The sequence below is a fragment of the Nomascus leucogenys genome, chromosome 9, assembly GCF_006542625.1.
Source record: "Nomascus leucogenys isolate Asia chromosome 9, Asia_NLE_v1, whole genome shotgun sequence".
NCBI lineage: Eukaryota > Metazoa > Chordata > Mammalia > Primates > Hylobatidae > Nomascus > Nomascus leucogenys.
This window is the reverse complement of record NC_044389.1, coordinates 7,784,458-8,072,815: the sequence shown is the minus strand read 5'-3', so window position 1 is coordinate 8,072,815 and position 288,358 is coordinate 7,784,458. Positions and strand designations below refer to the sequence as shown.

Sequence of the window (288,358 nt, the reverse complement as noted above, 5' to 3'; positions counted from 1 at the left end):
ATATGAAAATTTCTCCACACTTCCAGAAAAGAACAGTCCTGGTCCTTCTTGAAGGTCAAACCAAAACACAGTGATCTTTGCATATGGGATTGGTTAGGAGGTCACCATCTTATGTGGAAAACCATCTGAGTAACTCTTCTGAAGTCATTCTCAGGAAAGAGGGAAGCTAAGAGAGAAAGGCAATTGTACAAGCAAAGCCAGATGAGTAGAGAACATATTCTTTCTGCTGACTTTCCAACATTTTAACCTCATTCTTCCTTATACTGGGGATGGTTACTTCTTCTCTCACCTCAAAGAGAAAGAATGAGAGGGAAAGAGAAAGATCATGAAATTTCAGCCAGGCTGAAATCCAGGAAATCTGTGCGTTCACTGGGAGACTAAGGCATTTTATCTAGGAAAATATAACAACATTTGTTGGGTACCTCTTCTATGTCAGTCATTTTCCAGAGTGCTTTTTAATATTTTATCTTATTTAGTGCTCATATTGATTCTGTGAGATAGGTACTATTATACTCGTTTTCATGAATGGGGAAACTGAGGCTGGAGAATTAAATGGCAATGGTTGTAACAGCTGCCATTTGTTGAGCATCTTTGTGCCTGACACTTTACGTTCGTGAAATCCATTCAGGAAGGTCATGTAGTACTAGTCACATAGTGTCTTGATTAATCCCTTTTAAGACCCTATAAAGTAGGAACTTTCCATACCACAGGTAAAGAAAACTGAGGTTTAGGGAGGTGAAATGCTCCCCCAGGCCCCGCCCAGGTAAGTGGGGAAGCCGGCTGTATGCCCATATCTCTGTGCCTCTGCAGCCCCTCCCCTGGAATGAGTGTGGGCAAAGAGAAGGAAGCTTGTGTTTGCTGCGTCCTCCCCTCTTTCACCTCTCCCACCTTGCCCCCTAAGTTCAATATTCCCATGAGCCTGATAACCTGAGAGCAAGGTAATGCTTAGCTCAAATCACTAGTGTTATTTTCTGGGAATCAGGGAGGATACTGGGCCGAAGAGCAAGGCAGGAGCCACATCTCCATACAGGTGACCCTCCATCCTGCCTCTAAGAGCGTTCAGCCCCCTAAGGACAATCACAAAGGACAACATCAAGGGCATGGGCTTTGGAGGCAAAGAGCTGGGGTTGAATCCCAACCTCTCCATTAGTAGCTGTGTTTGTGGGCACATTATGGTTCTTTCTAAACAGCAGTCTCTCCCCCTTTAAAATCGGAGGATAATGCCCACCTAGGATTGTGATACTGCAATGTGGTAAAGTCTAGAAGGTGCCCAGTTCAGTGCCCAGAACATACAAAGCGTTCATGTATGGACAATTTTGGCTGTGGTCATCATCCACTTGAGGGCGAGGCCTGAGTTCGCTGTGTTTGTTTTGGATCCCCAAGTGCACAGCCCAGTGCTAAGCTCATAGTTAGATGGAAATAAATATTGTTGAATGATTAACATCGTGAGTTCTGATAGTGAGCCTTGGGAGCACAACTCCAGCACCAGCCCCATGATTTATATAATTTTTGCCTTAGTCTATTCAGGTTGCTATAATAAAATACCATAAACAATTGGCTTACAAAAATTTACTTCTTAGTTCTGGACATTGGAAGTCCAAGATCAGGGTGCCAGCATGTTTGGGTTCCAGTAAGGGCTCTTGTCTGAGGTGCAAACTGCTGGTTTCTCCTTGTGTCCTCACATAGCAGAAAGAAAGCAAGAGAACCCTCTTGGGCCCCTTTTATAAGGTCACTAATGCCATTCATAAGGCCTCTACCCTCATGACCCAATCACCTCCCCAAGGCCCCACCTCTTAATACCGTCGTATTGGTGGGTTAAGATTTCAACATATGAATTTCGGGGACATAAACATTCATTCCCTAACAAACCCTTATTTATATAAGACATCCATTTCTCCCTCAGCCTGGGCAACATCCCCCTGAACCCCCAGGCTCAAGGAGGGTAAGATAAAGAGAGCTCTTTGCCAAGGCATCCAGCATCCAAGTAGCAACATTCTTTGTAGCTCTTGGAGGTTTGAGTCCAAGTAGGTTTGTAGGATTTTCACTCGACAGCAAATATTTCAGTTCTATGTACTAAGCACAATGAGAGGGTTGGGGTAAGTAGCAAAAAGACAGATGTTGCCCATGTGTTGATGGCACTTTAAGTCCAGCAGAGGAGTGGAAGACCAGGGAGGTAGGACGGGGTTTAAAAGCGATTCCTGGCTTAGTGTATGGTGGCGATCCGGGTTTGATATTTACCACTCCCTGCAGCGCCCTTCTCTGCCCCTGCCTGTTCCATCTTTCAAGCCTCCAGATCAAATGCTGCTTCCCCCGAGGCGCCTCTCTGACCCTCTGCCTTCCACACACAGCAAATTTCCGCCTCCTGTGCATGCCCATGGCATTTTGCTCCTTCCTCTGGAGTAGTTCTTGGGAGATTGGTTCTGATCTCTGCTTCTCCCTCTTCCTCTGCTCTCAGCACCATGCTTAGTCCCTACACGTAGTTAACAGACTTCCATAAAAAATAAGCCAATGAAGAATGGGCATCTTTATGGCCTTGAGCAAATCTGTTAACTTGTGTATGACTCCGTTTCCTCATCCAGCAATAGGAATAATAATCCATCACTATGTGGGCAAGAGTCTGAGGGACCTGGAAAAGGCACCATTAAGGTTAAACGGCGTTGCCCCAGTCCAGGGGTTCCTGGAAAAGCATCCTCTTGGGAAAGGCCTGCAGACTCCCAGGATAAGCCCCTGAAAGTCCACCTGCTTAGTTCTTCAGATACCTCAGCCTCTCCCCACAGACTATACCAAGTTCCCATTCCCTGTCTCTCTCTCAAAGTCCTATGGGTCCTGGGGCAACATCCAAGTCCCCTAATCAACTACGGAAGGCGATTAGCCTTCCTCTTTGACGTTACCCATCGACCAGAGAGGCCAGTGCTGCTGGGGGCACCTACCTGAGAGAGAGCTGAGAGAGAGAGCTGTGAGTGAGAGAGGAAGAGCTGTGGGTGGGTGTGAGAGAGCTGTGAGTGTGAGCTGTGAGTGTGAGAGCTGTGAGTGTGAGAGAGCTGTGAGTGTGAGCTGTGAGGGTGAGAGAGGTGTGAGTGTGAGACCTGTGAGAGTGAGGGTGAGAGAGCTGTGAGAGTGAGAACTGTGAGTGTGAAAGAGCTGAGTGTGAGAGAGAGCTGTGAGTGTGAGAGCTGTGAGTGTATGAGAGCTGAGTGTGAGAGAGCTGTGAGTGTGTGAGCTGTGTGAGAGAGCTGTGAGTGTGAGAGAGCTGAGAGCTGTGTGAGCTGTGAGTGTGAGAGCTGTGAGTGTGAGAGCTGTGTGAGAGTTGTGAGTGTATGAGAGCTGAGTGTGAGAGAGCTGTGAGTGTGAGGGAGCTGTGAGTGTGAGAGAGCTGAGAGTGTGAGAGAGCTGTGAGAGAGCCGTAAGTGTGACAGCTGTGAGTGTGAGAGTAGTGAGCTGCATGGGGCACCACCAAAGCTCTCTCCCTCCCCCTGCCCTGAGTGAAGCGAGTCCTGCTTGGCCTTCCTGAAGCCCTGGACAGAGAAGCTGGCATTAGCTACTGCTCCCCAATGGCCAGTGGGCCAGGAGGTGAGCCTGGAGCCTGCACTGGGCTGTGCTCTTTTCTGAGACACAGGAGACTCTGAGCCTCCGCCCCGCACCTGGATCGCCCCTGCTGTTTCCCGGGGCGTATTCCTTGTGTAGAGCCCAGGCTGACTGGCATCTCCAGCCTGCTCCGCCTCCACCTCCATCCAGGGAAGCAGTCCCTTGGAGAGCAAGGACCCGACACCCACGTCCTCCCTGCACGCTCTGAGGGCTGATGGGGCCCCAGGCCCTCTGAGGCCAAATGGACCAAGGACATCACTTAGTCAGGGTCCCTAAACACCACGCACAGCCTTTAAGGGAAAGTGGCCACCGCAGCCCAGGCAACCCGACAGAGGAGCCAAGAGAGTCGGGCAAGGAACTCCCAGGGCAGAGCTGGCCGGGCCTGGGAGATCAGCTTCCGAGCTGGCTCATTTTATAGAGCTGGAAATTGGGCCCCTGGGAGCGAGAACAGGCTTCTGAGTCCAGACTGCTGGTAACGGGCTGGCTGGCACTAAGGAAGCAACGTGAGCCAGGCTGCAGTAAAATGTCACAAGTGGGCCAAGGCCCAGCTCCAAAGCTCTAGGATTTTAAATGAAGCCGCTGGCGATGTTCTGGTTGCCGGAGGCTAGGAGCTGGGTGTCCCGGGGTAGCTGGTTGCTTGAGCTCTCCTTGCCCGCGAGGGAGGCCAGCCCACGGGGCCCTGCCTCACGGCCCAGCCGGGCACCCGGTGCCCTTGGATGCCTCTCTTCTCCACCCTCCTCTCTGAGGCATCCATCGCTTCTGCTTTACCTGGGTGGGAGCACAAAGCACCTCCTCCCCAAAGAGGAGGAGGCTTCTGAGATCTTTTAGGGAGCTTCCAAGAGGAAATGCTTTGCACAGGCCCCCCACACACAAAGGCTTGCTATGTGAACACCCACACATGAACCACAGGCGAGAATTGTGACTGATAGGCCAAATAGAATCCCCAGCAAATTCCTTTATTACGCAAGTCCCACAGTGTGTTTAAAATAAATGCACACACACATACATCAAACTGAAAAACATTAATTGCCGTCAGAGCCCAAATCTTCTGCACTTTCCTCTGTAGCCAAAGCTGGCCTGAGTAGAGGCTACACGAGTCATTTACATAAAAACCCACAAAAAGGAAGAGCCCCCTTCCCTGATATACACTGATAATTCTAGCTGATGAAAACATATATAAAAGAAAAGGAAGAAGAGGTGTTTGCCCCAGGAGTCATGAGGCTGCAGTGGCCTCTCCGCGCAGGCTCAGAGACCAGCCCCTGGTGGACTCAGGGAACCTAGCAAAGCGCAAAAGCCACGGCCCTTTTCCTACAGCTTCCCTCTCGCTCAGGTTCTCTCACCTTCTGGAGGCTATTCTATGGAGTGGGCCTCATTGCAAACTTCGTTCCCGTAAGCTGGGGAGTCAATTGGAAATCACTTCCCAGAGACAGGTTCAGTGTTTCATTTTGGTTTGGTTTTTGACAGTAGACTGACTGTGTAACCCAGCACCTCTGCCAGGCGCCGAGCCCTAGGCTTCATTTATCTTCACTGTGTTTCTCACTGGTGGATTGACACAGGCACAACTAGTTCTTACCGTTGATTGAATACAGCATTTCACTAGCCATTACCCGGTTGGAAAGCTTTGTCTGTAACGGGCCCTGTGTGTGTCTCAGTCCGGAAGGAAGGCGTCAGTCAGCAGCATCTCGGTGACAGCAGGAGATGCGCTTTCCTACCGGGCTAACCAGCAAGGCTTTGCGCATGTCTACGACATCCAGGAGTATGGTCTGCAGGTACAAGAGCTCCAGCCTCCCAAGAGTAGACAATGAACTTCATGTTAAACTCTATTGATGAGCACAGCTTCAATTTTAGTGTAATATTCTGGTTGGTCAAATTAAATTGTACCAGCAAGGAGGGATTCTTTTAAAATCTTTAAAAGCAGATTTAGAGGAAAATATTTTAATGAAAATATTCAATGTTGGCAAGGATGCAGGAAAAAAAGGCACTCACACACTCTTGAGTAGAGGAGGAATTGCTGTGTGTTATCTAAAGGGCAAGTTGACCATATGTATCTAAAGCTTTGAATGGCGATTCTACTTCTAGGGAATTGGCTGCAAGAAATAATAAGAAATGTGCCAAGAGATTTAGTTATGTGGTTGTGCATTGGCACATAGTTCATAAGAGAGAGAGAAAAATGGACAATACAGCTGTCAAACATAAGGGAAATGGATTAGATACAAGATGGTATAATACACTGGAGTATAATGTAGTCATTAAATAATGATGCTATATATGGAAATGTATTTGCAGGAAAAATATTCATGATGAATTGTTAAGTGAAAAAGGATCAGATCACAAAATGGTATTGCAGTATGATTCTATCTTTGTTAAAACAGAAGTAAACACAAGATCAAAAGTCTGAAAAAAATATACACCCGAGTTTTAGATACGTTATGTTTTTGTAGATGAGGTTATGGGGATTTTTAATTTTCTTTTTGGAAATATGTCTTTTCTAATTTTTCTGTGTACTTATTGCTTTGGCAGTAACAAAAATATGTTTAAAAATTTAAAAACTCTTTTATACAATTATAAAAGTTCTCATGTTTAGAAAAAACTCAAACAGTACAGAAGAATGAAAAATGAAAAACAGTAGTTGTTTTTCTGACCTCCCCTAAGACTTAACCTCCCATATCTGCTTCCTGGTAAGACGGTTAATGAATTTAAATTTCCTTCCAGAAGGTTTGCATGCATATGTATCTATATACATGTGTATACAGGGACACATACACACACACACACACACACACACAACACAATACCTAATTTTCAGAACTCGGTTTTTTCTTTGTATCTCTTGAACAACCTTGCAAATAATCATATTTAAAATAATCATTTTTAAATGGCTATGTAATATTCCACTAAATACATTTCTTGAAAGCCAGTTTAGAGGTAAACATTCACATACTTCTCTTTATTTACCTGTTTCTGTTCCACCACAGGAGAACTTTAAATGCTACCATGAGAGAAATCAGAATTCGGAAGTAAGAATGGTGAGGTTTGTGTTTGTTTTTATTCCAAGAACTGAAGAGTAGCTTTCACTTGGCTATTTTTAAAATGATTTTTGATTACTTGGAAACTTCTGCATGCTTACCAACCTATAAGCGCTGAAAAAAAAACATAATATGTCCACTGTGCACAGGTCTCATTTCATAGGTCTTTGGACCTGGCATAAGGTCTTAACACATGGCAGGTGCTCAATGAACACTTACTAAATTAACAAGCAATAATTTGCCACACGAGTACCTCTCTCCCTGCTAGATGCACATCCTGATCTGACCCCGTCCTGCAGGAACGGTTACACAGCAGCTAGCATCATGGTGCGTTAACTCTCCCATCATATTTAGGTATGTTCTTTCTTTTAATTTAGATGTGACATTCTGAAGGGCACATGTCAGCGTGGTGACATCATGAGTACCATTCGTTTCAAGTTCAAGAATTTGTAAAAGATTTAAAATCATTTCCCCAATTTTGATCAAATCAATCAGTCATCTCAGAAGCCCTCTGAATTAGTCAAAAGAGGAGAGCAACATTTCAATTCTGCTGTTGATGAAAACAAGACACAGATTGCATGCATAGAACTAAAGGAAGAGATTGGAAGCCTTCTTTTTTTAAGAAAAAAAGTGAACGTTGTTTTCCTTGAATTGACTTGGTGCTGTAGTGTAAGTTTATAAGCTTAGTAAGTTTCAGATTTTTCTTCACTGGTGTTGAAAGGAGTCAGTGCCAAGGGTGAGATCTGAATTCTGCTTAGTTCTTTTCAACCTCTTGATCTTCCTGCCAGATCCATCATCCACAAGGTGGTTTCTAAAAGATCTCATTTGATGTCTGAGGCTGGAGTTGGGGAATTTGGAGGGAGCATGGTGTGGTAGGAAGTGGGAAAAGAAAGGTATCAAGAAGCATTTGGGAGATAAACCTGGCATCTGTATCCCAACCTTAGTTAAAGGAGCGCTGACATATTGATCTGATGTCCCTTTAATGAGGTAGCAGCCTCGGAGAATTTATCCTCCCCTTTTATCTCATTAGTTTGGAGCTGATAGAAGAAACGTTTCTGCTGTCATCCTCCCTTGACTGCACTCTGTGCCTGTGGAGGAGGGATGGGGCATGCACCTGTCCCTCCTCCTAGGAGACATCCACCTGACCTCCTCCTAGTCTCAGTCCTGGGCCAAAGATGTAGCCTCCATTGATTTATGAATTCTCTGAGGTAAAATGAATTAGTCTGCTCAGGTTGCCATAACAAAATACCACAAACTGAGTGGCTTAAGGGACAGACAGACATTTTCTCTTAGCTCTGGAGGCTGGAAGTCTGAGATGAGGGTCCCAGCATGGTTAGGCTCTGGTGAGGGCTCTCTTCCTGGCTTGCAGACGGCTGCCTTTCGGCTGTGCCCTCCCATGGTGGAGAGCCAGTGAGCTCTCTCACAACTCTTTTATTTAGGATGCTAATCCTGTAGGATCGGGGCCCCACCCTCATGATCTCATCTAACCATAATTGCCTCCCCCATGTCCGTATCTCCAAATACTGTCACACTGGAGATTGGGGCTTCAACATATGAATTGGGGGCAGGGGAACGGGAAACACGATTCAGTCAATTGCATAAAGTTACCTTACTTTCACAAAATTTAGCAAAATCAAAGATATTTGTACTTACAGAAGTCAGCTTAACCAAAGGCAGTAACTTTGGTAAGAAGCTGGGTTATCATGAGAGTCATCTCTTGGTAGGAACAGTTCAGGACAAGGGCGTTCGAGGGAAGAGGCCTGGTGTGTGTGGGATGTAGAGACCAGCTTAGCCTGACTTGCTGCCCAGAGGGACTCTGTCCTTGTTCCAGTAGGGTTGTCTTGTCCCCTAGCTTATATTCCTTAAAGCAGGTGCTAGGACTATTTTTAATTTATCCTGCAAGTTCTTAGTATGTTTCTGAGTAGCATATGCACTCCTGTGATGTGTTTTGTAGGTGACATTCTAGGCCTCAGTGTCCAAGGCCAATTGCCCTGGAATTGTTTCTTATGGAAATACAGAGGCAGCACTTAATTTGATTAAGATGACCTAACAAGGATTAAAAAGACCTAGCAGTCTTAGCAATAAGCTTTGCTCTGATCGTACGCATAGAATTTATTCACTTATCTCTATTGTTCCAGGGGCCTTTGGGCAGAGCAGTCCCTGGGATATTTTCACTCCTGCCTCCTGGAGCCACCTGAGAGTCCCCTGTGAAGTTCTGACAGATCCCCGGAGCAGGCCTGCTCACCCTGGAAGAGAGATGTTTCTGCTGGGCACAGGGGAAAGGAAGAGCAGGAGAATGTGATAGAGGAAAAAGCTCGTGCTGAGGTTGGTGCCAGCACATCCGTCACACCTGTGTTTACTTTGTAGCTTGCAGGCAGATCAGCACAGAATACAAAGCGCAGCTTGAAAGGCTCAAGACATGATCTGGAGAAGCAAGTTAATACAGGAATGTAAGTACGTTCCTTCCATCCCAAGATTCATGCTACTGACTAGGACCAGGAGGACTTGTTGGCCCACCTGTGGGAGGGTTGGAGTTGACCTTCCAGCTTTGTCCTCCTTTTGACCAACAACACAAGGAGACACAGCACCATACACAACCCACTGTCACATCTGAGAAAGCCAGACTGGAAACATTCAATTGCAGCATACATCTCACTGTTATGAGATGCATTTAAAAGCAGGGCTTTCTAACCAGTGAAAGGCAGAAACGATCAGTTTAATGACCAATTCTATGAAAGTCAGTCGAAGCAAGAGACTTTGAGAGGGCCCTGGTCAATGCAGTCTTGATTTAGAATTCTGTGAAATATATGGATTTCCAAGAAATGCCTTCCCTTTAATAAATTGAAAAGAAGGTCATTTCATGAGCTATTGCTCACCAGCTATGTCACAACTCAAGGCAGAACACATGCTCTGCCAGCAAAATCATGTGTCGTAGGTTTTTCCTCGGGAGCCTCCTGGAATACTGATTACGTGGTATAGCCTAGTCACTGACTCCTTAGAGCTCCAAACGTGTTCAAAATAAGAAACAAAGAGACAGGCCAAGCATAGACCAGGAAAAGCTTCTGTCTTTGTCAAAAGCCGAATCTCTACGATGTTGTTCCCAGACGTGTTCCCAAGGTTATCAAGGGGTGCTCTGGTTGCTCCCAGAAGACTCTGAATGTGTTGGCGTCACACATGGGGCGATTTAGAAATACAGTAATTTCAGTATGCATTTGATATGGAGAAAACAATTTTGATAGACCCACAACTTAGAAAACAAAAGTACAGGGAGAGGTGGGAAGAGGGGAAAGAAAAGAACAAAAGGGCGTGGTGGGGGTGCTGATGTGGACAAAAACCCTGGTAGTTTGACTGTGAGCTACAGCAGATATAAGAAGAAACCTGCCTGCAAGTTCAAAGTTCAGGATTAGGGAGGAAAGGAGGTAAGCTGGGAGGAAGAGGAGGGAAAGAAGGGCGGAGGGGCAGAGGGAGAGGGAGGACGGATGGAGGAGGAATTGGGGAGAAAGGATACCCAGTTCAAGAAATAGTTACAGTTCAGAATAGTTACATGATGCTTGCTCCCCAAGCATGCGAGAGGGCGAGCAAAGGCTTCGCACGTGACTTTGATCTTGTGTAAGAAAACCATAGGGTGATTTTGTTTATGATTCTGTCCAGTTGGACTATGGATACCTGAGGAACTGTCTGTAAATTATTTCCAAGAAAAATACACAGAAAAAAAAGAACCTAAGCCCTTCTATAGTGTATCTGGGCCAGTCAATGGGGATCCAAATTGTAAAGTTACAGAATAAAATGTTTGTAGCACTCTTCATGAGTTAGGGTTTCCTGGGTTCCACTTTCAAGTTCACCCAAATTAGCTTGTGCCCTCCTCTAGCAGTCATGTCCACTGAGTTAGCTATCGAATGAGGAGTGGGATTAGATGATCTCTACGTTTCTTTCCAGCCCAAAAATGTCAGATTTCTCTGAATGTCTATTTTGAAAAAGCAATGCATTGATTGGATTCTGGATCTCAGTAGCTATTCTTTCGGGGTGCCAGAGATCAAACATGACCACAATAAAAATAAGTTGACTGGATGCAGAAAATCATTCACCTGGAAGATATTACATACGAGTTGGTAGTTTGAAAATCAAGTCAAAGCTCAAGGGAAAAGGCTCTTGTTATCTAATGGATTCAGTCAGCCTGCATCTTGTTCCAACGCAGAAAATTTGTGTAACTGACAGGTGGCCCTTGTTCCCCATTACCAATGTGATTGTGGGTTCCTGCTCCCATATCTGTTCCTTCTTCCAGCCTGAAAAGACTGATGACATTCTCTCTCCAGAAGATTCCATCCTTGAAGCTGAGATGAAAGAAGGCATAAACAGAATGCATTTTGCAATAGCGGTTAGTCTGAAAGAATCACCCAGGTCAAAGAGGGGGCCCTCCTGAAATAATGCAGCCTTTCTTGGCAGAGGCGTCCCAGGCCACCCTGTCATCTGCAAGAGTCACTGTCCCTTAGCCAACCCCACCACCCCATCCTGTTAGTATAACTGAGGTCACAACGCAAATCCCACATGTCAAATGTCCTTCTGCAGGATTCAGGGCACTCTAGGACTCCCCCAGTTTCACCATCAAGGCCCCCTTCAGTTCTTCACCCCAAGCACAAAGGCTGATGTTCCTTCCCCCAGTGCCACTTAAGGTACGATTGCCTCACTCTTCCTCTTTAGGACCCCTGTGCAGCCACTCTGGCCTCCTGAGAGCATGAGGTGGAGGGGGGCCCTGAGGCTCCCAAAGCTATGGAATCCTGGGATACCACAGAGACTGTGTGCACCTGCCCGTTCTCCCTGTGCTGTGATGTGGTGGGTTTTACAGGGAGGCAGGGCAAATTAGTGCCTCTCTCTAGCTCTGTGGGTTATTTTGTTCCCTGGGTCCCACACTTCTTGGGTCACAAACCCTATGACGTTTGCATAACGATAAAACCCCCTAACAACGCATTTCTCAGAATGGAGACGCATGACTGTATATCTTTTAAGTCAAGGAAACATTACAACATGATGCATACATCCCGTAAACATTTTATTTCAATTTGCAACTTTAAGATGTACATTCATTCACCAATCTTCTGATGTAGAGCCAAGGCTGTTTCTTCAGCTGAGAGATGAGTTCAGCATGGTCTTCCATAATGCATTATATATGATTTTCAATTTCCACTTTGTAAAAGTAGAGTAAGAATTTAATGATATTTGCAAAGCAATATGAGTGCAATATCCTTGCAGATTTTTATAAATTCTCCCACACTTTAACAGTGGTTTCACGTATCCTCAATTCAGTATCACCCTTCAGCTAGTCTTTTCAAAGTCTTCATCTTAGCTTTCACAAAGTTTTTTTATGAATTTCATGAATTTTCATTTTATTTAAATAAATTTATCAGCACAATGAAGTGCACAATGGGCACAAACAGGTTTGAGAACAAACCTGGTTATAAACACACAACTCAATCCCTCCCCTGCTGGAGCAGAAGTGTACCGGCCACTTTCACCATCTTCCAGGCATTAGTGTTCAGAGGGCTGTGGGCATTTGGCAGGGTGTTGACAGAGAGCCAGCTAATCCATCAACTCACCTAAGACAGTGTCTGCTGAAGTGATCCTTTGAGCAATGGATTCCCTAGAAATAAAATCAGCACTTTCCCTGGGCAGCTTGGCTGCGGGACCAAGGACAGGGAGAGAGAACCCAAGAGGGAGGAAGGTGATGGCCCTGCGGTCAGCCCACTCATGTTAGTTCTACAAGATACCTCACGTACATTGTCTTAGTGGGGCCCAATTTCTTAAATAGCACACACCTTATTCAATATCAAAAACATGTTGGAGATCTTCCACCCAGGGATATCTCACCCATTTAGGTAGGAAATCCCTAAATTCCGTTGTTAGTTCTCACAACGTCCTTGGAGATGTTCTGTTTGTTATCTCCACTTTACAGATGAAGAAACTGAGGCTTAGGGAGGACTTGTAATTTGCCCAAACTTAAACCACCAATATGTGGCAAGGCAGGAATAGGATCCCACTCCTCTTTCTGCTACCCCACAGTGATAAGGCCTTGGAGAAGGGCTTCTATAGGAGCATACAAAGGAAGGGGTATTGCTTAAAAATGCTTTGAACACTTTGAAGATACGAACAATCGGCACATTGCTGTGGAATCAAGTATGTCCTTGCAAACTGCAAGCCAAATGATGGGGCTGGTGTTAACGAGCAGAGACTCACAGAGGCTGGGTCAGCTTACACAGAAAGAAGGAGAGAGATGGCCGGAATGAGGTGCTTCCCAGGCTGTGCAGGATGAAGTGAGGCATGGAGAGGTGACTGGAAATCATCTCCAGAGAGGTGGGGCCAGGATGACCCAAGGGGATGTGTGTGGAGCAAAGTGGGTGCAGACACCTCGAGTGCTCAAAGAGAAGGAGGGATGGATTGAGCAGAGATTGTAGGTCAGGCGAGAGGAACCAGAGAACAGGCAGACAACAGTGCCACAGAGACCAACTATGCTCCAGGAAAGGGTGGTTGACACCTGGTACCCCGGGTAGATCAACAGCATTCAGATCTGGTCTCAAGGTTTTTGTTGAAAATTGTTCATGAATATTTCCAAGGAAAGGTTGTTCAACATTTCCCTCTGTGATATTTGGTGGCCACCACTCAGTGCCAGGCGCTGTGCAGTGATGCAACCATGGATGGAAAGGAGTCTGTGTCCTGAAGGAGCTCACACATCCCTGGCTGTCCCCCGACACGATCAGAATGCAAAGCCTGGTGGGGGTGCTCACTTGGGAGGTCAGCAGGATGCCTTCCCAGAGGGAGAGAACTTATGCTGAGACCTGAAAGATGAGTAGGATGTGGCCATCTGAAAGGAAGCCTTAAGAGAAGGAAGAGCTGCTACCATGCGGGTGAACCTTGAAGGACCTTATGCTAATGAAATGAACCAGTCACAGAAAGACAGATACTGATTCCACTCGCAGGAGGCACCTGGCATATTCCAATTCATAGAGACAGAAAGTAGAATAGTGGTTGCCAGGGGCCGGGGAGAGGGAAACGGGGAATTGTTGTTTCATGGGTATAGAGTTTTAATTTTGCAAAATGAAAAGCACTCTGGAGATGGATGGTGGGTGGAGGTTGCACAACAATGTGAATGTACTTAATGCTGTGGAGCTGTGCACTTAAAGGGGTTAAGACGGTAAATTTATGTTGTGTGTGTTTCGCTGTTTTTTTTTTTTTTTTTTTTTGAGAAGGAGTCTCGCACTATCACCTGGGCTGGAGCGCAGTAGTGTGATCTTGGCTCACTGCAACCTCCACCTCCCGGGTTCAAGCAATTCTCCTGCCTCAGCCTCCCGAGTAGCTGGGATTACAGGCACCTGCCACCATGCCCAGCTAATTTTTTGTATTTTTAGTAGGGACAGGGTTTCACCACGTTGGCCAGGCTGGTCTGGAACTCCTGACCTTGTGATTTGCCCGCCTTGGCCTCCCAAAGTGCTGGGATTACAGGCATGAACCACCATGCCCAGCCATTTTTCCACAGTTAAAGGGAGATAGAGAAGAGCCTGAGGCAAGGCCACTAGGCAAGAGAGAGGGGATGTTCCGGATCTGGACATTTCTAGTAGTTCAGTGTGGTTGGCACAGAGTTGGGGGTGGCAGAGGCAAGGACAAGATGATGAAGGGAAAGGGTTTGAGGAGTGGAAGCAGATGGCTTTCCGAGGGGTTTAGACACATCCAGGAGGAAGGAAAGAGCGGGCGACATAGGATCAAGTAGAAGGGATTGACGTAAATATGTTTTTGCTGATGGAAAATGTGCAATGACCATGCTGTACCTGAGGTCTTTGCTTTAAGCAGGGGAAGCAGGGGGCCCTCAGGGGCCCAAGGAATCTGCACCCTGTACTTACCTGGTTATTTCCCACCAGGCTGCTGCTGGGGCAGAGCAAGCCTTCCTGGAGAGCTCCTGTGCCAGGGGTGGCCCAGCATTTACCAGACCTTCCAGGGCCACGAGGTTGCCTGCATGTCAGGTCTCAGGGAGAAGGCAGATTTGTCTGTTACTGGCTCAGACTTGTTTAATTTAAATTTTCTTACACAGGAAGAAGAAGGAAGTGGAGCTGCCCAGAAGGAGCCCTGATCATAAAGCAATTTCCTTTTGTGAGTTCTAAAGAGACCCAGCTGCTATTTTCTTTTCTTGGCAAATTTTTCCCTGTGCAATCAAAAGGTCTGCCTGAGATTAAGTTTTGCCAGACAGGAGCAAAGAAGAGCAAAACAAGGAATGATTTCAGCCACCGTGGGCTTCTTCCCAAAACAATTAGAGCTTGAATTTAAGTGAACAAATTGGATTTGAGGTTTTTCTTCCTTGGAGGCCATTTCATTGAGCAAAGAGCAAGTGGCTGATGAGCTGAGCCGATGGCTCCCCAAGCAGCTCTGCCACGGATCCAAATGCCACCTACAGCATCTGCCTATAGGTGGACTGAGGACAGTGGGAGAGAACCGTGAGACTGTTGGTGAAAAACACTGGCAGATTTAAACATCAACTTTGTGCCAGGCAGGCCTTGTTTAAGAGCTTAGATGTATTTGCATTTATTCCTAATAACATCTTTGGGAATAGATACTGTTATCATCTCATCTTACCAACCAGGAAACTGAGGCTCCCAGAATTTAAGTGACTCACCAATGGTTAACAATTAAATGACCCAGGAGAATCTAGAGCCCGCGCTCTTAACTCCCAGACTCCAGAGCGGAGGGAAATCGGCTCTGGGAATAAAATTAGGAGGCCAGTTACCCTCTTCTTTCCAAGGATGGCCCCAGAGCAGCCACTTTAAAGCTGTAAGCGAGCAACCTCAGAAAGAATAATAGTGCGGCTGCCAGTTCCCAAGCACGTACTGTGCTGATCTCTTTACCACCATCGTGGAATCCTCACTGCAGCCTCGAAAGGGAACATCCACTTTCACAGATGAGAAAGCTGGTCCTCAGAGAGATGAAGGTTTTGCCCAAAGTCACACAAACAAAAAAATTCACAATTCAAACCTCTGTTCCCAAACACTGAGCTGTCAACCTCCACCTATAATTCAAAGCCATCACTTTGCAAATGGAGACCACAAGGGGCAGAGCCCCTAACTGCAAAGCTAGGCAGTCTCTTGGCCCCTCCTCCAGTCCAACACTTGCCAGTACCTGCTCCCCACTCTCTGGTCCGCCCATGACCAGTACCCCTCCTGGAGCAGGGCAAGGGGACCCCTGCCCTGGCCATGCCCCTACCTAACCACACCTCCTTCTCCAGGTCGTGGAACTGGGAAATCCCATGCCCAGATGGCCCCAAGTCCATGTTCAGAGCCTGCACGGCCTCCTCCCATATCCATCAGTCCCAAGAAGGGCCACACAATCCCAGGCCCAGAGAAGAGGTTAAGGGGCCAGGGTTTGTTGGGGTGCAGACCTGTATTGGACATGTTAGCTGGGGTGGGGGTATTCATGCATATGCACATTAAAGCCCCCACAGTGCAGAAAGAAGCTGGGGTGGAGGGAGAAGGAGGAAAGTGAGAGGCTGAGAACCAGGGCCTGGCTCTCCATGCATTGCTACAACTGCCATGGAACTATGAGGACCCCGAGAATTCGGCATCCACACTGGCCATCTGGGGCCTCAGGGAGCTGACAGGGTGGGAGGACAGAACCTTCAGCATCTGCTAAATGTTGACCTAAGAGTTTGTCAACTTTCTAATGCATTTTTAAATACTGTGCCTCTATTTGTGCTAGGCCTTGCTGTGGGCCTCGAACATCTGAAGGGTGAGCCTGTCTCTGCCTTCTCTTTCACTGCTCAGCTTCCTCTAATCTCACACTTCGAGGCCCCTGTGACCTCCTCCCTGTTGACAGACCACCCCTTGCAAAGAATGCTGCATTCTCACCGGCCATTCCAGCACGTGTCTGTGTTTCCAGCAGTTAGTGGGGAGACGTTGCCCCTTCCTGGGGAAGTTGACTGATTGTATCCCAGCATTTTTCCAACTCCACCAGCCAGGAGACGAGTGGTTGGCACATCCAGCTGGATGCTTGTGGAGAACCTGCTCTTCAGTGAGGACTCGCAGTTGCCCCTGAGGGAGCCCCAGGCTACACAAACTTAGGCAAAATGAGAAATATATTGGCTCCTGAGACCATGGGAAAAACCATCACCAGGGACGTGAAAACCTCATCAGGACAGTCTTTCCATCTCGTGCCCCTGTGTGGCGCTCTCTCATGCACCCTCTCTCTCTGCAGACCAGGTCTCCCCACACTGCAGGAAGCATGGCCACAGCAGCTGCTTGGTTTCACTGGCAACTTTTGCTCCACAGAGAAACTGATTTTTGACTTCTCCTGGGTTCCAAGTCCCAAATTGAAGCTTGCTGGCATATCTCTGGTCAGTGCTCACTTTGACCCAGCCAACTGAGGGCTGTGGGCTGGTCCCTTAAAAAATGGTTGCCCGATGGAGCCCCAGGGATGAGGAGGTCCAGCCATTACTGGGAGAGGAGGAGGATTCTGGGGCACAGACAATATGTGCATGTCTCTTGCGTCTCCTGAGGCTAGACAGTTGGTTTCCATTGCCACGAGACTATCGGAATATGCCTGTCTGCCTTCCTGCCTGACTTCTTTTTTCTCTCTCTCTTTTCCTCTCCCTACTTTTCTTCCTTCCTTCCCTCCTTTCCTTCCTTCCTTACTTCCTTCCCTCCTCCCGTCTTTTCTTCCTCCTTCTCTTCTTTCCTCCTTTGCCTTCTCCCTTCTCTCCTCCCTTCCTTTCTCCTTCCTAACCTGGATTTGAATTCTGAGTTTTCTCTTTCCCAAGCTCTAGAGGCGTAGAGGAGACCAGGTCCCAGCTCTGCCATGCTTGCTGATGGGTCTGGGCATCTTTCTTTCTCCCCTGAGTCTTTATTTCCTCAGCTGTTAGTGGGGGGCATTTCACCTCCCCCCACAGTTCTCCCCCCTCTGTTGCTGAGCCTTTGAGCCTCCTAAACAATCAGTCTCACTAGTCCAGACCCCTTTTTCCATGCTGCTTTTTATAAACCTTTCAATGGTGGATTTCTCTCTCTACTCAATGAAGTGTTCCTTTTTCATCCTTGATTTTGGACCACAGCATTTCGAGTTCAGTCTCGGGGTCATGGCCTGTCTACTCAGTACTATTTTAAGTTGAGAGATCTGCGTTGATGCTGTTTCTCTGAGAGCCGTGTTCCCTCCATTAACTAATCCCTCGAGGAAATAATGCCATTATATGAAGCCAGCAGTGTTCAAAACAAAACCCACCTCTATAAATCATGCCAAGCAGGGTTCCAGATACCTCCAGGTGCAGCTTCCAATTGGTCTAACCTGGATGGAAGAAAATGGAACCAAGTAGTGACACATCTGACTTTTTCCTGACCCAGCTCCTCTTTCTGCCCCCTTCTCACTCCCTCCTGCCTCTGCAGCCAGCATCCTGCTTTCCCATCTCCCTCGCATCCATCACAGCAGGGGCAGGGACAAATGTAACCATTACCCTCGGTTCCCTGCATTAAAATGGGGGCATGTCAGGCAGGGGAGTGGTTCCCTGAAGAAATGAATTTGGGAAATGCTGGATTAAAGACAGTTCAATGGGCCTGTTGACCTCAGTACTTTTCTGAGCTCTTAATGTTTTCAAGTGCCTGGTAAATCCCCAGGAAAGGAACAGTTTCCCAAACTTACAAGGAGGCCCTTATTCAAGCTGCATTTTGTGGGATGAGTGTTCCAAGCAATATCCTTTGAGAAATGCTGTCTGAACTACAACTCATCTGCATTAAGGCATTCCTCCATTCAGCCTCTTATATGTTGTTTTCTATCTAATCGTCAACTTATTTTGCTTTGACATTGCTGAAGAGCTTCCACATCTCATCTTTCAATTCTCCCTCCCAACAATCCTGTGAGACAAATGCTGTTCCTCAGAATTTGCAGATGAGAAACTGGAGCTCAAAGGAGTCTCCTTTACCCAGCTCTCACCTCCAGGAAGCCCAGAACCTGGCTGGGCAAACGTGATGACTCCTGGTGAACATATAAGGAAACTGAGGCACAGAGAGGTAACCTGTTTCAGTTTGCGAACAAGCCTGGGACTGATGTTTCTGGCTTCCTGGATCTGTCATCTTTCACTTTCCATAAAGAAAAGCATAAAGCTTGTCAGCCAGCAGGCAGGGAGGATGGGACTGGGATGTCGTCGGAAGAGGGGACCAGATGGGATTCAGCATGCTGATGGCCGGCATTGGAGCAGGGGTCCCAGGAGAGTCTGAATCTGCCCTGCCGTTAACCCCTTCTCCTGGTGAGATCCCAGAGGAAGACAGGCAACGAGGAACAACGGAAAATGGAACCAAGGCACCATTTTATTGTGAGCTGGGACACCGGGTAGTCCCCTAAAGCTGGAGGTTATCTTGGGCTCAGAGCCTGGGCAGGGTCTTTCCCTCCTCCTTACCCAAATCTACAAGAGGCTGAAGACCCCAGTATGAGTGACCCCACCCACCGGTAAATGAAGTCTAGTCAGGATCCTGGTCTCTAATCAGTTGTCCTCGAGGAATGGAGCTGCCTTCTCTCCTCCTGTCTAGGACAACTCAAAGTAGCACCACTTGGCCAACCCTCAGACAAATGTTTGCTGGCTTTTCTAGGATGCTTTGGTAGAAAGTTGGGGACCATCAAGGAGGGACCATGCTTCTCACCCCCTACTAACAGCTGAGGAAATAAAGGGGAGAAAGAAAGATGCCCAGACCCATCAGCAAGCATGGCAGAGCTGGGACCTCGTCTCCTCTACCCCTCTGGAGCTTCGGAAAGAGAAAACTCAGAATTCAAATCCAGGCAGGAGGGAGTGGGGAAGGGGGCAGAAAGAGGAGCTGGGTCGGGAAAAAGTCAGATGTGTCACTACTTGGCTCCAGTGCTCAGAGGAGTCTGGCTACAGCTCCTAGAAGCTTGGTCAGGTCCTTCTGTTATCAGGACAGGGGCTAGGATCATTCTTCTCAACCCTGGAGGACACTCTGTCTCATCTTAACCATGACTACTCCCGCTCACTCAGACCCTCTTCCACCTCCTCTTCCTCATCCCACCCCCTTCTTTTAGGAGCTAAGGTTAAGCCTGGGCCTGCTTTCCCCTTTGCCATCAGTCCCAAGATTCCAAAGACTCTATTTCGTGGCTTACATGCTAGTCTGAAATAACTTGGCCTGTTTGACATATTGTAACTTCCCCTGCCTCTCGTTCTGAAGCACACCCTCGTGTCTCCCTTTTCACTTCTGCTCTTGGTGGAGATTCTCATGAAAAGGTGTCATTTTTGTGCACCTTTATTATCAACAGAGGTATGATTGAAGGCTTACAGATTTAACCGCTGGTTGGATGTTCCTGGAAAATGACAAAGCAAGTATATCTTGTCCAGGAGATTCCTCTCTGGTGAAACACGGGAAAACTTTGCAAGAAAGATTTAGGCAATATTTCTTCTCATCCACTTGGGATAGTGTGCTGAGTAATGGCCACCCAAAGATCCAAGATCTGGTCCCTGGAACCCATGAACGTGACCTCATTTGGAAAGGGGTTTTGCAGCTGTGATTAAGTTTAGGATCTTGGGATGGGGAGATTACCCTGGATTTCCTGGGCAGGCTCTAAATGTCATAAGTGTCCTTCACAAGAGAGAGGCAAAAGGAGGTAACAGAAATACATGTGGAAAAGTAATGGAAAGAAGAAATAAAGAGATGTGACCACAAGCCAAGCAATGCAGGGCAGCACCAGAAGCCAGAAGAGGCAAGGACGGATTCTCCTCTAGAGCCCTCGAGGGAGCACGGCCCTGCTGACACCTTGGCTTCAGACTTCTGGCCTCCAGAATTGAGAGAGAATAACTGTGGGTTGTTTCAAGCCACTCAGTCTGTGGTCATTAGTTATGGCAGCCATAGAAAGCTGATACAGACACGAAGGCTTCTGGAATGGGGCACAGTTTTCTCAGGAATATGGAATCTGGCCAGTGCTTATCCATCAGTTATTTCATTTGCTCATTTAGTTCACATTTCACTTATGTGTCAGGCTCTGTGCGAAGCTCTGGGGACACGAATAGGACTAAGAACCTATTCTTGTCTCAAGGAACACACAGTCTAGTAGCAGAGAGAGTTACAAACAGATTATAAAGTAATGCTTTAAATACAGTAGGAGAGACACAAAGAGATCTCCATGGAGGGGCTGGGGACCAACTGGAACATTGTCAGGAGGTCTGGCCAGGGATTCCTAGGGAGGGAGAGACCTGAGCAGCAGGAAGATAGACAGGTGAAGGCTGGGGGAGGGTGGGGTTGGGTGGTATGTGTGGTGCAGTGTGCCTGTGTGTGTGTGTGTGTGTGTGTGTGTGCATGCATATGCATGGGGTGTGTGTGATGCAGTGCATATGTGTTAGAGAGAGAGCGTATGCACATGTATGTACACCTGAGAGTGGGAGGTTGGGTGAGTTTGAGCAGGGTTGCCATGGCCAGGGATATAGGATTTGGGGGTACACGGTGTCCCTTGGGAGTAACTCCTTCCTCCTTGAAGCCATGGTCCTGCCCCAATATCTCTATCACCTCTGAGGAAGGGCTAATCACCATTTTTAGGGACCCTTTTCAACCAGTGCAGGACCTCCCCAACAACCACAGAGGATAGTTTCAGACTGAGGACTGCTCTTCCTTGATTGCCAAAACTAGCTGTGATGCCCCCACCTCTCTTCCTAAAAGCAAGAGATTTATGAGCTTATGTAGGAAAGATGCACTATGTTAGAAATCTGAGCTCTTCCCGTGTCACTCCTGGGTAGGTCTCAATGACCTTGGAGCCCCTGGCCTGCAGACCTGCTTTCATGGGCCAGGGGGAGCCCCCAGACCAGTGTGTGCCCTCCAGTCCCCACCGCCATGAAACAAAGAGTCTGCTATGGATGGCAGTCTACATTGGGCCAATGTAGACTCCTATTTCCAAGCCTATTATCTCAAAAAGTCTTTGTGTCCGGCAATTCTTTAGCTTCTGTGAGGAATGGTTTTATAGCTCATTATTGGCTAAAACTCTGAGGAGCATGGGAAGGGGGAGAGACTGAGTGAGTGGCTGCAGTTGATATCTCCAAGAGGTTCCTGATATGGTTTGGCTGTGTCCCCACCCAAATCTCATCTTGAATTGTAGCTCCCATAATTCCCACATGTCATGGGAGGGACCCAGTGGGAGATAATTGAATCATGGGGCCAGATCTTTCCCATGCTGTTCTCGTGATAGTGAATATGTCTCATGAAATCTGATGGTTTTATAAATGGGAGTTCCCCTGCACAAGCTCTTTCTTGCCTTCCACTCTGTAAGACATGCTTCTGCTCCTCCTTTGCCTTCCACCATGATTGTGAGGGCTCCCCAGCCATGTGGAACTGTGAGTCCATTACACCTCTTTTTATTTATAAATTACCTAGTCTTGGGTATGTCTTTATTGGCCTAAGAACATAAGAGCATAAGAACAGACCAATCCAGGTCCCAAGTAGGAAATGGGCAGAGGGGAATGGGCTAGCACTGGGTGAGGCCAGATGGACAGAAGGGAGAATCCAGGACACCCTGTGGGTTCTTTCCATTTCGATGGTGGCTGAAACAGGTGCCTCTGACTTCCAGACCCTGTTGATTCAGTGGGACCAAAGACAAGCATATGAAGACCATGATAAGTTAAACAAGGAGAGAACCATCTTCCTCTGACCTCAGGGCATTCACCACCCAAACTCCACCCCAGACTCTTGTGGAATGCATTTATTGTTCCAGTTTCCCACTCAATTTTCTAATTTTACACATGGGAGAGCATTCTCCAAATGCAATGTCCTTTGCTTCCTCACACTCATTCAGCTGCAACTGCTCTCAGAAATCGCCAGTGAACTCTGTGCTTCAGTCTAGTGCACATTCTGGTCTTCATCTCCTTTGGCCACTTTGTAGAACTTGTCCCTCTCCATCCCTACCTCCTTTTTCTCCCTTGGCTTCTATGACCTCTACCACCTGTTTCCTTCCAGCTCTCCCACCACTGTTTCCTCAGATGCCCTTCTTCTGCCCTGATTCTTAACATAGGCCTCCTGAGGTTTTCTGTTTTGAACATCAGTTCTTTGACAAATCCTGACTGAGCATCTACTAAATGCAAACCCTGTGCTAGGCACTGGGCTATTAAAAAATGAATAGAACTGAGCCTCTTCCCTCTCACATGTGTAGATGAGGCTGAAAGCTCAGCAGAGGAGGGTGTGTGTGACTCAGGTGCATGGGGGGCACACACAGGACAAAAGCCCTTCACTTGGGCTGTGTGCACAGCTGGCTTGTGTGTCTGCACAGAGAGCCCGGCTGTCCACTCCAACTGCAGTCTGTATTTCAGCTCTGCTCTCTACCGAGTTCCACACCCGGGAGCCTCTGCTCTCTGGCTGGCTGTTGGCTCTGCAGACACCTCAAATTCAACATGTGTCAAGGTAAACCTGGCTCTCCCTCACCTTCTTCCCTGGCTCTCTGTCTGCGTGTTCTCCTTCAAGGAAGGGCACCATTTTTCACCTTGAAAAGAGAGAGACCAAAGTCAGAGAGACCTGGGAGTCAGCCACGACTCCCCACTCCCTCTCCCTGATTCGGAGCCACACAATAGCAGGGCAGGAGGTGCCATGCACGACACAGATGAGGACATCAGGGCCTGGGGGTTGGAGGATGAGCTTTCTGGGCAAACTGTGAGGGCCAAAGAGCCCTGCTCAGAGCAATGGCTTGGTGAATTGCTCAGGCTACTAGGCATGATTCCCAGTGATGGGAAAGGAGGAATGAGTCCTTGCTTCCTTCCTTGGGAGCTGGGAGGTTCTCAGCATCTTGGGCCACCCTCGCTTTGTGCAACCTCAGGGTCTGCTGCTTACACATGAGGTCCTAATGCCTAGGGACTCAGCACTGAAGAACCACTTCCTGGCCAGTCTCCTCTGTGCCATGTTGGGAGAATGCACATGCCCTGGGATGCAGGGGAGAACAAGAAAAACTAGGTTACATGCCGGGCAGATGTGTAGCTGGGTCTGCCCAGCATCCTCCATTCTCCTGGAAGCAGCATCCCACTTGCTTTAGCGATAAATGTTCTTCCCTCTACCTACTCATGGTTAGAATGGCAGCAGTCGTGTTCTTGCAGAGCTCACTCTGGGCACAGTTTCGTCCCTGGGAGGGATGGAAGTTTCCCCCTGGGACTTCTTGCCCCTGGGAGGTGTGTTAGTGGTGTCTGCTGGGGACTGCTGTTGCGGCTGTGCTTCCAAACGTCCCCTAGTAGCAAGTTATCAGCAAGGATAATGGAGAGGATTCCCAGTGTTCCAAAAGTCCGGCTTCCCTGAGTTATGCACAGACTGGTTAGTCAATGCTTTCTTTCACTACCTGCCATCCTTCTGCTTATAAATCCCCTTTGAACCAAGGTACTTTTAGGTGGGTTTCTGACATTTTACAACTGAATGTCCTAACTGGTACAGTGAAGGCGATGCCCCTTCTCCGAGGACCAGGGCTAACACCTATAGGGAGGAATCCCAGATGGGCAGGCAGGCACTCATGGGGAGTGTGACCAGAACACACCAGCTGTGCGTGGAAAATACACCAACCCACCTGTGTGCAAGACACACAGTATATGTGCCATAAACACATGATAAGCCATAGCAACTGTAGAGTCAATATCTGCTATTCTAGATTTTATTCTTGTAGCTGTGAAGCAGTGGGAACTGTTTATTCCTGGACTTGTATCACCCAATCATGGAGGAGCAGTTATGACTCTGATCACTAGACCACTCCAGTAGTTTTTGTTAAGGTTAGGTCAACAAATACATTCAATATAATTTATGGCAACCTTTTGGTTGATGGGCCACATTTAATAATGCTTTTTGATATAAGTGGATACAAGTAATGCCTAAAAACAACTATTAAAGAAGCATTGTCTAATTCCTCTAACAAAGTAATCCTTTGGGTAACATGCTTATGTATAGTAGGTATAAAATCTCCAAAATTCTCAAACAAAATCTACATCATTTAAAAAATGTTGGGCTGATCATGGCTACCAAATGAAGTACATAATCTTTGTATCCTGTATCCAAAAGTACAGTTGTAAAGGACATTTTTGATGGACAATTGGACCTGGAAATACTATTGCGTCAATGAGATTTCTTGAGTTTGATGATGGCATATGGTTCAGGAGAAGGTCCCTGTCTCAAGACGGAACATGGTGAGAAGTGTCACAGTAACTGGTCACATGCTCACTGTGCTATTCTTTCAACTTTTCTAAATCAAAAGGTGGGAGCATTTTTTTTTTAATGCTAGTCTGGTATTTGTCATTGTTAGAAGGGAAAGGGGTATTATTAAAAGACTTGAGAGATTTTATTAGGAAACGAAACAGCTTACACACCCTGGCAATAGTTTACATCTCTGGGACTGGGAAAATATTGTCCTCTGCTTATGGACTGTAAAGTCACAGTTCTCCAGAGACACTTTTGGCACCCTTCGGCTTTTGAACGCTCCCAAACGCTCAGTCATGGGCAGTCAAGAGGAGACACAGGCACGTCAGCAATCATAAATAGACTCTCGAGTTTCTGCTAAACCCACAGCAGCCACTTGGTTCACCAAGCAGGAAGAAAGCCATGCTCTGACTGCCTGGCAATGTCTATTTAAAAAGCCACACTTTCACAGAAAACACGAAGGGGGGAAGTAAAACATCAGTGTGTTTGTGTGCAACGGTGGCAATGAGAAGTAAAAAGTGAACGCTGATATCGGAGAAGAAAGCTAACACTGAAGAGGTAGACAAGGGAGCACCTCCCCAGCCAACATAACTTGTAGAACTTCCTGGGTGTCCACCCTGTGCCAAGATCACTCAACAGATCATGTGCACAAATTCCTTTAATCTTCAACAACCACCTTGTGGAGGCAGAAACTGAGTTTACAGAGGAAACCAGCTGGAGAGGTTAATGCCAAGGCCATGTGGATTGTGAAAAGTGCAGCCAGAGTGTAAACCCAAGTTATGTTTGACTTAAAAGCCAAACAACCATTTATACTTTCCAGTGCTCCTTCCCTGCTCAGCTGGGCCAGTACTGAGTGCAAGAAGGGGTGGTTTCCCAATTCTCCATGCTTTTCTGTATTTTATTAGTAATAAAAGCCAGAAGCAACTAAAAGGAACACATTGATAGGAAACCCCTGGGATGGTGTATGTGTCCGTGTGGGGGATGGTGTATGTGTTCATGCTGGGGATGGTGTATGTGTCTGTGCAGAGGATGCTGGGGGGTGAAGGGTGGTGGTGATGCAGGGAAGCAGCCCCTGAAAGCACCAGTCCAACAGTGAACTACAGCGAGATACTCAACTGCCTTCATTCACTCGGCTACAGACAGGCTCATTCTCATTAGGACTCAAGGCTTCAGTGATTAATGCAGAAGCCAGTTAAACATGTACAAAAACCTATGGAAAGGTGCAGAAGCCATTTTGCATCAATCCCAAAATTCCTCCTGTGAGAAGCGGGATAGGTATAAGGAAGTTGGGTATATGTAAGTGATACTTGAACATCTATAGCCAATGTGAAAAGGCTAATTACAGAAAACTGTAAATGGATGAGTCTATCATCGTTTATCTACAGAATAGATCATCAGTGCTTAGAAAAGGAAACTTCAAATTCTTAGCACTGAGACATCAGTTATCAAACAGGACACCCCACATACAGTCAATAGCCCTGTGGTTGTCATTGGACTCACCTGGGAAGCTTTTAAAATCCTGATGCCCAGGTCCCATCCCAGACCAATTAAATCAATCTCTGAGGGTATGTGTCAGTATTTTGTACAATTAGCCCCTGAGAAATTCTAATATGCAACCAGGGTTAAGAGTCAGTTTCTAGTCCAATGCTCAATGAAAAGGTATTTTTTTTTTTTTTTTAAATGAACAATTGCAATTGTCTAAGACAGTATCTCTCAAACATTTTGGGACACAATCTTCAGTAAGCCTAGACCTAATTTATGCCTAACAGATAAAAGCATCAAGAAACAATCCTCGGCTGGGCGTGGTGGCTCATGCCTGTAATCCCAACACTTCGGGAGTCCAAGACGGGCGGATCACTTGAGGTCAGGAGTTTGAGACCAGCCTGGCCTCATACATCTTTTAGTAGAGACATGGTTAAACTCTGTCTCTACTAAAAATACATAAATTAACCAGACATGCTGGTGCGCACCACCTGTGATCCCAGCTACTCAGGAGGCTGGGGCAGAATCGCTTGAACCTGGGAGGTGGAGACTGCAGTGAGACGAGATCGTGCCATTGCACTCCAGCCCAGGCGACAAAAGCAAGACTCCATCTCAAAAACAAAAAACAAAAACACCAATCCTCACCTTAACTCCTTATGATGCATTGATATTTTGTTTCATTAAATTAAAAAAAAAATACTGGTCTCGATCGGCTTTACAAAACACTGGACTAAGAATTTGCATTTTGTGAAGAAAAGCTTCAGTGTTTCATATGAACATGAGTTTAGAAAACTGGATACAGCCTGGTGAAAAAAACAGCAAATCTTAACATGGTTGGATTTTATGGCTAATCTCAGAGAAGAGATTTTGAGTCCTCCCACAGAGTTTTCAATGACGATACAAGTGCATTTTCACAGTGCTGGTCAACTTTCATCCCTGGCTATGTGCATGCCGACTTTGATCACTCTGCCACCGGAAAGAACATGGGCCTTAGAGTTAGATCTAAGTTCTAATTAACATATATTTTAGCTTGGTCAGAGCGTCACCCCATTTTCCCACCTGTAAAATGGGGGAAACAACGCAACCATGCCTTTCTGAGAAGATCATTGTGAAGCCTGAGTGAAGACACCTGGCACAGTGCCGGATTGCTGAAAGATACTCAGAAAGGGCCATTTTACTTCCTTCTCTTTGAGTGTTATTTTGAAGTTCAAAGTCATTTTCCCTATAACTGAAGGACAAGGGACATTGTTGGTTGTCACAACTGGGGTAGAAAGGTGCTACTGGCATTTGATGGGTAGAAGCTAGGGATGATGTTAAACATTCTACAAGGCACAGGACAGCCCCCACAATCGATTAGCCAGCCCCAAATGTTAATGTGCCAAAGTTGAGGAACCCAGCACTAGAGGAATCCACCATGGCAGAGACTGGCCCGGTCAAGGTTATACAGATTTGGGTGAGGAAATGGGGATTCACAGAAATTGGGTTAATTACCTAAAAACCATAGCACTTACGGGGCCAGCATGAACTCTTGAACATGAAACAAAATCTTTTCCAAACCCAAAAGATCTTCTGTCCACTACACCATACTGCCTGCCACCTGCCCTGAAGCAGTCAGTATAAGAACTGTTAAGAGGCCCATGCTATGCAGTTCTAAGAAAACTAAACCACAAGTGACTGAAAAGCTGTTATCCTACAGCTTTCAAGTATGCCCCCCGTTCTTATGTTATTTCCAAATCACATGCTAATATGGACTAAAAGGTAACTAGTTTTGACTAGTTGTCTTTTAGGAAGTCTCTAAGGCTAACAAACTAGGCCACTACAAGAAAACCATAGCACACATGCCAGAGCAAATAGGGGAACACTTCTTATCATTCTGCCCACTTAGAAGAACTTAACCATACCAAAATTACTCAGTACTTGGAGAAAGTCAACCTCTCTCCAAATATTTGTAAAGACTCCATCTTCCCAGAAAAGCCGATGTCACTGTTTTGTGCTATGAAAACATACGATAGATGGCAAGAGATATTACTCCACAGCAATCAAACACCACAGGCAAAATAGAAGCCTGGATATAAATTGACAAGTTGGTAATGTAGAAAAAAAGTATCTTGAATGCCGCTTACAAAAGCAAGTCATTAATCACAGTAGCTAAAGATTTTAGCCCTTCAGAAACTAACTTCCAACAGGCTATTTTGTAGAGGCAGGTTACACTAGTCAAATTAATTGCACTATTCCTTTTGATGAATAATCAAATAATCAAGCAAACATTGGGGATTTTACCCAAGTAAGTTAATCATTGCTCAGACATAACCAATATTCATGACAAAGTAGACTCAAAATTCAACTGTTATTAAAAATGGACATTGTTTAGAAATATTGTCACAAAATGACAAAATGAGTTGTAAAATTTAATCCTTAAACAGCATTTATTCAAACTGGTGCATATCTTTGAGATCCTAGGTGATTACTAGGTACATATCACAACTGTTTGAGCCAATGATATTAATGTTATTATAAAGTAATCAACATGACAATACTTTTGCCCACATCCAAAAACACAGTTCACTGATTTAGGCCAGACTGACTGATGCTCCCTTCCCTGTCATCAGGTTCTATTTTAGGACAGGAGGAAAAATATGTTTTCCCATTCAGTTTTTAAAAATCTTTTTTAATGGACGTCCTAATTGTACACAGAACACAAACCTATCTTCACTTCTCAATGTGTAAATGTGTATCTACTAAGTATACATTAATGTGCATTAAAGACATTCAGAAAACATAAAAACCACAAAGAAACAGATTAACTGCATAAAAATTTAAAGTTGCTAAATGGTAAAGCAGCTAGAAATTATAAAGTAGGGAAATGTTGAATAGCTGACATAGTTAAGATTCTTAGAACATTTTACATTCCAATACTACAAATGAGTACAATATGCAATTCATGAAAAATAAGCCGATTCTGAGATGTTGAAGCACCTATCAGACGTACAAACGACGAGCTACCTGGTCTAGATGGAATGAAGTGTTAGCTTTAAAATTTGAGTTAGTAACTTACATCATCACCCAGGAAGCATCAGAGCTGAGGAAATAAACCTCAGCAGTCAACTGTTATTAAACCTCATAGTTTGAAGATATTACTCCATGTGATATGTGGAGCACAGAGTAGCTAAATAGTACTTATAATAAACTGGCTATAGTTTTAAGATTAATCCCTTGTGGAAGAGGGAAAGTTGGCCCTCAAGAGCATAAATGGCTGGGCATGGTGGCTCACCCCATGTAATCCCAGCACTTTGGGAGGCTGAGGCAGACAGATCGCTTGAACCCAGGAGTTCAACACTAACTTGGGCAACATAGCGAAACCCCAGCTCTACCAAAAAAAAAAAACTGTTGCACCCTAGTGAGCAGCTGGTTGTCATCTATCCTAAGTGCATGTGTCTTCTCCCCTACCTCCAACACTACTTCAATTTTGTGCTTACAAAATAACCAGATAGATTCATTGCAGCATTATTTAGAACCAGCAAAAATGAGAAACACCTAAACTCACCAATAGCAAGGTTGGTATTTTTAAGTATGTCTTTATAATGAACTCACTATTTATGCACTTACAACACCTGACTGTATTTACTCATTTCCCTGGCATAGAGTTTTTAAAAACAGCCTACAGCACTGTAACATAGACACTCACACAAATATACCCCCATCATTAGGGGGAAAAGGCTCCAAGGATGTATAACAAAGTGTTAACAATGTTTTCTTCTGGGTGGCAAGATTTTAAGTTTTATTCACTTTACAGTATTTTTAAAATGCTTTAATAAACATATGCTATTTTTCCATCAGGAGAAAAACATTTTCACTTAGAAAAGAGTTAACATAAGCAGTAAAAAAGAAAAACCGGACACTAACTTCATTTCTGCTAGAATAATTCATATTCTCCATCTCATTTTTTAAATTAGTAACAAAATCAACAGTTTAGAAATGACACCATAAGATGAACTTTATTTTAAAGCTCATAAAAGTGTTCACAATCAGTTACAACAGGATCGACATTTCTTCCATTCCACACTTTCACATGACAATCAATATACTGTATAGTGAGAGATAAAGTTTAAAGTTTTTGTTCTGCATGCTGCTAACACATTTGACTAGCTTTTGTTTTACTCATTGAATTTTTAATATCAAAGCAAAAAGTCATTTTCTCTTGGACAGAAATGGTTTTAGAAAGCCCTTATGAAGTCAGACTTAGTCTTGTTTATAAACATCCACACCCACACACATGCTGAATGGAGAGCAAAATGCAAGAAAACTACCTTGGCAGGAACAAATGCTTAAAGATTTTAATCACAGCCCTCTTGAACAAGCAGTACAGTTTTTTTCTCCAAAAGACAAAAGTCAGTTTCATCCTCAGTGATGCAAATGGTGAGACTGCACAGAAAGCTTAGTATGAATTCACAATTCCACAGGAATCTGAAAGTTACCAAGGCAATTTTCCCTTTTAGGATCATAAAGACTACAGACTTAAGCTTTTTTTCTTTTTCTATATAATACACAAAATTTCTAAACATCCTTAAAAAAGAAAATATAAATAGTTTCAGTATGTTATGTAGAGTCACATACTATGGCAAAAATATTTTATTAATTGAAGGAATAAGCCAATTTAATGTTGTCTAGTCCAAGTCCATATTAACAGAATTTTTCTCATTAGGGTAACATTCACCATTCTGATGTGGAGGTTCAGCACCAAAATTGTTTTTGTCTTCTAAATCTTCTTCCTTTTTATCAATATTTGGGCCATTTGGAGTTCTTTCCAGTTTGGGAGATTCAATTTTTGGTTTCGGTTGTGTTACAACGGGTTCACATGTGTTGTTCAATTCCTAAAGAAAAAAAAACTAGTTATCAGATTAACTCAGATCCATCCAGTTCATTTTCAGCTGCTTCTCCACATACCCGACCCACTATTTTTCTACCAACTCCAATTATACATCAAATAATTACATTTTCTCATTACACTTGCCCCAGACCACAGTTTACAGTCTGACCAAAAGAGAGTATTAATATTCTTCCATGATGTGTTAGGACTATGTACTTACATATATTCCTTCAATCCTCACAACAGTGTTAAAAGACAGAAATTATAATCCCCATTTCATGGAAGACAATGGTTCAAAGAGGTTAAGTAACTTCAAGATCAGGAAATCTAGTGAGTAAAGAGCTAGAATTCAAGTTTATAGCTTGAAACTGACAGTGCTTAAAAGGGTCACTTTTCCTTGACCTTCACTGTGTTTAAACATTACTCCAGAAGAACACTTTTCCCAGTTTCCTTCCAGCCTCACACACAACAAGACCTAGAATTTCCTAACCCCTTTTTCCTTACTTTGTTTCCCTATAGCACTTAACATCTCCGACAGATGACACAGGCTTATTTACTGTTGGTCTCCCTCCCATTACAAGATGAGTTCCATAGGGGCAGAGACTACACTTTGCACACTTGTTTAATCCTGAGAACAAGGACTGGCACATGACAGGGGCTCAACAAATACACTTGTTGAAATGAATGAATAAATGGAGAAGTAGAAATTTAACAAACTTACGAGGTCTTCTGTATTTTGTGACAGAATAATAGACTAAGAAAAGCTGGTCTCAGGATGAGGTAAAAGATTTATAGGAAAAATGGCTATGTTGAAGGTTTAAATGATTGCAACTTGAGTCCGTAAGTGAACCCAGCAGTAAACACGAGACACTAACACTCACCTTGATTTTTGTTTTAATTTCCTGAGCACGTACAACTGGATCCTGATCAAGACTCTTTTTAGCCTGAGCATTCATGACATTATTCATCCATTCCATCACTTCATTAACAGACTTCTCAACTTTTTTCATTTCAGACTCATCAATATGGTTGTATTTCTCATCCTGAACAGAAATAACATGGTCATTCTGTAGAATTTATAGAACAATAATATCTCATTTGACCCAACTTTCCAGGAAACTCAAGTTCAAATCTACCTCTAACCTCAAATACCAAAATTTCAAAGTTAAGACTATTCACGATGATTCCCAGCTTAAGTGTTAGCTTATTAAAATCTAGGTTAACTTCCTCCCTATGTACAAAAAGACTGACTCACCTTATTTCTGAAGTCAGCTGCTATCTTGGCATAGTGCTGCAGCCTCTGTCCCAGTTCCTCAAACATTTTTGGCCGTTCTTCAGCTTCCTGAAACCGAACTTTAACTGGAGTGCCAATTTTCTAAAATAAAATGTAATAAATTAATAGTTATCATAATTTTATTTTAAAGTCTATAGTTTGAAACACAAGTACCACCTTTTAGGGGGAGAAAACCACCTACCATTAATTCTTCCAACTTGTCAACATATGCTTGTTTGGCTTGGTCCTCTCCTTCTTCATACAGCCAGTCTTCAGTTTCTGTGAGGAGTCTCAAAAAATTTTGATGATCCTTAACACAAAATATGACAATATTAGTGGCACTCGTACTTCAGAATTTTTCACAACAAAACAAAGAGGCATTCTCACAGTAGGTAGCTAATCTTATCTAGGAAGGCACTCTGATTTGGCTTCTCTGCCTTGTTACATAGAGACCTTGAAAATGGCTCTCATTGACTTAAAATATTTTTAGAAGCCCAATCTGTACAATGAAATGTGGTTTCTAGAAGAGTATCTTCCCGCTCTCCAAAAAAAACAAACCGGGTCTTAGTAACTTTTTGTTGACTTACACAACTACCAAATGTTGAAGGGGAAACGATACAAGTTGACAATCACTAAACACATGAAAAAATCATTCCTAACCGGTTCATGTATGACATGACTTCTACTCTAGCCCTGGGAGGTCCTACCTGGTTTGGTCATCTCGACTTTAGAGACCCCACCATAAGAAACTCAGAGAATGTCAGGACAGAGCTAAGAACTGAAGTACATTACAAGGTAGCCCAGAGACCTTAGAACTATTAATAAAACAGACTCCAAATTTCACTTTAAATGACCCTTAACTAAATCCTAGATTTTTATCTAGTCAGTTTCTTTTTTCCAAGTCCTATCTTTCACAGTTGTGCTTCTGGGATTTACTCAGAGCCATACTAACTGGGAGTCAAGAAAAGGGATAAGGGGAATAACGGGGCTTAGTAAGCTCTGGAATGACTGGATGAACACATCTTATGAGATGAAACAATGACAGGAAAGCTACCAAGGCAGCAGCATCACTGCATTTGATGTCTTTAAAAGCGAAGATTTTTCTCCTATTTATCCTAGACCCTATGACAGTAATGCCATAGACTCTACATAAATATTTGATAGGTTCTCTCTTTTAGATGGTAAAAATGAAGAGTTTTTGGGGTAGGCTAGTACAAAATAAAACTGCTCATCACCAACGAGCCTCTTTCTCCATGACTTTGTTTTCTGTTCCTAAAAAGTTCAAGTTACATAATTGAGTAAAAGCTTAAGCCTCAACTGTCAATTTTGATATTAAACACCTTATATGAGACTATCTGAACAAAAACAGAGCTCTAGGACATACCTGCTCACATATAAATTTTTCATATGGTCCACACAGCTTGTCTCTGAACTCATACACATATTCCTCAACTGCATTTTTAGCATCATTCCTTTCTTTTTCCAATTTATCTTGCATTATCATCTTACCCTGTCAGGAAACAGGAAAGGTTAATTCCAGTCTTCTAGTTAAGTCAAGCTAAATTTTAAATATGTAGACTCTGGGGTTTAAAAAAATGATACAAAACAAATTTTAGTGTTAACACAGTTCCAATTTATACCTCGTCAAACTCTTCCCACAAACCAAACAGACACTTCCATTTTCTAAATACTCAGGCTGAAGTTTGATTTTTTTTAACATTGTAACAGATTACACAGACTTCATATTTAATGCTAAAAAAATCAAGCTACTGCTTAAATGTAATTTTGTTTTCTTGTATATAAATGGTTATCCATATTCAGATTAATAGTGGCCAATGTATAACAGTCACACCACTCTGCCACATTTTTATATCAAAGATAAATATATGGACTACAGTTTATTGTTAAATTCCTAAATACAATGTTCCCACCTCAGTATGGAAAAATCAAATCTCAATTATTTCACATATTATTCTAGAATTTCAGACTACTAAAAAAACACAATGTATTTTAATAGAAATATTTAGTGTGCTGTGAAATTCCAACTGTACTGTGCTCTGTTATGATTTACTGCCATCCAATTTTTTCACAAGAACTCAGCCAATCATGTTATATCAAGCAGAATGATCTATGACATAGCTCTAATATGAATACCAAAAAAGAAAAAATCAACAAAACTTGTTAAAAAAATTAAACTGCAAAATTCATTAGTTTTGGCTTCATCCTATCCCTAAAACTATATAAAACTTGGGATGAGAAAGAATTATGGCCATTTATCTACTAGAAATATAGGTATCAGGATCAAGAAACTAAACATATTTCAAAATAAAAATATTTAATTGAAGTACTTACCTCTGTCTCAATATACATATTAAGAAGGTCTTTCCCTAACTGCCAGACCAAGTTGGCTTCAATAGGCAGCTCAACATTCACCACCTTTATTTTGGGCTTTTTAGCTTCTGGAGGCTGGTCAACTTTTTTTTCATTTGCCTTGGGAAGGGGAATAAAAAAAAGGAAAAATTTTTAAACAACCCACTTGGAAAAACACAAAACAATCTCCTCATACTTACTGATGACTTGGGCAAAAATAAAATCTCTAAAAATCATAAAGTTGGAAGGGTCTACAGGATCACCTAATTCCCACTATTTTAAATCAGGGCTGCTATAAATATGCCATACCTTCCTTCAGGAATTCACCGGGATGTTTTTCTCTTCTATATTGAACAATCTCTCCTGCTAAAGCTTTTCTTCACAAGTCTTTACTTTCTAAGCCCTTTAAATATTCTTGTAAATCCCATGAGTCAAAAAGTGAAAATTACTAAATTATCTTATAGACTCTAGAACCTGTCACCTAAGGATAAGCTTCAACCAATACAAAACACGTTAGGATCATCTTAATTCCTGTAATATTAAAGGCCCTAAATGCTAGTATGCCTGCTTTAATTACAACTAGCACTACGCTGATGAGTGCCTTTTAAAATTTCCTTATTGAACTTGAAGTATATATATTTATATATATATATATACTCCATACACGTACACACACACACACACACACACACACACACAATTACTATCCACCTTTGAATTGTATCATTTCTCATAAGCAACTTTGTAAGGTAAAAAGAGGTAAGAGTCTTAAAGTAGCAAATGGACTGATATGACACATGCCAATCATTTATGTAGCTTTTTCAAAATATGTAAATACAGGGCTAAAGAAGTAAGTATCTCCTGTGGCCTTCGATTTTCCAAGCCTTTGCTATGCATTTCCATTTCTGCAGGTTCCTACTAATACAAATGACAAAGAACACAACTGAGCAGACTCAGTTGTATGACAGATCAGATGACAACCACAGTGTGTAACATGTATCCTGTAGGTAGGACGGTAAAATGGGAAGAGATTAGACCATGAGGCACAATAATCATAGCCACAGATAATTTTGAGGAGTTATAATGGATTAAATATCTTAGGCACTTTATCGAAGAAACTGGGTCTAGAAAGTTCAATGACTTGCCTAAAATTAAAGAGATGGAATTAGATCCCATGTTTCAGAGATTGATCTCAGTGTTCCTTAGAAATCACCTAACAAGTGCCATAAGCTGTACCACTATGGATGAGCTAGGCAGTCAGCCTACAGTCCTCCCCACATCATTTTCCTGCTAGTGCACACAACCCTTCAATACATTATGCATGCTCTGAGGGCATGAGCCACAGGAAAGAAAAATGAATCCAATCAAACATACACCTAGGAAGACACTAGAGAGCAACAGATGTTCGGAAACAAATGGATAACAGCACATGTATGGAAGTTAAATCAAGACAAGACAACCTGATAGTACCCAATTAAACCAACTACTGACAAAACCAGCATCACAAAATGGCATTTCAACATGGAATGGATGAGGAAACCTCTCCAAAGGGGTGAGTAATCATGCTCCAAAAGGCTTGAGACTAGTGGTCCTACCTACAACTAAGCAGCATGAGATCCTACCCAATGTCATGTTCTAGACGGGTACTAAGACTATCAGCAAGAGCTGATGTGCATGCTCATCCCAAGTGTGCTGTTGAAACTAAGCATCTATTTTTCCAAATAACCACCATCATCACACAACTTAACAGTAGAAAACAGAGAGCAGCTTTCAGAAATCAGAGTCAGGACCCATAGCTCACATTGGGAACCCCCAGGATCAATGAAGGGACAGAAAAATTTAAAACTGGAAACTTTTACATAGTATAAAAACCTATCCTGACCCAATGAAAGATTCTGTAATTTGCCTGAGGGTAAAAAACTCTACCCTCAGAATGTAAGAGAAATCAACCAACCAAGAGCAGGCTAATTATTTACAAAATTATTTACAGAAAATATTTACATAAATATTTACAGAAAATAAAGTTCTACAAAACATACGGTGATTCACAGTTAACAACAGAAATTTTTCAATATCCATCTGACCATGAATCTTAAAGGTCTGATTACAAGCTGTCATTTTCCAAGGGACACAACATCACTAAGTTAGCTTCCAATACCTACTGTGGAAGCAGGACAAAAAAATAATTACCTTGAAATGCATCTGGTTATTACCAGACCACCATAATTAATTTACTTAAATTTGACCAATGGCTTGAAAGGACAAAGTTTACTAGACTCCTATAGCCCATGTATTTATCATCTGATTAGTTCAAGTGAAAACTAATCATGTAGCCCTGGGTAATATCAAGTTCTGCTTTTGGTATTAGAAGATACCTCTGCTCTTTGAAAGACAACGAACAGTATACATTAGTCTCTTGTTACTTCGAGCAGCAGTTAATCAAGAGAAGCTTTTAAGTTTAAAGCAGGACATTCAATTCCCTTAATTGAGCTTGAATACCTCTAACTGGTTTTAGTTGAAAAATACATAGAAAATCAACAGAAAAAAATCCTACACAGAATGAAATCATTTGGTGCTTGCTCTTGAAACTGCAATTTAATGATATCATTAATGATTACATGTTGCAACATTGTCTAATGGAATGAACTAGAAGAGTCACTCACTTTGTCAGCATCTGGGATTTTGTTTTCTTCTGAGGTAAGTTCAGGTGAAGGGGGAGACTGTGAGGTTTGTTGAGCATCAGTTTGTACCTGGGGCTGTGTTCCAGCTTCACTGTTGTCTTGCTGGACATTTTTCTGAAATGAAAGCCCAGGCACAAAGGATGTAGAAAGCAGGTGTACTTGTATAAATTTTTAAAGTTAAAGGGCACCAAAGAAAGTACACTCAATTTCTGAAATCTTAACAGGTGGGGAGAAAAGGTACTGGATAAAAACAAAATGAACACAAAGTACTTGAAAACTTCTGTAGAAATTCTAAACCTGTAAAAAATTCTTTGAATGACAGCAGTTAATATCGTTAAATAACACAACTAAGCATTTAATTGATGTGATGACAATCAAGAATCAAGAACTCTCCCTTATGAAGCTCATCTAAGTTTGTACAGATATTAATTCTCTAAGGCACTGGAAATAGATTACTGCAGGCCTCTTTCCTAGAAACAAGCTTCCAAAACCTATTTTACCAGCAGCCATCATGGATCTCAACATATCTCCATTTCAATTTACTAAACAATTACATAAAATGACCAATTATCAGTTATTTCTGGATTCATCACTTCAGCTTATAGATACCCAAGACTCACTCTGTCCCCACTTTCTGTGATCCAGCTATTTATACCTTAAAAGATCTCAGAGTAAAGAATAAATGCTACATATTAACAATCCTAATTAAAAATTTGGTAAAGAAAAACAAGAATGAACCTTAGAGTTTCCTGATTTTCTTTTTTAGTAGCCCTCAATTCCTAATATATTAGTGCTTGCTTGATCTTTACCCATCTTTGGAAGAGGGCTGAAACACTCTAGGTTAACTACTTTCTGCCCACACTGAACTCTCTCATATTTTTCTTCTAAGGCTTCAAGATTCTAAGATAGACACCGAAGTATTTAGAAACAAGGCATTCCTGATACCCAAAAGGTACTAAAGAGATTGAGAAAGTATATGGCACTCATCATTTAACCCATTACTGTAAATTAGAATTTTTCTAGATGAGAATAAAACTAAGGTTCAGAATGCTTATGTTCCTTAGATGTTCTAGAAAGGTAACAGTGATCACTAGACAACGCACCTTCTCACATCTTAACTAAACCACCACACTGCCTCCCTCTTAAGCTATTTCTAGTTATTCCCTAGAAATAAACTGTAATTATTCTAATACTTTAGCTTCCTAAAATTGTTCTGTTGACCACACAGAACTAGCACTCATGCTAATGATGAATAACAACTCTTACTATACGCTACACAGACACTTCTCTTCCTTCCTCCCACAATACAGAAAACCATGTAAAAATAAAAACAAGCTCTAAAATATCAAAGCCAATTTTGCCATACAATTTAAAAAACTTTAATATTTGGTAGCTATTTCAAACAGTTTTTGTAGCAGTCTGTTTTTTAAGTTTCTTAAACGTCAGTCAACATTCGACTTCTCAGTGTGTGGTCTATGTCTTCAAAAAACCAAAAAACTCCCAACTCAATGAAACATCACCTACTCTGTCATATACTAGTTACTTCAAATTAAGTTACACAGAATTTAGTCACAATTCACCAAATTTCAAGCTGTATATTACCACTAACTGGCAAGTGCTATTATCATTACCTAAAATTCTGATCAAAATTATTTATGAAGGAAAACATTCATTTTAACCCTTCCCTACCCACTTCTCCTATAGCTTAGAACTAAGTCAACTCTATGCAAACACAAAGGTTTATCCACAAACTTACATCAGTGTCTGGGTTTTCTGGTGGTCTCTGATTCAGACACTCCATGTCAGCTTCAGAAGACATTTCATTCTCCTCAGTTGGGATTTTCTCCACCATAGATGCTGTAGAGATGGTGAAAATGCCATGGGTGTTGACTCGCACTTTGACTTTTACTCTAGATTTTTCTCCATCTTTCTGTGCAGAAACATTCTGAACTACAAAGCGGCCTAGAACAACAACAAAAATCACAAAATCACAATTTTAGAATTGAGTCTAAATCTCTGTAGAGGAGGCCAGGTAGGGTGGTTCATGCCTGTAATCCCAGCACTTTAGGAGGCCGTGGTGGGTAACTTGAGCCCAAGAGTTTGAGACCAGCCTGGGCAAGATAATGAGATCTGTCTCTACAAAAAAAATACAAATTAAAAAAATGAATAATAAATTAGCCGAGCACAGTGGCATGCGCCTGTAGTACCAGCTACTCAGGAGTCTGAGGCGGGAGGACTCCTTGAGCCCAAGAGTTCAAGGTGGCATTGAGCTATGATCACATCACTGCACTTCAGCCTGGTGACAAAGTGAGACCCTGTCTCTTAATAAATCAATAAAAATCTATCTGTGTAAAGGAGACAGATGAGAAAAATACAAAGGCTAAAAAAAAAACACTTGAGAACTGCTATTGTAAAATCTTCTACCTAGTCTTTACCAAATTGAAGTCCTCTAATATATACTATAACTATAACCTCTTAAAATATATACACTTGAAATTAATCTTAGCATGCCATAGAAACTTGTAAGGGCACTCTTATAACTATTTTATTTAACACTAGGCAAACACTGAGTGTAAGATACTGATAACAAGCAGTCCTTCTCTCCTCCTACCCTGCTTCTCCAGATGGGTGAGCACAAACTAGACATGAAAATCTGTTTGCAAGCATAAGGAAGATGATAGCAAGCACATGCTGAATTTTAATCCTATAACCTTTGGTTAAATAATCAAAACATTTAGCTGTTTTAAATAAGGGAGGTGAGCCAAAATCTGTATGAAAGCCTGAAATTATTATATACAATACAGTGGGGTTCCAGAACATTAGTAAAGGTTAAAAGTGTAGACTTTAATCCAGACTGTCCGGGCTTGAATCCTGGCTGTGTGACCTGTTACAAAAGTTATCTAACCTTTCTATACCTCTGAGGATTAAGTACAGTGAGCACTTACTACAGAACCAAGTGCTAGGTTTAAGTTACAGCCACAAATAAGTACTGTTACTCCAGAGACCACTGAATCAAAAATAAGTATTTTGAACTTATTATGTGCGAAGCTCTAAATGGAATTTAACTGCCTAGTATTTAAAGTGCTGTCTATATAAACACACAGAACTACAGATTTAATTACAATGTCACTGAAAGATGAAGGAATACACCTTGATTGTCAAATCAGTTGTTCAGGAAACATTTGCCAAAAGATCCATCTATCTAAAGAAACAGCATTTACTCTGGAAAGTGGGATATAAGATGGCTCAAGTATGTACGACGTTTTCAATTTCAATCAAACATGAAAAATTAGATGCCATGCCAAACAGCTGGGATTTTATCTTCCACACAATAACGAATTCACGCACAGATTCCAATTTATCAAAATCTTACAAGTCTACATGCGATGATTTCTTTTCCTAACAATAAATTCATGAAAACTGTTTTAAAAACAATACACCACAACTCTGGGTCAGAACATTTTAGCCTTTAAAGTAGTAAGAAAGAAAACACAACTGATCAGGTTGGACTCCTTCAAACAATTTATTTATGAAAAGGTGTGAGGCAAGGGTGTGTCCTGAAAAGACCTAGCAATATTGGCAAATTTCACCGATGGTCTGGGAAAGAGAGTTACTGTGGGTAAAAGTAGATGGATGGTGTCAAGTGTCCCCCCAAAATATGTACCAAAAAAAACTTATCTTTAGAAAAGATAACACAAAGGTACACTTGAGAAGTAGATTCACAATGGTCGCTGACTCAGGTTTTAAATTAGAAGTAACAGACTGCAAATAACACTTAACCTAGAGAAAAGGTTAGTATTAAAAGCAGGGATAATCCTTTATATACAGACTGTATCAGAACAGTGAAAATACTAAAGTGTTCATATATATATACATACACACACACACACACACACACACACACACATACTTTCAAGTAACAGCAGAACTCCAAGTAACAGAACTACCAAGTCATTCTATCTCTAGACCAGTTGACTTCCTCAATAAAATGAAGATATTTCTCCATCACCATTATTCTCAACGGAAAATGTATTCACACAGAATTATGTTCCCCTCAACATTGCTAAGAATAAGACAACTTTTAAAGTTTGTACAATGAATGAGGAGCTAAGTCTTTAACTAAAAGAGTAAAATATACACAATGAACTCCTTACCTATTTTTGCTTCTGGATATGGAACTCCTTGGGGATCAGAATAGAAAGCTTCTAGCTCAAAAGGCCCCCTTCTCAGGAAGGTGAGAACTTTGGAGAAAGGAGCAGCATGGTTTCGACTAAACACTTCATGAACACTAGAGAGAAAAGAAAAAGGCATTCAGCAGATGAAGAACTTAAATATGCTTACTGTGCTACACAAACAGAAAAGAGACTTTCTGAAGTCTTTATCAATTCTATCTCATCATTTACAATACCAAAATGAAAGAAATATTTTGGTAGATTTTGTTGTTGAAAGATTCCAGGTAAATTGACTCTACTAGAGAAATCATTTGTTAATTTTCCTTCTTTACATTAGAGTATAGTATCTAAATGTTATTTTCTGCTACATACCCTTCAGTATCTTCTGAATCATGGTTCCAGATCAGAGATATTGGAAAAGGAACTGCATCTGTGACGGAAAATTCTCTAACTTTAAATGCCGGGGAAAGTATTGCACACTTAAATAAAAAAAAAAATATCATGAGCACATGAACACTTCCCAGTCATCTTTTAATATAAAACTCAATTCCAATGGATGGACAGGGTTTACAAAAAAAAAAAAAAAACACATTCCAGAATTGTTTCCAGTATATTTCATCTAAACAAAGAATTTATTTTACCATCTAAATACTATACCAATTACTAGGTACAAAGACAAATAATATATCTTAGGATAACAACAATTAATCAATAACAGGTTTCACAAGGGATTAGGAAAAAAGCCTGGTCTTTCTAGAAATGCCTTGCTGATAGCAATTTCAAAGTGTATCACTTTTGAATATGTTGTAATACATACATACATGAACAGTTCTGTCTACACTGCTTTCCAAATGTCTGAGAAACCCCCAAAAGGGCCATAACGTTCATATTTTCAAGTAATTTTGTAAATGAAGCAAGCAATGGTAAATTCAAATTTGGGAAAGGCAACACCCAACAGATAGGTGGACAATTCCCTATTTAGACAGGACATATAAAAATAACTAAATAGATGATTAAGCTGAATAGACCAAAAAAGTCAATTCATCATTTACTATAGGATCCTTCAAAAGAGAGGCCAAAATTAGCTCTACTTCTGAAGAAAATATAAACTTCCAACATTTGAAGGAATCAGAGTTAATTAAGGAGCCATATTCCATTAGGAAGAAAAAAGTAAAAACAAAAACCCCATGGAACAGGATGGATAATGGATTATCATCGATAATTAGTATCTACATATTCTCCCTTGTATAAGTATACAAAGGCAGTCAGTCTAAACATCTTTGTTTACAGGATCCTGTTTTATATTTTAAAAACTGCTACTAGCTTAAAACTCAAATATGTTAACTTGAAACTTTATTTAAAATTATATTTAGATCTTGACTATAATATCCTAAATATAAACTAATATTTTCTTTTTTACTGAATAACTTCTAGATTTGGTGTTTTTCACCAAACTAACTTCATGCTTCTGGGCTGCCTTTTTATCTGACAAGCAGATTAAAAATCAATCTGGGGATAAGAGAAGGTTATCTATTTTCTAAAACCATTTGTTAATACTCCTAACACCCTGAAAACTTGCCCTAAACCAATTCCTTATTATATCAGATTACCATTCTAATTCCCTGTGTGCTTTGTAAGTAACAACTACCACTACCACACAGCTAATTAGTGTTTCAGCTGTGTTTTCTTTGATATCCTCAGAATCATGCCTGTTTTTGATTTCCAGCTTGAGAAACACCAGCTTGGTAGTTCTTTTAATTGAAATTTACTGGATCTTTTAGATTTGAGTAGCCTTATCTCCCTACAGCTTTACAAGTTTGTTTAAAATGTCCTTCTGCTACCTAGACACAGGTCTCTGTTTATTATCCCACCATGATGACACACAATGGAAACTGTTTAAGGACTGTACACCAAGCAAAAGCAGAGTTGAGAAAGTACCTGTAATGCACATCCTCTAGCTACTGCTTCATCTGCATTGAGTGTTGTGCTAATATCTTTTCCAAAGAATTTGGCGATTCTTTCCTTCACAGCTGGAATTCGTGTAGCACCTCCAACAATCTCAACTGCACTCACATCTTCTACTTTGAGATGAGTTTGTTCCATCAGTGAATAAAGGGGTACTTCTATCTTTTGCAGAAGTTCAGCACAGAGTTCTTCAAATTGTGACCTTGGCAAATATAAACTTGTTTTTAGAAAAGTTAAAACCAATATCCTGTCCTACTTTTGACAACCCAACGAATTTCATTATTTTCCCCCTCAGAGACCTTGGATCCCACATGGGCCAAGTTTAGCTGTATTGTAGTTTATAGCTCTTTTGTTTTTGATAAATATACCAAACAGGTGCAGAAAGATGAGGAAGACAATCACCTGGTATTACTCAAACAAATCATTTTACATGCTTACGACTGCCATTTTACCTTCTAAAATTTTCCCCCCGAGACAGTCTTGCTGAGTGCAGTGGCACAATCATAGCTCACTGGAGCCTCAAACTCTTGGGCTCAAGGGATCCTCCCACCTCTGCCTCCTGAAAAGTTGTGACCATAGGCATGTATCACCATGCCTAACCCTTCTAAATGTTTTGATCTGATTCTCATTACTTTCAATGGTTATTTCTAGTCCCTGCACAGTATCTCTGTGAAACGAGTATTCAATTACTGGCCCAGAAATACTAAAAAGTGAAAATACCAAGAAGACTTGAGGGTAGTACTTAGACCCATCAGAGTACTTAGCAAAGGTATTTTTAAAAGCCCTCTTCGCATAAGTGTCCCTAGAGCTAGCGGTGATAAACAACAGCATCTCCGGCCACAGGCATGTAACACACAATTCTGAAATGTAGGCCAAGACTCACAACACCCACTAGAACTGACACCTGGGCTATAGTTTCAAAAAAATTTCCATCTATTTAATCTGTAGAATTCAAGACACACCTGTTCATCTTTCCGGAAACATCTTTATCATTCATAAAGCATTCGATATTCAGTGGAAGGTCTGTGCTGTTAGAGCTCATTAGCTTTTTCAGTTTTTCACATTCCTGATAGAGACGAAGCAGTGCTCGTATTTTGGATTTTGCATCCAACTTGTACTTAGTTTTAAATTCTGCACAAAAATGTTCCACTAACTTTTCATCGAAGTTTTTTCCTCCTAAGAAAGGATCAAAAGCTGTTCCCAGTACCTAATTTGGTTGAAACAACAAATAGTCTGGTTATTTTCAATCACATTTGTAACTAGAATCTTAAATATTACTACTCAAACAATTAAAGACTAAGAGACTCAAGACTATATTTAAATTATAACATGAAATCCAAATCAGTCAGGAATAAATCTCTAAGATATTTTTGACTTTTAAATGACTACATAGAAAATAACTGTAAAAAGCCTTTTCTTTCCTAAACAAGAACACTTAAGAGTATGCTAAGACAATTACATCATCTTTATGGAGCTCAACCTTAGCAACCGTTTCTTGTTAACATCTTTACCTAAAATAAAACTCTTCATTACCAAGAAGAAAAAGCCTAGTAAAGAGGCTCAGTAGCTTAAAGTCACAACACTTAACGTGTTTTGGACACTGAGTACCAATGTATGACTTTACCTTCAATTTTCCCTTGTTAAAAGCACAAGCAGACACTTGAAAAGCTGAATGTCCCATATCAACAAAAACCACTATCCGAGGTTTCTCATCCAGGCTTGGGAGATCCTGCTTATAAATTCCGTAATTCAAAGCAACTACAAAAAATAAGTATGTTTCAATTCTTTGGTTCACATTTTCTTAGGAATCTCACTGTTACATAAAATTACACAGGCAGGAAGCTTGACTATTAACTTGAAACAATTAAAGGTGAACACATTACATTCCTTTTATATCTGACTTCACACTGATTTTCTTGGAATTAATTATTACTCTCTTTCTGATTTCAGAACAATGCTCTATCGCTTTTCAATATATGGAGATGTGTTAGACAAAACATATGGCGTGAATACAGTGAAACATAACCATGTATCACAGACAGTATCAGACTCATTATGCAATACTTACATTTTAACCACAACCTGCTAGGACACTGCTTATCCAAAAAAATTAAGAATTTAATATACAACTACAGCAACTGCAGTTCCTACCAATTTTCTTTTAGATCCGAGGTAAACAGCTGATCAACCTTAAAAAGTTTGTTTTTTTTCTGAACTTTAAACAACTGTATTTCTAAACATGTATACCTAAAAACATATTTTTACCAATATTTAACAGTTTTCCAAAAACCTAACAGAAATATGTGAGTAAAACTTTTCAGCATAGAAACTGATTTTTTGTTCATCTGTAATCATAATAAACTACTAAAAGCTCAAGAAAGAGATGCTGTAATCACCACTGTATATCCACAATACCTAACATAACACATTCAAATAGTACAGGCTTAAAGCAATATTTGATAAATGATCACCTATCTACAGTTCAGTAGATAAAAATGTTTTTTTACACTAAACCATTTACTTGTAAGCCAAGGTAGTTTCGAAGCCCAGAATTTTAAGATTGTGGGAAAACTTGCTTCCTAACTATAAATGCAACATAAGGAAACAAAGCTAAATCCAACCTACATTTTCAAAGGATTAAAAAACATCAAAGAATTCTAATGAAAGCAGATTCATAAGTTTGATAAAGTACCAATTTCTCATTAACCATTAAGCATTTTAAGAGGTAGACTTTTGTTTTCAAATCTGACTCGACTTTTTAACAGGTTGTGTTTCTGTATCTATATGAAAATAACAGCACTGAGAACATCTTTAGTTCTGATAGTATATTCACTTCTACACAAATGCTTTTTCCTTACCAGCTGTCATGTCATTCATAAGTCTTAAACAGTTTAGGCCAACAATCTGTGCAGCATCTAATACAGATCGCCTCTCAGCATCTGTAAAGAAGGAGGGGACCTACAAACAAACAAACAAAAAATTTTGAATTATCTAGAACACAAAATATACTTAGAAATTCCTCACAAACCACTTATAAATCCACAATAGTCCAGCTAAGTAGGTGCCTCGCCAAGTCACGAAACAGAAATAGGGCTTTAGTTTTCTGCAAGCTCCTTAACCATCAGAAACAGTAACTACTTTTGAAAAGGCTGTCCCAAAATTACAGGATCAAAATAGTCTTTCTTATAACCAAGTTCAAGCTGAAATAAAAATTAATCAGGAGTTTCATAAGACATATTCAAAGTTACACAAATCTAAGAGAAAACTTGAAATTAAAGCAGATCAAATCTGCTTCCAAACTAGTCGTAAGTTTCTACTGGCATTAGGAAATTATAATGCTAGGTCAACATTTAATGTTCAATATAATTAAACTATAGGTAAAAACTACAGGAACTTAAAGAGCTAATTCTAACATATGCCACCACTCTTTCAGTTCTGCTATTTACTGAGGTGCTCTTTAATTCAGTCGACCTGTTAAGATTACAAAATCACTTTTTGGCAAAGCCTGTCGATTTTCCTAAGAGTAAAAACAACTCAAGGGCTGAAGTTTCTTACAGCACTGACTTGAGCTATTCTAGTTGTAATTCTTTTTTGACTGCCTTCTAGTGCAGCACTTCAGGATACTATTCAGGAAAAAAAGTATCTAACACCACATTCGTAGAATCATTTAAGTGCAAAGTACCTAAGAGAAAGTTTAGTATGGTCATTTTTCAAAGTTGTCCAAAATATTTGTAGATGCTTGAGAGACATGAGCAAGAGCAAAGGTGGATCTCTGCTCACCTTTCAAATCAGAACACTTCGTCCGTCAGTTTCTCAGCTCACCAGGGGAAAAAAAAATGTGGCAAAAAAAAAAAAGGAAGGGAGAGAGTGGGGAGGGAGAAGCCACTGACTTATAACTTAATTCTTTAATTTTGCCAGAGATTAAACACTTCCCATCTTGCAAGGACAACAGGAGAAATGTTAGCCCTTCTGCCTCCTTCATTCATAAGGGCTTCTTGCTGACTGATCTCAGCTGGCCACATTGCTCATACTATAGCGCAAAGACCATGCTGTATTTAGTCCAAAAGCATACCCCACAACCTATCAAGAAGTGACCCAAGACACCTGGGTGAGCAGAATTTACTTTTTGGTGTCCAAATAAAAGATGACTTTTGTCCATTTCAAGTACCCTTTGATAGTCTAACTAGTAACTTTCCACTGAAGGTAACAGGCTTGCTAGTGTTAAAAATTTAGGTTTTGTCACTACTGGTAAGCTACGTTTTAAAACTCCGAATACACTGGTTTTTCAACGGAGGGTAGAATTCTTTCACCTGTGAAAAGCTCCTGTGTTAAATGTACAAGCCTGATAGTGCAGCAACTAACTGTATTAGAATACTCACAAATGGAACCAGTCAAAATCTGTGTTTTCAAAAAGCCTCACAAGAGATTTTGATTTCCAGTCAAGAACCTTTGCCCCTTCTGGCTAAAAATATCACTCAAATCTACTTTGTAATGCTCTGGAACACATGTTAATACAGTCCAGTAGAACATGATCTCTAGTAAAAGAACAGCTTTCCCACATTTGATACTTAAAAGTAATACAAAGAACGCAAAATGAAATAAAACACACTGCCTTGCTGAATTATACTTACTGAAATAACACAATCTGTTACTGGTTTCTTGAGGCTGTTTTCAGCAGTTTCCTTCAGCTTAGTCAACAACATGGCTGTTATCTGCTCCACACTAAATAGATGTTCTTCACCCATGTACATTACCTATATTGAAAGGAAAAAATGTTTTAAACATCGTAGTACTTTAAGCTACATGCCAATATTTAACTTCCAAAAATTAGCACACATTCCCTTCCACAAAATCTTTATTTTATTGTTGTAGTTGTTTTGGGAAGAAGGAAAAAGGGAAGGGGAAAGAGAGAATGGGGAGAGAAAGGAAAAGAGAAAAAAAGAAAAAGGAAGAAAGAACTTCTACCTAAAGATGAAGAGGAGCGGAAGAAAGCTAGGGCAGATATACCCCACTCAAAATCTAAGTCAAAACATTAAAGAAGGTAGTAAATTTCCACTCTAACTGAAGAGATCAATCACTAGGATAAATATTATTGTGTGTTGATCACAAAACAGGAATACCTCTGCAAGTTTAAAAAAAGATTCCTGGTGTTATTACACTATTGCTCTCCAAACAACTGCAACTGGGTTGTCTCAGAACAGACTTGTTTGATACATGACCACAATGTTGATTTTTTTTCCAACATCAAATAAACCTCAATTTTACAATTGCCAAAAAGTCTAAAGAAACACAAATTAAGTTATAGCATATATACTACCATTTGAATAATTTTCAAAGACAATTTAGCATCTATCTACTATACTTTAAAAGGAGCTGAATAAAAAAAGAACAAAAAGACCACCTGGTGTAATTAAGAAATTTAAGTAATAACTCAAATAAGTTCGTATTTTTAAGTATTAATAAGTTGGTATTTTTCTCTACAGATGGATGAAGGAGTCTCCTATCAAAGAATCTAAGGTTGCTCAATTATATTACCTTTATTCCAACTCCACCATTTTTCAATGGAACCAAATCGTAACTTAAGTTTTCCTTCTCCTTTTGAATGAAGGGGTCATTGAACGCTCGACCATGAAATCTTTTGAAGTTAGACACCGTATTGTTTGCATGAGTGATTTGCTGCAAAAAGAAGTTTGAGATTTTAATTTATTTATTTAATTTCACCACCTACCAGTAATTTTAGTAATTTTATTTATTCATTTTACAACTCAAACCAACCCTATGAGTGCACATAAGTTGCCCTGAGGCCCATCGATTTCACTGAATTTCCCATCTATAAACAGATTTTATTTATACTTTTCTCTTCTCCTACAGAAAATGCCAGAAGGTAAGCAGCAAGAGGGAACAACAGGCAAAATAATGTGACTACAGACTTTAAAGATTTCAAAATCTGCAAGATAAACTCAAAGACAGTGAAAACTACCACTAAAGCTCTGAACAAACACACTAGAATTTTATCACTTTGTTTCATTCCTTTTTTCCCTGCTAAAATTGTGAAGTTTTATACCCAATGAATGAACAGATCTAGTAGCACTATAGTCAAATTATAATTTTGTTTAAAAAAGTTAATTTTTGGCCAGGCGCGGTGGCTCACGTCTGTAATCCCAGCACTCTGGGAGGCCAAGGCGGGTGGATCACAAGGTCAGGAGATCGAGACCATCCTGGCTAACACGGTGAAACCCCGTCTCTACTAAAAGTACAAAAAATTAGCCGGGCGTGGTTGCAGGCGCCTGTAGTCCCAGGTACTCAGGAGGCTGAGGCAGGAGAATGGCATGAACCCGGGAAGCAGAGCTTGCAGTGAGCCAAGATCGCGTCACTGCCCTCCAGCCTGGGTGACAGAGCGAGACTCCATCTCAAAAAAAAAAAAAAAAAAACAGTTAATTTTTATAGCTGGGCATGGCAGCACATGCCTGTAATCCCAGCTAATTGAGAGGCTGAGGCAGGAGAATCGCTGGAACCTGGGAGGCGAAAGTTGCAGTGAGCCAAAATAGCGCCACTGCACTCTAGCTTGGGTAACAAGGGTGAAACTCATTCTCAAAAAAAAAAAAAAAAAATTAAAGTTATTTTTTATAGTCTAATAAATTGCTAAGTGGCCAGGATAAACACTCTGTGCCAGAAAATACATGGATCGCTACCTTTCCTAGCAATAGCATGAAATGCTAGTTATCTACACCAAAAAGTAGAAGACAGAAGAGTAATTCAAAAAGTTTCTAAGTGACCTAATGTTTTCAACTGCATGTGCATATTTTGAAGACTTGAGAGCCATGGTTTTTAAAAATAAGACATTGAACTGCTATCTTACACAACTGGTGCACGTTTGTTAAACTGTTGTATGAGATGGTGTTTTTTTAATCCACCGTTTTGGTCAAATATTTTGGGTAAACTCTAGATTGAAAAGCCCCACTTCAGAGCACATTTCACTCAAGGGTACCTCATTTGAAATAAGAAATAACTAAGATTGAAAACTTAGACTTCTAAAATTATTAGCTTAAAAATACCAAAACAGTCTACTATTTACTTTTTCTCTTACCTAGTTCTTTGAATAAAGGGAAGAATACAGTTAGCTTGGCAGTACTAGTTTTCAAACAATACAGAATTCAAGCAAGTTTAGGTCTTAAAATTTTTTATGTGTCTAAAACTGAGATGAAGTATGTCTAGTAGTCTATTGGCCAAATGTGAGTCTCAACAGATTCTTCTCACGTAACCACAAAGATACAACGGAATTTTAGATCTAGGCTATCAATATCCTCAATGGGTACATTTAAAGGATTGTTAGAACTAAAGTCCCACTATCCTTTTGAACATATTTTGAGTGTTCCTATTTCTCCTTTCCTTTTTCACCCCTTTTTGTTATATCTCTCTTCCAACGTAACAAGGACATAAAGTTAAATCCAACCTACATATTCAAAGGATTAGAAAACATGGAAGCATTTTCTAATGAAAGCAGATTCGTAAGTTCGATAAAGTGCCAATTTCTTATTAAACATAAGCATTTTAAGAGATAGAGATTTTTGTTTTCAAATCTGACCTGATTTTTTAATAGGTCAGTACTAAATACATTCCATAATATATAATACAGTACTCAATCTAGTCCAAAATTTTCTTTCTTAGCAATACTATTTTCTGTATTTAGAAAAATGTTTTCTATTTCAAAGAGCCTCTCAAAGAACATTTCATATATCTTTTACTGTTTTTCTCTCCACCTCCAAGGGGTCTGTCTAGATCAGTGCTGTTCAACCGAATTATATGTAAGCCATAAAGGAGAGCTACCTACATGAAGTTTTCTAGCAGCCACATTAAAAACTACTAAGAGATTAGATTAATTTCAATTAACTTAGGCCAATATATTTTAAGAACTATCACTTCAATAAGCAGTCAATAGAAAAAAATTGATGAGATACCATACTTTACTTTTCAATTTGATTAAAAAGTAAAAAATCTCATGTGTATTTTATACTTCACATTTTGATTCAGACAAGCCACATTTCAAATGCTCAATACGGTACATGGCTACCATATTTTTTAAACAGCACAGGTCTGGACAAAAATTTCTCCCAGTCCTACCTTAATTACTAAGTAACCTGAAAATGCTTTTAAACACATAACTTCTTAGAAGTTCCTTCTATAAAAGGAATCTCTTAAATGAGTAGCATGAGAAACTTCACAAGAACTTAAAATGTCTTGTTTATAATTTCTAAAAATTAGATAAATGAAAGGCAGCAAAAAGTTACCAAAAGTTAAGGTTGGCAGGCCAGGCGCAGGCTCACACCTGTAATCCCAGCACTTTGGGAGGCTGAGGCAGATGGATCACGAGCTCAGGAGTTCCAGATCAGTCTGACCAACATGGTGAAACCCCATCTCCACTAAAAATACAAAAACTAGCTGGGCGTGGTGACACCCGCCTGTAATCCCAACTACTCAGGAGGCTGAGGCAGGAGAATCACTTGAACCCAGGAGGCGGAAGTTGCAGTGAGCCGAGATCGTGCCACTGCACTCTAGCCTGGGCAACAGAGCGAGACTCCGTCTCAAAAAAAAAAAAAAAAAAAAAAGTTAAGGATGGCAGATTAGAAAGTTAAAGTCGATCTTAATAAAACAAGAGAAAGGGAACAGATGGGAAAGAGTATCATCATCTGAAGGTTCATAAAGAATACTTGAATTACATTTTTAAAACTCAAAAATACACAAACTTAGGCACACTTTACCCTCTTGTATGTCTCTTGAGATTTTCCTTTTAAAAACTCCTCCTTAAAAAGTGATCCGAATTCTTTTAAAGAACATACCTGATTTTTGGCTGCAACTCCGATTGTTCTATTTTTTGATCCAAATGATATGACTGACCTAGAAAAAAATATATTTCAAAAATATTAAAAAGCATAAATGTTGATATTTTAAACTGGTAAGAGAAAAATTCTAATATAAATGTCCTACCCATTAGGGGATAGGGAACAAGCATAGCACAATTTTAAGGTCTATAGCTTTCATCAGATACTCAAAGGGGGCTTCCACTTAATTGCTGATCTGAGATCCAACCTAAGTGGCAGTTCTACTACCCCAAAAACCTCTGCTCATGGCTCAGGAATTCTCCAGGTTCCCAGTTATTATGAACCGAACATTAACTTTGAAAATGTTTTAAATACGTTAACGGTATTATTAACTTGACCCTACACACGACTAACAAAAAATAGGATGTGATTCTACCTTTCAGTCACCAACTCTGTACAAATCTAAATGTCACTGTCATACCGAATTTTGTTCTGATATACCACCACCTTCCTTAGGAATCAAAAGTTTTTATGCAAACGCAAGCAAATGAACTCAAGTTACACCTCTGAAGTTTAAAGAGCACAAAGAGGTTCCCATCTGGGAGATTCTGCTGGAGAAAGAAAAAAATGATGCACAACAAGTACCACGGCAAAACAGAATATAAATGTCGAGGGAAAGGAGTGACTAATCAGTTACATCAAATCTGTTTTGAAGAGATGGAAAGTGACTTGTAACTGTGAGACAATCTTGTCAGCCACCATGGAAATGGAACCGCACAATAACAGAGCAGAGACAAGCTCAAAAAGTCTTGAGGAGAAGGTAAGTGAATTAGGTTTTGGATTAGAGGAGTTATCTAATTCTGGATTACTAATTCAAATATAATCTAATTTTGGGTGAGTTACTCCTACCTGCTTAGGTAGGAGTAATGGTAAATGAGATGAGCAAAACGGGAAAATACTGAGGGCATTAAGTACCACCCTGAAGTTTAAATTTGCTATAATAGAAACATCCTCGAACTACATTATCTGAGCAAGTGTTAAATAAAATAGCATCCTAAAAGCCAGAGAAGTGTCCAAGCAGAAGCTAGACAAGAAATCGTCAAAATCAGAGCATCTTTGTAAGCTCTGAGTAACTATACACTTGCAGAATGGATCTACTCATTTTCCTGGGGGAGAATCAAATTAATTGTACTAAATAGCAATTAGTAGCTGACACAATAGAATCAACCATAGTCATAGTTTAACAAACATATTAAGGGGAACTCCAATACTGCCCTCAGTTCACATTTTTTAGGGCCATACCTGTCGTCTTTGGTTTCACACAGTAGTCACTGTATAACACAATTTTTTTTCCCCACTCTTGTCTGAAAAGCTTTTCTTTGTTTTATTGGATGAACCAGAACAAAGTATAAACTGCACCTAGGCATGAAAGCCTGAAATACTGTTTTCTTTCTTAATAAACTCCAATTAAAAAAACCCTAACCAAAACACAAACTCAGATCTGCAGGGGTAGACGTACAGGTTGCTCACAACAGTCTTCCTAACGTTACTAACATTGCCAAATATTTCGCCTCAGATTTTCCACTCAACTTTCATAAACGTTCTCAGTACCCAAATAATTGTATTACCCCAGTCATTCTGCCTTTAGGTTCAATGTTTTCATTTTGCACTTTTCATCCTGAGCTTGGGACATTTGAAAAAAATTAATAGGTACAGAAATTTCCTTGAGATGGAAGCATTTGTTTTCATCAATGCACATGCAGATATGTTTGTATATATTCTCGTCCGAAAACATCCCTTCACGAAACTTTTTAAAAATGTTGCCCTTTGCCCACCCTATGCTCCCATAGAATAGTTTAGTGACGACATCCATCCTCTTGTGGCGTTCTAGCACAAAAGTATGCAATTTTTATTCTCTCTTAAATAAACTGTGCAAAATTAATTTTAAAAATACAGTTTACAATTTCTCATGAATGGCAAAGAGCAAAAAAAAGGACGTTTACATCTTTGGACAATGATCCCGGGCATTAAGGCCAACAATGTTAGCAACGAAGAGACTGGGTAAAAAGAGGTGGGCTAATCTTTCATAACACTGCTTCCGTGGTCGCTAACAACAATCCGCCTACTCACTGGACAAGCAGCGACACAAGCTCTGGAAGCTTCCAGTTCATTTCGAGATTCACAATGCGGAAGAAAAAGCCCGGCAGCACGGCTCCGCGGTGCGCAAAGATATGCGCGAAGGGAGGAGGACAAGCTGGGGGCGGCTCAGCCAGCTCAGAGAGGCCGGGTGGGGATATGGGGGCGGCCGCGGAAGGCGCAGGCTGCAGCCTGCCAAGAAAAGGGAGCGAAATTGCGGGCTCTGCCGCAGCCCGACCCCCAACAGGCTTTGAAAACCCCCAATAGGAAGCCCGCACAAAGTGACGACCCTTAGAGTCTCGACTCTGGGACTCCTCTCACCCCTGTGAATCCCTGAGACAATCCCTTCTCCAATTTGTGGTGGCAAGCCCCCATCCCTCCTCTGGCCAGGTCGCTGGTCCCTAGTTCCACGGAGGGGTGCGCCGCTGCCCAAACGCCTCCGTTTGCCGCGGTGATCCGTATAGCCAGCCCGCGATCTTGGGTCCCCACACTAAGGGCCCAGAACCTCCTCCCATCCACCTTCGCAGACTCCCACTTACGGGGTGCACCGGTCGCTGAACTCATTGGCGATGGTCTCGATGCCCCCGGCCCGGGCCACCGCGATGTAGCAGCTTTGCGAGCCCACGTCCAACCCCACCACCGACATGGCCGGCTTGCGGTCCGCCTCCGCCTCGGGTCTGGGTCTGCGTCTGCGTCCTCCGGCCGCCTGCCTGCTTCTCCTGCTGCCGCTTTCTGCCCCGGCCGCGTTCTGCTCCGGCCCGCGGGGTCTGGCAGCTCCTCTGACAATCAGAAGGACACACGGACAGCCGGCCTGTCAGGAGCCTCCTACTCCCCGGGGGACAGCGGCGGCTGGCTGACAAGAAACCCTGGGAGAAAGCGGTGCTCAGCCTCCGCGGGTCGATCCGCACCTCGGGTTGCCTGCCTCACTCTGGCGCGGCTCGCACACCGGCGCCGGCGCTGAACTACCGACCCAAAAGGGGAGGTCCCAGTTCCTCAGCCTTATGTATCGCACTGATCAGAACTTTCCAGAATCTGCGGCATTTACTCACCGGCGCCTCCACCGGCCCCTCCACGTGCCACTTCCGCTTCCTTCTTCTCGAGCCTTCTGGAAAGATTCTACCCAATGGGCAGCCGGTCCCCCGAGAACGGCCGCCGTTGCCATGGCAGCGACAGGGCCGCTCCCGTGCCATTGGCTCAAGCCTGCCTCCGCCCACTCCCGCCCTAGCCAGAGGCATTTTGCTGCCCTAATAAAACAGGCAACGAAGAATGACTCCAAAACTCGGAATAGTCACAATTTACTACTGGGAGGTGGTGTCCGACCCTTAACTCTAAAGGGAGTCTGGGCGGGCGGAGACAGACCGCATTTTTGCAGAGACCCCAGACACCAGGATGGTGGGGACGCCGGCCAGCTGTCCGGAGAGCATGTTGGGAATCGTAGTCCTGCCGGGAGAGGTGTGCGCCTTGCATGTTGGGATGTGTAGTCCTGGCCGCAGTGCTTGCTGGGACCCGGCTTTGTCTTCTGGGACTCCGGGGAGAGGCTGGGCTGGGTTCTGTCTGGCGCTTTTGCGCGGGTTCCCTGGCAATAAGCGTCATTTTGTTCGTTTGTTTTGTATTCACTTCTATTATTGTCTGGATTACCCCGACAACTGGTGCGTTACGACTTAGGAGAAGGAACACCAGTTTAAACCGCTTATAATAAAAGCAAAGGGGTTGTGTTAAGTGTTCTTGTATTCATCAGGCAGCAGGATGATCTTTTGTGGAGTAAAATGTCAGGTTTGTTTTTTTTTTTTAAGAAATCGATTTTTAGTTGTGACGTCATTTGGCAGGCTGTCGACGGTATCACTTTCTGCTTATTTTTAATAGGTCTGATTTAAGCCGACGCTGTTCTACCCTGCCACTCCTAGCCATAAATTGGTACTGTGTGTAAGTTTTGCTTCTTGTTTGATCTGAAGCAGCTTTTGTTTCTTTCCCTCAAAAGCGATGTCCCCGTTAAGTTTTGTTCAGTAAAGAGACAGTGTAAGAAAAGGTGGAACTGTGTTGTTGATAACTATCAGGTCTTTTATACCCTTTTGCATCTTTTTAAGTTTGCTTCTGGTCCCTGAGTTTACCTTATGTCAGGCACGTGGAAGTATAAGCACAGTTCTGATATGTTATTGGATAAGCGTGTAATTGAATAAGGATTTGTAACCTAAAGTTAGAAAAATCTAACTCATAAAGAGTATGGGAATTCCTCCTTGTCTATCAAAACAAGTTGGTTCAGTCAGAGGCAAGGCGAAAGGCCCAGGTTTACGTTACATGTAAATTGTATGTGCTTTTGCTAGTTTTCCTGCCACTTACGTGGCTTACTTAACATGCTTCAGTTAACTCACCTTTAAAATGGGAGCAATAATAGTTATCACGGGGTTGTTGTGTTCTGAAATTTGGACTTATAGTTAGCTGTAACTATAAGTTATTTTTGTTATGCATCCCAAAAACTTGGTTTCTGTCCCCACCCCCCGCCCACCAACTTTTTCTTACATATCAAAACCTTATAATAAAATCCATGGAGACATAGCAATTTTGAACAGAAGGAACCTTTGAGATTATTTGGTCTGCTTCTCACATTTTAACTGCTATACGAAGAGGAGACATAAACAGTTCTCAGTCTTTGGAGCCAGATTTGGGTCAGGTTCAAATCCTTGGCACTCTACTAAGAAGTTTTATATGAAGTACAGCTTGTAATGGCACCAGGCCTCCTGGAGTCAGACATCATGGGCTTCAATCCTAGCTATTCTTATTTGTGAGCTGTGTGATCTTGTGATAATTACTAAGCCTTTCTGTATTCCACCTCATAGTGTTTATGTAATGATGGAAACTGTATATAAAGCACTAAACATATATCATTAGTAATATTACCTATGTACTGTCTGTCATCTTTGTCAAATTCCTCTTTGCCCTCTGTTTCCTCGACTGTAAAATGGAAGTAATACCTATTTTTGCTAGGATTTTGGAAGGATTAGATATAAATAAAACATATGGTATGGTGGTATTTAATAAATTGTAATAGAAGTAATACCATTCAGTGAAAGTCAGTACAAACTTTAATCTCGTACTGCTGTGGATGTGTTGTGTAGTCATGTTGTAGCCCCCTTTTATTTAATCGATTCACCTTAATTATTCAGCACAACAGGTAAGTGATAAGAGGTTGTAAAATCTACCATATTTATTATCTAATTGAAATTCTTAGCTGGGCCAGGCATGTTGGCTCACATCTGTAATCCCAGCACTTTGGGAGGCCGAGGCAGGAGGATCACTTGAGCCCAGGAGTTTGAGGCAGCAGTGAACTACGATCACTCCACTGCACTGCAGCCTGGGCAAGAGAACAAGAGCCTGTCTCTAAAAATAAAAAAAAATAATAATTCCTAGCTAGGTGCAGTGGCTCATGCCTCTAGTACCAGCTACACGGGAGGCTGAGGCATGTGGGTTGCTTCAGCCCAGGAGTTAAAGTCCTGCCCAGGCAATATAGCAAGACTATTAAAAAAAATTCACTTTTATCACGTTACTATATTTTATTACTTAATATGTTTACTTTATATATTTTGATCATACATAGAATTTATCACACTTTCTGTCGTAATGTCAGAAATTTTAAAATGAGACTTGGACCAAATAATGACAATCCCTACAAATCCTTGTTATATAATTATGAATCCAATTATTAGGTTTCATGCCGTATTTGTTTTAGAGAATAACAAGAACCTCAAAATTGGAAGCAGAAACAGACCGCTTCCAAAGAACAATAAAACAAAAATACAAAATTAAGAAAAGCCCAAACAAAAATGCCATTCAAAGAGATAATACGCAGTAGATATAAAAAACTATGCCAGGCTTCCTTGAAAGGAGGAAGAGATGGGCAAAGGAGGGGATATGCAGATAGAGTAACATACATGAAAGTGCATATGACCTTGAATTTCTGGTATCAACCAGTATGCCAGTCTTCTCTATAACCAGCATAATGCCAGGAGCTAGAGGGTTACAGAAGTAGTATAAAACTTGTTCTAAATCAAGATGTGTTTTATCGCTTCTCTGCAATGCTGGGGCATCACGAATACTCAAATTATCTGAAATCTTGGCCATTTGAACCTTTTTCAATATTTGCTTACCAAAAGATTTTTGTTTTCTTCTTATATATTAACCTGAAAATGTATCCTTTAAACCTTAATTGATTCTGCTAAAACCTATTTTGTCCTTATTTTAAGTTATATTAGAATGATCATCTAAAAATAGGAATGCATGGGGAAATCACGCAGGGAGCAGAGACTTATAAAAAGGTACACCTAGAAATAAGTATGTTTTGTCTGGTAGGACATGGAAAAGATATGTAAAATCTTGTTTCTTTTAGCCTAAAAAGGATCATATTTTATAATAAATGTGGTAGACAAAAACTCAATGTGTAGGAAAATGTTCATGTCTGCCCCCTAAACTCACTGTGAGCCACTTTCCCATTGGAATACCGTGCTCAGGCACACTGGCCCCCTACCCTACATCAAGGTGTTCCTTTATTCCTCCGCCTAGAAAATTCTTCCTCAGGCTCCTGGCTAGGCCAGTTCCTTATCCTTCAAGGCTCTATTGAAATCTTCACCATTTGTAGAGAAGGTTTCTGAATGCCCACCTGGTAAGCACATTACCCTTCCCCAAAGTACACCCAGTTTTTGTCCAGTTAAGGAGAAGCTGGTGCCAGCCCGAGCGCGGAGGGTGGTCACTGTTTGGCTTAGGCCAATCAGCACATCTTATTCCCCTTGGTCACAGTCATTGGTTCAGGGATGGGCAGATGACCTAGGCAGCCCAATCAGCGTGACTCTCAGGGCAATGGTTTAGAATGCCTGGGTATGAGGGTATTTCTCTGCCCCTTTCCACCCCTTTCCTTCCACTCCTTCCATCTTCTTCTTCCTCCAGGTGCTGTTGTGTGAGGTGGTGAGGCCCAGAACCATTACGACAACCTTACTATCATCCTGAAAAGGAAATGACACATGGAAGTGGATAGAACTAAGAAAATTAAGTTGGAGCCTAGGGCTGAAGTCAGTCTTGAGACCCACCCTACCTCTAGATTTAAGTTATGCCAGCCATACATTTCCTCACCACTTAAGCCAACTTGAATTGGGGTTTCTGTTACTTGCTACCCAAAGCAAGTAACCTCCTCAGGAAGGTCTTTCATGACCATATTACCTAAAGCACCTACTGGTTCACTCTCTATTATTATCCACTGATTTCCTTCACAACATGTACCACACTCTATACTACAACATATAGCTGCAGTGATCTTGGGGTGTGTATATGTGTGTGTTACTTCCCTTCTTTGATTGTCTGACCCAGAGGGCAGTGACTGTTTTTCTTCTTTATAGTGCATTGCAGATGCTCAATCAATATTTGTTGAATAGTTGAATGAAAAAACAATCTTATTGGGAAATGCTTTTCTCTAATGCAGAGTTTCTCAGCCTTGGCACTGTTGACATTTTGGGCTGGAGAGTCGTCATGTGGGCTGTCCTGCGCCCTGAATAATTAACTGCATCCCTGGCCACATCCCACTAGATGCCAGCAGCAGTGTCCTGCTCTTCCTCCCGCGCCCCCCACACCACCACCACCTCACCCCTGGCCCAATTGCAACAACCGAAAATGTCTCCAGACACTGCCGAATGTCACCAATGGACAAAGTTGTCCCTGGTTAAGAGCAGTAGCTTTGATTTAAACCTAATACAAAAAGGGCAGAGTCTCAGAATGTGTTCGAAAGAAAATAGAGCACTGTTTGATTTCTGAGCCACAGAGGCCAAGAGATGGGAGAACAGTAACCCAGATCTGAATGAGTCAGAGAACTCCAACCTGTATTAGGTTACAAGAGGAGGGACACATCTCATTTGGCTACAAGACATGCCTGCTGTTGTACAAATGTGCACTGCCTGTTCCAAAAAGGTAATATTGAACTGTGGTTGAAAGTATTTTTGTGATTATCTATTATTTCCTTAAGAAAGGTACATATAATTCACTGTTTTCCTTTGCTTGGGTTCTTTTTTTTTCCGAGACAGAGGCTTGTTTTGTCACCCAGGCTGGAGTGCAGTGGTGCAATCTCAGTTCACTGCAAACTCCGCCTCCTGGGTTCAAGCGATTCTCCTGCCTCAGCCTCCTGAATAACTGGGATTACAGGCGCCTGCCACCACGCCAGGCTAATTTTTGTATTTTTACTAGAAACGGGGGTTTCACCATCTTGGCCAGGCTGGTCTCGAACTCCTGATCTTGTGATCCGCCTGCCACGGCCTCCCAAAGTGGTGGGATTACAGGTGTGAGCCACAGCACCCGGCCCCCTTGGCTTCTTTACTTATGAAATAATAATTAGAATACCCACATAGTGACTGAAAATTATTAATTCTTATATTCATAGTTACCTTAGCCATTCTATCGTAGTAGAAAGGAGGAAGAAAGTTAATATTTGGATAACCAGGATCATTGTTGCCCTACATAATCTGATTTTCCACCCTGAAAACTAAATTTACATACCAGAAATAGATTCCTCTTCTTTCCTTTGTTTCTTCAGGCACATGTGAAAAGAAGGAAAGGAAGGAAGAGTTAGTATCCTGTGTCTTTTCTATTCCAAATTACGATGAGGTCAATTCAAAGTCCTTGTACATAAAGATGAGTCATTTCAGTACAGACTCTTTAGGTTTGCTGTGTTGAGAAAAAAGCACCTTCATTTTGGTGGGAAAATAGCTACAAATTGTTGGTGTATTTTCTGTGGGTCAAAGAGATTCTGAAACCAGGATGTGTCTGAGCTCTTGAGACATATTATTACAGATGCCCTCATTGGGTAGGTCGTTAAACTGTTGGAACCAAGGGTGCATTCAGTTCCCCTAAACTAATTAATAATCCACTAGGGAGGGTGGGAGTGGTAGAATGAAAAACATTTTGGATACCTGTTTTTATTGAGCGCGTCAGACTATTCTTACGTCATTTGTGCCAAGTGAAATGAAATTCCTCCTTCCGGACACTTCGGAAGAACTGACTATCTGATTGCAAAGTTACATCTTGGCAAGAATGTATATAACCACTTGTCTAGTGGTGGATTACTAGAATAATGTGGAAAGGAGAGACACAACTCAAAGCCATACACATTACAGTTGCTTTATTTAATTCCTTGACATCAATGGGAAAACAGCAAAAAGGGAATTTCTTGCCTATTCTGAACGATGAGGCACTCAAATTATTCTACATGCCTTTCAGCTGCTTTCCACACCAGCAAACATGAGGTTAAAATATATTGAGAGGAAGGAGTAAAACATTGGAGAAGATAAGACTTCCTAGAAAAAAATTCAGTTACTCTTAGAAAGCTAATATTGCTGACGAACAACACTGAAATCAGCTTTTTAAATTCTGAAATGTAAGTTAGACCCAAAGATCTGTACTGAAATGACTCACCTTTATGTACAAGGACTTTGAATTGACCTCATCATAATTTGGAATAGAAAAGACACAGGATACTAACTCTTCCTTCCTTTCCTTCTTTTCACATGTGCCTGACGAAACAGTTACAATTCTGTTTTTCCCGAGGAAGTGTGTAATTTGTTACTTTCATTAAAGAAGCACACTCTCCATAAATATGTTAGTCCACCTTATTTCCTGCTTACTAAGGCTCTCTTAGCCTTTCACCATTGAACAACTCTTTTTATATTTTGACAATATAAATGTTTTCCCCTTTGTCTCTGAAAAGGGGGAATAGGGTCAGCCCAAGACAAAAAGGCAGGAGAGTGTCTTGAGCTCCTTGTCCCTGCCATGTCTCCAGCCTCTGTCTCTCCCACGCCCAGGCAGATACCCCGCTGGCTGGTGCCTCCCAACTCCCAAAGCTCCTTTCGCTGGGTTCTGCTGTGCCATCCATGCTTATGCATCTCTCTGTGCCCAGTGCCCTGCACTGAGCCAGGTGTGTAGCCAGCCCTCATGCTGTTAGCTGCTGTTAAATGCCAGCACCCCACCCAACTGTGTTGTGGCTCCTCCTACTGCCAGCACGGCTACCTCATCAAACAGGTGCTCCCAATCATTCCCAGTCATATGAAAAAACCAAGTCACATAGATTTAAGTTTCCACTCCCAGAATGGAGATATTAAATAAGTTCCACTTAAATAAAACCAGATTCCCTAGTTGGTTATATTAAAGGCTGCATAGGAAGATATCCAAGGGGCAGGCTAGGCACGGTGGCTCATGCCTGTAATCCCAGCACTTTGGGAGGCCGAGGCAAGCAGATCACGAGGTCAAGAGATCAAGACAATTCTGGCCAACACGGTGAAACCCCATCTCCACTAAAAATACAAAAATTAGCCGGGCTTGGTGGCGCACACCTGTAATCCCAGCTGCTCAGGAGGCTGAGGCAAGAGAATCGCTTGAACCCAAGAGGCAGAGGTTGCAATGAGCCGAGATTGTGCCACTGCACTCCAGCTTGGCAACAGAGCAAGACTCTGTCTCAAAAAACAAAAAAGGAAGATATCCAAGGAGCATATGGCCCTGTAGGACTCTCCCTTATATTACCATGGTCAGACTGGCTGGGTGCATAAGAATCTTTGTGGTTCCCTCCCAACAGCTCCCCACTGCCCCCTCCACCCCCCAACTCCATTTCTCTTGAGAAGAAAGGGGAGTACTGCTCCGCGCTCCCTGCTCTGCTCAGCTGCCTCTGATTTCTGTCTGAGTTGTTCAAACTTTAGGGCTTAAATATTGATTCCCCAAGGGGCTGTGAGCTCCTGAAGACTGTCCTTTCTCATTTATAGGCCTTTGTTGAATGAATCAAAAATTGCTCCTTTCCTTTTCCTTCGTTTCTTCCTGCCTTCCTCCCTTTCTTTCTTCATCATTTATTAATCATTCATTGTTGGTTGTGTCTCCTAAATGCCCCAGAATGAAAATCCCTGACCTACCTCTGCCAAGGTTCTTTTTTTTTTTTTTTTTTTTTTTTTCTGAGACGGAGTCTTGTTCTGTGGCCCAGTGGCACGATCTCGGCTCACTGCAACCTCCACCTCCCGGGTTCAAGCAATTCTCCTGCCTCAGCCTCCCGAGTAACTGGGACTACAGGCATGCGCTACCACGCCTGGCTAATTTTTTGTATTTTTAGTAGAGATGGGGTTTCACTATGTCAGTCAGGATGGTCTCGATCTCCTGCCCTTGTGATCCGCCCACCTTGGCCTCCCAGTGTGCTGGATTTACAGGCGTGAGCCACCACGCCCAGCCCCCTGCCAAGGTTCTTAAGCCATACATGCATGTTCTCTTCCTATCTGATTTCTTTTTGGCCTGCCATGGCTAAGAGGCCTAACCAACAGAGGGAGCCAGGCCTTCTTACATCATCAGCTTCAAGAAAGTGAAAGAAGTGTCCTTCCCTGTTTGCTAGAAAAAACCACAAACCAGTCCTCCTTTTCCCCACCAGGGACCTGCACTGGCCTTTCTGGGCTTGGGGGGACAACTCATTAGGAGGAGGAAATCCACTCTAGACTATCGCCTTTGGTGGCAGAGATGAATAAAAAAGGTTTTTCTTCTTGTCTGGAGTACTGGAAGCTCGACCCTTACTACTGTGACCTATGGCATGTCCTTGAAGATCACATTTGTCTTTGAATAGACCCAGAACTGTTCCCTGGGGGCAGAGTACCATTGTCTGTTGTTGTGTGTGAGGAGACATGAGGGTGCTTGGCAGGGATGGTGAGTGGGGACTATAACATTGAGGAACCTTGGGCTGTTCCTAAAGTGAGGCAGGAGAATAGAGTCTGGAGGCAGGGAACCTAAGGCCGGTTTAGGCTGATTTCCTAGAACTGAATCAGAAGGAAAACCCCAACTTTGCAAGCCCCTCCCTCCTTTTCCTGAATGGCAGACAAAAAATTGAAAGTACCCCTGATTGGTTGCTTTCCACAACCAATCAGATGTTTGCATAGGAATGCAACTTTGTAACTTTGCTTCAGCCTCTTGATTGCGGACCACTACTTCATTTGCATGGGGTGTAAACCAAGTGGCCAATGGGAAATCTCTAGAGTGTATTTAAGCTCCAGAAAATTCTGGAACTGGGGCTTTGAGCCCCTATGCTAAGACCCATTCCCACCATGTGGAGTGTACTTTTATTTTCAATAGATCTCTGTTTTGGTGCTTCATTCTTTCCTTGTTTTGTTTGTGCATTTTGTCCAGTTCTTTGTTCAAGATGTTAAAAACCTAGACACTCTCCACCAGTAACAAAAGGAGGAATCCAAGGACCTTAGTGGCTTTTTGGAATAGCAGTAGGTCTCCATGATATTAATTAGGATAAAATAAAACCAACATGGCCAAACCTTTATGGTTTTAAATGTCCTGATAGATTACATAATGAAAATACCTATTAGCCTTTGACTTGAAATGTTTTATTCTAGCAAGTCACCTTCGCACTTTCCTCATACAGAGTGATCTGGATGAACTCCTGCAATGTGGCAGCCGTTTGCTTTGTGCTGGAGATACCATGACGAACAGCCCACGTTCCTGCCTTCAGGAAACTGAAAGGGAACCAACTCTCACAACTGCAGCAGGGTTAAGGGCCTGGGCAGCTGTACTGTGCATTTGGTATTATAGTAATAGTCATAAGACAACCCTCTAGACTGTGTGTGGAGTCAGGCAGAGCTGGGTATAAATCCTGGCATCCTCTCTTGGGCAAACTGCCTAACTCCTCTAAAATCTTACCAGTAAGATGTGGGTAAGAAATTCTACCTTGGCCAGGTGCGGTGGCTCACGTCTGTAATCCCAGCACTTTGGGAGGCTGAGGCAGGTGGATCACCTGAGGTCAGGAGTTCAAGACCAGCCTGGCCAACATGGTGAAACCCTGTCTCTACTAAAAATACAAAAATTAGCTGGGGGTGGTGGCGGGCGCCTGTAATCCCAGCTACTGGGGAGGCTGAGGCAGGAGAATCGCTTGAACCCAGGAGGTGGAGGTTGCAGTGAGCCGAGATCACGCCACTGTACTCCAGCCCGGGCAACAAAGAGCAAGACTCCATCTCGAAAAAAGAAAAAAGAAAAAGAAATTCTACCTCATTGTGGTATTGTGGGGACCAATTAATAAAGTAATATCACCTAAGCCAGATGTCTTCCATTAAAAGGGCACACAATAGCTGACAGCTATGGTTGTTATTGCTTTGATAACTAATGCTTGGTTACCTAAGACACTTCCAAGTCACTTCATTCCCTCATAACCCTCTCCCAGGATTATGAGAGAGAACAGCAAAACTCTTTCCTTATCCTCATCTTTCATATTGTGCTGTTCATATTGCATGACTGCTTATATAATTGATAGTCCACAAATTTCAAAAAAACTACATATATCTGTGTGAATATCTTTGCAGATAATTCTAAATCAGAGAATCAGATTTTAGAGGGAAGGTCAAAATACCTCCATTCCATTGTGAAAAATTCATAAGAATATTCTGAATACCACAGATTTAAAATCTATCACTGTCCTAGAAAGGTTAACTTTCTTTTCTTTACCTTTATTTCTATGACATTGTTCTTTTTGGCCCTGTCTCCAGTGTTATTTGATAACACGTTATATTTCTGCTCAGTGGATTGCTATAGTGATGTTGGTGCATGTTCTAAAGGGATATATAGTATCATGCAGTAAATGGACTAGTCCATGCACCTTTGTTCAGCACTGGAAATTTCCCAAGTCTATTCATTCATCCATTCATGCAACAATTATTTGTGGAATTCCTCCCATGGAAAGCCATCATGTGAAAGTGTTACAGTTGATTCAAGGATCATTGTCAACAATGAAAAATGTTTGCCTGCCTGCTGGGGCAAGAGACCTAAAGATGTATAATGCAGAAGATGACAAGGAGCTGTAGGGGAAGCCAAGGGCATAGGGGCCAGAGAGGGCTGTGTTCAAATCTCACCTCTCTCACTTTACCTGTGTAACTCTGGGAAAAAGTTTAAGCTGTCTGAACTTCATCATTTTCATCTTCAAAATGTGGGTCTTCCATCATTCATTCAACAACCATGTCGACTTTGTGCTAGGTACATCTCCCTGTCATTTATTTATGCTCTCTTATTAAATTCTCACTACAGTTCTCTAAGGTATCTAGACAGTAGTTCCTCAACAGATGCTATTTTATCGACCCCGTACTTTTAATGAGCATATTAATTCAATGAACTTTGCATGCCTGCTATGGGCCATACCATGAGCCAGGAGACATATGGCCTTAAGAAAAAAAGAGTTAAAAACTGTGCCTCAAGCTTCTCAGTCTGGTTGAAGACACACCCATAAACATAATTATCCAATGGAATCATTATAATGACAGCTCTGTGAACAGAAAATTTTTGGACACAGAAGTGGGACACATAGCTCACCTGGGCCAAGGGTGTGGGAAGAGGGAATAAGGTGGGTGACACCTGAGCTGAAATGAGTAGGATGGAGGAAGAGGACTCCATTTCTCTGCCAGAGTATGCAAATACAGGAGATGAACAAATACATATGCGGATTAGGTTAGCTATTCTGAAGTGCAAGGGTCAAAATAAGGAATGAGCAACAATGATGTAATAGGTGAGCCCAGCTCAGAGAGGCACATACTAAAGATGTGTTTCCAGGTAGTCTCTGAGTACTAAAAGATTGGTAAGTGTTCCAGGGACCTTTTTGCAGTAGCAATGGCTCCCCAGGATATTCATCATGACAAAATAAAACCAATATGGCCACACCTTCATGTTCTTAAATAGGTTCTTACAAATTACATCATGAAAACACCTATCGACTTGTAATTTTTTTCTAACTAGTCAGTTCTTCCTCAGACAGAATAATCTGGATGAGCCTAATTCCTCTGGCTTGGACTTTTAAAATCATGTTGGCACTTGGGCTTGTTCCTGTAGCTGGTTGGCGCAACCTTCTAATAATACCAAGATGGTGTTTTGTGTCCCTGACTGTTCCTAGAAGAGGGTGACCCACTGCCCCCCAACTCGGGCCACTCACTGTACCACTGACTCAAACCCAATTCAATGGCCACCCCAAGCAGGACCAGGGATGAGATTTGACTGACTGCACACCGGGAACCACCACAGCTAGAAAAGCAGTATAACCATGAAAAAGAAATTTCTGCCAAAACATTTGTGAGCTAAGATTACACACAAGTACGTTTGAGACTAGAGGAGTTGAAACATAAATAAACTGTAGAAAGGAGCATGCTAATGCAGAGAGTGGGACTCCTAGAAATGTGAATTTATTCTCTTTGCCACCCAGGGGAGCCAGAGACTCATGAAAATCTTACACAAGCTGTCAAAGTTACGAACCAGGGCAGAGAAAAACAGTATATTAGTTTGGATTTTTGCAGTTGCAGGCAACAACAACAAAAAAAATCAGCCAACTAACAAAACAAAACAAAAATGGGAATTTACTGATCCACATAATTTGGAAGTTTTAGGGGGCATCTAGTTTAGGCTCAGCCATATCCAGGAGCTCAAGTGACATCCTCAGGACTTTCTCTCTGCCCATCTCTCAGCTAAACTCTGCTCTGTGTTGCTTCCCTTCTCAGATGGGCCTTCCTTATGTAGGGGCAAAGGCAGACCTTGCAGCTCCAGGGTAACATAGTTCTTGCTGTAAGAAAGTCACAAAGAGACCAGGCATGGTGGCTTATGCCTGTAATCCCAGCACTTTGGGAGGCCAAGGTGGCAGATCACTTGAGGTCAGGAGTTCAAGACCAGCCTGGCCAACATGGTGAAACCCCATCTCTGCTAAAAACACAAACATTAGCTGGGCATGGTGGTGCATGCCTGTAATCCAAGCTACTTGGGAGGCTGAGGCAGAAGAATCACTTGAACTCGGGTGGTGGAGGTTGCAGTGAGCCAAGATTGTGCCACTGCACTTCAGCCTGGGCTACAAAGGGAGACTATGTCTCAAAAAAAAAAAAAGAAGAAGAAGAAGAAGGGAAGAGAAGAGCCAGTGAGTGTGACCTGGTACCTGAAGTCACTGTGCAGAGTTATCTGCCCAAGCTACTGGTGAGGATGATGGAGAATCAAACCACCAGGCCCCCAGCATTTCTGCAGAATGGGCAGGGATGGTGCCTCACAGACATGCCAGGCAGACAGAAAAAATAACACCCATGACAGCTGGCGAGAAGCGATTTTCACTTACTGAGCACCTCGGCACAGTGCTGGGTGCCATGAATGTCTTACGTCACCTCCCAAGGTCCCTCTTAGATAGGTACCTTCTATTATCATCCTCATTCTGCAAATGAAAGTAAAGCTCAGTTGGATTAAATAACTTCCCTGAGGACAACCAGTAAATGGTAGAGCCAGGTATTAATGACCAAAACCCTTGCTTGATCAAACAGGCAGGAAAAGTGAAGGGGAAGGGGCACTGGCCTCAGCAGACTGGGAGCCACAGAGGTGGTGGGTGGGGACGCAGGCAATGTGAGAAAACAGAACAAAGTGCTTTAAATAATTTCTTCCCTTTCTTCAGCAGAGCCTAAGCCACAAAATCTCTGACAAGCAAGCCCTGGTGAGTGGGGCACAGTTTTTGTTCTATTAGGAGAGCAAGTTGGCTGGGCGTGATGGCTCACGCCTGTAATCCCAGCACTTTGGGAGGCCAAGGTGGGTGGATCACAAGATCAGGAGATCGAAACCATCCTGGCTAACACAGTGAAACTCCGTCTCTACTAAAAATACAAAAAAAAAAAAAAAATTAGCCAGGCATGGTGGTGGGCGCCTGTGGTCCCAGCTGCTTGGGAGGCTGAGGCAGGAGAATGGCGTGAACCGGGAGGTGGAGCTTGCACTGAGCTGAGATCATGCCACTGCACTCCAGCCTGGGCGACAGAGTGAGACTCCATCTCAAAAAAAAAAAAAAATTATGGGGATGGGATGTGGTGAGGCTTCAGGATTCTGGGTGGGACAGTCCTCACGTCTGAGCTCATACAGAGCAGATCACTAACCTGACTCTGGTAAAGTGGCCCTGGAGGGGTCTGAAAGCAGCCTTAGGTGGTGAGTCCAGCCCTAAGACGCTCTCCTATCCTGTGGGGCCTTCAGCCTTCAGTTGCTCAATCTCCCTAGTAATTGAGACCAAGCTGCTAAATATTGTCAGAGGGCTGCGCTGAGACCCGTAGAGGGTGAGCAGTCCACAGAGATGAATCTGCAGGCCAGTTGGGGCAGAGAAGGTGACTGACTGGATGAAATGAGGATTAACTGCATGTAGAGTGTGTTTGACTTTAAACTGTGAACTAGAGGTCTCTGGAAAGGGTTTGTAATAAGAAAAGTTGGCATTTCAGTTTCTCCTTGAATTGAGGACAGTGTTCAGGAGTACACTAGGCAGTGGAAAATGAGATAACATCCAGAGCCGATGTGACCTGGAGGCAGATGAAAGCTGAAGCCAGAGGAACCCAGGCCTCCCTCTTGGAAATGTAATCCTTCTGTGAGTTGACTCTAGTTACTCTAGGGGCATGGGCCAGGCCGTGCAGTAATTGGTTTTATGCTATTTGCATTTCTAAGCTTTCTTTTTATTCTACCTAAGACTTTTAAAAGACTATATTTTGTTTTAGTTGTGCTGCAAAGAGAAAAGGTGGGGGCAGGCTTTTTGTGAGCTGTGTTGGGGTTGATGGTATTTGGAAGGCGCCGAATGTCCCCAGGTCCTGTCTTGCCACAGCCACCTCCTTGAGTTTCTATAGGAAACAAGGTCAGGCAAAAAATCTCTACTTCTGGGAAGCTTTTGCCTTAAACTCCAATGTGGAAATCTGGTGTGGTGGCGGAGGGCTAGCTGCAGACCAGAGCGGCCTCCTGGGCTTTCTTTCCACTGGATCCACACACATTTACCACACTCTGATATTCATTTCTTCAACAAGCATTCATGAGTGTCTACTAAGTTCCAGGCGCTGTTCTAAGCCTTGAGTATTTGGCAGTAAGTAGCAGACAAAACCTCTGCTTTTATGAAGCTTACTGATTGATAGAGTTTGGGTATTTGTCTCCTCCAAATCTCATGTTGAAATTTGATCCCAGTGTTGGAGGTAGGGCCTGGTGGGAGGTGTTTGGGTCATGGGGTAATCCTTCATGAATGGCTCGGTGCCATCTCGGAGGTAATGAGTGAAGTCTCCTGAAAGAACTGATAGTTAAAAAGAATGTGGCACCCCTCCCTTCTCTTGCTTCTTTCCTCTCAACATATGATGCTGACTCCCCTTCCCCTTCTACCATGACTGGAAGCCTGCCTTACCAGAAACAGATGCTAGTGCCATGCTTCTTGCACAGCCTGCAGGTCCATAAACCAAATAAACCTCTTTTCTTTATAAACTAAAGAAAAGAGGTATTCCCAGCCTCAGGTATTCCCCTGTAACACCACAAATTGACTAAGACACTAATGTTCTGACAGAGGGAGATGGATAAAACAAAACAAAAAAAACAGCCTGTGGTAAGCACCACGAAGAACTAAAGCAGAGTGAGGGAGCAGGTGGTGGTAACCAATGAGCAGAAGCCTGAAAAGAGTGAGGGAGTGACCTGCAGATAACTTGGGGAAAGGGATTCTAAGCAGAAGGGAAACACATGCAGAAGGTGCAGAGAAGCCTGGCTGGCATGTTCTTTGAGTAGCAAGAGGCCTGTATGCCCTGAATGGAGAGGCAAAGGCAAGTGTGATAGGAGAGGGGGTCAGAGAGGGCAGTTGGGGTCATCTAAGACCACCTAAGGCCTTGTAAGACACAGTAAATCTTTTATTTGCCTCTGAGCAAAATGCAAAGCCATTGTAAAGTTTTGAGCAGAGGAACGACGTGGAGAGGTGAAGCTGGCTGGGCTTCTGGGTTGGGTGGGGACTTCGAGAACTGTTCTGTCTAGCTAAAGGATTCTAAATGCACCAATCAGCACTCTGTGTCTAGCTAAAGGCTTGTAAATGCACCAATCAGCACTCTGTAAAATCAGACCAATCAGCACTCTGTGAAATGGACCAATCAGCACACTATAAAATGGACCAATCAGCACTCTGTAAAATGGACCAATCAGCAGGATGTGGGTCGGGCCAAATAAGTGAATAAAAGCTGGCCACCCGAGTGAGCAGTGGCAACCTGCTTGGGTTTCCTTCAGTGCTGTGGGAGCTTTGTTCTTTTGCTGTTTGTGATAAATCTTGCTGTTGCTCACTCTTTGGGTCAGCACTATCTTTTTGAGCTGTAACACTCCCTGCGAAGGTCTGCAGCTTCACTCCTGAAGTCAGTGAGACCACCAACCCACCGGGAGGAAGGAAGAACTCTGGACGTGCTACGTGTAAGAGCTGTAACTAACACTGCGAAGGTCTGTGGCTTCACTCCAGAAGTCAGTGAGACCACAAACCCACTGCGAGGAACGAACAACTCCGGACTGGGCGCCACCTTTAAGAGCTGTAACACTCACTGGGAAGGCCTGCGGCTTCACCCCTGAAGTCGGCAAGACCACGGACCCACCAGAAGGAAGAAACTCTGGACACATCTGAAGGAACAAATCGGGGACACACCATCTTTAAGAACCTAACACTCACGGCGAGGGTCCCCGGCTTCATTCTTGAAGACAGCGAGACCAAAAACCCATCAGAAGGAACCAATTCTGGACCCAGTGATATTCATGATTCTCCAGTGCTCACTGTGGGTACTACATGAAGTCTAGAGCAGTGCTACCCAACAGAAATATAATGTAAGCCACAAATGCAAGTTGTATATGTCATTTTAAAGGTTCCTAGTAGCCCCATGCAAAAGTAAAAAGAAATGGATGAAAATAATTTTAATATACTTGACTGAACGTCATGTATCTATCTATATATATATATATATAGAAACAGGAGTGTTGCTCTGTCTCTCAGGCTGCAGTGCAGTGGTGCCATATAAGCTCACTGCAATCTCTACCTCCCGCATTTAAGCAATTGTCCTGTCTCAGCCTCCTGAGTAGCCGGGATTACAGCTGCCCACCACCATCCATCCCTGGTTAATTTTTTGTATTTTTAGTAGAGATGGGGTTTTACCATTTCGGCCAGGCTGGCCTCGAACCCCCGACCTCAGGTGATCCACCACCTTGACCAAAGTGCTGGGATTACAGGCGTGAGCAACCGCACTCAGGCTATATATTTTTTAGTACACAAAATCTTTGGAATCTGGTGTGCATATTACACTTACAGCTACATCTCTATCCAGACTCATCACATTTCAAGTGCTTAATTCCCAAACTCGGCTCGGTACCATATGGTACTATAGTACAGGTTCACACTATAGGGGGCCGGGTGAACACGGGGTCACCAGGAAAGATGCTCTTTGCTGGTCCAGACGACAGATAATGACGAGGCGAAGGGCAAAAGCACTCCAAGGATGAGCAATTCGTTAAAAAATAGCTTTCCTAAGGCCTAGGGTACACCTTGCTGACTTTCACCCCTGCTGCCTGCAGGGAGATGAAAGAACCCTATCCAGAACAGCTCCAAGCATACCTGTGACGGCATACTGGAAGAAAAGAATCTGAAAGAAGACCTAAGCTGGCTTAGAGTCTGCAATCCATCCTCATCACACTCCACACTTTGGAGGCACCGCCACCTCTTCATCCTCCCACCCCCCATTATCATGTAGAGCTTGACCAACCTTAGCAGCACTCTTTCACAAAGTGTCCTCTAAGGAGAGGGGAGGGGAGGAAGCCCTATTTTTCCCTGGAGGCTGCAATCTCCTCATTCTGTTCTTAGTTTTGTAAAACAACTAAATTTGAGAAGTCAACAACTAAATTTGTTCCATGAGAAGGCTTTATGTAACAAACTGCAATCTAGTTTAGTACTTAATCTAACTGAAAGCCTAATTTTTTTTTTTTTTTTTTTTGAGACGGAGTCTCGCTCTGTCGCCCAGGCTGGAGTGCAATGGCGCAATCTCGGCTCACTGCAAGCTCCGCCTCCCGGGTTCACGCCATTCTCCTGCCTCAGCCTCTCCGAGTAGCTGGGACTACAGGCGCTCGCCACCACGCCCGGCTAATTTTTTTTGTATTTTTAGTAGAGACGGGGTTTCACCGTGGTCTCGATCTCCTGACCTCGTGATCCGCCCGCCTCGGCCTCCCAAAGTGCTGGGATTACAAAAGCGAGCCACCGCGCCCGGCCCTGAAAGCCTAATTTAAGAGTATACTCTTGTAACAAATTGCTGCGTCTTAGCAAGTCACAGCAGCTGAACTTCAGCCAATCACAGGTGGTAAAGGACTCAAAGCGAAAGGTCAGCTGTAGCCAATTAAGCAGACTCTCTTCCTCACTTCCGTTTTGTGTCCATAAATGCTGCCCGACCACATTGTGGGCCGGAGTTCTTAGTACCTGTCTGGCTCTGAGGGCTATCCTATTGAGAACTGTTCTTTGCTCATGTAAACTCAGTTAAATTTAACTTGTCTAAGGTTTTTCCTTTTACAGCTTGTTAACCCCAATGCACTGGATGATCAAGCAGAGTCCCACCAACTTTCTGTTGCTCTCCAGAGGAAAGATTAGAGGAGAATTCCGGGTGCCCATTCTAGGGCAACATAATTTTCATGAACCCTTTCCTCCATTGGGAAAAAAAGACATATACGTATGTTTAGTATTGGGCTGGTAAATAGATGTCTACACTAATAGATTTGAAAATTTTCGGCTGGGTGCGGTGGCTCATGCCTGTAAACCCAGCACTTTGGGAGGCTGAGGCAGGTGGATCACCTGAGGTCAGGAGTTCCAGACCAGCCTGGCCAACATGGCAAAACCCTGTCTCAACTAAAAATATAAAAGGCTGGGCGCAGTCTTATGCCTGTAATCCTAGCACTTTAGGAGGCCGAGGCGGGTGGATCACCTGAGGTCAGGAGTTTGACACCAGCCTGGCCAACATGGTGAAACCCTGTCTCTACTAAAAATACAAAAATTAGCCCTCCGTAGTGGCGCATGCCTGTAGTCCCAGCTAGTCAGGAGGCTGAGGCAGGAGAATCGCTTGAACCCCAGAGGCGGAGGTTGCAGTGAGCCAAGATTGCGCCACTGCACTCCAGCCTGGGCATCAGAGCAAGACTCTGTCTTGAAAAATACTAATAATAAAAATTAAAAACAAAACAAAACAAAAATTAGCCAGGTGTGGTGGCAGGCACCTGTAGTCCCAGCTACCTGGGAGGCTAAGGCAGAATTGCTTGAATCCGGGAGGCGGAGGTTGCAGTGAGCCGAGATCGGGCCATTGCACTCCAGCTTGGGTGACAGAACGAGATTCTGTCTTTAAGAAAAAAAAAAATTTTCTTCAATATGAAACTTGTTTTTTTTTCTTTTCTTTTCTTTTTTTTTTTTGAGGCAGAGTTTCACTCTTGTTGCCCAGGCTGGCGTGCAGTGGCACGATCTCATCTCACTACAACCTCCACCTCCCATGTTCAAGCAATTCTCCTACCTCAGCCTCCCAAGTAGCTGGGATTACAGGCACGCGCCACCACGCCCAGCTAATTTTGTATTTTTAGTTAAGATGGGTTTTCTCTCTGTTGGTCAGGCTGGTCTCGAACTCCCAACCTCAGGTGATCCACCCACCTCGGCCTCCCAAAGTGCTGGGACTATAGGCGTGAGCCACCACGCCCAGCCTTTTTTCTGATTTTAAAAGAACATATTGTCAGGAGCCACTAAAAGAATTATGAACCCTAGGCACTGTGCCCGCCATGCCTAATAGAGAAGTTGGCCCTGGCCCTTTACAGAATTGCCCTCCCCATCCCTTCTATGCTGCTTCCACCCTCCCAAATCAGTAAAGTGGGCATTTGAGCCCCTCGAGGCCTTTATGAATGTCTCTTAGATGTGGCTCCAGCGGCCTCTAAGGTGGATCAAGACAAGGCGTTCATTGTTATACTCGGGGTCCCACTCTGCAACAGGCTGAGAGGTCGTCAATAAACCATTTCAATGCCCAACTATGTTTTCCTGGCAGGTTTATATATACAGCACTGGTATGAATCCAGTCCAAGTAATACAATGCTTTGTATGTGACTTTGTGTCACATGTGATACTTTAAGGTTATGGACTCTGATTTTTTCTCACAGAAAACATTAAAGTGGAAGAGACATACAAATGATGTACTTTTTCCATTTTCCCCTTTTCTAGGCAGTCTAGCCAGTCAGTCTCAGGTGCCTGGTAGTCTAGATTCTTGATTTAATGGCCCAGCCTGAGCTATTAGCCACTTCAATTAATGTAACTCCTTCAAGGCCGGGTGTGGTGGCTCATGCCTGTATTCCCAGCACTTTGTGAGGCTGAGGCTGGCGGATCACTCGAGCTCAGGAGTTCCAGACCAGCCTGGGCAACATGGCAAACCCCCCCGTCTCTACAATAAATAAATAAATAAATAAATAAATAAATAAATAAATAAAATATTTGGTGGCGCACGCCCGTAGTCCCAGTCATTTGGGGTGCTGAAGCAGGAGGTTTGCTTGAGCCTGGTAGTCCAGGCTGCGGTCACCACCTGCACTCCACACCACTGCACTCCAGCCTGGGTGACAGAGCCAGACCCTGTCTCAAAAAATATGTATATATAACTTCTTCAATTCACTTATACTTTCCTTCTCCTTTCAGGCACGCTGTGTGGTAGCACTTTCCATTTAATTTTGTGCATGGCTATGTGATGTCCCTTGGTCACTAGAAGGTGGATAGAAACGTCCTGTGTTACCTCTTGGTGAAAGTCTTTAAGGCAGTGTGCAATTATGTTCTGTCTACCTGCCTTGGCTTCACCATGTTGCAGATGGTGCAGGCGGAGGCCTGTGTCTCTGAGAAGCCGAGGTCCTGACTGCCTGAGATGAACATGTCCTGTCAGCAGAAAATAAGCCTCTTTTTCCAAGATTTATTCAACAATGAAGCATAACCTAGCCCAAAACACTTCCATGGTTGCATTTCTTCATTTCCAGGTCTCTTTTGTGTCTCACTTTCTGAAGTTCTTGGGATCAACATAGAAGGCAAGAATGCAACAGCACCTATTAGATTGTAATGCTGTTTATCCATATGCAGTGGCATGCTTGTGGTGACCTTTTCTGTGAATGGATGTAACACCCTCTTGCTATTGAACTCACATGTGGCCATACAACTTACTATGGCCAATGAAATGGAGCAAAAATGATATGTAATTTGCTGTGTTTTCCCCTTTCCCCATAGCAACTTTTAAAGTCTCAGGAAGAGGCTGCTATGTCATCCTGGGTCCTAGAGTCAAGGTGACATGAGCAGAACTGCACCTGGCCCTTGATGGTGATGTAGGGTAAAAGAGAAACACATCCTTACTATGTAAGCCTCTGAGAGTATGGGGGCCATTTATTACAACAACCTGATATGTAACACGACATCAAACCCACACAATTTAGGAAACCCAAGTAAATCGCAGAACTCAATATCCATGTGATGAGCGTTCTCACAGAAGTGTGGCCTGCTGGCCTGATTGGTTAGGTTTAAGACCTTCCTGGGCCTGTGCTCCACTACTTGTCCTAAAGATCAGGACTAACAGGTGACATTGTCCTGTTTGACTTCCGGCCTCCACAGGGCCTTGCTCCGAGGCAGTGCATCATTCCTGTTTATTTGACTGCCTGGATAGGTGGACTCGCTCTGCGTGTAGACCCAGCCATGTAAGATTTGGAAGGGAAGGAATAAAGAGCAGGAGACTTCACTCAAGCCTCCTGACCTGCACCATATTTATTCAGCTTAACTATTAATCTGGCAATGGGGTCTTCCTAGTTATTGATCAAGCAGTATTTGGCTACTGTTCCTTGGTTGTGTGACACTTAGGAATAAACCCCCAGGGGAAGATTGAATGAGTCATCTGATTACCCCAAACCCCAGTGCAAACCTGGACTCCTTTAACTATACACAGTCTACAACCAATGTCCTTATCAATCAGTTTCCCAAACAAAAGCTGCATTCCAAACAGACAGCATGTGTATTCACCCATATTATTGTTACCAAGTAGCCCCTAGTAGAAATTTAATGTTGTCTTGAGGGAGAAGTAAACAGGGAACAAAATAAAGAATAAGTGCTCAGTTAAGACGCTTTAGAGACCTATTTCAAATTACTCTTTTTTCAAATTAAAAAAAAGAAGAGGTTATGCTTTAAGGATTAATTGGAGGGATGCTGAGTAATGAAGCTATAGAGCACAGCGTAGAGCCAAGACACATCCACCCAGCCGCCTCCCCACCAGGCAGTCACATGGTGAGCAAGCGAATATGGCTGTCCTCATTGGACTCACAGGCCTAATTATTAACACATTAATACATTGTTGCCTACGTAGCTCTGCTATCAACAATGCAATTTAAACAACTGGGCAGAAAGTTGTGGAGGACCACAATATAACAGTGTTTTTAAATGATTCTATTTTCTACAAGTACTTCACAGTTAGATAATTCTCATAAGAAAAAGCACTGAGGCTTGAATGCCCAAACTGAATAGAATTTTCAGAAATGGGAATTGTGACTGTTTAAAGTATATTCCTATTGGTTTCTTTTTTTTTTCCCTCTCTCTCTCTCTCTTCTCTGATTCAAGACCTGCATGAATAACTGGGCTTTTTGCTTGTTTGGGGGAAGACTTTCACATTTGCAAATTAATGACCCAGTCCTAGCTGAGATGGTAATATCCAAATACTTCATTTAATAAACAAACCCATGTCTGGATTTTTTAAATAGCCCTAGACTATGGATTGGATTGTCATTCATTTGTGCTCTAAGGCATCAATCTGTGACTGACTGAAGAGGAAACCTAACGGAGCACACGTGTCAGGACTGTTTAAATGAAGGAAAGGAATCCACTTGACTTTTAAACTGCAGTTATTCAGGTAAGTCAGTCAAAACACCAACTTCTGCAATCTGTCATTACTAAGAAAATGATGGGAACTCAAAACTATCTATTTTAAAAAACTATTTCTAAGGGCCGGGTGAGGTGGCTCATGTCTGTAATCCCAGCACTTTGGGAGGCCGAGGTGGGTGGATCATCTGAGCTCAGGAGTTTGAGACCAGCCTGGCCAACATAGTGAAAACCGTTTCTACTAAAAATACAAAAATTAGCTGGGCATGGTGTTGCACATCTGTAATCCCAGCTACTCGGGAGGCTGATGCTGGAGAATCACTTGAATCCAGGAAGTGGAGGTTACAGTGAGCCGAGATTGCACTCCAGCCTGGGCAAGAGAGGGAGGTTCTGCCTCAAAAACAAACAAACAAACTACTTCTAATGTTATATAAGTTAATTCTTTCAGCACTATAAGTACCTGACCTTTGTGTCAGGTACTGTGCAGATGCAATGACAAACTGGACAGGGTATCACAATAGAATTGTAATAGAATGTGATTGATGCTACGAACGTGATAGAAATATGGAAGAAATGTGTGCACCCTGGGCTGGGGGTGGCGGTGGAGACAAGACAATCTATTGAGATATGGGAAGAAAAAAACATAAAAACTTGCCTTAACATTTTTTATCTCATCTTTTAATTTGTCCTATATTTGTGTGTTTTAATATACATGATTGGTACTATGTGTGGTAGCAGCACACATACAATTTATAACTAGATATAGGCAGATATGGTGCATAGCTGCTTGTGTAGGGAGCTCTGATAAAAGTGAACAGAAACAGGGACACTGTCATTTGATCCAAGGTGTGGAGGCCTCAGGATGACTTTCCTGAATAAGCGATATTCCACTTGAATCTTACAGGGGGCCCTGTGATTTCTCCAGGCAAAACAATTGTCAGGGGTGGGAATACTAGTTAGAAGGAAAGCATTGCGGCTGGGCGTGGTGGCTCACACCTTGGGAGCACTTTGGGAGGCCATGGAGGGCGGATCACAAGGTCAGGAGTTTGAGACCAGCCTGGCCAACGTGGTGAAACCCTGTCTCTACTAAAAAAATAGAAAAATTAGCTGGGCATGGTGGTGTGTGCTTGTAATCCCAGCTACTCAGGAGGCAGGCTGAGGCAGGAGAATTGCTTGAACCTGGGAGGCAGAGGTTGCAGTGAGTTGAGATGGTGCCACTGCACTCCAGCCTAGGAGACAGAGCAAGACTCCGTCTCAAAAACAAAAAAAAAAAAAAAAAAAAAAAAGAAGGAAAACATTGCAGTGTTTCTTTATATAGTTGGAAGAAGAAAAGACTTTTATAAAATGTGGTGTGAGCCCTGATGCACCTTGGGACAAGTGAGGGAAGAGAGAGGCAGAACCGATGGTAGAAAGGTTGACCCCAGAGTGTGAAGAGCTTAGGGTGCTAAGTTCAAGACTCAGGTTTACTCCATAAAGTGACGGAGAAGAGTGGGGGGAAAGAGAAGGATATGGTGGTTTTCTGGATAATCAGGTCTTTCCAAGGCCCCACTGGATAAATCTGTGGGATTTCTTCTTAGTTATAATGCTAAGAGTGGGCCTGCCTCTGTTGGAGGAAGAAAGAAGAAGAATCAAAAAACTCCTTAGCATACAAAATGTAGCCCTGAGAGTGAGAAGCCCTCATACTTTTAACAATTGGTCCATTAATGAGTCCTCCTGCAGTCTATAACCAAATCCACATTGTTGGTTAGCACAGTGTCGATCTCAGACATAGGGTCAGATAAGCGTTATCTTTGGATTCACTCTCCTTTCTACTCCTAGTGATATTTTATTCTTATTACTAGACACCTGCCTAAATTCTCAAATATCCAGATCATGCAACCAAATGCCTTCTTGGACAACCTGCAGTACTTGACATTGTTGACAGTCTTTCCATACTGTTTGTGGGTCTTGCTTGCAAGCAACAGAAATAACTGTGGCTGATTTAGGGAGAAAAAGAAGATAAGAATATTAGGTGGCTCAAATAATGTAGGGGAATGGGGTGGTCATGGTGGATGGGGAGGGAATCAGTCGAGGAAGCTAGGAAGCCAAGAATAAGTCCCAAAATCATGCCAGAGGTGGATCCAGGGAATCTGCTGCCAGCCTTGGATGCTGCTGCTTATGCTATGGGAGGCACCAATGCTACCTGCACCTGTCACTGCTGCTACTATTCACTGTCGTGTATCCTGCAGCATCCCTCGCTTCTTACGCAGAGCCTGAGGCACAGGTGCTGATGGGCAGAGTCCAGGTTGTACCCCTGCATCCTAGCTGCAAGGGAGGCTGGGAAAGTAATCAGGCTTTACCTAATAGATGATAAATTCCCCAAACATAGCAAAGGGGCTCAGATGCTGGAGAGTCAAAAAGAAAGCTAACTGTTCACTTTCTGTCCCTTTCTGAAACACGTCTGCATTGTTTCCATGACATTGCCTAATGTGGTTCACTCCTACCTCTCTGCTTTGCCACTAGCTTCTCTTCCTCAGGACAATGGCCCTTGTGATACCATAGAAAGATATTTGGTCTTTGTCCCTGGTTCCTAGCACAGAGCTGCTAAAACCCTTGAAACTTCAAGTGATAGAGGTGACAAGAGCTTCTTTTGTTCTAATGGTCTCAGTGGGCTCCTAGATAGCCTCAGGATGAGGGCTGGTTGCCAGAAAGACCACGCCTTGATTAGAAGCTTGGAAGTGTCAGAATTGAGTTGAACTGTTGGACACCCAGTTGGTGTCAGAGAGTTGGAGAAGTAGTGGTGGAAAAGACACGAAGTTTGGTGTCAAGAGGGAAAAAACTGAACAGCTCCCAAGCTGATGTCCCCAACTTGGTGTTATGCCAATCGCCACTCTCTATCCTGAATAACTCCCGTTTCTCTTCTCACTCTTTTGTGGGTCACTTCACATCTGTATTTTAGTTGGTAACTATTCTGTAAGCTCCAGTCATTGTGTCTACCTGATTACTGAACATTTCTTTGCAGATGGTTCACCCTCACTTCAAATGCAATTTGTCCAAGATGGAAAACCAGATCTTTTTCACTTAACAAGCTCTTCTCTCTGACTTCTCTAACCATGGTACTTAGCCATTCAGATTCCAAACTTCAGGATCATTTTTTTAGTTCAGTCTGGTTAATCCTAAGTCTTTTTGATATATCCTTCATGATAGCTCTTTCATCCACCTTATTTTGCTAATTCTGTAGCCACCACTCTAGTTCATTTCCTTATTAACTTATGTCTAGACTATTGCAAATGTCTTCAAGCAAGTCTCACTATCATCTGTCTAGACTCTTCCCAGTACATCCTGGACTCTGCCCTTAAGTCTTCTTAGTGGGCTACTTAGATGAGTGTCAGTCTCTCAACACACAATGGTTCCCACTGACTACAGAAGAAAGCACAGCTTTGTAAACTTGCCATTTAAGGCATCAAGATCTTGCCACAGCTTCCTTACTTGTTCTAACGTTGTATAGTCTAAAATTTACTTCAAGCATTTAAGCAAACTAAGGGTTGTTATCTAGTGGGATAATAGAAAGAATAATACATTGATTCCGATCAATCAAAGGTCCCTTAAATTCTACACCTGTAATGTTTCATCTTGCAGTATCTTTCCTGTTACCACTGCCCTACTTCAATTTCTCCCTATTGTCAATCGGTCCCCTAAGGTCCTTCAATGAATCATGGCAGCTTCCTTGAGTGCACACATCACATGCATCTCAAAATTTGGGGTTTCCTGCTTTCTTCTCTTTTATCTCATGTCTCTCACAAAGTAGGTGTCAATGTACACAGCAGGGAAATGGAAACAACACTTGCCTACTCTGTAGAGCCAAAGAACATGACAATTTAATTTAAACAAGATAATTCCAACATCCGTTTGACTTAATGCTAGCAAAATGCTATTTCTGAAAATTATATTTTCATTTGTGTGAAACAATTATGCCACAGCTATTTTATTGTTATTGCAGTTGGGAAATTATGAAGAAAGTACATTTTTTAGGGAAAAAAGACATAAAGCATGTTTTGGTTCTAGCTTCTTCAAGTAAAATAAATGATGTATGTATTTCTATGCCTAACATTCCTCCTGTAGCTGACTAGAAGTCCTCAGGGCCCTGTGGCCTCCTTTCCAGTGGATCTGGTCAGCCATACCCTCTCATCCTTGGCTGGGACTTGGGTCCTCCCCAAGGCCAGTGCCCCATTGCTGGGCTTGCTACTGGCCTCTCCAGACAGCTTTCCTGTCTTTTCACCCCATCTTTGTGTGCTAGCAATACTGTTCCTGACATGATGAACTGTGGCCACATTGGTCTACTTGCCATCCCGCAAATATCGCTTGCTTCGCTGACTTCATGTCTTCTTCATTTTCCCCCTTTTCTATTTCTACTAGTTTGGAGTCTTCCCTCATTTCATGACCTCTGTTGAAATCCCACCTTCTCCCTGAAACCATCCTCAATCATCCATGTCAGAGGTTTCCTTCACCAAGCACACTCCAAACTGTTCAATTCATCTGGACCTCTCTTATAACTGCCCCGTTCAGTAATTATTTGTGTAGTTACTTGGTAGGTGGTAAAGAGCTGTACTAAAGTAAGATGACATTATTCGTAGTTTTATCTTTTCAGAGATTTTGTGAGTTCCTGAAGGGCAGAAGCTGAATTCTCAGCCTTGTTTCATGCTCTAGCATCTAGCACAGCATCTTTTCAAAGCAGAAGATGAGGTGTTTTAGCTTGGAAGTGTAGAGCAAGGGGGGGATTATTGGCAGTGCAGTGCCACTGAGGCATGAGAATAGGGTCTGGAAGCAGGGAACCTAAGGCCGATTCATGCTAACTTCCTAGAACTATATCAAAAGGAAAACCCCAACTTTCCACACCTAAGTAATAAAAGGACCTGAGATGACTACTTTTGCAAACCCCCACCCCCTTTTCTGTGTGGCAGATGGAAAATTGAAAGTATCAATGATTGGTTGGTTTCCACAACCAATCAGTTTGCATTGGAGTGTAACTTTGTAACTTCGCTTCAGCCACTGATTGGTTGCTTTCCTCAACCAATCAGACTGATTGCCAGTCAAGTCTTTGTCTGCATAGAAGTGTAACTTTGTAGCTTCACTTCAGCCTCTGATTGGTTGCTTTCCACAACCAATCAGACGTTTGCATACGGTGTAACTTTTGTACCTTCACTTAACCCTCTGATTGCGGACCACTATTTCATGTGCATAGGGTGTATACTAAGTGACCAATGGGAACCTTTAGAGGGTATTTAAACCCCAGAAAATTCTGGAACTGGGCTCTTGAGCCCCTATGCTCAGACCACTCCCACTCTGTGGAGTGTGTACTTCTGTTTTCTATAAATCTCTGCTTTTGTTGCGCCATTCTTTCCTTGCTTTATTTGTGCATTTTGCCCAATTCTTTGTTCAAACCACCAAGAACCTGTACACCTTCAACCGGTAACCACCACCAATACCCAGCTCTCCTCTGTTCTGGGACAGTGCTGTCTCCCCCTTCAATGAAACATGAGCAAAAGTGACTTGTGACACTTTCACTGGGAGCACTGGATTGCTGGTGCTTGGCTCTCCAGCACACCCTTCCCCGGCAACAACGATTGTGGAGAACTTGAGTTGAGATGTGGCCAGCCTAGAGCACTAACAATGGGGAACAGCTGGCCTGGAGGGTCGCCCACACTGCAGCAGGCTTGGCATGACTTGGCATGACTAAGAAAGCCTTTGTTATGTTAAGCCACTGAAAATGTTGGGTTGTTTGTTACCATGGCATAACCTTGCCCATCTGATACTTATTATTTTAAATCTCTAATGATTGGGGGTAAAGGTGACTTTGAGCCCAAGTTGGCTTCTTAGAAATCTGGCACCTCAAATACAGCAGATCTAAAACTAAACAGGGAGTAACCAAGTGCAGTGGGTAAGAGAAAGGGTTTTGGAGTTAGGTTGATCAGGATTTTAGTACTGGCTTCCACAGTGTACAAATTATGTGTCCTAAGCTGGCAGTTTTCAAACTTTGTGGTCTCAGGACCCCTTTACATTCTGAAAAATTGAGGACTCCAAAGAGCATTCGTTTATGTGGGTTACATCTGTGAATATTTACTGTATTAGAATTAAAACAGAAATTTAAACATATGTATTAATTCATTTTAAATGAACAATAATAAGCCTATCATATGTTAATATGTTGTTTTTATGAAAAATACATTTTCCAAACAAAAAAATTCATGAGAAGTATATCATTGTTTACATTTTTGCAGATCCCTGTAATGTCTAGCTTAATAGAAGACAGGTAGATTCTCATAATTTGTTTCTTCATTTTATTTATTTTGGATGACGTAAAGGAAGAAAATGCAGCCTCACACAGATATGTAGTTGAAAAAGGGTCATTTGGAAAATACTGTTTCATCAAAGTATGCAGATCTTCCAAGGGTTGAGACTTTTCATTATACAATATTTTAAAATCACATTTGTGAACACCACCATTGATCTCATTAAAAAGTCTTTAAGGATGGGGAAGCTGTTAAACTCATGGCAGCACATACAAGTTTTCCAAAATTCTAATTTCACTTGGAAGGTTGATTTGTATTACTGTAAACAAATTACATCAGTTGTTTTCCTTAAAGTGACAGGCTCCTTTTATTTTTGAGAAAATACCCAGCCCCAAACCTGAATAACCTGAGTTTGTCAATTTTTCGGTCAATTAAACATGGCGTCACATGAAAAATGCAGCTAGTTCAGCTTGCAACTCAAGCAATCTCACAAGTGTTTTTTCTTGAGACATCATGCTTTAATACGTAGAAGTACTTTTATGCTTACCCCTCAACTCGTTACACAAAATATTACAAAGATGAATACTCAAGGGTGTAATTTAATAAACTCAGTAATTTTTACTGCTTCATCAAGGACCTTGTAAGTGAACTTGGCTTATTTTGTTTGTTTTCTCACTTTCTCAAGTTTGGTGCCACTACCTTGACTAGTGCTACAGCAGTAGATAGCACTTTTATCCATGATTGCTTTTGCACCATTGGTGGAAATACACACGCAGTAAAAGCAAGTAATGTGTTAGTATTGCTATAAAAGTAGTTTTGACCTTGCAAACCTGGATACCCTGAGTGTCAGGGACCCCTAAGAGAATCACTGTCCTTAGGCAAGCTACCTAATCTCCCTAAAGAATGATAGTCATAAAGCTGTCTGGAAAACTAAATATTATTCAACATGAAATAAAGTATGTATAGCGCTTAATATAGTGCATGGTATATAACAAGCATTTCAGTAAAGGTTAGCTATTACTATGCATCTATTGATAATGTGAGGGCATTGCTGTCACTTACACTAGCAGTAATCATAATCTTTCCTTTTTCTCCACAAACTCATTCCTCTGGCAGATCTCCGTTTTAGTTAATTGCCTCATTTGTCTCCTCTGTGGCCTCTCGCTTTGCTCCAGCCAGTATCGACTCACTCGCAAGTACAATTCATCTGACCTCTGTTGTGCCCTCACAGCAATCCCTTCCCTTCTATTCCCGTTGCTACTACCTCCGTTAACTAACAGGGTTTCCATTAAAGGCAGTTCTGGCTGTTGGTATTCGACCTGCCTGAGACTCAGTTTACTAATCTTGTAAAGTGGGAATAGTAGTCCTGTCATAGGTTTTTCTTTTTTTGGTGTGGGGTTAACTGAAATAATGTATTTGAAAGTAACTGGCAGAGTGCCTAGCTACTGCATGTGTTCAGTACATGTTAGTTTTCCTTTCCCCTTTCCTCATAATTTTTTCTAGCCAGTCTTTTTTCTTTCCTTCCCCTCTCTAATCCATCCACAACATTAACACTGAATTAAACTTCTCACAGCACTGACCAATCATGAAATCAGTACCCAACTCACGTGAACTGAGTGTTCATCATGTGAATTCATCACAATTGAAATATTCATTATTTTTCTGATAGGGGTTGTCGAGTTAGGACACCAGGTAGGCCTTACGAGCTACAGTCTTGTAGTGGAGGTTTTGGTCATCACCTGCTGAAACATCCTTCTATCTATCCACTGCTCATTGCCCCACTCAAGGGAAGGCCATTTTCCTAGCACGGTGCCCAAGCTGCTGCTCAGTGTGGTCCTAACCAGCCTCTCCTCCATGTTCCCTCTTGTGCTGGCCAAACTGAACAGCTCCTCAGTCTCTGAACTCGGTCTTCCATGGCATTTCTTGCCCGTCCCCTCTGCTTGGAATGCCTTCTCCCCTTTTCTCTTGGCAACTGCGCCATCTCGGTGAGGCCCCATGCAGCCCCACTAATGAATGTGCTTTCCTTCTCCTTGCCCTTGTTCGTACGCTTCTTAGGGGATTTCCATGTTCTGGGTGGGTTTATGGCTATTTCTGTATGTCCTGGTCCTCCTAACCAGACTGTGATCTCCCCCAGGAAAATGCATTTTCCTCCAAACTCAGCATGCCACATGAGGGCCTCATACATGCAGTTACTCCGTGATACATTTGTCACAAATACAATTTTTGTTGAGCTTATTAAGCAAGATCCTACATCTGAGAGCAGCTGTTGTAAAATGAACAACTACTTATTAGCAACAGCACCAAAAACACCAACACATTTCGTGTGGGCTGCTGAATAATCATGCCCCACGCCTTCTGTTCTTAGTAAAAGTCAAACGCAGACACTTCCTGTCATGCCTGCTATGAGTGATTCCTGATCTTTACTGAGAACAGAAGGATATGTGATTCTAGAAAGGAGAGCAAAACAGCCAAGTAGATCATCTATTTCTGATTAGAAGTTTCTAGGATAGTTCATTCTTGTAGACAGGCTTTATATCACTCTGTCTTCAAATGTCAATGGCTTCAGATTTCTGGGCTTTCCTGGGTGGTCTGCTGAGATGGTAACCTGTTATATGTCCTGGATTTTGGTTCAGGGTTGTTAGGCTGTGAGAATCCCTTTGTTAAGCCTCTTTGAATAAAAATCTTGGTTGAAAGTTTGGTTTGACAGAATGGGTTTTGCCTATATATATATATATATACACACACATATATATATATATATACACGTATATATATATATATACACACGTATATATATATATACACACGTATATATATATATATACACACGTATATATATATACACACGTATATATATATATACACACGTATATATATATATATATATATACACACATTTTTTTTTTTTTTTTTCCGGACAGAATCTCACTCTGTCGCCCAGGCTGGAGTGCAGTGGCGCGATCTCGACTCACTGAAACCTCTACCTCCCCAGTTCAAACGATTCTCCCGCCTCCGCCTCCTGATTAGCTGGGAGTACAGGCGTGTGCCACCATGCCCAGCTAATTTTTATATTTTTAGTAGAGATGAGCTTTCACTACATTGGCCAGGCTGATGTTGAACGCCCGATCTCAAATGATCCAGCCGCCTCAGCCTCCCAAAATGCTGGGATTACAGGTGTGAGCCACTGCACCTGGCCTTGGCTATAATTTTTGAATAGCTTTGGAAGCAATGTGAGACAAGCTCCCCGAGGGCATTAAAGAAACCACCGTATCTCATCAAAGGATTCTTCCTGAGTACGTGCAGTGGGGCTGTGGCTCTGGGTCCTCTCTGAGTGATGAAAGTTTTGCTCCCTCTCTTCCTGTTTCCCTCTTCTCCACGGGGAACATAGATTATCTTCCTTCCCAAAACGCTCAAGCATAAGGTACAAGTGATGAGTCTTTCTCCTGTAACCCCTCAGTGTGCACTGATTGTGGGGTGTGGGGATGGTTAGCAGATGATTACAGTACTGTAGCATAGGTCTGATATTATAATGATCTTAAATCCCGGAGACCCTGTTTTAGACATTCTATTTCACTATTAAATCTTAAGACCTGATTTTAGGTTTGGAAAATAATCCTCGAGACCACTCATAATTCATAAACCTGCTGTTTTATGCAGGAAGAGAATAGTCCTCCTGAAATGTGTTGACTGCTAATCCGCTTTAGGCCTGACACAGAGTGAAAGGGCACCGAGTGGGAAGAGTTGGAATATGCCCTTTGGGCTTTGCTAGTATACAAACGGGGTGACCGGGAGGCCCCTTCCAAGTCACAGGAGAGAGGCAGCAGGCTGGAGGGGGCACAGTGAGCAGCTGTTCCGCCTTGCAGCCCCTCTCCCCACCCGCCACACTGCTGTTGTCTGATTTGCACATTCGTGCTGTGCCTCAGCCTGGGGCGCCTGTCCTCTTTTCTCAGCTCAGGAACCTGCTATTTCTCCTTTAAGATCCTGCGCAACAGTCGCTTCTCTTCTTACAGATTCCAAAGGCCCTGAGAGATTTTGTTTTTCCCTGTGTGTTCCAAAGTGCTCTGATCTACGCATGTGAAAGCATTTATAACAAGGTAGCAAAGTTAGTTATGAACATTTTTTGTCTCCCTAACTGGACTGTGAGTTCTTGGGCCCAGGACCATGTTTTATGCTCTTTAATATCTGCCCCAGAGCTTAGCAAAGGGCACATCAGCTAGAAGTGGTCCCTATCATTTGAATGAATGAATGGAGTTCAGCCTTTTGGGCCTCAAGTATAACTGTCGTGAGATCAGAAACCACCTGTTTGGAATTTGTTCATTAGATTATTTGGCTCTCAATGGTTTTAGTATGTCTTTATGTTCTCCTTTAGTATTTAGAAAATTATCTTTAAAATTACCAGTCTGTTTTAACCAGGTTGCAACAGTGCCTTCCCCAACAAAAGATGTCTCCTTGCTTCTTCCCCTGCCCCTCAACAAAGAAAGTTTCAGGGGCCAGCATGGAGGTGACAGCTGGGATTATGTTGAGTGAATCCCAAGAAGATGGCTTTCTTGTTTTCATATCACAATCTTACAGTTTATAGGATTTATTTTTTTTCTACGTAGAGTTGTTCCTTTACAGTCAATGTTACAGGCAAGCAGTGCCTATCATGTATCTGTTAGTATCCTCATGAGTATGTTGCTCTAGGAAACTCTCCCGACATGTGATTGGGAGAGAGAACTCCCAGCAAGTCCATTTATCATATGACTAGAGTAAGTGAAAGGCAATTCTTTTTAAAATATGAGTTATGGAGCTTTGTAATGTGCCATTTATCTATGTCTACTGTGGAAAGGAAGGACACTAGGGCAAGTGTATTACTTAAACTGTGTTCTCTGTTGTCCTTAGGGCTTAATTTTCCACACCTTGTTCTGGAACGTAGTAATACTCTAACATGATGAATTTCCATGAAAATATTGATTAAGCACCAGGAGTTGCTTACCCACGTGGAGAGGCATTTGACCCTGCTTATTAGTCTTCTGTGTCTAATTAAACACAGTTTGGTTAAATGTTTACTACTCCACATATGCAAGGAATATTTTCTTGGAAAAAAGCAAAAACAGCTCTGGAAATTGGAAACAATCTAGAACTACTAGGCAGGTAAGCTTGAGAACTTCCCAAGGATAAAAGCAATGAATTCAGTCAACCATAGATTTGAAATGCTTCACTAAGAAACGAAATGGAAGGATCCCTACATTTCTTTTTCCTCCCATCAAAATGGTATTGACAAGAGCCCATAAACCTTGGGCGAATGGAACAAAAGGGAACTATTTGCATTCACACTAAATGGATCACACGTGAAATATTTAGTTCCCAGTTTTAAGAAGTCAATATAAACCACACAGAGAGAAAATTCTTTCTCTCCAGGCCTCCTTTTCAAAACAATTGCAGCAGGTATTGCACAATTGCAGACAATACTGTCCAAAGGCATTAGAGCCTAAGTCCCCTAAAGGCATTCAAGTTAAGAGGGCTCAAGCCTACAAACGTTTATTCAGCACCTGCTTCTCTGTCTCCAGGACATCCTACTTGTATTGCCAGGGCCTCCTCCTCCATAAATGTTTAGCAAGTAGGTGAATGTTGTATGTCCATGTGAAAGATACTGGCATTCCTAGGGTGCTTAGCAGAGTTGCAGTCACATAGTAGGTATCTAACAAATGAGTAAATATTAAGGAAAACACAGATACTGCCTTCAAGAGGTCATGGGCTAAACCAGGGCCGGGAAAAGCACTTGGTCCTGTGCACTTCCTTGGAAACAGAAGTGAGCCAAGGCTTGAGGGAGGCACGAAGGAGTTCAGAACCACTGAAGGGAGTCTCTAGCTCTTACTTGCAATGCTTTCCCCTTCAGTGCACCACACAACACAGCAGGGCCAGTCCCCTATCAGGGCCACCACTCTACCGGGCTGGGGAGGAAGGCCCTTGGCAGTCCTGCGGGAACAGGAGGCACTCCCACATCGCTCCACTTCTCTGTATTCCAGTTTAATTAATTTTTATATTTTGAATAAAATCACACCCACTCTCTTCCATTATGGTGAACACTTAAAATTACATTTATAGAAAATTACATTTACACAAACTTGTTTAAAAGCCAAATCCCAGGCCTAGGCTATTGGCCAAATTCCATTTAAAGGGGATATTAAGTAAATTAGTTGAGCTGATTAAAAACACCTTCATCAAAGTAGAGCATTGGTGCCAACAATATTAAGAGTTGAACTATTGATTACATTGTTTTTTTTTCCACAGCAGACAATACATTAGCAGGGAGGAAAAGTACTGCTCGCTTCCACTTCACAGGTAGAACTACTGATGGGGGCGGTAAGGTGGGAGGGCATGAAGGGAGCGGACGGGGCCTAGGTCAGGAGGGACGCAGAGGAGGAAGGGAGAGGAGGGGTGGAGGCTGGTGGCTGGAGGGGGCAGAGGTCAGACGCCTCGAAGGAGGGCGCCCTGCGGGCAGAGCCGCGGCCACCTGTACCGCAGCCCGTCGGGCCGGACACCAGCCGCAGCCGCGAGCCGGGCAGACGCTGGAAGCGCGCACAGGGGTGCTCCCGCTCCCGGCCGCCAGAGGGCGCGGCCGACGATGGCGCGGCGGAGACGGAGGAGGGAGGAGGGGAGCCGGCAGAGAAGGGTCAGCCGCGGCGGCAGGGCGGCGGCGGCGGCGGCGGCAGCGGCGCAGCTCCGCTCCCCGCGCGTCTCCCATCCCCGCGCCCAGGTAGGGCGCGCAGCCTCCGCCGCCGGGATGCGGCCGCCCGCCTGCTGGTGGCTGCTCGCGCCGCCGGCGCTGCTCGCGCTCCTCACCTGCTCCCTGGGTAAGTAGCGGGCGGCCAGGCGCGCAAGGGCGAGGCGTGGGGTTCGTGGGCACAGTCGCCCGTGCCCCGGTCGGCGCGGGGAGGGAGGCGCCGGGAGGCCCAGCCCTGCCCCGCCGGCGAGCGCGTCCCGCCGTCTGGTCCCCGCCGCGCCGCGCCGTCAGCAGCGCCCTCTCGCGGCGCCCAGGTGGGACTCGGCCCCGGGACCCGAGGCGTGCCCACTCGGCCCCTTTCGGTCCTGGGTCCCCGCTGCCGCCCCGGCCCCGGACTCGCGTCTCCCAGCCTCCTCCGCCCGGAGCCGGCGGGCGACGGGGCGGCGAGGGCGCAGCAGCCGCCCCCACAGGAAGCGCGCAGGAACTGTGCCACCGAAGAAACTTTGAAAGAGCGCGAGCGGCGGCGGCGGCGGCGGTCCCGCCCTCCTGCCTTCCGCCCGCGCGCCGCCGTCCTGCGCGCCCCGCGCCGGGCGGGAGGCTGGACGGGAGCCGGCGAGGCGGCCCCCGAGGCCCGGAGGCTCCTGCTCGACCCCCGGGGGCGAGGACGGCGGTCCTGGTGTCCGCGCGCCCCTCAGCAGGGCCTTCAGGACGTGCCCTGGCCTCTAAGGATAAGCGGCCGGCTTGGCGCCAGCCCTTCCCGGATTCCGACCCGGAGGAGGACAGGGGCGCCCGCTGGGCCTCCGCGGGAGCGGGCGCGGTGGGGAGGCCGCCGCGGGGAGGCTTGCTCCTGTCTCGAGTCTCCGCTGGGGACATCAGGGGACACGTCTGCGAGCAGTGCTTGCCCGGTCTCCTGCTGCTGTAATGACCATTCTTTTTTATTTCCTTTCTCCTCGCAAGGGCATTTCCCCCCTTTATCGTAAAACGATGTGATAAAAGTTAAAAAAAAAAAAAAGAAGCAGCCTTGTAATTGACTTTCATGATGAGATTTGTTCAAGTTTGAAAGCTTGAGCGAAAAATTATTTTCTTTTCAGACTGTTACAGAGTTTTTGTCCTCTAACCCAGACTTGCTTGTGTGAAAAGGCAATAATTTCAGATTTTTTAGTAATGGCAGAATGGTGCAGTTTAGGAAAAGACGTAGCGTTATTGCGCACTGCTCTTGTTAGCCCACCGGAACTTTGACAGCCTGTTTTTATTTGTATTTAAGCTCTCCGAATAAGGATTAATTTGCTGCATTTGTGTACTCTGGCATTTCTATAGGCGCTCAGTAAGTGTGGGAAAAGAGCAAGGTTAGTTGGTAATTGTTTACATGCATGATTAATTAGGCAGCAGTGTAATTAAAAATATTAGGGCACCTCGGGCAGAGAAGGCTGTAGTTGGTCTTGGGGAGCAACTGAATTTGGCTGGAATCGGCTTCAGTGGAAGAAAGGCATTGCTGGGTGGCAGCCCTGGGAGAAAGGGAGGTTGGAGGTTTGGGAAAGCGACTGGGTGACTCCTGGCTGCATCAGTTGGCTTGTTGCCTGGATGTTTTGCAACTAAGCAAATGGGTGGGTGGTAGCTGAAATTGGCATTCTATTTATAGCACTGCACTTTATAATGCTGTACTGGGGGTATAATATTTGTATATAATATATACAACGTATGGGCCGAAATGCACATTTGTATTGCTGTGTCTGTTTTTTACTACCCGCAGGGGAATATTTGCACTGTCTAATATTACACTGTCCAAATTTGATAATACACTGAAGGACATTCAGAATGCACTAAAATGTCAACACATTTTTAGAGATGTCTATTAGCCTTGTGAAGTTGTCAGATAAGCACAACAAGACATAAAATGCATTAAAAGGTGCCTGTGAGACATTTGGGCTTTGTGAACTGGCTTTCATGGGTTGGCACAGACAGGAGGCTGTATTCTTCGAGGTCCGAAGTGAATCATGAATACCTTTTATGGAGCTCTGCTTCGGTGTAGGGGAAGGGCACCGACGCGTATAAAGACGTCCCCACTTACGATGTTCTTGGAATCTTGCTGAAACAGAATGTGACAGGTGTTCTGTCACATGTGAACAATCTTGATAGTTTATAAATACCTTAAATATTCCCATATAAGATTGGCCTGACTATATAGTTTAGTTTCCCCACAAACTAGAGCATATTTGTTTATGTTTTTAGAGAAAAGTCAATATAGAAAATTTCTTTTAAACCCACATGCATATACAGACACAGTTTACTGCAACTTTGGTTCTAAAGTCTGGTACCAGTTTCAGAATGAGAAGATTGATTCAAGCCTCCAGGTTACCATTTGTTAGCTGTGTGGCTTTTGGTGGCTTTGAGCTTCAGTTTTCTCATATGAACAGGGCGAATGGACTGGGTAGAATACTAGGACTTTGCCACCTCTTACAGTTTTAACATCCTGATCCCCTTGTAGCAGAGACTGCCAGCTGCCTGCGAAGTAACCCTTTGGCCCTTGTTTTCCTAACAAAATTAATATAATCCGGGTTGGGGGGAAGGGTGGAGGAATGATGATGGGGTGGTGGCGGCAGCGGTGGCAGCAGCAATGTGAAACATTTCTCAGTGGCCTTTTCATATGGGGGCAGCTAGTGCTCTACAGAGATATCTTTAGAGATTATTGGCTGGGGCTCCTGGTAAAGCTCATTCAAGGTGGCCGACTCAGCTGGGATGCAGGCCTTTTTGCTCTGTGTTATCCTCCTTCCCATTGCCTATTAAGTGGATCTGATGGATGGAGCCATGGTGGCCATCTTGTGACCATGAGGTGACCTTGAAGATGGAAGCCAGTAGTAAGGATGGTAGAGGAGAAAGAAGAAGCCTGGATGCCAGATGGATGTGGAGCATCATGTCAGCTCTGCATTGCCTGTTTGCAGACTTGTATTGCATGAGATTATATGCAGCCAAACCTAATCCTATTGCCAAACTTAATCCTAATTGATAGAAGAAGCTTCTTTGAACCAATGATATTGATAAAATAATAGGTATTAGCTTTTATTTTTCACATCCCTGTCTGCCTCTTCCCTGTGTGAGCCAACTTTGTATTTCTTAGCACCTGCCAAAATTGGGGATGGTTTTTCATTCTGAGCCAGGTCTTGCCCGGATTCCTTTCGTTGCAATGAGTCAGAAATTTTAGGACACCAAGAGTCAGACCTAATTCCAGGTTGTTTTGTGTTTTTTGATTCTTAAAACCTTCTCTTTGTTTCTAAAGCAGTATGCAGAAATTACTGGCACAGATTGTAATCTTCTGAATGGATTCTTTGTCATCCAGGTAGTCCAGGACCCCCGAATTGGCATGGCCCCCCAGGTCATGGACTTGACCCAGGGGAGTTTGCCAGTAGCTGACAGCTAAGCTAGTGGGAGGGAGGGAGAGCATCTGTTTCAAATAGCAGTGTGAATTCGAAGGAGATGTTCTGACCCGTTTGGTAACTTCCTGGGGGACAAACATTGTGGGCTCGGTATTTGAGCACTTCCTTATAATTGGCTCTTTTGGAGCCAGGTTTTTGTATGTGTGTTTTACTAGACTCATTTTGAAGCAAGCAAGCAAGCATAATTTTTAGGCATAAAGGTACTACTTAGAGAAAATTTGCAAATGTTCTGTTTTTCCTCTTGTAGCATTATGTGTGATCCATCTTTGGCTTTGCACAGATTACTTCTTAAGAACAATATATGGGAGTCCCCATAGGTTAATCCCATCTTTTCCATGATAAAGGAAAAGTGAGTTTCAAGGGTTCATCAGACCTATTGAGGAAGTTCTTCCTTACTACTATGATTTCAAAGTTCTAGTCACTAAGCAACTCCCAAAGAAACCTGATTTAACGTAGGTGTTGACTTGAACTACTAGAAGAATGTCAATTTAAAAGTAGTACTAAAAGGAAAAACTGCCCAAAGCCTCTCATTTATTCAGGGTAATGTGGGTACCTACTGTGTGTCAGGCATCGTGATATTGCAGGAACAAGACAGATCTAGTCTGTCTCTACCCTTTGGGAGCTTGCAGCCCGAAAGGCAAGGTGATATTAAACAGTAATGACTACAGAACGAATTGTGTCTGTGCTAAATGCTGTGGAAGAGATGTTCAGGATGCTGTGAGAACATGCTGCAGGGAGATAGATGGCTTTTGCCTAGACTGGGGAGATGGATCTCAACAGGGAGCCATCTTGTACCCCAGGGAAGGTTTGTTGCTGTTTGGATACTTTTTGGTTATCCCAGGGGCTGGTTTGGCAGAGGGTGCTACTGACATCTAGAGTCAGGGGTGCTGCTGAACATCCTACAAAGGCACAGGACAGTTCCACCCCACCATCGAACAATTAATTATCGGATCCGAAATGCCAACAGTGCCAAGCTTGAGAAACTGTGGGGTAAGGGTCAAGGAAGGCTTCCTAGAGGATGTGACATTAGAGCTCAGACCCAAAGGGGAAGCAGAAATCAGGTAAGTGGGGGGCAGAGCTTGGTGGTGAAGGAGCCAAGTGGAGAAAGGACAGAGGACTGAAGGGCTGGCAAGATCATTAGGGGCCACGTTGGGCAGGGCTTTGCAGATCAGGGGACATATTTTGGGGTCGTCCTTAGAGCAGAGGGAAGTGTTTGAAGGGCTGTAATGGGGCAGTATGTGATATGGCTGCCATTTCCTGAAACTCACTCTGGCTGTCTGATGGAGCAGGAGTTGGAGGGGGCCGTTGTGGATATGGGGAACTGTGAGGAGGCTGCTGGACACAGGTTGTGAGAGATGATTAAGAATCTCTCAGACTCTGGGACTGATTGGGTTCAGTGTTCTGGGAGAAAGGGTGGGGGAAAGGATGAGTCATACATTTCTGTCACATCCACCATGGGTAGTAGTGCCGGTTACTAACTTGGGCACTGAAGGAGGAGGACCAGGTTTTTAAAAACAGTTTTATGTGCTTCAATGTACATAACATACGGTTTATTAAGTGTAATGAATTTTAAGTGTATAGTTCTATGGCATTAAGTACTTACACAATATTTTGAAATATACTTTGACTTTTAGTTTTAGGGGGAGATGAAGCTGAGTAAGTTCAGTTTTGGACAAGTTGAGTTCAGAATGCATGTGAGGTGGCCAGGTACCATGTCAGGTGAGCAGTTAGATATTTGAGTCTGTAGAGGACAGGTCTGGCTGGAAGGTTATTTTTGGGGGGTCATTATATTAGGTGGCAACTTGAGTAGGTTTTTTTTTTTTTTTTTTTTTTTTTTTAAAGAGTTGGGTGTCTGGCCGGGCATGGTGGCTCACACCTGTAATCTCAGCACTTTAGGAGGCTGAGGCAGGCAGATCATTTGAGGTCAGGAGTTCAGGACCAACCTGGCCAACAAGGTGAAACCCCGTCTCTACTAAAAATACAAAAAAATTACCCAGGCATGGTGGCGCGTGTTTGTAGTCCCAGCTACTTAGGAGGCTGAGGCAGGAGAATCGCTTGAACCCAGGAGGCCGAGGTTGTAGTGAGCAAAGTTTGCACCACTGCACTTCAGCCTGGGTGACAGAGCGAGACTCCTTCTAAAAGAAAAAAAAAAAGTTGGGGGGTCTGGCTATGTTGCCCAGGCTGGACCTGAACTCCTGGCCTCAAGAGATCTGTCTGCCTCAGCCACCAAGCAGCTGGGACTACAGGAATGTCCCACTGCACTTGGCTGTTTTATGTTTGTTTGTTTTTAAGGAAGAGAGTCTTGATTAACAGAATAAATTCATTTAAGCATTTACTCAAAATGTATATATACCAAAGATTTGGTAGAAGTTGGAGAGGAAAGCAGTCTTTATCTACATGTATCTGCATGTTGTAAAGCTGAGGGTTTAGACAAAACAAAAATAAAAACAAAAACAAGTATAAGTATCATCAAATAAGAGTTGAATGTATCTTAAGTATAGCAGTGCCATTTCCTCCTAGGGATATGACTTATTTTCACTCCTAAAAGAATATTTTATGTAGCTGAAAAGATGATACATTTTAGTTTACATCATTGCTTCCCATAAGAAACTCAAGGCTCTTTACACATCACTTTGAATTTATCTTCTCCAGGTCCTTGAGGGGGGATATGGAGGAGCTTGTTTTTTGTTTATGAGCTGAGTGAAATAAAGGAAGTTAAATGGCCTCAGCCCATTGTGAAAATAGCCCCATTCAGTTCCCTTGAGTTCCTGTCTAGTTGCCCTTCCCAATGTGTGTCAGACTTCAGCACACATGAGAATCACCTGAGTGTCTTAAAGAAGCCCCTGTTAAACTGCAGATTCCTGCGTTCCAGCTCCAGATTTTCTGATTCAGAAGATCTGAAATGAGACTTCCAGGTAAGTTTTCTGTGAAGCCAGGTGTGAGAACGCTGCCTGGGCCACCATAGGCTTGGATATAAACTAGGACTCTTACTGGGTGATTTCTGTGAATATCTTCGGAATATAAAGATGATCAAGCCCAGGCGCAGTGGCTCACGCCTGTAATCCCAGCACTTTGGGAGGCTGAGACGGGTGGATCATGAGGTCAGGGGTTCGAGACCAGCCTGGTCAACATAGTGAAACCCTGTCTCTATTAAAAATGAAAAAAAAAAAAAAATTAGCCAGGCATGGTGGCGGGTGGTTGTAATCCCAGCTACTCGGGAGGCTGAGGCAGGAGAATCAGAGGTTGCAGTGAGCCAAGATCATGCCATTACACTCCAGCCCGGGCGACAGTGCGAGACTCCATCTCAGAAAACAAAACAAAACAAAAGATGATCAATGGTTGTTTTGCCTTAAAGTAAGGAGTTGTTCTGGAGAGAGCAAAGTGTGGCATTGAGGCCTACTCCTCAGTCAGGTCTTTAGTGTACTTGGGAAAGGAATTGGAAACACCAGAACTAAAACTAAGAAGTCTGTCTCAGGCTCCAGGATCATTTGGCAAATTTTTAAATGCTGCTGAGGAGACCATAGTCCGTGGAGCATGAGTATCAAAAGTTAGAGCCATGAGTTGTTAAAGCAAAGGTTTTTGGGCAATATACAATAAGTTTCTAAAGGCTTAGAGCATCTCAGATTGTGTGTACCATGGATTGAGTGGTACTGAAAGAGGTACTTACTTTATCTGTATGTCTGTTTATCCATCCACCTACCCATCTGCACACTAAGGGGATACTTTTAAAGACCTACTTCTTGTAATTAATAAGATGCCTAAAAGTTAATCACAAATTATATTTGTATAAATTAAGCCTGACAGTTAACTGTTCAGTAGTACACTTGCAATTTAAAGGAATCGCATAAAGTGCTAATTTTTTGTTTGTTTGTTTGAATGTTCGCTGTGTTCCTCTTTGGTGTGTTCCGTAGTAGGCTGTGTGACCAGGGATTTTTCTGACCCTTCCTATGACTTAGGCTATGGAACATGCTAGTGAGGGTGGGGTTTTAAATCTCACCCCCAAAACTGTTTTGAGTTGCAATTTTCTGGTTTGCATATCCTGAGTGATGGTTTTTAAACAAGATGCAAATCAAAGTACCAAATGATCTTTTCCCTCTTGAATATATATAGTTATTTTCTATTTTTCTCTCTCTCTTTTTTTCACTATCTACTGTCCTTCCTGTAAATATATTTACCCTCTGGCCCATAGAATATGTTGGTCTCATCAAACTTTGTTGTCAAGTGAAGAAAAGCTAATATTCCGGTGTTTCCCATGACTTCTGTGATAAAACAGGAGAGGAGTTTCAGATGGAGCTAGCTCCTATCTGAGCCGATAGTAGGCTCAAAGGAGGAATATCGTGTTTGCACGCTTGCTGCCTCGCTGTGGTGGGAGGCTTGGCCTCCTGCCTCACTACTTCTCTCCACTAGCTGAATTGTCCTGGCATCTTCCCCAGCAGCAGATCTCTTTTCCTAAGAGTTTACTGTTTGGCACTTGAGCAAAAGGCTCAGTAGGTTTTACCATAGGCCAGGTACTTTTTTGAACCTGAGCATACATGAACTTACTTAATTCTTGTTCCATTTCTTCCCTCTACAGGGAGAGAAACAGAGGCTCAGAGAGGTTGCTTAACTATTAAGTGGCAGAGCTGGGATTTGAACCTACGAGGTTTGAGTATACTTTGTCTTTGTACTCTGTACAAAGTACCTGCACCCTGTACTCTGTACACAGTACAAAGTACTCTGTACTTTGACCTCATGCTGTATGACTTCTCAGGAGGGCCCCAGCCTGGGTCTCCTCTACTGCCACATCTTTCTGTTGTACAGTGCAGCTTTAAGGAGAGAGTTCTTTGAAAGGATTCATTAAACAGCTGCCTTCTCTCCTGCTTCTCCTCCCCATCTGGCCATTCCTTTTGTCTCCTTTGCAATTCTGTCCTTAAATGTTGCAGTTCCCCTGAGCCTTCTTTGGCCTCACGAGCCTTGGCTTCCGTTCTGGTGCGCTGTGGAGACTCTAGTGCTGCAGCGGCTATCACACACACACCGCTGTGCTGGGCTCACCCCTGCACCCGGCTGTCCTGCCTATCTGCACTGGCGTATCCTCAGAATGCTGGGGACCAAGTTGCCTTCCCTCACACGTGCTATCCTCCTTTATTCTAAGAAGCCCCAGGCCCTCCCTTCCCGTCTCACCACCCACCTGGGTGCTCTGTCTCAGAGCCTGCAGCTTCTGCTTCTTTAGTGGCCCTACCCCTCCCCTGCTCACTGCCACCTTAATTGAGGCCCTTAGAGCTCTTTGCTTGACTCCAGTGGCCTTCCCACTGGCATGTTTGTGTCCTTTCTTGTCCTCCTACAGCCATCCCACACACTGCCTCCAGAAAGCTGACTTGGGCACACATCTCAACAGGGCATTTGCTCCTTAAAACCTCAAACAGCTGTTCCTGGCTCAGGAAAAACTTGACTCCCCAGTACCACCCCCTCTCATGATATGGCCCCGGTACCTTCAGCCTCATTTCTAGCCCCAGCCACCCCTCCCCACAGGGGTTCCTGCCCAGGTCACCCCCTCCTCAGAGGGGTCCCTGCCCAGCCAGGTCACCCCCTCCCCTCAAGGGACCCTGCCTGGGTCACTCCCTCTTCTGAGGTATTTCTGCCACCAACTGTGTTGACCCTGCCATTGGCCTCCCTGTATACAACTCAAGAGGGAGAGAATAAAATCCGATGCCCCTTAAAAAAAAGTATGGAGTGACAGGGCCTTCCATCCCATGGTTGTAGGTGCTGTCCCATGGTAGATGGAGCTGCTACCCAGCTTGTCTGCTACTGTGGGGACAGGGGACAGTGGATTTGTCCCAGTAGGGTGGAGAAAAGGCAGACTTTACCTCTGTCGCTGGGCTGCAGGGGTGTTTGTTTCTGTCCCTCTGCTACCATGGATTATCTTCAAAGTGGGTACTTGGAAACAAGTAAGTTGGCTATGCGCCATGCATCCTGGAGCTTAAGGCCCCCTGGAGGACCTGGGATTAATCCTGGAAAGCTCCACGGAGAGGCAGCTGCTGGAGGCTGGAGCCGGCTGGGTGACATGCTTTGTAAGTAGGTCACAGGAAAGAAAGTGAAGCCCCAAAGGCTTCCTCCCCCAGCGTGTTAGAAAAGAAGTGGCAGCCTGCATAGCCTGGAAGGAGCGCCTGAGCCATGTGTGCTTCCAAGACGGCTCTCTGTGAGCTTTGGCCTGGGTGGCAGAGCCACAGGTACCGGGTTTTATGCTCTCCTGGCTTTTGTGCAGGGCAGGCAACCACCTAGACACTTCCCAGACTGCCAGTCATTATCATTGTGGTCACCAGCATGGCCACAGCTGTTGGCTGAGCTTTTTTATGTATTCTGAGCTGGTGCCAAAAGGTTTAGGCATATCTCATTGGTTCCTGCCAGCGCCCTCTGAGGTGGAGTTATTTGGCAGCTTGATGGTTTTCTCGTTTTTAGTGTTTCATTTGGTTTCTATGATAGATGTTCCTGGGAAAGTTTGGGAAAACAAATTAAGAGAATTGGAACAAAATCAAGTTAGGAAGTAGAAGGCACAATCATCTTTCCTGCATGGGAATGGGGGTCCCTCGCTCCCTCACAGGAACAGGGAGAGAGAGTTGATTAGTGCTGCTTAAATGCGTTGCAATTAATTACTCGCCAGTTTTCTTGCCCTCTGGGGCTTAAGCTGGCCTATAAATCTTAGCCCCAGGTTAGTTGTAAAATCTTGATTTAGCTCTCCGTCTAGATGTGCTAACACATTTGTTGGCTTGAATTATTTAAAGTTATCATGAAAAAGGTCCGATTTCTATTGCCTGCCCTGATTTGCACTTTAAATATAGTTCCCTGTTGCAGTTTACCAGAATTCATGTTGAAAATGGAAAAGGGGAAATTACTTTTAAACAGCAGTTTGGCATGTAAAAGCACGATTTACCCTGGAATATTTCTCCAACTGCACATTAAAGCACTAAGGCCAAATTTTCAACAATATTTTCCCTACTGAATCTGGAAATTAATATGAAGCAAACAGCAAACATTGAGCCTCAGGTAGCCACTCTTGTGTACCCCTTTGGTTGGGGCCGGGATGGAGGGATCTTTCACTCCTCCTTTTCTTTGTCAGTCACCAGCCCAGACTCAAATTGCAGTATGCACTCTTGTTAGCATTGTTGAAGGTGACAGGCAATTTCTTACCTCCCTTGCTAATTTTTCTCACTTTGCTCATCTCTTTGCACCATCTCTCTTTCATTTCCATGAAACCAGGATTTTTATGGGTAAGAATTCTATAAATGGTTAGTTATTTTAAGATTGGATTTATTAGTGGTATAGCATATTCGGTGCCTTCACAATATATTTGGTTCCTTTTTATTTTTATTTTTATTTTTTTAAGAGGCAGGGTCTCTGTCACCCAGGCTGGAGTGAAGTGGCATGATCATAGTTTACTGCCGCCTGGAACTTTTGGATACAAAGAGTCCTCCTATGTCAGCCTCCCAGGTAGCTGGGACTACAGGTGTGCACTTGCAAGCCTGGCTAAGCTTTAATTTTTTTCTTTTTTTTTTGGAGAGATGGGGTCCCACCATCTTGCCCTTTTGACCTCAAGCAATCCTCCTGCCTCAGCCTCCCGAAGTGCTAGAATTACAGGCATGTGCCACCATGTCCGGCCACGTTTGGTTCCTTGATGATTTCTTTTGATTTATTTAGATTACACAAATGTAAAGATAAAACCAAGTGGCAGCCGGGCATGGTGGTTCATGCCTGTAATCTCAGCACTTTGGGAGGCCGAGATGGGCGGATCACCTGAGGTCAGGAGTTTGAGACTAGCCTGGCCAACATGGCAAAACCCCATCTCTACTAAAAATACAAAAATTAGCTGGGCATGGTGGCGCGTGCCTGTAACCCCGGCTACTTGGAGGCTAAGGTAGGAGAGAATCACTTGAACCTGGGAGGTGGAGGTTGCATTGAGCTGAGATAGTGCCACTGCACTCCACTCTGGGCAACAGAGTGAGACCTGTCTCAAAACAAAACAAAACAAAAAACAGCTGGCATTTTTTCTAAGGATTATCTTGTTTTATGATTTGCTCCTACAACGGAAAGTAACTCTGATGCATTTTTATGTCATTGTTTTAAATATTATAATTTGTATCTATCATGGGAAAAAGGAATTTTAAATTTCACAGCAGAGTGATGAGAAATGACAGACTTTTTTGGTTTGGGTTTTTTTTTAAAGGGATATTTTAACTCTAGGTCTATATTTTTGGACAGAGCTAGAATCTAGTTTAACTTAGCTCAGTTAAGCTTTGTCTGGCTAAAGGAATTGTGTGTTGATTACGACAAGCAGAATTTGTGGAATTTATTTCACGTATTGGCAGTATCTTTCCTGTATGTAATTCCTACTTTAAACAGTTACATCATCAAATATTAGCTGCTTACTCACAAAAGGTGATACATTAGTAATTTGCAGAACCAGTACCAAATAAAGATACCTTCCCTGCACTATATTCTACATTCTAAGGGCTATGGACTTTTGTGTTCACATGCACTTTGTTGTCATATAGCTGTCTGGCCTCGCAAAAAAGTGAGGTAAAAGCAAACACTGTTATTAGATGATGCTACTGGACCTGTTACATTAAGAAAGTTATCTTATTTGATAAAAGAGGAAATTCTGACCCCAGAGATATTTGACTGTCCTGTTTGGAATTCGGAATTAACTGGGGAGGGGGAGATGGAAATTTTTTTTTTTTTTTTTTTTTTTTTGAGACAGTCTCGCTCTTGTCCAGGCTGGAGTGCGGTGGCACGATTATAGCTCACTGCAAACTTGGACTCCTGGGCTCAAAGGATCCTCCCACCTTGTCTTCCTAACTAGCTGGAGTGACAGGCATGCTCTAGCATAAATGGCTTTTTTTTTTTTTAGACGGAGTCTTGCTGTGTCGCCCAGGCTGGAGTGCAGTGGCATGATCTTGACTCACTGCAAGCCCTGTCTCCCGGGTTCAAGAGATTCTCCTGCCTCAGCCTCCCGAGTAGCTGGGACTACAGGCACCTGCCACCATGCCTGGCTAATTTTTGTATTTTTAGTAGAGATGGGGTTTCACTATTTTGGCCAAGCTTGTCTCAAACTCCTGACCTCATGATCCGCCCGCCTCAGCCTCCCAAAGTGCTGGGATTACAGGCGTGGGCCACTGCATCCGGCCGCATGTCTGGCTAATTTTTTTATTTTTTGTAGAGACAGGGCCTCCCTATGTTGCCCAGGCTGGTTTCAAGCTCCTGGCTTCAAGGGGTCCTCCTGCCTTGGCCTCCCAAAGTGCTGGGATTACACAGATGTGAGCCACCACGCTCAGTGGGAGATGGATTTTTGAATCAAAGTCATGAATTAGTTTGACCACAGTTTTTATATCTTGCAAGTTCTCAGAATATTCTGTTTTCTGGAATTCTGTGGTGCTAAGATATGTTAGCATGTTGCAACCTCGCTGTATGATATTCCTTAAGTAATTCTGTTTTTGATATCTTCTTCAGGGTTTTAAATGTGCATATTAGCTTAGAGGTAAATAAAATAAAGCCAAAAAATTAAGTACCCAGAAGCAGAATTTAAATGACTTTGCAGTTAAATCTCTCCTTTCTTCTTAGAACTTGAAGGAACGATTGGGCTTTTTTTGTGTGTATGTGTATGTGTGTGTAAAGTGAGAAAATGCATTAGATCCTGGTGAAAATAAAGGTGAGGGGCACTAAACGTCTTTGTTTTACTGGGTTGGCGCTGCCTAGTATAGAGAGCAGGCGGTCTTTATGTGATGTGACCCTAGGGTCCCCCATAGTGAAGACTTTCACTCATTCATTTATTAAGTAAATATTTATTGAGTTCCTTCTGTGTGCTAGCTGTGTTTTTGGTGTGGAGGCAAATGGTAGGCAAAACTGTATTCCTGGTGGGGTGGTGGCTCAGGCCTGTAATCCTAGCTCTTTGGGATGCCTAGGTGGGCGAATTGCCTGAGCCAAGGAATTTGAGGCCAGCCTGAGTAACATGTTGAAACCTTGTCTCCACAAAAAACACAAAAATTAGCTGGGCATGGTGGCACATGCCTGTAGTCCCAGCTACTCGGGAGGCTGAGGTGGGAGGATCACTTGAGCCCAGGAATGAAGGTTGCAGTGAGCTGAGATTGTGCCATTGCAGTCTAGCCTGGGCAACAGAGTGAGACCCTGTCTCAAAAAACAAAAATAAAACAACACCCCCACCCCCCCACCAAAACCCAGTATAACTGTATTCCTGCCCTTGTGGAGCTTATAATCAGCTGACATGTAAGATAAGTGATAAACAAATATATATGTCAGTTGGTGATAAGTGCTCTGAAGAAGAGTAAAGCAGAGTGAGGTGGATAAGGAGGGTGTGGAATTGGGGATTTATTATTTTACATGAGGTGGTCTCGGGGAGGCCTTGTATAATGTCTACTTTTATCTGAATTGTCCGCATAGAGGTTCATATGGCTTACATTTCAGTTTCACCCTGCCTTTTGAAATGTCATTCTGGAAATGGAAACGATGAAACCATGTTAGTCATTTGCTTCTTAGTGTGAAGATGTTTTAGATTTCTTTCTTCTGAGCAAATGTTAATGCAGGATTTGAGGCAATGGATGTCTAGGGGTGGGGATGGGGAGGGATTAGAAGGGATCCAAATGGATGAAGTTGTCTCCTGCTTCTGATTAGGGTCTCCTCTGCCACCCAGGGACCCCCTCTGCTGACACTCCTAGTACATTATTGTTCCATGGTGTCACTTCTCCCACCCTTTTAGTACATCACTGCCCTACGGCATTGCCTTTTACTCCTGGGAGTGCTAATTGGAGAAAGTGAACTCTGCAATGCTTTGCTCTTAGCTGTTGAGGAGAAATGTACTGTAAAATGAAGGGTACTATTTTTTGTTCTGTTAAGCTTCCTGTTTGGCTTGTCATTTTGCTTTATATTTTCAGAGTGTTACTGTCATGTTGTTGTTATTATTTTTAATGCAGGGCCTAAATGTGGCTCTAGGGATATCTTCATCTGTTATGGCTCTGACTCCAAACATTCATTCATTCTAAATGGGGAATGATTTTAATTCCCCTCACTCTCCCGGCCCCATTGCCTTAGTAGGGTTCTGTTAGGGCTTAGTAGGGTTCTGTGCTTGCTGGTAGCAGTATCTGCATCACACTTCTAACCTTGCAGCCCTTAGGAAAAAGCTTGCTCCAAATTTAGCTCTGTTGCCTGCCAGGCTCTGGCAGTGATTTTGAGGGTGAGAATTTGTATTTCTTCCTCCTGGATTCTCAGGAATTCCCCTTTGCTTAAGAAGGCACCAGACCTAAGGTTTCTAAGAAATAGTATTTTGTACACATCTATTTTATAGTTTATGTCTATAGACACAAATGGCATACACAGATTTGAATTTGTCTGATGTACTGTTTCTTTTGCTTGGTAGCCTAAGCGTGTTGGCTTCATGTTGATGAATAATTTTAGGTCTGAGATGAAGAAAGCCAGTAATACAAGTTTGCAGCAATGCAGCTGCTTAAAAATGAGCAAAATATGTCTTGTTAAAGTATCTTTTTTTATTATAAGCAAAACTGTTGGATGTGAGAATTAACCTGAATTGCTAATTCTAATGTAAAAATGTTTCTTTTTTTTTCCCCAGCTTTTGGTTTGGCTTCTGAAGATACAAAGAAAGAGGTCAAGCAGTCTCAGGTACTAATCCCAATGATCAAATCTTTTCCTCCCTTCTAAGATTCATTTGTATTTTCTCTAATGGGAACAGTAATCATTTCATTCTTCAATTGTTATTTTTATTGTTACATGAATTCATATAATGTGGTCAACGTGGATTTTGAATCCGTAACACAACCTATAGATGGACTTGCTTTTTAAAAATCCTTTAATATTTAAGGCTGATCCACTTGGTTTTAAAGTGATTTTGAGAAAAAAGGTGTTTCGACACAGAGTTGGACATTTTAATAGTCTTGCTTGGATACCATAGTTTTCCCCAGTCTTACCAAATACCTTTTTTTATTTCTTTTTTGCGACAGAGTTTCACTCTGTCACCCAGGCTGGAGTGCAATGGCACGATCTCAGATCACTGCAACCTCTGCCCCCTGGGTTCAAGCGATTCTCCTGTCTCAGCCTCCCTAGTAGCTGGGAATACAGGTGTGCGCCACCATGCCTGGCTAATTTTTGCATTTTTAGTAGAGACGGGGTTTCATCATGTTGCCCAGGCTGATCTCAAATTCCTGACCTCAAGTGATCCAGCCACCTCAGCCTCCCAAAGTGCTGGGATTACAGGCATGAGCCACCGCACCTGGCCCAGTCTTACCAAATATCTTAACCTTGGGTTTAATTTTCTCAGTCTGTGAAAGGATTTTACTATGTCACAGGTGTCACAGAAACCTGATTAGTCTCTCCTTGAAGGTGGCAATGTGTGAGAGGGCATGCTGGGGCCTGGGTGGGAGACCCAAAGGTGACTATGTACCAGAGAGTAAGAACCAGAAAGCTAGGCCAGGGGACTTGCAGAGAGCAGGCAATACTTATCCCAATCTCAGAGCTGCTGCTTTTAAATCACTGGTTGTAGTCAGGGAATGGCTCTAAATGTTTACGAGTTGGGCTTTGCACTAGATCAGTTTAGCATGTAAAACAGAGAAACAGTAGTTTAAAATATCAGTTGTTTTTGTCATATTAAAGCTCAGTTGACTATTTTTTGCCCCACAATTGGTGTAAAAGCATTTTTTTAATAGAATGTTTCTTTTATCAACAGAGTATTTATTATCTGTTTTAACTGTACTATGAGATTCTTACACAGGGGAAATGATAATACTAATTTCTTACAATTTTAAGACCTTTTATGATTAATAAAGCATTTCACACATTTAATTTAATCTTCTCAATGATCCTAAAGCAAATATTCTCATTTACAACAGAGAAAACTTAGCCTCAGGGAAGTTATGTGATTTGACCAAGGTCACATGATTTTTTTGTTTTCTTTTCAACTTTTATTTTAGGTCAAGGGGTACATGTGCAGGTTTGTTACATGGGTAGATTGCATGTCATAGGGGTTTGATGGATAGATTATTTTGTCACCTAGGTAAGAAGCATAGTACCCAATGGGTAGTTTTTCAATCCTTGCTCTCCTCCCACCCTCCACTCTCAAATAGACCCCAGTGTCTATTGTTCTCTTATTTGTGTCCATGTGTACACTGTGTTTAGCTCCCACTTATAAGTGAGAACTTGTGGGTTTTCATTTTCTGTTTCTGCATTAATTGGGTTAGGCTAATGGCCTCCAGCTCCATCCATGTTGCTGCAGAGGCCGTGTTCTCATTGTTTTATATGGCTGTGTAGTATTCCATGGTGTATCCGTACCACATTTTCTTTATCCAGTCTACTGCTGATGGGCATCTAGGTTGATTCCATGTCTTTGCTATTGTGAATAGTGCTGTGATGAACATATATGTGCATGTGTCTTTGTGGCAGAACAATTTATATTCCTTTGGGTGTATGCTCAGTAATGAAATTGCTGAGTTGAATGGTAGTTCTATTTTATGCTCTTTGAAAAATCTCTTTCCACAGTGGCTGATCTAATTTACATTCCCACCAGCCGTATGTAAGTGTTCCTTTTTCTCTGCAACCTTGCCAACATCTGTTATTTTTTGACTTTTTAATATTAATAGCCATTCTGACTAGTGTGAGATGGTATTTCATTGTGGTTTTGATTTACATTTCCTTAATGAGTAGTGATGTTGAGCATTTTTTCATATGCTTGTTGGCTGCATGTATGTCTTCTTTTGAAAAATGTCTCTTCATGTCCTTTACCCATTTTTTAAATGGGGTTGTTTTTTGCTTGTTGATTAGCTTACATTCCTTACAGACTCTGGATATTAGGCCTTTGTCAGATGCATAATTTGCAAATATTTTCGCCCATTCTGTAGGTTATCTGTTTACTCTGTTGATAATTTCTTTTGCTATGGAGAAGCTCTTTCATTTAATTAGGCCCACTGGTCAAATTTTGTTGTTTTGAAGTTGCTTTTGTAGTCTTCTTCATGAAGTCTTTGCACAGGCCAATGCCCAGATGGTATTTCCTATGTTTTCTTGTAGGGCTTTTATAGTTTTAGGTTTTACATTTAAGTCTTTAATTCATCTTGAGTTGATTTTTGTGTGTGATGTAAGGAAGGGGTCCAGTGTCAATCTTCAGTATATGGCTAGCCAATTATCCCAGCACTATTTATTGAATAGTGAGTCCTTTCCCCATTGCTTGTTTTTGTCAAAGATCAGATGGTTGTAGGTGTGTGGCTTTATTTCTGGGTTCTCTAACCTGTTCCATTGGTCTATGTGTCTGTTTCTGTAGCAGTACCATGCTGTTTGGTTACTGTAGCCTTGAAGTATAGTTTGAAGTCAGGTAATATGATGCCTCCAGCTTTGTTTCTTTGGCTTAGGATTGCTTTGGCTACTTGGGCTCTTTTTGTTTCCAAATGAATTTTAGAATTTTTTTTCTAATTCTGTGAAAAATGTCATTGGTAGTTTGATAGAAATAACATTGCATCTGCAAATTTCTTTGGGCAATGTGGCCATTTTAACAATATTTATTCTTCCTATTCATGAACAAGGAATGTTTTTCTATTTGTTTTGTTGTCTCTGATTTTTTTCAGCAGTGTTTTGTAATGCTCATAGAGATCTTTTACTTCCCTGGTTAGCTGTTTTCCTAGGTGTTTTATTCTTTTTGTGGCTACTTTTTTTTTTGAGATGGAGTCTCACTCTATCACCCAGGCTGGCATGCAGTGGCGTGATCTCAGCTCACTACAACCTCCGCCTCCTGGGTTCAAGCGATTTTCCTGCCTCAGCCTCCCGAGTAGCTGGGATTATAGGCGCCTGCCACCACATCTGACTAATTTTTGTATTTTTAGTAGAGACGGGGTTTCACCGTGTTGCCCAGGCTGGTCTCAAACTCCTGACCGCAAGTGATTCGCCTGCCTCAGCCTCCCAAAGTGCCGGGATTACAGATGTGAGCCACCACGCTGGGCCTTTTTGTGAATGGGATTGCTTTCTTAATTTGCTGTCAGCATGGATGTTATTCGTGTATGGAAATGCTACTGATCTTTGCACATTGATTTTGTATCCTGAAACTTTGCTGAAGATTATTAGATCTTTTCTAGGTATAGTATCTTACCGTCTGTGAAGAGAGACACTTTGACCTCCTCTCTTCCTGTTTGGATGCCTTTATTTCTTTATCTTGTCTGATTGCTCTGGCTAGATTTCCAATACTATATTGAATAGGAGTGGTGAGAGTGGGCATCCTTGTCTTGTTCCTATTTTCAAGGGGAAAGCTTCCAGCTTTTGCCCATTCCATATGATGTTAGCTATGGGTTTGTCACAGACGGGTTTTATTATTTTGAGGTGTGTACCTTCGATGCCTAATTTGTTGAAAGTTTTTAACGTGAAACGATGCTGAATTTTATCAGAAGTGCTTTTTTTTTTTTTTGCTTCTATTCAGATGACCATGTGGTTTTTTAAAAAGCCCTAGACAGATAGATTCATAGCCAAATTCTACCAGATGTGTAAAGCGCTGGTTCCAGTCCTACTGAAACTCTTCCAAAAAATTGAGGAAGAGGGACTGCTCCCTAACTCATTCTGTGAGGCCAGTATCATTCTGATACCAAAACCTGGCAGAGACACAACAAAAAAAGAAAACATCAGGCCAATATCCCTGATGAACATAGATGTAAAAATCTTCAACAAAAACGCTAGCAAACCAAATTCAGCAGCACATCAAAAGCTAATCCACCACAGTTAAGTAGGCTTTATTCTTAGGAGGCAAGGTTGATTCATCATAAGCAAATCAATAAATGTGATTCATCACCTAAACACATGATTATTAAAAAGTAAAGTTAGAATCCAAATTTTCTGAATCCTTGAATATTTCTCACTTTACTGTTTTATATTACACAGCCCTATGCATTATGATGTGTGTATTTGGCAATAATGAGGATCATTTGTGACACATTTAAAGTGCTACCTAATCCTGCGGTAGCACTCAAAGTCCTTGTGACTTTGAGCTCTGAATGACAGGCATAAGGTTAACACTGGTCACGAGAACCAAAGTGTTGAAGTTCATCTCTTCCCCACCACTAGCCAGTTGTGGGGCTTAGTGAACCTCGCTGTGCTCAGCCTCCTCATCTGTAAGATGGGGTAGTAGGACCTACCTCACAGGGCTGTTTTGAAGATTAAGTGTGCCTGTTTATAGCTTAGAACAATGCCAGGTCCTGTTTAAACGTTTACCTGATAAGACGACAAATCCTGTAAGCAGCCTTTTAAGAGGTTGCATAAGCCATCTTTCCTACCCGAAGAAATCAAAGTAAAGAGGAACTGCTTTTGTCTGTTAAATTTGTTTTATGGAGGTAGTTGACTTCATATGAAGTAGTTGATGATAATGATGAAAAAAGGGTAGGTGCCAATATTATTGAGCATTTGCTTTGTGCAGACCCTGTGCTCAGCATTTTACTATCTTGTTCAACCTACAACACAATCCTGTGAAGTGGGTCTTGTCATTATTATTCCTATTCCAGTTGAAACAGGCTTGAGCTAGTTGGTGGTGCACGCAGAATTAGAGCCCAGGGCCATCTGAGTGTAATCATGACCACATCTGATTATTTTATTCAGAATCTCTAGGGCAGTGGTGGGTAGTTGTGACTGGGTGGAAGATTCCATTTTACTTCTCTTCCCTTTAAAAGATTCCATATAAAATTCTTTTGAGGATGTCATATCTTCTTTTAATGAAGGACTTATAAACTAAGGATTACATGTATGGATTGCAAGTGTTCAAATATATTGTGACTTAAAAAATAAAACCTGTGTCAAAGGGTGACTTTAATATGCCTTTTCCTGGCTAGCATAGGAGCTGTCTGTGGGGTAGAGATTAATAGCAAATCTCTTTTGTATCTGAATAGCAATTCAGTTGACTTATAAAACCTTGACAGCGAGCACATTTTGATTGATATTGATAGCGTAAGAAACATGTGGCAGCAGCAATAATAAAACAAACCATGTGTTTCCTTCATCTTAGGAAGAACTAAGTCTTTTCACAAGGGAAGGTGGAGACAGAATTTTAATTGTTTCGTTAATTTAGTCTAATTTTCTTTCTCACAGGGGAAATTAGTCAAGACCATTTTGGTTCCATCTCAGTTCACCTAATTCAACTGTTTTTTGCATATTTTATTTTAACAGTTTACAAATTGAACCCCTTGAAATGGCTAATCATTTCCTAGCTATTGTGTCAGTCAACAGAGCTGCTGTGTTTAATAGCAAAGAGAAAGATGTATCATTTTCGTTGCTTTTCTTTGATTTCACAAAGATAGCTATCTGATGGAAAGTCCAGTTGGTTTTGCAGCTTCAGTTGCTTAGTCTAGAACTGTAGCATTCTGAATATTTTTCATCTTTTGACTTGTTGATGAAGGTGACTTTTGCTTTCTGTATTATTTTTTAGCTCACTCTCAAAATCTATTCACATCTAATGATGTGTATTTTTTAAAGCATGCCTCCTGAGGAAGGCTGGACAGGCGTTATCATGGCGGTGTGAGGAAGAGCACTGGGACCGAGTTAGGAGACCTGGTTTGTAATTCTGGTTCTGTGGCCAGAATGACTGCTGGACCTTGGGAAAATGATTTATCTTTTCTGAGCCTCTGTTATCTCATTTGCAAAAGGGGAGTGTTGGGTTGAATCATCTCCAGTGCTGTTTTTAGATCTAACAATTCTATTTTTCCAGGAGCCTCATCTGGCAGCCAAAGCTGTGGCATCCAGAAGGCAGCTTGGCCTGGGGCAGGTGGTGGGTTGCCAGTGGAGCCAAATGGCTCCTCTGGATCTGAGGCTGGCCCCTTCCTTGAGGGCAGGTTGTCTTCCTAGTCAAGAGTGGCATTTAGAGTAAGTCTGCACATGCTGACTTACGGTGATAACCTGGCTTTGATTCAGCGCATTCAGGGAACTGGATTGAACTTTCCAGACTTTTTTACTGATTTCTTCCAGATCTACATGTTTTATCAGGATTAAGTTAGGTGTCACTTGATCCATCCTGAGAGTTAACAAATCAGCATATAACTATTGGCTCTCCTCTACTCAGCATTTCTAGTCTCGAGACAAATATAATTTCAGAATATGCCACTAAAGGTAGTCGCTCCCCTGTGTTTAGCTCTCTCTTCCCTGAGTGTTGTCATGGTCCCTTTGATATTCTTAGAGGATGCATCTCTGTGGATACGTCTCTTGGCTTTTAAGCTGCTCCCAGTTTTGTTGGTAAGGGCTCATGACCACATTTCTTGTTGCAGTCTGTGAAGAAAATTGAAGGATATTTGCCACCGTCCCATTGCCATAATTATAGCATATGACTGTTGAAAGCAAGAAAGGGCAATTAGGGAGAAAATTCCTCTTAGTCTGCAGAGAAGACAATGAAAATGGCACATTTAGCTGCTGACACTTTGCACTTTGCCAGATAAATCTTTTGAAAGTTCTTCCCTTGATTTACACAGAGTCGAGGTCAGGTATTTCTGTGCCCACATCCAGATTTCTGTGTCTGGAGCTCTCCAGCTCTTAAGGTGCCCCCTTCTGTGCTCCTGATTTTTTTTTTTTTTTTTTTTTTTGAGATGGAGTCTTGCTCTGTCACCCAGGCTGGAGTACAGTGGCACGATCTCGGCTCACTGTAACCTCCGCCTCCTGGGTTCAAGCGATTCTCCTGCCTCAGCCTCCTGAGTAGCTGGGACTACAGGTGCCTGCCATCATGCCCAGCTAACTTTTGTATTTTTAGTAGGGATGGGGTTTTACTGTATTGGCCAGGCTGGTCTCGAACTCCTGACCTTGTGATCCACCTGCCTCGACCTCCCAAAGTGCTGGGGTTACAGGCATGAGCCACCGCACCCGGCCTCTGTGCTCCTGAATTCTACTGACTGCCATAGGCTGGCCTCCGAGGCCCTGTGCAGGCCCCTAGGACTACTCCTCAGGTTGGAGAGAACATTGTGGTGACATTCTTGAAGACGGTATGACTGCACCCAAAAGATGATAAAGTGCAATAATTAGTAGAACTCATCTTCATGAGGAGCATCCTCCCAGGTTCGAGACTATCCTCTGATATGTTCATGATGCTTTATGGTTTACAGGGCTTTAAAAATGAACCCTCCTGAGAATATCATGAACCACTTAAACGTTCACTGCATCTTACACAATAAGAAAGAGCTTCAGCTCAATCAACTGATTTGCCCAAGATCCCATGAGAAGGGCACAGCCCCACCTAAGAGGTCTGTCATGATACAGAAGTACATCATTGCTCCGTGGTCCCTTAGGTTTCGGTCTCATTTCTTTAGGGAAGCGTTTCCAAGCTCCCGTTTTCAAATCTTCCTCCCATGTGCTGATACATACCATGCACCATGCATGTTTACTCAGTGTACTGCTGGCTTTGTTATGTACTAAGATTCATCTTTTTCTCTTTCATTTAAAATACAGGATTTGGAGGAAAGTGGTATATCAAGGAAAAATGACATAGGTAAGTAATGATTTTTTTAACCTAAGAGTGTGTACTCAGGTGTATTTTGTATGAATTGTATTTCCACGAAGTGATTCTTTTCTGATTTTATTTATGGGGTAAATATTGTTGTTCAAATATTCTGTCTTTGGCCCAGCCTAACGTTTGCTCTCCTGAAGATGTGAGGCAAACACTTCTCAGATGGGCATGTTGGCATGTGGTGGATTTATGTTTACTCAGTGAGATATGTTGGATTTAATTCCCTCTGGCATCATTCATTGAGCTTCCAGTAAGGATAAAGCACCATGCCTGGTGGGCTGTCTGGGGGAATGCAGAGAGGAAGGAGACATGGTCCCTGTTATTAAGGACCCACGCGATGTGGGAGAAAAGGACAAGCTGTGACATTTGTGCAGGCCATCCGGGAGCAGGCTCTCCACTCGCTGACCTGCAGACACCTCCATGCCTTTCAGGAGTCAGCTCACCAGTCACGTCTGCCAAAATTGTCCTGAGCATCCTGGCCTGGAAGCTGTTACCCCTTCCTTTGTAAGGCATCATACTTCTGTCATTGCCCATTCCTTATTTTACTCCTTTTGAAACACCCACCCTGCCATAGATTGTAAGTATCTTCAGAAATGTGACACCAGGAGTTAGACTTTAAAAAAAAAATTTCATGGGAAGCATGCCCAGTGTGTAAGGCCACACCTCTGTGTGTAGGGGTGAGTCTGTCCCTGAAGGGTGTGAATTTTGTCAATGTCTTTCCTCCCAGGGTAGGAGGAATGACCCAAGTCTGGAACACAATCAGCCAGGACCTGGGCACCAGTAGCAGTGGAACCTCACGGGAGGCCTATGGTGTCAGGGGGTATGCGGTCCATGGGAGAAGTCTCCCTTCAGACACAGGTGGTTGGCTCACCTCCAGTTTCATGATGGATAAGCCTGGGTTCCAGGAAACAGGAAGGGGACAATATGTTCTTCTTACTTCCTCTCCACTGTTTTCCATGGAGCCCTGGAAGGCGAGCTCTAGATGAGAGGGAAAAGGATAAATGAAAGTGTTCCTTTCTAGGCCTTTCCTTCCTGGGCCTGGGTTCTGAGGGGTGCAGAAGTTCAGGAGAGCCCCCCCCGCCCCCGGGTAGAAGTGGGAGGATGACCTGTCGGGCACGCATATCTAGGGCCCACAGGGGAGTGTGTTGGGGTCTGCGGGGTCTGAGAACAGCTGTATTTAAGGAACCACGTCAATTTGTTGCGTTTTCTTCTCTGTATTATAACACCCTGTATGGTTTAGCCACACCTTTCCATGTGGAGATTTTCTTCCCTGCTACCAACTCTGTGGCTTTGAGCATTTATTTGTAGTTTATGGGAGCAGATGAGTCTCTGGTTATTAAATGAATTAATGATGCAAGTCTGGAACATGGGCTTGAAACTACGAAGGGGAAGTTACCTTGGACAAGTAAATTTATATTCTTGCAATTGCATATGGCAAGTCGAATGATACCTAACTTGGTATCAGTTCATCTGAAAAAGACCCAGGGGGCTTATTTGTCACAATCTTTGTGTGAGCCTACAAGACCAGGAGGCTACTAAAGATCCTGTGCGCTTGCAGTGACAACAGTAGATTCAGGGCACCGAGAGCATGGCTCACAGTCAGAGCTGGGAGATAGCCTCCATGCACGGGATGCTGTTTCTCCTTCAGCTTGCTGCCTAATTGATAGATTCACTAGTATATGATTATTCTCACCAAGTAAACATAATTGGAGTGGCCCGCTTTGTGCGTGTGTGTGTGTGGGTGTGTGTGTATGCATGCATATTTATCCCTCAGCTTTAAATCATAAGGCTGCTTGCTACTCAGCTTATATCAGAAGAACACCAGCATGATGAAACCCATTTTTCTACGTAATTTCTGACCAGGAAGATGAGCACTTTACAGTAGAGTTCTTGGCCCATGGTAGGTGCTCAGCAACTGAAGACACAGAGAGCATTTGGTTTCTTCTGCTTTCATAGGAGAATCATTGCTCTTCAGCATCTGTTTTCTAACTATCTCTCTGTCCTGCTGCCTTTCCTGAGCACTGTCTGCCACTCACCATTGGCTTTGGCATTGCATTGGCCCTTTAGGTATCCTTGACTAATTTCTTTATCTTCCCCTTCTAGCCTGTCACTCTGATTATTATTGTCAGGCACTTAGTGTGCGGCCCATTTATTGCCCATTCCTGGAGGAGAAACAATGACGATCCATCTTGAGTTGTGACAGTGTTTGCTGAAGGCAGATTGCAGTGAGTTTAAAGAAGTGCAACCAAGATGATAAGGAAATCGTGGAATTGTCTTATTTAGCTCTGTGGACTGGGCAGCAGGAGCTTAAGAGTCAGGTGGTTGGATGGCATACCCAGAGAAGACAGCTACCAAGATAAGCTCTGGGATCTGGACTCAGCCAGAATGTGATTCAGTGAAGGGACGGCTTAGGCTGTATGTCAGAAAATATTTCTTGGTACTGGTATAAAGAACAGCAGGAATTTAAACACATAAGCTATTTTCAGCATCAAACTGTACTGACTATACTAACCTGGTTCTTTTCTGGAATGGGTTGGGGCTGACTAGCATGTCAACGATCTTCCGGCATTCATTATGATCAGGGTTGCAGGAGCTCCCCTCCCCTTTAGCCTTGTCCTCGATAATACCCCCATGCGTCCTGTTCCTTGGCCGTACCTAACCGCTAGTATTTTCCGGCCCTAAATTTGATTCTGTCCCAAACTTTCACTGCTGCTCCCTCTGTGGGGAGGGTCTTCCCACCCCTTTTTTCCCCCATCTTCGGGACAGTGTCCTCCTTCCCTCCTTTGGGAAGGCCCCACTGCCTGGGACCCCACTTGGCTCCTGAGGCCCTTCCCCCACTTGAAAGTGACTAATCTAGAGCCCAAGCCTCTCAGCATGGTATATAAATCCCTCATGATTTGACTTAATGGATCTGCCACCCTTTCTAACTTTATCACCTACTGTACCCCGCCCTGCTCCTTTTCTCAGAAATGCCTGACAGACATGGTCGTTCACTCAGGGAGACTGCAGAGATACCACAGGCTGTGGGCTCTGTGGTGATCCCACTGATCTGCTACCCTCTGTGTGTGTGTGTCTGCTGCTTTTTAAAGGAAACTCAAGAAATACCTCCTCCTGGAAGCTGTCCTTGCACTCGCCCCCGATCATCTGGGCTCCAGTGCCCTGTGCTCAGTTAGCTCTGGCTTTCCACTTACTGCTTTGTGTTATAATGGCCTGCCTATGAACGAGGCTCAGACACTCCAGGGCTGCGACTGGGCTCACTCACTCTTGTATCGCGGAGCCCTACACTTAGTAGGTACTCAGAAGATGTTTGCTGAATGAATGAATGAAGCATGCATGATTGAAGTATAGGAAAAAGGGAGAGGCCAGCATGATTTCTTAGTAGCTATGTTAAAAAGAGGACAGATACAACTCACAGGACATGACCCAGGTATGGGAAGAATTTGCTTTTTAATCTTCTTGCAAATCCTCTTCCCTGTATGGAAATGCTGTTGTCTCCATGAGAAGATAGTGGGAGCTTTGCTGAGCTGGTAGGAGTGGCAGGAGTTGGTTACTGTGATGAGCAGTGAGTGCAGGATTAAGCTTTATTTTTATTTTTATTTTTTTTGGAGATGTAGTCTTGCTGTGTTGCTCAGGCTGACCTCAAACTCGTGGGCCCAAGCAATCCTTCCACTTCAGCTTCCCAAGTAGCTGAGACTTCAGATGCATGCCACCATGCCCAGCTAGGATTAACCTTTTGATAGAGAAATCTGCTCTTTAAAAAATGTGTTATGAAATAATTTGAACATATAAGAAGTTATAAAGAGAATAATATAATGAACATTCATGTATTATATGTTCATTGGATTAAGAAATAAAATATCACCTAGATTAAGAAATTAAATACCATTAACACAGCTGAAACCTTTTAACCATTATCCTGATTTGGTATTTATCATACTCATGTAATCTTTTATACCTTCACATGCTATGTGTGTATATGTTTGGTATATATACATTTTAATATATTTATGTGTATATTGTTGCAAACTATTGATTTATATAGTTATTCTTTTGCAACTTGCTTTTTTCAGCATTATAACTATGGGATTTATCCATCTGGATTGATACATGTAGTACTGGTTAATTTTTATTGCTGCATAGTATTCAAGTTAATATATCTTGTTAGTGGATATTTTTGTTGCTTCCCATTTTTTTCTTTTACACAGTGCCACTGTAAACACTTTTGTCATATATCCTTGTGCACACATCTGAGTTTCTCAAGGATGATTAGTAAGAGTGGAATTTCTGGGTCATTGGGAATGTGCATCTTCTTTATTAAATTTTAGAAAAATTATTCTCTGAGGCTTATTTACTCCATTCTTAACAAAAAGAAATCTTTATAACTCCTTTTTAGATGTGTCAGTTTATATTAATGTTTCAGGTGTAGTAGATCCAAGATAAGAATTCAGTTGAAACTGAAGACACCCATTTAAGTCTTACCCATGTGTCCAACATATAAAGCCGAGAAGCTCGTTTAAAATAGAGACAGGTATATGGAATGTTCCTATTTATATAAACTCCTAAAGAAAAGGAATTAGGTCATATTCAGTAGGCTGTTCAGCGTTTCCTTTTACATATTTTATTTAGTTTTAACCAAAGAGCATTTTAGGTTATTTTTAGGATCTAGATGGCTCACTGTGGAGCTATCTGTTGTGTGAATATTTGAGCAAGTGAATAAATGAATGGAGCTATAGAATAGAGCATAAGAACAATCAAATATAATGGATTAAAATTAAAATCAAATTAGGGTCTCTGAGCTGAGGTGTTAAAGAGAAAGATTCATGGCGGGGGAAAGGTCCCCACATGGCTTTGCTGACAATCTGGCTGAAGGCTACAATTTATGTGGCACCTTCCTCTGCCAACATTCCTGTCTGGTGGCAGGGTGCTGACACAATCACTGTTTTATCCATTTCTTTGTTATAGGCCCAGAACCTGGGGAGGCCTAACGTGTTTCTCTGGGGGACAGCCTTGCTACTGCCGTTGGCAAGCCCTCTGATGGTCTTTGTGGGCAGGACATACTCGGGTTTCCTTCCTGCTCACCGTTGTAAAAAGCTAGCTGCCTTCAGGTGCATCTCTAGCAGGCTGGCGAATACTGCCAGCATGGGGTGTTATAGATGGGCTTTATGCAGGACTTCGCGCTAAAGCCCTGTTGCTAAGGAATTGCTGTGGCCGGTTTCCTGGAGATAACACCTAATCCTGGCTAGGTGCCTTATGAGGCAGGGTAGGGATTATTGAGTTACTTATTTGCAAACCCTTGTGAACTCATGGGAGATGGGCAGTTACTGTTGAGTGTCACCTTAAAGGGCCATTCAGAACATTCTTGAAGTAATGTAGTAGTGAGCTAGGACTACATAACAAAGTACCACAAAACATGGCTTAGTACAAGCAACAGAAATGTATTGTCTCACAGTTCTGGAGGTTAGAAGTCTGACATCAAGATGTGGGCAGGGTTGGTTCCTTCTGAGAGCTGGGAAGGAAGGATCTGTTCCAGGCCTCTCTCTTTGGCTTGTAGATGGCCATCTTCTCTGTGTGTCTCCTCATATCATCTTTCTTCTGTGTGTGTCATTTATGGGTCCAAATTTCTCCTTTTTCTAAGGATACTGGTTGTATTGGATTAAGGTTCACCCTGATGACCTCGCTTTAACTTGATTCCCTCTGTAAAGACCCAATTCTAAATGAAGTCACATTCTGAGGTATTGGGGGTTAGGACTTAAAAAATATGAATTTTAGAGGACATGTTTCAACTCATAACAGGTAGCAGCATAGTGTAGGATTATGTGGGAATTGTTAAAAAGCTACTTGTGAACGTTAGATTTTCAGCTACTGGGAAGATTCGTGTTCTAGATATTTTCACACGTTTTCAGCCATTCTTTCTGACAGATGCAGGAGCACATTCTCAGTTTGGTGCCATAGACTGGGTCTGGTACAGTCAGCTTATTTACTTGCTAACTTCTAGGAAGGAAGTTTGGGAAACAGTTTAAAAAGAGAGAAAATTTTGTCTCTAGAATTACATACAAATTGATTTTTTCCCCTTTAGAGTTTATTGCCTGAAGGTTTGCTTTGTAGCTATTTTTCACTTGTTTTCAAGTTTATTTTAATAATTGTGTAAAAAGAAATACCTGAAAACTATTTTTTTTTGTTCTAGACTTAAAAGGAATTGTATTTGTCATCCAGAGTCAAAGTAATTCTTTTCATGCAAAGAGAGCAGAGCAGTTAAAAAAAAGCATCTTAAAGCAGGCTGCAGATCTTACACAGGTATGTAGCTATGGCTCGGGGGGCCTGCCAGTTATGTATTTCTTGATTACCTTGATGTTTTCCAAAACACTGGATCTGTGGAGAATCAGTTTTTATTTAGACGAGAATAACTCCTCTGACTCATTTTGCTTATTTAATATTGAGTATTTGTTTTTGAAAATGTTTTGGTCAGCTGGGCGTGGTGGCTCACGCCTGTAATCCCAGCACTGTGGGAGGCCAAGGTGGGCGGATCCCTTGACGTCAGGCGTTCGAGACCAGCCTACCAACATGGCGAAAACCCGTCTCTACTAAAAATACAAAAATTAGCAGGGCATAGTGATGCATGCCTGTAATCCCAGCTACTCAGGAGGCTGAGGCAGAAGAATCGCTTGAACCCAGGAGGCAGAGGTTGCAGTGAGCCAAGATCACACTACTGCACTCCAGCTTGGGTGACAGAGTGGGACTCTGTCTCAAAAAAAAAAAAAAAGAAAAAAAGTTTTGGTTAATTCCTAATGCACAAATTATCATATTCTGAATTTTGTGTGTGTGTGTGTGTATGTATGTGTGTGTGTATATATATATAAAAATATATATAAATTTAAGAGAGCTATATAATTGTGTGGGGCAACTGTGGATTTGTCACGAAGTATCATAAAAGCAAGTAGAAGAAATAACTTTTTAAAGGCAAGGCTTAAAATAGAGATAATTAATGTTCAAAATTTTGGTAACAAGTTCTAAGGCAATTTTCATGTTGGAATAACATTTTCATTAATCTTAGTGCAGTGCTTCTTCTATGAGTCTCTTAATCTGCTTTTTTAATTGGATGTCATTAATTTAACTTTTGAGTTGATTTATAATGTAATATTCCAGAAGGATTATGGAGAGAAAAATCTACGCATGTAGGTACATTTTAATAACATTTAAAATAGGCGTGAACAGAATATAAAGCTGCTCTGAATAATGCTGGAGGTTTGGAGTGAGGGAGGATCTACCTTGTGCTGCCCTATAGGTGCTTTCCTTCTTTAGCTAAGTAAGTCCATCAAGACCTCTGCACCATGTTGTGATGTCCTTCAAGACCGAAGTGCTTGCCTGTAGATAAATGCTATCCCTTTGTTCTCCCAGGAAAGAACTCTTTGACAAGAGACATGTGTGCGTGACAGATTGTTTTCTTTCTCTTCATGGGTATTGGAAAATAAAGGGTCAGAAATGTCAGTGGAAACATAAACAGCCTTAACAGTATTCAAGGCAAGGAACTGCTGGGAATAAGGTTTATTGTGCTTAATATTTAAATGCTTTATATATAAACTGTATCAAACTGTCTTGCATCCCTGCAAGGCCAGGTTCTCTGGGTTGCTCTGCTTGAAACATCGTACTTTCTCAAGGGAAAGGAAAGTAACACATGCTGTGGATTGTTTTTCAGTAGTCAAAGATAGGAGCAGCTTGATAAGTTAAAAATTTTTCTTTTTTGGCCTGGCACGGTGGCTCACACCTATAATCCCAGCACTTTGGGAGGCTGAGGCGGGTGGATCATGAGGTTGAGAGATCGAGACCATCCTGGCCAACGTGGTGAAACCCTGTCTCTACTAAAAATATAAAAATTAGCTGGGCATGGTGGTGCGTGCCTGTAGTCCCAGCTGCTCAGGAGACTGAGGCAGGAGAATCGCTTGAACCCAGGAGACAGAGGTTGCAGTGAGCTGAGATTGCACCACTCCCCTCCAGCCTGGTGACAGAACAAGATTCTGTCTCAAAGAAAAAAAATTTTTTTTTTTCTTTTTTTTTGGAAACCTAACTTTTGGAGGTTTTCTCCTACTAAATCTTCCTGGATTTTATTAGAGAGGCAGACAAGACAGGGATGCCCTCTCTCACCACTCCTATTCAACATAGTGTTGGAAGTTCTGGCCAGGGCAATCAGGCAGGAGAAGGAAATAAAGGGTATTCAATTAGGAAAAGAGGAAGTCAAATTGTCCCTGTTTGCAGATGACATGATTGTATATCTAGAAAACCCCATCGTCTCAGCCCAAAATCTCCTCAAGCTGATAAGCAACTTCAGCAAAGTCTCAGGATACAAAATCAATGTACAAAAATCACAAGCATTCTTATACACCAATAACCGACAGAGAGCCAAATCATGAGTGAACTCCCATTCAGAATTGCTTCAAAGAGAATAAAATACCTAGGAATCCAACTTACAAGGGATGTGAAGGACCTCTTCAAAGAGAACTACAAACCACTGCTCAATGAAATAAAAGAGGATACAAACAAATGGAAGAACATACCATGCCCATGGGTAGGAAGAATCAATATCGTGAAAATGGCCATACTGCCAAAGGTAATTTATAGATTCAATGCCATCCCCATCAAGCTACCAATGGCTTTCTTCACAGAATTGGAAAAAACTACTTTAAAGTTCATATGGAACCAAAAAAGAGCCTGCATCGCGAAGTTAATCCTAAGCCAAAAGAACAAAGCTGGAGGCATCACGCTACCTGACTTCAAGCTATACTACAAGGCTACAGTAACCAAAACAGCATGGTACTGGTACCAAAACAGAGATATAAACCAATGGAACAGAACAGAGCCCTCAGAAATAATGCCATATATCTACAACTATCTGATCTTTGACAAACCTGACAAAAACAAGAAATGGGGAAAGGATTCCCTATTTAATAAACGGTGCTGGGAAAACTGGCTAGCCATATGCAGAAAGCTGAAACTGGATCCCTTCCTTACACCTTATACAAAAATTAATTCAAGATGGATTAAAGACTTAAATGTTAGACCTAAAACCATAAAAACCCTAGAAGAAAACCTAGGCAATACCATTCAGGACATAGGCGTGGGCAAGGACTTCATGTCTAAAACACCAAAAGCAATGGCAACAACAGCCAAAATTGACAAATGGGATCTAATTAAACTAAAGAGCTTCGGCACAGCAAAAGAAACCACCATCAGAGTGAACAGGCAACCTACAGAATGGGAGAAAATTTTTGCAACCTACTCATCTGACAAAGGGCTAATATCCAGAATCTACAATGAACTCAAACAAATTTACAAGAAAACAACCAGCCCCATCAAAAAGTGGACGAAGGATATGAACAGATACTTCTCAAAGGAAGACATTTATGCAGCCAAAAAACACATGAAAAAATGGTCATCATCACTGGCCATCAGAGAAATGCAAATCAAAACCACAATGAGATACCATCTCACACCAGTTAGAATGGCAATCAGTAAAAAGTCAGGAAATGACAGGTGCTGGAGAGGATGTGGAGAAATAGGAACACTTTTACACTGTTGGTGGGACTGTAAACTAGTTCACCATTGTGGAAGTCAGTGTGGCGATTCCTCAGGGATCTAGAACTAGAAATACCATTTGACCCAGCCATCCCATTACTGGGTATATACCCAAAGGATTATAAATCATGCTGCTATAAAGACACATGCACATGTATGTTTATAGCAGCACTATTCACAATAGCAAAGACTTGGAACCAACCTAAATGTCCAACAATGATAGACTGGATTAAGAAAATGTGGCACATGTACACCATGGAATACTATGCAGCCATAAAAAATGATGAGATCATGTCCTTTGTAGGGACATGGATGAAACTGGAAACCATCATTCTCAGCAAACTATGGCAAGGACAAAAAACCAAACACCGCATGTTCTCACTCACAGGTGGTAATTGAACAATGAGAACACATGGACACAGGAAGGGGAACATCACATTCCGGGGACTGTTGTGGGGTGGGGGGAGAGGGGAGGGATAGCATTAGGAGATATACCTAATGCTAAATGACGAGTTAGTGGGTGCAGCACACCAACATGGCACATGTATACATATGTAACAAACCTGCACGTTGTGCACATTACCCTAAAACTTAAAGTATAATAATAATAAAAATTTTTTTAAAAGAATCATTCATAAAGATAAACAAACAAAAAAAAGAGAGGCGGACATGCAGCAACCTTGACTGGCTGGCTTCTTCCATCTGCTTTGCTGGAGGCGCTAGTGGGGTGGCCAAGTGCAGGCTGCTGCAGGGAGGAGGAGGAGCCAGGAGCCCAGATAATCCATCTCTCAGGTGGATCCAGGGAAGCTCTAACTGGATTTTGCTCAGTCAGACCTTGCCAGTGACCCCAAACTGTGTGATCAGTGATGACATCAGAACCACAGTTAGGCATCCCTTACTCATATGAATTAAGAGCACACTTTTCCCTATGTCACCTGCATGTGCCCCTGCTCCCAGCAATACCTTTCATTTTGCAGATACAGATTTGTGTTTTTTAGATTATGTATCTTCCCCATTTAATCTATACAGTAGTCCTTTCCATTGATATGGACAGTGACGCCCCTTGCCATCCAAGCCTAGTTGATTGCATATGCCCCTATACTTCCTCTACTGTTCATCTACTCTTATTTTATTGTTGGCCAATTTTATTTCTGTGCAAATAGATAATCACTCATTGCTGGCTCTCTACCTGCCTTTCCCCTTCTGTTCTTCTGGGAAGAGTAGTTTTCAGAGCACCTTTGAGCAGGGCAGTGTTCCTGGGACTTGGTTTGCAGCGGGGATAAGGCATGTGGGTACGTTTTGGTGGGAAGCAATAGAAATTATAAAGTATTCCTTCTTCTCCTCTTCCCCTTAGGAAAAATGAGAGTTGGCAGGGTGCTGCTGGTGGCTGGGTATGCCTGCTTCTTTGAGAGGCCCTGGGGCTCCACAAAGGATAGGGCCCAGGTACAAGAGCACTGGATGCTTAAAACTGACTCTAGGCTCTGGGGAGGATAGTTAGAGGTTCCCGTGTAAGCTGAACTTGGTAGTTGTATTTAGGAATGGAGAATGTGTTATAGCTTCTCTTTGGTGTCTGTCAGGATTGAGGCAAGATGGTAGGCAGCTGAGCAGGTGTGGATTCAGCAGAGCAGGAGGAACCTCCATTGCTTGTTACCTTGTGCCAACACAGTTGCACCAGAGCTTATTAACTGAAGTTCCTGTCTCTAGATCCCAGCTTCATCTTCTACCGCTCACCCCCTTGTGCTTTATTTGCCAGTAATTTCAAACTAGTATATGGTTCTAGGATCGCTTGCCATATTAGTCCATCTTTGCATCATTATACAGAAATACCTGAGACTGGGTCATTTATAAAGAAGTTTAATTGGCTCATGGTTCCATAGGCTGTACAGGAAGCATGACAGCTTCTGGGGAGGCCTCAGGAAACTTTCAATCATGGCAGAAGGTGAAGGGGAAGCAGGCACGTCTTATGTGGCTGGAGCAGGAGGGATAGAGAGAGAGGAGGTGCTACACACGTTTAAGCAACCACATCTCTCAATAACTCACTCTCCTCACAACAGTACCAAGGGGGATGATGTTAAACCATGAGAAACTGCCCCCATGATCCAGTCACCTCCCTCCAGGCCCTACTTCCAACACTGGGGATTACAATTCCACATGAGATTTGGGTGGGGACACAGATTCAGACCATATCACATGCTATGCCCCTGTGGCTTTGTATATTGTAGATCCCGTCTTCTTGTCAAGCTCATGTATCCCCATAAAGGTTTTCCGTGCACCATCTTGACCCGCCATGCTAAGCTACTTCCTTTTTGGTTCCACTTTTGTATCTTGGACAAACTTCTATTGTATACTTTTCAATTGTGTATTATTTGTTACCTGTTTCTTTTACAAATTTTGAGAGCAGAGAATAGACTATGTCTTATAAGTTGATTCTTCAGAACCAAGCATTGAATCTTTGAAATTCATGATCTTTTCTTTCCCAGAGTTACTTTCTTCTCTATTGTAATAGAAGTTTCCTTGTATTTCTCCTACATATAGTATAGACCTTCGGCTGTACGTATGCATGCATGCACACACATGCTGTATTAAATCACAAGTTCTTTGAAGGCAGACACTTCTTTTGATCCTTCCATAGCACCTTGAACATAGTAGGTATTCAGCATATGGCAACTGAATTGACTCTAAGAAATTTATCAAATGAAAATGAAAATTTAAGTAACTTACGTACTTTATTCCTGTTAACTCTTAAATGGATAATGGCCAACCTCTCTCTTATTAAATATAGTAGCTATTTACTTCTCTCAGTGAAACCACAGAGTTTAGGAAGAAGAGTAGAAAAAAAATTAGGTATGAGCTGGTGCTAGAAAAATATGATCTTATGAATAATTAAGTCTTTTGGAGATAATATGAAAAATAACCAGAAGATTCACTTGACTACTTTAACACAGACAACATAACAGTGACTTAAAGAAGATGGAAATCCTTCAGTATTGAAACAAAATAAAAAAAAAAAAGAAGATGGAAGATATGCTTCTCCCCACCCAACAGTCTAGTCGGTGGGGTCCTGGGGAGGCAGCTCTGCTCCAGGTTCCTCTGTCCTGTTACTTGGATGAAGTGTCTTGTCCTGCTTGGTTGAAGCTGACCTACATTCTGCATTCCAGTATGTGTAGGCCAAGCTGCTTCCTTTTAAGGATTTTGTACCTTGCAGTTGTATATGTTGTGTCCCTTTATATACCTATGTCCAGGATATATCATGTGGGTACACTTGGGCTGGGAAGTGTAATGTCTAGTTGGGTGGCCCTAGATTCAGCTAGAACTCAAGGGGTTCTAATCTTTAGAAGGGAAAGGGAGCTTGGATACAGAGGGACAAATCGATGTCTCTGCCAAAGTCAGGATTTTGTTTTCATATCAAGGACTCACTTAGTCTACAGAATTTATCTATGAACCTCTCATTCATTCTTTTGCTATTTGAAGACATACTGTGGGCAAAGTACTGGGGATACAAAGATCAACAAGACATAGTCTTGGTACTTGAAGAATGCACAGTCCCAGAGAGGAGAAGGGCCATCAGCAGGCAGTTTTTCTTTTTTTTTTTTCTTTTCTTTTCTTTTTTTTTTTGACACAGAGTCTCACTCTGTCGCCCAGGCTGGAGTGCAGTGGCGTGATCTCAGCTCACTGCAAGCCCCGCCTCCCAGGTTCATGCCATTCTCCTGCCTCAGCCTCCTGAGTAGCTGGGACTACAGGTGCCCGCCACCACGCCTGGCTATTTTTTTTTTTGTATTTTTAGTAGAGATGGGGTTTCACCGTGTTAGCTAGGATGGTCTTGATCTCCTGACCTCATGATCCTCCTGCCTCGGCCTCCCAAAGTGCTGGGATTACAGGCGTGAGCCACCGTGCCTGGCCAAGCAGGCAGTTTTCAAGCAAGGTGGAAGAGCAGTGATAGAAGGGTACTTGGGACACAAAGGAGGGCCCCTACCATGGTGAGGTGGGGCAGGGGAGCTGAGGAGGGGATGTGATGCTCAAGGAGGGATTTCTGAAAGTGCTGAGCCTGGAACTGAGCCTACCTATTAGGCACTAGCTAGGTTGAGGCTGAGGTGGGAGGGGAGGGCTTTCTGGGTAAGGACAGCAGGTAAGGTGGCCAGGTGAGAGGTGGAAGCAAAGGTGTGTGGGCTGTGATGCTGTCCTGCGGCCAGCAGATGGGGGGTGGTAGTGTGGGCCACAGGCCTGGGAAGTCAGGAGGGAATATGGTCACGCAGAATTGTATGTCCTCTGGGGAGCCAGGCTTCTCTGGGGGCTTCTCTGAGGGCCCTCCTGGTATTCTGAGGTGTACGTCTTTGGTATACAAGGTGTTTAGCATCTCTCGTCTCTGGCAATACATGTAGCAGTGACCCTGGTCACTATTACAATTAAAAGTGCCCCTTGGTTGAGGATTACTACCAGGGAGTGCCGTTAGGGAGTAGACCTGGTAGAGTTTGTGTTTTAAAACCATCCCCTGGTGGCCTTAGGGAGAATGGCATTAAGAGAGCCAGGACTGGGCGAGGAACCTCATTCTAAGGTCATGGGACTAGTCTTGGGCCATGCTGCACAGGGCAGGTTGCAGACTGCTGCGTGCCCTCCACCACAGCAGTTTGAGAAGCCCTAGGCTGGGGACAGGGCCATGGATCTGGCCGGGGGTGGTGTAGGGGTGCTGCAGGGCCAGCATGGTGGGAGATGGACCCAGGCTGGAGAGAATGGCAGGGACGATCCCAGCTGGGACTCAGATGATGTGGGGCTGCTGAGTGAGATTGAGGACAGGTTCTCAGGTTTAGAGGGTGATGATGACTTTGGGTGTCATATCTGAAGTGAGGGTATGAGCAGCTGGAGGCTGGATATTTGTTTTACGCTCAGGAGAGAGATTTGGCCAGAAGATGGTAGATTTGAGAGTCAGCAACATACATAGGTAGTGGCTGGAAGCTTGAAGGTGCTGCTTCCAGGGGAAGCCATGGGCCCTGGGGGAAGACCAGTGTGTAGGGGCTGGGCAGAGTCAGAGCAGACTGAAGGGCCATACGAAGGGATACAGAGAAGAGGGGCGGTGTGGGATGCTGGTTGCCTGAGGACTGGCCCGTCAAATTGCCATCAGTAATGCGACATTCTCTGGAGAGGCCTCAGAGAGGCTGGTCTCAGACTGCCTGACTAATTGGGACTGCGGCCTGCGCACTGACCTCAGGATGCATCCCACTCAGTGTGCTTTGTTGTTGCTGGCACCGCCGCTGTTATTATCTTTTAATTGTGATAAAAAACAAATGCACATCTTAAGTGTACAACTCAGCAGTGTCAAGTGGAATCATGTTGTGCAACGGATCTCCAGAACTTTTTTATCTTGTGAAACTAAAATCTGTACGCATTGAACAACTCCCCATTCCTCCCTCCCCAGCCCCCGGCTACCACCATTCTACTTGCTGTTTCTATGAATTTAATTTTTCTGGATCTCTCAAAGAGTATTTGTCCTTTTGCGACTGGCTTCTGTCACTTACTGATGCCTTCAGGATTTATGACAGACTCTGTTGTTGCAGGTAACCTCAGTCCACTGTGATGGACATTTTCATCTGTAGACACCTATTTCCTCGGATGCTCATTTGGCATTTCACGTATGCACCCCCAAGGTGTACTTTGTCCTTCAGTGTATCTGTTCTGCCTTCAGGCTCCAGAGGGAGGTGGGAGCTGTTCCCTACTCCTCTTTGCATCCCCCATAGCACGTAGTGGATTGCCAAACACACACAGCATTAGAACCTGTATTTCCATTGATTCGTTGTCCTTAGCTTTTGAAGCTTAGGAAATAGATACATTTCTTTAAAGTATTTGACTTTTTAGTGCTTTATTCTGTGCATCTGTTTAGCTTTATCACGCTTATACTTAATTTTTATTGTCCTTTATTTGCAGTTTTCTGTTTAGGCAACCTGTTGAGTAAGGGACTTAGATTGCCACTAGGTGGCAACGTTGGTTTTACATTTAAAGGCATGTAATTAACCAATATCGTTAGGCAATGCACCCCCATCACCCCCAGCATTTAATTTCTGTGATAGTAAGTAGAGCCTAGACTAAAGCAATAAGGAAGCTTCCCTTTAATTATAAGAAGGTCTTATTGTTCTGAAATTCTTTGCTTGGATGAAGCCAGCTAAGAGCACCCAAGTAGTTATGACAAAACTTTAATTTGCTCACAAGATCCAGAGTGAGCTGTTATAGCTTAGGTAATTTCATTTTTGGATTAACAAATCTTTTGGAAGTTGAACTGTCCAGAAAGATTTTAGGGTTTGCAATTATACTTGATTCTGGATCATTTTTTCTTTTACAGAGTTTTTTTATGTCACATGTGTGATTAAAAGTTGACTTTATTCCATGAATAGCACTTTAGAGATCCATGAATGGGGCCAAGTGTGGTGGTTCACGCCTGTAATCCCAGCACCTTGGGAGGCCAAGGTGGGCGGATCACCTGAGGTCTGGAGTTCACGACCAGCCTGGCCAACATGGTGAAACCCTGTCTATACAAAAATACAAAAATTAGCTGGTCGTGGTGGCCGGCTCCTATAATCCCAGCTACTCTGGAGGCAGAGGCAGGAGAGTTGCCTGGACCTAGGAGGCAGAGGTTGCAGTGACCCGAGATCGCACCACTTCACTACGGCCTGGGCAACAGAGCGAGACTCCGTCTCAAAAAAAAAAAAAGAGAGATCCAAGAACAAGAATGGCTGACAGCTAATGTAGGGTCTGTAGACAATACTTAGGGGGCAATGATGAGATAACTTAACCTGGAACTAAATGAAAATAGAGAAATAAGATCAACTTCTGAGAATTAAATGCTGAAATTCACAAAGCATAGGGAGGCAAAGTCACTTTAAAGAGGCAGGAGGGCTCCTTAGTTAAAACTTAGCTGGAGGCTGTTTTTTTTTTTTTTTCGATGGAGTTTCGCTTCTGTTTCCCAGGCTGGAGTGCAGTGGTGCGATCTCAGCTCACTGCAACCTCTGCTTTTTGGGTTCAAGTGATTCGCCTGCCTCAGCCTCCAGAGTAACTGGAGTTACAGTGCCTGCTACCACGCCTGGCTGATTTTTTGTATTTTTAGTTGAGACCGTGTTTCACCATGTTGGCCAGGCTGCTCTCGAACTCCTGACCTCAGGTGACCCAACCGCCTTGGCCTCCTAAAGTGCTGGGATTACAGGTGTGAGCCACCGTACCCCGTCTACTGGAGGCTGTTTTAAGAAATGGACATGCTCAAGAAAGAACTGGTGACTCCGTCAGCTATGGGAGCTGAGAAAGGGAAAAACTAAGAGGCAGAAGTTGTCGGCGTCCCAGTGCTGTGGTGGGAGCAGGCTGGCTCCTCAAAGGGGTGTCTCAGCAGCTTGGTGTGGCAGGTATGCACCGTGCCTGTAAGGGACCGGCTGTCTGGGACCCTCATGTCACCTGGGACCCCAACTATGAAGCATGAAGGTTGCAATTTTGGTTTCTTCATTAGTTTGCCCACCATGAACATTCGTAAAAGTTGCTTGGTGAGGCAGAAGTCAGCAGTAAGTTTTATCGTTTGAATATTTATCTGATAGCTCAAAATATATATGCCTCCCACAATACCAGATGTCTAGAACTGCTGTTTAGTCATTACTCTGTCAGATTGCACTTGACTACAAAGTCTGCCAAAAAATTAAGGTGCAAAAATTTAATGACTTCTGTGATTATGCATCTGTTTCCAGCTATTCTGTTTGCTTAGGTAAGTCATTACCTATGCCTGTTTAGCCTCAAGGTGCTAAAATGCAGCCTTATTAAAAATGCAAACATTTTTCATCATTACAGCATGAATCTAAAAAGAAAGGGCCTAAACTAACTTTTTATCTGACATTTAATACTGTACGCGGAGTTGTTAGTAGAAGAGTTAAACTGTTTCCCTTGTTTTCTACAACAAGGGTCATTGTAAGTGGTCATTTCCATCTCCAGTTTTGAAGCTTATCATGCGGTTATAATGGTGCTGAAGTTGATAATTATATGTTCTTTCCAATCTATAACTCAGCTGACTTCATCAGGTTCTATTCTATGTGCAGAGTATCATTCTGAGTTGCTCTGTCACAAAGGATTAGAAAGGAATTTAGTAGAATGTGTATTCTCGTTTTTATAAAGTAGATGGTAACTATTTCATAATGTAAGTGAGTATATCATTAAGCAGAAATTGTAAGTACAGAATCAGTGTTTTAAAGAATCTACTCAATAGGCCAGGCGCACCTGTAGTCCCACCTACTCAGGAGGCTGAGGTAGGAGGATTGCATGAACCTAAGAGTTTGAGACCACCTTGGGCAACATAGCAAGACCCCATCTCAAAAGAAAAAAAAATTGACTCAACAAATATTGAGCATCTATGGTTATATTAGTCATTTTTGACTGCAAAAAGACATCTGTAGACACATGGGGGCCTTGAGAATGATGATACGTGTTTGAAGCTGTGTAGCAATATGTAAAAAGTTTGAGTTGACGCTGTGCTAATTGTGCATGTGAAGCCTGAGCGGAGAATGAGGGAAGACTTTTGTGAAATCACTTAGGAAAGACAGGGAAAATTAGCTGGAGGACATAGGTTTAGAACATAGTTCTGGAAGATGAAGACATGAATTGCCAGAAGGTCTACTTTTGGGATTCCAAGTAGGAACTGGAATTTGTAAGGGAACAGTTTGTGGGATGGGTAAAGTGTGTGTTGGGAGTGGAACGTGATCTTTGTAGATTGCAGTGAATGGAAAGGAGGGTTGGTGAGAGTGGGGATGTGGCTGATGACTATGGCTTCCTAAATGCAGATCTGCACATAGAAGAATACAGAGTTTGAAGAAGAGCTATTTTTTTCCCTGTTTTTTTCCTCCCTGTGTCATAGGTGGAAGGGTAATGTGAAGTGATCAAGATTGACTATTTAAAGAGGTACGCGAACAAAAAGCAAAGTGGAGGTGAGACAGAAACCCATAAGGAGAGTTTGTGCAATGATCTAATAAATCACCTGCCTGAGTTTATTTTGTTCAGATGCCTATTGTGTGCACAGCATCTGTGTCAATTATGATTTGACTTCTGTTTTTTTTGACTTAAAATTCCTTCTGGAGTGGATACTGGTGTAAAAATTCTTATATTAAATATTTTGTTTGTTACATGAAACAGAAGAGCAAACAGCTCAGGCTCTAGAGATGATACTGTTAAGTATCTTGAATTTATGTTGTGATGGAAAAGCTGTCACCTGAGTCTTTTTTTTTTTTTTTTTATTCTGGAACCTGGGGTCTAGCCACCAAGGGGATCCCATGCTGAGATAATCTTTCCTGTAGTTTCAAAAGCATATTAACACCTGTCTAAAACCATTATTGTTCTCCAGAGGAACTTTACGTAAGATTAAATTGGAAACAATGAAGGAGAGAAGATAAAGCATAATTGCATTGCTTTCAGTAGGTTCTAGTAAAGCAAGGATCTGGGCACCATTTGAAGACACTAAAGTAGGAACTTTAACCTCAGCACAAGGCCAAGGTCGTGCTTGCCCAGGGAATCACTTTGGATGGGGAGCAGAGAAGTAAGCCACTGTAGAAGGAATATTTGGGGAGAGGAGTAGGACAGTGCTTAGAATTAAGGCAGGAGCTGAGAAATAGGCAGAACCAGAGATAAATTATGGTTCCAGGCAAGGCAACATGCGAACACTGCCGCCCCCCCCCAAAAAATAAGAGGTCAGGATGCTTAAAAGGGTTTCATTATTGGGGGCAGAGATGGGGAGGTCATAGGTTGGATTACATTTTCTGCATTAGACCAAATGGAGCTAACCTAGCTGCTTAGAGACCTCTATACTCTCTCCACCCCGAACTATATAGCTTTTGAAGAGAACCGACACTTCTAATTTTGTAGCCTTTTGTGGTGAGACTATAAACCCTTTATTTAAAACCTGGCATAATCTCAACCTTACAAATTATTTTTTTTTCTGCTGTTTGCAGAAAATATTGGAAATCACTATTTTTCTTGAAAAGAGTTAGGCCCTTGCCTCGTTAGTTTAAAAAATAAAAATAAAAAAATAAAAACACCTGATTTTCATCTGTTAAGCCAGGAGAGCTAGCAAAGCCTTTCATAGATTAGTGTAAAGAAGCTTGAGAAAGATGGCCTGGCGTTTTCTAATTTTAGAATTTTTTTTTATTCGCAGGGAGACTCTGTGAGTTACTTCATTAAAAGGTTAACTTTGAGAGTCATGAGTGTGATTTATTGCCTCAGCTTTTTGATGCCATGTATCATTAAACTTTTCTTTTGAAGTGAAAGGAGTTGGATGCTTAATAGTTTACTGAAAGTTAATTTTATTTCTAGAAATTGATAGGCATTAATTGTATTTTTATTTATTAAATTCGAGACTATTACATTGCTGTTGAATGCAAATTTATCGACCCATTCATTCAACAAATATTGATTGAATACTTGCTTTGGGCAACAGCCTGGACAGGATGCTCTAGGAGAAAACAGAATTTTTTTTTATACACATTCTCTCACTTAAATAATACTGTCCTTTTTCACATATACAACTAGCATTCTTAGAAACATCTTTTATACATGTGTCTTTATATAGAACTTCATGCATCACAGGAAATAGAACATTGAGATTCAAGGCCAAGTTGCTCAACAGTAATGAAATCTTCACACTATTTGGAAGGCTGTGTCGTGACCCTTTGTCTCTCTTTGGTTGCCCAGCATTTGAACTCCTTTGCCTCCTGGAGAAGTCTACACCCTGTGTTTGGAGGGAGCTGAGGCTCAGCCTATTAAGGCAGATGGAGGCCAGGTGCTTGGGCTTCCCAAGCTCAGGGGAGGGTGGGCCTCCCTTCCAGCATGGCATGTTGGAAGAGTATGGAGCTGGAGACCCCAAGAAGCAGGTAGCTTTAAACCTCCCTCCTCTGGGTGTCTAGTGGTGACAGTGGAGGCCAAGTGCAAAGCCAGCACATGCAAGTGTGCAGAGGAGGTGGGGGCTCCATGAGCATGGTGCCAGTGGTGTGTGATGCCCAGCAGGGATGGCCTCTCCAGGGTGTAGGTCACTGTAGACTGTGCCATGCCCAGTGCCTATTGCTGGAAATGGCACCTGCCCTCCAGGAGGCTCATTCTAATGGGGAGAGCAGGTCATTCCACTGGTTGAATTGCTGTATGAATCAGTACAAACATGGCCCCCTGAGAACATAGGCAAGGAAAGCTGTGACCCCATCTGGAAATGCAAGTAAAGGCTTTTTTATGGCATTTGAACTAAGCCTTGAAGAAATGTAGTAAGAGTTTGGTAGACTCCTGTCTTGGGCAGCTTGAGGACTGTCACTGGAGGAGGCAATACATCGTGGGTGTCACTGGATATTAGGGAATGGATGAAGAAAAGAGGATGAGCTACTCTCAGCTAAGATGATGAGTTCATTTTTGGAAACGTGGAGTTTGAGGGATTAGTGAGACATCTAGTTTATGGGCCCAGGGTTTGGAGTAGAGAGAGGTGGAAACTACAGTAGTTACTGTAGCTTTTTTTGAGTGCCCATTGTCATCGTTATTTAATTTAGTGCTCATATTGGTACACTATGCTATGCTGTTTTCAAGCATCAGCTCATTTAACTCTATGAATTAGCTGCTGTTATTCTTGCCATTTTGCAGAGAGGAAACTGAGGCTTAGAGAGATTAATAAAATAGTGGAGTCAGTCCTATACCTCAGTTCTGAGGGGATCCAAAGCCTATTCTCTCTGCCTTGCTGCCTCCTGACTCTCAGGTGGGGCCATGATCCCTCGTGCAGCAGAGCCGTGTTGATAGGTAAACAGTGTCCTGTTCAGTCTGTCTCTTCATATGGCTCTGTTCTTACGGCTTCTATCCCTGACATTATATTGTAGATTTATTTGCTTGTTGCCTGTCTCCCTCATGAGAACATGAGATCCAAGAGGGCAGCGACTCTGCCTGTCTTATCACAGCTGTTTACTGTATTCCTAGAACAGTAACTGGTACATAGTAGTTGCTCAAAAATTACTGCAAAATTGATGATATTGTTAATAGTCATCACATGCTTACCACATGCCAAGTGCCTGGCATGTATTAACTCACTTGCTCCCCTTTGCTGTTGTCATCTCACATGAGAGAATGAGGTAGCAGAGCCACAACTAGGATAAGAAACTCACTCAAGTTGCATGGCTCAGGAGAAATGGAGCCAGGATTCAGAGGAAGGAATTTGGCTCCAAAAATCAGATCCTTAAATACTGAGCTTTACAGCCTTTTGTGAGTGAATGAATTATTAGTTAAAATAGATTTATATGAGCTATAAAATGGACAGAGTAATGCATTTCAAAGTAAATTGTTCATAAAAATAAAAATTTCTAAATAATGAGGTAGTATTTTATCTTGTTAGGAAAGGACATTTAATAAGACAGATATCTAGAGAAATCTTTTCTTTTTTTTGTAATACAGACTCAGATTCCTAGAAGGTATGTTATTATAACATCACATATAATCTGCTGGGGGCCATAAATGAATACTGGATTTCTAAAGGCTAGTAAATCTGTCTAATACATGTTGCAAATAGCATATTACAGATCTCTGTTATCCTCATAAGACATACCTACCTCTTACAGAAGAAATTGTAACAATAAACAGATGTTAATTTTCACCATAATTTATTTGTTGTCTTAAAAGCTCAGTTCAGTGCCTCAGAATGATGTAATAGGTGGAATTTAGACATACAGTTGAAATGGAATCAGTCTTAAAAGTTCAATTTTTTAGAACCTTTGCCTAATACTGAACCAGTGTGCTGATCTTACTTTCTAATTTAGCATGTAGTCTGGATAATAAAACTGAATGAGACCATAAACCCATGTACTTCTAGGTTTAGAGGTTAAATTAAGGACAAATGACAAATACTGGCAAATAGTCTGTTGACAAGGGAAAGACCAGCAGCATGTAGTTTAATTGTTGAATTATTTCCAGACACGCAGAATAACTAAAATGGTTCAAAACCAAATCTGCTGAATAATTAAGGTTATTTATGATATTTTATATATTCATCTATTTTAATCCATGTTCAAATGTTAGCTTTTTCATTCATACTATTAATATTTCTACATATAAATTTTTAATGATTTCCCCTCCATGTCAAGAATAATGGCCCTTCTCCATTCTAAAAATATTGTGAGAATACTCAGCTGTGATATTGGAATCAAACTCCTTTCCCAAATGAGGATGATGAATATGTATAAGAACCAACTAATGAATTAGAATGTTGGTTTTAAATTTGTTTGCTCTCAATAATTATTAGCTGCTTTAAATATGAATTCATGCCTTGATAACAAATATGTTCCAAGGAAGTACCGACTGAAAGTTCACTAGGCTTTCTGTCTTCAAAGTGATTATGATACCAGTGGATGCTGATAAAGGCAGACTTTAATTCAAAGAGATAAATAGAGTTGACATGAAAGTTTAAATTACTGCAATCAACCTTTTCATTTTCTTTCCTTTTTCTGTCATTTATCCATATTTGATCATTTGTATTTTTAGCTCCTTTATGCCTGCCTGTTATGGCATTATCTCATTATCGAGAGAATTTTGAATTACCTTTTAGGTTTGAAATAGTAGCATGATTAGGCATCATTTAGATTGATGACAGTTGTTGCATGCATGAATGCCTTTACTATGTCTTTATTCCAGACAGCTCTTGGTAACGTTGATATAACATTTTCTTATTTTCCCCTTGAATTTTAATTTGAAAACTATTTTTTAGTTATTCATCCAGTTACTTATTTAAAAACTTGCTTTGAGACGGGGCACGGTGGCTCATGCCTGTAATCCTAGCACTTTGGGAGGCTGAGGCGGGTGGATCACCTGAAATCAGGAGTTCGAGACCAGCCTGGCCAACATGGTGAAACCCTGTCTCTATTAATAACACAAAAATTAGCCAGGCATAGTGGTGCACCCCTGTAATCCCAGTTACTCGGGAGGCTGAGGCAAGAGAATCACTTGAACCTGGGAGGCAGAGGTTGCAGTGAGCTGAGATTGCGCCATTGCACTACAGCCTGGGTGACAAGAGCGAAACTCTATCTCCAAAAATAAAAATAAAAACTTGCTTTGAATCTAAAAATGGTATCATTTAGTGACACTACCTCTAAGGAGGTCTAAATCTTGTGATGGCGATAGATGGAACATAAATTATTATAATCCTAAGTGGTAGGAACTGAGATAAGATCATTTGATAGAAAATTTTATTGCACGCTTTTTGATAATTACCTTTAAGGTGCTACTACATCTAAGTGTAATATTATGTCTGTTTGGGTCTCTGTGTGCATTCATATATATATATATGTATATGTATATATGTGTGTATATGTATGTATATGACAAGAATAAAAGCTCTTGGCATTTTTGTGGATTAGTAGATTAAAATTTATTTATAATTAAGATGACCGTGGCTTAATCAAGAGTTAATCAAGAGCAGGTTTCTGAGTGCCAGAGTAGCACCTACTTTGTATTTTTGAGTACTCACCTTTGGAGAGTGTTATTAACAAGGCATGCTAGCTTTTGAAATGTTGTTATTTGGAGATACAGAGAGACAGAAAATTTGACTGATCTTGGGTTCACAAACTGAAGCAAATATGAAATCCAGTATATGATTTAGTAAACAAATATAATGGAGCTATGAATGACTTTAATTTACTGATAACCCATAGAGTTTATTTCAATCTAGGATGTGATTCCTTGTTTGCACTACCTAAACCTTTGCCTCCCACATTTTATGTTGTGGCAGAGTTATTAAAAAGCTTGTCTTCTAATATCTCCCAGGAAAGTGCCCTTGTAGCCTTTCTGCTGAGGTTACTGTCAAGGTATCAAAGGAAGCCTTTTCTCAGTTAATAGCTGTTGATATTACATTATATGTATCCTGTAACTAGGAAGTATAATACTTGTTTGGAAGTAAATTTTTGAGGTGCATTCATTTTCCTTCAGTGTTTAAAAAACTTAGCTATGTTTTAATTGAAGGATTTTTAAACATATATCTCATTGTTCTATCATCCTGACACAAATATTTTCACTTTCTGGTTCCTCTAGTTTCTGTTCATCTAGGATTTTGTTTTATTCTTGGAATCATGTCTGGTTTTTTTTCTATTAAACATAAAGACATTTCCGTTATTATAAAGTTTTCATCATAATTTTAATTGATACATAATAACTCAGCTACTTTTATGTAAAACTTAAAAAAAATTTGCTATATTTCTTTTCTTGTCTAGCTCACATTTGCATTTACCCATAATTATTCCAAAGTTTTATGCAAATAGTAACGTCATTAGTTTCTTTACACATGATTTTCTGCTCTTATGTAATCTTTCATGAATATATATATTTGCTGGAATTTTAAAAAGACAATGAAAATTACTGCATAATTCAGAAGTAACAGTAGGAAGGCCCTGAATTATTTATATTGGGTAACTGCTAATTCAGCCTTAAGGTTTGCTCTTTCTAACATACCACATTGTTTGTCTGATTTAACTTGTGATTACTGTTTTTTGCATTTCATATTTGTACATGGAAGTTGAAATGAATATTATATAAAATAAATGAGATTTACTTGAAATTTAATTCCAGAGATTTACATTAAAGACTATTCTCTTCTTAAATAATAAATATCTATGAACTTTAAGACGGCTGTGAAATCCACATCAGTACAGTAATATTTCAGATACTTAGGTACTTATTCTTGAATTCTTTTGTCTGTAATGGTTACTAGAAATATAGTTTTATAGCTAGTATAAAACACAGGATATAATAAAGTTTGTTGGAGGAGGTTTAAGCATATGAGATACGGAATTTTTGACTTTTGGCTTTTGTAACAACTTGAAATATAGCGAATAGTGTTTTACTTCAAAGCTAACACTCGTAGCCTTAAAAATATTAATCTCTCTTTATATATGTATACATAATTTATGTAAGCACAGTTGTGCCTTATTTCTGAATTTTAGTTTCTCCTATGCTTATAAATTTGTCAATTCCATTATTATGCTATTCCTATTATTGCCTGAGTAATTAAGGATTATATTTCTAGACCAAAACTTTTTGTTATCAGGGTGTTTTAATGTGTTTAGAGAACTTTAAAAAGTAATTTTTGCACATGAGGTAGATCAAATATTGTATCCTCTAGTTTAGCCAAAGGGTTTTCCTTTTCACATGTTCCATATGTTGTATATAAAATAAAAAACTGCTTCTGTGCCTCTGAGTTATCCCTGACTGCTTCCCCCAGGCTCTTCCCTTCAAGTCACCTTCACAGATTTCAGGTTGGCTCCGAGTCACGGAAGACCCTCCTTGTAGGTCTTGAGCTCTATTTGGGTGTGTGGGTGGTGCAGAGTGCAGAGGTTGCATGGATTCAGCCAAAATACTTCATTTCCAGTAGCTCCTGGAGAAAATGAGGAAAAAGAAGTGGTTTGAAGAGTATCATGTCAAGTCTCTAGAAATAGCTGCATTTTAAGCCAAGCCTTTTCTTTTTTTCTTTTTTCTTTTCTTTTTTTTTTTTTTTTTACTTTTTTTTGGAGTAGTCAATTCATACTTATTTTCTTTGATCACTGTTTTCTCAGGAGCTCCCCAGTGTCCTCCTCCTTCATCAGCTGGCTAAACAAGAAGGTGCATGGACCATACTTCCGTTGTTACCGCAGTACGTTTGTTTAACCACGTGTGACTGACATTCCTACCTGAACACTGTTACGCCCCCTAGTCTTTTTATTAAGAGGGTGTAGTTTTCCTCAGTAAGTGAAGTAAATTTAAGTTTTACTTTTTATGATTACTACCTTAACCAAATTTCTTGATGATTGGTTTTTAATCATGGATAGCTTTTTCTTTTTTTTTTTGAGACGGAGTCTTGCTCTGTCGCCAGGCTGGAGTGCAGTGGCGATCTTGACTCACTGCAAGCTCTGCCTTGTGGGTTCAAGCAGTTTTCCTGCCTCAGCCTCCCGAGTAGCTGCGACTACAGGCGTGCACCACCATGCCCAGTTAATTTATTTTTAATAGAGACAAGATTTTACCATGTTGGCCAGGATGGCCTTGATCTGTTGACCTTGTGATCCGCCCGCCTCGGCCTCCCAAAGTGCTGGGATAACAGGCATGAGCCACCGCACCCTGCCCTATATATGCTTTTTCTTAAAAAATAAAATGCTTCAAGTTGATATTTGAAAATTATTTATCCCCTGAATTAGTGTCGTTATGGAGAGAATTAACTTTAAGAACTCCAGCTGTTTTTCAAACCATTAGCATCTGGCTTTTCTATAAGCTGAAGAAAAATATAGAGAAAAAAATTAGATATGCCATTTTGTGTACCCTTCATTCACTTCCTACTGATCAGTTTTAAACCTTATTATTAACTCATTTTACAGAAGTGATTACTGAAACTTGTTTCTTTTGGTCAGCTTTTCTGTAACATATAGCAGAAATTCATCTTGGATTTTCTTCTGTGAAGAAGAGACAAGAATACAGATTCCAAAACTCTTGGAAACCCTCAGAAGATATGACCCCTCTAAGGTGAATATAACTTCAATACCAGTTCTTATTTTGGGGGACAATGTTTCGAAGGAGATTTAATTTTGATTAAGAAGCTTTTGAATCTACTTAGTTTAAAATTAAAAAGAATGAAACATTGTTGAATATCTGAAAGATATGTTAAATAATGCTCTTTGAAGTTTGTAGCTTATAGAGGGACAGAGCTTATAATGAGCCATTTTAAATGAAAAAATCTGTTAATATATGTGTTAGCAGTTTCAGAGAGTTGGAAACTATAACTTGAAGTTCAGAAACTGCTTATCTTAGCAATAAACTTAAGTTGGCTATTTCTGCTTATTAGACAGTGACCATATATTATTTTAGATAGAAATTTTTTTTTGAGTGCCAGCTGTATACTGAGCACTGTGGATGGCGGAGGTTAGAACAAAACAGACAGCGATTCTGACCATGTGGGTGGCACAGAATTGCAGGGAGAACAGACCATTAGAGAAGCGGTTATGGTTAGAAGCAAAACATCTCTAATAAGGAAGACTAGGGTGCTGTTAGAAGCATGTAACAGGGGCATGGAATCTAACCTGGGAGGGTCAGGACAGGAAGTGACATTTAATCTGAGTTCTGTAGGATGAGTAGGAGTTAGCAAGAGAGAAAGAGGGTCTACCAGGCAGAGGGAACACGATTTGAGAAAGAATGGGGGTGGGAAGGGATGTATCTTGAACTAGAGGAACGCAGTGAAGTCCACTACTGCTTTTACATTTTCAGATCTTGTTTTTATTTTGTGCAGATTTGATAGAGCAACTGGATTTTGTTTGCCTTGAAATCCCTAGCCCTTAGCAGAGTGTTTAACACTTAGTAGGTGGTCAGTGAATATTTGCGAATGACTTTATAACCCTATAATAATCAGTTTTGCTGCTGGGCTGTGTTCAAAGGCTCGTTAGGTTTAGAGAGCTGCCTTGGAAATGTCAAGAGTAAATCGAGCTCATTCAGTTCTCTTTCAGAGGAAAGAAGCCTAGGTTACAACCTGATGACTTTTTGGAATTCTTTAAACTTGAGATAAGCAGAGATGGGCCCTTTCTGGTCCCAGTGGAAACCTGTCCCACCCACCTTCGGATGCTCACTCCTGAGATGAATCAGATGTAATGAGCTCATAGGGAATAAAAGGCAAGCTTCTGGGTTCTGCTCGGTTTGTTGATGTAGATGTCAAACACTGGGCAACAGTGATCATTAGATTAATTTCTTCAACCCTGGAAAGCCTGTTACTATAATAGAAACCACTGCTTTTGATGATCTTTAAATGCTGGAAAGATCCATTACGATTTTTCTTCATGCTTTTGATTTCTGGGAAGCTTTAGATATAATTGGATGAGAAGGTCGTTGAGTTAAAAAAATAATTCCTTCAAAGAGAAGAATTATGAACCTGTCTCACCCAGTCTTTTCAGATGACACTAACCAGCATCTGTGCACTTTCTGCCATGTTTTATGCAAACCATTTGTTAGGCTTTTATGTTTCCTTTTGGCTTGGGAAAAACTCCCAAATCTTTTTTAGGATGTAGGAGTTTTCACCTCCTCCTAGTGTTCATTTCACCTGGAGGTTATTTTTCCATCATCCATAGCTCTAATTCTGTACAGGAGATGGTGATTCACTTTGCTTTTTAATGAAAATTGGGATGATAAATTTAAAAGTTCAAAGCAAGTTCATGAAAAGCAAGTACAGAACAGAGGTAAAAGGAGATGTTTTCTCCCTCTTTTCAGAACTCTGCCATGTGTAAAAAAAAAACATCCAGGATGCTTTATTTCTTTTGAAACTAGCAGTAAGAAATGATAAAGATTATATAATGTTGAAGTTAGCTCAAACCAGTGTGATTTTTTTTCCCTACCGTTTGAAAGGAAAAAAGTATAAAGCAAACCTGGCTTTGATATTTACACAAATAAGCTTTGAGTACATTAAAATAATTGTGTAATGTGTGAGGGTGTAAGGTATTTTGTTTGATTCTGATTTATTTCCTATATCATCTTTCAGTCTTTCTTACTAATGCAAATATATACTGTCAAAATATTTTAAATGTAAAACTTTAACTTTTATTAAAGTAATCTTTGTTAAATTGCCTTCCTCGGTGATTTCCATAAATTTTTGTATGTTGTTTGAAGTCTTTCCTTTGTAACCACAGTATGCTTTTAATATATGTGTATTTGATGAGGTGTGTTGACTTTAAATTTATTTTATTTTATTTTATTTTTTGAGACAGAGTCTCATTCTGTCACCCAGGCCGGAGTGCGGTGGTGCAATCTTGGCTCACTGCAACATCCACCTCCCAGGTTCAGTCAATTCTTGTGCCTCAGCCTCCCAAGTAGCTGGGATTACAGTCTTGCCCCAGCACACCTGAGTAATTTTTGAATTTTTAGTAAAGATGGGGTTTTGCCCTGTTGGCCAGTCTGGTCTTGAACTCCTGGTCTCAAGTGATCTGCCTGCCTCGGCCTCCCAAAGTGCTGGGATTACAGGCATGGAGCCATCACACCTGGCCTAAATTTATTTTTAATAGAGATAAAACACAGGTGCTTGTAAAAAGTAATTCTGAGGGGCATCCGCCATTGCTGAGGCTTGAGTAGGCAATTTTACCCTCACAGTGTAAACAAAGCCACCAGGAAGTTCAAACCGGGTAGAGCCCACTACAGCCCAGCAAGGCCTCTGCCGCCAGACTGCCTCTCTAGATTCCCTCCTCTCCGGGCAGGGCATCTCTGAAAAAAGGCAGCAGCCCCAGTCAGAGACTTATAGGTAAAACCTCCACCTCCCTGGGACAGAGAACCTGGGGGAAGGGGCGGTTGTGGGCGCCACTTCAGCAGACTTAAATGTCCCTACCTGGCAGCTCTGAAGAGAGCAGTGGGTCTCTCAGCACAGTGTTTGAGCTCTGATAAGGGACAGCCTCCCTTCTCAAGTGTGTCCCTGACCACCCGTGTAGCCTGACTGGGAGACACCTCCCAGTAGGGGCCGACAGACACCTCATACAGGAGAGCTCTGGCTGGCATCTGGCAGGTGCTCCTCTGGGATGAAGCTTCTAGAGGAAGGAATAGGCAGCAATCTTTGTGGTTCTGCAGCCTCCCCCAGGGATACCCAGGCAAACAGGATCTGGAATGGATCTCCAGCAAACTCCAGCAGACTTGCAGCAGGGGGCCAGACTGTTAGAAGGAAAACTAATAAACAGAAAGGAATAGTATCAACATCAACAAAAAGGACATCCACTCAGAGACCCCCTCCGAAGGTCACCAACTTCAAAGACCAAACGTAGATAAATCCATGAAGATGGGGAGAAACCATCACAAAATGGCTGAAAATCCCCAAAACCAGAACACCTCTTCTCCTTCAAAGGATCACAACTCCTCACCAGCAAGGGAACAAAACTGGATGGAGAATGAGTTTGACGAATTGACGGAAGTAGGCTTCCGAAGGGGGGTAATAACAAACTCCTTCAAGCTAAAGGAGCATGTTCTAACCCAATGCAAGGAAGCTAAGAACCTTGAAAAAAGGTTATAGGAATTTCTAACTAGAATAACCAGTTTAGAGAAGAACGTAAATGACCTGACGGAGCTGAAAAACACAGCACAAGCACTTTGTGAAGCATACCCAAGTACCAATAGCTGAATCGATCAAGTGGAAGAAAGGATATCAGAGATTGAAGATCAACTCAATGAAATAAAGCAAGAAGACAAAATTAGAGAAAGAAGAGTGAAAAGAAATGAACAAAGCCTCCAAGAAATATTGGACTATGTGAAAAGACCAAATCTGCGTTTGATTGCTGTACCTGAAAGTGATGGGGAGAATGGAACCAAGTTGGAAAACACTCTTCAGGATATTGTCCAGGAGAACTTCCCCAACCTAGCAAGGCAGGTCAACATTCAAATTCAGAAATATGGAGAACACCAGAAAGATACTCCTCGAGAAGAGCAACCCCAAGACACATAGTCGTCAGATTCACCAAGGTTGAAATGAAGGAAAAAAGGGAGGGCAGCCAGAGGGAAAGTCCGGTTACCCACAAAAGGAAGCCCATCAGACTAACAGCAGATCTCTCAGCAGAAACCCTACAAGCCAGAAGAGAGTGTGTGTCAATATGCAACATTCTTAAAGAATTTTCAACCCAGAATTTTCATATCCAGCCAAACTAAGCTTCATAAGGGACAGAGAAATAAAATCCTTCACAGACAAAGAAATGCTGAGAGATTTTGTCACCACCAGGCCTGCCCTACAAGAGCTCCTGAAGGAAGCAGTAAGCATGGAAAGGAACAATTAGAACCAGCCACTGCAAAAACATACCAAATTGTAAAGACCATTGATGCTATGAAGAAACTGCATCAACTAAGGGGCAAAATAACCAGCTAGCATCAAAATGGCAGGATCAGATTTACACATAACAATATTAACCCTAAGTGTAAATGGGCTAAATGCCCCAATTAAAAGACACAGACTGGCAAATTGGATAAAGAGTTAAGACCCATCAGTGTGCTGTGTTCGGGAGACCCATCTCATGTGCAAAGACACACATAGGCTCAAAATAAAGGGATGGAGGAAGATTTACCAAGCAAATGGAAGGCCAAAAAAAAGCAGGGGTTGAAATCCTAGTCTCTGATAAAACAGACTTTAAACCAACAAAGATCAAAAGAGACAAAGAAGGGCATTGCATAATGGTAAAGGGATCAACGCAACAAGAAAAGCTAACTGTCCTAAATATATGCACTCAATGCGGGAGCACCCAGATTCATAAAGCAAGCTCTTAGAGACCTGCACAGGGACTTAGACTCTCACTCAATAATGGAGACTTTAACACCCCACTGTCAGTATTAGACAGATCAACAAGACAAAATTAACAAGGATATCCAGGACCTGAACTCAGCTCTGGACCAAGCAGACCTAATAGGCTTCTACAGGACTCTCCACCCCAAATCAACAGAATATACATTCTTCTCAGCAACACATCACTCTTATTCTAAAATTGACCACATAATTGGAAATAAAACACTCCTCAGCAAATGCAAAAGAATGGAAATCATAACAAACAGTCTCTCAGACCACAGTGCAATCAAATTAGAACTCAGGACTAAGAAACTCATTCAAAACCGCACAACTACATGGAAACTGAACAACCTGCTCCTGAATGACTGCTGGGTAAATACCGAAATGAAAGCAGAAATAAAGATGTTCTTTGAAACCAATGAGAACAAACACAGAACATACCAGAATCTCTGGGACACATTTAAAGAAGTGTGTAGAGGGAAATCTGTAGCACTAAATGCCCACAAGACAAAGCAGGAAAGATCTAAAATCGACACTGTAACATCACAATTAAAAAAACTAGAGAAGTCCAGGCACGGTGGCTCACGCCTGTAATCCTAGCACTTTGGGAGGCCAAGGTGGGCGGATCACGAGGTCAGGAGATTGAGACCATCCTGGCTAGCATGGTGAAACCCCGTCTCTACTAAAAGTGCAAAAAAAATTAGCTGGGCGTGGTGGCGGGTGCCTGTAGTCCCAGCTACTCGGGAGGCTGAGGCAGGAGAATGACGTGAACCCTGCAGGTGGAGCTTGCAGTTGGCCGAGATTGCGCCACTGCACTCCAGGCTGGGCGGCAGAGCGAGACTCCATCTAAAAAAAAAAAAAAAAAAAAACGGAGAAGCAAGAACAAACAAATTCAAAAGCTAACAGAAGACAAGAAATAACTAAGATCAGAGCAGAACTGAAGGAGATAGAGACACAAAAAAACCCTTCAAAAAAAATCAATGAATCCAGGAGCTGGTTTTTTGAAAAGGTCAACAAAATTGATAGACTGCTAGCCAGACTAATAAAGAAGAAAAGAGAGAAGAATCAAATAGATGCAATAAAAAATGATAAAGGGAATATCACCACCGATCCCACAGAAATGCAAACTACCATCAGAGAATACTATAAACAACTCTATGCAAATAAACTAGAAAATCTAGAAAAAATGGATAAATTCCTGGACACATACAGCCTCCCAAGACTAAACCAAGAAGAAGTTGAATCCCTGAATAGACCAATAGCAAGTTCTGTAATTGAGGCAGTAATTAATAGCCTACCAACCAAAAAAAGTCCAGGACCAGACAGATTCACAGCTGAATTCCACCAGAGTTACAAAGAGGAGCTGGTACCATTCCTTCTGAAACTACTCCAAACAATAGAAAAAGAGGGAATCCTCCCTAACTCATTTTATGAGGCAAGCATCATCCTAATACCAAAACCTGGCAGAGACACAACAACAAAAAAAGAAAATTTCAGGCCAATATCCCTGATGAACATCAATGCGAAGATCCTCAATGCTGGCAAACCGTATCCAGCAGCACATCAAAAAGCTTATCCACCACGATCAAGTCGGCTTCATCCCTGGGATGCAAGCCTGGCTCAATATATGCAAATCAATAAATGTAATCCATCACATATACAGAGCCACATGATTATCTCAATAGATGCAGAAAAGGCCTTTGACAAAATTCAACAGCGCTTCATGCTAAAAACTCTCAATAAACTTGGCATTGATGGAACTATCTCAAAATAATAAGAACTATTTATTGACAGACCCACAGCCAATATCATACTGAATGGGCAAAAACTGGAAGCATTGCCTTTGAAAACTGGCACAAGACAAGGATGCCCTTCCTCACCCCTCTTATTCAACATGGTATTGGAAGTTCTGGCCAGGGCAATCAGGCAAGAGAAAGAAATAAAGGGTATTCAATTAGGAAAAGAGGAAGTCAAATTGTCTCTGTTTGCAGATGACACGATTGTATATTTAGAAAGCCCCATCATGGCCAGGTGCAGGAGCTCACACCTGTAATCCCAGCACTTTGGGAGGCCGAGGCAGGAGGATCACGAGGTCAGGAGTTGGAGACCAGTGAAACCCCGTCTCTACTAAAAATACAAAAAATTAGCTGGGCATAGTGGTGGGTGCCCATAATCCCAGCTACTTGGGAGGCTGAGGGAGGAGAATCGCTTGAAGCCGGGAGGTGGAGGTTGCAGTGAGCTGAGATGGTGCCACTGCACTCCCGCCTGGGTGACAGTGCAAGATGCTGTCTCAAAAAAAAAAAAAAAAGAAAGAAAACCCCATCGTCTCAAAATCTCCTAAAGCTGATAAGCAACTTCAGCAAAGTCTCAGGATACAAAATCAATGTGCAAAAATCACAAGCATTCCAATACACTAATAACAGACAGAGAGCCAAATCATGAATGAACTCCCATTCACAGTTGCTACAAAGAATAAAATACATAGGAATACAACTTACAAGGGATGTGAAGGGCCTCTTCAAGCAGAACTACAAACCACTGTTTAAGGAAATAAGAGAGGACACAAACAAATGGAAAAATATTTCATGCTCATGGATAGGAAGAATCAGTATTGTGAGAATGGCCATACTGACCAAGGTAATTGATAGATTCAATGCTATCCTCATCAAGCTACCATTGACTTTCTTCACAGAATTGGAAAAAACTACTTTAAATTTCATGTGGAACAAAAAAAGAGCCCACATAGCCAAGACAATGCTAAGCAAAAAGAACAAAGCTGGAGGCATCATGCTACCTGACTTCAAACTATACTACAAGGCTACAGTAACAAAAACAGCATGGTACTGGTACCAAAACCAGATATATAGACCAATGGAACAGAACAAAGGCTTCAGAAGTAACACCACACATCTACAACCATCTGATCTTTGACGAACTTGACAAAAGCAATAGAAATCCAATTTATTAAATAGGATTCCCTATTTAATAAATGGTGTTTTGAAAACTGGCTAAGCATATGCAGAAAGCTGAAACTGGATCCCTTTCTTACATTACACCTTATAAAAAAATTAAAATGGATTAAAGACTTAGATGTGAGACCTAAAACCATAAAAAACCCCAGAAGAAAACCTAGGCAATACCATTCAGGACATAGGTATGGGCAAAGACTTCATGACGAAAACACCAAAAGCAATGGCAATAAAAGCCAAAATTGACAAATGGCATCTGACTAAACTAAAGAGCTTCTGCACAGCAAAAGAAACTATCATCAGACCAAACAGGCAACCTACAGAATGGGAGAAAATTTTTGCAATCTATCTATCTGACAAAGGGCTAATATCCAGAATCTACAAAGAACTTAAACAAATTTATGAGAAAAAACGCCATCAAAAAGTAGGCAGAGGATATGAACAGACACTTCATAAGACATTTATGCATCCAAAAAACATATGAAAAAAAGCTCATCATCACTGGTTATTAGAGAAATGCAAATCAAAATTACAATGAGGTACCATCTCATGCCAGTTAGAATGGTGATCATTAAAAAGTCAGGAAACAACAGATGCTGGAGAGGATGTGGAGAAGTGGGAATGCTTTTACACTGTTGGTGGGAGTGTAAATTAGTTCAACCATTGTAGAAGACAGTGTGGCGATTCCTCAAGGATCTAGAAATACGATTTGACCCAGCAATCCCATTACTGGATATATACCCAAAGGATTATAAATTATTCTACTATAAAGATACATGCACACGTATGTTTACTGTGGCACTGTTCACAATAGCAAAGACTTGGAACCAATCCAAATGCTCATCAGTGATAGACTGGATAAAGAAAATGTGGTGCATATATGCCATGGAATACTATGCAGCCATAAGAAAGGATGAGTTCATGTCCTTTGCAGGGCCTTGGATGAAGCTGGAAATCATCATTCTCAGCAAACTAACACAAGAACAGAAAACCAAACACCACATGTTCTCACTCATAAGTGGGAGTTAATCAATGAGAACACATGGACACAGGGAGGGGAACATCACAAACCAGGGCCTTATGGGCGGTGGGGGGCTTAGGCAGGGATAGCATTAGGAGAAATACCTAACGTAAATGACGGGTTGATGGGTGCAGCAAACCACCATGGCACATGTGTATCTATGTAACAAAACTGTACGTTCTGTACATGTACCCCAGAACTTATAATTTAAAAAAAAAAACTAATTCTAAGATGCTAGTGGAACACTGAGTTATTCTTTTAAGGTTTTTCTTGATTATAATTGTCCTTTTAATGAAATCATTAAGAAAGTCATTAAGAAAGATTAGGGGAGTGGCTGTATATAATAATTTTTTAAAAAGTAGTTTACACACAAAAATATTGAAAAACAATCATATACTATATAATAGCTGAATACTGCAATTAGGAGATAAAACATAACAGCATGTTTTCCATAAAACTGTATTTGGAACCAGAGGTTTTAATCGTGAAAGGTTTTAATAGTGAAAGATTTGTTTTCAAAATATACCGAGATGTTTATTTTCTTTATACAAGCTATATTGGCATGGTATGTAAAATACAGTGATTTTCATATTGGTTAAGGTTTAGTCACTTGATAAAGAGCTTTATTATAGATTTTTTTTAAGGTGTTGCATTTTTCATCTCAAGCTGAGGTCATTTGTCTTGGTTGTTACAGGGTATTCTTCTTACCCAGTAATGATTTAATATACCCATAGGCAAAGTATCAAGAAGAAAGTCATCATATGGATCTGTGAATCTAAATACATTTTTCATGTTAGATGTAAAAATTAACAGCTGTCACATATGTTCAGTTATGACCTGTTGCTGAATTGAGGAAAAGTAGGACTCTGGGAGGTAGTTGCAATATAACCACAAGCAGAATAAGGCTCTTAAGAAATACCTAAGTGTACTCATGTATGGTGTCTTCTTGATTTTATATTCTGATAAATAATAGAGAGTGAGGTGGTCTTGGTTGGGTAAGAGAGAAAATATACAAAACTTTTAGAACTTAGGGTACTTGATTCATACTGTATGCTCTATAGTTTCTTCAGTAGAGGAGAGTTGCTTTTTAAATCTCTCCTGGACTTGCTACGTTCATTTGACAAAAAGTTACTGCACATCTGTTACGTGTTAGGTGTACTGGAGATATAGCAATGAACAAAATGGACAACATCCCTGCCCACAAGGAGGTGATGTTCTTGTTTCAGGGGAGATAAGCAATAGAGAAAAATGCAAATAAATATATAATGTGTCAGATGGTAACAAGTGCCATGGAGAAGAACAAAGCAGAATAAGGGAGTAAGGGATGTATTGGGAATGGGCTTACCTGTCTATATAGGGTGTTCAAGGAATACCTCATTCATCAGGTCACATTTGAACAGAGTGAAGGAACTGAGGGAATCAGCCATGTACTCTTGTGTCAAGCTGCCTACTTCATACCGTTGCTTATCTAATAGGAACCTAAAACTCGACATGTTCAAAACTGAACTGTCAATGCCTTTCTTAACCTCTTCCATCTTCAATCTTCCTCATCCAGAAATGCATCTCTGTAACTGTCTATCCAGTTGCTCATATTAAAAACCTAAGACTTGAGATTGGTTCATCTTTTTTTCTTCAACTTCATGTTGGCGTGACCAGCTGGTTCTACTTCCAAAATGTATCTCCTGTCCATCTTCTCTCCATATTTAATATTACTATGCTGTTTCAGGCTATCATCATCTCCTGCCTTGACCATTATTAGAGCCTCCTGTTTCAGTGGTTTCCCATTCCACCTAAGATATTTTTGCTGGGTATAGCATTCTGGGTTGGGAGCAATTTTCTTCCATTATTGTACAAATGCTCCACCATTGTCTTTCCCCTCTCATCATTTCTGTTGAAAACTCAACTGTATGTCTTGTTTCTGTTTATTTGAAAAAAACATGTATACTCTCTCCCACCATGACTTCCCGTGCTGCCAGCTGCTTTTAGGATATTCTCTATCTTTAATTTTCAACAGTGTTACCATTATGTGCCTATGTGTGATTTTCTTTGTATTTGTTCTCACCGGAGTTTATAGAGCTTCCTGAGTCTACAACTTGATGACTTTTGTTAGTTTTGGAAAATTCTAAGCCTGTATTCTTCAAATATTCCTTCAGTTTTGTTCTGTCTCTCCTTAGTTTCTAAAGTCATGCAGTTTAGCCCTTTTCCTTGTGTCTCATACTGCCATAGCTCTTTTCTTCCCTTTTTTTTTCTTATATCAGTCTGGATATTTTTTACTGGACTTGCTTTCCAGACTGTTAATCTTCTCTGCTATTGGGTTTAATATTTTTTTGAATTACTAACTTCAGTTCTTGCATTAAGTTTTAGATTTTTCATTTGGCTCTTGTTTATAAATTGTAGTTCTTTGGTGCAGTTTAAAAAATCTTTTTATCCTTAAAGAACACATTAACCATAGCTATTTAAAAGTCTTATTTGATAACTGCAAAATCTGTTTTATCTGTGCATCTCCTTCTATTTTTTACTTTTCTTGTTTCTGGTTTGGTCTTGTTTCTTGCTCTGCCAGGTGAGTTTTGACTAAATCTCAGATGTTTTATGTGAAAAATTAAGAAGGCTATGGATGATAGGACTTCCTATAGAAGGATTTAATCTTCTGGGTTGTAGATGTTGTTTGGGTACATCTATTCATAGACTGCCCTTACTCCAGAGCCCTTTTGTCCTGGCAGTCTGAACTCCAACCTTGGTCTCCCGGCACTATAGTACTGCTGAAGGCTTTGCTCAGCTTTTTAGCTTCTCCACTGCTGCTTTCTGCTTAGTTCTTTTTTTCCACCTTGGTTTTTGTGCAGCTTAGGTAAGTGAGGGAAACTTGGCATGCAGCGTCTTGGGACCCCCTTACATCTCTTCTCTTTCAAGGTCTCCAGCTCCAGACTCTGCCTTTTAGTTCAGCGAGGCTGCAAAGGCCCCCAGCTGCTGATTTTGGCTGTGTGTTGTTTGCAGCTCCAGCAATCAGCAAACTCCTTGAGGAAAGGAGGAGGCCAATATGGGGCTGCCATGGATGGGCTTTCTAATTCTGGGATCTTAGTCCTTTATGTCCTATCTGCCTTTGTTGTTTTCTTTTTTTTTTAATTTTATTATTATTATACTTTAAGTTTTAGGGTACATGTGCACAACGTGCAGGTTTGTTTTCTGATGGCTTCAATCATTTGCTTTGTGTAATTTCTCCAGCTTTTAAACTTGTTCTCAACAGGAGAGTAGACGCAATCCAGATTATTCTGTTTTGGTCGGAAGTGGAAGTCTTTCATTACACTTAGAATAAAGTCTGTGCTCCTTTCCCCTGGCACATAAAACTCACCCTGGTCGACCTTTTGCCTGTTTCTTTTGTACCTTATTTCCACCCAGTAGCTCTAGCCACTGGATTTCTTTTTTCATTGACTGTATCAAACTTTTTCCCACCTCAGGGACTTTGCATTAAGTCCTTTGACGGCGCTTCCTCAGATTTTTGCATACAGCTGGCTCTTTGATATTATTTCATCTCAGTTTGCTACTGAGGATGAACAAAATGCTAGTCATCATTATATGACTAACAGATTTTCGGCCGGGCGCAGTGGCTCATGCTTGTAATCCCAGCACTTTGGGAGGCCTAGGTGAGCAGATCACGAGGTCAGGAGATCGAGACCACGGTGGAACCCTGTCTCTACTAAAAATACAAAAAATTAGCTGGGCGTGATGGCGGGCGCCTGTAGTCCTAGCTGCTAGGAGAGGCTGAGGCAGGAGAATGGCGTGAACCCGGGAGGCGGAGCTTGCAGTGAGCCGAGATTGTGCCACTGCACTCCAGCCTGGGCGACAGAGCGAGACTCCGTCTCAAAAAAAAAAAAAAAAAAAAAAAAACCACAAAAAACCAGATTTTCGCATAGGTCCAGCTCCTTGATATTATTTCACCTCAGTTTGTTATATCATAAGAGATTTCCCTCTCTTTTCAGGGCAGCTCCTAGACACCTGATTTATTTTCATCCTAGCACATTTCAGTCACTACCTGAAGTTATTTTATTTACTTTCTTAATTTCCATTTCTCCACTGTGGGGTCAGCTCTGTTCCTGCTTGGTGTGTGGTAGATTCTCAATAAAAATCATTTGAATGAATGAGTAAATAAATAAATAATCACTGATTCTGAAAGGAATTTTTCAAATTATTCTTTGAAAACCTCAGTAGGGTATAAGGGCATACTATTTTCTTTGCCCTAATAGTCTTTTTATATGGAATATTCTATAAAATACCACTTTTATACATTTATGGTATAATGATGACTAACATTTTGTTTGATGATCAGATCTTGAACTACTTTTTTGTATACAAAGCTTATGTTATATTCATTATCATACTAGTGTTAATTATATTTTTGTTCACCTTCTATAGAAATATTTAATCTGTGCTAATAACTCTTTATCACCCAAAATGTTTAATTATCTAAAACCAATAGTACCACCTTCTATTGGTCTTACATGAAATGATTGTTTTTAAAGTGACATGTTACATCTTTATTTAACAGGAATGGTTTTTGGGAAAAGCATTACATGATGAAGAAGCTACAATAATTCACCATTATGCCTTTTCCGAGAATCCTACAGTTTTTAAGTATCCAGACTTTGCTGCAGGCTGGGCCTTAAGTATTCCACTTGTAAACAAGTAAGAATTTATTGGAATTTTTTCAGGGAGTGGGGGGGCGGGAGGGGTGTGCATCAACTTTAATTTCATTGAGTACTGTAACTGATGGATCTCAGGATCTCAGATGAGTTTTTCAGCCAGAGGCAGTGTGTGGTAAGACCTGGAAAAGGAGCCAGATGCTGAGGGTTTCTGCTTCAGCGCTGTCATTTACTAGACCCTTCAGACAAATCATTCAACCTCTCTGTATTTCTTCTTACTCATCTACAAAATAATAAGTTGTGAGACTAAGGGAGAATACAGAGTTGCTCTGAGAACCATGCACATGGGAGCATCATTACTATTCTTAAGGGATCTACTTAGCTATAGGTGTAGTAAGAAAATGAAGCAGTAACTTGCTGGGGTTGAGAGTTGATGACTCCTTAGGTGCATGGGTATGCATACTTAAACACGGACCAGTCAGGAGGGACAGCTAATGGAAGGTACTATAATAGGTCATCATATCTAGCTATTTCTGTGTAGATTCACAATGGTGCTCTGTTAGATGTGGAAAGTGAAGATAGTTAAATTGTAATTCAGGAGAAATATGGTGGTTGATAAGCCCTTCAGATTAATTATTATGTTTTTGTTCTTTAGGGAATAGAAAGTTGATAAAGCACTTGTGGCTTTTATATCTTCAGAGATGAAAGAGTTTCTATCATTAAGTGTCCTGTCTCTAGGATTTGGGGTCTTGAAAATCTTATTAGCCCGTTGTAGACATACAGGATAGTACATACCTTGTCATTCACGGCTGGACAAAACTTCTTGACTACTCCTTTCACATTTGAAAGTTCTCTACAGTGTGATACCCTCCTTTCCAGGGTAGAATCAAAGCAAAAACAACAAAAGCCCCTGTGTTTCCTAGCCTTCCTTGCCACTAGGAAGCAGCCGTTTGTTGTAGGTTCCATCAGGTAGATGTGTTATATACAATTACTTTTGGGAACTGAATTATGCGGGGAAGGGGACAAAGCATGCGGGACCATTTGAATTGAGACGCATAGCAAAGGAAGAGTCGTTTGCGGTTGACATAAGCTTCCTGATGATGGCAGAGTCTGAAGCTCCTGTGCTGCTGATTTCTGTGGTACAAATCTGGGGGTTCTTGGAATCTCAGCTTACAGTCTGTTTACTCAGACTTTCCAGTAATTCCATGAGCCATCTATATGCTTTAATAAATGTATGTTATGCTTTAACTAGCCAGAGTGGATTATTTTTGTTTGTTTCCAGTTAAGATCTTCAACTCACGCACTCAGTCCTGGATCTGCCGGCCAAGAATGCCCTTCTCCCGGCCCCTACCAAGCATGCCTAAGAGCATCTGCACAGTTTCCCTCCCTTCATTCTTAGAAGGGTCAGGGAGGAAGAGGACTGAAGACGAGAAGAAGTAGTGGTCGTTCCCTTCTCACCGTCTACTGGTCTGCCTAGTTCTGTGCTCTGCAGGGGAGAAGGGAATATGTTCTGCCCTTCAGCAGCCTTGGGTCGTGTTTCTTCTCAAATTAAATACACTTTGGTTTGCTACAGCTTGAGGACCAGGAGCTCCCAGGACACTCTTTTCCTGCAAGTGTCCAGCAGCCTTATGTCTGGGGCCAGTTTAGCCACCTTTGTTGAGTCTGGACTCTTAATGAATAGAAGCTGTGACCTGCACTTTGTAGGCTGAGCCACTGTTCCTTCTCCCTTCCTCAAGTATTCTTCTCATTCTCGGCCACAGGAGGCTTCCCCTAGCCTTCCTCATTTGGTCTCTACTTAGTTTTATAGTATGGTAAGATTTAGTCTGACTTCTCCGTGGGAGAAGTCCCACATTGCTGTGATTTTTCTGACTTGGGACTTATAACCTCTGTATAAGCCTGTTTCCCATTTCCCATGTGCTACGAAGTCCCTTGAGAGAGGAACAAACACAGCTATTGCCTGCGCTGTCTAGGGCTAAAGAGGAAACCAGTGGGCCCAGGAAGAGCTATATGGCAAGCAGGGGTATAATCATTTCTTTGAAGCCAGTATAGCTCTTTTCTTCATCACTGCCTTCTGATCCAGGAGGCCTCTCACCCTGAAGGCAAATCCTTATAGTCAAGAGTTTTACCTTCCTTCTTCCCATCACAATTTCCTGTCTTCCTTTAGCAAGACTTTCTTGGAGACCTCTTCATGCTGAATTCAATTCAGTTTTTGTTGAATTAGGTGTTAGAAGTAACTATTTATTCTTGCTTCCTTTGACTTACTGTCTGAACTAGGTGCAGGCTGATAGAAGTGATCCTGTTTGAACACAATTTTGACTCCTGGCATCCCCATATAGGGCAGTTCAACCTTACTCTTATGGCTGACATTGCTGGCATTAAGTATAACCTGTTCGAGGAAACCTCTCCCCTCTGCTTCACTGCTCATCAAGTGTAGCAGCACCCAGAGCACTGGCAGGCTTTGTTGGCTCTGGCTAGTGCTCACCTCATTACTCTCTCATGCTCACCACATGACTAGCTTCTAGGGGTTCGTGAACCAGGGTTGCAGGTTGTGCACTAGTCGAGATGTTAGCCTTGTTAAGGGGCGACTTTATGTTCTGAATTATCTGGCATTTTGCAAGGTAGTCCTGCAGGAGACCACAGGTCCATGATTCCCTTCCCTGTTGTGTTTGTGAGATCACTGAACTCATCTGTTGACAAGGGAAGGTAGCCAGTGCCCAGCTTCCATAGGGGTTTCACATCTCCCTTTCTAGTCAAGTTTAACCGTATTTAGGAGAGAGAACTGAGGGCCTCGTCACTGCAGCAGGGTGTGTAGGCATCTTAGTTTGTTTGGGCTGCTATAAAAAAAATGCCGTAAACCAGGGAGCTTATAAACGACAGCAGTTTATTTCTTATAGTTCTGGAGGCTGGAAGTCCAAGATCAAGGCGCTGGCAGATTCAGTGTCTGGTGAGTGCCAGCTTTCTGGTTCCTTTCCTTCTTGCTGTGTCCCCTCATCTGGGAGAGGGGATGAGGGGTCTTTTTTATAAGGGTGCAGTCCCATTCATGAGAGTTCCCTCCCCATGGCCTCATCACCTCCCAAAGGCCCTGCCTCCTAATAACATCACCTTGAGGGGTAGGACTTCAGCCTATGAATTTGAGAGGGGACACAAACATTCAGACCATAGTAATAGGGAACTATGACTAAGGGAATTAAAGCCAAGAGGTTAATCTTTTCCACAAAGCTCAGGAAATTCCCAGCACTTCCCCCATGACTCCAATATGATAGAGGAGTGAGGCACCAGATAGCCTTCTGCATGGTGTGTCATCTGCTCGTCACAACGCTGAACAGTGACCAACAAACCGTAGAATGTGTATAGTTCATTGATATCCATGGTCTTCTCCCTACCTCCTCTCCCTTTCCTCTGCCAGGAAAAACAAAGCAAAATGAATATGGAGACTCTACCATAGTGCCATATTTAAAATTCTACTTATCTTAGATCGTATTTCCTTTCCCCCGGTGCCAGCAAGTAATCAAGCAAATAAAATGATATAACCCATCTGGCATAGCAACTATCTTGTGGTCAACATATATTTTAAAATGGCTTTCTAGTGGGGATTCTTATTTATTCTTTAAGAAACTGGTATTATACTCAGGACTAAAGGAAGGATAAAGTATCATGCCCCATCAACTGCAACACTGGATCTTCCTAGTTGTTTTTTTCCCAATTCAAAGCTAGTGTGCTGACTTTATTTCTTTTTATTATTGGCAGCTGTATCAATTAGCATGCTTTTGGATGCAAGTAATAGGAAGCAACTCAAACTGGATTAAGGAAATACTTTTGCTGTAATTGGGGTGAGGTCTGTGGTTGGTTGATCCAGCAGTTTATCAATATCATTTAGGACCCACACTTTCTCTGTCCCTCTAGCCTATAGTACACAGAATCCATTTATCCTAAATCTAGTTCCTCTTGTGGTTTCAAGACAATAAGGGCTACATATTTCCTGTTTGCATCCAAAAGTAGATAGCTTGTTCCCGACTATGAATGGTAAGTGCTTATCCTAAGTCTAGTTGGGCCAACTCCTTGTGTGTTCTAATCTCTGGACTATTAACAGTTGCCCGGGAATTTAATTGATTATTAGAATTATTAGAATTTTCAGTTCTAATCCCCAGAGTATTAACAATTGCCAGGGAATTTCATTGATTATTCTGGCTGGCCCAGAGTAATCAATCTCTGACTCTGGGGCCTGTATAATTGTTGGGCTCAATATTAATCAAAACCAGAATTTGTTTAGGAAGAATGAAGGGGAAACTCTGTATTATATAGATGACCAACAAGGCCAGTCCAGGAATGTTGATTCCCTTTGTGTCCTTTCCTTGATTTTATGGCCCACATTGTAGGTAGCCAAGTAACTTACAGTTACTTAAGTATTTCTTCCGCCCTAGTCTCCAGGACAACTGGTTACCTAAAGATAGTTCATGAGACACACTTTCTTAGACTATTTCCCACCAAAATTTTATTTGGCCTAACAATTCCACATCAGTTTTGAGTTCACACTGCCTAATATTTCCTGGCAGTCCATCCATTTGATCAATTAAAACAATACTTTCATTTTTGGAGAAATTTTCATTAACTTCCAATAAGATGATTTCTTCAAATATATGTCATTACAGGACACTGTTTCTGGTTTTCTCCATTGTTTTTCCACCAGCAAACCTTATTGAGATTTCCTTCAGGAGATTGCTCTGTTGACTGATTCACAAGTGGGATTGAAAAAGTTAGCTAGGAAGTGGGATTGAAAAAGTCAACTAAGAAGTGGAATTGAAAAAGTCAGCTAGGTATTGAGTTGAAAGGGCTCTCAGTCATTTGCACATCTGTAGCCTAGGTGGTTGTGTCATTAGAACTGTGCTGTTGGGGGCGTGACTTAACTTCTTTTTTTTTTTTTTTTTTTGAGACGGAGTCTCGCTCTGTGGCCCAGGCTGGAGTGCAGTGGCGCAATCTCGCTCACTGCAAGCTCCACTCCCGGGTTCACGCCGTTCTCCTGCCTCAGTCTCCCAAGTAGCTGGGACTGCAGGTGCCCGCCACCACACTCAGCTAATTTTTTTGTGTTTTTAGTAGAGATGGGGTTTCACCGTGTTAGCCAGGATGTTCTCAATCTCCTGACCTCGTGGTCTGCCCGCCTCGGCCTCCCAAAGTACTGGGATTATAGGCATGAGCCACCACACCCGGCCCAATAATTCTAAAAATTAGGAAAGCTAAGTACCAAACTTCATATTTTCCAGGAACTGAATATTTAATGAAGAAACGTTTCATCTAAGTAACTGGAATTTCTGGCTTTCATTGGTTTTTTGGTGCTGTTGGTTACTGAAACTAGCATTGGAAAAACCTGTTATCTTGCTTGGTATATAGAAAACTGAAATCCAGTTACCACTATTAGGTATTGCCTTTTAAGTTAGTTGGTCACCCTGCACACTCTTAGAACTTGAACTTGTTTGCAAGGTGACTGGGTGACTGACATAGGCCTGAGGTGGCACGTGAGGCTAACTCTTCCACTAGAAGTCTGTGATATTGAGGTAAATATGACGTGCTTATGGTACACTCTGGGCTGCAAGAGATCGCCACTGAAAGATGGCCGTGTACATAATCATTTGTCCTCTCATCAGTCATTCTCTGTCTCAGAAATTCTTTTTAATTTTTACTTTTGAGATGGAGTCCTGTTCTGTTGCCCAGGATGGAGTGCAGTGGCGCGATCTCGGCTCACTGCAACCTCTGCTTCCCGGGTTCAAGCAATTCTCCTGCCTCAGCCTCCTGAGTAGCTGGGATTACAGGCATCCGCCACCATGCTCAACTGATTTTTGTATTTTTAGTAGAGACGGGGTTTCACCTTGTTGGCCAGGCTGGTCTTGAACTCCTGACCTCAGGTGATTCCCCCACCTCGGCCTCCCAAAGTGCTGGGATTACAGGCATGAGCCACTCTCAGAAATTCTATCAGTGGTTTTCACTTTTTCCCCTTCTGAGGTTTCCCTCAAAGAAAAAGAATTTTCAAGGATTGAATGAGAAAGAAACTTGAAAAGCCAAAAAGATGGAGAGCATGTTTAAGGTAACAGTACTAAGGTGTTTACTGACTGTTATGAAGGGGCCTATGAAACATGGCCATCTAACAGTGGAGGTCACATGCCTCTTGTATTCTAATCACAACTTGGTGTTCCTTGCCTGTGGCAATAAGCCCGGGTATGACTTTTCTGTCTTTGGAGCCTGAATGAAATGAATACTTACTCTTTGTGGTCTGATTAGATTTTGAAGGCATGTGGCATGAGTCCAAATCCCAAAGTTACCTTGATACAGTTTATTTATGAAAACATGCTCCAACTGAGCAGAATTCAAACTGAACAAGATCTCACTTGCCAGGGCAGACATTTTTTCTCTAAGTATATATTTGGAGTGTATCTGAGGATATAGTCTCTCAGTCCCTCCCACTTATACTCACAGATCTGTGGGCAAGTATTGAGCAGGAATGTGAAAGATATTATATGGGGCTTCTTTTGGTGCTACCTGCTACCAAGCTATGTTAGTATCAGCTGTGAGACAAATGCTTTGTAATGAAGCACAGTTATCTTGTGTCTGCTTTCTGTCTTCTTCTAATCAGAAGTGAATTTTTATAGAAATCTTTCATGGCCCAACCAGACAGATGCAATTAAAAACAGTAGAAAAAAATGGAAACTTATTACTATTTTTCCTTTTTCTTTCTTTTTTTTTTTTTTTATTTTCAAGACAGGGTCTCTGTTGCTCAGGCTAGAGTGTGATCATAGTTCACTGCAGCCTTCAACTACTGGGCTCAAGCGATCCTCCCACCTCAGCCTTCTGAGTAGCTAGGATACCGGTGCACCATGCTTGACTAACTTAAAAAATTTGTTTTGATTTGTTTTAACTTTTATGTTAAACTATGTTACCCAGGATGGGCTCTAACTCCTAGCCTTAAGCAGTCCTCCTGCCTTTGCCTCCCAAAGTGCTGGGATTATAGACATGAACTACTGTGCCCAGCCTACTCTTCCTTTTTAAAATCACTATTATTTGTTTGTAGTGAAAATATGTATTAGGAGGTTTGTAATTTAAACTAATAGTCTAGTCTTCAGCTCTATAAATAAATACAAAACCATACGGTATTTTGGTGATTTGGGTAAGTATTCCTCCCTTGTTAGCTTTGAATCAAATAATATGTTGTCTAATTCATTCAGGGAGCTCACTGAGTGCTCATTGTGGTCAGGTGTGGTGGGCAGTGCTGGCAAGACAGAGAAGAAAGTATAGCACAGACAGAGTTATGTATGCACCAGATTTTAATGCATGTGATAAAGCTGATAGGTCTGTGCTTTGTACTCTGGTGGTCAAGGAAGTTTCCATTTACTCTGATGGGCAAATCTGGAAAAGTTTTACAGAGAAGATACCCATGAGTCTGGTGTTTACAAGTTTGCTCGGTAAAGGTTGGTTATAGGCACTCTAGGCAGATATCCAGCGGGAGAGAACAATGGGGAGGCGTGGGCTCTGGGTGTAGCAAGTGGGTGCTGTGATGCTAGAGATGGTCAGGGGAACGGTAGGGCCCTCAAGACTGGCTCAGGAGTTTGGGGATTTATTCTGTATGGGAAAGGAGCCATTGAAAATGTTTAAACAAGACAGTGACTTGAAATAAAACAAAACCACATGCTTTTCCCCCATAAAACCCAGCAAGATTCATTAAAGTAAGAAACAAAAAGTGGCTGTTGTTGGTTTCTCAAGCACAATTTATTTCCCCCTTTCTTTTTTTTTCTCTGTCATTATTTAGTGTAAAGATGATCAGGAGTCAACAAAGCTCATGACTTTTTTCCCCAAGGCATTGTATTGTATTGTACATTATTTGGCAGATGTTGGAATAATGAATGCTACTTTTGTGACAAGCCTTGCATTCATTTATTGGTCAGCCAGCCGTTGTATTTTCACAGTCCTTTCCCTCAAGGAAATTAAACTGTTATTTTTATCTTTAAATCTGTATGTTTATCTGTTTTCAAACACTAGAAAGTCTCAAGAATGTGTTAGTCTTGTTTGACACTTCTTTTGGTTAAAAAAAATCAAATTGTCTCTATTTTCTAGGCTTACCAAGAGACTAAAGAGTGAATCCTTGAAATCCGACTTTACAATAGATTTAAAACATGAGGTATGTCATGTTTTGTTTGATTAAAAATCCTAGTAATCAAGAATTCATGTCCTTTGATGTAAAAGGTGTTTTGCATTCCCTAATCTTGCGTTTTCCCCACCCACATCTACTCCCCACAGAGATAATTTCATAGCACACCAGTGAATTAGGTGCTTTTATTTTAGGCTCATTTCAGTTATGTAGGTGAAGACAGAACAGTGAAAAAGATTGCATCTTGTGATTCATGATTCTTTACTTTTAAGCTAGATGGATGGGTCCAAAGGTAGATTTCTAAAAACATGCAAAAATGTCATTAAAAGTACCTCTGCTCTTACTTGATGCTTCGGTTGTACATATGCCAGTATAGATTGAATGATCATGTCCCCCCTACCCCTAATTCATACCTTGAAACCTGAGCCCCAGTGAAATGGTCTTTGGAGATAGACTTGTGGGAGGTGATAGGGGCATGAAAGTGGAGCCCTCATCAATGGGATTAGCACTTTTATAAAAGAGGCCCCAGGGAGCTTCCTTGCCCTTTCTGCCATGTGAGGACACAGGTAGAAGGTGCCATCCATGAACCGGGAAGCAGGCCCTCACCACTGAATCTGCCAGTCCTTTGATCTTAGACTTCCCAGCCCCCAGAACTGTGAGAAATAAATTTGTTGTTTAGACTCCACTCAGTCTATGGTATTTTATTGTAGCAGCCTGAACAGACTAAGACATATGCCTTTGTTGTGTGTCTGTGCTTGGCCCTCTGGAGCAGAATCGAGCCTGTTGGTCCCAAGCAGGCAGCCTGGAGCCCTAACACTCCTGGTTTCTTCACATTTACTGGACATCTGTAACCAGTTATTCTAGAGGCAGGTGGCAGGTGTCCCATCATTAATTCTCGAATCATTGTTAAGAAGGCCCTTATTGCATTTCACTTGTGGCATGCCTGACTGCACAAAACAGTCTTGCCTCTCATTCTATGCAGGAATCTGTATGTTAGGACATTAAGGTAAATCTTGACATGTAATTCAGTCCAGCAGTGCTGATGGCCTTCCAGGGACAAGAAGGCACACACAAGACTTTCTAACTTCTCAGGTGTCTTTAAATGATAACAGGGAATATTTGAGTAGAAATAAACTTGGGAAAACATAATTCTTCTCTTCCACAAAGATGAAAAAAATGGCTTGTTGAAAACCAAGTTCTGCCTAGATAGGATTAATGAAAAGTCAGCTCTGGTATAGATACTTAGGTTTGGAAATCTACTAAACATTGAATATGTACAAAATAATATTTCTAACATATATGAAAGGTATAAAGATTAATGAACAAAATACCTAACTAGCTTGCCTGGTTTAAGAAGGAGACAACTATGAGTTACCTTGAGGCTACCTATGTGCTTCTCAAGGAGAGGCCTCCTTCTGTCTCCCCACACTAAACTCTCTCTTGAATTCTCTCCCTCTCCCTTAGTTTTCTTCATATTTTATTATGTATGAATGTATTTCTGAATAACATGTAATTTTGCATCCTTTTGGGCTTTATATAAACAAAATTGTATATAAATGATGCAGGATTTTTTGCTCCTCAGTTCAGTTAATCTGGATTCTTGTCTCACAACCAGGAAGAATTAGGCACACAGACACATTGAATGGTGAGGAGGGTGGAATATATTTAAGTGAAAGGAAAGCTCTCAGCAAAGAGAGAGGGCCGTGTCAGCAGGTTTCCACGTCATAAAATGAATACCAGGGACCCTACACATGAGTTGAAGAGGCCTCTCTCGTCCCCTGCATAAGACGTGAATTCCTGGTGGCTCCACCCCATTCCTCCAGTACATGTGGGCCTCCAGTCCACTGCAGGCATGCCCAGGCAAACCCCCTGTGCAGGTTCCCTTATCCAAACAAAACATCTGGTGTAAATAAACACTTGTGGGGCAGATCAGAGATTCTCTGGGGGCCCTTCCCTATCTGCCTAGGCATTTGGCTGTCTCCCACCTCTATTGCAAATACTGTTGTAATTTGAGACTCATCCATGTTGATTCATGCAGCTCTAATTAACTTATTTTTACTTTCTGTAGTAGTTTCCCATATGACCATAATAATATATTTATCCATTCTCTTGTTAATGGGCTTCTGAGTGGCTACTGATTTTTTGCTATTACAACCATTGCTTCTATGAATATTTTTAATGTGTATCATGGTGATCATCCGCAAGAGTTACTCCAAGGCAGAGGCTTTTAAACTTTTTTTTGACTATGACCCACTTTAAAAAAATGAATTTTCATCATGACCCAGTATATTTGTGTGTGTGGTTGTGTTTCTGTTACTGATTTCTAACAGTATTGTTGCAGTCTATACAACAGTCATTTGAGACACTTACAGGCTTACTTTATGGCCTAACTCATGTTCAGTTTTCATATCTATTAGATTGAAGAAGGTATTAATGATGCTTTTCAGATATTTTCTTCTTTACTTCATTGCTTCAATCCTTCATTTTACTTTTGTCTGCTTATCATTTACTAAGGGAAGAATGTAGAAATCTTCCATAATAATGGTGGATTTCTCCTATGAAACTGCCAACTCTTGCTTTTTATACTCTAAGGCTATGTTAATTAGATGCATACAAACTTAGAATTGTTACATCCTCTTAGTGAATTTGTCTTTATCTTTAGTAATGCTGTTTGTCTTAATGTTTATTTTGTTGACATGAATATTTCAATGTTAGCATTTCTTGATTGTTTGCCTCATAATCATTTTTTATCTTTCTCTTTCAATCCTTTTGTGACCTTATCTTTTTTAGATGTGTCTCTTTTAAAGAGGACATGCCTTTTCCCGCCATCCTCCAGTTTGAAAATCTTTATCTTTAAACCAGATAGCAAATTTACCTTTATGTTGATTGTAATTACTGATATATTTGACTTCTATCACTTTATTTTGTGCCCCTCTCCTTATTTTCTATTTTTCTAGGTTTCTTTTGAGACAGAGTCTCCCTCTGTCACCCAGGCTGGAGTGCAGTGGTGCCATCTCAGCTCACTGCAACCTCTACCTCCTGGGTTCAAGCAGTTTGCTGCCTTAGCCTCCTGAGTAGCTGGGATTACAGGTGCCCACCACCACACCCGGCTAATTTTTTTTTTGTATTTTTAGTAGAGACGGGGTTTCACCATCTTGGCCAGGCTGGTCTTGAATTCCTGACCCTGTGATCTGCCCACCTCAGCCTCCCAAAGTGCTGGGATTACAGGAGTGAGCCACCGTGCCTGGCCCCTCTATTTTTCTATTTTAAAGTTCCTTGTCTTCTTATTTATTTATTTATTTATTAGTCCATATTTTTTATTTTCTTTTAGAAGTTAAATCTGTCTGTACTTTACTGATTATTTTAAATATTTTAACATGCGTTCTTAACCTAACAATGGTTTATTAATCAATAGCCAGAAAATTTGAGGACCTTAGGATAATTTAACTCTGATTATCTCACTCCCAACTTATATGCACTTGTTGTTCAATATTTTTGTCCCTTTTTCTTTCTAGCCTGGAAACATAGATATTGTCATTATTTTATGCAGTTAACATTTTTATTAACTCATATATTTGCCATTGTTTTTGCTTATCATTCCATCTTGCTTCTTAGGCCTTCCAATTGAATCATTTTTATTCCTCCTGCAGTGTCTCCTTTAGAATTTCTTTTAGTGAGGTGGTAAATTCTCTCAATACTTTTTCTTTAACAATGTTTAGTTCAACTTTGTTTTTGAAGCATACTTACATCATGTAGATGATTCTAGGTTGCCAGTCATTTTCTGTCATCACAAGTTTTATTCAATTATTTTTTTCTTTTTTTTTTTTTTTTTTGAGACAGAGTCTCTCTCACTCTGTCACCCAGGCTGGAGTGCAGTGGCATGATCTTGGCTCACTGCAACCTCCATCTCCTGGGTTTAAGCAATTCTTCTGCCTCAGCCTCCTGAGTAGCTGGGACTACAGGTGCGTGCCACCACGACCAGCTAATTTTTGTATTTTTAAGTAAAGATGGGGTTTCACCATATTGGACAGTCTGGGCTTGAACTCCTGACCTGGCGATCTGCCTGCCTTGGCCTCCCAAAGTGCTGGGATTACAGGCATGAGCCACCATGCCAAGCCTCAGTTATTTTTCAAATGTGCTTACTTGTTTTGTGTAATCTTTTTAAAATAATTTTTTCTTATGTTTTAAAGTTTTTCTTTTCTTTATAAAATATATTAAGCATAGTAATTTTATAATATGTTTGATAATTCTGATAGCTGAAGTTTTTTGAGTCTGATTAAATTATGTCTGCTGGCTCTTGTTCATTATCTTATTTCTTTTTCGTGTGTGATTTTTTTTTCTCTGAGTGATTGTTCTGTAAGCACCCTTGTTCCTTTGGAAAAATCCTCTGAGCCTTATATTAAGGTTGTGGTTCCTTAGTAAGGATTTACATTAGCTTCTGCCTGTTGCTAGTGGGTTATACTGACTTGAGATAATTTAAATTATCAGTTTGAGGTGTTTTGGGACCTCATAGGTGGCACAAATTAGGGAGGCCTGGCTTTTAGTTACAAAATCTAAGAGGAGATTTAGAGATTATTCTTTTCCCTCCATTTAGACCCATGGTCCTAGCTTTATGTAGGGGATTGCTGTTAGTCACACCCCACCTTGGGTGGGTCATAGACTTAAGTCTTTTCACTCCTATCAGAAACTCAGCCTTGCCAGAGGTCAGCTGATACCTACTAGGGAAAACTACCCTTGGTGCCCTTTTTTCCCCAGGATCTCACTTTCCCATTTTTGTTCTCACAGATTCCATATTTTTGTGCCAACTTAGCAATACATTGAAATATTTAAGGGCATTTTACCCAACATTTGTAGATGTTTTAAGCAAGTTGAGTATTTGGGTTATGTGATTACCATACTAAGGAAACTGGAGCCATAATAGTATTTTCTTACATCTCTGTGATGTTGTAGAATGTGTTCTTTCCTAAAACCACATACTTTGGAATTTTTTGGAGGTCAGAATATCGATTCATAGTTAATTGCTTATTGTTAGTAACAGATTACATTTATTCACATGGAATTGTCATTGTCATTTTTTTAAGTTTAGGAAGTCCTGTTGAGTACTGACAAATTGATATGGTTCACCCTACTCTCTATGGAAGGTGTGTTCTGCTTTCCCTTGAGATATTTTGTCCCTTCTTATGCTGGTGTTGACTGAGTTCTTTCATCACTGCCTGTCTCCTGTCTTGTGGCAGATTGCCCTCTACATCTGGGACAAAGGCGGAGGACCTCCCCTGACCCCAGTGCCTGAGTTTTGTACAGATGACGTGGACTTCTACTGTGCTACCACATTCCATTCTTTTCTACCACTTTGTGTAAGTAACAGAAGAAAAACTTCTTTGCATATCAAAGGAAAAATTTAGATGCTGTGCATAATGTCACCCTAGCACTTTAAAATAGATCTTAGATTCAGGGCATTCATGTGCAAGTTTGTTATAAGGGTATATTGCATGATGCTAAGGTTTGGGCTTCTGCTGATTCTGTCACCCAAATGGTGAACATGGTACCCGATAGGAAGTTTTCAAACCTTGCTCTTCTTCCTTCCTCCCCTTTTTAGAGTCCCCAGTGTCTGTTGTTCCTATTTTTATGTTTGTGTGTACCCAGTGTTTAGCTCCCACTTATAAGTGAGAACATGCAGTATTTGGTTTTCTGTTTCTGCATTAATTCACGTAGGATAATGGCCCCCAGCTGCATCCATGTTGCTGCAAGTACATTATTTCATTCTTTCTTAAGGCTGCATAGTATTCCCAGGTATATCTGTACCACATTTTCTTTATTCAGTCCACCATTAATGGGCACCTACATTGATTCCATGTCTTTGCTATTGTGAATAGTGCTGCACTAGCACTTTACACACTAAAAAGAAAATCAACATTTTCCCTGTGCCAGGTAAGAACTATATATCAAGACTCTAGTAATAACAGTCATACAAGGTTAGTACTATTGTAACTCCATCTTACAAATGAGAAGAGAGAGGCACAGAGAAGCCAAGTGCTTGCTTACGGCTACACAGCTAGTAGGGAGGGAAGCAAGGGCTCCCCTTTACTCCAGAGCCTTTGTGAGGGACTGCTCACTATAGCACTTTAGAGTTAGTGTGCCCAGAGTCTTTTCTTTTGTTGATGATGTAGGATGCATTGATTGGAATTTCTGTTCCATTTCCTGGAAAGGCAATTTCCAGTGCTTTCTGTGACACCCAAGCCTTCTCCACAAGCCTGCACCCTTTACTCTCTCAGCAGGTGGCTCTGCCTTTCATCTCATTGACAGCCGTCCAGAACTTTCAGAATAAATTCACTTGTTTTGGCAGACCCAAGGTCCAGCCCCAGTATGAGCCTGGAGACGCTGACACTCACAAGGTTAACAGCTTTTCTCATAAGAAAAAATGCGTTCACCAACCTCAAATATTGTCGTTATTCTCAAGTCAGTCACACAGAAGTCTGTGTGTGCCATTTGAAGAGATAAATACATAGACACACACACACATACACACACACACACACACACATGCACACACACCCCGAAACAGTGCAGCATTGAGAGAGAATCTGTAATTGTTTGCAGTTCCAGAAGGGGAGACCAGTCTTTCTAGGCAGAATGCTTGCTTGCTCTTTCAGTGCTCTCCTAGTGCCTTGAGTGACATGACAAAGCTGTAGTTAGATGTCACTGTAAACCAGCCCCAAATTATATAGGAGTCACGATTGACTATGATTGCAGGCCTAAGGCAGGTAATAAAGGGGTCGTGAAGGGCTTGGGTGTGTCTTGTTGACAAATCCCTCTTTGTGCCCGCTTTCATCTGTATGATCAGCCTGGGCTCCAGGACTGCTCCCACCCCACCTCCACCAGGTGTTTGAAGGAATCCTACCTTTGGCAGAGGAGAAAACATCCTTAGCCTAGACTTGGGTCACCAGTAAAGAGGCCGTAAAAATGTTTTCAACATTAAAGTAAGGCCAGGCCCAGAAAAGGGCAACATCTCTTATTTTACACTAAAAAATCCCCCCTATTTCTCTCTTTTTGTCAAAATCTTCACCAGCTGGAGAAAGGAAATGAGAGGTAACTAACATTTATTGGTCACTTACTATGTGTTTAATAAATTATAGTAATAATAGCAGCCTTGCAGTGGTTATTATTTTTTTTTTCTAAACAAGCAGACTGAAATTCTGGAAACTTGTTAAGGGGATGCACAGTCCGTGCACGGTGGAGCAGGCAGGTCCAGGGCTGGCTGACAGAAAGGCTATGTTGTTAGCTGACCTATGTTTCCATTTCTCCCCTAAAACTTTATCCCAGAAATATGTTTGATATCCTTGACATTGGTTAATTTGAACTCTAGATCATGTGAGATCCAATGTGGGTGTGAAGTTAACGCTGACTCACATATGCATATATTTTTTCTTTTCTTTTTTTTTAGGGAAAGCCAGTGAAGAAGAAGGATATTTTTGTTGCAGTAAAAACATGCAAGAAATTTCATGGTGACAGAAGTATGTTTTGGGTTATTCATTTTATTGAACGCTAAAATCCAGACTACCTTTTAAAAAAAAGTACAAATGAATTCTTGAGTATAAATTCAGAAAAGGGATAATGACAATTTGGATGTTGAAGTGAAAGCAGTTATTTAGTCAATATTCATCGTTGCACCATTTCAATCACCAAGATCAGTTAGGAAGGAAAATTTTGTATTGAAACATGAGTGGTCATAGCCGATACTGTTTATGGCAGTATTTTAAATGGGAAATGGAAAAGCTCAGTGTGGCAGTCTTGGAGACTGTGTGAAAAACAATCCATTTTGTCAAACAACGTATTAGGTCTGTGCGCAGTCTCTAAACGGGATGAAGAATGTCAGGGGATTTCAAGGTAACAGCATGCCAACAAAGAAAAAAGACTTTCTTCTTTTTCAATTTATTTCAAATGCTTACCTTGGAATTTGTTAGTTAAGAGATGTATTTGCTCATGAGTAGATAATATTGGAGAAGAAGAAAAAGTCGCCGTACAAACAGTGAATCTCTTCTTAAGGAAATCCTGGCATGCAGATTAATGTTGTTTTTATTCAGGTTTTTGATGTCATTACAGAATTCTGCTAAGTTGTGATGATAATGTAAAAAAAAAAAGCCCATCCTAAATATAAATAGACATAATTTCTCTCTTTTTGCACCTTATTTCAAGCAACACTTTTCTGAAATTGAAGATTAGGCAGTCTTTTGCATTTTCTAATTTTAGTGCGTATTTTAATTTTTTTTTCCCGTGAAAAGACTGTCGATTTCACCAAGGATGTGATATTTATGTAGGAGAGATTTCTAAACCAACTGTCATTTTCATGGGATTGGAACTACTGAAGAAGTTCATTTGTATATTTTATGTGATAACATGATACATACAAATTATATTTTAAAGGGGAAGATGTTTTCCAAATAAAATAATAATATAATTTGAGACTATAGTATTGTCTAAGACATCAACATCAATTAAAATCCAGCTATAATCAATTATATCTTAAAAATACATTCACTGTAAACCTTCATATTTGCCTAAAATGGCCACACTAAATTCCAAATCCCATTAAATCAGCCTATATGAATATATACATTTGTTATACAAGTCCTAAGATACCATGAAGAATCAGTATAGCAGTTAAAATAAAATTTGTATTTATCATAAATTTAACCTAAATTTAATATCCTTTTACTTTTTTCATAATATGGAAGGGTTTTGTGGGATTATTTTGACCAATACCTTCTTTAAATAGGTATTGGGGAAATGAACTATACTGCTTTTTGTTTTGTTTCTTTTACAGCAAGCAGAAACTGTTTGAATTGATTTAATTGATCTTGAAGCTACACTTGGAGTAGTGATTGTTTTCACAATATTAATGTTAAGGATGGTGTTGCTGGTACTTTTTCTTTGAAACACATTTTTCAGGTCACAGTGAAGCAGTAAAATTAGGGACACTCCCCGTTGTATTTTTTATATTCTACAGAAATGAAAAAAAAATAGTTTGTTAATTTTGATTTAGTAATTTTGAATAATCCAGTTTACTGCTTTCTTATTTTGCATAAGTTTGAGATACTCTTTTTAGATATTCATGAAATCCTTTTCTATTTGAATTTTGAGTCAAAAGTCTTTAAAAATTACAAAATCTTAAAAGCCTATTAGGAGCATTAGAAACAAACCTTCCAAAGCCAGATGCATTGATTTACTGCTGTTAATTTGAATCTGGGATCATTAAAGCATGAGGCCTAAAATGTATCATGAAGTTTTCATATTTGGGTTTCTGTGGTAAGCCATTTTTCAACTTGGATATGTTTGTTTGAAAAGATAGTCTAAGGCAACAGGATTTCAGTGACTTTGAAGTCCATTTTGCATGACTTCATGTAGCCTGCCAGGCCACCACTGGGCTCTTTCCCTCATTTTAGAAGCCTAGTCCAGCTACCAGTTGGCCCAAAGAGTTATCCAGTAATACCAGTTACAAGGATAACATCACACTAACTGCTTCTAACTGCTAATATTTCTTACATTTTCTGGTGTGTTTTTCACATATGTTCTATCACCTAGTTTCATGTTGACACTTCCTCATGATATGATAATTATTGTTATTCACTTGTTGTAGAAAAAGCTGAGTATGGAATGATACACAACTGGCCCAGTTTCTTGTATCCTATTGAGTAGCAGAGCCAAGGACTTGGGTTTTCTGGCTCCTAAGTGCCACATTTTTTTCTACCACAGCACAGCTATACTGTAGTCTCCTTGGATGTATTACAAACTCAATACTTGATAAATAGTCTTTGATATTCATGTTGATGTCCTGCTATGCTCAAGGTCAGTTTTGACTCGGCCAGAAGCTGTGAAAGTAGGCTTTCCATTTTTAGTAGCAATGGGGACGGCAAGGAATTAAAACCCACACAGGATCTAAAATACAAATCGAGCTGAGAATTTAGACTGCCACTCCTATCTAAGCATATCACTGCTATAGTCAAGCAGAATACATGGTCTGGGGTGTTGGATTTTTTTTGTTTAGTTTTCCTTTCCCTGTGCACTCTATTATTGGGGGAAACTAGCCCCCAATATTCAACGTGAGCCCTTTTCTATTTTCCCTAAGTGTTGGCCAGTCTGAGAAATAAAAGAAAGGAGTACAAAAGAGAGAAATTTTAAAGCTGGGTGTCCAGGGGAGACATCATATGTTGGCAGGTTCCGTGATGCCCCCTGAGCTGTAAAACCAAGTTTTTATTAGTGATTTTCAGAAGGGGAGGGAGTGTGCGAATAGTGTGTGGGTCACAGAGATCACATGCTTCACAAGATAATAAAATATCACAAGGCAAATGGAGGCAGGGCGAGATCACAGGACCAGGGCGAAATTAAAATTGCTAATGAAGTTTCGGGCACACATTGTCATTGATAATATCTTATCAGGAGACAGGGTTTGAGAGCAGACAACCGGTCTGACCAAAATTTATTAGGCGGGAATTTCCTTGTACTAATAAGCCTGGGAGCGCTATGGGAGACCGGGGCTTATTTCATCCCTTATCAACGACCGTAAAAGCAGACGTTCCCAAAGCAGCCATTTCAGAGACCTCCCCTTGGGAACGCCATTCTCTTTCTCAGGGATGTTTCTTGCTGAGAAAAAGAATTCAGCGATATTTCTCCTATTTGCTTTTGAAAGAAGTGAAATATGGCTCTGTTCCACCCGGCCCACAGGCAGCCAGACTTTAAGGTTATCTCTCTTGTTCCCTGAACATCGCTGTTATCCTGTTCTTTTTTCAAGGTGCCCAGATTTCATATTGTTTAAACAATTTTTGCAGTTAACGCAATCATCACAGGGTCCTGAGGTGACATTCATCCTCAGCTTGTGAAGATGACAGGATTAAGAGATTAAAGACAGGCATAGGAAATCACAAGAGTATTGATTGGGGAAGTGATAAGTGTCCATGAAATCTTTACAATTTATGTTCAGAGACTGCAGTAAAGACAGGCATAATAAATTATAAACGTTTTAATTTGGGGAACTAATAAATGTCCATGAAATCTTCACAATTTATGTTCTTCTGCTATGGCTTCAGCCGGTGCCTCCGTTCGGGGGGACTTCCCGCAACAGTCTGTAGTAGAAATACTTTAGTAACAAAGGCCAAATGATGAAGGAAAAAAATCTAGAGAAACTGTACTTGTCTTTGCCAAGTTGAGAGTCGGCTGTACTGTTAATTGTGGGCACAGTATCCCCTGGCACTGGGTGGTGATGGCCCCCACTCCTGCTTCATTATATGTTGGTTACCTTCTGGGATGAGAAGGAGAGATGGAACATGTTCTGTTCAAGGCCCTAGTCACAGCAAGGGAAAATATAGTTTGCATTTATTTTTTTATACTCTCATGGAAGAACTGATAATAAAACCAAGTTTCACAATGAAAAGAAATATTTTAAATATTGTACTTTCTTGGCTTAACAGTAACACATTTATGTAATTGCTTTTGTCTGGATTCTGACTTCAGTGAAACATAGCATTCTTAGAACACAACAAGCAAAAATATACTCTGTCTTTTGGCTCCAGGAAGTAATACATATTGACATCACTGAAACAGCAGCACACTCTGGGAGGCAAGCATTTAGTAGGGTTTTAAAGAAAGTTGAGAACTGTTACATAAGGTGATGAATTGGGCATAGCATGTAAAATTATATTTAAGCAAGGAAATGATCTCTGGTGTTTTAATATTCAACTTGATTGCTTCCTCTTGGGTTCTGTGTTTCCCACTGTGTGACCTGAGCTGTCAGAAAACCTTAAGAATTTTCTTTGCATCATTTTTCCATGCAGTTTGTGTACATGTCTCATGTACCTCGTGGCAGCCACTGGTTTTGTTCATCAAATGGTGGGTTGTGGGATGCTCTCCTGCAGTCTCCCTCTAATTAAAGAGGTTAAATTGCCATTTGCTAAGCCTTTAGTTCCTTTCCACAGCTTCCTAAGCTCTTAAAAATTAGCACTATATTTCTTTCAGATTAAAAAACAAAAAACAAAAACAAAAACCTGTTTGCTGTCTTTACTGCTGTTGTCTTGTCTAGAGGCAAATCTGAACAAACTGATTGAAAGGGGTGTTTGGTGGCTGGTGTTCTCTTTGACTGAAGAGGCTTACATGTACTGTGGTACAGTCGGCTTACTTAAAAGGCAAGGCTTGAATTAAAATACAGCCAGATAGAAGGCCAGACTCTAATCAAATGAGGTGACTAGATCAATGAATGAAGAGAGGAGAGGAGTCAGGTGTTGCCTTTCCCTGGCTGTTGAATAGCTGATGTTCCAGATTGCCCTACAGTGTTGTGTTAGGTCATCCAGGAGGGATACTTTTCAGGCTTAGGTACACCTCAGTCTTTAAAACGAGGAATTAGGGCACACTCGTGTGTGTCCCTAATCTGCTCCTGAGAAGAGAAGTGCAATCAGGGTCTTATTTTGTGACCACTGACTTGCACACTGAGACAAAAGGGCCATCTGCATGCTGAAAATAGTGGATTCCTTAAAATAAAAACTATTCACATTTGATAGTGTGGTAGTTTTAATAAAATGTTCAAGCATCAAGTTCATTTTCATTTATAATCTGAGACAGTTTTACAAGTCACCTCCCTGGGGGTAAAAATGCATGTTCTGTCCTCATAGTGAGACACATCTTCTGCTTAGAGTCTAGAAAGCTCTAAGAAAGATTTATGCCATCTGTGCAGCTGGCATTTTTATAGTAAAATTTTTTTACTTTGCTCCAAGTTTAAGTTATCTCGTGACAAACTTTCTTGACAGAGGCATTCACTATTATTATGTGATAGGAAGTATGCTTCTTTATTGAAAAGGAGATAATGTATCAGGTAACTTATTAAAGTATTTTCTCAAAGTTTAATATCTTTAGGAATACAGTGCCTCAATACAATATAAAATATTTTGTAAATAATAGAATGAATTCATTTTAGAATTTAAATGATGCTAATAAAATAGACCATTATTTTAAAAGTTTAACTAATTTAGAATCAACCCTGGTTGAAAAGAAAGCCTTAAGCTGTTTTTTTGGAAGACTTTAAATCCTTTATGGCTAAGAGATATGACAGACACGGCCAGGCACAGTGGCTCACGCCTGTAATCCCAGCACTTTGGGAGGCTGAAGCGGGCGGATCACGAGGTCAGGAGATCAAGACCATCCTGGCTAACATGGTGAAACCCTGTCTCTACTAAAAAATACAAAAAAAATTAGCCGGGCGTGGTGGTGGGCGCCTGTAGTCCCAGCTACTCAGGAGGCTGAGGCAGGAGAATGGCATAAACCCAGGAGGCAGAGCTTGCAGTGAGCCAAGATCACACCACTGCACTCCAGCCTGGGCAACAGAGCGAGAGAGCGAGACTCTGTCTCAGAAAAAAAAAAAAAAAAAAAAAAAGAGATAGGACAGACGCATGGAGGTTATATTGACAAGGGGAGAGATGTACAAACTGTTGAATGCTTTAGGTATTATAGAATCATAATATCTTAGTATATCTAAATGGTTGGCTTGTTTTAAAATGATTAATCAAAGGCTGAATTGCCTTTATGAATAAAACCTTCCTTTAACAAGCTTCCACAAATAACCCTAGGTCTGTTACTGAAATGCCTACAAAATTCAGTCCTCATTCAACTGTTTATTGAGTGCCTACTGTGTCCTAGGCACTGTGCCAGGTGTTGGAAAATGAGTCATACACACACTAATTCTTACCTTTAGTGTAATTTCTATTTTACCTGTTTCACAGTAAAAGAGAAAGCAAAAGCACTAACTCACCCTTGATTTTGATTTTAATTTTATTTAAATCAGTTAATTGAGAAGAAACACCCATGCTCTTTAATAAACCTATTAGAGCAAAAAAGGACTGAAAGCCTAAAGGCTGAGGAAATTGAAAGCAAAATTTGCACAGCCTGCAGGACCCTTGCTGGGGACTGAGGAAAGTTCTTGACCTTTCCTCACAGCTTCTTCCAGCATTATGCAATGGAGAATATTTTACCCAACAGTGTGAACTTTTAGTGGCTGCAAGCTGCAGGGAGCCCTTTCTGGGGTAAGTTCTCTTGCTTATTATATGCAAAGCAAACTGCCACAGCAGTGCCAAGGTTAACATTTTTGTTGTGCTGAAATTTGGAAGTAGAACAGAGTGAAATTTTTAAAAATGTCTTTTTTCCTTTTTTGTCCGCCAGTAGCCCTATCTATTATTTAGTACATCTTTGACCATTTTGACATGTAGAAACGTTTAGAACTATCTGCTTTTTTATGGTTGTGGAAAAATTGTATTTTAATATATGAAAATAATATTTAACTGGTAATTTGGTAATAATTTCAGCAGATGTGCAGAACTCAGTTTTTTTTTTAAAAAAAAAGCCAGTGAAAGATATTATAAAATGATGCACTTTTGTATTTTCTATATAAGGGCTGTCTGAGCTGGACTCAGAATTTGCTTACTTATTAGCTAAACACTTAAATTTTATATTGGAACATCAGTTTTTGCATGTATTTCTATTAGAGTTGGGAACAGGGGAAAGATACATGATCTGATAAAGTTTCTCAAAAGTTAAGTGAAGATTTGGTTCATCAGAGTTTTGACAGGATATAAAATCTAAATGTTTTTTCTATTGAAAAAACAAGAAACCACTTTTTAAAATTCAGAGATGCATAGGCAGTAATTTGTTTTTTAAGTATAGAAGAAAAGAATTACTTGGCCAGGTGAATTAATATCAAGTAGTGGTTAAGTCTATATGTCAGGTATGCAGACAGAGCTATCTTTGAGCCTCCAAAGCAAAAATACAGAAAACCAGGACAGCTTTCTGTTGTGTTTATTGTGTTAAAACAATTTAGCTAATGATAGAGTTTTAAAGCCTGCAGTAGTTTTGAATGTTATTACTTCCACATTTTTCAAAAGTACAACATCATAATATCAGTCATCATATGCAGTGATTCTCATTTGGCAAGGTCATGCCCTTTGTAGGGTTGGGTAGTTCTATTAGAATCTTTGGGTGAGGACATGCATAGTTTGCAAAGGTCTTCCCATGCTCCATGGTAAGAGGGATGGATTTTCTCTTACCATGCTCCATGGTAAAAGAAAAATTAGTTAACGTAAATGTAAACACAATAGCATAATCAAACCAGAAAATTTATCATTATATGGAAGTAAATGCATTCATCACCAGGAATGAGAAATGCTTTACTCTAGAGAATGTTGAAAATGCTTCAAGGAAAGGGTTTTAGTCAACAACGTTGGCATTTCTCAGGGTTAGAAGCAAGCAACTCTTGGAACACCTGAAGAACAACCAGTAATGTTTCTCTTCCTTTATAGATGATTATACTGCCATTTTGAATTTTTAAGCTTCCTTGTGTAACTGTGCCAGTGATTGTCACTTCTGTAATTTTTTCAGTACCTATTGTTAAGCAGACTTGGGAGAGCCAGGCAAGTCTCATTGAATACTATAGCGACTATACTGAAAATTCCATTCCTACTGTGGATTTGGGAATTCCTAATACAGATAGAGGTGAGTCCATAATTCTTACTACTCTCCTTATTAAACATTCCCATTCTGTAAATACAGTAAATTAGGTTAGGATAAAAATGAAATATTTTATAAGTGCTATAATTTTTGCCTCATATTAGTTTTTTCCCTTCTTCCCTCACAGATACAGATTGGTTCTTTCAAACTAAGGGCTTTATAGTACGAAGTGTTGAAAGTTTTTAGTAGGTTATATCCTATAATTGAGCACATGATAGTTACAGCAGAATTTAACAATAGATTTTTCATACCTTCATAATTCTTTGTGACCATGATGGGGTGTTTATTATATTCCCACATAAAGCTTCTCTCCTTGTCAGTCTTATAGTCTAGTTCACATATTATATTACCTGTGAGTACCACCTAATCACATTCTACACTAGTTATATGTAGAATAAACTCTATTCTATATTTTAAGATTTTAATTAGTAAACTGTTGGAAATAAACCTGCTTTTCTCTTCAAATTGCAGGCTTTCTAATTAAAAACACTTTTTAGGACATACAGAGTGGAATGGTAGACATTGGAGACTCCAAAAGGTGGGAGAGTAGAAGAGGGGCAAGGGATGAGAAATTACCCACTGAGTACGATAGACACTCTTTGGGTGATGACTTCACCAAAAGCCCAGACTTCACCACTGTACAATATGTCCATGTTACAAAACTGCACTTGTACCTCTTAAATCTATAAAAATGTTTAAAAATTGTGTCATAAAATGGAAGTGTAAATTTGGCCACCTCATCTTCAGATATTCTTTATTCATCTTAGGTTTCATCCAGTGTTTCTGCCACCCTTTTTTCTTTAGTTTTTTTGTTCCCCATGCCCTTTTATGAGTAAAAAAAAAAAAAAAAGTAGCAAACTGGTTATGTTCTATACAGTAATTTATCTTATTTTATGTTAGTGTCACTCATAATTATTTCATTAATATAGTACAATGCAGAATCAGATATGCCATTTCTGTAGTTACCAATTCTTCTGACAAGGTTAAGTGTATTACTGAGTCTGTCTGTTGCTGTTTGATTTGGAAAAACTATTTTAGATTGGGTTTAATAATCATGTATTTACTTATACCTTCCTTATTTGAGTTCTTCATTTCTAGTCTGGCCTTATTGCCTATATTTATATTTGTTCTAAAAGGGATTTGAGATGGCTTTGAAACACACATATTGTAATGGTTAAAAATGCACAGAGATCAAGAGTAAAGAAAATAAAGGTCAAATTGAGTGGTTTAATAGTCATTAATATAAGTTAATATTTGTGCTCCACTATGTCACCAAATAATTAAAATGAGGGGCATATTCCTGTTTATCAATTTGATTACTCTTCCCAAGTGTTTTATTTTTGTCCCAGCATTTACCATTAAAGCATTGTAATTTATCTATTGGTATCTGAAGGACTGTAACTCTGTCTTGCCCAGCACTATATCTTTAGTGCATATCTTAGTACCTGCCACAGTATCTGGCATATTAGAAACTTAGCAGTAGTCAATATTTACAAAATAAATAAATGAAGGTATAAGCTTCCACCTTTGCACTGCTGCTTCCCTGTGGCAGTGGTGCCTGGGGTTCTAACAGCTCCTTCAGAATAAGTGTATCTAAGAAAGGATGCCATTGCTCATTGCTGTGAGTCTTAAAAGATATTAATTCTATCTCTGCCTCAGATTACCTGTGTGACTATGTAATTCCACTCATCTCTCTAGGTCTCCATTTCCTTGTGTGTGAAATGAATGGCATGAATTTCATTATCTCTAAAGTTCCCACTGGTTCAATGTGTCTATGAAAATTAGAGAAGGCTATTTTTTAAAATTTTGAACTTTTAAGCTGCATTTTGGCATGTAAGCTCTTACAACACTTCAAAACTAAAAAGAAATGAACAAATTGTATATATTTTATAAGAAATAATACATTGTAAGTTTTTTTCTTGCCTTTTCTAGGTCATTGTGGAAAGACATTTGCCATTTTGGAAAGGTTTCTGAATCGTAGCCAGGACAAAACAGCATGGTTAGTCATTGTGGATGATGATACATTAATAAGGTAAGGAGTCATTCTCATCCTGAATGGCTTTAAATTCTACATATATTCATATTCAGAAAACTAGATGGGTACTTTTTCTGGCCAAGATGAAGTAATGGGGACGGGGTTTACCCTTCTATCTGAACCAATCCTCTAAAAGAACAAAATTTATAAAACAAAGGTTTTTAAGACACTAAATATTAGGTGCAAAGGAAAATGATCCAAAAGAAACATGAAGCAAATGAGGTGAGTTCTATGATTGCCAGAGCTGACTGCCTTAAGAGAATTCCAAGTTACTGCTCAGGGAGGGAGCACCAGATGGAACCTGACAGACTCTGTGGGCGGAAAAGATGGAGCTGAGAGTCTCAGGAGACCAAGGCTATTACAGTCTGCAGGACAGAGTTCCAGAGAGGAGAGAGCTATACAGAAAGGGAACACTGGAGGTAGGTGAAGAGCCCCCTTATGTATTCAGTAGAGTATTGATCAGTGCATAGGTGTGAGGAAACTACCCGATGCTGGGGAAAGACCCAACCAGATTAGAGGGAATTGTGCCTGACACTCACACGTCCCTGGGCTGGAAAACCCCTGTTCACAAGGTATTGAGAACAGTGTGTAAAAGGGTCTTGCCTCAATAGGGGGGATAGTTAACCCTAGACTAAGCACTTTTCTAGTCCTGCCTAACATATCTGAAAAGCAAGAAAATACAAGAAAATGAAACTGTTTCCAAGTAATAGCCTGTGTCTGAGAACAAAACTCAAGAAGACTTACAGAAATACAAAAATAACCAACATCTAATAAAGTAAAATTCATAATGTCTGCCATCCAGTCAAAAGTTGCCAGGCATATAAAGCAGCAGGAAAATATAGAAGTGAAAAAAAATTAGCTTATTGAAATGGTTTCAGAATTTATACAAGGTTAGAATTAGAAGTTATTAAGCTGTTATTATTAAATAGTTATTATACCTCTATTCCATATGTTCAAAAAGACATGGAATGTCTCTTAGTCTTAAATAAGTTGGAATCATACCTCTAGAGATGAAAACTACATTCTCGATTGAGGTGAAAAACCCACTGGATGGGTTTAATAGGAAATTCATTTAAGAAGAAAGTATCAGTGAACTTGAAGACATTGCAATAATAACTATCCAAAGTGAAGCACAAAGATAAAAAATAATTTTAGAAAATTAACACCATCACTGAGCTGTGGGACAATTTCAGGTAGCCTTGAATATATGCAATTGAAATCTCCAAAGAGAAGGGACACATAATTATTTAAAGAAATACTTTTCAAATTTAATGAAAACTGTAAACCCATAGATCCAAGAGTCTCAGTGAACCCCAGGCACACCATAAGCACAAAAGCAGAGAACAGCCACTTCCAGGAATGCCGTAATGGACACTTAGGACAGTACCCACTGCCCCACTCTAGGCAGCTGTGGAATTGAGGACTAGCATGCTCAACCCATCGTAGCTACCCGCAACACCAACTTGGACCTCTTGGGTCTCAGTGTGCTGCTCCACCACCACTGCTGCCATCATTCACATCATACCAGCTGCTCAGGGGGCTGACAGCTTGTCCACACACCTAGCCCACTGCTGTCATTACTAGCTTCTAAGCAAGCAGTTCACCTGCAGGCCGAAGAATCAGCCATTCAGAACTCTCTAACACCATAGCCAGCATAAGCTGCTCTAGGGCCTAAAAACAGGCATATTCACCCTTTTGCTGCCACCACTGGGGCTCAAAGACTGACTCAGTTGGCATCAAAGTCCCCAGCAAAATTTCACACCCTTGGCTAATAACCATACCCTAAGCCACTGAGGAAATTACACATACCACGGACCTTGTGTACTACTGAAAAAGTCACACAAAGACCACACTACAGCAGCACCAAAAATAAAAGCCAAGATGTCTTACTTAACAAACAACATATATACATCTTCAGGAAAAATATTCTCCACTACAAAAGCAATTTTTAAAAATTGGAACAACAATACCAGATACGCAGATATCAATGGAAGGAAACAGGAAACATGAAAAAGCAAGAAAATACAATACCAGTGAAGGACCACAGCAATTTTCTGGGAACAGATCCCAGTCAGTAAGAATTCCTTGAAATAACAGATAAAGAATTCAAATATTGATTTTAAAGAACCTCATTGAGGTACAAGAGAAATCTGAAAACCAGTACAAAAATGAGAAAATGAATTCAAGATGTGAATGAGAGATATATCAAGGAGATTGATATCTTTAATTTAAAAGACCAAACAGATTCTGGAACTGAAAATTCATTGAAGGAAATACAAAAATACATTTGAAAGCTTCGGTAATAGAGTAGACCAAGCAGAAGGAGGAATTTCAAAACTTGATGACAGATCTTTCGAAATAATTCAACCAGACAAAAATAAGGAAAAAATGAAAAAGAATGAAAACAGCCCTCAAGATGTCTAGGACTACACAAAATGACCAAACTTAGGAATTATCAATATTTTTGAGGGGGAAGAGATATCAAAAACTTTAGAAATCCTACTGAAGGAAATAATTGATGAAAATGTCCCAAATCTAGCAAAAGAGTTAGATATTTAGATACAGGAGATCCAGTGATCTTCATGTAAATACATTGAAAAAAGGACTTCACATGGCATATTAGGACTTCACATGGCATATTATATTCAGAATGTTTAAATTCAAGTGAAAGAAAGAATCTTTAAAATTAGCAAGAGCAAAAGCATCAAGTCATGTATAAAGGACTAATAGTGGATTTTTCAGCAGAAACCTTATAGGCCAAAGAGACTGAGATGGCACTTTAGCCATTGTGCTAAAAGAAAAAAAAAAGCTGTGAGCCAAGAAGTTTATATCCTGCCAGAATAAGCCTTATAGATAAAGGGGATATAATCTTTCCCAGACAAGGAAATGCTGAGGAAATTTGTCACCACTAGATAGGGACAGAGCCTCACATATCAAGATTAACCTTGAATATAACTGGATTAAATGCTTCACTTAAAAGATACAGATTGCCAGAATGGATTTTTTTTTATTGTTTTATCTGGCATTTTCTAATAGCATTGGTAGTATTTTTTTAAATTATACTTTAAGTTCTGGGGTACATGTGCAAAATGTGCAGGTTTGTTACATAGGTATACACGTGCCGTGGTGGTTTGCTGCACTCATCAACCCGTCATCTACATTAGGTATTTCTCCTAATGCTACCCCTCCCCTAGCCCCCCACCTTCCAACAGGCCCTGGTGTGTGATGTTCCCCTCCCTGTGTCCAGGTGTTCTCATTGTTCAACTCCCACTTATGACTGAGAACATGTGGTGTTTGGTTTTCTGTTCCTGTATTAGTTTGCTGAGAATGATGGTTTCCAGATTCATCCATGTCCCTGCAGAACATGAACTCATCCTTTTTTATGGCTGCATAGTATTCCATGGTGTATATGTGCCACATTTTCTTTATCCAGTCTGTCATTGATGGGCATTTGGGTTGGTTCCAAGTCTTTGCTATTGTGAATAGTGCTGCAATAAACATGTGTGCATGTGTCTTTATAGTGTAATGACTTATAATCCTTTGGGTATATACCCAATAATGGGATTGCTGGGTCAAATGGTATTTCTAGTTCTAGATCCTTGAGGAATTGCCACACGGTCTTCCACAATGGTTGAACTAATTTACACCCCCACCAACAGTGTAAAAGTGTTCCTATTTCTCCACATCCTCTCCAGCATCTGTTGTTTCCTGACTTTTAATGATTGCCATTCTAACTGGTGTGAGATGGTGTCTCATTGTGGTTTTGATTTGCATTTCTGTAATGACCAGTGATGAGCTTTTTTTCATATGTTTATTGGCCACATACATGTCTTCTTTTGAGAAGTATCTGTTCATATCCTTCATCCACTTTTTGATAGAGTTGTTTGTATTTTTCTTGTAACTTTGTTTAAGTTCTTTGTAGATTCTGGATATTAGCTCTTTGTCAGATGGATAGATTGCAAAAATTTTCTCCCATTCTGTAGGTTGCCTGTTCACTCTGATGATAGTTTCTTTTGCTGTGCAGTAGCTCTTTAGGTTAATTAGATCCTATTTGTCAATTTTGGCTTTTGTTTCCATTGCTTTTGATGTTTTAGTCATGAAGTCTTTGCCCATGCCTATGTCCTGAATGGTATTGCCTAGGTGTTCTTCTAGGCTCTTTGTGGTTTTAGGTCTTACATGTAACTCTTTAATCCATTTTAATTTTTGTATAAGGTGTAAGAAAGGTTTTCTGCATATGGCTAGCCAGTTTTCTCAACACCACTTATTAAATAGAGAATCCTTTCTCCATTGCTTGTTTTTGTCAGGTTTGTCAAAGATCTGATGGTTGTAGATGTGTGGCGTTATTTATGAGGCCTCTGTTCTATTCCATTGGTCTGTATATCTGTTTTGGTACCAGTACCATGCTGTTTTGGTTACTGTGGCCTTGTAGTATAGTTTGAAGTCAGGTAGCCTGATGCCTCCAGCTTTGTTCTTTTTGCTTTGGATTGTCTTGGCTATATGGGCTCTTTTTTTGTTCCATATGAAATTTAAAATAGTATTTTCTAATTCTGTGAATAAAGTCAATGGTAGCTTGATGGGGATTGCATTGAGTCTGTAAATTGCTTTGGTCAGTATGGCCATTTTCACAATACTGATTCTTCCTATCCATGAGCATGGAATGTTTTTTCATTGGTTTGTGTCCTCTCATTTCCTGAGCAGTGATTTGTAGTTCTCCTTGAAGAGGTCCTTCAGATCCCTTGTAAGTTGGATTCCTATGTATTTTATTCTTGTTGTAGCAATTGTGAATGGCAGTTCACTCGTGATTTGCCTCTCTATTATTGGTGTATAGGAATGCTTGTGATTTTTGCACATTGATTTTGTATCCTGAGACTTTGCTGAAGTTGCTTATCAGCTTAAGGAGATTTTGGGCTGAGACGATGGGATTTTCTAAATATACGATCATGTCATCTGCAAACAGAGACAATTTGACTCCCTCTCTTCCTATTTGAATATCCATTATTTCTTTCTCTTCCTTATTGCCCTGGCCAGAACTTCCAATACTGTGTTGAATAGGAGTGGTGAGAGAGGGCATCTTTGTCTTGTGCCGGTTTTCAAAGGGAATGCTTCCAGCTTTTGCCCATTCAGTATAATACTGGCTGTGGGTTTGTCATAAATAGCTCTTATTATTTTGAGATACATTTCATCAACACCTAGTTTATTGAGTGTTTTTAGCATGAAGGGGTGTTGAATTTTATCGAAGGCCTTTTTTGCATCTATTGAGATAATCATGTGTTTTTTTGTCATTGGTTCTGTTTATGTGATGGATTACATTTATTGTTTTGCATATGTTGAACTCGCCCTGCATCCCAGATATGAAGCCGACTTGATCATGGTGGATAAGGTTTTTGATGTGCTGCTGGATTTGGTTTGCCAAATTTTCACATCGATGTTCATCAGGGATATTGGCCTGAAATTTTCTTTTTTTCTTGTGTCTCTGCCAGGTTTTAGTATCAGAATGATGCTGGCCTCATAAAATGAGTTAGGGAGGATTCCCTCTCTTTTTATTGTTTGGAATAGTTTCAGAAGGAGTGGTACCAGCTCCTTTTTGTATCTGGTGGAATTCGGCTGTGAATCTGTCTGGTTCTGGGCTTTGTTTGGTTGGTAGGCTATTAATTATTGCCTCAATTTCAGAACTTGTTATTGGTCTATTCAGGGATTTGACTTCTTCCTGGTTTAGTCTTGAGAGGGTGTATGTGTCCAGGAATTTATCCATTTCTTCTAGATTTTCTAGTTTATTTGCATAGAGGTGTTTATAGTATTATCTGATGGTAGTTTGTATTTCTATGGGATCAGTGGTTATATCCCCTTTATCATTTTTTATAGTTTCTATTTTATTCTTCTCTTTTTCTTTATTAGTCTAGCTAGCGGTCAATTTTGTTAATCTTTTCAGAAAACCAGCTCCTGGATTCATGGAGTTTTTAGAGTTTTTTTTGTGTCTCTATCTCCTTCAGTTCTGCTCTGATCTTAGTTATTTCTTGTCTTCTGCTAGCTTTTGACTTTGTCTGCTCTTTCTTCTCTAGTTCTTTTAATTGTGATGTTAGGATGTTGATTTTAGATCTTTCTCACCTTCTATGGGCATTTAGTGCTATAAATTTCCCTCTAAACACTGCTTTAGCTGCGTTCCAGAGGTTCTGGTACATTGTGTGTTTGTTCTCATTGGTTTCAAAGAACTTATTTCTGCCTAAATTTCATTACACAGTAGTCATTCAGGAGCATGTTGTTCAGTTTCCATGTAGTTTTGTGGTTTTGAGTGAGTTTCTTAATCCTAAGTTCTAATTTGATTGCACTGTAGTCTGAGAGACTGTTATGATTTCCATTCTTTTACATTTGCTGAGGAGTGTTTTACTTCCAATTATGTGGTCAGTTTTAGAATAAGTGTGATGTGGTGCTGTGAAGAATGTATATTCTGTTGATTTGGGGTGGAGAGTTCTGTAGATGTCTATTAGGTCCGCTTGGTCCAGAGCCGAGTTCAAGTCCTGAATATCCTTGTTAATTTTCTGTCTCATTGATCTGTCTAATATTGACAGTGGGGTGTTAAAGCCTCCCACTATTATTGTGTGGGACTCTAAGTCTCTTTGTAGGTCTTTAAGAACTTGCTTTATGAATCTGGGTGCTCCTGTATTGGGTGTGTATATATTTAGGATAGTTAGCTCTTCTTTTTGCATTGATCCCTTTACCATTATGTAATGCCCTTCTTTGTCTTTTTTGATCTTTGTTGGTTTAAAGATGTTTTATCAGACAGTAGGATTGCAACTCTTTTTTTTTTCTTTTTGCTTTCCATTTTCTTGGTTAATCTTCCTCCATTCCTTTATTTTGAGCCTATGGGTGTCTTTGCACATGAGATGAGTCTCCTGAATACAGCACACCAGTGGGTCTTGACTCTTTTATCCAATTTACCAGTCTGTGTCTTTTAAATGGAGCATTTAGCCCATTTACATTTAAGGTTAATATTGTTATGTGTGAATTTGATTCTGTCATTATGATGCTAGCTGGTTATTTTGCCAGTTAGTTGATGTAGTTTCTTCATAGTGTCGAAGGTCTTTACAATTTGATATGTTTTTGCAGTGGCTGGTACCGCTTTTTCCTTTTCATATTCAGTGCTTCCTTCAGGAGCTCTTGTAAGGAAGGCCTGGTGGTGGCAGACTCTCTCAGCATTTGCTTGTTTGTAAAGGATTTTATTTCTCTTGCGCTTATGAAGTTTAGTTTGGCTGGATATGAAATTCTGGGTTGAAAATTCTTTACTTCAAGAATGTTGAATATTGGCACCCATTCTCTTCTTGTGGCTTGTAGGGTTTCTGCTGAGAGATCTGCTGTTAGTCTGATGGGCTTCCCTTTGTGGGTGACCTGACCTTTCTCTCTGGCTGCCTTTAACATTTTTTCCTTCATTTCAACCTTGGTGAATCTGACGATTATGTGTCTTAGGGTTGCTCTTCCTGATGAGTATCTTTGTGGTGTTCTCTGTATTTCCTGAATTTGAATGTTAGCTTGTCTTGCTAGGTTGGGGAAGTTCTCTTGGATAATATCCTGAAGAGTGTTTTCCAACTTGGTTCCATTCTCCCCATCACAATCAAACGTAGATTTGGTCTTTTCACATAGTCCCATATTTCTTGGAGACTTTGTTCATTTTTCATTCTTTTTTCTCTAATCTTGTCTTCACACTTTATTTCAGTAAGTTGGTCTTCAATGTCTGCTATCCTTTCTTCCACTTGATCGATTAGGCTATTGATACTTGTGTGTGCTTCACAAAGTTCTCATGCTGTGTTTTTCAGCTCCATCAGGTTATTTATGTTCTTCTCTAAACTGGTTATTCTAGTTAGCAATTCGTCTAACCTTTTTTCAAGGTTCTTAGCTTCCTTGCATTGGATTAGAACATGCTCCTTTAGCTCGGAGGAGTTTGTTATTACCCACCTTCTGAAGTCTACTTCTGTCAATTTGTCATACTCATTCTCTGTCCAGTTTTGTTCCCTTGCTGGTGAAGAGTTGTTATCCTTGGGAGGAGAAGAGGCATTCTTTTTTTTTTTTTTTTGGAATTTTCAGCCGTTTTGCGCTGGTTTTTCCTCATCTTCGTGGATTTATCCACCTTTGGTCTTTGATGTTGGTGACCTTTGGATGGGGTTTTGTGTGGACATCCTTTTTTTGATGCTGATGCTATTCCTTTCTGTTTGTTAGTTTTCCTTCTAACAGTCAGGCGTCTCTACTGTAGGTCTGCTCGAGTTTGCTGGAGGTTCACTCCAGACCCCATCTGCCTGGGTATCACCAGCGGAGGCTGCAGAACAGCAAAGATTGCTGCCTTTTCCTTCCTTTGGAAGCTTTGTCCCAGACGGGCACATGCCAGATGCCAGCTGGAGCTCTGCTGTATGAGGTGTCTGTTGGCCCCTCCTGGGAGGTGTCTCCCACTCAGGAGGCACAGGGTTCGGGGACCCACTTGAGGAGGGAGTCTGTCCCTTACCAGAGCTCCAGTGCTGTGCTGGGAGATCCACTGCTCTCTTCAGAGCCGGCAGGCATGAACGTTTAAGTCTGCTGAAGCTGTGCCTACTGCCACCCCTTCCCCCAGGTGCTGTGGCCCAGGGAGATAGGAGTTTTAGCTATAAGCCTGACTGGGCCTCTGCCTTTCATTTAGAGATCCCGTGCCCAGAGAGGAGGAATCTAGAGAGGCAGTCTGGCTACAGCAGCTTTGCCTAGCTGTGGTGGCCTCCACCCAGTTCGAACTTCTAGGCAGCTTTGTTTATATTCTGAGAGGAAAACTGCCTACTCAAGCCTCAGTAATGGCAGACGCCCCTCTCCCCACCAAGCTCAAGCATCCCAGGTGGACTTCAGACTGCTGTGCTGGCAGCGAGGATTTCCAGCCAGTGGATCTTAGCTTGCTGGGCTCTGTGGGGGTGGGATTCGCTGAGCTAGACTACTTGGCTTCCTTGCTTTAGCCCCCTTTCCAGGGGAGTGAACAGTTCTGTCTCACTGGCATTCCAGGCACCACTGGGGTATAAAAAAAACTCCTGCAGCTATCTCGGTGTCTGCCCAAATGGCTGCTCAGTTTTGTATGTGAAACCCAGGGACCTGGTGGTATAGGTACCTGAGGGAATATCCTGGTCTGCAGGTTGTGAAGACCGTGGGAAAAGCGTAGGATCTGGGCTGGAATGCACCGTCCCTCAGCACAGTCCCTCTTGGCTTACCTTGGCTAGGTGAGGGAGTTCCCCGACCCCTTGTGCTTCCCAGGTAAGGCAACGCACCCCCTGTTTCTGCTCGCCCTCTGTGGGCTGCACCCACTGTCCAACCAGTCCCAATGAGATGCGCCAGGTACCTCAGTTGGAAATGGCAGAAATCGCCTGCCTTCTGCATTGATCTCACTGGGAGCCGTAGACCGGAGCTGTTCCTATTTGGCCATCTTGCCAGCCATCTCCTGTTTTGTTTTGTTTTGTTTTGATAATTATTTCTCATAGTTCTGGAGGGCTAGAAGCCTGAGATCAGGGTGCCAGCATGATTGGATTCTGGTGAGGGTTCTCTTGGGTTACAGGCTGCTGACTTCTTGTATCCTCAAATGGTGGAAAGAGAGCAAGCTAGCTCTGTGGCCTCTTCTCAGAAGGGCATGAATTCCATTTATGAGGTCTCCACCCTCATGATCTCTTTACCCCCTCAAAAGGTCTCACCTCTAAATACCTTCATATTGGGGATTAGATTCCAACATATGATAAAATTTGGGGGGAACACAACATTGATTTCATAACAGCTACTAGTCTTCTCTTAGTATAGATTATCAAATACTAAGAAAAAGAAGCATCTATTTTTCAATAGAGATGATGGAGAAATACTGTAAAATTATGTAACATTTTTTTTTTATCACCATCTGGTTCATCCACAGTATGTTTCTTTTTCCTTTTTTTTAAATTGTGGTAAAGTACACACAACATCAAATTTACCATCATAACCATTTTTAAGTGTACAGTTTAATAGTATTAAATACATGCATAATGTTGTGCAGCCATCTCCATAACTCTTTTCATCTTGTAAAACTGAACCTCTATATCCATTAAAAAATACTCCCCTAACTCCATCACCTGGCAACCATCATTCTATTTTCTGCCTCTATGATTTTGACCACTCTCAGTACCCCATATAAATGGAATCATACAGTACTTGTTTTTTTTGTGACTTGCTTATTTTACTTAGCATAATGTCCTCGAAATTTATCCATGTTGTAGCATATTGCAGAATTTCCTTCCTATTTAAGGCTGAATAACATTCCTTGGATACAGTATGGATAGACCATATTTTTCTTATCCATTCGTCTGTTGATGGACACTCCATCAACATGGGGTTGTGGGTATGCACCCAGAAATTGAATGACTAGATCATATGGTAATTCTATTTATAATGGAACCATCACACTGTTTTCCCATAGTAGTGGTTCCATTTTACATTCCTACCAGAAGTGCACAAGGTTTCCAGTTTCTCCACATCCTTGTCAACCCCATTATTTTCTGGGTTTTTTTTTTTGATAGTCGCTATTCTAGTGGGTGTGAATTTTGATTTGCATTTCCCTAATGATTAATTGGTTAGGAAAAAACTGAGCTATTTTCCCCTCTGTTCTCACACTGCAATAATCATCAACACAGAAGACAACTTCTGTGACCAAAAGTGTGGAGCAGGGAGATTTCTCCTACCCACCAGGCAATCAATCAGTTTTGCAGTGGACACCAAATGGGTGTCCTCTAATTCAATTTTAACACTGTCTACCTGGAGATAGTGCCAGTTCCCACAGTTTGAGGGCTCAGTCCCCAAGACTGCCCTACCACCCCATACACCAGACACCAGTCATTAAGTCCAGGCCTCCAGAACTTCTGACTGATGAGCTTCACTTCGGGGTTCTTACAACCCCCTCTGTGGGTTTATTTAATTTGCTAGAGTGGCTCTCAGAACTCACAGAAACGCTTTCTCACATTTACCAGTTTATTATAAAGGATATTACAAAGATACAGATGAAGAGATGTGTAGGGTGAGGTATGAGAGAAGGGGTGTGGAGCTTCCATGCCCTCCAGGAACCTCCACATGTTCAGACACCCTAAAGCTCTCTGAAGCCTACTCTCTTGGGCTTTATGAAGGCTTCATTATGTAGCCACGATTGATTAAACCATTGGCCATTGATGATCAACTTGACTTTCAGCTGCTTTCCCCTCCCAGGAGATTGGGATTGAAAATCCCAACTCTCTAATCATGCCTTTGTCTTTCTGGTGACCAGTCCCATCTTGAAGCTGTCAGTGAACATTAGCCTACAAAAAGATAGCAATTTGGATGTTCCAAAGATTTTAAGATTGGTATGTCAGCAAATGGGTGATGAAAACCAAATATATATTTCATAATATCACAGTCTACCCTCAGTCTTCAGATACCTTACATCAAAAGAACATACAACTCAGAAGATATTGCCACATTAGAGTCTCATTCCATCATTAATAACTAGTCTAGTCCATTATGTTGTATTAATGTTTCCCAGGGTGAGTCCACTCAGGTTTGCAGGCTTCCTTTCAATCTTGTCAGGTTCCAAAGCTGGAGCGGTCTTGGCAAACAAATAGCTTCACCTTTTTAGATATCTGTTATAATTGAGCTGAGAGACAATGTCATCTGTTTCTCTGAATGTCTTTCAAGGTGTTAATGTAATGTTGAATTTCCCTCAATTTATAACCCATTATTCATTCCTTTACCCTCAACTACTATTTCTCTTTCTCTCCGTTAATGCCCAAATGTTTCCACCTTTGGAAGAGACATCAGAATCACTACCGTTCCGGTTTAGATTGCAGGCAACAATGCTAGTCTAGCAGGTACCCTCTCCTCAGTCCATTCCCATGCAGATAGGGTAAAGTTACATAGGTGCACAGCTGGTGGGTTATTTTTGCCACCAGGCAATATAGCTGTATTCACTCTTAGCCCCAGCTTTGCTAAATGGGGTGAAGGAGCAACACAGTCACATCAGGCCCTAAGGAATTTTGACATAAGCTTTAAAAACATAGTTACGGTTTTTTGCTTAGAAATCAGCCCTGCTTCCAGCACTGGCAGTTGTAGGCCTGGTCCTAGGACCACTACGTCAAGTAGGAGGGAAAGAAAAGGTTTTAGTGAGCTGATTTAGGGAAGAAAGAAAAAATGATTGTTCTTCCAATGTACTCCTGCCTTGGCAAGATTTGCATAGTCATCCGAGCATCCTCTTCACCCCTTCTTCTCCAGATCAGCCTTAGAAAAACAGGAACATCTAGTGGGCAGACTCCTTTAGTCCCACTCATGTTGAGTATGAGCACACAATCTTGAAGGCATGTAAGCCAGCCTTTTATGTTTCCAGTGTTTTAATTACCTGTTCTACTCATCTATCAAACTATGACTCTGAGGAGACTATCTCTTTGCCCATTGTTAGACATTATAGGCTGTACAGTGTGTTCCTTGGTCTGAAGAAATGACGATTGGCCATACAAATCCATGCAATATCTTCTGTTTAGTTGTTTTTTTATTGGTACTCAGAGTATTTGCATGTTCCACTGAGTAAGCAAAAGCCATGCCAGAGTCAGTGTCTATTCCTGTCAAGACCCATTTGTAGCCCCATAGGGCCACTAGCATCAGTCCCTGTATTGCCAGCTTTGTTTAGGACCTTTGCACCAGGGAATCTGCCCCATAGCCATTATCGGTCTCTGTCTTTTTTTCTGGTGGAGAGAACAGTTCTTATTGGCATTTTGTGCCTGAGAGGATGCAAAAGGAACATGTCTAGATTCAGTCCATCTCTGCCTGCTGCCGTACCCCCATATCCACTAATTTCATGGATCCAGGTGGCCACCTCAAGGAAGTCCACAGGGATACCTGCTTGTCAATTCCAGTAACCTTCCAAACCTGGAAAGGGGCTCTTCTGATTGCCATTGACTTTTCTACTTTAATGCACCCCTCAAATGTCTATGGGGCCATGCTTCATATGGGCATCCTTTTAATAGGCCAAGTATCCATTGCCCTCTTGCCTAACTGTATGGGCAGGCGATTGGTCACTGCCTATGAATTAGTAAAATCCCAAACACAAGTGTTTCCACCACTGTTCAATTCTTCCACTACTGTTAGGAAAATGAATCCAATACAGCCCACTGAGATTATTTGTTTTTACCTCCTTTGGTCAAAATAGCAGACTTCCAAACAGGATGGTATTCATTTACCCTGGAATTGAATTGCCATCCTCAAACGAAGTAGCTCTTGGTTGGTCAGTCAAGAGCTGCTTACAGGGTAGTGTAGAATCCAGTGGCTCCTCACATAGTTCCAGAGTCAGTTTTAGGGGAAAAGAGGCCCTCTGTTTGTGAGGATCTCCTCCTTGCATTCCCCAGGTAGCATGATCGCGTATAAATTCTATTTTATAATGGAATGGGCATTGCCTCCCTTATTAGAGTGTTCCTCTGACATCACCCAAAACAGCATGGGCATTTCAGATATAAATGTAATTGCCCGATGTGTTCTTCCTGCCTGCTGCACAGATAAAACCAGTTCATTGAGACTGTAATATTGCAGTAAAGAAAGAGTTTAATTAATGCAAGACTGGCCAAGTGGAAGGACTGGAGTTATTACTTAAAGTAGTCTCACTGAGAACTCAGAGACTAGGGTTTTTTGGATAATTGGGTGGGCAGAGGGCTAGGGAATGGTTACTGCTGATAGGTTGGGAATGAAGTCCTAGGGATGTGGAAAACGGCCCTTGTACAATAAATCTGCCTTTGGTTGGGGACCACAGGACTGATTGAGTCATGAGTCATGGGTCTGAGTGGGTTCAGTTGGTTGCCAGAAGGCAAAAATCTGAAAAACATCTCAAAAGACCGATCTTAGGTTCTACAATAGTAACGTTATCTATAGGAGCAATTGGGGAAGTGTCAAATCTTGTGACCTCTGTCCACATGATTCTTGAGCAGTAAGGGATGATAAAAAATACACTTTAGCAAAGTTCAGCCTCCTCCCCTGATCCTAATCTTGTGGTCTCTCATTAGTTTTTGGTCCCTGAGCAAGGAGGAGAATAGTTTTAGGGAGAGACTCTTAGCATCCTTGCTTCCAAGTTAAGCTATAAACTAAATTCCTGCCATGATTAGCTTGACCTACGCCCAGGAATGAGTGAAGACAGCCAGCCTGTGAGACTAGAAGCAAGATGGAGTCAGCCAAGCTAAATTTCTCTCACTGTCATAATCTTTGCAAAGGGGGTTTCATCAAGATCACTTTATGTCCCTCAGTCATAGGGGTAGCCTTAGTTAATGTCCTGTAGCAAGGAAGTAAATGCCCTTCAAGTGGAAATTCTCTAGTTCAAAGTCCTAGTAGTCATTGCTGGGAGGCACTCACAAACCTTTGCTATAAGCCCCGGGAAGTACTCTGCAGAGGGCTATCAAATGGGGAAGTTGTCCCTACCAGCCCTTCAGTTTCTATTCTGCACTATGTGGGCCTGGGCAATCTTAACTGGTTCCAATTTTAGCATGTTCCATTAATACTGCTCAAAGGATTTACATACCTTCTGTTTTACAGTACTGGATAGGGGGAACATTTCCCAGTCAGATAAAATGTCTCTTCCCATAATGCAGTCAGGTAAAAGAGATAAAACCATTTCACATGAAGTATGTTCAAATATGCCAGCTTTCATAATCCTAACAACCGTTACACTTTTATGTTCTAGTCCTAGGAATTTCCCCTTTTCATCCCCAGATCATTTTACCCTTTCTTTCGCAAAAGGCTTTGGGTCCCCAGCCTGGAGTCCCACCAGGAGACCCTGGCCTCTCTCTTAATTGTTACCTTGATTAACTAGTCTAGCAGGTAATTATAGGTGGGGTTTTTCATTTTGATCTTTATCTTCTTGTCTTTAGAAGTTCTCCAAACTGGGGGAAACACAGCAAACTGGTTTGGGCCCTTAGATGTTGAGAGATCAGCCAGGGGTCCCTTTCCTCCACTCAGTCTTTAATAATGTTGTATTAAGACCTTTGTTTTAATCCTATCAATTTCTACTTTATTCATTCCATTTTTTAATAACCACCTAAATATGTCCACCCTCCTGGGGTGAGTCCCATGGCTCTCCCCTTTCTTTTTCCTCTTACTTTCATTCCTATCAATATTTTCTTTATTCATCTTATTTCTTACAAACCATTTAAAAATTTCCACCTCCCAGGATGAGTCCTTTGACTCTCCCCTCTACCCTTCATCATTTTCTTGTTAATTAACCTAATGTCTTTATTAGCATCTGTAAGACCTTGAGGTAAAGCTTAGACTGCAAATTTGATAAGGCTTCTGGAACTGTCTTGGTTTTGCAGCAGTAAGGTTATATGAGGTGCCCATGCAAAATGGGCCCCTTTAACAACAGCATGTACCATGGCCTGGATAACGGGCATATTCAGTGGGTGAATACCCCAGTTATCATGAAGCTAGTCCCACATGGCTTACGCGTCAAATGTATCAGCTGCATAATTTGGGGTGTTCTATTTGGCATTTATAGGTGGAGTCTGGCAGTCCCCCTTCTCAGGGTAAACAGATCTTACAGTGGCTTTTATTCAGTCCACCAGGCTTGCCGTTCCCTCAGGAATAACCTCCTGTGTGTCTGGATTATGTACACCCATGTGCAATTGTTCAGCATTGAGTTGTGGGTCCTGCATCAAACCAAACATGCTCTTCCATTCTGCAGTATTCAAAACCAAAGATACTGCCCCTAAATTAGTTATTCTCATAATCCATTTTTATAAAGGTTCCTCAAGAGGTGGATAATACAGATCTACAAAATGGAATAGTTCCTTTACACCGTACCCTCTCGTTTCAATAATTATTTGGTTCTTCCCTTCTCCCACAGTGACTTACCCTCTTGGTCACCACAGGTCTCAGAGGTACTTTCTGTTGTTCCTGCATAATTTTGCCCTTGTGCCGTGGTTCTGAGGCTAGTGGCTGAAGCTTAGACTCACTGAAATCTAAGTTTGGTGTATGTAGCGTCAGGGTCTAACCCAGCACTCTCTTTTAATTTTATTTTAGCTAGTATAGATAACAATAATCAAGGGATTGAATAGTTTGTTTTTTTATGATTAGTTTGCATTTTGTTGTGTATCCGGTGAACCTATTCTCCATCTCTAAATTCCATTGGTAACTTTTGCCTTTAGTAACTCAGCAGAGCACTGTGACTTCATATCATAGGTGATCGTTTGGCCACCCAGGAATCAAGGGTTTCTCATCCTCCGGGCTTTTATCCTTTCTCTTCTCAAAACAAATGTTTCTCTGAACCTGAGCCATTCTAGCTAATCCCACTTCACTAACATCAATTGTTCCTGAAAAACTCTCAGAACATTTTTTTCTGTGTTCTTATACCACAACAATCAATGAGGAAGACTTCTGTGACCCTGAAATATGTGGGAATTTCTTCCCCCCAGCAAACAAGCAGTCCTCTTCATGCTGGGTGTCCTCTAATTCAATTCAGTTCTGCCCCCATCTGCCTGGAGATAGCCTTAGATCCCACAGGTTGAGGGCTCAGTCCCCAAGACTGCTTCCCCAGACACCAGTCATAAGTCCAGACTTCCAGATCTTCTGACTGACTGACTTTAAGTTGGGGTTCTCACAGCCCCTTCTTTGGGTTCCTTTAATTTGCTGGAGCAGCTCACAGAACGCAGGGAAACACTTAGGTTTACTGATTTATTGTAAAGGATATTATCAAGGATGCAGATGAAGAGATGTGTAGGGCAAGGCATGGGGGAAGGAGTGTGGAGCTTCCATGCCCCCTTTGGGTGCTTGACCCCCAGGAATCTGCACATGTTTAGCCATCCAGGAAATATTCGAACCCTGTCCTTTTGGGGTTTTACGGAGGCTTCATTATATAGGCATGATTGACAACCATGTAAAAATGTGATTGAACAAAAAGCTCATGTTCTAAACCCAGAAAGACCTCCTTATTCAGACTTTTCTTGGCCTCTCTGTGTAGTATTTCTTCCTCTAGGTTATGGGGCAGGACATTCTCTGGAATTAGAGTCTTTTGACCCACAATCAGATTAAATTCCTACCTTGGGCAGGTACAAGGACATTGATAAAGGCAAGAGGCACACAAATTCCTAGGCAGAAAGGGCCAGGTCCCCAGTGAAACCCAACCTTCAAGCCAAAGACAGCCTGAAGCATGAAAGCCAGGCTATCAGCTCAGGGTAGAGTCCATGGCCAGGAGTGAGAACTTCCTCGATGCCTTTTAGCTAATCAAATGGTGCTTTTCCCAGGCCCGCCTATGGACCAGTCAGCACACACTCCCTGATCCTGAGCCCATAAAAACCCCAGACTCAGCCACATATTGGGACTACCTGCCTTAGTTAGAGCACCCTCTCACACAGAGGGCTACCCACTTTGGGTCCCCTCTCATGTTGAGAGCTGTTCTTTCATTGAATAAAACCCTCCTCCACCTGACTTACTCTCCAGTGTCTGTGTAACCTCATTCTTCTTGGATGTGGGACAAGAACCTGGGACCCACTGAACAGTGGGAGTGAAAAGCGTTGTAACACTTTCCTGGCTGGCTCACTGAGCTCAGGGTGGTGACACACTCCTGTTCACTAGAGCGGCAACCCTTCTGGGGGCCTAGACCTCAGGATTCCCTGAGCCGGAGCAGTAACACTGTAATCCTCCCACCTTTTGCTGGTGCTGGGCAGCTGCCCCACGTGATGGGAACTGGCAGTGGCATGGCTTGGCCAGCCCAGGAGCCACGGGCTGGAGTGGGCAGCAGGACCAAATGAGCTGGGACATGCCCCCATTCACTGAAGCATGCAGATGGTAGGAATGAATGATCTATAACAGGAACAAGCTGTGATGCTTCCTGGGGGCTCAGAGCTTAGGACTCCCTGAGCAAAAGGGTAACACCCCTTGGGGCTCCGCAGTTGCTGGCATCTCCAAGTTTTCAGGCTCTGCTGCATCCCCCACCCCTTGTCCAGATGCTGGCACCCAAGGCAGAAGCCAGTCACAGCATGCCCAGCCCAGCTACGGGCTGAGCACAGAGCCACAGCAGGTGTAGAACCTGGGCCAGTAACATGAGCTAAGCGTTGCCTGCCAGGCTTAGTGGGCAGAGCAAGTCTAGTGGCAAGCCCAGAGCCAAGTGAGGCCCCGGCCAGAGGTGCCGCTGGCCGACCGTGGAGATTTCTGGCTGGTGAAGCAGCACTGAAAGAATCTTGTGTCAACAGGAAAAGGTCAGAGAGAGAGATTGTTTCCTGATACCTGCTCCTGAGGCCTAATAAAGCAACCCAGCATTGTAATAAAAGACTAACAAGGGCTATGGGAGTTAAGAGCCAGGAACTCTGGATGAAAACCAATATATATATATTAGTCCATTTTTACACAGCCAAACCATATCAGTATATAATCATAATATCACAACAGGACAGCGGACAGCTCAGTAGTCTGACAGCAAGAATATAATGCTCAATTCTAAACTGGACAATGTAAACACAGCAGGGAAATCCTGGATACAGCGTTGTACCATGCTAGACTGGCTGCTGCTCTCCATGATTATGATCTGTCACACATCAATAAGAGACCTAGAACTTGCTTTCCTGAGAGCAAGAGATGAGTAGTTTTGTTTGTAGGACACAGTTAATTTTGATGTGACTAACCTAAAAGATAAGCATATTCTTTCTCAACCACTTTGTAAAGCTGAAAGTAAATTCAGTAGCCTAGAAATTGATCTCCATGATACAAGAGATGCTCTCAGAGAAAAGACCTTGGTTTTAGAATCTGTACAAAGAAACCTAAGCCCTCATGCGTGGCACCAGGTTGGGGATAACCAGGTCCACATGTCTTTATGTGTTTCCACAATGTCAGACTTTTACTGATGCTATTTCAGCCACAAAAGCTATGAGCTACGTGGAGTTCCCAAGGAATTGATTCTCAGTACTTCCTTTTCAGTCAGTAGAGCCATAGGCACACAGGTTCAAGCCACTCCACAAGTCAGTCAATATTGCAAACCATAATAGTATACTTAATATATAATTTTATAGACTAAACTTCCCATAACAAAGTAACATTTGACATCAAGAAAAAGGGGATAGGAAAAAGGGTTAATGAACCACTCCAGGGAGAGAGACATTGACAAAAAGAATATCCTGGTCTGGGCCAGGCAGTCCCTCAATCTTGCAAGGAAAAGACTTTGATGTGGGCAGAGACTTCGGTGGCAGATGCCGGGTGCTTATCACAGGTGACAGCAAGACTTGTCAGTTAAGATGGCTGTTTGAACTGCAGAAGTCTTGCTCTTTCTATGGCCACAGAGTCCTCTGGTGAGGACTGAAAATGGAGGAGTGTGCTTGGTTATGTCCTCATTTGATTGAATAGAGACTTTATTGATCAAGCAAAACATCTGGCCCCTGTTGGCAAAGTGCCTAATGAAATGTAAGATGGAGTCTTTTTCTGAGATGAAGTTACTTATGTCAAAGATACTCTATGTGTAAGCCAAACACAGTGTTAAATGAAGTAAATCAAACAAATGTATTAGAATGAATAAGATAAAGTAAGTAAATACATTGGAAAGCAGAAGTCTGTAAAAGAGGGATTATCTTGACTACAGAGTAAAAATAGCCCCAAAACTTATATGGAAACAAATTTAGTACAACAAGAATGTGGAAACAAATTTAGTACAAGAAAGAGACCAAAGAAAGAGTAAACAAGATATAGTAGAAAAGTTAAAAGAAAATCTATCTTTGCAGACACAAGCAGCATCTTCAGAGAACTTAGTTAAGAGAGAATAAAGTTGCTTCAATAAGAAGTCGCAGGGAGCTGAGAAAGATCTGAAATCTGAACTCTTGAAAATGAAAGCTTTCCATAAGACTAATAAAACTGAGTTGGAAAAATATAAGCAGCTCTGTCTACAAGAATTAAAAGTTAGAAAATCACTGGCAACTAAACTAAACAAAACCAATGATAAAATAGCAGAGGTTAATGGCAAACTCCTTGTAGAGAACAGCAGACCAGATTTTTACACCACTCTTATCACGAGGCAGTCCTAGAGTCACCTTGTGTGCCAAAAACAGGATAGTGTTCAAAGAACATTTTCTAGTCACTCAGAAACCATCAACATTGTCAGAGGCCTTGACCTCCAGACAGATATAAACCTCACTGAAAGTCTTGTGAACTCTTTGAGCACCATCACTTGTCACTGGTCAGAGTTTCTTTTCATATATTAAATTCGTTTTCTTCACTTTCAGCTTTAGCTTTATTAGCTAGGGTATTTTTATAAGACTCATGAGTGGGGATGGGAAAAGTGATCTTTTCTTGTACTTTGTTTTGTTCTTACCCATCCCTTCCACCAAAAAATGAGACACCAGAACTGTTAATGTTACTATTGCTCTGTGAGAAAAGATATCTTGGTGAATAATTTAGAGACAGGGCTCAGAAGAAGAGAGGAAAATGTGGGAAAGTTTGGAACTTTAGCCTAGAGACTTGGTGAATGGCTTTGCCCAAAATGTTAATAGTGATATGGACAATAAACTACAGGTTGAGGTGATGTCAGATGGAAATGAGGAACTTGTTGGGAACTGGAGTAAAGGTGATTCTTGCTGTGTTTTAGCAAAGAGACTTGTGGCATTTTGCCCCTGCCCTAGAGATTTGTGAAACTTTCAACTCGAGAGAGATGATTTAGGGTATCTGGTGGAAGAAATTTCTAAGCAGAAAAGCATTCAAGAGCTGACTTGGATCCTGTTAAAGGCATTCAGTTTTATAAGGGAAGCAGAGCATAAAAGTTTAGAAAATGTGTACCTGACTATGCGATAGAAAAGAAAAACCCATTTTCTGGGGAGAAATTCAAGCTGGCTGCAGAAATTTGTGTAAGTAGCAAGGAGCCGAATGTTAATTCCCAAGATAGGGGAAATGTCTCCAGGTCATGTCAGAGACCTTCGCAGCAGCTCCTTCCCCCGTTCCCCTCCCTCTGCATCACAGGCCCAGAGGCCCAGGAGGAAAGAATGGTTTTGTGGGCTGGACTCAGGGTCCCCATGCTGTGTGCAGTCCAGGGACTTGGTGCCCTGTGTCCCAGCCACTCCAGCCTTGTCTAAAAGAGGCCAAGGTACAGCTTGGGCTGTGGCTTCAGAGAGTGGAAGCCCCAAGCCTTGGCAGCTTCCATGTGGTGTTGAGCCTGCGGGTACACAGAAGTTAAGAATTGAGGTTTGAGAACCTCTGCCTAGATTTCAGAAGATGTATGGAAATGCCTGGATGCCCAGGCAAGTTTGCTGCAGGATAGCAGCCCTCATGGAGAACCTCTGCTAGTGGGGAAGGGAAATATGAGGTCGGAGCCCCCACACAGAGTCCCTACTGGGGCACCACCTCGTGGAGCTGAGAAGAGGGCCACCATCCTCCAGACCGCAGAATGGTAGATCTACTGACAGCTTGCACCATGCACCTGGAAGAGCCGCAGACACTCAATGTCAGCCCATGAAAGCAGCCAGGAGGGAGGCTGTACTCTGCAAAGCCACGGGAGAAGGGCTGCCAAAGACCATGGGAACCCACCTCTTGCATCAGTGTTACCTGGCTGTGAGCATGGAGTCAAAGGAGATCCTTTTGGAACTTTAAGATTTGACTGCACCACTGGATTTTGGACTTGCATGGGGCCTGTGGCCTCTTCATTTTGGCCAATTTCTCCCATTCAGAATGGCTGTATTTACCCAATGCCTATACCCCCATTGTATCTAGGAAGAACTAACTTGCTTTTGATTTTACAGGCTCATAGGTGGAAAGGATTTGTCTTGTCTCAGATGAGACACTGGACTATGGACTTTTGAATTAATGCGGAAATGAGTTAAGACTTTTGGGGACTGTTGGGAAAGCATGATTGGTTTTGAAATGTGAGGACATGATATTTGAGAGGGGCCAGGGGTGGAATGATATGGTTTGGCTGTGTCCCCACCTAAATCTCAACTCGAATTGTATCTGTCGGAATTCCCACATGTTGTGGGAGGGACCCAGTGGGAGGTAATTGAATCATGAGGGCCGGTCTTTCCCATGCTATTCTCGTGATAGTGAATAAGGCTCATGAGATCTGATGGGTTTATCGGGGTTTCTGCTTTTGCTTCTTTCTCATTGTCTTTTGCTGCCACCATGTAAGAAATGCCTTTTGCCCTCTGCCATAGTTGGGAGACCTTCCCAGCCACATGGAACAGTAAGTTAAATTAAGCCTCGTTTGCTTCCCAGTCTTGAGTGTGTCTTTATCAGCAGCGTAAAAATGGACTAATGCATTAAATTGGTACCAGGAATGGGGTGTTGCTGAAAAGATACTCAAATATGTGGAAGTGACTTTGGAACCGGGTAACAGGCAGAGGTTGGAACAGTTTGGAGTGCTCAGAAGAAGACAGGAAGATGAATGAAAGTTTGGAACTGCTTAGATACTTGTTGAATAGTTTTGACCAATGAAGTCCAAGCTGAGGTGGTTTCAGATGGAGATGAGGAACTTATTGGGAACTGGAGCAAAGGTCACTCTTGCTGTGCTTTAGCAAAGAGACTGGTGGAATTTTGCCCCTGCCCTAGAGATCTGTGGAGCCTTGAACTTGAGAGAGGTGATTTAGGGTATCTGGTGGAAGAAATTTCTAAGCAGCAAAGCATTGATGAGGTGACCTGGCTTATTCTGAAAGCATTCAGTCATATTCATTCACAAAGAGATGGTTTGAAATTGGAACTAATTAAAAGGGAAGCAGAGCATAAAGGTTTGGAAAATTTGCAGCCTGACCATGAGGTGAAAAAGAAAACCCCATTTTCTGGGGAGAAATTCAAGCCAGCTGTAGAAATTTGCGTAAGTAACAAGGAGCTGAATGTTCATACCAAGACAATAGGGAAAATGTCTCCAGGGCATGTCAGAGATCTTCACAGCTGCCCCTTTCATCACAGGCCCAGAGGCCTAGGAGGGAAAAATGGTTTCATGAGCCTGGCCCAGGGCCCTACTGCTGTATGCAGCCTCGGAACTTGGTGCCCTGTGTCCCAGACGCTCCAGCCATGGCTAAAAGGGGCCAAGGTACAGCTTGGCCTTTGCTTCAGAGGGTGCAAGCCCCAAGCTTTAGCAGCTTCCATGTCGTGTTGGGCCTGCAGGTACACAGAAGACAAGAGTTGAGGTTTGGGAACCTCTGCCTAGATTTCAGAGAATGTATGGAAATACCTGGATGTCCAGGCAGAAGTCTGCTACAGGGGTGGGGCCCTCATGAAGAACTTCTGCTATGGCAGTACAGAAGGGAAATGTGGGGTTGGAGCCCCCACACAGAGTCCCCACTGGGACACTTCCTAGTGGAGCACTCAGAAGAGGGCCACCATCCTCTAGACCCCAGAATGGGAAATCCAGTGACGGCTTCCTCTGTGCACCTTGGAAAAGCTGCAAGCACTTAATACCAGCCTGTGAAAGCAGCCACGGGGGCTGTCCCCTGCAGAGCCACAGGGGTGGGGCTGCCCAAGGCCTAGGGAGTGCATCAGCGTGTCCTGGATGTGAGACATGGAATCAAGGAGATTTTGGAGGTTTAATATATATATATATATTTTTGAGATGGAGTTTCGCTCTTGTCACCCAGGCTGGAGTGCAATGGTGTGATCTCGGCTCACCGCATTTGGAGGTTTAATATAATGATTGCCTGGCCAGGTTTTGCACTTGCATGGGGCCTGTGGCCCCTTTGTTTTGGCTATTTTCTCCCATTTGGAACAGGAATATTTACCCCCTGTATCCCCATTGCATCTTAGAAGTAACTAACTTGCTTTTGATTTTGCAGGCTTATAGGCGGAAGGGACGTTTCTAAGTGGTGTAAGTTCTTAAAACATAGAAAAGATAGGCTTTCTTAGCACTACCCTTTGTGTCTACTTAAAAAAGTTATTTTTTGATTTTATTTTCCTATAAATTCATTGTTTTCATTTGAACAGCAGCTGCAGTTGCAGGCATTTTTATGACCAACTCATGGATAGTCTTACTTTAGAGAACCCAGACTAATATACTGCCCTTTGTAAGCTATTGTTGGTAACGTGTGTTAAAGGCAGATAGGGGCCAAAAGGTATTCAAAAGTATAAGCAATTAGACACAAAAAGTTCTCAGACTTGGGTGGCCTTATTGAGGGAAACATAAGCATGGTTGTGCCCTATTATCTGAGGATTTCTAGGATAGCCTCACTGCCCAAATTCTCTTCCCCACCTGCCAGCCAGGGCCCAACATGCATTTGCATCTCAGTGGCTCCTTTTTAGGCCATCAGGAATTTTTTTGTTAAATACCAAGTTCATCTGAAAAGATGTGAGGATTAGTTCACACTCACTTGGAAACAGTACTGGTAGAAATAAGATCTAGAGCACACTGGCCAACTTCACTTCAGTAACCTGCCACTCTCACCACACAAATCAGGCAGCCTTATTATGGCAGGGGCTTGTAAAAACTGAGGAACAAGCCCCTCATGTCTCAGTTTCTCTTCTGTTTCCAGTAATGTACAGCATTCATGCATTCTTTTCTTTTTGTTGTTGTTGTTTAAAAATTTTATTTATTCTATAAGTCACTCAAATTTCTCCTCTTAACTATTTCAGTTTAGTATTACACAGTATACAGAGTGGGATGTAAGAACCATAAACTATTCCGTAACCACATTTGAATCAAATAATCGTGATTTGTGTTCCCTTTGGCATCTCAGTATCTCCAGGCTCCAGCACTTGCTTAGCTGTTATGACTCCGGTGAGCCTGTGTTTCTGGGAGAGCGCTACGGCTACGGCCTGGGCACTGGCGGCTACAGCTACATCACAGGAGGAGGAGGGTAACTATGATCACAGCTTTCTTCAACTACTTTAAACATAAACTTCCCTTTCCACACGACAGGTGGGTCTTTGGCACTGGGATCTATACTTATATGTGAGTACTCTGTGAATGGTGGTTGTTACTATGATAGGAAAGTGAACATTATATTTGCTAAATATTAAAAGAACACACAGTAAAGAATATTTTAGCCATTGAAGAAATGATATAAAAAAGTATGTCATACTTGCTAGAATGTCCCTAACAGTGGTTGCTTCTAGGCAGCCAACTAGTTTTGATTGTCTGTTTAAATGGAAAAAAAAATTGGTTATAGATTTTAATCTCAGAGAATAAGCCATTAGACTATTAAATATGTAATGCTTAATAAATCACCTTTGGGGAAAGTGTAGTATAGAAGCTTACTTAGGCAATTAAGTGATATTTATGTAGGATTTATAGGCTTTAAATAACAGTTAAAAATTAATGTTTTAAATGAAGCATCTGCCTAATCTCTTACGAAGAAAGATTTTAACTTGATTTATATGGGTAAATCAATTAAGCAGTTTTCCCTATTACTTCTGTAGTCTTACTATTGGTGCGTGTAGGCAAAATCTTATCAACGGTAGTCATTTAAATTCACTCAGATGTTTGTTGCATGTCTGCTGTGTGCCAGGCAGCATTCTAGTTTATAATCTAATGGATTATACACTTCTGGAGGGCTAGGACCTTAAATTCCTACTTTGCAATTCCCTAGATTGGAACAATTCCTACAGGAACCTGCAGGATTTCAACAATCATACTACAGCCATCCTGATTTGGTTTAGCCGATTCAGTGGTGAAGATAACACGGTTATGGAGGTGGCTGTTTTGTAGTGATAACCAAACCTGAGCATGTGTGCTGATCTTTGTTAGGCAATGGCTTGCATCTACCTGAGGTCATTAACAACAGGAGGGGGAGTCCACGGAGGCCTTTGAAAAGACACTAGAGTAAGCCCAAGGAGTGTTGACCTCCTTATCAAAAAAGGTTCAAGCTATTTGCAGCCTTACTGTAATGCATCGGGCTTTCTGGGTGAAGAGTTAGGGCCAATTAAGGATCAGAACATGGCACCCATTGAGCCAGGATGTTCCACTTTGAAAGTGGCCCTGTTATTTGTATATGGGTTTATATACTTTATAGCATGATGGTGTTCATATAATATTTTTAACACAGAAGTGACTTGTTAGGTGATTTCTGCAAGAAAACCATTTTGTTGTCTTCATTGCATATTGGATTTAGCTGTTGTTTCCAAGACTGGCACTCAAGGCCTTCTGAAACCTCACTTTACCTTACCTATCTAGCATTGCATTTCATCATCCCAGTTCATTTGTTCAACTGGCCTTGTGTGGGCCAGGCACGGGGAATGCACAGATGAAAGCTGCACAGCCCCTTCCCCACAGGAGCTCACAGGCCACTGCCAGATTTGCAAATACATTGCATAATTGTCACTGCTCCCCCTTCCCTTGCCCCTGGCAGGCCCTGCTAGACCACCAAAGTGGCACCTTTAACTTCTGTGCTCAGCATCTACCTTGCTCCTGGGTACTTCCCACCACCTCTAGTTTTTCTATCTTAAAACTTCTCACTACCACCGTGCCATCTCCTTCCTACCCTGCGGAACATCTTGAGTTCACTACTGTTATCTCCATTTTCTCAGCTCCATGCTCAGCCTTCTAAGAGTCATAAACTCCCAGCCTCCTAAACTACCTCACCAAGGTTTCCAGCAACCTTGCTGTAGCTAAATCAAATTAATAATTTCCAGTTTTTATCCTATTTCACTCACAGCTTTTAACACCAGTGACTGTTGACCTGAAACACGCCTTTCTCTTGATTTCCAGAGCGCCATCCTATCCTTGTTCATCCTTCTTTCTGGTCATTCCTTCTCAGTTGTTTCTGTCTATCCCTTCAATGTCTTGTGTTACTCAGGCATCTTTTCTAGTCCTCCTTCTCACCCTGTGTTGTCCCTGGGTGATCTTATGGCTTGATGCTGAATGTACCCAGAGCTCTTTCTCCAGCCTAGAACTCTGCTGGCTTCCAGATTCATAGATTCAAAGGGCATCTCCACTTGACTGATTGACAGACACATCACACTCAACACCTTGTCATTTCTGACTGTAACCCCTGATTTGTTCTTCCAATGTCCCCCTCTCAGGGAAGACATTGGCATATATGAGTTCTTACCCCAGGAGTCTGTGAGTCAGCTCTCACCCTTTCTTTCCTTCTTTCCCTACTCCCTGCAATCAACTGAATCACCAATCCTGTCCATTTTATTTCCTAAATCTCTCTTCCATCAGTACTTCTCTCTACCTCCAGTAATCTCAGCCAGGTCACTGTCATCTCCTGTATGAGTTCCTGCCACAGCCTCCTGTTCCCCCTACTTTTTTGTCTTAAACTCCACTCCATGCTGTTGTCCACACTGTAGTCAAAGGGACCATTCTAAAAGCAGATCTGGTCCTCTCTCCCCTCTGCTCAGAGGCCCTCCGTGGCTTCTCATTGTCTTTTATCCAAGAGCGTGAACCTTTTTCTACTTTTGACATCTAAGACAAAGAGATGATCATTCAGATTTTAACAAGAGTCAAGTTGATCTGGGATGAGTCCTCAATTTTAATCATCTCTAGTTTGCCTGATTAACAGCCTCCCTGGGTGTTGCTGAGGCCACTGCTTTGGGCCCGAAGGCCCAAGGAGAGTCTTGTCTTCTACCCACTTACCAGGCCCAGTTTGCTGCTGAAAGCTGCCATGGCTGTCTTGCTACTCCCCTAGCAAGGATTTTTCTCTCTAGAAATTCATTCATCTAGGCTTCGTGGCATTGACCTCTCTTCAATTTCATAATTACATATGATTTTGCTGTTATTTGAATATTTTTATTTGAGTGTTACCATGACATGAAAGTCTTTTGCATCCTCTGATATCCTAACTGGCAGTAGAACTCCCATTGCCTTTAGGATCAAGTCTGCACTCCAAGGCTTATAAGACCTCTCATGATCTTGGCAGATGCTGTTTTACCTTTCTAGTGTCATCCATCTACACCCTTATCTTAAAGAACTCTTGCTGAACTTGTTTCAGTTTCTCTGAAGCACTATTTTTTTCCTCTCCTCCCAAGATACGACATTCGCTGGTCTCTGCATACCATTGTTTCCCCAACTTTCTGCCTGTCTAGTTCCTCCTTGTTCTTTTGGACTCAGCATAGCTATCACCATTTACTCTTGAAAGCCTTTAGCCCAATCTAGCCTTTCAAATCTGGGTTTAATGCATTTCTAATGTACTTTCATAGCATATTATGCAAACCATTATCATTTAATTGCCTATTTACTTTTCTATTTTCCACTTAAATTATGCATTATTTGAAGGCAACACCTGTGTGTGTCATTTCTTATTATTTCCTCGCTTCTTAGCATAGGGACTCATGTTTTTCAAGGTACAGTGAATAAATGAATAAACAAATCCATGAACACAAGGTACTGATCTTTATATAACTAACGTTGACCAATGTGGTGTTCTGTTTTTAATAGCACTTTTACAAAGATGCAGGAACATTCTTCATGAGATTGTCTCTTGCATCAACCTTTGATAAAAGCTGTAAGACATAATGTTGAATAGTTTCTCTAGTATTACAATAGAATTTTCTGATGCTCTAGCTGGAGAACCAGTATGCCTTTTAACAGCAAGTCAGAATCAGTGGCTTGTAAAACCAATTCACGGACCATAACTAGCATTTTAAATTAATGAACTATTGAGTGGAATAGAATAAAATGGAAAATATCAGAGTGCATTCCATGTCATAAGGGTAAGTATTGTTTGTGACATTTTTGTTTGAGATTTATACATACCCATGCACACTCACACACAAAACATATAAATGGTTGTGATGTGAAATTAATTTCTTGTTTTCTGATGGCGGGTCACAGTCAAGTATGTTTTTGAAAACCACTACCTTAAACCATCTGTCTTAGGTAAGGATGTTTTGACAGAGCCGAGTCAGACATGTAGGTTCCTGTGGTTTCTGTGTAGGTATTTTGCGTTGTTTGGAGCATGAGACCTTTGTACTATTTGAATCCAAGTGTCTGTTTTTCACTTTGTTGCTTACTCCATGAAAGTTTTGGAACTTGGAGAAAATAAATTGAATGACCTTTTTTTTTATTATTTCAATAGGTTTTTGAGGGGCAGGGGTGTTTGGTTATATGAATGAGTTGTTCAGTGGTGATGTCTGATATTTTGGTGCACCTGTCACCCAAGTAGTGTATGCTGTATCCAGTGTGTAGTCTTTTATCCCTCATCCCCACCCCTCTTCCGAGTTCCCAAAGTTCATTTTATCATTCTTATGCCTTTGCATCCTCATAACTTAGCGCCTACTTATAGGTGAGAACATGTGATGTTTTGACTGTTTCTTTTTGAAAATACTTACTTACTTATGTGCATTTAGGTAGGAAGCTGTGCTTAGGCCATCTATCATCAGCCTTTTTGGCAGCCTTGGGAGCAAATGACTGCACCAGAATAAGACGTTGGGCAAAGTCCTCGGAGACTGCCATGACCTGTTTATTGGCTGAAGGCCAGGAGGGGCAGGCATGTTTCTCATGCATGTTCCCTTCCTACATCTTCTTGATCTGCACTGTGTTCTTGGGCAAGTCCCAGACTCCCATTTCAGTTTTTCTTATTTTAAACATTTGTATATTGTATATTTAAGGAAATAAAATAATCCTGTAGCCTTTCAACATCTTTTTAATATTTAATAGTTGGTGGCCAGAGCAGACAAGTGTTCTTTCCCACCATGATATGACTGGTAGTTTTCCATTTTGGGGAGCAACCTTATTTGGAAAGAACTCATCAGCATGCCAATAAACAAGTGTTATCAACGGCTCATATTCACTTAGTTTATGCAAATAATTAATGTAAGACTGTGTGAGTAGGCAAAAGTATAAAATAATTACAAATTAAAATTTCATGCTCACATTTCATCGTCCTATAAAGTTAGTTTTTCAGAGAGTGGATCAAAAAATGAAAGTCTTTCTCATTTTTTCTCATTCTACTAGATGCTGACAAAAGAAAAAAAGCATTTTTACTATTTACTGTCAACACATCTTCTCATGTATGCTCTTTTCCCGGAGTCAGTAGCTTGAGCCCAACGTGGCCGATTGGGTGTAGTTCCACTCAGCCACAAAAAATGTGGCCAGGGAGGTTTCACTGTGGACAGCAGGCTTTCTAAGAGAAAGGCAATTTTTGGTGGGTTTTCAGACTTGCAGTTTTCCTTTCTCTGTAGTTGACAGGAACTTTGTTTCTTTTTATACCTTCCTATTTTGTTACAACATCTTTTTTTTTTTTTTTGAGACGGAGTCTCGCTCTGTCGCCCAGGCTGGAGTGTAGTGGCGCAATCTCGGCTCACTGCAAGCTCTGCCTCCCGGGTTCACGCCATTCTCCTGCCTCAGCCTCTCCGAGTAGCTGGGACTACAGGTGCCTGCCACCACGCCCGGCTAATTTTTTTTTTTTTTTGTATTTTTAGTAGAGATGGGGTTTCACCGTGGTCTCGATCTCCTGACCTCGTGATCCGCCCGCCTCAGCCTCCTCAACCGCTGGGATTACAAGCGTGAGCCACTGCGCCCGGCCTTACATCTTAAATAAAGAAATTCTCTTGTCTAGTCAAGGGCAGGGAAGGGAGTCCTGCACTGTTGCAGGGGACGGAGGAGGGGGTTGGCCACTTGCATTAGGTAAAACTGTGCTGAATTGAGCCCAGCATGTGGAATCAGTGATTTTGATTCAGGGATTCAAGCTCTTTGTCCTTTTTTCCTTCCTCCTAGACTGATTCATAAAATGTTTCCTCCCCCAGGAAGAAGGTCTTTGTAAAGGCGACTTTGTTCTCACTTGTTTGATGCATCAAACTTCTATTGAGTGCTGTGGGCAAGGCCTTATATGTGGCAGTGGGACTATATGGATGAATTTTAAATAGTTTTGCCTTAAAGTCTTTGATGATCGAGACTGGACTTATGAACCGTATTGTTTCCTTCAGCCCTTTCAGTTATTGAGCTTTTTATGATATGAAAAGATTCATTTCTACCTTAGGATCAGAATGAAGACAAGAAACCAATCTGTCTTTTAAAACGAAGAGAAATTATTTTGGGAACTTGGTACAAAAGTGTTGGAAAGGGCCAGAAGACTAAAAGAGAACAGGTAGGGTTTTACCTACAGCTCAGTACCTAGAGAAAGCTACTATCGCCTCTTAGTCTGGAGGAGTAGAGTCCTGTTTCCCAGGGCACGTTTGTGCAGCAGCGGTGTCTGTGGAGCTTCTCTAACCCCTTTCTCTGCTCTGGCTCCCATTAGAATGGTCTTCAGCAGAGAAGCCATCAGGAGACTACTCGCCAGTAAATGTCGGTGCTACAGTAATGATGCTCCTGATGATATGGTCCTGGGAATGTGCTTCAGTGGCTTGGGAATCCCTGTGACACACAGCCCTCTCTTCCATCAGGTGAGGAAATGGTTTTTATTCTTCCCTCATGGTGGGTGGGGGACAGGTTCTTCTCACTTAAGGATTTGAGTTCTTTCTCTTCACATATTCAGGAAACAGACTAAGAACTGTGTTGACAGGCTCCAGGGGAATGTCCTTAACCAGGACTGTTACCCTGTTTGATGTACACACTGCCTCACGTACGTCATGAAGATGGGAGGCAAAAATGTCTTGAAAACCAAGTGGCGTTTGACCAGGATCCTCGCCATGGAGGACCAGGGAAAAGCTGTTTTTTGGTTTATCTTTTTAATTAAAAAGATTGGTGGCATTTAAAAATTATTGGATGCTGCCTAGAAATATATAGGACTGACCTAATATTGTCCTACTGGCCACTGAGTCTATGTAATTCTACACCATCCTCAGTTTTTACACTGTCTATCTGTCTTTTCACTGAGCTTTTTCTCCTTCACTCGTCATTAAAATGAATGGCTAAAATCTATTAAATTGCAGTTGGGTATCTCAATAAGCATATATTCTGGGGGTTATGGAAAAGAAGAGATGAGCTTATGTTTACCAGGGACGGGTAGTGCTTATAGCCTCCCCATATTGCAGTTTGGGGGTTGGAGAAGGAAATCCTCCTGCATTATGTTTAGTATCTTTTAAGAACCAAGTCAGTGAATTTTCTTCTAAGAATAATAGCAGTTGTTCACAAACTAAAAATAACCATAGATCCATACCCATCTAATATCCTCCTTCAAGAAATTTAAAGTTTTTGAAACTTGAAGTGTATATGCATATGTATTTTAGATACCTTCTCTTATATTGAAAATACTGTTTTTATGCCTTATTTATTTTTATTTATTTATTTATTTTGAGATAGGGTCTTGCTCACTGCAACGTGGCTCACTGCAGACTTGATCTCGTGGGCTCAAATGATCCTCTTGCCTTAGTCTCCCAAGTATCTGGGACTACAGGTGCACACCGCCATGCCTGGCTAATTTTTAAAGTTTTTTTATAGAGATGGGGGTCTTACTATGTTGCCTAGGCTGGTCTCAAACTCCTGGACTCAAGCGATCCTCCCACCTCGACTTCCCAAAGTGCCAGGATTACAGATGTGAGCCACTGCACCTGGCCCATGCTCTATTTATTTAGTAACCAGTAGCAAACATTATCATAGCAATATAGAAAACTTAGCATGACAGAAATAGTATACTATAGAAAACAACTCAAATAAGACTAAGAAAGTGTTTGCATCATCAGGAAAGGCAGAATCCATTTCTGTATCCTTGAGACAATAAGAGAGGATAAAAATAGACCTTTAATATAAGGAAATGTATGAGAAACCTCCTTCCTGGTGTCAGTTAGAAGATACTTGTCCTTTAGGACTTTGAGAGGTCTTACCCACTTTCAGCCTGTGTGTTGTGTTAGGATGACTTAGGAAAGAAAGCATTATTCTCTGCGGTTCCCTCTTTTGCTCTGTCTCATGGTGTTTCAGTCACGCAATTAAAGGGGTAATTAAAACTGTTAGTGTATAAGGGGAATAATTTATCAAGGTTAGTGTGACAGGTCTTAGATTTTTGTAGCATCCCTTTTCATTTAGGGAAGAATAAATTAGCTAATAAAATGATACGGAGAAAAGAAAGAAGGAAAATCATCTATAGGCAAAAGTCCTTTGAAGATAATTTTTTTTAAATAAGGTTGCTGTTTCCCCCACTTTAGAACCCTTGATTTCTCTAATTCACATACATTTTAAACTTTTCCAAAATCATAAAATATGTTTAAAACCTATCCTCCCCAACAGATAATGCTGTATCTTCCAATTCTTAAGCCTCTTTTAGAGAGTTTGGTAACAATTTGGATAGTGCTTTCCATTTATAGTGTTTAAACACTGATCCAAACTGTGTTTCTTCATCTTCACAAAGAAACATGAGGCAAAGAGATAAAATTTAAGAATCCTGATGAGCTAGAGACAGAGTGGGCATTTGGAAGCAGTCTCATATGCAAAATTGCCTGGGCCGTCACATTTCTTCTGTTTTTAGAGAAAGTTATTGTGAATCTGCAGATTTAGAAGGGGACTCCAGGGAAAATCTAGTATTTCCCTTTGTTGAAAGCACAGCACCTAGAGCATATGGTTTTCTATTCTTCCAAAATTATGTGCCACTAATGGACATGGCAGTGTGCAATGGTTGGTGGTTGCTCAACTCTGGAAATTTCCCAAAAAGTTTTAGACCACCATTATGGTGGGTAAACTGTATGGGATGGAAATCATTTTTCAATACAGTTATAGAAAGGCACTTGTCTAAGGAAATGTGATTTTAATCTCCATTTGCTGCCCTGTTTAGTGTGCTCCAGTATTTACAGATGAAAGGTTCTAATGTTGCCCAATGTAGGAGGTCTTTCCTTTTCTTTTTTCTTTTTTTTTTTTTTTTTGAGATGAAGTCTTGCTCTGTCACCCAGGCTGGAATGCAGTGGCATGATCTCGGCTCACTGCAACCTCTGCTTCCTGGGTTCAAGCGATTCTCCTACCTCAGCCTCCTGAGTAGCTGGGACTACAGGTGTGTGCCACCCGCCCGGTTAATTTTTTGTATTTTTAGTAGAGACGGGATTTCACGTGTTAGCCAAAGTGGTCTCGATCTCCTGACCTTGTGATCCACCTGCCTCGGCCTCCCAGAGTGCTGGGATTACAGGCCTGAGCCACCACACCCGGCTGTAGGTCTTTCTTGGGCAGTTTCAGCCCCTCTCTCTTCCTGCATGCAGATGCCTACCGCACTCTGTGTCTGTTCCTCAAGTTCTTCCCCACCCCTCCTCCTGCCTGTTTGGGATTTCCTCTTGACATTGTAATGTTTAATAAGCCAGCTCTTTTAATGCGTGTATAGCCTCCCTGAGATGCAGTAAATCACTTCTAGAATCTGCATTAATAGAGGGAAAAATGTTATGGTTTATTTTTTTTCCTGTTAGATGCATTTCTATCTTCAACAGTTCATTTTTAAAGGTGAAAACGCAGCAAGGATTTGTTTTCATTGCTTTTACAGTAGTCCTTCCTCAACCACAGGGGACACATTCCAAGACCCCCCAGTGGATGCTTGAAACCTTGGATATACTGAACCCTACGTATACTGTGTTTTCTCTTATACTTTACATACCTATGATCAAGTTTACTTTAGCAAGTAGGCAGAGTAAGAGATGAACAATAACTAATAATAAAATAGAGCAATTATAACCATATGTCAGCATCTACTCTTGCTTTAGGCTATTCTTAAGTAAAATAAGGGTTCCTTGAACACAAGCACTGTGATACTGCTGCAGTTGACTGGATAATGAGGCGGCTTCTAGCGACTCAGGGGCGGGGAGTGTAGACAGCATGAAGATGCTGGACAAAGGGAGGATTCATGCCCAGTGCGGGATGGAGTGGGACACGCCAGATTTCATCCTGATACTCAGAAGGGCCCACAACTTAAAACTTAGGAATTGTGTATTTCTGGAATTTTCCATTTAATATTTTCAGACTAAAATTGACTGTGGGACACTGACACTTCAGAAAGTGAAACCATGGGTAAGGGGGAACTACTGTATTTCTTTCTTCTAGGATCATTGTGGAATTATCTTCCAACGGAATTGAGAGGATGTTTCTCCTTGGTTTTCTTCCTTGCCAGTAAACTCTCAGAGGGCCTTGCAAAGAAACGTCGTATAATAAATGAATTCCTTCAACTAGTATTCAGAACTTTCCCAACTTTGTTAGACTGTATTCCAGTGTGTATTTTTTGTCTGTCTCACTGTTTTTTCCTTTTAAAATTCCTTTTAGATTTTTAACTCCACGAGCAGTTACAATTTCTTAAAAATAGCAATTGTGAAAGTTCTCCCCTTAGATTATTTTGAACTTCTCTTCGCAGATATTATTGTTGGAACACTCGTCTGAGCAGTATATTTGTACTGGTGAAGCTAGGTTAGGCCAGGGGCTGCTGAGTGGGCCCAACCGGTGGTGAGACGGGTTGAGCAGAGGCAGCCGGTGCCCTGGCAGAGCACTGGCCCTGGGCTGAGCACCTCTTTCTGGTCTCTATTCCAGTGTTTGCTAGTCATGTTACTTCTGGGAGCTCTGGTTTTCTCAGCGGTAAATTGGAAGTGAACTATAATATTCTGTCCATTTTATAAGGTTGTTTTTAGGATTCAATAAGATAAAATTTAACAAAGGTGTTCTGTAAACCGTTTAAGGGAGTTTAAGTATTCATATCAAAGATTTAGGCAGACTGTAATAAAAAAGTAGCCTACGAAAGACTTGTTTTTAAAATGCATCACATCTAGTTTTAGTAGTCAAGACAATTTTAGTATTGATGACCTAATGAGTTACTTTATAAAACAGATGGCCCATATAAATTAATAAACAAATTTAAGATGATTACTGGCTGGGCAAAGTGGCTCACGCCTGCAATCTCAGCACTTTGGGAGGCCAAGGCAGGTGGATCACCTGAGGTCAGGATTTCGAGACCAGGGTGGCTAACATGGTGAAACCCCGTCTCTACTAAATACAAAAATTAGCCAGGCATGGTAGTGCATGCCTGTAATCCCAGCTACTTGGGAGGCTGAGGCAGGAGAATCGCTTGAACCCGGGAGGCAGAAGTTGCAGTAAGCTGAGATTGCCCCACCGCACTCCAGCCTGGGCAGCAGAGTGAAACTCCATCTCAAAAAAAAAAAAAAAAAAAAAAAGATTACCGAGAGAAACTGGATACTTTGCTTAGAGAAAACAAAATAGTATCTGATTTCAGTTTCCTTCTAACCCTATAGGCTACTTCTTCAATCTTATTCTAACCTGTATCTAGTTCTGCTTAAGTTTTATTTTCTAACTTCTAAAAAATTTTGCAATGTAGATAATATAAAAAGGTTTTAGGTCCTTTCACAAACTATTTTGGGTTACTTGCAATTCTCATTTACACCTCTGGAACTAGAGTAGATATTTGGGCAGGAAGAGAGCATGAGTTACGTTATCCTTCTCCCCAGTGAGCTGCTTGTTTTCTTTCTTCGAATGACATCACCTAATTACACATTAGAGCAGTAGACAGGCCAAGGGAAATCTGAGAAATCCTTGCCCCAGCACCCCACAACCCACTTATGGCCAGAGTTTCCTTAGAAGTACCTGGAACATAACAGTTTTTCTGTCTTTGTGCAGAAGTGATAATAGTAACTTAAATGGCTTACCAAAGAAAGCTTTTTGTATTTATTACTATTGTTTAGGAATCTCCCAGAGGCAAGACTATGGAACATAGAAGCAAAAAGCAGTGCATTTTGGATATTAAGGTAATTGGAGACACAAAAGCAAAGCACCTAAAGTTAGAAGAAAGATATCAGAAAATAGATTCCTTTTTGCTTTTAGATTCCTATAGCCAATATTAAGTGGTGAAGTAAAGCAGTCCACTTTATAAATTCAAATGCTCTTCTGCAGCAAAATTATATTCAATCAACAAGGAAGCCTAACTCTCTGTTTTTCCTGCAGGCTCGGCCGGTGGATTACCCTAAGGACTACCTTTTTCATCAAGTTCCCATATCGTTCCACAAACACTGGAACATCGATCCAGTGAAGGTGTATTTCACGTGGTTGGCACCCAGTGATGAAGACAAAGCCAGGAAGGAGACACAGAAAGGTTTTCGAGAGGAGTTATAAATCAGGGTGACCTGCGAGCATTAGCCTGCGCAGGGAATGAACTGGAGACTGTGGCCTCATCCCACTGTGCTGTGCTCACAACACTTGTGTCTGCCACATGGCGTTGGATGCTTCCTGACTTTAGGGGGAGATTTTATGTATGGTATTTTTTGACAGAGGAAGAAAAGGGGTCATAGGAGAAACATTTTTTTTTCTGGGAAAAATCACTTGCTTTTGACTTATGCAGTTGTTTTAACACTTAGTGGTGACTGTGTATTCTCCAAGCTGTGATACAGCAGTTTTTTTTATTGTCACAGGGAAATAAATGGTACCAGAAGTCCCTTTCCTGTTCTGTCTCTTCATTATAATGGAATTTTCAGTTGGACATGAGCCTGGAGAGGTGTGACTGTCTACAGTTCTATTTGTATATATAACAAGAAGAGTGAAAGTCTTTTGACATGGATATTGTGGATGGTATGAACTTTTAAACCGTATTATTGATGATGAAAATTATTTCCTGGGACCTCAGTAGGAATAATACCATATTAAGGAATAATACTGTACATAAAACATCATGAAACTCTAGATATGAAATCCCCTGAAGTCTGTAATCATGGTGGTTATGTTTTGTCTATTCTTTTGCTGTTTGTGCCTCATAAAAAGAGAATGAGGTCTTCTCCTAGAGCTTCGTATGGCTTTGGAAGTTCATCTGTGTTTTATTTCTCCCTGAAGCCCTATCTTTATGGCCTACTTGTAACATGAAAGTAGTAGATGCTGCCAGAAAATAGTGTCCTCAATATTTTAAAACAATGTTGACGTGTTTTGTTCAAGTCAGCAAGCTCTATGTGAGTCTCAGGAAGTGAATTAAATTTGGACCTTATGTTTTACTCGTTTTTTTTTTTTTTTTTTTTTTGAATGTTACTTAATGACTCTCTCCTGACTCAGAAGAGAAACCCCTTGTGGAAGGACAACATGGTGATCAGGCAATTTCTCTGGGTTCCCAAAGAATGACATTTGAACACAGTATTTTGAAACAGCTCTAGTTTTCAAATTATATCTTTAATATATAGTAACGTAACATATTCAGTATTAATGTATAAAAAGCACTCTAATTATATAATTCAGTTTTTGTAAAGGTATTTGCATAAAATTTGATTTAATATGTCTTAAACTAATTTTGGTATAGTAAATTACTTTTTTTCTTCTTAATAAAAACTGTTACTCATTAACTTTGCTTATAATGCTTTTTATAGCCAAGCACAGAATTTAAAGCCATACCACCAGAAGTACCTGTGTATGTTAATATGTTTTTCTTGTAGCGTAGATTTGACTCATTTCCAAAATGATGCAATAGTATTAGTATTTACCATTTTTCCAAATTAGCAACTACCAGAACTCTTATGTTGCAGTGATAACACAATGCATTGGATTCAGTTTTGTGAAGGTGGATTTTGTGGCCATCCAAAGGATGTATCAGGGATGATCAACTGATGAGAGGCTCCAGAAGGATTTCTAGATCACATCAAGCCTCTGCTGATGGCCTTAGCTTTGTTCAGTCATTGTAACTGGGATTGTTCTCATTGCTGCCGTGGTAGTCACCTTCATGTCATCTATAATAGTACTCCTGGAGAGCCCTGGCTGCCTACACCAGTGGAAAAGAGTCTCCAGTTCTGCTCTGGCCTACTAACTGTTACCACTGAGAGAACAACATGTTCATTTGACAGGATTGAAGCTGGCATCCGTATATGAAGATCCTTGTCAAGCTTTCTTCTGTGGTCTGATCAGTGCCTTCTGCTGATACCGGGGCACCTCCTCTGGTACTTTTAAGTGTTTTGTTAATCATGTTTACTTTTTGGAATGGTGTAAGCCTAACCACAAATAAAAGATCTTTGCCTAAGTTTTTGATTTCTCAAATATTGTGTTCATTAGTCTAGACTAGGAATGGGGAGGGGAAATGGGGAAAAGGAATGAATGAAATCAGAGAAAAAAGTCAGCAGCTCGGTAAATACAGTTTAAAGAGAGAATAATTACTTCAGAGCTACCCTTTTAAGAGAAAACCATCAGAAATTGACAATGTTTATATAAAGTTTATAAAGCCATTATGTTTTATTATATAACAAATCAGAGATGTTATTTTAGAATCGATTCCCATCTAAAGAACTCAATTTTGAGTCTGACATTTCCAGGACCAGATACTGCCTTATTCACATTTCCTTTGCTTTGAAATAGGGCTTTCCTTCCAAATGGCTATTTTTAGGCTAGGGATGTTAACATCAGGGATTTGTGTGTGGAATAACTGGAATGTCATTTTTGCTTTTAAGCCATTTCTGATGATATAGCCAAAGCAGGTTGTCTGACTATGTAGGATTTTTACATCTTGCAACTAAATCAGAAATCCAGACATGAAAATAACCTTTCTAGAATGCCTGGGAGCAGAAAACAATAATAGCATGCTAAATTACAAATGATGCTACGTATAGGTATGTAAATATCAGTGCTCTCTGCATTTCTGGGTTTATTGAAGACCTCTTGTATATTTTATCAAAAATTAATATAATTGACATCTTTAAGAATGTTTCTATTGTCTTCCATTCATAATCAGAGATGTAATTTCTATAGACTAAATAAAGTCTTTATTATATAATTAAAAGTTGAACACTTTCTTACAAAGAAAACTCTAGGCCCAGATGGTTTCATCGGTGATTTTCTCCAGGCATCCAAAGATGAAATACTGTGTTTATGGAACATAAACTCTTTCAGAGCATAATGAAAAAGGAAACATTTCCCAACTGAATTTATGAGACACAAATTTCTCTGACACCAAAACTTGACAAAAGAAAATCACAGACTAACACTTTTCATGAGCATAAAAGACAGTGATCCTAAACAAAACGATCAGCAATATGTAAAAAGAGGATACATTAAAAAGGATAGTAACTCATGACCAAATGGGTTTATTCCAGGGATACAAGGCCACTGTAACATTCAAAAATCAAGTAATTCACCACATTAATAGAATGAAGGAGAAAAACTGTATAACCATTTTAATAGCTGTGCAAAAAAGGAGGATAAAAAGCATTTGACAGAATTCAGCAGCCAACTTTGTAATTCTCAGAAACTAGGTAAATTCGTCAATATAATAAAGAGTATCTACAAAAAAAGTATCATAAATACCTAATGCTTTCATATTGAATTATTTCTCCCCCTAAATTTGGAGGAAGACTAGAATGTTTACCATCACTACTTCTTTTCAACATCGTTTAGGAGATCCCAGTCAGGGGAAAGAAAAGAAAATTATATAAAGAGTAAAGAGAAGTAAAAAGATATTTACAGATGACTGCATACAAACAGAATCCAAAGTATCTTATAATGAATTTAGTAAGATCACTAGATACAGGACTGATATAAAAAATAATTGTATTTCTACATACTAGCAACAAACAATTTGAAAATTAGGAAAACAATGTTATTTACAATGGTTTAAAAATATTAAATACTCAGGAAATAGATCTTAAATGTTACCACCACCACCAAAAAAAAAAAAAAAAAAAACACTGCAGGAATGGATGGATATGCTAATTGGCTTGATTGTGGCAATTGTTTTACAATGTATACATACAATCATGTACGCTAAGTATATACACTTTTTATATGTCAAGTATAGTAAAGCCAGAAAGCATTAGCAAATAGCTAGAAATATCTAGAAATAAATAGTTGCAAGATCTCTACACTGAAAACCAGAAAATCTTGAGAGAGATTAAAAAGGAACTAAGTAAGGTTTATCATTTTATGTACTGAAATGTTCAATATTGTTATGACTACAGTTATCTCAAATTGGTGTATAGATTTATTTCCAGTAAAAATCTGAGGCTTTGTATGTAAAAATTGACAAATTGGTTCAAAATATAGAAGGAAATGCAAAGGACCTAGACTAGCCAAGCCAATTATGATGACAAAATTCGAAGATTTACAAGAACAGATTTCAAGACCTACCAAAAAACTACTGAAGTGTCTTACTGGCATGACGATGGGAGTTAGATAAATTGAACAGAATCCATACATACATGATCACTTAATGTAAGACAAAGGTGATACATGCAATTCATGAGGGAAATGATCTTTTCAATAAATGTAGAGAAATTAGATATATGGAATAATATGAAGCAACTACTAACTCGGATTACAGACATTATATTCAAAGATTAAGCTATAAAGCATCTAAGAACAGTGCTTTTCAACTGGGGCCTTTTAGTCCTGGGAGACATTTGGCAAGATTTTTGATTGTCACAACTGGAAGGAGGTGCTACTGGCATCTGATGGGTAGGCCAGAGAAAAGATTACTCAATTTCCAGGGTTATGTCTGTAAATTCCTTCATGCTTTTAGCTATTCTGAGCAGGATTTAAAATCATTAGCTGCTAGAGACTTTTTATTACTTCCATAGTTGAATGTCCTCTTTACTACCTCTGCTGGGATTTTCCAGTCTGAAAGTCATTCTTCTTGACGATACCATCTGCGGAAAGGCGCATTTCCATTTGAGTAGTCAGCAGACAGCCAATATTGCTTCATCAGTGAAGCCTTCCATGACGGTCTTATCTGAAGTTGTCCCCCAATCTCCATCACTGTCACATCACCCTATGCTATGGCCTTAATAATATTCATTTTCTTTAAAATTATCTGAAGCCATAAAACCTGTGTTTTCAGCCCCTTTCTATCAGAATGTAAGCTGTTCACAGCTGGTGTGTGTACTGGTACTGCCCAGTAAATACTTGTTGAATGAATGAAGTGGGGATGTAAGAGGCATGGAGAAAAGAAGACGATGCAGAAAAAGAATTAAAAGCAGTGCAGAGTCCCCGTGGGACATTATTCTATTGCTTTGTATTCTATTATGTCTCTACGACCAGCCCGCAGGCTCTGAGAGCTTGGTGCTGCTTGCTCACTTTTTCATTCGTTTCATTCATTCCTTTAATTCACTCATAAAAGACTTATTGAGCATGACTGTTGGCAAAGCGGATGTTCTGGGAGCTGGGTATTCCTATTTTGTTGACAAAAGAAGAGAGACCAGACATTGCAAGACCCTCTTCTGACCATAATTTTACTTGTGGCTAAGCCTGCAGAAGAAATAGTGCCTTTTCCTTTTGGCCCAGAAAGTCTATTTATAAACTGTCAGCTGCAGGAGAGCAGTCTGCTCCTGTAACCCAACCTCAGTTGGTGGAATCCTTAATCAGTGCATGCTCAGCAGACCCCCACGGGAAGAATGACTGCTTTGCACTGAGAAGGGGGTCTGGGGTGAGAGATCACCCCATCTCCACCTCCGGGGCTGTGATGGTGCCTCTGTCAGCAATTAGCGTCGCGTCTGCATTTCCTTTGTCCCTTTGCCGGGCTGCGCTGCCCCTCCCTAAGGGGTGGTCTGCGCAGAGGGTTAAATATCCAGGGGACCCACAACTCCCCAGGGACCGCTAACGGAGTCCTGTGCTGGCCAAAGGCGGAGCGACTGCAAGGCATGTCTGCGGGTGGTCTAGGGGTGCTGGGGCCCCAGGGTAAAGGGATTCCAGGCAGTGGAGCAGCGCCAAAGGTGCACAGCCACGCGGCGCCCTCGACTCTTCCTGGGTGTGAGGGGGTGCGCCAGGGCTGCGCGAGCTGACCCCTGTGTTCCCAGGCCATGCCCCATCGCCACTGATAGCGTTGCCCTGCGTCTCGGCGGCAGAGTGGCTCCCCAACAGCTTAGCAGCCAGCAGACCATCAGAGGCACGAGGGGAGCAGAGAAGCTCCTCCATCGACCCTTTCGCTGGGCACTGAGCTCCTGGGACAGGAGCGGGGTTGACTTCAGCCAGACTCTCGCTGCTTTTTTCCTGTGCGCCCCAGCTTCCTCGCGTGGGCCCTTCTGAGGAGAGTGTGATTAACGCATTTGGATTCCATGTGTGACTGAAGCACAAAATGCTCGCCTATACTCCGAATGACCAATGCGGTGGGATGAAAAGGGACCGCAAGTTTATGAAGGTCCAGAAACCAAAATAAGGTTAGCACTGAGTGCTGTCCAGCTCCTAAGAAGACAAAAATGTCTCCACAGCCTGTCCATCTGTATGCTCCCCTAGAGATCTGAGCAGTGGGGCACTGAAGAAGTGAACCACACCCACATCGTGCACCCTGCAAGGGGGACAAGGTAACTTTTCCCATTTCACTTAGGTAAGATGTTTTATTTTTCTGGGTCTTACCCAGTTTTTTTGACGGAAAAATGAGATAATTATATCTATTGCAATTTAACCAGATTTTGTAATAACTACGGTTTTTTCATGTTAACCTACTTTAAGAATATTATTTTCTATTTATTAATTTAATAAACCTAATGTGACGTTCTGGCCTAAATGCAATGTTGCCCCCTTATAAAAACCCCTCTTTAGGATTACATCTCTTTGTAATATGGACTCCCCTGCTCATAGTAACCTGCTGCTTTCTGCTCTTTCCCCTAGAACACTCCCATGCTACTACTCTTCTTGTACTTCTCTTGCCCAGTATTACAGGTCTATATTAGGCCATCCTGAACAGGAGCTTAAGCAAACGTGACATTATTTTCAAATACTGAACTTAACTTTGCTCTTGAGAAAAAAGATAATTCAATCTTTCCCATTCTGGCATTTCCAATCTACTCCAGGGATTTTTTTTCAGCCACACTCAAATGTTATTTTCTCAATCACTGTCAAGTTCAAAGCTTATCATTGTAGGATAAATGCTGTTTTTCAGTTTCTTTCCTCTTTATTTTCACCTGCCTTTCTTCCTGGTGATGACACGAGTGCAGCAGGATGGGGAGGATGTATTTTCCAGCATTGGAAAAGGGATAGCTGCTTCCCAGTGGGCACTCTTTGCGGGGCTTCATCCTGCTCAGTCTATGGGTATCACTCTGTGTCCCTATAGTATCTTGTACAATGTGGCTGGGGGCCTGAGCATCAGGTGTCTAATACTGGGAATCCACCAGGATATGGTACTCCCCTCCCCTGCTGACAAAAGTCCCTGCCATTGTCCTCTGTAACTTTCTCTTCCAAGTCTGAGGCCATTTCTGGGCCACTTTTGCTCTCAGAATTCCAAAATCTCCTTGGGAATCTGGGAGCATTAGTCAACTTTCTCTACCCTGCATGGGAACAGGCTGGGGGTTATGGGTTGTAAGGTTCCTCTTTAGCCTACCCTTACCTATGGCGACAGTGTGGGTAGTGTCCTGCCAAACATGGAGCAAACCCTCCAAATAATCAACCCATAACAAATTTTACTTATTTTTCATAAGTTTACTAATCTGCCATTTGAAGAGATGTCTTCAGTTGTGATAACCCAGGCTCAATAGTTTGCACAATATTATGCATACTTGTAGGATGCATCTGTATTTCAGGACACAGATTGCAGAAATATCTCTTTCAAATATAAAGCTCAATTTGTTTTTCAAGCTGTCAGTCTAATAGGGTGATGGGAAATGAATCTCAGACAAATTAGGGAGTCTTATTCTTTCATTAGCCCAGGGCCTTGGCTACGGTCCAGTCTCAGGTGTGTCTTTATCAGCAGCATTAAAATGGACTAATATAGTAAATTGGTACCGGTAGAGTGGGGCACTGCTGTAAAGATACGTGAAAATATGAAAACGACTTTGGAACTGGGTAACAGGCAGAGATTGGAACAGTTTGGAGGGCTCAGAAGAAGACAGGAAAATGTGGGAAAGTTTGGAACTTCCTAGAGACTTGTTGAATGGCTTTCACCAAAATGCTGATGGTGATATAGACAATGAAATCCAGGCTGAGGTGGTCTCAAATGAAGATGAGGAACTTGTTGGGAACTGGAGTGAAGTCACTCTTGTTATGTAAAGAGAATGGTGGCATTTTGCCCCTGCCCTGAGATTTGTGGAACTTTGAAATTGAGAGAGATGATTTAGGGTATCTGGTGAAAGAAATTTCTAAGCAGCAGAGCATTTAAGAGGAAGCAGAGTATGAAAGTTTGAAAAATTTGCAGGCTGACAATGCAAAAGAAAAGAAAAACGCATTTTCAAACTGGCTGCAGAAATTTGCATAAGTAATGGGAAGCCAAATGGTAATCACCAAGACAATGGGGAAAATGTCTTCAGGGCATGTCAGAGACCTTCACAGCAGCCCCTCCGATCACAGGCCTAGAGGCCTAGGAGGCAAAAATGGTTTCCTGGGCCAAGGCCCCTCTGCAGCCTAGAGACTTGCTGCCCTGTGTGCCAGCTACTCCAGCCATGGCTAAAGGCCAACATACAGCTCAGGCTGCTGCCCCAAGTTTCAGTGGCTTACCCATGGTATTGGGCCTATGGGTGCATAGAAGTCAAGAATTTAGGTTTGGGAATGTTTGCCTAGATTTTAGAGGATGTACGGAAATGCCTCGATGTCCAAGCAGAAGTCTGCTGTAGGGGCGGGGCCCTCATGGAGAACCTCCACTAGGGCAGTGTGGAAGGGAAATGTGGGGTTGGAACCTCCACACAGAGACCCCACTAGGGCACTACCTAGTGGAGCTGTGAGAAGGGAACCACTGTCCTCCAGACCCCAGAATGGTAGATCCACCAACAACTTGCATGGCACACCTAGAAAAGCCACATTCAATGCCAGCCCATGAAAGCTGCCGGGAAGGGGGCTGTACCTTGCAAAGCCACAGGGACAGAGCTGCCCAAGGCTGTGAGAGCCCACCTCTTGCATCAGCGTGACCTGGATATGAGACATGGAGTCAAAGGAGATTATGTTGGAGCTTTGATTGCCCTGCTGGATTTTGGACTTGCATGGGTCCTGTAGCACCCTTTCATTTTGGCCAATTTCTTCCATTTGGAACAGGTGTATCTACCAAATGCCTGTAGGCCATTGTATCTAGGAAGTAACTAACTTGGTTTTGATTTTACAGGCTCATAGGTAGAAGGGACTTGCCTTGTCCCAGATAAGACTTTGGGCTGTGGACTTTTGAGTTAATGCTGAAATGAGTTAAGACTTTAGGGGACTGTTGGAAGGGATGATTGATTTTGAAATGCAAGGACATGAGATTTGGGAGGGGCTGGGGCAGAATGATATGGTTTGGTTCTGTTTCCCCACCCAAATCTCATCTTGAATTGTAATAATCCCTATGTGTTGTGGGAGAGACCTGGTGAGAGGTAATTGAATCATGGTGTGGGGGTTTCCCGTGCTGTCCTTGGGATAGTGAATAAGTATAAGGAGATGTGATAGTTTTATAAAGGGGAGGTCCCCTGCACACGCTGTCTCTTGCCTGCCACCATGTAAGACGTGCCTTTTGCCTTCCACCATGGTTGTGAGGCCTCCCCGGCACCTTGGAACTATGAGTCCATTAAACCTCTTTTTCTTTATAAATTACCCAGTCTCAGGTATGTCTTTATCAGCAGCATGAAAACAGACTAATACAATGGTTAGAAAAGGCTCGTGAGGAAAATGGAAAATGAGATCCAGTGGCTTCCAGAAGCCAGGTTTTCCTCTTCTGGCTTGATGTTTGTTCTGTTTACCTGGGGAAGGCAAATAGGTTACTCAAGTGTTTCTATGAGAAAGAGAGAAGGGGTTATAATATTCCATGGCCTCAGGGAGCCCACTGATTCTCTGTCACTTGTCTGTACAGCATCCACTGTGGTGTCCATTGTTGTATTGGGCCCACAGTTGCTGGACTATATAGGGTGCTGCAGGGATACCCCTGGGTCCCACTCTCTTGCCCCCTCCCTTTCAGTTCCATTGATATACCATGTCTCTGGCACATAGGAAGCAACTTCTGATTTTCAAGCTAGTCTGAGTTGTATGGAAGTTTTTGGCAGCCATCTAAGACCCAGTCTTTTGTTACCCCCGTAACCACCTATATATTTTTTTTGAGTCTAGCTGCTTCTGTAGGGGTTTCCCTGGAAAATGAATCACAGACCCAGGTCTCTTCTTCTTGGGGTCCCCACAGACCTTGCAAGACATGACATAGAGAGTGGGGTCTCTTCCAGAGACCCATGAACCAGCCCTCATACCTCTTCCTCTCTTTCAGTTCCCCCAGGAAGCATCTTCTGTTATCCCTTGGGCCAGCTGGGGGAGTAGGGTGTTGGGCTCCAACCCACCAGGTTTCCTCTCAAATCTTTTGAGCCAGAGGCTTTTCTGTTCCCATAAAATAGTAGGCTATTGAAACTCAAAACGCAGAAAGATAATCTTTTCCCTCTGCTCCCTGTTATCATCATCTCTCTTTGCCAAGTGCTTTGAGTCTTACTGAGTTTTACTGCTGATGACCCAGCCTGATGGCCTGAGAGGAGGGAAGGTTCAGACAGTGCCTAGAAGCCAGGGCAGGCCAGCGTTGCCCAGCACCCTGTCCTTTGCTGCTTCCGGATGTCTACACCAACATGTTAAATGACAAGGCTATGCTTTGAGTTCCTCCACTTTACTTGAAAAACTTGTACATTGATATCTTGGGAGAAATGTCTTTTCCACTTTTGACCTCCAGTGGTTAGTGATGCCACTGAACTGGAATGGTGTAGCCTGCCCTGCATCTGAGGAAAACATTTTAGGATCCAGTGAAAAAGCTGAGTTTGTTTTTCTCTCTTGTCATTTTCTATTTAGTAATGAAAAACCTCTGGCGTGGATCTGGGTGGAAGGGAACATAATGAAAATGAAACCAAGTGGAATCCAGAGGCTAGGTTTTCCTCTTCCAGCCTGATGTTTGCTCTGTTCACATGGGGTAGGCAAATAGGGAACTCAAGTGCTTCTATGAGGAAGAGATAAGGAGTTATATTATCCCATGACCCCAGAGAGCTCATAACTATTTCTCTCAACAAGTCCCTGCAGTTGCTTATGGATTTAAAAACATGACGATAACACTGAAAACCACTGAAAGCAAATGGAGCACAGAACAGAGAGAAGAACTTCAGCCAAGGGCATAGTTGGCTTTCCCTGAGCACCAGGCTGGGATCTCTGAAGAGGATGGATACTCTTCCTCTTCCTTCTCCTGCTCCTAGGCCTCCCAACACTGCTGCTAGCTAACATTCACTGAGTGCATGTGCTATGCCAGACACCTTTTAAAGGTACTACACTAATTAACCCAGTTGATCCTCACAACAACTCTATGAGGTAGGTACTATTATCATCATCCTCATCATGAATGGTTCAGCACCATCCCCTTGGTGTTGTTCTCATGATAGTGACTTTTTATGAGACCTGGTTGTTTACAAGTGTGTAGCGCCACCACCCCCACCCCACCCACTTGCTCCTGCTTTCATCACGTAAACTGACTGCTTCCACTTTACCTTCCTCCATGATTGTAAGTTTCCCAAGGCATCCCTAGGAGCAGATGGTGCCATGCTTCCTATACAGCCTACAGAGCTGTGAGTCAGTTAAACCTTTTTTTAAATAAATTGCCCAGTCTCAAGTATTTCTTTATAGTAATGTGAGAATGGACTAATACACCGGCTTTATAGGGGTGACCCGAAACATACAACTGAACTTTTTGAGTCTATCATCATCTCACCTGGGCTGATGTTCAGAGCCTCCTTAGCATTTTATTGGCATCCAAAAAGCATTGTCTAATGCTAGAAAAGGCTCAGGAGGAGGCTGACCAGTCACACACAGAAGATCTGAATAACCAGGTGACGGCCAGCACCAATCTGGCAATGCCCCTTTATAACCCCAAGTGGAATCTGAATGACAGGGAGGAAGATAAAATTCAACAGTTTTGGGATTGTATTTTGGTGGGGCTCTGGAAGGGTGTCCCTAAAAACCAAAAGTATAAACAAGATTCAGGAAATTAGACAAGAAGTGGAGGAGAACTCAATAGCATTTTGGGAAAGGATTTTGGAGGCTTATTGGAAATATACAGATGTAGCTGCAGTCTTGAGAATTCCAGGTTAATTAATATGACTTTTACAGGACAGAGTATGCCTGACATTCAACAGAAATTGCAAAAATCAGAGGGCACCCTAACATCGCCAATATCTCACATGGTTGAAGTGGCATACAAGGTCTTTCTGAGTCTAGAGCAGACTAGGAACAAAAAAAGGAGAAACAAAAATTGCAGGAGATGAAACCGCAGGCTAAGTTCTCAGCAGCAGACTTAGCTGAGGGTCTGGAATGGCCTTCTCAAAAAGGGCAAAAGCCACCGCCCACACACACCTTAGGAAAAACCAGTGTGCTGGTTGCAGAAAAGAGAGACACTAGAACAAAGATTGTCCCAAGTTGAATAGAAAGGGGCCAAGACCCAGCCTTGCAAATGGCTGGATTCAATGGAGATGACCTGAAATGTTGGGACTCTAAGGCTTTTTCCACCTTTCTTAATGTTACCTGCTGGGGGCCTAGGATAGCCATTAAATTGAGTGATAAATTGGTCAATTTTCTGATTGATGCTGGAAGAAGCTACTATAACTCAAATGTACCTCTTTTTTTTTATTTCAATAGCTTTAGGAGTGCAAGTGGTTTTTGGTTACATGGGTGAATTATATAGCAGTGAAGTCTGGGCTTTTACTGTACCTGTCACCTGAATAGTGTACATTGTACCCAATAGGCAATTTTTTATCCCTCACTTCCTTTCTCACCATCCCCCCTTCTGAGTCTCCAGTGTCCATTATACCACTCTGCCTTTGTCTACCCATAGCGTACCTCCCACTTACAAGCGAGAACATGCGGGTTTTGGTTTTTCATTCCTGAGTTATTTCACTTAGGATAATGGAATCTGGTTCTATCCAAGTTGCTGCAAAAGATGCTATTTCATTCTTTCTTTTGGTTGAGTAGCATTCTATGGTATGTGTGTGCTACATTTTCTTTATCCACTCATTGGTTAATGGAAACGTAGGTTGATTCCATATCTTTGCAATTGTGAATTGTGCTGCAATAAACATATATGTGCCTTTTTGGTATGATGACTCTTTTTCCTTTGGGTAGATACCCAGAAGTGGGATTACTGCATCAGATGGTAGATCTACTTTTAGGTCTTTGAGAAATTTCCATGTTTTCCATAGAGATTGTACTACTTTGCATTCCCACTAGCAGTTTATAAGCATACCCTTTCACTACATCCACATCAGTAGCTATTATTTTTTGACTTTTTAATAATGGCCATTCTGCCTGGGGTAAGGTCGTATCTCATAGTGGTTTTAATTTGCATTTCCCTGATTAATAATGTTAATCATTTCTCCTATGGGTTTTTTGGCTACCAAATGTAACTCTTAAGGCTGTTTCTACTCTGAATCCTTTCTACCCTGCTACCAGGGAAACTCCAGCTTCCTGTTCATGATTGCATTCAAATAATTGATCAAGTTTACTCTAGCAGACTGGACCTCACAGACTTGCCATTGACAGAACCTGACGAAGAGTTCTTCACTGATGGAAGAAGTTTTGTGGAAGAAGGAGTCAGAGGGGCCAGGTATGCTGTAGTTACTGCTCAGCAGGTAATCGAAGTACAGGCCCTCCCCCCAGGGACATGCACCCAAAGGGCTGAGCTTTATTTAGCCAGAGCTCTACTTCTGGGTAAGGGAAAACAATTCAATGTTTCACCCAAATATGCTTTTCTAATGGCCCATTTTCATGGGGTAATTTCAAAGGAAAGGGGCCTCCCTCATTTTCAATAACAAATAAAGCATGGTCCTCAAATGTTTGTATTATTAGAAACAGAAAAATGCCCAGAGAAATAACAACTGTTCACTGTCAAGGGCACCAGAAGGCAGGCACTCATGTTGCACAAGGAAATATGAAGGCTAGCCTAGCTAGGCGACAAAGGCGGTCAGGGAACCCGCTACCCGGATGGCTCTTGTTCCCACTCTGTTTGGAGACCCATTACCCAAGATATTTGGAGGCTGATCTTAAAAGAGCTGAGGAATGGGGGTTTTCTAAACATGCCAACCATCAATGGCTTAAAGAAATAAAAATTCCCCTTCCAAAAACTTTGATTAGACTGATTATTGAGAAAATCCATCAAAACACCCATTATGGGTGCAAGGCTACTCTACACTGGATACAGTCTTATCTTGTTGGGCCTGACTTGCAATGAACGATACAAACAATAGTCCAAAGCTGTCCTATCTGCCTGAAAAATAACCCAAAGCTCCTGGAAGGCACAAAAGCTCCTTTTAAGCAAGGAACTCAATGGAGAAGTACTAATCCTAGATAAGTCTCTTAATCAGATTTTGCCATAATGCCCCGGCCCCTGGATTATTTTTGATATTTGTTGGTTTTGGTTGATACCTTTACACAGGCTGGGTTGAGGCTTACCCCACCAGGCCTGAGAAATATACTGAAGTTGTAAAAGCTCTAATAGAGAAAATAATTCCTTGATATGGACTCCTAAGAACTCTAATGAACAGGACATTAAAGAAGCCTCTAAAATTTGCCGAGACAAATCTTATTTGGGAAAAGAACTTTCCCCTTGCCTTGCTGAGGATATGGGTAGCCCCCGCCAGAAGTGGATTGGCTCTTAGCTCTTTTGAAATATTATATGGGAGACCATTTCTCTGACTCCCAGACTCCCTGTCACTTGAGGATTTTTCCTCCCCTGAAACAGAAGCTAAGTCACATATAAAAACAGTTAGGAAATACACTAAGTATATTGACTAGTCCGTCTGAGTTTGTTTCCAACAGACTCCACCACTTCCTTACAGACATACCTCTCCACTCTTTGAAACCAGGAACCAAGTCTTGCTGAAGACCTGGAAATCCTGCCAGTCAGAAGACCAGCTGCAACCACAGTGGGTCGGCCCTTTTGAGGTGCTGCTAACCACTCAACTCATCTGTCAGGTTAGCCAGTGTTAAGCCATGGATTCACCAATCACTCCCTCTGGGATCCCTGCAGGGGAAATAGTCATGGTCTCATGAACCTTCCCATGGCTCAAGTTAATATTCAAAGCTCAGCCAAAGAACCCTAGACAAGAAATCATAAAGGAAACATGTGCTTTTCAGGTTGTTATTCTTCTCCAGATCCTTCCTGCTCCTGGATGGATGACTCATTAATTTATATTTCACAAACTCTTGCTTCATTGGCCAATTTATGCCAATGTTATATATGTCACTCAAAACCCCAATATGGCTGGGCGTGGTGGCTCATGTCTGTAATCCCAGCATTTTGGGAGGCCAAGGTGGGTGGATCACCTGAGGTCAGGAGTTCGAGACCAGTCTGGCCAATGTGGCGAAACCCCGTCTCTACTAAAAAAAATACAAAAAATTAGCTGGGCACGGTGGCAGGCGCCTGTAGTCCCAGCTACTCGGGAGGCTGAGGCAGGAAAATGGCATGAACCTGGGAGGCGGAGCTTGCAGTGAGCCGAGATAGGGCCACTGCACTCCGGCTTGGGCAAAAGAGCGAGATTCTGTCTCAAAAAAAAAAAAAAAAAAAAAAAAATTAGCCAGCTGTGGTGGCATGCACCTGTAATTCTGGCTACTTGGGAGGCTGCGGCAGGAGAATCACTTGAACCCAGGAAGCAAGGTTGCAGTGAGCCAAGATTGTGCCACTGCACTCCAGCCTGGGCAACAGAGTGAGACTCTGTTTCAAAAAAAACAAAACAAAACAAAATCAAAACCCGCAATCTGCTCTAGACCATAGCGACCCCTTAATCCAACCACTTCATAGCTTTTTGCATGTCTCTACCTGCACATTTGAACATCTGAAGACCCCTAAAAGAACAGTGTACTGAGCATGCCTTATATGAAAAACCTTTTAGGGACTACGAAGTCCCCCTGTTTCCTAGAAGAAGGCAAGTGCCTCTTTTCCCTTGATGGTGACCTGAACAGCACTCTATTTGATTGGGATGTGATGAATCAGGAAGACTTGTGGGTAGTCGTAAGATTGTTCTCTTGGATTCCCACAGGGGATCCCCTCCATATTCTCCATTATCTTAAAATTTGGGTTATCTGTATTATTGATCATCCTAGTTCAATGTGGCTTAAGATGCTGTTCTAAAACTATTAATAAAAGTATGCTCAACTTTAGTTGAGCTGGGAGATGGATTTGAGACTTGCCTCCTGTCTCTCTGGCTGACATCCCCTGCAATAAAGCCTTCCTTCCCTGGCAGTACTCATTGTCTCAGTGATTGGCATTCTGTGTGACAAGCCACTGGGCCTAGGCCGAACCCCTGGTGTTCAGCAACACAATCTTTACAATATTTAACTGAATACTTTAGGAAAATTTACATGTTAGTGGCTTGAATGTCTCCTTGACCCTCCCTCTGCCACTTACATTCAGGCCTAAGCACCCCACTTTTTGGGGAAATATGAGGATGCCATTATAGTACTGGGGTTATAAGAACAGGGACTTTCAGGAACCAGGTGGGTCACAGTGAAATACATTTCCACAGAAACTGTGGACTTGGCTAAAGTAAATAGAGCCATTTATAGTCACTCAAGGCCCCCACGTCCTGAACCTCAATCCGTGCATGGTTTTATAACCCTTGCTTGTGCAGCAGAAGACAGCAATTGGAGAAATGCTTCAGAATGTCTTCAGTCTCCATGTGCTGAGTCATTTTTCCAGACTGGGAGAAGCTGAGTTCCATCAGCCGTGGCTCTTCAGGGTCATCCGGATCTAGGGACTGTACACATTACTGCTCCTTAGGGGCAGCGGGACTATTGTACACAGACTTCAGGGTATTGGCTGATGTGTCTCAGAGCCAGAGGCCACACCAGGAACCACAGAGGGAGTCAATTATGTATCCATATTTTGATACACCCCTTAACAAAAATAACCACTTGAAGCACTTTAAACTCTTCCAGCTACAATGTATTTCAAGCAGCAAACCTAACAGGCATTTTCCTTTATATAACCTGGCAGAAACATTGCGTCAACCTAAAGTACACTCTTAGAAGCAATTAAAACCATCACATTTAGTTAGGCATGTCTTGCCTATGCAGATTTTCAAGTACATTGCCAATGCAGACTTTCAAGTTCTCTGTCAAGACCAAATCTTCTAATTCCAATCTCGTGAAGGGACCTTTCTCTGGACTCATCTCTAGGGATAGCCTGACAGTGTGGTTTTATTTGTGAGTGCCCCTGCCAGTTACAAGCAGGCCTTGGAGGGCACGATCCACATTGCTGCAGGAGGGCAGGCTCTGGGTAGACCTAAGAGGACCTGATGTCCAAACCTGGCTCTGCCTCTCAAGGGCTATGTGATACAGGGCAGACCTCTTCACCTTGCTAAAGGCAGTGTCTTCTGTAGAAAGGGCACTATATGTCTAACTCACAGGAATGTTGGATAGTGCACATTTAGTACAGGGACACAGGCAACATTCAACAGCTTTTATTGTTATAAAATAAAGTCCTACAGTTACTAAGATGCACAGAAGGGGCTTGCTTAACTCATGCTCTTGTGCTCTCTTTGTTTTCATTTGAACATTTTTTAATGTAAAACAAAATATACACAAAAATGCATAAATCTAGGCAGTTTAACAAATACTTTTAAAGACAGCACTTGTGTGAATTTTCAAGGAAAGGACAACATTAGTGATATCCAAGGAGTCTCTTGTAGGTCCCACTCCTCCGTTTACTTCCCTCTCTGCCCCTCCCCTGCCTGCCCTGACCCCCTCCTCTCACACAGCTTCCAAATAGACTAGAGCTGGCTTGGCTTTTTGAAAAAGCCTTCTCTGGCAGTGAGCAGCAATCCCTGTAGCACAGGATGCTGAGCATTGGAGGATGGCAGAGGCGCTAACAGACGAGCCTACTTGCCCTCCCATTTCCACCTCCCACACAGAAGTGCGTCAGTGCCCCACAGGCCGCGGTCTCCCTCCAGGGCTAAGGGATAGCTGTGTGGGCTGAGAGGAACAGGCACCCAGGGGAGTCGGGGGCCAACCGCTTTTTATTTCTATGCCTCCTGACTATCTGTCTTTCCTAACCCCTTCAGAGACCAAATTCCGTTGCTTCTTTTTCTCCTGATGCCTCTGATGGCAGTGACTGCTACCATCATTCCAGCTGTAGCAGGGAGGTGCAGCTGGAGCTGCATATTCCATAGAGCCGGGGTGGGGGGGCGCTGCCCCTTCTGAGTTTGGAGGGGAGCTCTCTGTGCCACTGCAGCCGCCCAAACCACAGGTGCAGACCCAGGCCTCCTGCTCTGCGGAGCAGGTACAGCCGCCCAAACTGCGGCTGTGGATTGGCACCTCCCTGTGCTCTTGGGGGAGCTTGGGAACAGGCAGGATCTGCCTTCCTACCACAGATGCAGACCTGGACCTCCCACTCCATGAAGCAGGCAGGAGACTGGGACAAGTGGTAGCCCTGCCTCTTCTAAGTTGGCAGGGTGGGAGCTCCCGGGTGCAGCTGTGGCTGTCCTCCGAGGCACAGGACCCTAGCATCTCCACAGCCTGCAACCTTGGGGGCCCCAGGAAGGAACCCCCCTCAACCCCATCATCCCTGCAGGCTCGGGGGTGTCTGCTCCCACTGCCTGGCCTCTTTGCTCTGGGCGCCTGCTCAGATATCTGAAAGGGTGATTGGGGCGGAGCCCTAGGGCCATGAGTGACAGCAGAAGGCAGATTGATTTCTGGCTAGAAGTGGGCGGGTGCCCAGTAAGGTCCCACCTTCAGGCCAGGGAGAGTGTGAAGGTTGGGGGCCTGGCTGCCAGTCCCACTGACTGGAGCGGGGACTCATGTTGACTCTTCCATGGCCACCCATGGATCAACTGGCATGCACTTCCTCCCCTCTGAGGTCTGTAAAAGCCATTGGCTCAGCCAGGGCAGGGCAGAAGATGACCAGAGGCAGAAGAGGGCAGAGAGATGGGACAACCAGCTGCAGAGATGACTTTGCCAGCAGAGGGGAGCCACTCTGTCTGCTTAGAGGTTCAGAGACCTGCAGAGACCTCCGAATGACTTGCCTGTGGAGAAGAGTCATTCTCTCTAGGGCCTCCTCTCTGATGAAAACCCAACACTGCACAACCTGCTAACAGACACTCCTCTGAGCTGTTCTAACACTAAGTAAAACAGTTCCTCTTCTTTGCCCTTCACTTCTCTGTGTTCCTGGAAGCAGGACAAGAACTCGGGCAAAGACACCACAGCCACAGAGGTTTCCGGCCAGAAAAATTGACACCCCAGAGATCCTGTGAACATTTGGGGGGCTTGTTCGGGATCTGTAGAAGGGTAAAAACGATTCTGTCCTGTTTTTTGGAGACTCTAAACTCCACAATAGTCAAAATGAAGGAAAAATACTGGGCCTCTGTCAGCCAGTTAGAAGTGACTAGGGCAGTTGCAGGACTTAAGACACAGAGGACAGGCTTGCTGGGGAGGACATTATCAATCCCCCATCACCCTTGGGTGTTGGGAATGTTGGCTTTGTTCCAACCCAGTTTCCCTTCCTGGAGGTCTACCCATTGCATGGGACTGGAAGGAGGCCCTGGGGCAACTGAGGGTATCTGGCCAAGACCACACCTCAGTGTGATCCAAAATCCTCTGAACTAACTCCAGTCCCCAACTGCCCGTCGGCATTAGGACCTCCAGTCTTTCCTATTGTTGTTTATTTCTTGCTTGCTTTGGTGGCTGTCGTGGTTCCTATCTCTTTTCTATACAGTGTTAAATAAATGTTAAGGATGTTTGTTGCAAACCAGGGATGTTACTGCCTAGAAAGAGCATTTAGCTTAGTCATTGAAAGTATAAAATAGAAGACTGAGTAGCACAAAGCAAAGTGTGCCTTGGTATCTGTAAGTAAACTCATGGTAAAAATGTCCTTGTAGTTTACTTGGTTGCCAACTTAGTGCCAAGCACCTTGAGGCACAGAGAAGAAGCATTGCCTCAGGAAGGAAGCTTTTCTATAAACACGAGGGCAAATGGTCCAAGATCCATTATGTGCAGGCCTTCTTTGTCTTGCAGTGTAACCCTAACCCAGACCTTTGCTGACATTGTAGGATTGATTCAGCCCTCCTAGTGGCCATCTCAGGAGAGGTTACAAGGGCAATCCCAGGGAAGCAGGGAAGAAAACCCCAGAGCTACCTCCAGCAGGGGAATCCATCTTCTCTGCTCCTCCCTATCCAGGTTATCTTTCAAGTTTACCCCAGCCTAGGAAACCTGGTTTTAGGCAGGTCCCAGTCTTAACTGCCCCTACAACAGATGCCTGGTGAGTATGGCCCCATTAAGGTCCAGGTCACCTTTTCTCTTCAGGACTTAAGGCAAATTAAGGGGGATCTTGGCAGGTTTTCAGACAGCCCTGATAGGTATATAGAGGCTTTCTAGAACTTAACCCAAGTATTTAAACTCTTTTGGAAGGATGGCCATGTTCCTTTTTGAATCAAACCCTGAAAAGTAGGCCCTTCTCAGCAAGTGGGAAAGAATGTTGGGGATGAGTTTTATTTACATCTTGCATAGGGCCAGGGAAACAGCAGAACCTCATCCACTTGGAAGAATAGCAGTACCATTGGAGGACCCTAATGGGACCCCAGTGATGAAACGGGACAATAGAAGGAAAAACTTTCAGGTGTGTATATTAGAAGGCTTGTGAGGGACTGGGACTGGGCCTCTCAATTGCACTGGGCTATCCATGGTAGATCAGGGATTGGATGGGAGTTCCAGTATCTTCCTGGAAAGGCTAAGAGGGGTCTTGGTAAACACACCCCTCTATCTCCTGATTCAATAGAGGGATAGCTGGTCCTAGGAGATCAGGCAGCCCCTCGTATCAGGAGGAAGCTGCAGAAATAGGCCATAGAATCAGGAAGTACCTCCTGAAAGTGGCCACCTTGGTCTTGTACAATAGGAATCAGGAGGCCCAAGAGAGGGAAAGGCGACTCAAGAAAAAGGCAGAGGCTGTAATAGCCACCTTGCAGGCTCACAAACCCCAGAATTCTTAAGATGCACCTGTTGACCTCTGCAAATGTAAACCATTGGAGGGTGGACTATTCCCAAGACACGGGTCACTGGGTCCAGGGCCAGTGTCCCAAATGGAGCAGCAGGGCTGACGGGTCCCAGGGTTCCTTTTCCTGGCTTTGGGGATTCATATCATCATTGCCATTTAGGAGCCCTGGGTGATTCTGGGGATTGAGGGGAGGAGGATGGACTTCCTCGACTCGAGTGAGCCTTCCAGTTCTCCTCTCCGACCTATGCCCCCCTTTTAGCATAACCGTGAAGGGGTCAGGAAAAGGTCAACCTCTTAGTTGTCACCTTCTCAGGCCAGGTCCCCAATTCCTGGGACTCCCTTTATCTCCTTTGTTTGAGGAAGACCTGGCCCCACAGCTTCACCTGCTTGTGTTAGGGAGGCAACAGAGAGCGGCCCCTACCAGTTGCTAGATGCAATTTGGCAAGGGCCATCTAGGACTAATTTAAAGGGTTCATACATCCTCCTGAGGTGCCTTTTTATCACAACACCTCTAGGGTCTTTCCCCTGGCCCCTAGCAGCATGCTTGCAGAGAGGCATGGCTGCTTGTCTCTCGGTAGATTGCCTATGTTTCAGATAGAAAATGAAATCCTTGTCAGACATGCTATTGAATCTATCCTTGAGTGTATGAATTCTCAAGTTTGGTTGCATCTTGTTTAGACTTTGTTCTCAAGTATTTCAAAAATGGCTGGCTTTGTTCTATAGGATAACAAGCTCCTCTAGTTCGAAAAGCTTCCCACTTCATCTGTTGATTCCGTATTAATGTAGTGCCTCTGTGAATGCCAGGGCAGGATTGGGAGCACAAGGCTCAGGTCTTGCCATTTGGAGTAAGATTGTCTAGACAGGGCAGGGCTTGGCTGTGAATCTATCAAGACCACCCTGGCCCCTTGCCCTGTGCACAATCCCCAGCAGTCACTTCACAAACATGTTGGTTTAATTCAACTTCAGGACCTCCTGGGTGACTTGAAACAGGAGATTCTCGGTCACTTCTGGCTGGATAGTGACCCCGATGGTATAAATTTTTGATTTTGGGAATTCTGTAGGAAGTAATCTTAAGAATTTAATACGGCAAATCCCTCATTCTCATGACCCATCCAGGTAGCACTTCTACAAAGGTGACACACCAGCTGTCTGCATATAGCCATGTAAGCCTCTGAGGGACAAGAACCAAGCAGGGGTGCCAACCCTGCCCAAAGCATCAGGAGGCTCAGGGAAGCCACCCAGGGGAGTCCTCGCATCAAGGTCAATGTTTGAGCATTCACTCCAGTATATCCTGGACACACCTAATAATTACTCAGAGACATCAATCTAAATGAGGGCTTTTTTGAGGAACACAAGCCTTAAACTACAGTAAATTCTTAGTAAAAACCTACTGGATTAAAGTTGAGTTATTTAAGGATATACCTTTTTGGCATTAAGACAGCTTAAAATGGAATTCAGATCATTTACCAGATATGTTGGCAATAACCAATAACCCACAAAATATTTGTATTCTTACTATATGTAAGTCTGCATTTCAGGAGCTGAAAGCTTAAGCTTAGGGGTAGAGAGGTAATGTATCCAAATGCAAAATGATTTTTCTGTGGAACTACAGAAAGTACCATGATGCTTTTTCCAAGGGCCCACAGAGACTGTCAAGTCTATTAAAAATTGCGTTGGTGAATTGTATTTCATTGTTTCCCTAGATTATCTTCCTATTAATTTAGCAAATAAGGAAGTTAAAGACCTCTTTAGAGAATTAAATATCTTGTTAATGTTACTGTATGATCTTTTACATAGTCAAGACCAAGCCAAAACAAACAAAGACAGATATGGGGCAACCACATTTTATCTCATTAGTGAACAATGAAAGGCATCCAGAGAGGAGGCCAGAGCACTCACTCTACCATAGTAGAGTTGCCTTTGATTTGAAATAGAATTTATTTTCTAACGTCAAACATTCCAACTCCCTTGGTGAGGGGGAGGAAGGTGGTCATCAAGACAAAAATTTGACAGTGTTTAGACTTCCAAGTTACATGCTGGTGTGTAGTATCACTACAGAATTTGTAGTGTATAATGGTAGCAGTTAAAGCTTATTCTTTATACCACCTGAAACACATATTCTTACATGAGTGTGTGCAAACAGGAGCATGTGTGTTTATGAAATAAAGTCTACATTAAGAGTAAGTGGGAGCAGGAGAGGAGGGAACAAAATGCCGAGGACAGAGACAAAAGAGCATACAGAATTAAATGCTTTTCAATATAGTTGGAAAGCAGAGGAGATGTGTGGCTTGTAAGCCAAAATAAGGAATTTGGACTTCATCCTGAGAGCAATGGGGGACTTTTAAGCTATTTTCAATAGGGAAGAGACATAATCAGATTTGCATTTTGCAGAGATACTTTGATCTGCATTGTGGAGAATAGATTGGAGTGGCAAGGGACAGGGAGCTGTGGGTGCAATTAGAAGAGCATCACAGTTGAAAATGGTAAGAGGGTATGTGCTCTCCTTCAATGTCTACATTTCTGGAAATCACATACTAAGAAGACGAAGTCCTCTTGGTAAACTTTATCCAGTGGATCCTTACTTCAGGATGGAAAACACTCTGTCATAGGCTCTTGCTGCAATGCTGTCCAGCGTCTGTCCAGAACATAGATAGGATTTAGGATATGATCATTGTGTGCATGACTACTTCTCAAAGTGTCTTTGAATCAAATAGGTTGTATGTTAAGGATAACAAACCCTGATGTCTTTTGATATTTCTGGCAAGCAAGTAATAGCGCAAGAGCCAGGAATCTTCATAATCTCCAAGTCTGGCTGAGTGGTTGAATTCATCGCTTATTTTCGCTTTGAAAAAAGTTGGATTTCTCAGTAGGATGAACTTACTGTAACTAGGAAGGCTTGTATTTTTTAGCCATGTTTTGAAAGACTGAGGAATGCTAGGAGAGAATATGAGAAAAGGTCACCCCAAGACAATGTACAAGTTTGGGATCGAAGGCTTTCTTCAGTCAAGAGGAGTATAGCATTCATTTTAAGGCTTTTTTTTTTTTTTAAGTTTCAAGGTGCACTGACAGTATACACTGTGTTTGGGTTCTGATGTACACTACTACCTATATTATGTAAATATTTATTATATATATCCTAGGAATCATTGGTAAGAATGATCTAAAATGCCACAGTAGCTTTCTTCATACTTTAAAAATCATTCTGCTTTCAATTCTTCAATTACCCACAATATATCGTTCTATTTTCTTAATTCCTAAGGGAAATCACTGAAGAGGAAACTCGGTTGGATTTCTTTAGAGAAGACAGACTTTTAGGACATAATTTGGCACCGAAGAGACATCCACAAAAACAAAAGCTGTATTGAGCTACCTATTCTGTTTTCTCCAAAACTCCATTTTTAAACTTTAATAAACACAATTTGTCTACCTAAAATAAGAATGGCTAGAGAGGTTCTAACTGTTGCACTCACTCGCTAAAGGTGTATCTTTAGGCCACTGGTTTTTTTCCCTTTCATGGCTTTTCAGTCCACCTCAGTGGGACGGACTCATGCACCAATGTCCAGAACCCTTCTACTGGCCGTTGGTTCATGTCTGCAAAACTGGCTTCAGTGACCTCCTGCCTAAGAGTTAGTCATGCACAACACAGTTGATGTTGGTCAACTGACTTCGAACACTGAAGGTAGTTAAAAGACGGAAAAGTGCCTGGTTAGAGATAGATGTGGCAGGTTTAGAAAGAAAACTTCAGGTGGGTATATTTTCAAAGGGGTTGCTTGGTATGCCTTCTATTCATATATGTATACAAAGACAGGGTCTTGCTCTGTCTCCCAGGCTGGAGTGCAGTGGTGTGATCCTAGCTCACCGCAGCCTTGGACTCTTGGGCTCAAGCAATCTTTCTGCTTCAGCCTCCCAAGTAGCTGGAACTACAGGTGTGTGCCACCACACCCAGCTAATTTTTAAGTTTTTTGTAAAGATGGGGCCTCACTGTGTTGTCCAGGCTGGTCTCTAACTTCGCCTCAAGTGATCCCCTGGCCTCTTCTTCCTAAAGCGCTGAGATTACAGGGGTGAGCCACTGCATCTGGTGTCTATTTCCACTAGATTTTAATTGAATATTTACTATAGAGCTGTATGGGTAATACTGTGTCAGGTAACATGAGGGGTATAAAAGTAATCTAAGAAGCATCCCTCTTGCCCTAAAAAACTTACAACATAAGACACATATGAAAAGTTAAATAATAAAAGGCTGTATACAACCACAGTAAATGAAGTTGATTTGGGGGAGTATGCAGCGAGGTGTGGGGAGGCCAGGTGCCTTTGAAGGAGAAATGAAGCAGGTGGGGTAATAAAGTGATTTACAAGAAATTATGGCAGAAGAACGTTTTACAGGCAGAGGAGATGTTCCCCAGAAGACAGAAGGAACAGCGATATAAGCAAAATCAGAGATATGAGAGTGTTTCATTTAGCATCAGACCTCACTGATAAGCTCTGAATTATTAGCATAACAGGGAGGGAGGAAGAGACAGGAGGTGACATTAGAAAGCTTGGACCAGATCACAAAAAATCAAAAAAATTCATGCCAAGGATTTAACTTGTTGACAATGGGGCTTCATCTAAGCTTTTAAGTGGGGGAAATGTCACACAACTTATAAGATAGACATTTTTTATTAAAAAAATTAAAAATAATTTAAAGTAATCAAAAGAAAGGAAAACATGACAAAATGAGGCTGCTCTGGTGTTAGAGATCAGTGTCCTTTTCATAGCTGAGAAGATCTGTATTCAATGCTGTTTAACATGCTAGGAAATACGATGGTAATGAAAACAGATAAGAAGTGCCCTTCACTGGGCTGTCTTTTTGGGGGTCCTGAATGTCTTGGGAGCAAGTGACCTAATGAGCTACAGAAGTCAGGAGACACACAAACATCAGTGTCAGGAGCTTTGAAGGGCCATGCAGAACTGGCAGGTATTATACAGCAGAGTGCAGAGCTAACACTGCCTGAGGCTGACACCTCAGTGACTCCTCTTGGTCTCTTTTGCCCCTGCTTCTAATCATTAGAGCCACAGAGTTCTCAGGGCTTACCCACTACAGCTTTCTCGCAACTTCTCAGAAATCTAGATAAAATACTGAGGTTAGAATGTCAGTGGCCAGTCCAAACTCACCTGACAGATCACCGCAGAATAAGAACCGAAACCTGTGAGCTTTCCATAGTGTCACGAGGCCTTTGCCAGAGGTGTGAACTTCCACCCGAGGGATTCTCCAGGAAACCTGAATTTCCAAATTCTGAACCTGCCTCTATAGATTGCAGTGTCTACTTTTCCCTCTTAACTTTAACTGACTTTGGAGTTCAACATCCTGACTACCCCACCTTCGAGGCCCTTCTCCTGTAAGCACTAAGCTCTGTTAGCTGGGTCCTGCTGGCCTTCTGAAAAGGACAAAAGGGGGGCCAGCAAGAAACTCAGCCAGGTCATGGCTGGCAACAGGTTGGGCCTCAGGACACTGGGAGGGGCAGGTTAAAAAACAAAATGACTAGAGGTGGTCAGTGGAGTCTCGGGGCTGGCCTGAGGGCCTGCTCTATAGAGGTTTGCTTTAATCACAGGCACAAAAGTGACCAAATATATTTGTCATTGGTGACTACGGCAAGAGTATGTATGGGATGGGAGGCTGGAGAGACGCTCATTGTCACTCGTTGTATGAGGAATGGATGGGTATACACATTTTAGACTAAAAGGGGAAAGTTCACCTCTAATTTCAAGCAGGAGCTTTTTATGTTAAAATGTAAACCTCATCCCCCACCTCCTGCCTTTTTTTTTTTTTTTTTTTTTTTTTTTGTCCAACAGAGTCTTTCTGAGTTTGTATTTAGCTGTTGAGATTAGTTTAAAAAACACCTCTCTGATGACCACAGCATGTAAGAAGAAGCTGGGTCTGAAAGAGAAAATGCAATTGCCAAAGAGAACACAGAAACAGGCGCAGCAGGCTTGGGCTGGCCTGACAGGTCTTTAGTGGCCACTGCAAACTTCACTAGCACCAGTGGAGAGAGGCAGAGCTTCCTGTGAATCCAACGACAACATTGCACTCCGAGACTGTTCCTCCAGCACCCACCTAGGCAAAGTCCAGGTCTCAGAAATAAGGACACCACTGCAAGAAGAGGACCCCCAGTGACAATCTGCTCCATGGGACACGAGGAAGAGGATTGAGACCTAACTGGGATGTTTCCCTCCCCGCTGTGGCTAAGGCTTACCATCTATTTCATAGCATGGAAAAATTCCAGGCTCATAGCAGCACGCGTCATGCAAACCTTTTAGTTTCCAGCAAGTTTCATTTGTCAGAGAATACACACACTTCACATTTACAGTGACCTTGTAATTCTCTCTCCTCCTGCTTCTTTTCCCAGCAAAAATTCTGTTTTACCCCTTCATGATCCCCCTTCCAAAACGTTCCTCGGGATTTCTAGGTGTGTTTTCATTTGGGATCTGAATGCCCCCTTCTACTAGATCACTTTGCTCCCAGAAGCACCTGGAGGGAGGCATGGCCACTTCCGTCATGTTCCTGACAGACCCCCTTCCTCCATTCTCCTGCTCCATTTCCCTCACAGAGGCCACTCCCCGGCTGCCACCAGCTCCCCTGGATCACCCCTCTGTTGGCACTGGATTGCACATGGCACGGTTCCTTTACAGCCCAGCCCTCTCCTTTCTGGAGCATACTGCACTGAGGCGGGGGAAGCCAGACAAGCTCTACCCAGCCTCCCAGGGAGCCACCCACCCCTGCTGCCTGGCCGACGTGCTTTGCCGCTCTGTTGTGCCCTTGGATAAACTTCTTTATTCTTAAGGATTTTCTCCTGGAACTGCTCTACTTTTCCCCTTCAGTCTGATTCCTTTCTGGGACACTCAGTCCAGCAGAAATATCTGAATATCGTTGGTTTCAAACATCCCTGTGGAGTTCCTGCTCCTTCAGGTTCATCAAGAGATGTGGCTGGACACCGTGTCAGTGGCAGTTAAGAGCTTTCCCAAAGTTCTGTGACAGTTAAGAAGCCATTTGTCTGCAGCAGGGAGGCTGACCTCTGGGTCAGAGGTCATGAATTCTAAGGTTTCTTGGCTCTAGCCTGGATACAATGTCCTTTTCCAGGTGTATAACAAACTACGTATTATTTTCATTTCAAAGTATGTGTTTGGTCGTTTTCAATATATCCTTTTTGCGATTTTCATATAAAGTCCTACCTGACTTAAACAATTCTTGCTGTTTCCTTGTGTCCATACTTGGGCCAGGTGGACCTTGAGACTAGGTTCCTTGAGTTTAAGAGCACAGTTCTTTGGCTAATGAGGCCCATTCTGTCTGGGAGGAATATGTGACCTAGGACCAGGTTGTGGAGGTCACGAGCAAAGAGGACAGCTGACTGGATAGAGATCAGGAACCCCCAGGCAAACACTGGGGTCATGAAGGGGTGAAAATTCTGTCAAGACCTGCCAACAAATATAGGCAAGGAAAGAATATAATTTTTTAAAAAGATGAAAGTGAACCATTTTCCTTATCATAGAATGTTCTCTTAATTTTTCCTCTTTTTGGAGATAGAATGCTAAAGAATACTTAAAACTCTCTGTCTGCTGTAAAGGATAATTATTGAGCAAACATCTTTGTCACCTGAATATGTATCCTTCTGTGGAGGTAGAATCCAGCCCTTGACCTTGACTGGGGTGAAGCTTGCAGGGCAGACAGTGGCTCAGGGTGGCTAGAGCATGTGAATGTGCAGTGAGTACATGGGTCTGGAGTGAGCAGAGAGGAGATGGGGGTGCAAGTGTGTGATTACTCTGGGGTGCATACTTCAAAGGCCCGAGATGTTTCCCGGGAAGGCATGATGCCAAGGGCGGGGCACCAGGAGCAGCAGGGCTGGGTTCTTGCGCTGCCATCTTAGTGAGGCTGAGTAAGGCACGGGCTCCCACCGAGCCTCACTTTCTTCAGCTGTCAGACAGGGCCACAGAGTACCGCCTCTTCCTGTGCCATAGGAGTGCTGTGAAGATAAAAAGCATAATTTACTTAAGCTCTTTGAAGACTGAAATAGTACTCAATGGAAATTCTATTGTTTATTCTGATTTTCTCATTACGTAAGGTACTGTAGTTTGATATTGTAGGAAGGTGTCCTTTGAGATCTGATTATAGGTCTTAATTGTCTTGGGGAACTGGGATAGCTCTGGGAAATGCTGACAATCTCTCAAAACATCTGGTGGAGATTAGCCGAGGAGTATCCCTGGCAACACTCTGTGAGAATGAGAACAGCTGTCAAGATGGACGTCTGGTATTGAGCTCTTCAGCCTATAATTAACACACCTCTCACCCACCTTAGAAAGGGCTCCACTTGCTCTTTAAAATTGGAGTTTCTTTATTTGTTTTTAAACACAGGTCAGGAGACAGTTAATTCTTGGTTGGTTTTGCTGTCAAACGGCTGTTTGTTTTTATCCTACAGAGTGTGCTGGACTTGAGTCTGATGAGGGGATGAACTCAGCTGACGATTTTGGCAGCCATTTTATTAGATTTAACACACCTCTTAGTTTTCTTACCAAGTTCACAATTAAATAGGGAGTATCTATAAAGAAAAAAGAGATATTATAACTCTATCTTTATAACTCTAGCTTATTTTTTACTTTCTAGGAGCCAATAAGTGAAATGTGTAGTTTTAGTGTGGCTTTCTGAGCCAAGATGTAGGGTCATGCCTATGGCTTTCCTTCTTAGCATAGCTGAAAGCAGCCACACTTAATTTTGCAGAGTAACTAAGACCCTGGGCTATAAAGTCAGGCAAACCAGGGCTAAATGTTGGTATATATTCCAGATGTCTTTCTGATTATTTTTCAGTGTGCAAACCCACACAGGCAAAATAAATCCATATTTTCTACTTCTATAAAAGTAGAACCATACTTTATAATTAGTTTATAAATCTTAATTTTCCACTCAATTTATACTATTTCCACATAACTAAATATTCATCTGCAGTTTATAGTGATTTCATAGTATTTTATTGTATGTATTTAAGCAACCCTCTATTATTTATTTAGATTGCTTTTAATTGTTTGCTTTTCTAAATCTGCAATTAATAACCTTGTGGATACTACTTAATGCTTGTTTCTTATTATTTCATTAGTATTAAGGACAGGCATAGGAGTCTTTTTCAAAATGTATGAAAAAATCTTAAAGTGTTTCTTAGTACTGTAAAGTAACTTCCAAACAGGTTGTCAAGAAAGGATAGAGAACAGTATTTTTGTACTGATGGAAATAACTGACCTGGGCAAGAGAAAAACGAATGTTGGAAGAGAAGGCAGAATGGTGGGATCAATGTCCTTGAGTAGATGAGAGAGATGGGACCTTAGTGCATTTCTCAGAGTGTTTTGTGTTGCTATAGAAGAATATTTGACTGAAGCAGGGGTGATCAGTTGATCTGATACTGACCCAGAAGTGGTGGCTGGGTGGTTTATAAAGAAAAGAGATGGGCTGGGCCTGGTGGCTCAGGCCTGTAATTCCAGCACTTTGGGAGGCCGAGGCTGGCAGATCACCTGAGGCCGGGAGTTCGAAATCAGCCTGACCAACATGGAGAAACCCCGTCTCTACTCAAAAAACAAAATTATCCCAGTGTGGTGGCACATGCCTGTAATCCCAGCTACTTGGGAGACTGAGGCAGGAGAATTGCCTGAACCCAGGAGGTGGAGGTTGTGGTGAGCCGAGATCGCACCATTGCACTTCAGCCTGGGCAACAAGAGCGAAACTCTGTCAAAAAAAAAAAAAAAAAAAAAGAGATTTACTTGGCTCACAACTCTGATGGCTGAAAGTTCAAGACTGGGCGTCTGCATCTGGCAAAGGCCTTAGGCTGCTTCCACTCATGGTGGAGGGCAAAGGGGAGACAGTGAGTGCAGAGACCACGTGCTGGAGAGGTGAAGCAAGAGAGACGGGCAAGGTGCCAGGCTCTTTTTAACAATCAGCTCTTAGGGAAACTAATAGAGCAAGAGATCACTCACCCCTGCCTGCCCCAGGGAAGGCATTCATTTATTTATGAGGGCTCTAACTCCATGACCCAAACGCCTCCCATTAGGCCCCATGTCCAATATTGGGGACCAAATTTCAGGATGAGGTTCGGAGGGGACAAATAGCCAAACCATAGGCATTCACAGATGGGCACTTTAAACAAGAATAAGGAGAATTCATCTCAGGTAATGAGCAGGCAGGTAGCATATGTGGGAGAAGATGCTAGAAGGCTGATAGGGTGATGGTAGGAGTCAGCAGTTCTATTCTGATTGCTTTAACTTTCTTAGTGAAAGAGGAAACAAGGTCATGAGTTTGACAGTACAGGAGAAGATACGGAAGGTTTGGGGTGAGAAGAGAAGACGTAAAATACAGTCAATTCTCAGTATTTGTAGATTCTATATAGCCATCAGGGCCCACTAGACTTTCAAGATCATGAATTTAAAGTAAGACAATCAATGTGACTATGTTTTCCTCTAGCTACATTAGTGAGTCTGATGAAGCCATACAGAGGGAGAGCCATACAAGGGAGTGATTATGATGACTGTCCTTTATGGTTGATGTCTGTGTGTGTGTGTATATATATATATATATATGGTCCCCAAAAATTGTTAGCATAATAGGAGCCAAGAATATCTTTTTAATTTAATTCACCTACTTGCTAAAGTGAATTTTCATTCCCCAAATTAGTACTTGCGGTGCTTTTCTGGTCATTTGCAGACATGCGCATGCTCAGGACTGCAAAAAATCTCCAGTCACCCCAGGTGCATGTTCCCAGCTGAGGCTGAACAAGGCCACAGTCTGCCTTCCCGTTTCAGCTCTTATACTATAAGCGTCATCTTTGTGGTCTCTTTAGTGCCACGTTTTTTAGCGTTTTTTGTGCTTTTTATTGGTGACTTTGCTGTTTAAAATGCCCCCTGTCCAAGTGTAGTGCTCAAGTGCTGCCCAGTATTCCTGAGTGCAAGAAAGGCTTGCCTTATGCAGAAAATACGTATGCTAGAGAAGCTCCATTCAGAAGTGCGTTTTAGTGCTTTTGTCTGTGAATTAAATGTTAATGAATCAATAACATGTATTAAATAAGGTGTCCTTAAACAGAAACATACATAAAATAAGATTATGCTTATTGGTTGATGAAAATGTTATGGCCAGAAGCTTGCAGAGACCTGACTCTGTATTTCCCCTAAGAGCGATGGTTTAGTGTTTGTTAATTCAGCATTCTGACAACTTTATGGGACATAGCTACTGTGAATAATAAAAATAGACTATATTGTCTAGAAGAATACGAGAGTGCATGAACTAAGAAAATATAATACTATTGTTGGGCAGCCATCAGGGCCCACTAGACTTTCAAGATCATGAATTTAAAGTAAGACAATCAATGTGACTGTGTTTTCCTCTAAGTACATTAGTGAGTCTGATGAAGCCATACAGAGGGAGAGCCATACAAGGGAGTGATTATGATGACTGTCCTTTATGGTTTATGTCTGTGTGTGTATATATATATATATGGTCCCCAAAAATTGTTAGCATAATAGTAGCCAAGAATATCTTTTTAATTTAAATAAATTTTTTAAAAATGCATATTTCTCTGACATCCCTCAATAAAAATAAAGACTGTTTCCTAGGACACATAAACTGTGACCAATATCTTTGACTAGTAGAGACTAGAATTTGATGGCATCCACTCAGGGACACCTGGCTTTCCTTGTGTGCTTTGTACACACTGAGAATTTTCTGGTAAATCAGGCATGATTCAGTTTTCTTTTCTCTTTGTATTTGTTTATTTCATTCAGGATTTGGGGGCATCTGGTAGTTTGTCAGGACTGGAATCCACGCCTTACCAATTACTAGCAGAACAACCTCTTTTAACCTCAGTTTTCTCATCTAGAGATAATGTTAGTATCTTCTCATTGGGTTGTATAAACTTAAAAGACGATATTTGCAAGGTGCTTTAAAAGTAGTGTCGAACACACAGTATGTCCCTACAAGCCAGCAGTAGTTGTTGTGGTGATGATGATTATGGTATTGGGAAGCTGGCCCAGAGTTAGGAATGTAGGAAGTAGCAGCCGCCAGTTCTTACTTCAGACAATAGGGACTGTGTTCTGACTGGAGAAGAATGGGTCTCAGCTCAGACTCGGGAAATGTCTCACCAGGTTCCCGAAGAGCCCACTTGGTATCTTTAGATCATAAAAGAGTAAGATGTCAGAAAAAGAAACATTCTCGGTGCATGTACAATAGCTGTTGGCCTGCCTACCCTGGGCCAGGTCCCAGGCTGTCAGGCCAGCCTGTGGGAGAGATACGGAGAGGGAAGAAGAGGGAGTCCCAGTGGTTGGATGGGGAGGCCACCCTCTGAAACAATCATCAACAGAAATCTTGCTAGAAGGGAGGCAATAAGTCACACATTGAGGTAAGGCCGGTTGAAGCTAGACAAGTAGATAAACCAGACACCACACATTGCTAAACCAAAAAGCTAGAGAGAGGTGAGGCAAGAGAGGGTTGGAGAAAGAAGGGTGCTCTGGGTGAGGCAGTGAAGACAACAAGATGTAGATGAGGGGAAGGACCCACTGGAATGGATCATTATTGATGGACCCCCCCGCCCCCCGCTTCAGTGGAAGCAGACTCCGTTCCTCTCATGTGGGTCTTGGTGCTATTGCTATTGAACCAGAGGCAGGTGGTTATCGTGAAGCGGCCAGGTTGGAGGCCAGCAGCTACCTGTCCAAGATTTAGGGAGCAGATACTCAATTTAAAATCTACCGTCTCTTCTGCAGAGTGGCATGACAATATTTGCAGACTGTATCTCCTATTTTTTTTAAATTGACAACTAGATTTTTTTGTTTTTTGTTTTTGAGGTGGAGTCTCACTCTGTCACCCAGGATGGAGTGCAGTGGCACGATCTGGCTCACTGCAACCTGCACCTCCAGGGTTCAAGCGATTCTTCTGCTTCAGCCTCCCCAGTAGCTGGGATTACAGGCACTTGCCATCATGCCCTGCTATTTTTTTTTTTTTTTTTTTTAGTAGAGATGGGGTTTCACCATGTTTGCCAGACTGGTCTTGAAATCCTGACCTTTAGTGATCCGCCCCCCTTGGCCTCCCAAAGTGCTGGGATTACAGGCATGACCCACTGCTCCTGGCCTGAAAACAAGTTTTGTTTTTTTTTTTTTGAGACTGAGCCTCGCTGTGTCACCCAGGCTGGAGTGCAGTGGTGCAATCTCAGCTCACTGCAACCTCCACCTCCCGAGTTCAAGCAATTCTCCTGCCTCAGCCTCCCAAGTAGAGTAGCTGGGGCTACAGGCATCCACTACCATGCCTGGCTAATTTTGTATTTTTAGTAGAGATGGGGTTTTGCCATGTTGGCCAGGCTGGTCTCAAACTCCTGACCTCGTGATTAGCTCGCCTTGGCCTCCCAAAGTGCTGGGATTACAGGCATGAGCCACTGCGCCCAGCCACAACTAGTATTTTTAATGTATCCTTGGGATGGTTGAAAAATTAAGGTAAAGAGAATCTAAATTTTCTTCTAGGTTAGTCAGGAAGGGTTTCATGGAGAAAAGTAAGAGGCAGAAGAAGACTTAGTAAAAGTAAAGAAACAAAGGGAAAGGAGCAGATAGTTCCAAAAGAGAATTCTGTTTCAGGTGTGAAGAAAGGTCTCAGAGTTGGGGACAAGAATTTAGGAAAGGGAATAGAGATGGAGCTGGCAGTTGCTTGGTAGCTCAAAGGTGGTAAACTTGGGAATAGGAACTGCCAAGGAAATATAGGAAAGGGCTGGCATCCCAAAGAGGAAATTAGGAACTGAAATGCTAGCATTGGATCTGTGGGGTAGAGGAAGAGGAAACTATGAGAGACACAGCATTATGACCCACACCATGACGGGTGTGTGGGAGGCGGTTAACAAACAGGACGTTTCTTCACCACACGAACAAATGAAGGTGGAGAGGGGTGGCTTGCTCAGTGGGGCCACCTGGAGTGTGGTTGAGACCTGAGCCTCTGGTGTCAACCAAGGCATGGCTCTGATCTGTCTTGACAGGAACAAATGCTTGCTATTCAGACACACATGCTCCACAGAAAAGGAGATTTGTAGAAGCCAAAGAGAAAGCTTCTCTTTTCTCTTTGCATTCTACAATATTTGACATATACAAACTAATATATGCAAGTCATGAAGAAAAATGCACAAAGGTACAAAGGCAACTAGAAGAGTACTGATACCATTGAAATTGTTTGAGGTCCTACTGGATTCCACTATTCCCTGGGGTTAAACCGTATTTCAGAATGATTTGAAGTTGTAGTTACCTGATTTTAAGTTGCATTTACCTGATTTTAAGTTGCATTTACCTGATTTCTAATGAGGTCAAGTATCCAAGGTCCATTAGTGTTTTCTCTGCAGTTTGAAATAAATACTTGTTTAAATCTTTTTCCCATTTGCCTCCCTCATTGGCTTATCTTTTTTATTCATTTGTACAAGGTTTTAAGATTTTTTGTAAAGAATTCCCCATAATGACCACTCATCAGTTAAATTTGTTGTAAATATTTTCTTGCTTTTCTCGCTTGTCTTTTCACTTTATGACAGCTTTTGTTTAACAGAAGTTCTTAATTTTAGAGTCACAATAATTTTAGAGCACATAGAAATCTGTGAACTCATCACACGTATCTTTCCCTCAGGGTGACATCTTACATAACTGTAGCATGATATCAAAACCAGGAAATTCTGGCTGGGTGCGGTGGCTCATGCCTGTAATCCCAGCACTTTGGGAGGCTGAGGCGGGTGGATCACCTGAGGTCAGGAGTCCAAAACTAGCCTGACCAACATGGTGAAACCCCATCTCTACTAAAAATACAAAATTAGCCAGGTGTGGTGTTGTGCGCCTGTGATCCCTCCCTACTCAGGAGGCTGAGGGAGGAGAATCACTTGAACCCAGGAGGTGGAGGTTGCAGTGAGCCCAGATCGCGCCATTGCACTCCAGCCTGGCTGGGCAACAAGAGCGAAACTCCGTCTCAAACAAACAAACAAACAAACAAAACAAACCCCAAACCACCCCCCACAAAAAATACCCAGGAAATTCACACTGGTACAAAACCATTAACTAGATGACAGATCTTGTTCAGTCTTTGCCAGTTTTTACATGAACTTCTTGTGTGTGTGTGTGTGTGTGTGTGTGTGTGTGTGTGTGTGACCTATATGGTTTCACAGAGAAGTTTTACCAAACTTTCAGGAAACAGATGATTCCAATCATATATTACATTGTTCCACATAAAATATTACTATTCAACCCATAGAAAATTGACTCTGAGTAGTATATTTGATATAAGTATGATTCAAGTTGTAATACCAAGAATTTATAACAATATTGTGCTTGTCAATTTTGCTTGACTATTGAAGTGATTTTTTAATTGTTTTTATTTTTCCATAGAAATAAACAACATAGTGCCCTTGAAAAAAATGCAAATAAATACTTTCTTATATCAATTTAAACTGGAACTCCATACAGCTGAGGCAGATAGAAGTACCATTTTGTCTTTGGAAAAGCTCTTTTAGTAAAAGGATTATTTAACAATAGTTTGAAAATTTTATTCTACAAATTAGAGTTTCATAATCGAGTCTCAAAATAGATCCAAGTCTGTTTTAAATAAAAACAAATTAAAAGCCAAGCCACAAAAAAATAATTCAGAGATTTGGAACCAACTCAAGAAATGTCTACTAAGACAGTAAATCAACACCTGGCTACAGTAGGGGAAGGGGAAGAAATTGGACGAGTGACTAGCATCATTTCAAAATAAAAAATTTAAAAACACACGGAACTGTTGCTTCCTACTTTTATTTTCATTTTATGTATTTTTAAATTGTTTCTGAAACAGATACAAAGCATGCAGTATTTACCTCTCGATCCACCTTACTGTTGTTCTCACTAACTAGAATGGAGTCCCTTAAAAGGCTGCTAAAAAAGCAGAGTTTCCACATTTATCTTTTTCAAACTTGGCTCCAAAAAAAAAAAAAAATCCCAAGAAAGTAACCCACAGTTCTTTGTCTATCATGTGAACTGTAAGTTAGTATAAATAATCTAGTTTTATGGGAATAATAGACACTGTGGACTACTAGACAGAAGGAGGGAGGAAGAGAGGTGTGGGTTGAAAAACTACCTGTTGGCAACTATGCCCACTACCTGGGTGCACAGGTACCCATGTGACAAACTTGCACAGGTACACCCCTGTCTCTAAAATAAAAGTTAAAATTTTTTAAAATCCAATTTTGATTATAATTAAAGAAACGAGGGTGGATAGTGTCATCTACTGAATGATGTCCAAAGAGCTTCATAAAGATGATAGTTAAATGTTAACCCATCGAGAGGAGGTAATCATTAGAGCATTATTGTAGCAAATCCTCTCACAAACTTTGTATTCTTAGGTTTCTAATACCAATTTAAAATCTCTTTGATTCATTTGGTGCCATTGCTTCACAGATCCATTTCCAATCCCTGGAGTGTCAGAGATTACTCTGCACTCTAACTTGAAAGTTCCCTCTGTTCCCAGGTGTAGTGGCATCTTTGCAACTGCCTGGTGGAAACTTTTTTGTCATCTCTCCTGTCAGTATTGCATTAAGTGCACTCGGCCCGCCATGTGGGCCTTCACTTGTCATTTTAATGGATTGCTGGGCAGCTACTATAAAGGAAGTCTGTCCAGGAAACACTATGATTGGAGACCATATTCAAGAGACGCTCACAGAGCAGTGATTAATAGGAGCCTTTTTGCCCCTATTCAATACCATTCTTTTTATAGCTGATTGTCAGAGGCTTTGAAAATAAGCCACCTTGTGAAATGAAACAATGTGTCCACATTTTGGATGGATAAAGGATCCAGATTCATTTATGCAGTTTATGAGAAAACTAATAGTTTTTAGTGATTAAGCTACTTTCAATTTTAAAAGTCTATTTCTAATGTTCTAAAATTAAAATGGTAGAAATATTTTCGCACACCATGTAATTCCTTTTTCTGCCATGGGTGTCCATGGATGACTCAGGCTGGTCAGTCAATTACGTGCCTCAATTCTTTGCCATGATCAAACTCCTACATGGCCTCATTGTATTTTTCTTTTAATATATTATTGAATTCTTTTTGCTGAAATTCTATTTAGAATTTTTATCTGCACGTTATACCAATTTTAATAAAGGGGTGTGGCTATCTCTGACTGTAATTTTGGATTTGTCTATTTCTCTTTGCAATTCTTTTTTTTTGAAATGGAGTTCCGCCCTTGTTGCCCAGCCTGGAGTGCAATGGCATGATCTCGGCTCACCGCAACCTCCACCTCCCAGGTTCAAGTGATTCTCCTGCCTCAACCTTCCAAGTAGCTGGGATTACAGGCATGCGCCACCATGCCCGGCTAATTTTGTATTTTTAGTAGAGATGAGATTTCTCCACGTTGGTCTGGCTGGTCTCAAACTCCCGACCTCAGGTGGTCCACCCGCCTCGGTGTCCCAAAGTGCTGGGATTACCAGCATAAGCCACCGTGCCTGGCCCTTTTTTTTCTATTCCTGCAGAGCAGGGCTACTCCAAAGGCAGTACGTTGAGAATTGCCTCTCTTTGTAATTCCGTTAAGTTCTGTTTCATGCAGTTTGAAACTCTATTTCTAGGTATACAAATAATTATGACTTTTGTTTGTTTGTTTTAAGGAGTGGAGAGTTTAATAGGCAAGAAGGAAGGGAGAAGACATAAGGAAGAAGCTCCCCTGTACAGAGACGGGGGAGGGGTGCTCCAAAGCTGTAAGAGGAGGTCCTCAAGTGCGGTGAACACCAGCCAGGTATATATGCAGAGGCTGGAAGAGGCGATGTCTGATTTGGATAGGGCTCAGGGAATTGGTTTGTCCAAGTATGTCATTCACGTAGCCTGCAAAAAACCTGGCCCTCCCACCCTAGCCTTTTAATATGCAAAAGCACGGTGCCATAGATGTTCTACACACGTGGGGATACGTGGGGGCAGCCATGTTGCCAGGAACATGTGGGGAAAGGGCAAGAAGGCCCAGCAGAATCACCATGTTGGATGGACTCATTTTCCAATGGCTTGCATTTGCATGTCAAAGGTTGCCGGCCTGGCTCTAAGGGCCAGAGCTTTGCAAGAAACTTTTCTGGAGATGCTTTAAAAGATGAAAACTTCCCAAGGACTCCTTTTCCTCTCTATCTGCCTAAAATAATTTCTTAGTAACTCCTACAACATTTCCCCTTGTGGAGATGCCACACCAACTGCTGCTAGGGGATTTTGGGCGACGACTCTTTCTGGCTACTTCCTGCTGAAAAGGGGTGTTGAGTGGGAAACAACAGCTAGGGCTCCTCCTGGGGTCTGTCTAAGGGTCTCGGAAGAATGGTGTGTCCATGGGTGTTCAGTTTACAGCACTAGTTGGAATTTGATTGCTTCTAGGCGAGAAGAAACAATTTGAGTTATAGTTTTGAATATAGGGGGTCCAAATGTTAATACAAGACACATAAGCAAGAGAGGGCTTAATAAAGGGGCCAACCAATTTCATAAAGAAGACGAATTCATTAAAGAGGGATTGTAGCCATCCAGGGCTGAAGCCAGCATTTTCCCTGAGCCTGTCAATAATTTTTTTTTTTTTTTTTTGAGACTGAGTCTCACTCTGATGTCTAGGCTGGAGTGCAGTGGCACAGTCTCGGCTCACTGCAATCTCTGCCTCCTGGGTTCATGCCATTTTCCTGCCTCAGCCTCCCGAGTAGCTGGGACCGCAGGTGCCCACCACCACTCCTGGCTGATTTTTTGTATTTTTAGTAGAGACGGGGTTTCACTGCGTTAGCCAGGATGGTGTTGATCTCCTGACCTCGTGATCCACCTGCCTTGGCCTCCCAAAGTGCTGAGATTACAGGTGTGAGTCACTGCGCCCGGCCACCTGTCAGTAGTTTTTTTGTATTTTTTTTTTTTTTTTTTTTTTTAGATGGAGTCTTTCTCTGTCGCCCAGGCTGGAGTGCAATGGCGCGATCTCGGCTCACTGCAACCTCTTCCTCCCAGGTTCACCCCATTCTCCTGCCTCAGCCTCCCGAGTAGCTGGGACTACAGGCGCCCACCACCACATCTGGCTATTTTTTTTTTTTTTTTTTTTTGTATTTTTAGTAGAGGCAGGGTCTCACCGTGTGAGCCAGGATGGTCTTGATCTCCTGACCTCGTGATCCGCTCGCCTGGGCCTCCCAAAGTGCTGGGATTACAGGCGTGAGCCACCATGCCTGGCAATAATTTTTATTTGATCTTTAAGTACCTCTACTTGACTGGAGGTGTTAATCTAAAAGCAGCATGTTTCGTTTAAAAGTGCATCACTAAACTTAATAAAAAGTCCTAGCAGACTGAGTCATAGTAAAACTTTCATGCTTTTGTCAACTACTATCCCTGCTATAAGGCTAATAATTAAGCAAGATAGTACTGCAATGGAAACTCTGTGTCCAATATTTCAGTTAGAAGGTGTTACCATGTGTAACCCTATTGCAAATAGTAGAGCGAGCACAGCAATTCCCACAAGTGTGGGGTGGTAGATAATTTCCACCTAAAATTTTACTTGCCAAGATATAGAATTCCCTATTGGGGGTCTATGAAGGTTCTTGGTTTTATTTTCCCAAAACAAACAAACCCCTGGGTTATGGGCACCTTGCTCACTTTCATTACCTGGCAGAATTTGCAGGATAATTGCCAGAACCAGCATATTGATTCACATTTTTACATTACCCATCCCTTTTTTTTCCCCAAGCTGATCACCACTTGATTCACAGGAATAAGCAGGGTTAGTCTAAAATGTAGGCAAAAAGCTTAAAAATAATTAAAGAGACTAGGATGTAATGACAAATGTATGATAAGCTTTGCAGCAAAATTTTTCTCTCCAGTGCTCATTTTTGGTAAAAACTAATTATGAGTGAACTTTAGTCTTATACCTGGCCTGATTATTTGCATAAAGTGCAGCAAGAATGGTTATTTTTACATAGGCCTTTTGGATTGGCTTTGATGAAACTCTGTTCCACAAGGAATTTCAAATAAGACTTTTAAAGCCGAGCCCAGCCATGGGTTTGTATCCTCTAATACCTGCGAGTTGGGTGATAAACTCGGAGCTTGCAGACCTGTTAGAAAATGGCATTCTTTACTGACCACAGGTTAGGAACCCTGTGCAGGGACTGTGTAGACGAGGTATAAGGCCAGCTGTCCCCAAGGAGCTTTTATTGGCTCTGCATGTCAAACTTGATTCCTTAAAGGGAAACACACCCTTTCAGTCAAAGCCTTGGTAACAGTTGTGATCTGTTGACAAAGAAAAATGGATTCTTATTGCACTGATGTAAACAATTATATTGCCATAAGTTAAGAGTATTCCCAGATAGTTAAAAAAACATGCTCCAAATTTTGTTCATAGTAATATACCTTACTCAATTATTAAAGGCCACAATAAAGAGTTTAAACTAATTTTCCTTTACTCTGAAAAACAAAACAAGGATTAGCAATATTCCAAGCAAAAGTTAAAAAGTTTGCTTTAACTTTCTGAGTGTAGTCCATTTAGTTAACTCTTGTTTTGCTTGGCATTTTTGAACATGTTAGTTCTTTATGAGTCTCATACATTCTCTCTCTATTCCAATGTTACAATCTTCAAAGCTATTAACAACCTGTATTTGAGAACACCTGTTAAAGTCTTTAATATAGCTTGATTATAAACCATCTTTTGAGAAGGAATAAAGAAAGACAACAATTGTCTGCAAATAGCAGCATTTCCAGGATAGTTACAGTTAAAAACATGACTGACAGAGAGGTTTGTTTATCTCTGTGGTTTACAATAACTTTACCCTTAATTGTGATGATAGCATATACTTAGACACTAGAATTTTAGAAATCTCATACAATTTTGAACATATATTAGTATTATTCACCAAAATGTAACTTAAAGAAGATTGGACATCATTTTGGCAATCTCTTGCACCATAAATTATTTTGCCAAAATGACTCAAAAGGCAAAAACCTTTTATTAGCCTTTATTATGACACGAAAATCCTATTTAAAGCCAAATTTTACCCTTGTATTAGTTTGTTAATGCTAACCCTAATTTGTTTAAATGAAGCCTTGTAGGTCATTCCGTCTAATCCTAACCAATGTGAACATGAGGTGAAATTTCCACAAACCTTGTATAACCCTTTTACTAAAGGGCAGATTAGGGTCTTAAGACCTCCTTGCTATGCTTTTATTTCAAATAATTATAATTTTTATGTCCTCTTCATGCCTTGACTATTTTATCTCTATGAAACGTCATCTTTGGTAATATTCTTTGCTCTAAAATATACTTTGTATTATGTTATTAATATCATCACAATAGTTTTTTTTCTAACTGGTATTTGCATGGTACAACTTTTCCCATTGTATATATTGGTACAAATAAAAGTCAAGATTATATATACAGTCATGTAACACATAATGACATTTTGGTTAACAATGCACTGCATACACGATGGTGACCCCATAAAGTTATAATGGAGCTGAAAAATTCCTATGTCGTAGCCATCACGGCGCAATGTATTACCTTTCCTATGTTTAGATATGCAAGTATTTATCATTGTGTTACAATTGCCTATAGCAGTGGTCCCCATCCTTTTTGGCACCAGGGACTGGTTTCATGGAAGACAATTTTTCCATGGACCGGGGCGGGGGTGAGAATGTTTTTGGGATGATTCAAGCACATTACATTTATTTCTTTATTATTCTTTATTATTATACTATTGTATATTGTACTTTATTTCTTTGTTATTATATTATAATATATGATGAAATAATTATACAACTCATCATAATATGGAATTGTTGGAAGCCCCGAGCTTGTTTACCTGCAACTAGGCTGTCTCATCTGGGAGTGATAGAGACAGTGACACCTGAAGTGTGTTGCTTATGTCCAGTCAACTTCATAATCTTGTTTCGGTTGCTGTCACTGCAGAACATTTTGCTTCACAAAGATAGGATGTTGGAAATGGAAGCAGGCTTTTCAGTGCTTTTGTGGCAGTCTTGGGATATTCTGCCTTGACTTTAATCGAGAACGTATGGAGATTTGAAGTTGTCTCAAACATACCTTTAGGACAGCTGTCATTTATGATCTCAAGCAGTTGATTCTCTTCTAGCAAAGACAAAGTCAATTCACCTGGCTTATTCACCAATGGGTCATGGATCCATTCCTTCGCAGTTTGGAGGTCTTGTGGTTGGGAAGTAATGCTCAAACTCTTTTGAAAGATGAGCTAGGTGATCATGCATCAGCTGGGAGAAAGAAGGCCCTGGCTCAGTCTCTTTCAAAATCTCTGCTAATGATTGAAACATGTCAAAACTCCCCAAATTTACTCGTCACTCCCGTGATTCCAGTTTGGCTTTGAATGCATCCACTTTATCTGCTGACTTGAACAGAGCTGTTGTTCTCTCCTGAAGCAACAGATTGAGTTCATTGAGAAGGTTGAATATATCACACAAGTAAGCAAGTTTTGTGGCCCATTCTGTGTCACTGAAATCTACTGCCAGTGGTGACTGTTTCTGAAAGAAGTGTCTGGAGCACCTGTGGTAACTCAAAAACTCTGGCTGGTGATCTACCCTTAGAAAGCCATCTCACTTCTGTATATGAGAGAAGACGTGTGTGCTCTGTGCCCATCTCTTCACAAAGCTGTGTGAACAGATGTGAGTTAAGGCCATGTACCTTTTTTTTATTTTAATTTTTTTTAGATAGAGTTTCGCTGTGTCACCCAGGCTGGAGGGCAGTGACACTATGTTGGCTCACTGCAACCTCTGCCTGCTGGGTTCAAGCGATTCTCCTGCCTCAGCCTCCTGAGTAGCTGGGATTACAGGCATCTGCCACCATGCCTGGCTAATTTTTGTATTCTTAATAGAGATGGGGTTTCACCATGTTGACAGGCTGGTCTTGAACTCCTGACTTCAAGTGATCTGCCTGCCTTGGCCTCCCAAAGTGCTGGGATTACAGGCATGAGCCACCACACCCAGACAAAGGCATATACTTTAATGTGATTGATAATTTTAATCACATCCTGCAAAACGTTAAGTTCAGGTCACATTTTTTGGCTAGCCAGCATTTCTCCACGGATGACACAGTGCACAGACTCACACTCAGAAGGGACCTCTTTGACCTGAGTAGTGAACAGAAAGCTGCCCATGCATGTACCAATACAAAATGACCAACTCAGTTTTCCTGATATGTAATCATTCAAAGATTTGAATAGTTCTGTAGCTGTGGTGCTAGTTAACAACACAAGTGCACATAACTTATCCTCATGCACATCCTACTGAAAAATATATTGCACAAAAACAAGCATTTTTGCATCATTTTTAACATTGGTAGACTTACCAACTTGGATTGCATACCATAGTGACTCACTAATCCTCTCTAACAATTGTGCCTCAATATCCTTTGGTATTTCATCAATTCATCTAGTTACGGTGCCACCTTTTGAACTGTAGCCTCTCCTAAAATTTCATGACAAATGTCCTAAGTAGCAGGCAAGATCAACTCTTCACCAATAGCGAAGGACTTCTTAGCTTTAGCAATGTGGTTAGCCACGAGAATGATGCTACGAGTGCAGACACATTTGATGAAGTGGTGCCTTCGACAATTACTTCTGTTCTTTGTGGCTACGTGTTTTCTTTTGAAAAGCTCCAAACACTTGTCTTTTAATGCAGGTTGCTTTGTCTCCATGTGGTGAAGCAGTTTTGAAGGTTTCATGGCTTCGTTGAGTAGCCGGTAGCCACATATAATACAAAGTGGGCTTGGAGAATGTAAATCATCTCTTGTGATGAACCTGTAATTTAAGTAGAAGTCTTGGTATTTTCTTTAAAATGCAACTTTCTTTTTGTTGGCAGCCTTAGAGTCTTCTGCTGTCTCATCATTTGAGTTTATTCCCCCTTTCAAAGAAGCTCTACAGTGACATTTGTTTATTACTCATTTTGGCTAGGATTAGCTTGTGGGCGTACCAAAACTGTGACTGAGACAAGTGTATGGTGCAAGAAAGAGGCATGGATGAAAGTGGTAAATAAAATAATGGTCAGGCCACGCACGGACTAAAATAAATGTCAGATTCTGACTTAAAGCCTCCCACCAGATGCAGCTTAATTGTCACTTGCCACTCACTGATAGGGTTTTGATATGAGTCTGCAAGCAATTGATTGATTATGTCTCTGTGCAGTCAAACCTCTCTGCTAATATTAATCTACGTTTGCAGCTGCTCCCCAGTGCTAGCATCAGTGTCTCAGCTCCACCTCAGGTCATCAGGCTTTAGATTCTCATAGGGAGCACACAACTTAGGTCCCTCACATGTGCAGTTCACAATAGGGTTCACACTCCTATGAGAATCTAATGCCTCCTCCTGTTGTGTGGCCTGGTTCCTAATAGACTACAGCCCAGTACCAGTCCGTGGCATGGGGGTTGGGGATCCCGGCCTGTAGTATTCAGTACAGTAACATTCTGTGCAGGTTTGTAGCCTTGAAGCAATAGGCTACACCATACAGCCTAGGTGTGTAATACACTATACCATCTAGGTTTGTGTAAGTATACCCTGTGGTATTCATACAGTGATGAAATTGCCTAGTGATGCATTTCTTAGAAAGTATCCATGTTAAGTGACACATGAATGTATACACACACACACACGTATATAGTCTTGAATGGTAGCATACGATTGGATCCTCTTTTATACCTATTATCTGATAGGTATAAACAATGATCTTCAAAAGAAATTAAATAATTAAAAGTTACATAAGTGATTTCTCTTTTCTTTTTATATCTATATTTTCCTCTTTTGATCAGTTATTTTGTGCCTGGAGGACTTTTTTTGTGGGTGTGGCTTTTTCTTTTTATATATATATATATTTTAATTTAAGTTCTAGGGTACATGTGCACAACACGCAGGTTTGTTACATATGTATGCATGTGCCATGTTGGTGTGCTGCACCCATTAACTCGTCACTTACATTAGGTATATCTCCTAATGCTATCCCTCCCCTCTCCCCCCACCCCACAACAGGCCTCAGTGTGTGATGTTCCCCTTCCTGTGTCCAAGTGTTCTCATTGTTCAATTCCCACCTATGAGTGAGAACATGCGGTGTTTGGTTTTTTGTCCTTGCGATAGTTTGCTGAGAATGATGGTTTCCAGCTTCATCCATGTCCCTACAAAGGACATGATCTCATCATATTTTATGGCTGCATAGTATTCCATGGTGTATATGTGCCACATTTTCTTAATCCAGTCTATCGTTGTTGGACATTTGGGTTGGTTCCAAGTCTTTGCTATTGTGAATAGTGCCACAATAAACATACATGTGCATGTGTCTTTATAGCAGCATGATTTATAATCCTTTGGGTATATACCCAGTAATGGGATGGCTGGGTCAAATGGTATTTCTAGTTCTAGATCCCTGAGGAATCGCCACACTGACTTCCACAATGGTGAACTAGTTTACAGTCCCACCAACAGTGTAAAAGTGTTCCTATTTCTCCACATCCTCTCCAGCACCTGTCATTTCCTGACTTTTTACTGATTGCCATTCTAACTGGTGTGAGATGGTATCTCATTGTGGTTTTGATTTGCATTTCTCTGATGGCCAGTGATGATGAGCATTTTTTCATGTGTCTTTTGGCTGCATAAATGTCTTCTTTTGAGAAGTGTCTGTTCATATCCTTCACCCACTTTTTGATGGGGTTGTTTGTTTTTTTCTTGTAAATTTGTTTGAGTTCATTGTAGATTCTGGATATTAGCCCTTTGTCAGATGAGTAGATTGCAAAAATTTTCTCCCATTCTGTAGGTTGCCTGCTCACTCTAATGGTAGTTTCTTTTGCTGTGCAGAAGCTCTTTAGTTTAATTAGATCCCATTTGTCAATTTTGGCTTTTGTTGCCATTGCTTTTGGTGTTTTAGACATGAAGTCCTTGCTCATGCCTATGTCCTGAATGGTACTGCCTAGGTTTTCTTCTAGGGTTTTTATGGTTTTAGGTCTAACATTTAAGTCTTTAATCCATCTGGAATTAATTTTTGCATAAGGCATAAGGAAGGGATCCAGTTTCAGCTTTCTACATATGGCTAGCCAGTTTTCCCAGCACCATTTGTTAAATAGGTAATCCTTTCCCTATTTCTTGTTTTTCCCAGGTTTGTTAAAGATCAGATGGTTGTAGATGTGTGGTATTATTTCTGAGGGCTCTGTTCTGTTCCACTGGTCTATATCTCTGTTTTGGTACCAGTACCATGCTGATTTGGTTACTGTAGCCTTGTAGTATAGTTTGAAGTCAAGTAGCATGATGCCTCCAGCTTTGTTCTTTTGGCTTAGGATTGACTTGGCAATGCAAGCTCTTTTTTGGTTCCATATGAACTTTAAAGTAGTTTTTTCCAATTCTGTGAAGAAAGTCATTGGTAGCTTGATAGGGATGGCATTGAATCTATAAATTACCTTGGGCAGTGTGGCCATTTTCACAATATTGATTCTTCCTATCCATGAGCATGGAATGTTCTTCCATTTGTTTGTGTCCTGGAGGACTTCTTTAACACTCCTTTCTTACTGGTGATAAATTTTTCAGCTTTTGTATGTCTGAAAAATGAATTATTTTGCCAGAATTTCAAAAGATGTTTTCCCTGTTTATGTATTGTTATATAATAATTTTCTTTTTTTATAGCAAAGCTATTTTTTGAGCTCAGTATGAGCTAGTGATATGGTTTGAATCTGTGTCCCCACCCAAATCTCATGTCAAATTGTAATCTCCAATGTTGGAGATGGGGCCTGGTGGGAGGTGATTGGGTCATAGGTATGGTTTCTTGCCACTGGTTTGGCACCATCTCCTCAGTACTGTCCTTGTGACAGTAAGTTCCCATGAGATTTGGTGGTTTAAAAGTGTGTAGCACCCCCTGCCCCACCTTGCTCCTGCTTCCACCACGTAAGAAGCTTGCCCTCACTTTGCCTTCTACCATGATTGGAAGCTTCCTGAGGCCTCCATAGAAACAGAAGCTGCTATACTTCCTTTTGTGCTTCCTTTATAGCCTGCAGAATGGTGAGCCAATTAAATCTATTTCCTTTTTAAATTACCCAGTCTCAGGTATTTCATTACAGCAGTGCAAGAATGGACTAATACAGCTAGCCTACTTCTTAGCCTTTTCCCTTATCATCTATTTCTTACAACCCAATGAGGTAGGAGCTACTGTCATCTAATTTCGCATGTGAGGGGACTGAGGCATAAAGAGGTTGTATCACTGGCCCAAGGTAGAGTAGAAAATAGGCTCAGAAGTCACCTGCCTTCAATCTCCCGGGCAGGAAGTGGGGCCAGACTCTAAACCCACTGTGCTCCAGGGCAATGTTTTAAGCAGGGAAGGGATAAGGTCAGTTCTGCACTTTGGGAAGATGGGACTGGATGCAGTGCTGAGGACTAGAAGAATGCAGGGTCCTGAGAAGTTTCTAGATTAGTGCCAAAATCACCCAAGACATGCCCTACCCACAGGTCTCAGCCTACTTGAAACAGAACAGGAATTAATACAGAAGTGCTTTAATACTTTTTCTTTCAGGACTTTTAGAATGCTATCCACTATCTTCTTGCTTGCATTGTTTCCAATAAGAAATCTGCTGTTATCCTTATTTTATCTGTACATAACGAATCTTCCTTTTTCTTTCACCGAGTTTAAGGTTTTTTTCTCTTTATCATTGTTTCTGAGAAAGCTGATGTTCATTGTTTTTCTTGGTTGTAGGAGTTTATACATTCATGAAATTTGGAAGGTTTTTTGTTAAGTATTATTTCTTCAAGTATTTATCTTTTCCTCCAGTCTCCTCTTTTTTAAGGATTTCAGTTACACTAATATTAGACCCTTGAAATTGATGCATAGTTAACCAATGCTTTTTATTTTCTTGAAGGCTTTCTTCTCTGTGTTTCAGTTTAGATTGTTTCTATTGCCCTATCTTATAATTGCTGCATATAACTATATATTTTAAATCATTTCTGGATTATTTATAATACCTAATACAATGTAAATGCCATGTTATATGTTATTATTTAGGGAATAATACAAGAAAAGACATTTGTACATATTCAGTACAGATGCAACCATCGTAGGCCTAACTGTATTTTCAACTCATGATTGGTTGAATCTGCAGATGTGGAGTCTATGGATATAAGATGCTGACTGTATTTTTTATGCTATCATAAATGGGATTTTTTTTTTAATTTTAGGGGTAGTAATTATTACCATAGAAATGCTACTGATCAGTTTTTGTTGATTTGTATGCTGCAACTTTACTAAATTTATTTGTCAGTTCTCATATGTTTTTGGTGGAGGCTTTTCTATCTATAAAATCATGTTATCAGCAAACAGAGACAATTTATTTTGTGTCTCCTATTTCAAAATGCCTTTTATTGATTTTTTTCTTGCCTAACTACTCTGGCTAAGACTTCCAATAGTATGGTGAATAGAAGTGGAGAGAGTGGGAATTTGTATTGTCCCTGATCTTAAAGGAAAAGCTTTCAACTGCTCACCATTGAGTATGATGTTAGCTGTGGACTTGTCATGTATGACCTTTATTGTGTTGAGTAACATTCTATACCTTTTTTTTGGGTTTTTTTTTCAATCATGAAAGGATGTTGAATTTTGTCATATGCTTTTTCTTCATTTATTGAGATGGTCATATATATGTATTTTGTCTTTTATTCTGTTAATATAGTAAATCACATTTATTAATTTGCATATGTTGAACCATCCTTGCATTCTTGGGATAAATCCTTCTTGGCCTTGGTGAATGATCCTATAAATGCTGTTGAATTTGGGTTGCTAGTACTTTGTTGAGGATTTTAGCATCTATACTAATCAGGGATATTGGCCTGTAATTTTATTTTCTTTTAGTGTCCTTGTCTGGCTTTGGTATCAGGGTAATTTCTGTCCTCATAAAATGAGTTTGAAAGTTTCCCCATCTTTGATTGTTTGGAAGAGTTTGAGAAGAATTGGTACTACTTCTTTAAGTGTTTGGTAGAATTCACCTGTGAAGACTTCTGGTCCTGGGTATTTCTTTGATGGAAGACATTTTATTACTGATTCAATTTTCTTACTTACTATTGGTCTGTTTGGATTTTCTATTTCTTCATAACTCAATTTTGGTCAATTATATTTCTAGGAATTTATCCATTTCTGCTAGACTATCCAATTTGTTGGCATACACTTTTTTATTTTATCATTTTATAGACCTTGTACTTTTGTGGTATCAGTTGTACCATGTTTCCTCTTACATTTCTGATTTTACTTATTTGAATCTTTTCTCTTTTTTTCTTATTCAGTGTAATTATGGCTTATCAATTTTGTTTATCTTTTCTACTGTTTTTAAAGTCTCTCTTTTACATTTACTTCTGCTCCTATCTTTGTTATTTCCTTCCTTCTGCTAAATTTGAGCTTAGTTTATTATTTTTTATCTAGTTCCTTGAGGTATAACATTAAGTTATTATTGACATCTTTCTCTTTTTTGGTGAAGGTTTTTATTGGAATAAAATTTTCTCTTTGAACTGCTTGTGCTGCATCCCATAAGTTTTGGTATGCCTGGTTTTCATTTTTGTTTGTCTGTCTCAAGGTATTTTAAAATTTCCCTTTTAATCTCTTTCTTAACACATTGGTTGTTAAGGAGTATATTGCTTAATTTCCATTTATTTGCACATTTTCAGAAGTTTCTTCTGTTGTTGATTTCCAGTTTTATACCACCATGATTGGGAAAAAATACTTGAAATAATTTTAATCTCTTTAATTTTGTTAAGACTTATTTTTTGGCCTAACATATGCTCTATCCAAGAGAATATTCCATGTACACTTCAGAAGAATATGTAATCTGTTGCTGTTAGATGAAATATTCTGTATATGTCATGAGGTTCTTTTGCTCTAAAGTATAGTTAAAGTCCATTATTTTCTTACTTATTTTCTGCTGAAAAATCTGTCCGTGTCAAAAGTGGGTTACTAAACTCCCATATTATTATTGCATTACATTCTGTCTCTCCTTTCAGATCCTTCAATATTTGCTTTATATATTTAGGTGCTTTGATATTGAGTGCATATGTATTTATAATTGTTACATCCTCTTGATTAATTGACTTCTGGCCTTCATTGTCTCTTTGTATAGTTTTTTATTTACAGTCTATATTGCCTGATGTAAGTATACCTACCTTTGTTCTCTTTTGATTTCCATTTGCACAGAATGTGTTTTTTCCATCCTTTCACTTACAATCTGTGTGTCTACTTAAAGATGAAATGAACCTCTTGTAGGCAGCATATAGTTAGGTTTTAAAAAAAATCCTTTCTGCTACTCTATGTCTTTTGATTGGAGAATTTAATCCATTTACATCCAAAGTTATTATTGATAACTAAGGACTTACTACTGTTACTTTATCAATTGTTTTATAGATTCTTTGTTCTTTTTTTCTTTCTTTCTTGCAGTTTTTCTTTATGGTCTGATGGTTTTCTGTAGAAGTATAATTTGAAGTTCTTAAAAAAAATCTTACTCATTGTAATTCCAGCACCTTGCACAATCCTAGTATACTTCAGATACTCATTGTTTGTTGAATTCAAAGGAAATAGCTTCAAATCATGTTTAAAACTACAGTTACCTTTTGTTTCTGTTTCCCTCAACTAATATTGATTCTTCTTATGTAATTATATTTATAATTATCCTTTCTCGTGAGTCTCACTACCTCAATTTTAGTTCAGACCTTTTTAGCCTCAAATCTTTATCAATGCTAAGCTTCCAAAATGCCTCCAGCTTTCCAGGGGCTCTTCATTACTCCTTTCATGAATATTGCTCCTCAAGGTAATGTCAAGCCACTTTGATAATTTTGATGCTAGTATGTGTAGGTTAAAACCACATCCCACTGGCATTAAGGTCTCTGTAATCTGATACCCTTCAACATATGCAGCCTCATCTATTTCCTAACTTCCCCAGACTATAGGAAAATATTATGTTTCAGTGGAAAACTAGAGCATATCTCTCAAGGAGTAATTTGATTCTGAGTCTGTGGGAGTTCTGCACCTTTCATTTTCTTGAAGCTATTTTCAAACTCTGTAAATGGTAGATAACTGATAGCAATGCAAAATAATTCTTGTCTATAGATGTCTAATTCAGATGTTATCTAAAAGTTAGTTCAAATTACAGACTTGAAAAGGTTATTTATGGGTCGGGCATGTTGGCTCATGCCTGTAATCCCAGTACTTTGGGAAGCCGAGGTGGGCAGATCACTTGAGGCCAGGAGTTCGAGACAGCCTGGCCAACATTGAGAAACCCCGTCTGTACTAAAAATACAAAATTAACTGGGTGTGGTGGCACGTGCCTGTAATCCCAGCTACTCAGAAGGCTGAGGTGGGAGAATCGCTTGAACCCAGGAGGCAGAGGTTGCAGTGAGCCTAGATTGTGCCACTGCACTCTAGCCTGGGTGACAGAGCGAGACTCTTTCTCAATTAAAAAAAAGAAAAGAAAAGAAAGAAAAAGTTATTTATGAAACAATATAGTAAGGAACCATTAAGTAGGGGTGAAAGATGTGGAAAAGTTTGAAGTATAGAATATTCCTTAAAACCTGATAAAGAATTGAAAGCATTTGGCTAATTAACATTTTGATAGTTAAAGCTCTTAGTCTTCATTAAAGTAAGAAGTATTGTAAAAATGCATGAGCAATTTGACAATTCTTTTTTTAACATAGTTAAGCATGAAGCTGGATTTATCGTGGAACCAAATGTCACATATATGCTTGCATTATTTCACACTATGTTTACTGCCGTACGTGGATAGTGTGGTTATTGGTCGTGTGCCTTAAGTGAATTTCTTAATTGCACAGGATGTATGATGGCGTTGGTGAACTTGGGGATGTTGAATTGAGTATCAGGAATAAAATATTCGTTATGTGGGTTTTCTGGGGCCCTAGGTAACACTGTTGGCTAGGGAAAATTGAGTATGAAAATTTAGGGTTGGTTTCCTGTTTATTTGTTTTTGCTTCTAGTTTTCGTTCCTTTGCTGTTTATTCTCCTCTGGTTTTGCTTGTGTATCCATATACATAAAATCACGCTTTTATGATTTTAGTTTGGTTTTTATTTGGTTATGTGAATAGTTATTTTGTTTCCTATGTGCTTCTAGCAAGTCATCTTCCGTTCCATTTATCTGGAATTCCTGAACAACTATTGTCAGGCCTGCAAGAATTAATGGAGCACACCAGCTTTTTATCCTTAAACTAACCTTGGATTTTAGCCTTCCTGGTACTTTGTGTTAAGTATACTCTCATAAATAGAATTTGAGTCATATTTCTCTCTCTCTCTGCCTAACTTCTCCAATATTTGTAAAGTATTCACGAATATTCTTAATTCATGTGTTCATTTGCATACATTCAAGCAGGGTCACCAGGGTCGCTGAGGGAGCGAGAACCCAGACACTTGGCATGCAGGCACAAGGGTAAGAATTTCTTATCAGTCAGTCTTGGGCCTCTTTCTCTCTATGCAAACTGGTTAATCTCCTCTGTGAAGTTTTAAGTTAATTGGTTTAATAATAAGAAGAACTTTAATCAAATATTTTGTCAGAAAAGTGAAAAACGTAATGCCTTTTATTTAGTTCATATGACTTGAGTAATCTTTGGGAAATAAAGACGGTTTTAAAGATTGTTAGTAAGACAATTGTCTTCAAAATGTAAACATGGTCTAAATTATGTTCAACTATCAGGTTTGCTAAATGCTTTAAGGCCATAAGGTGCTTCTTTGGCATTTGAAAATTGTTTAACTTGCTTGCTTTCTGGATAGGTAAGGCCTGGGGACATGTGGAGTTGGCCACACCCCTAGCTGTGCTGGAAATAGTCAAACCTTATCAGAATATAACTTACTAGGTTTTACATTAAAGTTAAAATTGCTAGGAGTTGCTATTATAACATGCGATTAAGACTACTAGAAACAGTTTTACATGCAAGGTGTGTAAGAACAGTAGAATATGGAGGTTTTTTTTGTAAAAGGTTATAAAAGGTTTTTGCTTCTTTAAAACTTCTGAGTCATCATTTTGGCAAATAAATAATTTATGGTAATCTGGAACCGCACAATCAAATCTAACTTCATTTTTAAAGTTGTCTTTCCTAATGCCTGAAAACATCCAGAAAAGAGATAAGCAGGATTATTTGACATGTTTACGTACATGGGATTGCCAAAATGATGTTTAATCTTCTTCTGTGATATAATACTTTTGTGAATAATACTAATATAGATTCTAGAACTGTATAAAGCTACTGACGCAAGTAAAACAAAAAATTAATTAAATATCATTAATTAATATTAATTTCATGTTAAACCAGCTAATACTGAAATTGTTTAAAATAGCTTATAACCAATGCTTGATCCCATGTTCCTGAGAAAATAATTAAAGCTTCAGGTACATTTGGTCACCTGATCGGCCATTTAAACATTTATAAAGGGATTTCATTCAATTGTTATTTTCAAGGCATGTTTTCTGGTTGTATAAAAGCTTTCCTATGTCAGAGGACTGATGTTATAACAGTAGATTATTATGCTACAATGTATTTTCACTAGGTAAAGAAAGCTTTTTTTTAAAATTTTTTAATTTTTATTTTTTTTGAGACAGAGTCTCGCTCCGTCGCACAGGCTAGAGAGCAGTGGTGTGATCTCGGCCCACTGCAAACTCTGCCTCCTGGGTTCAAGCAAGTCTCCTGCCGCAGCCTCCCAAGTAGCTGGGATTACAGGCGTCTGCCACCACGCCTGGCTAATTTTTTTATTTAGTAGAAAAAGGGTTTCACCACGTTGGCCAGTCTGGTCTCAAACTCCTGACCTCAGGTGATCCACCTGCTTCGGCCTCCCGAAGTGCTGGGAGCTGGTGTGCTCCATTAATTCCTGCAGGCCCGAAAAAAGTAGTTTAGGAATTCAAATTTTATGGTTTGAATCTTCTGGAAACATCAGAGAAAGACTATCCTTGCCATCCACACTACAACAAAACTTTGGGACATTGAACTTTGAGTTCATAATCTCACAACTGAGAAGGGTACCTCCATGCTCTTGGAGCTGTGCACCCACTGGAACGCTTAGAGTAAAAGTAACCAGGGAAATTTTTCCCAAGAAGAGGATGGCATCCTTGATGTGAACAGCTTTTCCCAAGTTCACAGATTAAAGCTTCTACTGTCACAAAACTCTTATCCTTGAATATTTTTTCTTGCTTATGCCTCTACGAACAATAGAAGTGGAAAAGGGGTCTGTTATGTGCACTTACGGGGTATACTTTTATTTGTGAAGGAGTTTGCAGTCAGCCTTATACATGGATAACCTTCTACCTTGATAGATAAAAGATGAAGGCCCAATGTAGGTAAGAAACTTTAATGCTACATGCGTTGCCTCATAATCAGTCAAAAACAAAACATTTGTTCACTCCTCTTAACGCACATCATGGGTTAAAGAGAACATTGACGGAAGGCCTTCACTCTTCTAAAAGTCCATCATTTGTTAGGTCCGTTTTCCATGGTTTAAAGTAAAAGAAGCAATGATTAGAAATGTATCCCTCATGATAGCTTCTATAGCAAATTCCACCATAAAGGCTACAGTTACACAACAGACTCTAGATTCTCTTGTGAGAGTTATGATAGAATTGGCTAAACAGAGAAGTGTCTGTGAAGCTGCTGACATTTGTGGCCTATGGAGAAATATGTCAAATGAAGATTATAGAAATTCAGTGGTAGGGGACTGATGAAGAAAATGCTTAGTTAAGTGGGTAAGCTCTTTATCTAGCTCATTCTTTGATCTATTTGATTTTAGGAGGTTTGATTTATGGGGACCATGGGTGAGGAGCATACTCCAAACTCTTGGTATTATCCTCCTGATAGTCATAATAATAGTCTCCCTGGTGCCCTCTATTCTTTCAAGGGTTTTAAATACTTGCATGCAGCCATCTCTAGAATGTCATATGGTCTCTCTTCAACTGGAATGACAAGAGCTGAAAGAAATGTGCAACCATGAGGACACCGTAACCTATGAATGATGTGCTGAGATGGGAAACCCAAAATGATGGTAACTGAGAGTGGCGCTAAGGCCCTAAGTTTTGGTCATACTCTTACCTAAGTGAGAACCTGACCAAAAAGAGGGAATTTTTTTAAACAAAATTCTGGGAGTCCATTGTTTTGGACTGCGCTCATGCAGTAGGCCCCAGCAAACCAAACCAAACCACACCACACCAAAATAGAGTTGCTTGTGCCAAGACTTTAAGGAAACACATAGATCCTAGAACAGACCAGGTTTTGTTTTCCTCCTGCAGATCTCTATAACAAACATTTCTGATAGCATAGGTATCCACCCCCTGAAGTTCCCATTAAGTCTTTTAACCAAATTCATTTCCTTTTGCCTAGAGACCATCAAACTTATGATCGTTCAACAAAGGTTCCAGCCAGTTCCAGGTGAAGACACCACCACTGGCCATCAGGAAGCTACCCTGCCTCCACTAGTTGGAGCAGGGCAAGAGTTCTATGATCCCCAATAGGTAGGGACTACACTTGGAGCCATCATGAAGCAGTTACAGAAGAAAGACCATTGGTCCTTCTGCCTCCCATAAAGATTTATGGGGATCACATCTCTCAGTGGGGAGATGAGGCAGTAAAATAGGGTGTGGAGGCAGGGAACATAAGGCTGATTCATCCTTCAGCTACGACAGGAAATATCCTCTCCATAGAGCATACACCAAGTAAATGACTTTGTAACTTTACTTCATCCTCTTCACTTACATAGGGTGTACTCCAAGTAGAGGGTATTTAAACTCACAAAAACTCTGTAACGGGGCCTTTGAGCCCCTATGCTTTGGCCGGCTCCCACATTGTGGAGTGTACTTTCATTTTCAATAAATCCCTTCGTCTCTTCCTTGCTTTGTTTGGGTGTTTTGTCCAATTCTTCAAGACGCCAAGAACCAGAACACCCACTACTGTTAACAATTTTAGAGCCAAACCCTCCAGCAGGGATTGTAAAAGACTGGATGCTGTATGCATGATACAAACCCTTCAATCTTCAGGGAGAAGCTGGGAGTTGAGGATTCATTCCTGATTGTAGGGAGCTGTGCTGAAGATGGGATTTGTGGATGAGTATATCTCCACTCTTCCTGCCTGTTTCAATGTGGATATTTTCTCAGTTGTTTGGTGTTCAGGAGTCTTTCAACCAGTTTCTGGCTTTCTCTTGGAAGGAACTGATCCATGTATAGGTGTTTATTTGGTGCATCTGTGGGAGGAGGGATAGCCATGAGCAACTATTTCTTCATGTTGCTGATGCCACTTTCCAGAATTTTGTTTTGAGCAAATGGCTTGAAGCAGGAGAATACGGTAAGTGATTTTTAAGGTCTTAATCTCCTTAAGTTAAGGAGACTGTTTTGGCAAATATGTTTTGGAACAGATATCTGTTTAGAATCGCTAGCACCTAGGGACAGACACACTAACCAGAAGATGTTCCTGAAATACAGGTGGCAAAGATTTAATCCAGGCAGGTGGTTTTCAAAAATAACAATAAGGGATAAGTCCAAGAATTGGCATAGTTTATACGTAACCATAATGTTTATATTTATTTTTCTCCAAATAAGGCATTTCTCTACATAAGATAATAAGTAGCTGTGCTTTTTGAGTAAGAGGAAATACATATTAAACATTTCTAAAGCATCTGGAAAAATACCCCTTTCCCCCATCTGTTCTGGACAGTTAAACATACTTTGGACCAGTTGAATTTTCCACAATAGTTTCTTTGGTTATTAAAATGACTGAATTCTCCAAGCAGAAAATGAAAATCCTGAAATAGAGATGGAATAAAAAGTATTACTTCTGTTCAATCAAATATAAAATTTAAGTGCACAATTAAACTACTTCTGTTTATGTGCTTTAACATTTAAGTCTTCTTACCCCATGCAATAATTGAAACTACCTGATGGAAAATAACCAATCTGAGACTGAATAAGATGAATCTGGTGGTCTCAGGGACAAGCACAGTTAGTCAAGTAGTGTTAGTAAAATCCATTTTTATGTCTAATTTTGATAGCAAGCCATTAGGTCAGCATTGAGTTTAAGAATGTGGCCCAAGAGAAAAGCTGAAGCATCATGTCCTCACTGTTTCTAACTTCAGCCCCATCTGGTTGAAAATTTCTGCAGTGCTTCCCAGAACAGCTTTTAGATAACACTGAGGCATTTGAAAGGAGCATTCTAAGGACCAAATAATCTTCAAAAATTTCTAAAGAGAAACCAGTGGTCTTCTAAGCCTTTGCTACTCAAGATTTTTATCGTGGGCCAATAGTACTGACATATCCTGGGACTTGTTAGAGTTGCAGAATCTCAGGCCCCACCCAGGCCTACTGAATCAGAACGTTCTTTTTAACAAGATCCCCAGGTGATTTATATTAAAATTTGGAACATATTAAGTCTTGTTTTAAGCTCTTTGAACAGGTTTTGGTTGGGGGTGAGAGAGTTCCATATTTTAAGAGGTAAGTGCTGATTCTTTGGGAGGAGAGTTTGGCATTTTAGCTATGCAATTGAACAGCTCACTGGGAAAATGCAGAAAAGGAAAGGGCCTCTTTGGGATCACAGCCTCTGGCGGCAACCATGCTCAGAGGACTCACCCATCCTGTGGTGCAGTGGAGTTTCTTGACGCCTTTGGGTCACTTTTCAAGTTTAAATGAAACCCGCCTCTTTCTACATCAGGCAGGAGGTATTAATGCTTTCTCCACAAATTCTCAAACCCACGTGTGTGTCGTTATGCATTTATGGATTAACAGCCGTCTTCAAGGTGCTAATCCTTCAGCACTTGATCAGACAAGAGAGAATAATTACACCTACAAATAGCCTGACTTTTTAATTGCACAAAAAACACTTCCCTCTTCCCACAGGAGGACACAGATCATTCCATAATCCAAGACATGGAGAGATGCTAACTGAGATGTGTAACAGGGTCCAAACTTAGTCTTTTTCTAATTTTTCAAAGTGCAATTCTGTCCCAAACCTCTGCACAAGCATAGAACCCTGCCAGTTACATCTTGTGCAGTATGAGGAAATCCTTTCCATTTTAGTCTGTGGCAGTCAGGACCCCTCTATTTTGTTTTGAGATTGATTTTCTAGCTAAAACTTTGTACTTTTTGTTCCCAAAGATCTTCATGGGCAGAACAGACAGATCTGGATGGGGTGGATGAGCAGAAGGCCAGGGGGCCAAGTGGCTTCATGCTGAGGATGCAGCATAGGGGTGGGCTTGTGGGGAGGGCTCTTTCCCTCATTTCTCTTCTTGGGTCTCTGTGTGTCTCCCAACCCTTCATGCTCTCGTCCTTGTAATAGTAACATTCATGATCTAATTTAGTTAGCTCATCAGTGTGATTCCATTCAGAAATGACTACCTAAAATGATATCTACATTTTAAATAATAACTGTAATTTAACCATCACTTTAACTGGTTGCCTAGCCTGCCATTTTAGGACTTTATTATCATGCTCTACTTGGATATTTAAAAGGGTCTTCACTGAATCAGCCTAAAGCTTCTGAAAATCTCCACCAATGAATTACCACATGGAACCTTCAATGAATTCCTAAGCCCCTGTGTTCCATAATAGAGACAGGAATAGCGAGAAGAATGCTGACTTTGAAGCAGGATGCACCGAAGTCAGCATCTTAGCTCTGTCATCTCGGTTAAGTTACTAACGTCTCACTGAGTCTCAGTTCCTCACCGTATTGAGGGAAGTAATACCTACTGCATAGTTTTCTGTGAAGAAGAGATAGCAAACATATGTTGCTTAGCAAGAATACTGGCACCTAGTGGGGAAACAAGAGGTTTAGTCCTTACTTTTAATCTCCCTTTCCTTTTCTTGATGAATGGTGTTTCAAGCCTGGTTTCTCCAGAAAACAGAGCCTCAGTCAAAAAGTTATGTGCTTAATCTTTACTGAGTAAGTGCAATCCAGGGAAGCAAAAGTGAAGGAACCAGGTAAATGAGGTGAAGGAAAAGAAGAAGTATAGGATGGTGCATTTCCAAGCTGTCTAGACTTGACTGGAAAACATCCTTGTTGCTCAATTATACAGGACATCACCAGGAAGGGCACATGGAAGCGTGAGTCTCAGCACAATTTCTCGGGAGGAGGAGAGAATAATCTATCTGTTGGCCCCTTTCTTTCTCCTGCTGCCCATTGGCCAAATCCAGCCCCCACCAGCACAATTGGATTGTCAACTTACCTACATTTCTAGGTTATTTTTGCCACAAGAATGCTGGCATTGAGTCAATGAAAGGGCATGAGCCAGAAACATTAAATACCTGTCTCTCTGCAACATGCAGCTTTGAAGACCCATCTGGGAAAGTCAGTGGGTTGGGTGGTTTAGGAGGCCTCTGGCATCTGCACCTTAGCATTGACAGGAAAGCTCAAGGGTGGGAGGTGAGGGCCCTGCGGTGTGAGGTCGGAGGTGTGACATGACACACAGCCTGGTCCTTCCTCGAACTACACGGGACTTCAGGACTAGCTGCTTGCTGCAGCAGGGTCAACTGCTGAGCAGCTCCCCTGAGTGGGCAGGGACGAAGCTCAGTGGGCAAAGATGAACATCTTCTGTCTGTGCCAACAATAATGCCATTGGTGCCAAGCAATCTCCCTGGAGAGTCACCCATAGCACTGAGCAGAAAAATCATAGCCAACCAAATCTGAGAAGTACAGGAACTGGGTCTGGTATTGTGAGAATAGGATATGGGCTTTCAATAATTCATGAATGTGGAGAGATGTAAAATCAGCTCTCAACACAGGTTTTTTTTGTTTTTGTTTTTTTTTTTTTTTTTTTTTTTTGAGATGGAGTCTCACTCTGTCGCTGGGCTGGAGTGCAGTGGTGCAATCTCGGCTCACTGCAACCTCTGACTCCCAGGTTCAAGTGATTTTCCTGCCTCAGCCTCCCGAGTAGCTAGGATACAGGCACGCACCACCATGCCCAGCTAATTTTTGTATTTTTGGTAGAAACGGGGTTTCACCATTGTTGGCCAGGATGGTCTCGATCTCCTGACCTCATGATCCGCCCACCTCAGCCTCCCAGAGTGCTGGGATTACAGGCGTGAGCCACCGCGCCCGCCCGGCCTCAACACAGTTTTGACCTGGGTCAAGTTTATTTTTAGTGTCCTTCGGATTAAAGCTCTGGAGAAAGGTTGGATTTAGAGACCTTGATTTGCAGAATTAGCTTGTCCTCTGTCTGACTTCAAAGTCTATTTTCAATCACATCAGTGTGCCTACTGCCTCAGTACCAAGATGGTGCCAAAGCCATGGGATGGAATACCACCACCCAGAATGAGCAGGGACCAGGACTCCTCGTACCTGAAATGATGAACAAAAGGCTATGGAAGACACTGAAAACTAAGGGCTTAGCAACAGAGAGAAAGCCAAGAGAGATAAATTAAGACATTAAGAAAGAAGAGATTTTCAAATTAAAGGAAGGGATCCTCAGTGTCAGATGATACAGAGAGGCCAAGTAGAATAGGAAGAAATAAAATAACAGAATTTTGTAACTGCCGCTCTGACCAGAACAATTTCTGTGGCAAGATGGGGACTAACTAAAAATATTGCTGAGTATTGAGCAGTGTGATGAAGTGAGGAAACAGAGCTAATTTTTTAAAAAATTTTTACTTAAAATTGGCAAATAGGAAAATAAAAGTTTTGGTACCTTGGTGGGGAGGGGGAAATCAGAGTTGAAGAAAGCTTTTTTTCAAAGCACAATTCATTTATTCAGTCTGCTGTGATACCTTTGGGTTGTTTCCAGCTTTTTGACAATTAGAGATAATGCTGCTATAAATATTCTTGTAAATGTCTTTGGGTGCATGTGTGTTCCTATTTTGGTTGAGCATCTCTAGTGATAGTCATGGTGCATTTCAATATTCAATCAATAGCTCAGTTTACTGATATGTCCGTTACATCATGTTGATAAACCATCTGTTACCTTACTATTTATGTAAGTTTCTGTTCTGTAAGTTACTGATGGAGGTGTCTTAAAACCCACAGTACGTTGTTGAGAACTATGTCTCCTTTTACTCTTGTTAATTTTTGCTGTCTTAGAAAAACATACAAATTTTGAATTGTATATTTAAACATTTACAGATTTAGAGCTTTTTTATATCTTCTTGGTAAGTAGAAATTTTTATTGCTATGAAATTTCCTTCTTTATCTCTAGTAATATTTCTTATCTTGAAGTGTTCTTTATCTGATATTCACTATCTCTTGCTCGGGGTTTGGAAGGAATATCTTTTTACATCCTTTTACTTTCAACCTTTCGAAGTCCTTATATTCAAGACTTGTCTCTTGGAATGAGAATATGTTTTAAAATCCTATTTTCTCTGATCAAACATTGACATTTCTAAAGCATTTAGTTCATTTATGTTTATTATAATTATCTAGAAGCAAGGTATTTTTAAGATAGTGGAAGCATTTATTCTATTTGTGGACAGGAGGGAAGGAAAAACTAAAGACATTGAAAATGTAAGTGAGGGAAAGAAAAATCTTACCTTAAGTAGTTGTCTACTTGTCTTTCCCTGGAGTCCCTTATCCCCACATTCTTCCATGTCCACTTTGTCACAGCTTCAAGGGGGCAGCTTTCCCAGATCCTGCTAATGCTGCTGTTCTGATTAATTTGGAACTTTGGAAGAAGTTTATTTGGAGTGGCAGAAATAATGACTTTTTAATTTACCCTTCTGACTTTTGTCTTAATATGTAATCCAAATTTATCTAATTTTTTTTCACACAAGCTCGTACTCCCTGTACCTACTATATTATAACCTTCCCTTTCTTTATAGAGTGGCTAATTTAGTGAGCACTCGTGTTTGTTGCATGATGGGATGAAAGGGGAAGGGGCGTGGTTGGGAAGGAGGCTGGATATATTGGCTGAGCACTGAACTGTGCAGCCTGTAACAATGGAGAGCTTGTGATTCTCTGATGCTCAAAAGCTGAGGCTGACCTTCTCCTGTCTGTACTGTTTGCCAGCTTTTCCTTAGTCAACTCCCAAATGAAAGCATCCTTAGCAGAAACTCCTTGCTACTTGGTGAGACAGATAATCCCAGTGGTTAAATTCATGGGCTCTGAAGTCACACTAGTTTAAAAGCTTGGCTCTCTTCTTTATAATCTGTGTGATCTTGAGCAAGTTCTTTACCTTCTTGAGCCTTCATTTCTTCATCTGTAAAGTGGGGATAAAATGATAAAACGATACTACTTTATGGATTTTTAATGAGGAAAAAATGAGCATATACGTTGTGATGTTAATTTTACCTGCCATAGTACACAGTTATTTAATTAAACAGTAATCTAGATGTTGCTCTGAAGGTATTTTGCAGATGCAGTTAACATGTGCAATCAGCTGACTTTAGGTAAAGGATACTATCTTTATCATCTGAGTTGGCCTCATTCAATCAGTTGAAAAGCCTGAAGAGCAGAACTGAGATTTCCAGGGGAAGAAGAAATTCTGCTTCAAATTCTGCTTCAGCCTGCTGGCTGCCTATGGATTTTGGACTTGCCAGCCTCACAATGGCATAGACCAGGTCCTTGAAATAAGACACAATCTGTATTTATATCCTAGTGGTTCTGCTGCTCTGGAGAACCCTGACTAACACATATACGCAAAGCCTCTGGCACAGTGCCTTGCTGGCCATCAGTCCTCAGGAAGTGTTGGCCTACCGTTATTATTTTATGCATATCTGATTAGCATACAGAATGCTTTCTGGAAGCATGAAGCTGTTAGAGTATAATCCCCACCAAGAGGCAAGCTCAACAGTCATTCATTCTTGTCATACCTCCTGCAGTTGTGAGCTGCCTCTGTTCTGTTTTGTTTTGTTTTTCCTGTGCTATGACGGTGCTTATGATGCTCTTCATAATATCACAGGTCTTGCACCACTCCCCACTTGGCAGCTGATTTGCCCCCTGTGCTTCTTTGACATTTCCTTGAAAAGGCCACTGGCCACCAAGCTGCACTTCAACCTCAGCCTGTACCTCTTCCATCCTCTGCAGCACGTGTGGCACTGTTGCTTGTGTGCCCTTTGTGGTTGTTTTGTGAGTCATCATTGAACCCTAAAATATTCCATAATGGAAGAAAGAGCAACCACAGAGAGTTGAACTTCATCCTGACTGGAAAAAGCACCCTATGAGATGTCAGTTCATGGGCTGAGAGCTTCGGATAGCAGTTGATTTACTGCAGTCACTCTATATAAGAAAATATTTTTGTAGGTCAAAAAGATTGAATATTGGTAACTTCATATGCTTTACCCTAATAATTGCACTGTTCCTTACTGGAATGGATTTATACAGTCTCTCTATACATTTTTAATTAAAAGATGTTTCTATGACCAGAGTATTACAGCAAATCAGTGCTATATAGGACTGCACTAAGCAACATACATGTGTTGTTATTGTTGTTATTCTCATTAGACTTTATAGCAAAAGGCAATCCAAGGGCATCACAGAGTGAGTCTTGGCCTGAACAGGCCACTTTCCTGGTGTTGGTCTCTTGGAGATGGAGTGGGTTCAACGAGGAGGGGTGGGAATCTCTCTGATTGTCATTACAGACAGGCAGGCTTGGAGCAAGCTATGCCTCCTGCCCGGAGAACCATCGCAGAGCCATTTATCTGCTCCCCTGAGTATTAGGTGTTTTATTAGCAGCTCTTCTCTGCCAGTGAGTGGTTTTCATTGTTTTGTGAATTTTTAGTACAGATGGTATCAAAGGTTATGTGGCAAGATGCTAAGCATATACTTATGTAGGCTTTTGTAAAGTAGAAAAATATTGAATTTTAGTCATTAAAAATTTTACAATTCTGTCTTATGCATCACATCGTCTACAGAGGCTACTGAAGTGCCACATCCTTACTGGATGGTCAGTGAAAATGTAAGCTGCCACGCGATGTAGTGGGGTCAAGGCCTTAACTTTTAGCTGGACTAAGCAGGCTTAAGTCCTAGTTCTGTTATTGAATAGTTGTGTAACCTTGGGTAAGTTAACCTCACTGTGACTCAGTTGTCTCACTCAAAATGGGGACAGAAACAGTCCCCTATCTAAAAGGATCATAGTGAGATAATATCTGTAAACCATGGCGCTATGAATATAAAAAGCATAGTATGTGCTGACTATTGTTATTAAATGAATGACTCTTAGTACACAGGAGACATTTTAAAGTTCAAATTGTGTTACAAAGAAGCAATACAATACCGAAAGCAAACAATCTACAAGATGCCCAAACTCCAAAAACTATATGATTCTTTTTCTTGTCTTAGGATGGTATTGGTCACTGTGTGCTATTATGTAGGTCATAGACTAGCTTAGGTCTCAACAGGACTTTTGTTACACTGTTTCTGTTCTAACCCATTTCTTCCGCCTGGCACTTGATACCTCTTTGACAAATGCCTGAAGTGGCTGATGCGATCATTTTCCTTCCTGCTCACCTGTGGCTGTGGCATTGATATTGTTCGTTGGGCTCCATCAACAAGATAACTTGACAGGTACATCCAGATCCACCCACTTACCCTGAAATTAGAGACTGTATCTATGCATTTTGTCCATAATGAGTTAAAAATGAATATATTTTGCTTCTTTTGTTCTTCTATTGCTACCTGGCATTTTAGAATCTGACAGTATATAATCATAGGAAAGTATTATTCTGAACTACTAGCTTCTTTGAAAGGCATACCTCACAAGAACTCAGAGGAAACCTAGACATCTTTATGAGTCCTTTTAAAAAAATATCTTGGAGGAAGCTTGGGATCTCAACAGTGCATGATTTTTCTCACTGCTCTGAAAACTGCATTCAGATTCACTCCAAAGCTACAGAACTTGCATCAAAGAATTCAGCCCAAGAGGAGAGAAATGGCCTTTTCAGCAAAAGTGATAAAAATAACCTAAATTTCCAGGGTGCCTTTCCACCGAAGAACTCATAAAGCCTTTACAGGATTTGGTGAAAGGATCTTTATCCAGAAGGGTTCCTTTTCTTGGGTAGCATTTGATTGATAAAGTTTCTCAAAGTTTAAATGTATTTCTGAATGTCTTTCTCATCTTTTGTTATTGTGTTTTCTGCTTGAACACATTTCAGTTTAACTTGTGGACATCCATTCTTTTAAAGAAAAAAATCAGGGCAAGAGCTGAGTCACTTTTCTTAGTTGTCTCATCATTGAGTTTCTCTGGATAGCATTTTCTTCCCAAGTCCTTTTTTCTTGTTCAGCCACTTCTAACTTCATCTTTCCACTGCATTTCAATCATTCCCAGCCAGGGCCAATTAGCTGACAGTGCCTCACTCCAGGGCCCAGGGCCCCAATTAACAGCCTTTTGTTTTAATAGAATGTCCTATTCCATTAACTAGTGTTCAGAACCTTTGGCCTTGGCTCTACCAGAAAGCTGAATCTTTTGTTTCCTCCCATTGTGCGATGGTCAGTCTTATTACCTGTAACTCCTGGCCTTTCATTGCCTGCACGTATACAGCTGTCCCTTGAACTACACTGGTTTGAACTGTGCAGGTTCACTCACACACTTGTTTTCTTCCTCCTTTGCCACCCCTGAGACAGCAAGACCAACCCCTCCTCCTCCTCCTCTTCCACCTACTCAATGTGATTATCCCCTTGCACTTAATGAAGAGTAGATATATTTTCTCTTCCTTATGATTTTCTTAGTAAGATTTTCTTTTCTCTAGCTACTTTATTATAAGAATACAGTAAATAATACATATAACATACAAAATATGTGTTGTTTATATTATTGGCAAGGCTTCCAAGCAAGATTAGGTTATTAGTAGTTAAGTTTTTGGGGAATCAAGTTATACATGGCTCTTTCACTGCACCTGGGGTCTGTGCCCCTAATGCCTGCATTGTTCAGTGGTCAACTGTATTTGTTTGTGGTGTTAGGGGAATCAACTTACATTCCCATACCCCTGAGGTATCCACTTCTTAATGTTTTTTTTCAGCCTTTCCTTAATTTCATACACATTACCCAAATTTTCCAACTCTGTTTTAAGTCAAGTATTTTATTATAAAAACAAGTATTTCTATTTTCAGACTCTTTATTTTTTTCTATTATTATTATTTTTGAGACATGGTCTTGCTCTGTCATACAAGCTGGAGTGTAGTGATTCTATCTTACCTCACTGCAGCCTCAAACTCCTGCACTCAGGCAGTCCTCCCGTCTCAGCCTCCCAAGTAGATAGAACTTGGTGGGCACCCCTATGTCTATTTTTATTTTTTTTGAGACTGAGTCTCTCTCTGTTGCCAGACTGGAGTGCAGTGGTTTGATCTTGGCTCACTGCAACCTCCGCCTCCTGGGTTCAAACGATTTTCCTGCCTTAGCCTCCCAAGTAGCTGGGACTACAGGCGCATGCTACCACGCCTGACTAATTTTTGTATTTTTAGTAGAGACAGGGTTTCACCATGTTGGCCAGGATGGTCTCGATCTCTTGACCTCATGATCCGCCCACCTCGGCCTCCCAAAGTGCTGGGACTACAGGCACGAGCCATCGCGTCCGGCCCCATGTCTAATCTTTAAAAAAAATTTTGCAGAGATGGGGTTTTGCTATGTTGCCCAGGCTGGTCTTGAATACCTGGCCTCAAGTGATCCTCCCACTTTGGTCTCCCAAAGTGCTGGGGTTATAGGTGTGAGCCACCACACCTGGCCTATATCTTTCTATTATAAAAGCTGTATATGTTCATTATAAAAACAAGTTAGAAAAAACTTTCTGTATGTAATCCTACCTCAAAGAGATTAACAATGCCCCCCACTTTTTTTACAGTTTTGTTATTGATCCCCAAAAATCAAAATTGGAGTCATTCCTTATAGGAATGAATTTTTAAAAAATCAGAACTGAAAGAAGCAGTACACTTGGCATGATGTGCCGAGTATTTATAAATTTTGTATTGATTTTGTAAAAAACTAATATTATTTTGTGACTGCTTCCTCAAGTCTTATATCCTCCAACAACTCCATGAGTTGATTGTTTGAAAGCATGTGAGGGTTTAGGTAATCCCGAACGCTCATAAAACTCTAGGCCCTGAATGATGGATTATGTTGCTTGTGACTTCAAAGAAAGGAAAATAATAACAGACCAGGGTCCCTGGAAAGTGAAGGGACAGTTATAAATGTAACAAACTTTGAGATATGTGTATCAATCATGGTTCTCCAGAATAGAGCCAATAGGAGATATATGTGTATATATATACACTTACAGAGAGAGAGAGAGAGAGGCTTATTTTCAGAAATTGGCTCACATGATTGTGGGGGCTGGCAAGTCTGAAATCTGTCAGGCAGCCTGGCAGGGTGGAAATTCAGGCAGGAGTTGCTGTTGCAGTCTTGGGTCTGAAATCTACAGGGTAAGGTGGCAGGCTGGAAACTCAGGCAGGGTTTCCATGTTGCAGCCTTGAGGTGAGGGAGGTGGAGTTCTGTACCAAAAGAGTCACTAAGCAACCTCTTAAATAATTGTTTTCATTTATAGTCTGCAACCAGGCAATTCAATACCAAAGGCTCAGGAGATGCCTGACAGTAAATGGTTGAAGAATAATCCAGAACTCAAAGAAATGCTTAAAGTTAAATGCTCGTTCCTGGTTGTATTACTGCATATGTGTTGAATTAAATAACTTCTGTTTCTTAATGACTCGCATTTTCAAAGGCCAAACCTCCACATTAAAACCAACCGACACAAATCATTATGAAACTGTTAGGGGATAGGCTGATTCCTTTGCTAAAACTCGTCAACGGCATACAAAGATGAAATGCTTCCCCAGTGATTTTACAGACCTGCAGCCAACATTTTAGGCTTCAGGAAATCTGCAGCCAGGTCGATGTCTTCTGTAAGCAGCGTCTGCTATAATTAGAGTTTGGATCAACTCAGAACCTCGTGTATACTTACGATTTGTATAATAGCACAGAAAGAAACTTCAGAATAATCTGTCTTATAAAAGAATGGAAAAATCCTGTGTTAAGTGTGAGCAAATTGAGTCCAGGGCTTCCTTACTCAGGGGTTGGCACAGAGAAGACAGACCTGGTATCATTCAAGGATGCGATCTGCCTGGGTAGGTTAAAAAAAAAAAAAAAAAAAGGAAGATGGATAAGAGAGTTTAGGGTTTGGGCAAGAGTGGGATGGTGATACTGCACCATGAAATCTAAATTGCAGAAGAAGGGAGGGAAGTGAACAGAGGCAGGGCTGTGGATAGGGCCAAGATGGAGTATGGGTGAGCTGGGGTCCTTGCTGACAGTTCCAGGTTGAAGCCTGGGACCATGTGCCAGGCAGCAGATGCTCCACAGAGGTGGGGGCCGTCACCATAGGTGGGGGAGTAATGGTCTAGAAGAGATTTGGAAGGGGGGCAGGACAATAACCCTCACCTCCTGACCTGGGGAATAACAATGATAATTATAATGATGGAATATTAATAGCTACCATTTCTGGAGGCCTTCTAAGAAGAGAGAATTTGGACCCAGGCACACACAGTAGGAAGACCGTGAGAAGACACAGGCATCTACAAGCCGAGGAAAGGTCTCAGAAAGAAGCAATCCTGCCAACACGTTGATCTTGGATTTTAGCCTCCAGAATTGTGAGAAGACAAATTGTTGTTGTTTAAACCACCCAATCTGTGGTACTTTGTTATGTATATTACAGGTACAGAATTGGGATCTGTACCTGTTTTCGTTTTATATCATCTGTAGGGAGGGAAGGCTTTGCTAACTAAGCAACTTTGATTAGAGTATCCCTCCTTTTATATTCCTACAAATTTTCTCAATTTTACATATATATATTTCTCTACCACCTAATTGATCTGCTTATTAGTAGGAGGTGTTAGGATGAATTAAAAGACACATTGGCTCTGGTACTAAAAGAATAGAAAAACAAAAAGAGATTATACATATTCTCATAGAATGTAGAAGTGGGGTGAGATTCTAAGAGTTTTGCTCTCGACTGCATGATTTTCATCATGTTTCAGAAATGGGAATGCTAAGGAGGTTATGAGAAAACTATGCTTATAGGAAAATGGCAACAACCAAAAGATTTAAGGAATGTAAGAAGTACGTATGGGAGCTTATGTACGTTCTCTTACCTGTAATTAACTATACAGATTAAACTGCACACACGTTTAATGGCATTTTCTTTTATTTTTACCAGACATTCATCTACTCCTTAAACAGTTTGCTTTTATTTGCACGCAGCAAGGTAAGGTCAAGCATTAGACCATCGTTAAGTACTATTTTAACGCACACATATGCACATAATTCCTTCTCTCTATGGCCATGTGTTCAGAACTGCTAACTGGATACACGCAGGAAGGAAGGATTTCAGGATTCCCAGTTTGGGTGACATTTTCTTATGATCTCATGATGACCTTGAAGCCAGACATAATAAGTCGGCCTGTCCTCAAGCCACAAGAACTTGAAAGAAACAGATTTGTCAAACACATCCAACACACCTTGGTTGGTGTAAACCATTCAGCTGTCAGCACATGTCCTGTTTGGTTTCTTCTCGTGATTCCCCAGACTCCAGGATTTGCACGCTGTATTTTTTCCTATAAAGTCTGTTCCAAAATCACTCAGTTAACTTGCTAAAGCAAACCCATCTGAGTTGGGCTTCCTTTGGGTCATGCTTTTTTTTTGTCCTTGCAGCCCAGCCTCCTGCCTATTTCTCACTCCAATATCATCATCTTTCCAATGCTTGGTCCCACTCCCCCTCATCATCCTCCCTCCCAAACCAGTACACTCTATGCCCCTATACTCCCCATTGTTTACAAACTCCCCTATAACCTCAGACTCCTCTTTGAAGCGCCTCCTGGTCTCCCCAATGTGACTGTCACTAGCTCTCCCCCGAGACATCCTAAAGACCTCACGTTACCTTAATTATGTCTCTGAAGAGTCTATCTCCAAATGAAGTTACATTCTAAGGTACTGGGGGTCAGGACTTAAACATACAAACTTCTGGGAGGACACACACTTCAGCCTATTATGGTGCCCTTCCAAAAGCTTCTGAATTTTAAGTCAGTGGAGATTTTTTGAAATCAGTTGAGCTTTAATCAGTAAGGTCTCCTGGCTATTACAGACAACTTCACAACACATTTTATGGAAACGGACACATAGATTGGAAGGGAAGGTCTCTTTAGCAACCCCATTCTTCTTCTGGGAATGTTGAATGCATCATCGACCTAGAGGAAGCCATTAGTAGGTGCCTCACTGAGATGTCTAGTCCCTGTAGAACAAGCACCTTCTCAGGCAAATTCTCAACACTTTCTCAAATTGCCCAAAGTGCTATCACTTGACAAAGGTCAAGGAGATAACAGCAAATCATGAATAAATGAATCCATCACTGGATACCACCTCTTGGGTCGCTCCTGAGCTACTTCTTAAAAGAGTTTTCTTACCTAAGGTTTCAATTTCTGTCACTATGTTAGATTTTAACCATGAAAAGAATCTATTCCATAATTAATGGTCTACGAGGCTGGGCCTTGGAGTTGTTCCTGACCTTTGTTTCCAGCTAAACAGTGCAGGGGAGCCACATTAAAGAGAGCTCACCATCGAAGACAGACAGCATCATGGGGATGGAAATAGGCAGAACCAATATTTAATC

At 41.6% G+C, this 288,358-nt stretch overlaps 2 protein-coding genes across 4 annotated transcripts; one reads left to right on the top strand and one right to left on the bottom strand.

Moving 5' to 3' along the window:
• Nucleotides 1–30,216: 30,216 nt before the first annotated feature.
• On the bottom strand, nucleotides 30,217–55,721 carry HSPH1 (heat shock protein family H (Hsp110) member 1). Of its 2 annotated transcripts, XM_030818564.1 has the most exons (20): nucleotides 55,581–55,721; nucleotides 55,243–55,310; nucleotides 55,071–55,121; nucleotides 52,414–52,471; nucleotides 49,112–49,252; nucleotides 48,208–48,330; nucleotides 46,435–46,534; nucleotides 45,201–45,334; nucleotides 44,539–44,783; nucleotides 43,550–43,778; nucleotides 41,984–42,090; nucleotides 41,594–41,727; nucleotides 39,196–39,401; nucleotides 37,422–37,553; nucleotides 34,741–34,878; nucleotides 33,773–33,898; nucleotides 32,591–32,698; nucleotides 32,371–32,490; nucleotides 31,997–32,158; nucleotides 30,217–31,119 (listed from the first exon to the last, which is right to left on the bottom strand). In XM_030818564.1, the coding sequence occupies exons 1-20, from the start codon at nucleotides 55,719–55,721 to the stop codon at nucleotides 30,913–30,915; spliced, it is 2,730 nt and encodes a 909-aa protein (XP_030674424.1). In that variant the 3' UTR covers nucleotides 30,217–30,912. The 2 variants fall into 2 exon arrangements, with proteins under 2 accessions (XP_030674424.1, XP_030674423.1); XM_030818563.1 differs by having other exon boundaries at nucleotides 55,071–55,310; nucleotides 55,581–55,599.
• A 35,375-nt stretch (nucleotides 55,722–91,096) lies between these two features.
• B3GLCT (beta 3-glucosyltransferase) lies at nucleotides 91,097–219,014 on the top strand. Of its 2 annotated transcripts, XM_030818561.1 has the most exons (16): nucleotides 91,097–91,322; nucleotides 106,235–106,284; nucleotides 114,061–114,100; nucleotides 120,303–120,412; nucleotides 140,248–140,324; nucleotides 141,073–141,184; nucleotides 154,474–154,610; nucleotides 162,665–162,728; nucleotides 167,933–168,052; nucleotides 170,140–170,209; nucleotides 178,107–178,220; nucleotides 180,168–180,267; nucleotides 204,909–205,028; nucleotides 211,350–211,494; nucleotides 216,700–216,762; nucleotides 216,959–219,014. In XM_030818561.1, exons 1-16 carry the CDS (start codon nucleotides 91,253–91,255, stop codon nucleotides 217,124–217,126), a joined length of 1,560 nt encoding a protein of 519 aa, XP_030674421.1. In that variant the 5' UTR covers nucleotides 91,097–91,252; the 3' UTR covers nucleotides 217,127–219,014. The 2 variants fall into 2 exon arrangements, with proteins under 2 accessions (XP_030674421.1, XP_003270294.2); XM_003270246.4 differs by lacking the exon at nucleotides 216,700–216,762.
• The last annotated feature ends 69,344 nt before the right edge of the window (nucleotides 219,015–288,358 follow it).

Bases quoted from the DNA above. Each gene is read 5' to 3' on its own strand.
- HSPH1 (XM_030818564.1), bottom strand. From the start codon at position 55,721: ATGGCACGGGAGCGGCCCTGTCGCTGCCATGGCAACGGCGGCCGTTCT. The intron at 55,311-55,580 runs GTGAGTAAATGC...TCTGATTGTCAG, and splicing joins AGGGGCCGGTGGAGGCGCCG to AGGAGCTGCCAGACCCCGCG. The intron at 41,728-41,983 runs GTATGTAGCAGA...TTTTCTCTCTAG, and splicing joins GATTCAGAAGATACTGAAGG to TGTTCATGAAGTGTTTAGTC.
- B3GLCT (XM_030818561.1), top strand. From the start codon at position 91,253: ATGCGGCCGCCCGCCTGCTGGTGGCTGCTCGCGCCGCCGGCGCTGCTC. The intron at 106,285-114,060 runs GTACTAATCCCA...TTTAAAATACAG, and splicing joins AAGAGGTCAAGCAGTCTCAG to GATTTGGAGGAAAGTGGTAT. The intron at 205,029-211,349 runs GTAACTATGATC...GGCTCCCATTAG, and splicing joins TACATCACAGGAGGAGGAGG to AATGGTCTTCAGCAGAGAAG.